This window comes from Elgaria multicarinata, chromosome 10 (assembly GCF_023053635.1).
Source record: "Elgaria multicarinata webbii isolate HBS135686 ecotype San Diego chromosome 10, rElgMul1.1.pri, whole genome shotgun sequence".
NCBI lineage: Eukaryota > Metazoa > Chordata > Lepidosauria > Squamata > Anguidae > Elgaria > Elgaria multicarinata.
In genome coordinates, this window is record NC_086180.1 from 64,628,320 (window position 1) to 64,850,413 (window position 222,094).

The following is a 222,094-nucleotide window of genomic DNA, read 5'->3' on the forward strand; positions in this document are numbered from 1 at the left end:
TGGGCTCTCCCACACTAGAGGCCTTCAAGAGGCAGCTGGACAAGCATATGTCGGGGATGCTTTAGGGTGGATTCCTGCATTGAGCAGGGGGTTGGACTCGATGGCCTTGTAGGCCCCTTCCAACTCTGCTATTCTATGATTGGGGGAATGTGGAAGTTGAGGAGTGGAAAAGCAGCGCCAAATAAAAGACAACCCCCCAAAAAGCCTCTAATGGTACTGAAAAAATATTTTAATAACATGGTAGAATGCCCAACAGATTTCAGCAAAACCTTCTTCTGGAGTACAAGCGCCAGTCTGGTGCATCTGGTGTAGCAGTTAGAGTGTTGGATTAGGACTCAGGAGATCTGGGTTCTAGTCCCCACTCAGACCATGAAGCTCACTGGGTGACTTTGGGCCAGTCGCTGGCTGTCACCAAATCTGCTTCACAGGATTGTTGTGAAGATGAAATGGAGAGGAGGAGTAAACTGCCTTGGGTTCCTTGCAAGAGGAAAAAAGTAGGATATAAACGCTGTTGTTGTTGTTGTTGTTATAATTATTATTCTTTGTGCCCCCAAGGAAGGCTTTACCATACCATTTTATTACAGTTCTGCATACTTTTTTCAGTACCATTTTTAAGCTTGCTTCTTCTTTTTCTTGTTTTGCGCTTCTGCCATGTGAACGTCATCATAAAAAAATATTTCAAAGATTTTTTTCAAGGAAAACTAAACAATTAAAATATGAAAAGACAATGCAAGAGCTGATACTACCAAAGTCTGTTCTAATTTGACAGGGTGGGGGACATAATTAGTGTAAAGCATACTTCCCCAACCTGGTGCCCTTCGCATGTATTGGAAAGCTCTCTTTTTGGTGCACAGGTGCACTTGAACACACACACAAAATAGTTTATTGTCTTTTTTAGACTGGCAAACACCAATTAATGCACAGAAGAACAGGTAATGACAAATGGAAGCAGAGGTGGAAGCAGAAAGGCAATGCTATACTCTGCCACCAACAATGACATTAACCACTCCTTAACACCAGGTGTGATGGCAGTGCTGCAATAAATTCACATCTGAAAGAGCAGTGCTGCCATTACCATAGAAATTTCTAAAAACGCAACATGACTGAAAATGAAGAGCAGTTGCAAAAGAAAACCTGAGTCATTCCCCAGAAACGTCAGAGTGAGTTTCCACACTGCCCAAGAAGACCTTTCATTAATCAGAAAAGACGCTTCCCCTCCGCTTCAGAATGAACGATGCAAAGTAACAAGCTACTGTCACAAAGGTTATTCTGACAACCCTCAGAGGAAGAGGGTTGGGATTCCGCTGAAAACACCACTACCGCAGAAGACCTGGAGGAACCTGCAGTAGACCAAAGGCAGCCTGTGTATGCCTCTCTGGGGTCCTCCAATAAACCCTTTGATCCTATCCTGAGCCGTGCCTCAATCCCCAACTCTCCTCCCTTGTCTCCAGAGCAAAAGTAGTAGTGGACCCAGTGTAAAGGCAATTAAGCCCTGTGGCTAACACACTCCTTTTGGGAAGGCAAATAAACCATTTTAGTAGTCAGTACCCTTGGGGGAATCAGACTAACAAAGGCAAACTAGTTGAGCTAAACAATAAGTAACTTACCCAAGAAACTGAATGCAAAGCAGAGGTGTGGTGTCAGCTCCGAAACACAATCCCATTCTCTCCATTCATTTCTCTTTCTCTTTTAGCATCACCCTGCAAGCTCACTCTCCCTCCATCATGTACACATCACAGCACACTCAGAACACAAACACAGCGACCCCTTCCCTGCTTCCCCCCCCCCTCACACTCACTTTGAGTCACCCCACAGCAGGCCCAGCATCAGGGCTGAGAAAGGTCGGGAAGTAGCCGAGGTCGCTATGGGCTCAAAAGGGCCTATGGAGCCCTCCACTCACCACTGTGGCTACCCGTCATCTAAAGAGCCACGTTGGCCGGAGAAAGTTCTTCTCAGGATGGTTCTTCACAGAGCCAGCCAAACCCAAATGCCTGGCTCTGATGGGTTCTTCCTCAGAGCCAGGCAATGAGGAGACTTGAAAGGTGTCTCGGGAGATTGCCTGTGCACTGGGTGATCTCTAGGACATTTCTCCTCAGGAGCAGCTGCCTGTCCTCTGTTTTGCCAGAGGGCTCCATCACACCAGCGTTTCATCACAGTTTCGTCCTGCCTTGTTTACCATTTTGCCCACAACCCTCACACATCATCATCCCTGTTTTGCAGTCATCTCACCTCTTCCCCTCCATTTCCCGTGTTTTCTGGGGCGGGGAAAGTGCGGTATTTTTTCTCCACGTGGGATAAAACTGGCCTTCTGTCCCCATGTATTGCCGTCCTTGCACTAAGACACAGAACATCCCTTCTTGGGGGCATGTGCATTGAAGGGTAGTCTTGCTGACGAAAGAGGAGGGAGTGGGCGGTTCTCCAGTGTGCCTAGTTAGTCGAATGGACTTTCGCTGCTCCAACCCCACTCTCATTGCTCTATTATCCACCTGTTTCAACTTCCCCCTCCTTTTTTTGGCCGCTGTATGAGGTGCCCAGCCAATGAAACAGGGAATCGCTAAATTTTAGACAACAAAACCAGAGCGAGAGAGGGAAGGTGCCCATGTCCATCAGAATGTCCATCAACCACAAGAACCAATGAACTGTAGGGGGAAGGGAAAGGGGTGGGGTGGGGGGCAGTGATACCAGGAAGTGCGAGTCAGCACAGTGAAAAGGTAAACAAGGAGAAATAGCGCAACAACACACGCACATGAAAGTGACACGCTAATGAAATGGAGGTGGAAATTGTGGATGCATACCAGGGGGAAAAAGTAGGTGTGATGGAGAGCAGAGTGGAGTGAGGTAAGCAGGGGTCGGTGAGATGAGCGGGGGGCAGGTGAGGTGAGTGGGGGAGGGTGGGCAGCAGAAGTAGGGAGGAGGAAGCAGCAGGGGCCTTCAGCAACACCATGTCTGAGGGCTCTCATAAGTCTGACACTGGCCTTGCCCCATAGTCCTCTTTAATGCCCTGTTGCTCTCTACATTTCTTTCCTGCACCCCAGCCCTGGTTTCCATGCTTCCTCTTCCCCAGTGCCAAGCCACCCCCAGCCCTCTCCATGTCAATCTTGGATTCTCCTCTTGCTCTCACCCCATTTGGTCATCCCTGCCTCTGTGCTTCCTCCACCCATGCTGTGCAATAACCTCCAGCTCTCCCCCAGGTCACCCCCAGACTTCCGCATTGCCATCCCCCTTATCAAGCAGTGGCAAAGGGGTCTGTTCTTTCCTTCAGGATTTTGTGTAACAATCCTGTTCAGGATTTTTTGTTGTAGTTAGTCCAGCTTCTGCCACTGACTGCCACTTCATGGGGAAGGGGGATCCAACGTTGCCAGTGAAGAGTGTCAATGCATGGGAAGAGAGCCCTTACGTGAGAAACACTGCGTCGTCAAAACGCCCTGAGTGTCCATGAGAACCATGAGTGTCCAGTGGCAAGTGTGCAATGAAACGCTCGTCTGAAGAAGCCTTTAATCCACACAATGCTTTACGGTACTCTCTAGCTTGTTTTCCCAGGGAACAAAACTTGTAATTCCTGTTGTGGATTTGCTGTCCTGCACTTGCAACCTCCTGGAAAATGCAGTTACTTTTTCAGACGTATGGTGGAATTGAACATGCAGTTTACTAGCTGAAGAGGCATAAAAGCAAATAAATTATTTCTGCAGTGAACCACAGAATTTATTACATATCCCGGGTTGCCGGTACTCATGCAGTGCGTGCTCACTGCTGCTTTGTTTATTGTACCAAACTGACAATACAGAAACACTCAAGTGAGTTTACTGGATGGTCTTGCCAACAGAACCAAGTCTGCTAACCCTTACAGTGACCTCCTGTGTAATGAGCATGGAATGCTGATGCATGGCTGAGGTTTCAAAAATAGATCTGTATGCTCATATGGTCCTGGGACGCAGGTGGAGGAGAAAGGAACCCAGGGCATGAAAAAGAGAGCCTAGTTAAGGTTTGAAAGAGTTGCAGAAGTTCTGTCTACTTTTGAGCCTACCACAGTTATTTGACAGTTTTGGACTCTAGGGTCGGATCTACACTACTGCTTTAAAGCGCTTTATAACAGTTCTGACAATTGTATATGGAGTGTGTCCTGCGCCCCAGCAATTGTCAAAACTGTATAAAGCGCTTTAAAGCAGTAGTGTAGATCTGAGAATAATTCCAAAGGTCTTTTTTTGAGTGTTTTAAAAACCTTTGAGGATTTTGTATAACAATCCTGTTCAGGATTTTTGTTGTAGCTCCTTTTACATTCAAGGTCATTTTTATTTGGCGATGGGAAGCTTCCACACACACACACACCATCCCTTAAAAAAAAGACACTGCATTTGTTTAGAACTTTAAAAATCTAATAGAAATATGTTGTATCGACAATAATGAAGAAGTTCAAAAGTAAATTGTTGCCCGATCCTAAATATTTGTGCCACGGCATCTGTCTGCAACACCAGTAATATTAGGAGCATAGGAGGCAGCCTTATACTGAGCTAGACCATGGATCCATCTAGCCCAATACTGTCAACACTGACTGGCAGCAACACCCCAGAACTTCAGGCAGCACTCTTCCTTGGCTCTACCTGGAGATGCTGGGGATTGCTTCCTGCATGCAAGGTATGTGCCCTGCCACTGAGCTGCGGTCCCAGTGCCATATACCAGTGGCACTGTTTTCTCCTACAATGCCACTGTTGTAATAGGATTTGCAGTGCTTAATCTAGCATTAGCCTCCGAACCTGCTCTCAGTATGAAGCAATTGAACATATGAAGCAGTTTAAAAGTTACTCCTGAACTACTGCAGAGTGCAATCTCATCCTATGTACCAGTGAGAGGCGACATAGCACCCACAATATGTTTTGGACTACAGCCAGCACCATCCCCAACCAGCATAGCCAATTGTCAGGGATGATGGGACTTGTAGGCATTGGAATATAAAAAGAACCATGTTGGATCAGACCCAAAGCCTATCTAGTCCAGCACTCTGTTCACACAGTGTCCAACTAACTGCTTGTGGGAAGCCCACAAGCAGGACATGAGTGCAATAGCACCATCCTGCACATGTTCCCCACCAACTGGTGTACAGACAGAAGCACAGTGACTCCAGTACTGAAGGTAATAGATAGCCATCATGAGCAGTAGCCATTGAAAGCCTTATTCTCCATAAATAACATCTGGAGGGTCCTGGGCTGCCTACCCTGGCTGCATACTAGTACAGTGAACTCATCTTCCAATTGCTGATCCTAATTTAGCCATAATGGCAGTATTAATGCACACAAGAGGAAGGTATTAGCAGGCTTGGGGAAACCCCAAGATTTTCAGAAGTACAACAAATCTTTAGAAACAACTCTAAGGGAGGATATTAAAGATCTGGGAGAGGATGTTCCTTTACTGGCAGATCCCCTTTTTCTTGATAGTCTGCTATCACAGGCTAAACATGGTTTTTGGATTGCAATAACAACAAAAATTGGATTTGCAAAAATTGGATCTTTTATTATACACAGAAAGCTTCATTTATATAAATTGTTGATGTGTCATCCGAAGTTCAGAGAAGTCTTGCTGACAAAGAAAATGCAATGAAACACTGAACTTGAATTCATGGGAAGCAAAGGCAGGGTGGTTATCTGTGAGATAACCTGTTTCTAATCAAAGTACGCACAAGATCTTGAATCAAAGGTTTATAACTTTGATGGCTTCTGGGACTGCATTTTTACTGTGTAACTTGAGCTGATGTACATATGAACTGAAAAATGTTTCACTGTAAGTAGAGGCTAGACAAACAACAAGAAATCTGGACATGTTTTCATTCCATTTGTTCCTGCTATTATCTTATCAGTTTTAAAATAAAACGTAAATGATATGAATGAAATCGCATGGTTTATAAATAATTATCTTCCATGTAAACTCATGCCATTGTAAATACTACTTAAAAGCACACATGCCCTAATAGGCTTTTAAAAAGCATACCGGGCATCAGGGGTGTTGCTAGGCCTGGTCCCATGGGGCCCCAGACCTGAATTTATTTCCCAAGGCCCCAGATCTATTCCAACAGGCCTTGTGTGTCCATTGGTGAAAATGGAAAGGTTTTTTCTTCTTCTTCTCAGCTTAATTATGCAGGGAGTTTTTAAGGCAGAGGCAGCTGGGAAGGGAAGGGTTCATTCTCCCCTTCCCACATGCTGCAACACCTACCCACCCCTATACAACAAAATCTACCCCTGCAATTAAGATTTTTAAAAAAATACCTTTCACAATGGTTTGGGATGATCTGGGTCATGGTGGAAATTAATTGAAGAATTTGTTTTATTTGAGATTATTTGAATGAGAAATTAATTGGCTGGCTTTTCTTCCTGTGAAATTTAAATAAATCCTAGTATTTTTTTTCCATATATAGATATAGATTAGCATATGCAGATTTTTGCTCTATGTCCTTGGGCCTCAAATCTTTTAAGTGCTGGACATGCTCATTTTTAAAATGGAAAATGATTTATGGCATTATTGAATAAATATAAATGTGAGCATTGTGTGATGAGATTATTATCATCACCATCATATATGTGTGTGTGTGTGTGTGTGTGTGTGTGTGTGTGTGTGTGTTTATAGTTTTGGCAGATTTTTGCTCCAAAGAGGTGGCAATCTAAAAATTTGACAAAGGAGAAAGGATGGAAGGTGAAGCAGGGAGCAAACAGTGAAAACACCATGTGCATTTTTTTCAAGTTATACATGCTTAAGCTTGGTTAAAAGCTTAGTTGCGGAAGGACGACTAAGATAGCAACTCACCAAGCATGGCCTCTTGCCTTAAAGATATTTGCTGAGAGAATAAGGAAACAAACAAAAAATCATCTGGATTATGAAAGCACTACTAATTGACTATATGAATGTATGGAGTTATCTTAGACCAGGTATGAAGTTATCTTATTAGGGTGACCATATTTTGGAAACCAAAAAGGAGGACAACATGGTCGCCCCAAGGGGGCGGGGCCACCCGGACATAGCCTTGGTCACATGTCTGATTTTACAGCACACATTTAAGACAAAGCTGTTCTACATAACATCTTAACGTTAAAATCACTGAAATAAAGAACAAGTGAGAGATTCAATGTATCTGAAATTAACTTCACTCACTCCTACTTTTGTAGGTTTTGCTGTACTTTGAAGCTTTTGCTATACTCTGTGTGTTACATTCTCCCCTTCCCACAAATATCTTTTCTGACTGTATCTTCACTCATTGCAAGCTGCTGTTGTTGTTAGCAGGGTTTGCTACTGGCCCCAGATCTGTATCAAATTTGGTATGGCTAAAGCTCTACCTAAAAGCTATCATAGTGCCAACTTTCAGCTCTTTATCTTTAAAAATGACAGTTTAAAAATAATAATTTTAAAACCTCATTTTTAAAAAAATTCCTAAAAAATCAATGGATGAACGGATCTGTTTCAAATTTGGGATGACTAAAGCCTTTCCTAAGAGCTACCATTGTGCCAAGTTTCATGTCTTTATCTTAAAAAATGACAGAGTTATAAGCATTTTTGTTAATTCCCATTAGAGCTGCTCTTTGGAAAAAAAATCCGGATTCCCCCTCCCCCTCCCAGATTTGCCATCAAATGCCTGGACAAATCCAGGCAAATCTGGTCCTACGGTCACCCTATCTTATACTAGGTCAGACCACTCGTTTATTCACCCACTGTTGTTTACTTTGGCTGGTAGCGATCCTCTAAGGCCTGAAGCCCTTTCCCAGCTTTGTTGAGAATAATTAACTGGAAGTACTAGACTGAGGGTGGAACATCATGCACACATGTCAAGGAAAATCTTTTTGATCCATTTTTAAATTTTATTAAAAGATGAATTTGAGTTCCTGTCTCCCTCACAGCTGGTGCAGAGAGAACTGTGCCAACTGCCTCTATGAGCTTGCAAGCATGAGCTCAGAGAGGAAGGAAAGGCAGAAGTTCTGTGGATGGGTAAGGTAGAAGAATGGGGCAGCTGCATTTGAAGAATCCTCCAGGAAGCTAGATGGGCAAAATTGCCCGTTTAGTGAAAATGCAGGGCAAGAGGAGTGCAGAGACAACAATCGCCTTGGTGCTCCTGCATAGGATGCCCATCAGCCTCCGAGTTCAGAGGCTGATGGGCATCCAGATAAGATTGCGAAACACCCTTAAAAATTAGAACATACACAAAAGGTTTACACGTATAGCTTTCTGGCTAGATACAATAACTTTTTACTCAAAATTTGCCAGTTAAACTTAAGTCTATAATTTTTCTAGACATCTGTATATCAAGCTGTTTGATGTGTATACCTTACACAATATCTTTTGCTCATTAATTGATAAGAGAAAACTTTGAGTACACCTTTGACCAGGAATAATATGGAGCATCATCAGACGAGCGTTTTATTGCATGCTTGCTACTGCACACTTACGGCTGTTCGCACGTTCTTTAGCTTCCCACGTGCCTCTGGCTCCTTCTGCTTATTTTTCCATCGCAAAATAGACTCCCTTTAATCTGTCTTTTTTTAAAAAAAAACAAAAAAAATATTGCCAATTCCTGCTGTGTACAGGAAAAGCAGCACGATATAAATGGTCCCTGAATGGGCCACATAGTCATTGCTGCTGCTTCTTTCTCTCCCTGTGTAAAGAGACAGTATCTATTGTGGGTCAGCAGCAGGAGGCCATAGTGACAGCAGGGAAATGTGAAAATCCACCCATCTAATGATGCTTCTAGTGTCATGACTGTTCATTTACTCAAATAACTTTTTGACTCAAGTAATAGGGCTTTAACTCAACTTTTTCTCTTTGGATACCACCCAGGGCAACTTGACGATTATTTTTTATGCCATTTACTCAGAATTCATTGTGAACTTGCTTGTGTCCTTTCCCAGTTATAGGGTATAACTGGTACCCTATATTGGTGCCAGTTACCTTATGATATATTTAGTTCTCTGGATTCGTAATTACCTTTTATGCAACATGCTTAATTGCCTGGGGCTTACAATTCCAAGCCAAGATAGCTTTTGCTTGTGTGTGTGTGTGTGTGCGGGGGGGGGGGGATAATCACATTCTTCAATAATCGTTTTGAGCACATTGAGAACTTTCCCACCAAATATTTGTGGCCAATCAATAACAAACCATGGAGTTTCATTGGGACAAATTTATCATTGGGATTAGAAAAATACCCCATGAGACCAAAAAGTTCTTATTAATAAAAAAGATTTACCTGAAGTTTTACCTTGACAGCTTAAACTCTAATATTCTGAGTTTAAAACATAGTTTCTCTTGTCTCAAACTGAAAACAAAAACTTTAAAAAGGAACAGGTATTGTGTTTGACATTCTATATGCAACAAGGAGGAGCAAACATGTTCTGAAAGGCAAATCTCACCTCCTGTGAAAGTGTGTTTTCTGGGTATGGTGTTTGAGTGTCATGAAGCACTTCTGACACAACAAACACATATCTCTTCATGGGGCATTTTACCATCTAAGGAGAATTGGAAAATGGCTCGGGGTAGAAAAATCCCTACAACAGGTTTGTGTATATATTTGAAAACTGCTCGTTGAGGGTTGGTGTCACTGATACATCAGTATCTTCTCAGCTGCCCAATACTGAATCAGACCACTGGCCCATCTAGTCCAGTACTGTCCAGTCCACACTGACTGGTACCAGCTCTCTCCAGGTTTTTCAGACAGGAGACTTTTCTTACCCTACCTGGAGATACTGGGGATTGAATCTTGGATCTTTTGACTGCAAAGCATGTGCTCTACCACTTACCTCAAGTTGGGCTGCATATTATGTGTACTTCAAAAACAACAACAGAATTACGTATAATAAATAAGTCCTGCATTTGAAAAGCACCAGGTTCTGTCACTTATATAAATTATGCATTTAAAGGAAATTTAACTGAATGCTTCTACATTACCCATTTGTATCATTGGCCACAACCGAAGCACCAGAGTATATTTTAATAAACCCTACTTTAATGGTGCTCTGTTGAGCTGCTTTGCTGTTAAACCCCATGGTTTTGCTGCTGTGGGGTGGCAGCAGGTCATCCCAATGGGAGGAGGCAGCACAGGCTTTCAGGCAGCCATTCAGCTTGCTGGGCCCACCCCCTGCCCTCTATCTGCCTTCTGGCTACCAATCAGGCTCACCATCCACCCTGGAATGCCCCCAGCTAGCGAGGTCACACAAAGGAAGAGCCATAGTGGCCTTGAAGAAGAAAGTCAGGGTAAGTTCCCTACTTATTTAAAGTGCAGTTTCGTGTAAAAGCCCCATGGCGGCTGTGAGTAAGCCGCTGCGTTGTATAACTGTAACAGCCCCACTGCATTGCCACTGCGGGGCTTAGAAGACCTATAGACAACCACATTATCAGCATTAGTTAACAGTAAAGATCCTAGCTTCTGCCCACAGACTCTTTCTAATCATCTTCTTTCCGAAGTAAACATTGGCTGGTATATCTTTGCGTATGTTTTATAAAAGAAGCCTTCCAGCGGTGTCATACAATTAATTTGATCCTATAGTGGAGTTGGACGTCTGACTACTGTTCTGGTTTCTCACGCCCCCTGGATTGTAGGACAAACGTAAATCGATTGTTCCATAGCATTAGAGCTAACATCACCCCTGTTGCTTTAGTAACCCTCAGCAAGCAAGAGTTAGAGTTGGCACAATGTTCCTTCTCCAGAGAGATGCAATCAGCACGCAGTTTAATCCTTTTGCCCTGCAGATCTGAGATGGGATAACTTGTGTGCCAGATATTTAGTTGCTGATCTTCCACTGTTCCTCTCCCCATCCAGTTTCCTTCAGCAAGGACATTTGGATGGGGCTTTGCCAGCAGGAGTGTTTTTTAGGATTGCGCTCCCACCTTACAGATTGGTCCATTAAATATAGAACATAATCTTGGCTTCGAATGTGGGACAAGGGGTACAATCTACAAACACTGCTTTGCATCTGTTTCTCCACACACACACACACACACACACACACACCATGCTATATTGCCTCATTTTCAAACTGTAACCCAAGAGTTAATTTAAATTTCAAAATGTTTTAAGTGAACATTATACCCATTTATGCAGGGGAGGGGAAGTGGGGAAATGAATTTTTATCTATTTAGTTAAAACATTTCCCAAGACGGCTCACAGCAATAAAATACATAAAAATAGTTAAAATATTAAAAGCAATAAAGACATACACACAATAAAAATAATACATGAACAGAACTAAACTTGTTGAAAATTATGAAGAAACTAATTCCACAACAAAAAGATATAAAGAATCACGTTTTTAATTTTTGTGAACCATTCAGATTGCTCTGGCTATGGGGTGGTATAGAAATATAACAATTGAATTAGGGTGGCCATATGGAAAGGAGGATGGGGCTCCTGTATCTTTAACAGTTGTGTAGAAAAGAGAATTTCAGCAGGTGTCATTTGTATGCATGCAGCACCTGGTGAAATTCCCTTTTCATCACAACAGTTAAAGCTGCAGGAGCCCTGCCCTCTTGACCAGACCAGATACAAAAGAGGGCAGGGCTCCTGCAACTTTTAACTGTTGTGATCAAGAGGGATTTTTACCAGGTGCTGCATGTATACAAATGACCCCTGCTGAAATTCCCTTTTCTTCACAACTGTTAAAGATACAAGAGCCCTGTCCTCCTTTCCATATGGCCACTCTACTTTATATCAGGGGCTGATGATGAGCTTACCATCCTTTTGTATGTGCATATTAACAGTAGGTTTTGTGGAATATCAATTATAGTATTAATTCCCAGTGTGGTGTAGTGGTTAGAGTGTCAGAGCAGGGCAGGTAGGGTTGCCTTTAATAGTTATGCACAAGATGGAATATCAGCAGGTGAAATTTGCATGACAGGGCATGTTTGCTGATATTCCCTGTTTTACACCACTATTAAAGGTACAAGAGCTCTGTCCTCTTTTCTATTTGGCCACCCTACCAGGAGAGGCCAAGTTTGACATGCCTGCTCAGCCCTGAAGCTCTCTCTGTGTGAGTCAACTCTCAACTTAACTTACTTCATCAGGCTGGTTGTGAAATTAGGATGGGGCAGAGAAAAACCATATACACTGCCTTGAACATCTTGGAGGAAAGGCGGGACATAAATGTTAAAAAGTTAAAAGAGCAGCAGCAGCAGAGTTTTGTTTAGTAAGGCTTATGCATACCTGGAAGTAAATCCTGTTGAATATAAAGGCTGTGATACATTAAGTGAATTTTTGTGGGGAGAAGGAGACCATTTTCAGAGCTAATTAATATCAACAAGGGTTTATTCTTCTCTTTAGAAAGTGCATTTAAAAGCACTAGGTTGTTTACTTTGTTTTTGGCATGCAATTACTTTTCTGAACTCATTATGATCTGGATTTAAAAAACAGTTTCCTTGTTTGGTTTGGCAGGAAGATATAGATTTATACAATTTTATTTATTTATTACATTTTTATACCGCCCAATAGCCGAAGCTCTCTGGGCGGTTCACAAAAATTAAAACCATAATAAAACAACCAACAGGTTAAAAGCACAAATACAAAATACAGTATTTTAAAAAAAACAAGGCGTACTATAATCATTCAGGTGAAGTCTTTCCTCCCTTAGCCCTAAGGGAGAAGAGAAAGGATGCCCTTGTTAATTTTTTTGAGGCAAATAGTATCCTTATTAATGAGACTATAGTTAAAGCAGCAAATGAAAATGGAGAGGAAAACACAATGTGTGGGGCAAGGTAAGTGTGGTGCTGAAGACCCACTTGAGCATGCATAGGTAACAACATGATTGTTTGGAGGACTCCCCTCCCCCCGCAAAAAAGAGGACAGCACCATAAATCCAAATACAGCAAACTAGAAAGCTCTTCATCAAATGCAAACAGGAAGTAGTTCAATGAAACCCAAAGCATGTGTTGAGTTCAGTTTATTTGTATATCAGAGCCCGATTGCTTAACTCTTTTACACTGGAGGTGCACAATTGAAATCACGTTGAGTGTCGCTTGTATACTTTTAAGTCAAGGGAGTTGCATTACTTTTAATCTGGTGTTGTTGCTTTTAGGGCTGTATGGAAAGTTAAACTAATGTAAGTCCCGTTCATTTGAATGGCTCTACTCTACATAGGACTAATAGTATAAATTTAATAAATAAGATTGGATATGAGCCAGTGTCTGCTCTCTGTTAAACCCTATTTTTCGCTGCACTGCCTTCTCTCAGCACCTAGGGTGGAACATGCTATGCCACTCCCTCTTTTACATAACTGAAGGTGCACAATCCTGCCCTATTTGCATCAGGCCACCCTGATTGCACCATCACTTATAGCTTCATCCCACGTACCTATTTCCCTCAAATTATCCCCTACAGCATTTAGTTGTCATTGTTGTTGTTGCTAGCTAAATCACACCCGAGGCGGCAGCGCTCCTAAGATCCTTTGCATACCAGGAAATGGGTTTAAGGGGGGAAATGTAAAAAATCATTAAAAAATCAACGGATGACCCGATCCAATTCAAATTTGGTATGCTTAAAGTTCTCCTTAATATCTATTACTGTGCCAATTTTGATGTCTCTATCTTTAAAACTTACGCAGATGTAAGCATTTGTTTAATTTTTCTTTAAACAGATCAAATCCTGCTCCTGCGCCCCCAGTGGCTGCTTGGAAAACAACAAATGATTCGCTCCAAAAGTAGTACAAAAAAGGGCAGTTCTTTTGCCTTTGAAGCACAATTAAAGCAGGATGAATGGGAGTACTTCACAGTCAAAGCAGATTATAAACTGGAAAACTTCGGAGTCCTTTGCACACAATTTGCAGTGATTGCACAGTATAATGCTGGTGTGATAAAGCTGCAGTCTCTCTGTACTGCCAAACTTGGTAACCTTTGGCCTCTTCCTCTCTCCACTGCATGTGTTACCATCCTTTATTTTTGGTAATTTTCACCCCACGGATTGCTCTGCAAACCATTACTGACCCCCCTTTCCCTTCCTTTAGTATCTTCTTATGCTAGGTTTCTGTGCCCTCCCCCACCTCTTTGTCTCTGTGGCTTTCCCCTGAACTTGGTAACAGCAGGGATGCAGCAGAAGTGGATTCCCTGCATCAGCAATAAGTTGGAGTAGATGACCTTTGAGGATCCTTCCGACCTAAGTCATTAACTCTCCCAGCACTTCACAGCGAAGGGCCTTTCCACACATTACATGGCAGCAAACCCAGTGGACTTGAGTAATTGCCCGGAATTTTGAGAAGGATACCAGTATGATGCATATGTTTCAAAACATGTGTCCATCTAATTCATACTGTATTGTTTTGTTTTAAATCTATACTTAAAACATTCTTAAATATACACCGAAAAAATGTAATGTGTGATCTCAGGCAGGTTATGTAGCATAGTTGGATGGTTGTGACAGACCGGAAAAACTGGTGCCTCTGAAGCCAGAGAGAAGAGAAACGATGGAGAACATCATACAGGCATTCTCACATCACTGGTGATGGCCCTGGGTGGGCCTGCAAAATATTTCCCCAGTGATGGGAATGGGCCACAAACAAAGGAGCTAGCCAGAGTGTAGACTGCAATTGCTCATTGGCCTTGTTTAATATAATGTAAAATGAGTTTTATATCTCATTTCAAACAATCTGCCAGCAGTAATCTCATGTCATGCAGTCAAGCTCAAATTCCCCTCATGAAGGAGTCTTTCAGCTCACAATGCACTGGATTTCACAGAATGCCATTTCAATAAAGAATTCCTGTACCTCTGTTATCTCTCTCAATAGCCTTCCATTATATTTTGGGCTTGTGGATGGAAAAGTAATGTGGCTAAATGCAGGAGCCCTGTCTTCTTTTGCATCTGGATACGCTGTGTCAGTCTTCCCTATCCCAGTGGTCTCCAGATGTTTTGGACTACAACTCCCTTGGTTCTCCTCACAGCAATTGGTTGTACCATTTTGCCATTTTACAGCCATTTTATTTATAGGGAAGAAGCTCCAGTGAGAACAATAGAGATTTCTCTAGAGACCATGGGAGTGCTCCTAGTTGGGTGGTAGACTTGATCCCCCAAACATCCATATCTTCAGGATGAAGAGTGTACTCTGTTCTCCAGAGCTACAGTGCACATCTTCCTGAACCCCATCCTTGCCAATTTCACATCTGAGCTTTTCAGAAAAATGAAATTGACAAGTCCCTAACCCCAACCCAATATTCAGAGCTCCATCACACCAGTGAGGTATGTGTTTTTGCAGCCTGGTATACAAAGGATGTTGTCCCTGTGCTGCACTAATCTTGCCTCTTCCCCTCTTTTTGTCTTATTTTGGAGTGGGGAACATCTGTTTTGTTTCCCTCCCTGCACAAGAAAGCTGCCCCTTTGTCCCGTGTATTGCTGTCCTTGCGCTATATTGGACTAGCCCCTTTTTGTTGGGGCCGTGTGTGCTGGAGGATGGTCTCCCTGACAAGGAAGGGGAAGGGAGGGTTGAACACCCTGCAGAGAAGGACACCGCCTGTACCTGGGACTTGGTCCCATTCAACTCTATAGTTCTTACTCTTGAGTAGGCATGTCTAGGTTTCCTGAGCAGAACAATGTCTGCTTCCTGTTGGAGGGCTTTAGCCATGGCAAGTTTGAATCAGGTCCATTCATGCCTTGATTTTTAGGAACTTTTAAAATGAAACGTAACAAAAATGCTTACATCCATGTAATTTTTAAAGATAAAGAGATGAAACTTGGCACAATGATAGCTCTTAAGGAGGGCTTTCGCCATGCCATGTCTGAATCAGATCTGTCCATGCCTTGATTTTTTAAAATAATAATAATTCCCCCTTCAAACCATTCTCCTGATACTCCACCAATGCAAAATTCCACCTGTTTGTATTTGTGGAGGATCTGTTCTTTTATCTCGATTTTTATGAACTGGGGATGAACAGCTGCACATTATCAAAGTAAAGGAAAACATTGGTGGAGTATCAGGAGAATGGTTTGAAGGGGGGAATTAAAAATTCCTAAAAAAAATTAAAGCATGAACAGATCTGAGTCAAACTTGGCTAAGGCCCTCCTTAAGAGCTATCATTGTGCCAAGTTTCATCTCTTTATCTTTAAAATTACACATCTATAAGCATTTTGGTTAGCCACAGATGTCAATAACAAAGCTACCCCTCACCCCACTCAGCCTCTTCCAAATATGGAGATGTTCAATTCAGAGAGACACAGACACAGACACACACAGCATTGATGCCTGAAAAACTGTTGGATGATTTTGGAGACTTTAGAAGCTCTGATTGGGCACAGTAATTGCACAGTTTCAGGCTGCCATACTATTGTATTGTATTTGCCCAGAAATAAAAACATATTAAATATATTAACTGCAGGAGGAAGGAGGACTTAGGGGGTGGTGTGGGAGATTTTGCTGGCACAGTAGCGATACAGGTGAAAAGATACAAGAGCTGAAATAGCGCAACAATGCACAAACGTGAAAGTGCCCAGAGCTCACCTTGCTAAGGAAACTGAGGGAGAAACTGCGGACTCAAACCGGGGAAGGAGAGAAGTAGGTGCGATGGAGCTCAGTCCCATGCCCCCTGGAGAGCTTGTGGGAGGATCGTGAAAGAAAACATGTGGTTGGGTTGCACTTCACAGGATTGTGTGGATAATCTTTAATCCCTTTATGATTTTGACATGCCAGGAATGGTGGTATTTGCTTCAAGCAAGGACAGAATGTTTTACTTTGCTTCTCTGATTTCCTGTAAATAGGCTCTGGGAAATGTAAATAAAAGAGTAAACCAACCTGGTTTTTGTAAAACAATCCGCCTGAATGGATTAGTTTCAATGCAGAGAAGGGCAATTCCACTTTGCACTGTAAGTCTTTATGAAAAGAAAACAACAAACACCTAAAAACAAACTTATATTGGCATGTAGGTATTGATGTATTTTTTATTTGAGAAAACCACCCATTGGTGATACAATTGCTCAGGTCATGCGTTTCCTAACTTATTTCATATATTCTTTTGCTGTCGAATTTCACTCTGGAGAAAATATAAAATCAAATTTCGGTGATTCACCACGCACATATATATCTCATGCATTTATTTAATAGCTAGAATGATACCGTTTTATAGAAATTGATAAGGTCTGATGTGAATTTCCTACAGACATTCCATTGATAGATCTTCCACACTTGCTCCCTCTGTCTTCTATTTTATTTCCCTGTGGGGATTTAAGGTCTCATTTAGGACAACAACAACGACAACAACAAAATCCAAGAAGACTGTGATGATGGAGTTGGTTCTCAGTCTTTTATTTCTATTATTTGCTACTCAAGAGTATTAATAGTTATGTGCAGGCCCATGTGGTGAACTGCCTCAGAACCAGTCACCCTGATAATTTCATTAAATCTTGGCCTAATCTACACCAAGCAGGATATTGCACTATGAAAACGGTATACAAAAAGCAGGAGCCACACCAAGCAGGATATAGTGGTATGAAAGCGGTATATGGTATATGTCAATGGCCCCCAACAGTTGTCAGTGTACTTCAATACTGCTATAAAGCAGTAGTGTGGCTCCTGCCTTTCATATATATAAATATTTATTTATTTTATTGCATTTCTATACTGCCCAATAGCTGAAGCCATCTGAGCAGTTCACAAAAATTGAACATATAATGCTTTCATACTACTTTCATAGTGCAATATCCTGCTTGGTGTAGATTAGGCCCAAATTTTTAGTCATAGCGATAAAAGAGAATTGAAATACAGTGGGCCTGTTCAGAAGACACCTTAAACCCTGCTGGTTAAGGCTTTTGGTTAAGCAGCAGGATTTAAGGTGTCCTGTGCAATGCGTTTTGCTAAACCCTGCTCACTCACTACTCACCTCTTTAATTACACATCTTCCAGTGTTGTGTGTGGGAGCATGGCTTGCGGTTGGTGCTAACAACAGAGAACACCAGTTTCACTAACCACAGAGCCTGAAGTGTTGTCTGAACAGGCCCACTGCTAATTAAAAGTTTGGAAACCAGAAAGTTTGGCTTCAGCTCCTCTTCCCCACATCCCTCCTCTTCCTTCTACTATTCTGTTCCTTTACTAGATCTGTTCATGTACTCTAAATCTCCACCCTTCTCTCATTCATTCTTGCCCTCCCAAATCAAAATTATCTGAAAACAAACCTCAGAAGTAGAAGCATTATGTATTAAATATGTAGATATTATTATACACCATTCTTAAGTCTTTTTAAATCAAAGGAATCACTTCCAAGTTAATCTGCAATCTTATATTTGTTGGAAATAATTATCATTGTTTCAAAGATAGGTTTGTTGCAAATAGGTTTGTTTTATATAATACTGCAGTATTATATAAAAATAAAACTTTTATTGCCTCAAACAAACACAGCTTCTAACTAACTTCTCTCCAGCCCTGACTGACTCCTGAGAGTGCTGAGTCACTGACTGCTGTGTCACCTCCTGATTGGGCGAGTATTCCTTCAATCAAAGTCTGTGTCCCTCACCTCCTCTTCCATCTAACTTCCTGTGTGTCTCACTTAGTTCTACCTATTGATACAGCTTTCCTTTTTTAATTTTAACCAACAATACATTACAACTCCCATTTACCCCCCAAAAAAGTTAAACATAGTCTTGTAGATGGTGTGGCTTCTGTACCAGGCGACCTGCTCGAGTTCTTACTTGTTTTGCTATAGGAGATGTAGTTTCTCTGGGGTGATAAGCGGTATCATGGGTATCCCTAGGATGTGAGGACATTTCAACTATCTCCCCAGTCTCTCTGGCAGGGGATTCCGAATGACCTCTTGCCTGGAGGCCAGACTGTGAAGTGGGTGCTCTCTCCTCCTGGAATTGTTGTTCTTGGTTGTGGTTCTGCATACCTGCAGTTGATACTAGTTGGCTGCTCCTCCGCAGATGTCTATGGTTTCTTCTGAAGACTTGACCCTCTGGTGTCACCACCTCAAATGACCGTGTGTTCACTTGCCTTTGTACTTCTGCCTTTCGCCATTCCTTGTTCTCTTGCCCTGCTGGCTGAATCCAGACTTGCTCACCACTGTGTAGATCAGGTAGATCTTTGGCCGACTTATTATAATAATGGGCCTGTCTAGATTTTTGTTCTGCTATAGAGTCAGCTCGTCTGTTATGGATTTCTTGCTGCAGCAAATTTCCTCGCATTGGAAGTAAGATCTTAGTTCTTCGACCCATGAGACTCTGAGCTGGACTCGCATCCAAGCCTTGTGATGGGGTGTTCCTGTGGTCTAAGACAGCTAGATATGGATCTGTCCCAGCTTTCTTGGCTTTGACCAAAATACGCTTTGCTGTCTTGACAGCTGACTCAGCTTTCCCATTGCTCTGGGGATAGGCCGGTGACGATGTCTGATGATCAAATTCCCACTGTGTTCTGAAGGCCCTAAATTCTTCAGACACAAACTGAGGGCCATTGTCTGAAAATAAAACATCGGGTATTCCATAACGGGCAAAGTGTCCTTTAAGCTTTCTGATAATTGTTCGAGATCGGGTATCTAGCTAGGAGTCTATCTCCCAGAAATTGGAATAGTAGTCCACCGTTATGAGGTAGTCTTTGTCTTGCAACTTGAATAAGTCCATTCCTACCTTTTCCCAAGGCCTCCTTAGAATCTCATGTGGGTGGAATGTTTCTTTTTGCTGTCTGTCACCTAGAGAATTGCAGATCTCACATTGTGCCATGTAAGTTTTCAGCTGATCATTCATGCCAGGCCAATATACGCATTCTCTCGCTCTCCTCAGACAGCTCTCAATTCCCATATGTGAGGAGTGTATCCTTTACATTATGTCCAAGCGCATTGCCTCTGGGATGATAGCTCTGTTTGCCCTAAAGAGAATTCCATCTTGCACACTGAGCTCCTCTCTCATTGAGAAATAGGGTGTAGCTTCCACTGGTAGCTGATGTTTGGTCTCTGGCCAACCATCCAGGACAATGCGTTTAACTATCTGTAAGTTGGTATCCTGCTCTGTGCCTTCCTGTATTGCTTGTAGGCGTGGCCGTGAAATGGGTAGATATTGCAGCATATTTATTGACTCTATGTCCTTTTCAACTGAACCATCTTCACTGGGCTCTGAGAGATATGCTCTGCTTAATGTGTCTGCCATTACCAGGTGCTTGCCTGGATGATATTGGATCTGTACATCATACTTTTGCAATCTCATCAACATCCTTTGAAGCCTCTTTGGGGCACTCAATAATGGTTTCCGCACAATGGTTTCCAGTGGCTTGTGGTCAGATTGGACATGTACTGTCTGTCCAAAAGTGAGCTGGTGAAAGCGTTCCATCCCAAAAAGGACAGCTAACAGTTCTTTTTCAATTTGTGCATAACCTCTCTCTGTTTCTGACAGTGCTCTACTGGCAAAAGCAATTGGTTGGTTTTTTTTTTAAAGGGCCGCTCCAAGCCCCTTTTGTGAGGCATCACATTGTAGGACTAGCTGTTCTCCTGGGCTGTAGTACTTCAGTACAGGGGTCTTGGATATAGTATCCTTAATTTTATGAAATGCTTGCTGATGACTCTCTGACCATTCCCATTCTACTTCTTTGTGTGTCAACTGTCTGAGTGGCTCACAGTCAGCTGCTAACCCTTTACAAAACTTCGCCAGGTAGTTTACCATGCCTAAGAATCGTTGCACACCTTTCACATCCTCGGGTCGTGGCATCTCTCGGATTGCCTTAACTTTTCCAGGGTCCACCTTCAACCCATCTGCAGTCAGCAGGTGGCCAATGTAAGGTACTTCTTTCAGTCTTAATCTGGCCTTATCCTGATTCAATTTGATGTTCCTCTCTCTGCACCTCTCCAGAAAATGGCACAACTTTTTGTCATGATTCCTTGTTGCTTCTATTATCGTATCTCCCTCTCCCACAATTAGGATATCATCTGTGATTATCTTCAGGCCTGGGATGTTCTCTAGCTCTTGATTCAACCTGCGTTGAAACACTTCTGGGGCAGGGCTGATGCCCATTGGCATTCGTAACCAGCGGTATCTGCCCAAAGGGGTTGCAAATGTGGTCAGGTAGCTAGATTCCTTATCCAGTTCTATGTGCCAAAATCCATTTTTCACATCAAACACTGAAAAAATCTTGGCTCGTGATAGGTCACATAGAACATCGTCAAAGGTTGGCAGGGGATAATGACTGCGTTTTAATGCCTTATTTAAAGGTTTAGGGTCAATACAAATACGGAGTTTTCCAGAGGGTTTTCGTACAATGACCAAGCTGCTGATCCATTCTGTGCTAGTCTCTACTGGAGCAATTATGCCTTTGCTTTGAAGGCTTGCTAGTTCCTTCTTCAGTGGTTCTGCCAGTGCCATAGGAACTCTCCTTTTAGGGATCTTTACTGGTTCTACTGAAGGATCTACCTCAAGTTTCAATTTCCCTGCCAAATGTCCTTCCCCTTCAAAAACATCCCCAAAATCTTTCAGTATTTTCTCCATAGTCCAAATCCTGGACTGGTTCTGCTCACTGGCTTGTACAGCATTCAGGATGTTCTTATGTTGCACGTGAATCAATTGCATAGCTTGGACTGCTTTGCTTCCTAGCAGTGGTCTGTGGGCATTCCCTTCCACGATGATGAACTCTAACCGATAGAGTCTATTATTCTTTGGATTGCAAATCTTTAGCCTGCACTTCCCCACAGGTTTCAGGGTACTGCTATTGTACATAATGAGCAATTGGCCACATGGTTCCAGATCTGTTTTCTTGTCTATTAGAGCTAATGGCAGCACATTGCAGGTGGCTCCACAATCCAGTTGGAAACAAACTGGGTGTTTGTTCAACAACATAGTGGCAAACAATGTGGTGGGGTAGGTTACCTTCTTCCCTGTATTCCCCACTATGTGGACATCATGATTCACTGGATCTCAAGCTGTTTTTTGTTGTTGTTGTAAATGGGTCCTGTTAGACTTCTGACACCATGTTTCAAAGATAGGTTTGTTGCAAATGAGGAATGCAGTATTATATAAAAATAAAACTTTTATTGCCTCAAACAAACATAGCTTCTAACTAACTTCTCTCCAGCCCTGACTGACTCCTGAGAGTGCTGAGTCACTGACTGCTGTGTCACCTCCTGATTGGGCGAGTATTCCTTCAATCAAAGTCTGTGTCCCTCACCTCCTCTTCCATCTAACTTCCTGTGTGTCTCACTTAGTTCTACCTATTGATACAATCATTGTATTTATTATCATTTATAAAACACCTAAAATATACTATTGCAGCCTATGAGCCATGTTAGTCAGTTGCAGCAAAAACAATAAACTGTCTTGTGGCATCTCCAAGGTGCCACAAGACTCTGTTATAAATTTATTAAGGACACAATCCTATGTATGTTTAGAGGGGGGGAGTCCTAAAACTCCCAGAATCCCTCAGCCAGTCATGTTGGTTAGGGAACATTGGGAGTTGTAGGAGTCTTTCTCTGTATAAACATGCATAGGATTGCACCTATGAGTAAAGAACAAGACAGTCCCTGTCTATAGGTATACAATCTAATACTAATGATACTAAAGAAAAGGGAATGGGGAGGGGCGAGGAGAGCAAAGAGATACAAGTACGGATTCTTGAAGGTGGAGAATCTCAACAGTGTCATCTGATCTGGACAGACTGGCCTCCTGCCTTTAAGTATTTGTACATAATGCAAAACGGGACCCATCAGTTCTGTAGCCAAGGAATGGGCCCAGAGTATTGCTTCCCTTCAGCTCTGTAATCTCAGGGCAACTGGCAACTGGATTCAAGATGGAGAGGTGGAAAGCAAGCTCTTTCTCTGGACGGGGGCATGATGTTCCTGGAAGGCAGGCAATGTGATCTACCCATGGCCCATGATCTCTGCAATGGCAGAATAGGAACTCCCTGTAATAGGAACTCCCTCCAAGAAACATGCATAGTGTTAGGCTACAAGTGTAATTAAGATTGCAGCCTCAATTCCATAATGTATCTGTAAATATATATGGATTTTTTTATGAACAGATGTATGCTCTCTGTGTTCCCATCTTATGATGATTGCTTTACCAATACAATATTGCCACATTTTATTATATAAATATTATGTGATTTTTGTAATATGATCTGTAGAAGCATTATAATATGATCTGTGGAAGCAATAGAAACCTATTAAGATGTCACATTGTAAAAACTGTTACTAATTTTGGAAGTACTTGCTATTGAAATCAACAGTATTATTTTATATTGCAACCCCTGGTATTTGGTTATTTTACTGAAAATATCTAGCTAGGAACTGAAAAGAATTATGGAAACAGGAGATTTTGAAACCAGTTCAGTAAATATGACTAGCAATGATGAAGCGATTTTGAGCAGAACATTGCAGGGTTGAGATTATTACTAACATCTGACAAAACTTCTGACCACAAACACCTACATTTCACAACATCAGAAATCAACCACATTTTGCTAAACACAGAATTCTGAAGTCCCATTTAGAGCACTGAATAAAAATGCTCTCATGAATATATATATATATATATATATATATATATATATATATATACACACACACACACACACTAGCTGTACCCTGCCACGCGTTGCTGTAGCTCAGTCTGGTTAAATTGAAAAGAAAGAAAAGACAAAGCGGATGTTTCTAATATGTTTGATTTCACAATGCTTGTGGATATACAATATTTTTAGTTGTTCCATTGTCTGTGTAGATATAGAGATTGTCTGGTTTGCCGACTCTAGAACACGCAACATATAATTGTCCATGTGAGAAGCCATCTGTGTCTAGATCTAAACCGCACAATTCTAAAGATTGGCCCTGAGCTTTGTTGATGGTGATTGCAAACGCCAATCGAATGGAGAATTGCAATCTCTTAAATTGAAATGGCATATCTGTTGGAATCATAGGAATGCGAGGAATGAGGACATCTTCACCTTTGAAAGGTCCTGTCAAGATTGATCTCCGACTATAACAATTGCCACTTCGTATATAGTTGGAGCATTGAATCTTTGCACATGTTCTCCAGCAGGCGTGTTGTCAGCATGAATAACAATCTTGTGTGTATCAGATGGCATCATGTCAATTGGTGTTTTGAACAAATGTACTAAATTGTTTTTTTCGTGAAGTAGCTGTTGCAGTTTTGAAACGATGGACCTTTTTATGCCGGTATAAATTCCGCAGCGTGCATTCAATTTATCATTGCCATCACCAATGAAATACATTTGTAGGAATTTATGTTGACTATCTTGAAACGGAAGGAAGGAGCCGGCTTTATGATAAATTTGTCCTTTGACTTTGAAAGTTGGCATAAATGGAGCTGTGATTATTTCTGCGCCGAACGACGTCATTTGGAAGCATGAGTTGTATTTCCTGATGTTAGATAGGAAATGCTTTGATTCTGCGGTATATCCGGCAAGCAAAGTTTGTAATGGCTCTGGTGGTTCTCCAAGTTGAGGCAGTTTAATTTTTCCAGCAGCGCAACAAATTCCTTTTGTTTCTCCATTAAATTTAAGAGCCCTGCAATAAGGACACACTTCAGTCATAGTGCCGATGAGAACATGCCACCTCAAACTATAATCATCAGCTGGGTTGTACCGGAATGCAAGGCGATTGTAATCGTGTGATTGTTTACCACGGACTCGTGTTTGATGCTGATGTGCTGTTTCTCGTTGACGTCTTTCAGCCACTCTCAGCCTGTTGCGTTCATTCTGTTGAGAACAAAGCAGATCTGAAGCTGTAGAACGCGATTGCCGTGCTTACAACCGTGCATCCTCAAGTCTGGCTGAACGTTGCTTGGCTGGTTCCTTGGCACGTATTTGAGGCATTCTTTTCCTTTTTTTCTCGTTTGCTGATGCCCATTCTTCCTCAGTCTGATTTGCAATTTCTCGTCGCAGTGCTTCCGCTGTGCGAGTACGACGACCTAAGTGTGATCTTCTGTGAGGCATTATTTGGATGAAGTAAAGCAAATTGTTTGGTTTTTTAAAAAGGATGTTTTTAGGGTGAGGAGGTTAGCGGAAACTCCTGGCAGTTACATTTCTTCAAAACGTGTAACTGTCACAGGTGTGACATCTATATTCACTCAGCCAATTGTGAGAGAACATGCAAATAAGAGAGAAGGGAGAGGCAGTGGATTGGCCTACTGGTTGGCGATGTCACAATGATCAGCAGGACTGGTTTTGAGGAGGCCTATTTCTTCGATTTTAAGACAAACTTTTGACCCCATATAGAACATAGTTACATAACAACGCTCGCGTATTCGAATGCAACGTTGTGTCAAAATTTCAAATCAATCGGTGAAGAACTTTCGGAGATATAACGTCTGTTTCAAACGAACATTTACATTTTTATATATATTTAAGTGTAAGGACCTGTTCAGAGGAAACTTCAGAGTCTGTGGTTAGCGAAACTGTGGTTCTCTGGGGTTAGCACTAACCACAAGCCGTGCTGTTGCACACAACACTTTAAGCCACAGTTAGAGACACTAACCCTGCTGCAGATGGTCCAACTGTGGTGAGTAGTGAGTGAGCAGGGTTTAGCAAAACGCATTGCACAAATCACTTTAAACCCTGCTGCTTAACCAAGAGCCTTAATCAGCAAGGTTTTAGGTGACCCTGTTCAGAAGACACCTTAAACTGTGCTGGTTAAGGCTTTTGGTTAAGCAGCAGGGTTTAAGGTGTCTTGTGTGATGCATTTCGCTAAACCCTGATCACTCACTAACAAGAGTCATCTAATTTTTATCCTGGAATCTCAACTACCCTGGTCTGAGATAATACAGAGCATCATCAGACAAACATTTTATAGCACGTTTGCAACTGGCAACTCATGGTACTTCGCGGGACATTTAGACGACACAGTGTTCCTCCCACCCATCTCCTGCTCCGTCTGTTCTTTTTTCTGTCACAAAAAAGTCCTGGAAAATCCCATTTGGGGGGATATAATGATACTTACTGCCGTTTTCCTGCTACGTGCAGAAGCTGCACGATAAAAATGCCCACTGAATGGGCCACGTGGTGTGAAGAAAGAGGAAGCTGCTTGTCCCTATTGTGGGACAGAAGCAGGAGGCAAAGCAACAGCAGGGAATCGCAATCCCACCCCCACCCCCATGATGAGGCTCATAGACTGATTAGAAGACACACTCAGTGACAAGGCGACATCACACAGTCTCAGTGGAATTGCCATCCAGCCGAAGGACATTGGGCCACATTTGCCTAAATGAAAGCTTCAGGTGGTAAAAACAAAGAGAAGCATCTCTAGCCAGATGGCATATTTTTGGCCATCATTGGTCAGTGGTTTCAAGATGCAGGATTGTGTGATTTGTGCATTGAGTAGGGCACAATTACAAAAGTTTCAGTCCCTATTGGTAATGGAAGGCCACAAATATAACCATGCCGCAGTCTGACTTCACAAGCTGGTTTATGAAGCACTTCTCCAGCTAGCATGGCATGGTTTCCAGCCATGGTTGAAAGACATGATGCAGAAGACATTGTATATTTGTATGAAGTGCTGGAAAGCATAAGCAACCTTGGCCAAGAAGTATGCACAGCTTCGCTGCAGAAAATCCTTGGCCACCAATCCCATTCAAGGATTATGGAACTTTTTGAAAGCTACTTTAATTGCCTCAGATGTGAAAATGGAAGTCTCTCACCATTTTGGGCATCCTATCTCAACATGGCAGAAATTCTGCTGGGCTTAATTAGAGTAACCTACGAAGGTGATTGGATCTTTCACTTGACGTGCATCCATGCAATGATCTCATGACGCTTTGCCTAAGACGGATTAAATTAGGTCTGATGTGAATTTCCTACAGACATTCCATTGATAGATCTTCCACTTTTGCTCCCTCTTTAATTCCCTGTGGGGATTTAAGGTCTCATTTAGAACTATGAGGACAATAACAACAAAATCCAAGAAGACTGTGATGATGAAGTTGGTTCTCAGTCTTTTATTTCAGTTCCTAGTTGTCCATTTGATTCATAGGCTCAGACATAGTTGAGTAGTTTCATGGGTATTGTGGTGGCTTTGTCAAATGCAGTGATGGACTCTGATGTGTGAAACAGGTTTTATTCAGCCTAGATCAACACCTGCTGTCTTCCAAAATTCTTTATCCTGAGAAGAATCCCAGGACCTACACTCATGCACAATTGCACTACCTCATTTTTCTTTAGCACCTTACCATAATTATAATTATGGTAATTATAAACTTTCATCTTGGCCCTGTGGGGAAGAAGAAAGAACAAGGGGACAGGAGCAGGCAGAAGAAACATCATGGCCTGCTCCTGTTGGACTCTTCCCCCACCCCCACAGGGCAAACTGTCATCTTGGCCCTGTGGGGAAGAAGAAAGAACAAGGGGACAGGAGCAGGCAGAAGAAACATCATGGCCTGCTCCTGTTGGACTCTTCCCCCACCCCCACAGGGCAAACTGTCATCTTGGCCCTGTGGGGAAGAAGAAAGAACAAGGGGACAGGAGCAGGCAGAAGAAACATCATGGCCTGCTCCTGTTGGACTCTTCCCCCACCCCTACAGGGCAAACTGTCATCTTGGCCCTGTGGGGAAGAAGAAAGAGCAAGGGGACAGGAGCAGGCAGAAGAAACATCATGGCCTGCTCCTATTGGACACTTCCCCCACCCCCACAAGGCAAACTGTCATCTTGGCCCTGTGGGGAAGAAGAAAGAACAAGGGGACAGGAGCAGGCAGAAGAAACATCATGGCCTGCTCCTGTTGGACTCTTCCCCCACCCCCACAGGGCAAACTGTCATCTTGGCCCTGTGGGGAAGAAGAAAGAGCAATGGGACAGGAGCAGGCAGAAGAAACATCATGGCCTGCTCCTGTTGGACTCTCTCTCTCTCTCCTCCCCCTGCCCCCCTCTCTCCCTCCTGAACTCCTGTTCCTTGTGTGTCATGTCTTTATTAGACTGTAAGCCTGAGGGCAGGGACTGTCTTTTTTTGCTAAGTGTAAGCCGCTCTGAGAGCCTTTTTTGGCTGAGGAGCGGGGTATAAATATGATAAATAAATAAATAAAATAAAAAATAATGCATTCCCTAGAAGCAACATCTGACTCTCTTGCTATACTATAATTACAAAATATAAAAACAAACACAACCCTGCAGACTTTGATGCCAGGGTGTATTTTATACTTACTAGCTGTACCCATCCTAAAGTTTAATTAAATATTATTGCGGTGACGCAGGCTGCTTGGAGGTCGCCAATACAGCGCTGTCTGGCAGACCTGGGGGGCAGGGAGGACAGGGGGAGGAGGAGGAGGTGTCCCCCTCTTCCTGGGGTTCCTGTCAGCCTTGGGCCGCCCGCCCAGCTTGCATGAGATTAGGCCGGGGCCTAGGCTTGCAGCAGGCGAGCGGCCTCCCACCTGACCACCAAGGGCCCCGGCTGTGCCTCGCTCATGATCTGGACCCTCTCCCCGGGGTTCCTGTCAGCCTTGGGCCGGCCGCCCAGCTCACATGAGATTAGTTCGGGGCCTCAGCTCACAGCAGGCGAGCGGCCTCCCACCCGGCCACCAAGGACCCTGGCCGTGCCTCACTCATGCTCCGGACCTTGGCGCTGCCCCCTTCGTGGGGGGGGGAGCAAAGAGGCAGGAAGGGGGGTAGGATTACCTTGAAAAGCCCGGAGGAGTTGGGCGAGGGGCTTAGCAACCTGTGTTAGCTGATGTTACACCAGGGGCCCTTCCACACGCCATACTGAAGGCTACAGCCAGAAGAGACGGAGGAGGAGGAGGCTGGGGAATCCGGGCGTGTCCTTGCCGCCGCCGCTGCCACCTCCCCGCCGGCCTCCTGCTGCCTGGGTAAGAGCGACCCGGGTCGGAGAGCTCGGCTTCCACCTCCGCCGAGCTCTCCGACCCGGGTCGCTCTTACCCAGGCAGCAGGAGGCTGGCGGGGAGGCGGCGGCAAGGACGCGCACGGATTCCCCAGCCGCCTCCTCCTCCGTCTCTTCTGGCTGTAGTCCACACTATCGTTTTGGGGTCGTACTTGGGGCGCATGCATGCGCCTTCAGTACGGCGTGTGGAAGGGCCCGTTGTTACTGTTGCTTAGCAACCTGTATCAGTTGAAGCCTGTACGGAAACATACCTAAGCGTTTTATATATATAGATGTTTGTCATAAGAACATAAGAAGTTCCCTGATGCTGGGTCAGACCAAGGGTCCATCTAGTCCAGCACTCTCTTCGCACAGTGGCCAACCAGCCATCGGCCAGGGATGAACAAACAGGACATGGTACAACAGCACCCTCCCACCCATGTTCCCCAGCAACTGGTGCACACAGACTTGTAGCCACGAATACTGGAGGTAGCACACAACCATCAGGGCTAGTAGCGTTTGATAGCCTTTGCCTCCAGGAATTTATCCAACCTGTCATGAGAATATATTAGTATATATTTGGGGCATATAGGTATGGATCTATTTTCATCTGAGTGCTATGGCTTATTGCTAAGACTACATAAGTTAATAATATAGGTATATGACACAGCTAATTTAAATATGATGTAGTAATTAATTTTTGTGAACTGCCCAGAGAGCTTCAGCTATTGGGCAGTATAAAAATGCAGTAAATAAATAATTAAATGTGCAAGAGGTATTGGGGGGGGGCTTCAGAAAGACTCTGTTGGCCTCAATAGACTTCCAATAAAATACAATAGGAGACCTTTCACACAGGATTGCTATAAAGATGAATTATTTGCTACTCAAGAGTATTGTAGTTATGTGCAGGGCCATATGGTGAACTGCCTCAGAACTAGTCACCCTGAGAATTTCATTAAATCTTGGCCTAATATACACCAAGCAGGATATTGCACTATGAAAGCGGTATATAAAAGGTAGAAGCCACCCCAAACAGGATATAGCGGTATGAAAGTGATATATGGTACGTGTCAATGGGCCCCAACAGTTGTCAGTGTACTTCAATACCGCTATAAAGCAGTAGTGTGGCTCCTGCCTTTTATATAACGCTTTCATACTACTTTCATAGTGCAATATCCTGCTTGGTGTAGATTAGGGTGACCATATGAAAAGGAGGACAGTGCTCCCGTATATTTAATAGTTGTGAAGAAAAGGAAATTTCAGCAGGTGTCATTTGTATATATGGAGAACCTGGTGAAATTTCATCTTCATCACAACAGTAAAAAGCTTGCAGGTGCCCTGCCCTCTTTTAAATCTGTTCACAGTATAGCTACTGCAGCTTTAACTGTTGTGATGAAGAGGAAATTTCACCAGGTGTGATATGCATACAAATGACACCTGCTGAAATTCCCTTTTCTATGCAACAGTTAAAGATACAGGAGCCCTGTCCCCCTTTTCATATGATCACCCTAGTGTAGATTAGGCCCAAATTTTTAGTCATAGCGATAAAAGAGAACTGAAATACAGTGGGCCTGTTCAGAAGACACCTTAAACCCTGCTGGTTAAGGCTTTTGGTTAAGCAGCAGGATTTAAGGTGTCCTGTGCGATGCGTTTTGCTAAAACCTGCTCACTCACTACTCACCACAGTTGGGCAGTCTGCAGCAGAGTTAGCAGCTTTAACCATGGCTTAAAGTGTTGTGTGCAAAAGCACGGCTTGTGGTTGGTGCTAACCCCAGGGAACCACAGTTTCGCTATTTACAGAGCCTGAAGTGTCGTCTGAACAGGCCCACTGCTAGTTATTTATTTATTTATTTATTTAATTACATTTATATACCACCCCACAGCCGAAGCTCTCTGGGCGGTTTACAACATTTAAAAATAGTAAACATTAAAAGTATACAATTTAAAAACACACACACACACACACATAAAAACAGTATAAAAACAACAGTATCCATTTAAAAACAACAATTGTGGGGTCCATTAAAAACAAACTTAACGTTGTTAAATGCTGTTAAAATGCTGTTAAAAGTTAAAAGTTTGGAAACCAGAAAGTTTGGCTTCAGCTCCTCTTCCCCCCATCCCACCTATTCCTTCTACTATTCTCTGTTCCTTTACTAGATCTGCTCATGTATTCTAAGAGCTCATCTACACCAAGTAGGATATTCCACTATGAAAGCGGTATGAAAGTGGTATATAAAAGGCAGGAGCCACACTACTGCTTTATAGTGGTATTGAAATGCACTGACAACTGTTGGGGCCCATTGACACAGACCATATACCGCTTTCATACCACTTTCAGAGTGGAATATTCTGCTTGGTGTAGATGAGCCCTAAATCTCCACCCTTCTTCTCTTATTCATTCTTGCCCTCTCAAATCAAAATCAACTGAAAACAAACCTCAGAAGCATTTTGTATTGGATTTTGTAGAAGCGTTATGTATTTCGGTTTTGTTCTGAACAGATGTATGCGCTCTGTGTTCCCATCTTATGATGATTGCTTTACCAATACAATATTGCAACATTTTATTATATAATTATGTGATTTTTGTCTGTAGAAGCATTATAATATGATCTGTGGAAGCAATAAGGTGTCACATTGTAAAAACTGTTACTAATTTTGGAAGTACTTGCTATTGAAATCAACAGTATTATTTTGATATTGCAACCCCTGGTATTTGGTTATTTTACTGAAAATATCTAGCTAGGAACTTTAAAGAATTATGGAAATTGGAGATTTTGAAACCAGTTCAGTAAATATGACTAGCAATGATGAAGCGATTTTGAACAGAACATTGCAGGGTTGAGATTATTACTAAAAACTGACAAAACTTCTGACCGCAAACACCTACGTTTCACAACATCAGAAATCAACCACATTTTCCTGAACACAGAATTCTGAAGTCCCATTTAGCGCACTGAATAAAAATGCTCTCATGAGATATAAAAAAAATATCATTCGCTGTGCGCACTTAAGTGTAAGGACCCTTTCAGATGACACTTCAAGGTTCGTGGTTAGTGAAACTGTGGTTCTCTGGGGTTAGCACTAACCACAAGCTGTGCTCTCGCACACAACACTTTAAGCCACAGTTAGAGACACTAACCCTGCTGCAGACGGTCCAACTGTGGTTAGTGAGTGAGCAGGGTTTAGCACTCTTCCAGATAGCATGGCATGGTTTCCAGCCATGGTTGAAAGACATGATGCAGAAGACATTGTATATTTGTATGACATGCCGGACAGCATAAGCAACCTCAGCCAAGAAGTATGCACAGCTTCGCTGCAGAAAATCCTTGGCCACCAATCCTGTTCATGGATTATGGAACTCTTTGAAGGCTATTTTAATTGCCTCAGATGTGAAAATGGAAGTCTCTCACTATTTTGGGCATCCTATCTTGACATGGCAGAAATTCTGTTGGGCTAAATTAGAGTTACACACGAAGGTGATTGGATCTTTCACTTGACATGCATCCATGCAATGATCTCATGATGCTTTGCCTATGACGGATTGAATTATGCATGCTACCTTCCATTCAATTATGTCCAGATGACTTGGCTGCCCTTTGAGCACCCAGACATTTGTGAACATTTCATGCAAGGTGGATTTTCAGTACAGGTGGGGTCTGTGAAGGACAGGGGTGCAAACTTGTGCCTCTAAACCTATTGTTGCTATGTGGTTGTAAAATCTGCCCCTATGTATGATCAATGGCCTATTGTTTCAAATTGGGTGTGCCAGGCTTGGGCGGGGAAGGCGAAAGTTGGTGGCTGCCAGCCAAGGTCATCCCTGCCTTGAACCAGTCTAACTCCCACCAGCACCCGGAGATTATCAGGGCGGTAGACAAGCTAATAGGGTTCAGCTGTGGGAAAAAGAGGTTGCCTGGCCCCTTTGGGAGGGGGTGGGTAAAAGCTCGGGAAGGGCACGGGTTGGTTTGTTAGGGTCATGGGACCAAGAGTCCCAAAAAGAGAAAAAAAGCTCTATGAAGAAAGCCCTCCATTTTCCTTGAAGGTGTGCATGTATGTCAACTGGGAAGATCAGGTCCGAGGTAACTAGGAGGGGGTTACTTGGGAGTTAGAAAAGTTTTTCATGTTTTAAACGTGCGTGGATATTCTGGAGAAGGCCAGCCGTCGCTTCAGCTGGGTGTGGGGACGTATGATTGTTTCTTGGGGTAATGGCTAACTAGAGCTTTTCCTCACCTTCTTTCCTCACTCCCCCTTTTCCCTTTCTTCCCTTTCCCTTTTTAAGAGGCTGTTCTACTGACCAAGGCCTTATGTGTGAGTTTTAGTGATTGCAATAAAATTGTGTTGGTCCCTAAATGTGAGTTTGTGTGCTCTTCCCTGAATCTCTGGGTCATCCTGGTTGTGGACAAGGTTCAGGAGGTGGGTTGCTGGGAGTTCAGGACATTTGGTCCAGGAGCCTACCTTGCAGGGTTGTCAGGTGGACCCTGACATCCATTACAGGGTCTAGCAACCCCTTTGGACGAAATCCTGTAAACCAGACAATAAAACTAATAGTCAACAAAGATACTCAAACAGCAGGAGGAACAAAGGGACCACGCTTTAAACAAGGAGCTGTCAGTAAATACTATTTGACATCAGAATCAGAATACAGGAGCATGTTTCTGAACCAGTTGAAACAAATGATTGGTCAGTGTAGCATAAGAGAACACATCCAGATTTCCATCTGAGCAGAATAAAAAAAATGAGACAGACGTCCGCTGCCGAACAGTTGGCTGACAAGAATTATTAAAGATTTTAACTATTTTCAACAGCACCAGAGCTAGTCTCTTATTCATTATCTGAATCCAATAAGCCATAGTCAGGTAGACTGGACTAGTCTGTCCACTGGTGTAGCAGCACCCCCTGATGTGACCAATGATCTTCTCATAGCTCATGAACTTGGAGAAGCAGCATTTTTATTCGGACTTCAAGGAGATGCATTTGAGAGAAAGTTCTGCTACTACCAACTTCCATGGAAAGATGTCCAGAAAGAACCTTAAAACATTTTCCAAAGTTAACAGAAAGACAGTATGCAATTATAGTAAAGCTAAAGGAGTTGAACTCAAGGCTGACAGAAACCTGTTTGGGCATATGGTCCTTGATGCCCAAAGTAGACAGTTGCATATGGGAGATGTCTTAGCTCACTCTCTGGGACCTTTGCCTTGGGCACTTGCAAATGGAGATGGATCACTCCAGAAGTCTAACAAGGCTGTGCTTGCTAGAGTGTTGGGAAAAAATGTATTTCCAGCAGAAGACATACCAGGCCTGCCTACAGGTATTATTGATGGAATGAATTTGGTGCACAGGATAAATGGCAATGAGAAGACTTTTAAATCTCTAGCAGAATCTATATTCTGTGTTGTACTTTATGGCTGTATGCAGAGTGAAAGGATCAATGTTGTCTTTAATGTTTACCTGGAAAACTATCAAAGATGCAAGCCACAAATGCTAGTCTGCAATTGAAGAACATTGCATCAGCTCACAAAATTCAGAAATTAAGATGGTATCATATCTCAGCCCATCAAGTTCTTGTAGCAACAGTGGAGAATGATGAAGTACATGAAGAGGTCAGAAGACAAAACACTTTACGAAACAAGTTGAGGAGGCCTGTTTTAAAATCACCGAAAACTTTTGGGAAGAGGTTTGCGAGTTCAGGTCTATACAAGAAGCTGACACTAGAATGCTGCTGCATGCACTTTATGCAGCAAAGGCAGGGACAAAATCTATTGTTATTTCAGAAGACACCAACGTACTGGTACTGAGCATTGGCTTTGCAAGTGAAATACCATGCCCCATGTTTGTGAAGAGTGGAACAAAGAGACACACAAGATTTATTAATATAAGCAAACTCACAAGTTCAATTGAACAGGATGTGTCTGATGCCGACTGGACTACATGCATTTACTGGCTGCAATATCAGGCTGCAGGCTGTTTTAAAAGTTCCAAAAATATTCATGAGCTATATACTTCAATCATATTTTTATACCTTTTTGCTTTGACTCTGCCATCATCCATTACGTTTACTCATGCCATTCAACTTTTATCCTAACTCCTGCTATCTTCACTTGTATTACTGATACATGATGTGTCTTGATCTTACCCATATTTATTGGGAGATGGGGAGATACATGGTCTTGAACTCAGTGAGACTTAAGGGCCGAAACAGACATTACTTTAAATCTGTATCTAACAGCTACATCTTTTTTGTCAACTGTTTTTACTCTACAGTAGATTCATGGCCCATCCAGTTCAGGACCATAGCATGGGAGTTAGGGGACTTTTCAAATAATAATGATAATAAAAAATTTCTTACCCACCTCTCCCTCTGGATCAAGGCAGGGAACAACGTTAAATACAATATAATACATAAAACTCGTTAAAAGAGCATATACCCTATTTCTTCAATTCTAAGGTGCACTTTTTTCCCCATAAAAACATCTCTAAAAATGGGGTGCGTCTTAGAATCACGGGTGTGTCTTAGGGTTTTTTTTCTGTTGATGGTACTGAAATTAGTGTGCGCCTTAGAATCGATGGCGTCTTACAATCGAAGAAATACGGTAAAACCAATACAATATTTAAATAACACATCAGTTCCCCTGTGTCTACTTTAAAGTAAAATGGGGGAAGACATAGCTGCTAGATACAGATTTAAATTGAATTGCTTAAAGAGATTTGGCTATTGAGCTGTGTAGAAAGGTAATAAATAATGTTTGCTTTTGGCAGTTACCTCAAGTAAATGTCATGTGCACATGTTTCTTCAGAAGCAAGTCTCCCTGAATTCAGTGCCAAATGTACCTACAAGGGCAGTTTACAAAGAAAACTGTTCGTGCTATTTGGTCAGTCAGGCTGCAGTCCTTTAGCTACTTACCTGGTAGTATTCATTTATTTATTACATTTCTATACCGCCCAATAGCCGGAGCTCTCTGGGCGTTTCACAAAAATTAAAACCATTCTAAGTGTAAAACAACAGTATAAAACCATAATATAAAATACAATATAAAAGCTCAACCAGATAAAAACAGCAGCAATGCAAAATTACAAATTTAAAACACCAAGTTAAAATTTATTTATAGACTGTTAAAATGCTGGGAGAATAAAAAGATCTTTACCTGGCGTCTAAAAGCATATAATGTAGGTGCCAAGCGAACCTCCTTAGGGAGCTCATTCCATAGCCGGGGTGCCACAGCAGAGAAGGCCCTCCTCCTGGTAGCCACCTCCCTCACTTCCTTTTAATTCATTTAAGTCCCATTTATTTCATTGTTTCTTACCAGACTTATATAGGATTGTGTTGCATAGGGCCATGCTCACATATGTATGCTGAGGTAAGCCAGGAACTCTTGCTTCTAGGGCTTAATTTTCTCCAGAGCTTATTATCGGAACCTGTTTTTCACGACCAGACTCTTTCCTCAGCAGAGCCTATTAGGGGAGGTGGGGCAGGTGAGCTATTTGGCCTAAGCCTCACATTCATGGACAGCCTCAAATTTAGACCTGACGTTTTCTCCAAATGAGGTTATATATACATACACAGAGATAAACTGACAGGATTGGAAGATTATGTTCATCATACAACTTTGAACTTGTGTCCCATTACCAGCCCACACCAGTTAAGAGTGTACGATGAATTATTTTTTATAAATCCTGTAGAACAATTTTCCCCCAGAATACTTGGTAAATTTGCACAGAAAAAAAGCTAGAAAAAACTCATTAAATAAAAAAGGTTCATTACAATTTATTGCTTTGCAATTTTTTAGATAAAGCTTTAATTTGTAAAATGTAACTATTTAAAATATATCACCATTTTCCTAGCCCTCTTTCAGCATTTCTTCGTTATTAAGGGCATCTCGACCTCTATGAGGGCTTGTTCCTCAGAACATGTGATGCAATAAAAGATTCCAGATAGTGAAGTTGAGCTAGACTACAACAAATGACAAAAAGAAAAAGGACAGTCTTATGGCATTTTAATGATTGGCACATGTATTGTGGCATAAGATTTTGTACACTAGCGCCCGGTTCAATATATACATCTCATCTGACAGATGTATCTATATAGATTTAGATATACAGATACAGAGAACATACACAACATACAGAAGGGGGGAAATATAGACATTCGGTTGGATTTAGAGTTTGTTCTACTTAGGCTGAAATCATGGTTTAGACTCATTGAAATCAATGGGTTTCAGCTCCACACTTAATCATACTTAAAGGAGACCAACTGAAATTAATGGGAGCTAAGTTATATCAGGGCCCACGCTACCATTAGGCCAACTAGGCAGCCGCCTAGGGCGCAGACCTCAAAGGGCACAGTACTGCCCTTAAGGGTCACAGTTTTATACAAATTAGCTGTTTTAAGAAAAAACATAATAAAATGAAAATATAATAGTTCAGAAACTCTTCTTGAACAGTTGAATCGAAGCTGGCAATTTTTTTGGCGGGGGTTGCAAGTAGCTCGCCTTGCCTAAGGCGCAAAAATAGTCTGGCACCAGCCCTATACTTAAAGAGTAGGGTCCATTGATTAAAGTCTAGATCCATCCCAAGGAATCTACGGGGCAATGAAATACAGCCTCTGAGAACGTACAGAGTGCATTTCCCTACAGCCCACGTGTGCTGTCCCACACTAATGTGGAACTCGGACTTCCTGGCCAAGGGGAGAAGCCGACTGCTCTCGGTCTGCGCCGCGGCGTTTTGCGGCTGACTCGCACTGAGCGTGGCGTTATCGCTCCTCGACCTTCCACTGTCCTATTGGCTCGGAGGGAGGCCGCCGGCTCGCTCGCCTCATCGGGGTCCTAATGCCCGTCCTGCCCCTGCGCTTTACAGGAAAGGCGGGCCTGACGCGCCGCGCCACACTCTGCTGCTCCTGCTCTGTGTCTGGCGGTGGTAGTGTTTGGGCTTCTCTTCCCCCCCCCCTTTTTTTGTTTGTTTGCGAGCGGCTTAAATAGAGCGGGCCCGGCCGCTCCAGCTGCAGAGTGATTCGCGTGTATTGTAGTAAGCGGCGAGGTTACAGCCATAAAGCGAGAGAGAGAGAGAGAGAGAGGAGGGCGCTTAACAGGGAGGACGGACGGAGGCAAAAGCAGGTGGGTGAGTGAGTCAGCCTGAGCCGGGCTGCTTGTCATTCCTCAAGGCAGAATGCGGGGTGCGGCTTCCCACCGGCTTCTCGCGCTTCCTTCCTTCCTTGGCGCGGCAGCCCCGATAAGCCCAACCTGCTCTACCGGCCGCCGCCGCTGCTTATGTGGCTGCAGCCGGAAAAGGGGCGGGGGAGCGGGGTCGTGAGGGAGAAAGAGCCGCACGTCGGGAAGCCGAAGCGTTGGAGCAGGGGCCTCCCCCCGCCATAGGCCGCTTGGAGAGTCCTGCAAGCGCCGCAGTGGGCTCCAGGTCGGTCGCTGGGCAGGGTGGAGGGATTTTCCATTCCTGTCACTAGTATTACTTGTTATTATCACTGTTATTTATTTGCAACGCGCCCCGTCGGGCTCGCCTGAGCCTGTGGAGGGATAGGGTCTGGGGTGGGCGGGGGAGAGGATGTTTGGGGTTGTCTAGGCGGCTTTCTCTCCAGATGTGTTGGGACTACAATTCCCAGAACCCCCCTACCAGGGGGACTCTGGGAGCTGTAGTCCAACACATCTGGAGGGCACTGCGTTGGGGAGGGATGGTCCAGGGCTCTAGCGGTACCCGGAGCTGGTTTCACCTTTCAGGCTTGCCTCGTCACATCTAGAGGAGAGAAAGTGCGACGTCGGATCTTCTCATAGCGCTGGTAGAAGTGGTTCGGTGTCTTCTGGAGACACGCTTGTGGCGCACTGAGACATTTGGTTTCTGGGCAGGGATTATGTGTGTAATCCATTTTTCTTTATTTCCAACATACTTGCAGTTTTCCACCTTAAATTTAGATAGGCTGCACTTGGGCCCGTAAAAGGGGCAGGAGGTGAGTCTGAAATGCAGACTGCTCTGCCCCTAATTTGTGCTGTAAGGAAAGTTGCCATCTCTTGGGGTGGCTCCTTATCGCAGGGAACTTACTCTCTGCTTTCTAGCTAGGACAAGGTTGTGTGAAATAGATACGTAATGACATGGTTGCTTGGAAGTTCTTCTTCCTGCCTCCTAAGTGAGTTGCTGCTTAGCTGAGGGCCAGCTGAGAAATAGAGGAAATCCTTTTGCATATATGTACCTAAAGGTAGAATTGCTCCAGAAACAACCCCTCCTCTGGAGTAGGCCCTAGACACTCTCTTCCTATTGCAAAAGCAGTAAAAAAAAGTTGCTCCTGTTGCTTCCTCTGCATCTATCAAAATAGGACTCTTTGGCTGAATTCGAATGACACACTAATCAACTGGGGGTGGGTGAGTAATAGGAACAGAATGCAAAACAACCATTGATTAGCATGTCGTCTGAACTCAGCCCTTGTGTTGAAGGTATACTAATCGAGGGCAGTTGAATCCTATTTACAAGTTTATTAATGGTGATATCTTATCTGGGTTAGAGTTTTCTTGTGTTAGTTTGGGTTGATGGTCAAACTCTGCTGTAGTGATAGCATGGAATAAGCAGAAATGTCCTCGTATGGATAGGTAACTGGTTAAAGAACAGGCATGCTTCCAGATGGAAGGCTCCTAGCCAACTGCATTCTGCAGTTATTCAGTCATTTTTTCTCTCTATAAAGGATTTTCTGCAGTAAGGAAAAGTCAGAAGAAGTGGTAGGAAAACAAAGGAGGTTTGTGAGTGATAGGCAGTGACATCTGGACCCTCCCCATAAAATTCTGTGAATGAGGCAGGGCAACAAAGTGATTAAAGTTTCATCAGGAAGTAAATAGTAGTTTCAATGGATGGTTCTTGCTCAGAAAGGATATAACCAGTTCTGGTCCTCACACCTCCAAAACGATATTGTAGAGGTGGGCTGGGACAGCCAAAATGATCAGAGTGCTTGAGTAACTTCTCTATGATTAACGGTTGGGGCTTTTTTGCTTACGAAAAAAGCCAGCTAAGGAGGGACATGGTAGAGATGTATGAAATTATGATGTGGAGAAAATGGATAGGGAGAACCTGGGATCATCCAATGAAGCTGAATGGAGGGAGATTCAGGTCAGATAAAAGTACTAGTCCACACAGCACCTAATTAAAACTGTAGATTTTTCTACCACAAGATGTAGTGATAGCTGCCAGTGTGGACTACTTCAAAAGGGAATAAGGCAAATTCATGGAGGATAAGGCTATTAACTGTTACTAGTCATGATGGCTGTATATTGTCTCCAGTATCAGAGGGAATATCTTTTTAAATATCAGTTACTGGGGAATACAAGTGGGAGAGTGTTATTGTTTGTGCCCATGTCCTGCTTGTAGGCTTCTGTGGGAACAGAGTGCTGGATTAGATGGGCTTGTGGTCTGATCCAGAGCTGTTATGTTTTTCATTGTTTTCAGAAGTATGCTGTTTTAGAAGCTTGCACAGGGTTTGGAGTGGAAGGGGAAGAGAGAAGGGCACAGGCAGGAGGAACTGTCAGATGTAATGTTACTTATGTAGCACCACAACCTTAACTGGATATGTTTTCGGCTGAGTGTTTCCTCCCAAGTTGTACTGTTGGTGCACCATACTCTGAAAGCAGCTTCATGAAACTCTTGCAGGCTTATTCCAAGTAGCTCTTATGTACACACTAAAATGCAGATATAACAAAGGAATACTATCTTTTTCAGAAAGGCAAAATTAGCCTTAATAGAATGTTTTCAAAGTATGATTAATATTAGTCATGCAGAGCTAGCCCTTGTTGGGATCAGGTGCTTGGCTTGGAATTGCCCTTATTGGTCCAGAAGTCCTACTTGTTTGCTTGCTATAAAGTGAAGACTTTTTAGGCTTGGTTTGGACTAACTCTAAGCCATCATGGGTCACATTTGAGAGTGATCCATGGTGGTTTAGTGTGCCGTGTGGGGAGTGAAATCTCTGCCCATGATTGATAAAGTGCCTACTCCAGGTACCCACTCTCTGCAATGGGGGTGAGGGCCCCCAAGGTGGCTTACTGAGATGTGTAATGGGGCTTTTGTGGTTAAATCTGTGTGCTCCGGGGGAAATGTGACCAAACATAGAGACGACTGCCTAGTGTGTCCACAATTTCTTATGATGCTCTAGCCAGCATGAGCAAACTCTGTGGTTAACGTTGCATAGCTTTGGCTGGAGCAGCCAGCGTGACACAGTTCCTACCACAATGGTTGCTGGGATAAGCAACAGTGGCAGGAGGACAACGCAGATCTACAGATTGGGGAGGGGTAAGTAAACTGTGGCATATTGCATGGTTGCAGGTCATGTGAGAGACACATGCATTGTGATTTTCCTATTCCTCTCCACTCCATAGTTACCCTTTCTCAACCCCCACCCACCCCACCCCAAGACTGACTGAATATGGCCTTAGAGTATTTTGCCCTTTCCATTTTCATTTAAGTTGAAGAATAATTTATAGGTGTGAATAGTGTGTTTGGAATTTGTAGTAGAGTCTAAAGGTAAATTGGAATAAAATGTCCTTGAATCCCAAACTCAACTGTTCCTACTGTTATTTAACAGGCTGAAGTCCTAAGTAACACTGAAATGAATAGCTAGAATAAACTGATCTGAAAATAGTCTAGAAAGCTAAGAACTTGCCCATCGGCTGTACTAGTTGCATTTTTGTAGAGTATAGGTACTAAGATCTGTCCACAACCAAATCACAAATGGATTGCTGTCCGACTTCTATTCAATATATACAAAAATATATCGTGAAAGTTATTCATTATGTATTTGCTGCTTGACTATGGGCCTGTTCAGGAGACACCTTAAACCCGGCTGGTTAAAGTTTTTAGTTAAGCAGCAGGGTTTAAGGTGTCTTGTGCAATGCATTTTGCTAAACCCTGCGCACTCACTAACCACAGTCAGACTGTTTGCAGCAGAGTTAGCAGCTCTAACTGTAGCTTAAAGTGTTGTGTGCGAGAGCAGGGTTTGTGGTTAGTGCTGACCCCAGAGAACCACAGTTTTGCTAACCACAGAGCCTGGAGTGTCATCTGAACAGGCCCACTATCATTTAAAGACAGCAGGTATGGGATTGTCTGTTTTGAAAGGTTCCCTAAATAAACTTTCTGCACTGCTAATCTTAGAAATTAGCAGGTAAGACTGCTAGTTGTAATTTAGGGATCATTTAATCTACCTGCAAACAACTTGTAGAATATTATGAAAAATGGAATATAATTTGGACAGGCAATTCAGTCACAATTCTTTCTCTTTTTTTGCTGTAAAATTGCCTCCCAAAGTACCAATTTCTCAAGGTTATGACATTAATACTCTGAAAGTCATGTTTGCTTGCCTCTAATGAGGTGCAGTTAAGATGTTGCTTTCAGAGAACATAATTTATTGCTTAATTACCTTGATTTCTGAAGCTGTGGACAGCTAGTAACTGATTGTGCTGTTTGTTCAACACTTAAATTCCTTATTAAGATACTAGACATTGGTGTTAAACTTTTTTTAAATATGAAGAAACAAGTGTTAGGCTGGATCTGAGTTATGAATCTGTAGGGCAAATTAATGTGTGCATGTGGCTTTAACATGAAGTCTAGAGTGCTTCTAATGGTGTTTTAACTGCAAAAGAGATGAAACTTGCGTTCAGGAGAATGAAAACTTGTAGCTAAGATCTCTGCTTGGTCATAGATGGTATCTATAGCTATATGATGACTTAGTACTGAATTAGAAAGAAAGTCCACTGGAACAACCAAAGTCTCCTAACACAATTATAGCAATGTTGATTAAGTATTGAAGTATTGGTATTTTAAATCAAATCCTTTTCATAGATTAAGGGATGTTTTTTGTAACGCTATTCTTTGACAAGATAATACAAGTGTGGAAATTTTTACCTGGAATTAAAAATGTCCAGATTTTTGTCAGAATGATCCTGGCCCAGAAGTCTTGATATTTCTTGGGAATGCACAGCTTCTAATAGGCTCTAAGCCTATTTGAATCAATTCGTAGTTGGAATTATTCTTGGATAATTAGCAGCAGCAGTAAAGCAGATGTCAGTATTGGCTGGAAGTTAGATGGAGAAGCCTTGCAAACACATATTTTTGCTAGATATTTAGGTAGAGGTGCAGAAGCACCAATAGTCTAGTCTGAATGCCCTTCATTGGGCTTTTGACTGGTGAAATATGGGTGAATATATTGAAAGCATGAACCTTCTTAAGACAGCAAAGACATTTTAAGAAATTATTTTGGCTTTCTACAACTCTCCATAACTTAAGGTTTCCATAATTATGTCAACTGGAACATTCAGTTACTTCTGCAGCTACTGTTCTGTTTTTTAAGAGCGTATTTCATTCCCTCTGAAATTTTACAGAGCAGACAGCCAGACCAGATGGAAGGGGTACTCAGTGGTTCGTGCAGCAAGCAAGAGGGTGTCAAGGGCAGTAATCTCTGCCACTGAGTACTGATATTACTTTTTAGAAGTATCTGCATTATAGCATTTAGTCTGTGAAAGAAGCTTTGCTATGCTGCTAGGGTTTGCTCTTGCTCTGACTGTTGCAGGGGTAGAAGAGCAAGCGGCCCTACTCTCTTGCTGTTGCTAAAATATGGCACCATGATGTAATTTAAAAGATAAGATGCCACCTACACATGGTAATATTTAACTATGGTTAATTCACTTACATGTCAATCCTATTTCAACTTTATTGAACTAAACATGCAAGCAGAAAGATCTGCCACTTAGATCTGTAGTGTTAAAGCCCCAAGATGAGCTGCACCGTTGTTATCTAAACTTCAAATGTACAAAATGCTTGTGTAGACCATGGCCACAGCTAGACCTAAGGTTTATCCTGGGATCATCCAGGGTTCACCCCTGCCTGAGCACTGGATCCCCTGTGTGTCACCTAGATGAACAGGTTTGACCCCTGGACGATCCAGGGATAAACCTTAGGTCTAGCAATGGCCCAAGCCCCTTTTAAACACAGCTTCTTCTCTGATAGCTTTCCAACTTGAGCAAGTAGAATTGCCAAGCATAAGTTCCTCAAGTGTTAGCTTAAATAGAGTACCACTGGCTGATTCATCTATGTTGTCAAAACAATGTTTCTGATAACTTTCATTTTCTATTTCCCAATTGTTCTATTAAGTAGAAAATGGACTTCTGCCAGAATATTGGAATGATAAGTCATAGTTTTGCAGCTTGCATTCTACAGGAGTAATGGCAAAAAAATTAAGTCTAATAAATCTATAGCTTGTAACAGATTTCTAAAATGTAGCACCTGCATTAATAAAAAAAGCATAAAGAGCTTTAAAGGATTCAATAAAAATATATACAAATGTTTCATCTTCATTTTAATATTTTTATTTAATATTTTAGGTTACCTTTAATGCTAGAACCCATAAGCATTATTGATCCCCAAAGATGGGGTATTGGAAGCTTAAATGGGTAACTAGCACAGTTTCTAAAGCATAGTAGCTCTTATGGGGTAGAACTGACTTCTGTAATAGAGCAATGTTTCTGATTATAAAGCTCATTGTAGATCCCCCCCCCCTCTCAGTCAAACAGCAGAGCTAGAGGGAGAGCAGCTATTGGCTCTTGGGCTCTAGCACTATAATGAAGAAGTTGACAGTTGCCCTCGAACGATGTCTGCCTATTGGCAGACAATAGCAGAGCATTCTGCCTTCTGTAAATAGATTATTGTACTTGGTAGAGGAGGAGGAGGAGGAGCTGGGAATGGCTACATTGAGCCAGCTTGGCTGACTGCCACAAAGCTGAGTTCAGCTGGAAAGACCACAGTCTTGGCTCATTCAGTATTTTACTTATGCATGTGTCAGGAGGCTTTTTTTCTGGCTTGAAGCATGGCATTTATTTAACTGGATGAGTGTGGTATAAGAGACAAGGACAGCAACCTGCAGACAGAGCTCCTTCATTGAACTTTTTCTAAAGCTAAACACTTCAGTCTGTAAGTAATGACCAAATTAATTGTTAACTTAATGGGGTAGCTAAGAAAAGAGAAGTGAGATGTTAGGCCTGCCCAGTCTGCAAGTGTTTGCTGCCTGGATAAGGGTATTTTGGTTATTGGATCTGACAACTCAAATATGCTTCCAACACCCCTTGCGAACATATGGTCTTATTTCCCTAGGCTTTGACTGTAATTCCTTTTCGTTTTTGCTGTGAAACACACACACATATACACTGATAGTTAACTATTCACTAAAAGCAACTCAAGGCCATCTCCAAATAGGAGTTGTAAATGGTCAACTTGGAGTTCAATTAAACATGTCCTCATGTTGCCTTTTATCTTTATCTTTTGGCCTAATCCCAGAGAGCACTGTTGTTGCAAACACTCTATGCAGAAACTCCTTGTCCAGGTTCACACAATGGACTAACACACCATGGGTTTTTATGTTGCCTGAATGCAGTGTATTTTCCACAGGGTGGATTAACATCTGAATACAATAGGTTTTCTGCAAGGTGGGTTATCATGTTGTCTGAACTCAACATGTTTTCCTCAATGTGTGGTTTATTTTTCTTGAAGAGTCACCTTGGGAACCCATTGCTTGTTGTTGCGTCATTAAGGGTGATAAATAAGCCACACTGAAATCCTGTAGAAAACGTGCAGCATTCAGACAACACAATAACCCATGGTTCAGCAACAGCCCACACTAGGTGGATTAGCGTGTTGTGTGAACCCAGTCTTTGAATAATGGCTTAGCCATGGCAAATCAGGTTTTGTGTGGCTTGCGATAAGGATGCTGTTAAATCTTATAGGATTTTGGGTCCTAAACTTGACAATAATGAGCAATAAGAAGCTATCCTGGTAATTCCATGGCATCTTCAACCTTAAATATATTTACTTTGAAATAAGACTTGATTTCATTGGATTATACTTCCAAATGCAATGTAGGTTAAGGTGAATGTTTCTTCTTCTTCTTCTTCTTCTTATTATTATTATTATTATTATTTATATAGCACCATCAATGTACATGGTGCTGTACAGAGTAAAACAATAAAATAGCAAAACCCTGCCACATAGGCTTACATTCTAATAAAATCATAATAAAACAATAAGAAGGGGAAGAGAATGCACCAAACAGGCACAGGGTAGAGTAAAACTAACAGTATAAAAGTCAGATCAAAATCAAGTTTTAAAAGCTTTAGAAAAAAGAAAAGTTTTTAGCTGAGCTTTAAAAGCTGCGATTGAACTTGTAGTTCGCAAATGTTCTGGAAGAGCGTTCCAGGCGTAAGGGGGCAGCAGTAGAAAATGGATGAAGCCGAGCAAGGGAAGTAGAGACCCTTGGGCAGGTGAGAAACATGGCATTAGAGGAGCGAAGAGCATGAGCGGGGCAATAGTGTGAGATGAGAGAGGAAAGATAGGAAGGAGCTACCATCACTGACTAAGAAAGGGATCCTGGGGTTATGGTGGAGAGCTGATAGATAGCTCAATAAAACAGTATGTGTGTGTATATATGTGTAGAAAAAGCAAATTCTGTGTTGGGAGTCATTAGGAAAGGGATCAAAAACAAAACTACCAACACCATAATGCATTTATTCAAATCTATGTTGTATTCGTATTTGGAATACTGTATACAATTTTGGTCCTTGCAGCTCAAAGCAATACTGCAGAGCTCAGCAAAGTGCAGAAAAGAGCAACCAAAATGATCAGAGGGCTTGGGCAAGCTCCCCTATGGGGAAAGGTTGCAATGTTTGGGGCTATTTGGTTTAGGAAAAAAAGGCAGGTAAGGAGGGACATTATAGAGGTATATAAAGTAATGCAAGTTGTAGAGAAAAAGTACAGGGAGGATTTTTTCCCTTCTCTGATTCATATAATTCTAGATCTAAAGCCTGGCAAATAGCACAAAAATTGAAAATTAGTGAGGTAGTTTGAGTGATGATAGACACAAGAATCCCAAATTTATGGAGCACTGGAAATCTTTTATTGAATATTGGAAAAGTAATTGATCTAGAAATTAATATATATTATTGCTTTATTGCTTCCCAAATTATTAATGGAAGAGTAAGTAGCATTTGATGTTTTGTGTTATATTTTGATTCTATTTTATATTTAACTTAAAGTTAAATTTATATATGTCGTGTATGGCTGAATAGTTCTCAGGTAATTTGTTGAGATTGCTAGTAATTTATTTATTTATTTAAAACATTTATATCCTGCCCTATATCATTAAGATCTCAGAGCGGCGTACAGATAAAAACATACAGTATAAAACAATAAATATACACAGTTAAAAACAAGTTAAACCATGATCCAAGTTAAAACAATATATAATTTAAAAGCAGTTAAAGCAATGTGCCAAAGGCTTTGTTAAAAAGCCATGTTTTTACTTGGCGTCGAAATGAAATCAATGTTGGCGCCAGTCAGGCCTCCAATGTAGTATGTATATCATTATATTAAACGTTGTATTTATAGGATAAGTGTAGAGAAATATTCATGAGCATTTTTGTGAATTTTTCTACTGATACATGCATTTTTGCCCAATATGTACATTTTTTACAAGCAAGTTTTGTGATGTAATGCATTTTAATGTTATTTCCCCTAATATACACAATTTTGTATGCATTTTTGATTAGAGAACTCGATTACAAAATTTAGAGAGGTGTGAATTTCAAAGGATAATTGAGTTTCAATTCGCATAGTGGTTTGAAAGTGAGAAATTAGATAAGTTTACAATAAAATGTGAACTGAATTATATTCTCCCCCATCTTTAGCCCAGAGTTCTTTAAACTCTATTAAAAATCCTGCCCTGTTGAGTTACTGTATTTTTGGGTACCTTATATTGTAGAACATTTTACTGTGTAACTGCTTAAGACATTATAGCAAGAAAAGGGTTTGATGCAAATAGTTCCAGTGTTCCTGAACTTAAGATATAGCAGAGGAACTCACCACCTAACAGCCTGACTTGAAACAGATAAGCGTTGCCTCTTTTACACTTGTGTTCAGAGCAGCTCCACCCCCTCCCTCCTAGTGTGGTAAAACTGTCGACATCCCGAATATCTTGTTCCTCAACTCCACAAGCTGCTGCAAACCCCACGCTGAAACCTTCCTTTTTTCCCCTTTGAAAAGCCTTTTTGTCAGCCTTCCTCTGTTGCTAGAAATGAACTGATGATGGGCATTGATGAATGTCACTATGGTTGTGAATCTCTGAGGCTAACATTGTTTGTTTCCATGCCTGCCACCCTCTGTGCAGTGGTGTGACTCCAGACTCTGCTTCCATTGGCCCTTTTTCTCGCAAGGCTAAGTATGGACTGTGTCTGCTAGTTACCTTTGGCCTAGTGGGCAGAAACTATGAGGAAAAGCATGTGACTAATGTCCCGAGAGACCTTGGCTGTGGAGAGAAGCATCAGCTGAGTAGGACGCTGAGGAGATCTTTAAAAAACCCACTGTTCCTCCTTTACCATGTTTATGTCTGTCAGGGATTTAAAAGGACTAGTGTGAGAGTATCCTCTTAGTGTTCTTTCTCACATATGTTAAGTGATGTATAAAAGTACACTTCTTGGATTTGATTGCATAGGAAGCAGGCTCCAATTTGAACCAATTTAATAGCATTGGAGTCTATTTAAAAAGCAAGTGTTTGGAGTCTTTTGCAATACTTAGTCCTGTGTTTTGTGAGAGAGAAGGAAAAGGAACTTCTGCTGACTATTTCTCTTCTGACCTGGCTCTGCAACAGATTCCACACTATCCAAAGGCACAAAAACAGATAAAACATATTTTTCAAACTTTGGCCAGTATGTCTCATAAAGTGTGGCACCCGGAAACAGCTGTCTGACAAAAATTTTTTTACATGAAAAGCACATTTGTTAAAAAATAACTCCTGAGTTCAGGGGAAGGAAAGAGTCAGTGTTTCTAGCTTGTATGGTGGTATAGAACTGGAAGATGTGAGTCTTCCTCTCTGGAAGAAAAAGGCTTCTTTCATACCATGTTGGGCTTCACAACTTTCCTCTTTTGTCAGCAGATTGTAGCATAAAGAACAAGGGCAAGAGATCACAATGCAAGCTCATGAATTGTTTAGGCATCTGCGAATGCCAGAACTCGATGATGTAAGGCAGTACGTGCGCACTCTTCCAACAAACACGCTGATGGGATTCGGTGCTTTTGCAGCTCTTACAACTTACTGGTATGCCACAAGACCTAAAGCTCTGAAGCCACCATGTGATTTAGCAATGCAGTCTGTGGAAGTAGAGGTAAGCAATGGTTAGGTGCCTATTCCTTGTCTGTCTTCCCCTATAGAGTGTCCTACTATGGTGACCTTGGAAACAGCCTAGACTTCATGAAATAGGTTGGGGTTTGTTTTTTAATTAAATTTTTAATTACATTTTAACAGAATTAACTGGATTAAGATATTGCTTTGAAACTGATTGTAGAGTGCCAACATGGCGCTCATACCTTATGCTAAACTAATTCCTCCTGCCTTTACAACACACACACACACAGTATGTCATTTTCTTATCTGAATGTAGCAAACTGTTTTGGCAAGGTCTTGAGGTATTAAAAGGGAAGGAGTGCTAAACAAGGCAGAGAAGCTAAATGTTGGAGTAAGCCTGGTTCAAGGCATACCTTGCTTTCTAAGACTTGAAGTGTAGGTTAGAAACCTTTTTCTCTAAAGCATAAGTAGATTCAAGTAATAGTTAAGGTGCTAAATAATTGGTTAATTGCAACTCTCCCCCTTCTTCGACGCTTCAGCACTCCAAGTATAGCAAGCCTGAATACCTGCCTAGTCACAGCAATATGTTGTGCCATCTCTCTCCCTGCATTTCAGTGGGATTCTGGGACTTGTGAGCCGTGCTTTATTATATGCTTATCAGCAAATAGAACATAAACCCATTCACCCTGCTTCAGTTCAGTACTGCTGAACTGAATAAGAACATAAGAAGAGCCATGCTGGATCAGACTGAGGGTCCATCTAGTCCAGCACTCTGTTCACACACTGGTCAACCAGCTGTCGACCAGGGACCAACAAAGCAGGACATGCTGCAACAGTAACTTCCCATCCATGTTCCCCAGCAACTGGTGCACACAAGGCTTACTGCCTTGGATAATGGACACCTGAAAATACCTAAAATGCTGATTATCTCTTTAGTTCTAGACAGTTGGAGTGAATGGGTGACCACCTCTATGAGATAGTGTTCCTTTATATATTACTACTGAAATTTATTTTCTTCTCCCAGGCATATAACAGCATATGCTGAGTTTTTAACTGACCAGAGAACAGTTGTTTTAAATGGATATTGTTGTTTTTTATACTTTTGGTGGTAGCCATTGATAGCCTTCCCACCCACCGAACCCGGAATTTATCCAACCTGCTTTTAAAGCTATCCAAATTTATGACCATCCCTATTTCTTGTGGTAATGAATTCCATAATTTAACTATGCGCTGTGTGAAGAAGTCCTTCCTTTTATTTGTCCTGAAGAAGGTGAGGTGAAGCCAGGGTTGTGGCCAGCTTGATGAAAATGTCAACCCATTGTGTAGCAGCTATAAAGAAGGCAAGCTCCATGTTAGATATTATAAGAAAAGGAATTGAGAATAAAACGGCCAGTATCATACTGCCTTCATACAAATCTATGGTGCGACCACACTTAGGCCATGTCTACACCATGCAGTTATCCCGGGATCAGCTCAGGAGCGTCCCTGTGCATTCATATGACGCACAGAGGATCCCAGGGGCAACCAGGGAAAGACAGAGACTCCCTGGGATAACCGAGACCTCCTTCTTATTCTCTCTTTCCTTTTCTGTCCTTTCAATCCCAGCACCAGTTGGTGCTTAGTATATAAGCTGCTAGTGCTGCCCAGGCTTTACCCCCTCCCAGTCAGGTTGGAAAGGACAGGGATATGCATAATAGATACAATTCTGTGCAAAAGGTATGTGGTTTATGTTCACAGATAGTGTAAAGTCTATAGCTACAAACAGTAATTTTAGCAACCAGTTTGTAGACCTGATTGCTCAGGAAATGTATGAATTACAACATAGGAATTTTTCATTTATAATCAAGCACCCTATGCAGGGGTGAAAACCACACCTTCAGAAAAATTCCCTTTTATGAAATTATTGCACTTATGAGAAGTCCTTCAATGCTCTGGTCACCATCTTCAGAGCAAATAGGAAAATGTTTCTCTTTATTTCTTCCCATAACTCCTAGTTTGAAGTAATGCTGTGTTCAGGACTACTAAAATCCAAAATCAACCCACTTTACTTCCTGTATTGCACTGGCTTTGCAACTGAATCTCACTGTATTTAACAAAGTCAGCATGGCGTTCTTTCAAAACAGTTACTGCTAATACTTGCTGACACTCTTTCCATAACCTAATTAAGCTAGTAGTTGGTAATAACTGTTGCAAAACGTCTGGCTGTCAGGAGTTTTGCTGAAATGGGTAACTGGCAATGTGTGGGCTGCTGGCTGGGTTGGTGCACTCTTGTTGATTTAAGTAAAACGCCGTTGATTTAAGTAAAATGCAGCACAACAATGACTTCCTCTAACATAGGCATCCGTCCAAGGTTCTTTTCTCTCCAGAAGTAGGCCTACAACAACTTGCATGAAAATCTCTGGTGCTACCACTCCCGTATTCCCAACTCTTTAAGTGAAGCCCCAGACTAACTGCAGTGCAATTGCTGGCACTGTCCCTCTCTCCACACCCATTTCCAGGAAGTAATGTTCCCCTCCCCCATTGTCATTAAGCTGGGCTCTGGAATATTCATGCTGTAATGTAACCTGCAAAATTCCACTACAAAATGAGAGCTGGAATAATATCCAAGGGAATTCCCCCGTACAAATCTCTCCTTTGCCATGAATTTGCTAGGCAGCCTTGGACAAGCTGTCCTCTCTGATGGTCATTGCTAGTGAGTCTTAGAGGGACTATTACTGATTTACATATTATAGGGTGGTAGGATTTATATAAAATGTATTGGACACTGAAAATGTTTGATACTAAGCATTAACTTGCTAGATTATTCATTAGCTATGGCACTTCTTTGTGTCAGAAATCAGTGACTGTAGGCTAGCTGGTCCCAGCTAGCTTTATGTCTACCTGAAAGGATGGATGCTTCTGTCTAAAGGGCAATAGGAATATAGTTAACTTTAATTACTGAAATGATCACATCTTGAAGATAAGATATGTAAACTTAAGATAAGATGTTGACTTCAAGATAAGAAAAGCCTCTTAATATACTGCATTTAGTTACACCTAAAAGTGTGAATGTAGCACACTTCTGTGATACTAGTAGGTCTGTTTTAAGGAGCTGCAACTACAGTTGGTGCTTTAAAGAATATATAACTGATACTCTGCTGCTAGGCTAAGATATTGGGACTACTTTTTGTTCTTGCTATCAGCTCAACCAAATGCAATTTAACTGGGATTTAACAGTGGCTGTTAAGCATTGTATTTAGCATTACTCTAGGAACAAAATGGGGCAGAAAATGACTTGGCGGTGCACACAATCCTGTGCATGTTAAGACAGAAAAAAAACTTGTTTATGTCTAAACATGCATAAGATTGCACCCTTAATATCATGAATTGATGTCCAGTTTTTACCCAGAGTTGTATTTTTTCGATTGACATGCTTCCGAATTTGATAAACTGGTACAACATCTTAATTATTTGTCTATTGCTGCCTGATTTCATACAGAATGTCATTGAAGGCTTTGGGAAAATGTTTAAATTTCACCTCCCTTTTACAGGGTGAAGAGCATGCCCGACGATCGTCATTACTTGACAGCGATGAGCCAGTAATATACTACTATGATGATGTGAGAACAGTTTATGATGTATTGCAAAGGGGACTATATGTGTCAAGTGAGTATTGATACTTTGGGAAAGCATGGTGGGGCAGATTCTGGCTACTTGAATGACTTTCATGGAGTAGTGGTATCCATGTATAGTGGAAGAGCAAAAAGAACACTCTTCCAAATATTAATCAGCTAAATTTTCAGGATTGAGGGCAGGACTTTGAGATGTAATCTACATGGGTTGAGAGGTTTGCAGTATTAACTTCATGAGGAATGGAAACTTGCATATTCATTTTTAGGGTTATTATCTAACAGTCTAGACCTGAACCACTTGATGGTGGAGTGACATTGACTCTCTCCTTGGCACCGGGGGTTGGGGGTTATGGGAGATTTTTTGAAATTATTTAACCCTTTAAACTTTTTTTATCTCTTTAGACAATGGCCCCTGTTTGGGTGTAAGAAAACCAAATCAGCCATATGAATGGATCTCTTATAAGGAGGTAAATGGACACAATCCTGTGTGTGTTGATATGCTTAGCGGGAGGTGAGGTGAGGATAAATCCACCTCACCTCAAACTCAATAAAACCATTGAGTTCAGTGGGGCTTACTACCTGGTAAAAAGGCATAGGATTGTAGGGATAGGAAATTTTCCTTCAAATTGAGCATATTATGAATTAGTCTAAATCTTATTGAAATAGTCTAAATTCAGAACTTTCTGCATCGTTTGTATCCAATATAAATGAATTGCCAGGATAGTTGCAGAGCTCCTCTTGGCTCTGACAAGGGTTCAAATGGTGTTGATGCTATGTGATCTGTGTGACTACCCAAAACCTAGTTACTGGCTGTAAGAGCTTTAAGCTGCAATATGATGGCATTTTCAGTATTTTGATGCTGTCCCTCTTGTCTTTGCCTTGCCCAGCACTGGAATGTGGGTCCTGAGAGCTTCCTCAAAATTGCATTTGGCCCTTGCGCTGAAATTGGTGCTCTGACCCTGCTCAAAGTGAACACATTAACACAAGTTTTACAGCGATGTTTGCAACTGAATCACTTGCAAGAAAATCCTGTTTAAAGTCTGTGTGTAACTTTGAGACTTTGACCTTTTATACACAGAGTCTGTATAAGGCCAAATCTGTCTGGCTACAAAATTTATCTGTCCTTTCAGAAATAAGTCTAATGTGCGTGTTTTGAAATTAAAGGTCCTGTTTCATCCTCTTGATCTGGTTATATCCACCTGATAAGACGTAGGAAGTGTCCACGAGGCAAAATGTCACCATTGATTTATGTTCAACTGTGCATGCATCATTTTCTAGTATAGACATCTGGCTTTTAAAAACAGGATCCTGTCCTGCTCAAATGTAATAGCATACAGTCTAGCTTAAGTGCTAATACCTTATCTGTGTAGGCTTAATGGGGTAAGATAAAGTTGAAAACCATAAATGCATACACACTAGTACAGGATTGGTAAGTGATACTGCATTTAATCGATATCACCATTTCTCCCCCCACCCCCCAGACCGCAGAAAGAGCAGAATGCGTTGGTTCAGCACTTCTCAATAAAGGCTTCAAACCATCTCCTGATCAGTACATAGGAATCTTTTCGCAGAACAGGCCTGAGGTAATCAAGGATCATTAAACTAACTAATTTTATGAGATGAGACAGTTGAGTAGTATAGCTTTGCAGCTCAATAAAACTTTCCCTTGGTGCAATTTTATGTATGGGTTTTGGCTGTGGAAGGCATGGCTTATTTGGCCAGGGCCTGCTGCCCTGGTTGGCTTAGTTAGCGACACTTGAGGGTTCTTCTTCGTGGTCTCTGTGCATCACACTATGGGCTCTGCGCTTGCGCCGAGCCTGTGCCTCGGAAAGGTTTGTAGCTGAGAAAAAACGTTATTTAGGCGGGAACCCCTCCCCCACCATCCATTGCGCATGTCCCGCGCGTTCCCGCCTTACCCTCAGTTCCTTTGCGACCGCCTTACCTAGCGCCTCGTCGAAAGGTTCCTCCTCGCTTCTTCTTGCAGTAGCTGAGTTTTTTTCTTCCATTCTCTTTTCTTTCTTACTTAATTCTTCTCCAATCTCCTCGCACCCTTTTTTCCTCCTAAAAAAAAAAAAAAAAAAAGTTATTCTCTTTTCTATCCTACTACTAACTTCTACTTTGTATGGCCCTTAAGGCCCCTTTTCGAAAATGCGTCCGTTGTAGCAGTAAGCTACCAGCAGCAGACGGGCACTCTCTTTGTCTCCTTTGTCTTGGAGAAACGCACATAGTAGAAACTTGCCACCACTGCCAGGCTTTTTCTAAGCAAACTAGACGCCACCGCTCAGACCGCTTAAAAGCACAACTTTGGAAACAAACTCTCCAACCCGTAAACATGGCGTCCCCTACGACCTCGATACCGAAAGCTTCGACATCGACCGTCACATCGATACCGACAACAATTCCACCGCCACCTTCGACTTCGCGAACTCTTACGGTATCGACAGCAAAGAAACTCTCCAAGAAAGCAAAGAAAGCCAAATCCCCGCCAGAGCCTCACCCAAAGAAACAAAAGAAATCATCACAATCACGCAGACTGGTAGCCGTGTCTCAATTACCACCAACGGCAGAGAGTTCAAACCTGGCCAAACGCCCGACCATTGAACTTCTCTCTACCACGTCTGAAGGCGAGATAAGGGAACCTCTGTCCCCGGCAGAACCCTCTCCGCCATCTCCTGTCTCTCAACAGGACACTCGAGCAGAGGCAATACCGCCTTCTCGACACCATGGGCACCAACGTTCACCAACTCGACATCCCTCTAACAGAGAACCACCTCGCTCAGATGACCTCGTACCCGTACAGCGGAACCATGACTGGTACTATCATGATCGATACTCTCCTAGATCGACATCTCACCAACACTCCCCGCCACATTACAGGGAGCATTACAACCGGTACTACCGTGCATCGCACCGCAGCCGATCCAGATCCCCTCACGATTGGGATAGATACTCCGATTACTACTACACACACCGGGACTACTCTCCCCACTATAGGAGAGAAAGATACCGTGATCCATACCCGGATACACACCATCAACAACGCTACGTTCAAGAAGTAGAACAGGAGGCACAACTTCACCCTGTTCCGCCACGCTCAACCTCGCTATTGGTTTCCTCCCAACGGCTTCCTCTGCTTCCGGCGACTACAACACCAAGACCCATACTTCAACCTCCTATTGAGGACTATGACTCCGATGCCTCCTCAGCATCCACTTCCCCCCCGTCGATGCCATCACCAGACGACGCAGTGGGAACCAAAGACCACCCATCTCCATCAGAAGAAATGGGGTCTTTCGCTGAACAAATCCTCCACATGGCTACAGCATTAGGAGTCGACGCTCAACAGCAGCAAGAACAAATTCAGGACCCATTTTTCGATGCAATATACCCGGAATCAGCAACCCCAGTGGAGATTCCTTTCTCACCCATCTTACTTCAAACAATAAAGCAAACCTGGACCTCGCCTTCAACAATGACTCCTACATCACGTAAGTTAGAGTCTATGTATAAAGTCCAAACCAAAGATGTGGAATTTTTATTCTCCCATCCAAAACCAAACTCTATCATTGTGGAATCCTCCCACTCTAGATCCCAAAAGACACATACTGCCCCAGTAGACAAGGAGGGACGACGCTTAGACTTCATGGGACGTCGCGCTTACTCAGCAGCAGCTCTTGGTCTCAGAGTTACCAACTACCAAGCATTGATGTCCCGCTATCAACTATTCTTGTGGGATAAAATCGGATCGCTTTGCGATTACTTACCTGAAGACCAACGAGAACTCGCCCGCGCATTCCATGCCCAAGCGTCCCGATTATCTAAACTCCAGACCAACTCCACTCGACACCAGGCAGACTGTTACTCTAAACTAATGACTGGCTCTATTGCTTTACGCCGCCACGCCTGGCTTCATTCAGCCACTCTTACTCCAGAGACTCGCTCCCGCATCGAAGATCTCCCCTTCGATGCCGAGGGACTCTTCAACTCCAAAACCGATGAACAACTCGATACTGTTCAAAAAGCACGTAACACCGCAAAAAGAATGGGCTTAACCCCTTCTCAACAGCAACACCAGCCTCAAAGACCAAGACGCTGGCTTCGACCTCAACAACAATACACCCAAAGACCTACCTTTGACAGACTACCAAGGTCTCAACCTTCTCAACAGTTTCAAAAGTAACCAGCCAACTCATCATCCAAATTCCGTACCCAAAAGAAAACGGATACCTTCACCAAACGTCGCCTTTGACGCCATGCCTCCCCAATCTCACAACTTCCAAGATCGCCTTGCCTCTTACTTCCACACATGGGAAAACATTACTTCAGATTCATGGGTCTTAAACATCATCCTTACAGGATACCGCATAGAATTCGACTCCATCCCACCAATCGGCATCGTAAAACGCACCACTCCATCACAACCACTGTTAGAAGAGACCCGCACTCTACTACACAAAGGTGCAATCGAAAAAGTCCCTCACCACCTTCGCGCAAACGGATTCTTCTCTCGGTACTTCACAGTACCCAAAAGGGATGGGGGTCTTCGACCCATTTTGGATTTAAGAGGCATCAACAAATTCATTCGTCCCAAAAAATTCAAAATGATCACCCTGCAATCCATCCTCCCACTTCTAAGAAAAACCGCTTGGTTTGCAGTAATAGACCTCAAAGATGCATACTTTCATATTGCCATCAACAAATCCTTCCGCCACTTTCTACGTTTCAGCATAGGAGACAACGTCTACCAATTTCGGGTGCTCCCGTTCGGCCTATCGACAGCCCCGAGAGTTTTTACCAAATGCATGGCCGTAGTATGTGCACACCTCCGTCTACAAGGCATCGAGGTATACCCTTACCTCGACGATTGGTTGATCGTATCGGACTCCAAAACCGACCTCCACAACAGCATATCATACACTCTCACCCTCCTCAACAACCTGGGTCTCTGTATCAACCAAGAAAAGTCGGTTCTACAACCAACCCAATCGGTACAGTTCATAGGAGCCTATCTCCACGCACCTACAGCCAGAGCATATCTCCCTCGAGACCGAGCGCGCCTCCTCACGCACAAAGCACTTCACGTGATGTCCGCTCCACGCTCCTCTGCCCATGCCATTCAACAACTTTTAGGCCACATGGCTTCCACTGTAGCCGTAGTCGAATGGGCCAGATTCCATATGAGACCACTACAACTATGGTTCATTCTTCACTACAACAAAGACTGCGATGCAAGACGTGTATTTCTCACTGTCCCTCACGACATCGTTCGCTCCCTACGCTGGTGGACCATCATAAACCACCTCCTAAAGGGCATTCCTTTCCAGCAGCCACCGCCTTCGAGAGTCCTCACAACCGATGCCTCCACCATAGGTTGGGGAGCCCACTGCGGCAATCTTCAAATCCAAGGCCGCTGGTCCTCACAAGACTCAAAACAACACATCAATTTCCTCGAACTTCAAGCCGTCAAAAAGGCCTTACTGGCCTTCGAGAACCATCTATCTCACCAACATGTTCAGATTGTTACAGACAACACTACAGTTCTCTGGCATATCAACAAGGAAGGAGGCACTCGCTCTCCCAACCTCGTCAACCTCACTCTCCGCCTCCTCGAATGGACGATCCCTCGAGGTATTCGCCTTACCGCTCTTCATATCGCAGGATCAAACAACGACCTGGCAGACACATTAAGCCGTCAGTTCCATCTCCAACACGAATGGAATCTCGCACAACCTGTATTAAACACCCTCTTTCGCACCTGGGGCCAACCTTCCATCGACCTCTTTGCCTCAGAGGAAAACAGCGTATGCCCTGCATACTGCTCCAGAGCAGGAATAGGTACCAATTCTATGGGAGACGCCTTTCTCCACACCTGGCAAGGCACCCTCTTCTATATATTTCCGCCATTTCCACTACTCCACAAAGTAGTCACCAAGATCATCCTAGACAACACAGACTGCATCCTCATCGCCCCTCGTTGGCCCAGACAAGCCTGGTTCTCTCCTCTCCTCAAAGCAGCGAGGGGAATATTCTACCCTCTACCACCAACAACAGACCTGCTGTCATGCAACAGAGGCCTCATCCATCACCCGGATATACAGACCCTCCATCTAACAGCATGGAGAATCCACCCTTAGAGACTACTATATCCTCAACAAATTTTTCACCACAAATAAGGACCATCCTATCTGCAGCCATAAAGCCATCAACCACAAAGTCATACCAAAGAAAATGGGACTACTTTACCCAATTCGCACAACGCAACTCTTTTCAACCAAACACCTGCTCTATTCAACACATCCTAGGCTTCTTACATCACCTATATGACAAAGGTCTAAAATATACTTCTATCAGAGTATACCTAGCGGCTCTCTCCACATTCAGAGGAGAAATTAACAACAGGACTCTTTTCTCTACACCCATAATAAAACGGTTCATGAAGGGGCTAAAGAACCTCATTCCGCCCATCAAACCAATAACTCCAAGTTGGAGCCTCTCTGTAGTCCTCAACATACTCACTGCAAAACCTTTCGAACCTCTTGCAACAGCTCCTTTACATCTCTTAACATGGAAAACAGCCTTTCTAACAGCAATATCATCTGGAAGAAGGGCTAGCGAACTCTGTGCCTTGCGCATCGACCCTCCCTTCACTATCTTTCACAAAGATAAAGTGGTTCTCCGACCAGATCTAACCTTCCTTCCCAAGGTGGTTACTGATTTCCACATTAATCAGCCTATAGTGTTACCCACCTTTTTTCCTTCTCCATCTTCGGATTTAGAAAGGAGACTTCACTGTCTAGACGTACGTCGCGCCCTAGCATTTTACAAAGAAAGGACACAACAATTTAGAAAATCACAGAGACTCTTTATTTGTTATGGTGGAAAAGAGAAAGGTCAAAATGTCTCCATACAACGCTTCTCAGCTTGGATAACACATGCCATCAAACTTGCATACCAATTATCTAAGCTCGAGCTCCCACATGGGGTCAAAGCTCATTCCACTCGAAGCCTAGCCACATCCACAGCATTCGCCAAGGAAATCCCTCTAATCGACATCTGCAAGGCTGCTACGTGGTCACGACCACTGACTTTTGCCAGACACTACAACGTTGATACCAGGTCTCGCAATGACTCTTCTTTCGGCAGAGCAGTCCTCTCAGCAGTTCTACAATGACACCGACCCTCCACCGGTAAGTCATAGCTTGGTACTCGCCCATAGTGTGATGCACAGAGACCACGAAGAAGAAGAACAGGTTGCTTACCTGTAACCATGGTTCTTCGAGTGTTCATCTGTGCAGTCACACAACCCACCCACCATCCCCTCTTCGGTGTCTCTGATGCAGAAGAGGCCTGCCTTTCTCTCAGTTCATAACATGTCGCAAAGGAACTGAGGGTAAGGCGGGAACGCGCGGGACATGCGCAATGGATGGTGGGGGAGGGGTTCCCGCCTAAATAACGTTTTTTCTCAGCTACAAACCTTTCCGAGGCACAGGCTCGGCGCAAGCGCAGAGCCCATAGTGTGACTGCACAGATGACCACTCGAAGAACCATGGTTACAGGTAAGCAACCTGTTCTTTTTTGCCTCCCATGACGTACATGACTTAGCTTACTTGTTCAAGTGTCTTAGAGTTATTGCTGCTGCTTGTGCGGACTGTATCTGCTACTTATGGAATACTGGACTGGATTGGAGGGGGAGTTGAGTGTTTGTGGTAAAACATTTAGCTAGGGATAGAACTACATGGCTGCCTAGTTCCCTAAAACTTCATACCAAATGCATGGTGAATTCCATGTCTCAGGTCTACTGGCTGGTTGGAGAATGCTAGGAATTGTAGGATTTTTCTTTCTTTCTTTACATACATAAGATTACACCTTGAGCTGCCTTGTTTTGTGTGCTGTGGGTTTAATGTTCTGCAAAAGTGAGAAGTGTATGCCTGTCATGTAGTTGATCTTGGGCTTCGCCAAGTCTTCTACAGTTCAAAGGCCTATCAGCTCTCTTCTGCTGCCTTTCCCTTTCCTCCCTAATGTGTTTTGCCTTTCATTAGATTATAAACCTTGGGGTAGGGTCTCTTTAATTTCTAACTTTTGTGCAGCGTGTAGGCTTTTAGATGCTCTATCATTATCACTTTATCATCTTCATAAACAGTTTGTCTTCAGTGACAGAAGATGAAGCTCTAGTCAATGTGGCCATCATAGTGCATTGATGATAACAAATTCTCACATTCTTAACTCTAAAACCTATCACCAGACTGTCACACAAATATTTATTTTTTATTACTATATTCATATTCTGCCTTTTTTCCTACTGCAAGGACCCCAAGGCAGCTTACATGGTCCTCTTCCTCTCTGTTTTATCCTCACAACAACCTTGTGAGGTAGATTAGGCTGAGAGTCATTGACTGGCCCAAAGTCATCCAGTGAGCTTCATGGCTAAGTGGAGACTAGAACCTACACTTCACAAATCCCAGTCCAACACTGTAACCACTACACCACACTGGCAGCCATCTCCAACCCAGGAGGTTTTGTTAAGAGATGGGTTTGAGAGGAGCAAGATTGAACCTAAGGCATCTTGGAAGTGTGTGGGGCTATTCAGAGCTTCAGTAGCCAGCCACATCTGTCCCATATGCTCCTTCAGATGTGAATGTAATTGCAGTATCATGGATATGCATGTCATTCCCAAAAATGCAGCTATACACTTAGACATTGTTTAACAATTAGCACAAAGCCCTATTTAGTAGAATTAATTATGCTTACCATTAGCTGGCCTTCAGTAATTATTTGTATAGCACTGGAAAACCACTTCTTATGCACATCCATTTGAAGACTTGATTTATGAGCTACAGATAGGATGATTCTCTAAGACAAAATATTAACAAACCACAAACAACTGTGGTAGCTAAGATTACAGAATGTTTTCTCCATTAAAAATACTGGTATGTAGAATCTGTCCCCTGACATTTTCCTTGAAATCCCACCTCTTTTTCTTCTTCAGTAGTTCTGGGTTTACTTTTCAGGGGAGGACTTTCACGGGAACTGATTGATCTACGAATATAATAGAATACATCACGGAGAATACTTTCACAGATGTGTGAAAGATTTCTGGAACATCGATATTGTTTTTAATCAATATTGGTTTTTATGCTTTTGATGGTTTAAAATTTTTGTATATCTGTTTTTAATGTTCATTGTTTTTAACTTTTGTAAACCATCCAGAGAGCTTCGGTTATGGGGCGGTATATAAATGTAATAAAATAAATAAATATTTGGGTCTTAAAAGCCATAAACATATGGTCCAGATTCTAAGCTTAGTTTAGCTTGCTTGTCACAGTATCACTGGGTTACTTCAGCCCTATCCTTTACTTCAGGGGTAAGGAACCTGTATATAGCCCTCCAGATGATGTTGGACTCCAATACACATCTGCCCCAGCCAGAAGAATCATTGGCCGGGGATGATGGAAGTTGTAGTTCAACATCTGGAGGGCTGCAGGTTCCCCACCCCTACTTTAGATTCAGGGCAGCTTATAATTTTGGAAAGTGCTTTTTTATGACACTTATGCACACTGCATAATAATAATAATGCCTTATCTTGCATATTGCTTAACTCAGTTTTACGCATGCAAGAAATTGTAATATATTTACAAATATGATTGTCCGAGTACATGTATTGGACAGGTGCATGAGCCAGGGAGCTGTGTTTGGCAGCAGTGCACTTACACAGATTGAAAGTAAAGATTATCATAGAATGAGTGCTGAAAACGGTAACCTTGTGGCCTCTTCTTATCCCCACCCCATCTTCAACCTCCCTAGTACCATCTAAATTCATGAACTTATACACTTCCAATATTACAGTGGAGAGGAGGGAAGAACTCTGCCATTTTAAGCAGTGTGTGTTCACCATATCCAGATCTTCCCACAATGGCAATGTGAAATGGCCTTGGGAACACATTTATTTATTCATTCTCTCTCTCTCTCTCTTCCCCAAACTACAAAAGATCCCAAAACGAATACATCTAGCAGATGGAATTTTAAATGCTGCATTTCAGTGATGTCTTGATAGAATATGCCAGGGAAAGGATGACCAGGCCAAGGGGTGGGGGGGAGTTATTCCCCTTGGTGTTGATTCACAGGATTCACATTGTGTGATTGACCCAGTTGTAAGGCACAAGCAGAATCAAGGTTTGGCTCACAACTTTATCACAAGAGCCAACTCATGCTGTGTTGGCATATGTTGGTATGGACAGTGTATGGCCTGACTAAATGGCACTTAACACAAGCTGAAATAATTGTATCAATAGGGCCTGCAGTATGCATAAAGGAAATGTCAACTTTACTTGACAGCCGGGAAACTTGACAGCAGCTGTTTTAATAGCAAAACATTATCTGTCCATTCAACTTTCTCAGTTAGCAGAGATAGTTGATATGATAGCTTTCAAACATAGATGGGCAGAAGGGAGCCTTGTAGTAGTACACCCCTGTATTGCTTTCACCCCTTGGCACAGTAGTTGCTTACTTGTGCCCTCCCCACAGCTCCCCTTTCTATGCCTGTGTGAGCTTTTCTCTGTCTCAGCTCCTTCTACCTATTTCTCTGGACCTCTTCTTGCAATAAGACTGCTGTCTAGTTTTTCCCCCCTTCTCCTTTTTTGTCCTTTAGGGATGGAGAATAATCTGTTGTCATTAGGATTATGTTGCGCTAATACGCTATGCTCTGCTGTTAAGAAAACCAAATGCCACTGAAATGTGCATTGGTTCATAAGAGTTGTGACATATTCTGACATAGACCTTCTGTACAAGGTGGACAATATATTTCAAGACTGGATTGTGACCTTCGGCTTGAATGACAGTGGCACTTGCCACCAAGAACACAGCTTTTGACTGTTATAATCAGCTGCCAGCCTAGTTGCTTCTACTCCCATGTTCAGCCCAGCTATCCATATACCTTGACTTAGGTCATTATGTTGGTAGCAGCTATTGTCATTGCACAAACTAATATTATGATGTGAACTGCATTGAGCGGGGGGGGGGGGTTTAGACTCGACCTTATAGGCCCCTTCCAACCCTACTATTCTATGATTCTATGAACTTATATAGGTTGACCATGGCATAATCAATCAACCAAGGAGACTTATTCCTTGTGCACTAAACATTTGACAAACTTGCCTAGTATAATAAAACTTGCACACATCAGTGCCTAAGTGCTGAACAAAAACTAGGCAAACTGGCTGTGGCGCCAGGCTTGGCAAATAAATGCAAATAAATTTTGTTTCTCTTGCAGTGGGTTATCATCGAACAAGGATGCTACACTTATTCTATGGTGGCTGTACCCCTCTACGACACTCTTGGAACAGAAGCTATCACTTTCATTGTAAATAAAGGTATGTTCTACATTCCTCAGTGGGTGGGTGTGTCTATGCGTTCTATTTACCTTGCTATCACTGTGCAGTGGCCCTGTGTTGTTTATACGACGCAGCCATCAACTTGCAGCCACATCAGGCTTTTACCCCCAAAACTGCACTTTTTTGCATTGTTGTTTTACGGCAGTTTTTTAGTTGCATTGTTTCTCCATCTGTCAGTAGTGGCCTTGGTTCGGGTTAAGTCAGTGGGCATTGCCGGGGGCGGATCCAAGTCCGGGGTAAGCATGGGACACAGGGCAGGGGGCAGGTTTGATGAGCTGAATGGCTCTCAGCACTGAGGTTTTCCTGGCTGGATCGCTTCCTCCTGCTGTCTAAATTTTTCATTCCTGCCTTGCAGCAGCGATGCTGTGGGTTTTTGAGGGAATCAGCTACAAAGTGGTGGCATATAGATCCCCCCAACATACATTTTCAGTGGTGTATTACTGAAAATCCTCTAATACAGCCTTCCTCAACCTGGGGCACTCCAGATGTGTTGGACTACAACTCCCAGAATGCGCCAGCCAGCTGGCTGGTGCATTCTGGGAGTTGTAGTCCAACACATCTGGAGCACCCCAGGTTGAGGAAGGCTGCTCTAATAGGACCTGAACGTCACCGAATACAACTAACTTTGCAATTGTAAAATTATTTGCAATTTTTTTAAAAGAAGCTGCTATAGCAACAGAATATTAAGGACTAGGATCAAGTAGCTTCTAATAGCTTGCCTTGGGTAGATACTAGGATTTGCTGATTTAGGGAATGAGTGCAAAGAATTTGGCAGTCTCTGAATCAGAATGGCTTGGGAGAAGCAGTAATTTCCCCATGTAGGCCCCTACAAATAAGTGCTCTGCAGCAAACTAAATCAAAGAAGCGTACAGTATGTAACTTGCTCTACATCTTGGTTTCATAGTCTTTTATGCAGAAATAGACTGGACTCAATGACAAGATAAGCTGGTTCTAATTATTTATTTTTTATTATTTATTTATTACATTTTTATACCGCCCAATAGCCGAAGCTCTCTGGGCGGTTCACAAAAATTAAAACCACAATAAAACACCCAACAAGTTAAAAACACAATTATGAAATACAGTATAAAAAGCGCAACCAGGATAAAACCACACAGCAAAGTTGATATAAGATTAAAATACAGAGTAAAATTTAAATTTAAGTTAAAATTAAGTGTTAAAATACTGAGTGAATAAAAAGGTCTTCAGCTGGCGACGAAAGCAGTACAGTGTAGGCGCCAGGCGGACCTCTCTGGGGAGCTCGTTCCACAACCGGGGTGCCACAGCGGAGAAAGCCCTCCTCCTAGTAGCCACCTGCCTCACTTCCTTTGGCAGGGGCTCACGGAGAAGGGCCCTTGTAGATGATCTTAAGGTCCGGGTAGGTACATATGGGAGGAGGCGTTCCTTCAAATAACCTGGCCCCAAACCGTTTAGGGCTTTAAATGTCAATACCAGTACTTTGAATTGGGCCCGGACCTGGACTGGCAGCCAATGAAGCTGGAAAAGGACTGGCGTAATATGATCTTGCCGGCCAGTCCCTGTTAGTAAACGGGCTGCCCTGTTTTGTACCAGCTGAAGCTTCCGGACCATTTTCAAAGGCAGCCCCACATATAACACATTGCAGTCATCCAAGCGAGAGGTTATCAGAGCATGGATAACTGTAAATGGATAACTTTAATTACTTAAAGTTTGAACATATTTACTGTCTTGCTTCCCAATTTAGCTGATCTATCACTGGTTTTTTGTGATAAGCCTGAAAAAGCTAAACTTCTGCTGGATAGCGCTGAGAAGGGAGAAATGTCAGTCCTCAAAACGATTGTGATCATGGATCCCTTTGACAGTGAGCTTGTGACTCGTGGAAAGAAATGTGGGGTAGATATCATCAGTATGAAAGAAATGGAGGTAAGCAGTTTCTAAGACAGCCTTCAGTTTTGATTAGATAGCCAATTACCTTAATGAATGCAAGAAAGAACTAACATTTAGCAAGTTACAAAACACTGGTTTTTGACCAACAGAGTAAAGGATAAAGCTTGGACTTTACACAATAAAGACTGAGCCTCCTGGCCAGTTTACACATTGCTGTTGATGTTTCACAACACCAACATGATTCTAAACATTTGCCAAGATTAAAGATACACAACCTAATACGGCTTGTTCAAAGGTTGTGTCAATTCTGGAAGATTTGCTCTTGATAAGTGTTCAAATAAATCTCTTTAATCCTAATTCATGAAATGTTACTATAACAAAGATCAGAAGTAAACAGATTGGTGCTTTATAATGTTTCTTAAGGTTTTATGGTGAATGTCTTCAGTAAACTTTCAAATGGATTCCTCAAGAATCCTTAACATCTCTGCATTGCACTAACGTATCTAGTGCTGATGCCTAAATATTTCTAGTTACTTAGGGTGCTTCCAGTTGAGACTTGTTTTGTGTGTGCCGTCACCCTGCCTAACATAAGGAATTATATGGGGAATCCAAATATCATCTTCCCCTCACATTTCTTTATAACAACAAAATCTGTTAAGGAAGAAAAGACAGGATAGCTTCACAATGCCTTCTAATTGGGAGCACCAGGGGTAAAATCCAACATAGGTCTTAATTAGAGTAGACTTACTGAAATTAATGCATTTCATTTGCTCTATTCTAAGTAGGAGTTACGTTGGATTTTACCCTAGGAGACCTCTGCCTCTAGTCTGGAAGCAACCTTATTTCATTTCATTTCATCTTGCTTCATTTTTATACTGCCCAATAGTCAAAGCTCTCTAGCCTGTTCACCCTTAGATTGTTAAGTATCAAATATCTTAGCTAATCCTCTCTTGGGTGACAGACTTGTCACTGAAACATCTACAATATTATCTTAGCTCGATACTCAAGGATGTCTACTCCTTTCTGAAATTCCCTTCCTTGTTAATTCAGAATCTCTGTTGCCACCAGACAAAAGGGGAGCAGCTACAGATGTTTTACTTGTCAGTTTCTTAGAAAATGTAGTTTTAACAGCAGGAGCCAAAAGAGAACCTGACTGCTAGAGAAGTAGCAGCATCTAAGAGATTCCTAAGGAAAGGCTTGTTTATCCTCATAGGAACCTGATTAGCCTAGATTACTGCCTCTCAGTCATCAGATTGTTTTGCTTTATGCTGCTTTCCAAGGTAGAGATTCACTCTTGAAGTTCTATTCTGGCAGTCCAAGCTGTATTTCATCTTTTCCTTTCCCTATCCCCGCCCCATCTTCATTACGTCCTTGTCGCCAAACTGTGGTTTCAGGTTCCACCACACTCCAGAAAATTTAAGTTTGTGTTACATTAAAGCAGCACTGATACACTCAACATGGTGCAAACAAACTTTAATCATTAGTTTTTATTGAATCACTGAATCATAGGGAATAAATTTCCAAATTCTATACTATGAGCATGAGTATTTGTTCATTTAGTACATTTTTAAGAATTGTTACATTCCTCGTGCTTGTTTAATTCTATGGGACAATAATAGACATAGAGTTGTCTTGGAATTAACTGCATGTGATCAAACACAGCTTACTGTGCTGCCACTGGAAGTGTTAGCAATTCTAGTTCATTGAGAGAGGGAAAAGATCAGAATAACTGCCTTCAAAAATTTCAGTTATTTTGCTAATGTGTTTTATAAATGCTTTTAATTGTTTAACTTTTTGTAAACAATGGAACTGGATGAATAGAGTCTCTTTCTGTTCCAGATAGCATTAGACTTGGTTAGAAACTAGTGAATGCAGCTCCTTATAATAATCTGGAAACCATGAAGATAGATTTAGCTTCCCGTCTAATTTGCCATTTCTGCTTTTTCTTTAAAGGCACTGGGGAGAGCCCACAAACACAAACCTGTAGTAAGTAGCCTGCAGTTTATTCTATATAAGACCTATAGCTCAACATCTGCAATCTTTCAAACTGTATGTGATTCATTTAAAGGCCTTAATTCTAGTAACTAATTTCTTGTTCTTAGCTTCCCAAACCAGAAGACCTAGCCATAATCTGTTTCACCAGTGGAACTACAGGTATGTCTGTCTTAGAACCAAGTTTTGTGGTATGGGAACAAAATCTTGTTTGCAGGAGGGAAGAAGGGATGTTCTTTCTAAATCATAGGCTGTAGGAATTTTAAAATTGGTAATGAATATACGTCTGTTAGTCTTTCCTAAATCAAACTGCAGATATTGGTATGTGTGTATTTGACTGACTTCTAAACATGTACTTGAATTTTAAGAAACCTGGCTTGCAATTGAATGTCGAAATGTTGTGTTAATACTATAAAAGCAGATCCTTTGCTATGAGCCGTAGCTCATAAAGGGTTTTGGGAAAGACAAATGATAAATGCTGTTGTAGACAGAAATTTCTCCAGCCTTTAGGGTGTATCTGTCTTCTAGATGTCCCTTCATAAGCTGTTGATAAAAATGTGAGAGAATCTGTTTACTTTCCTGAACATGTACAAGAGTTCTCAGGAACTCATTTAGAAACTGGATGTCTATAAGTCTCTGCTATTGCACATTTTAACACCTTTTTCCCTCTAGGAAATCCCAAAGGAGCAATGCTTACGCACAAAAATATAGTGAGCAATATGTCAGCATTTGTGAAAGCTACAGAGGTAATGTTTGCTGATTTAAAAGTTTTTAAAACTTTCAGGCGTAGCTACTTTGAAAGGAAGCATTCAAAACTTTCATAACATAATGTTCTTGGAATTTCAGAATCCTGAAATAACTTAACTATTGGATCCAAGCAGCTGCAATTTGCATTTCTACCTTTGCAAGAAAGTGTAGAAAAATATTCTGTACACTACTAATAATGCTGCTAGCATATATATATTTTTAAAAGAGTTAAGCCACTTTCCTCTAACTATTCAATTTAGGTAAGATTAATACTTTAATCTACCTTCTGTTATGGTCTATAACACACCCTGTCCTGAAGCATCAGTTAAATATAATTGCAGGGTGAATCAGGTCCCACGATATAGGTGTGTCTAGTAAATGTCTTGATAGTATTTCACATTTCTGTAATACTGAGTATTCTAGAGTATTGCAAAGATTATTATGACAATGTAAGTAGGCCAGTATTTGGCTAGTACCAATGGGGACTAAAGAAGTGCTCAGAGTGGCTCACTTAAGGACACTCATAATCGATGGCAAGCATGAAATTTGGGCTAGACACTACCTGACTTGCAGCTTATTTATTACTCTATACTCCACAAGTTTAACTTCCTAGCATTTTAATTTGTTTAACATTTTGGATCACCACCAAATATTAATCCTGTAACCATGGCCTAATCTACACCAAGCAGGATATTGCACTATGAAAACGGTACATAAAAGGCAGGAGCCACACCAAGCGGGATATAGCAGTATGAAAGTGGTATATGGTATGTGTCAATGGGCCCCAACAGTTGTCAGTGTGCTTCAATACTGCTGTAAAGCAGTAGTGTGGCTCCTGCCTTTTATATACCACTTTCATAGTGCAATATCCTGCTTGGTGTAGATTAGGGCCATGTCCACTGTGGTCTCCCTATTTGCATGTTGATGTCTTTAACCAGATGATTTTTAAGAATATGAAAGATTTGGCAGGAGGGGTGAAGTACAAAGCTGCTTTTAATACTCTTGCAAGAAAGCACATTTAAGCATATTTCAGAAAGATCTCTGGATTTTATCCCTGGAAAATATCCTAATTCTATGCAGCTGTTGAATCAGATGGAGGATTGGTTTTGTGTCTATTTAAAATAGCCTGCTTTCTGAAAGTCATGTTTTACTTAAACATTCTTGTCTGCGGGTTTCTCTGCTTTTGCTGTACCTTATTTAGCTCTGCCCTCTGCTGTACATGTCATATACCCAGAGGGTTATATCTGTTTGGTGTTCTCAACTGCTTATTTCTAATGGTCCTGTTTAGCTTTGGGGATGATAAAATGTTCTTTCTGATTCAGTCTTGCAACTCTGAAGCCAGGGCTGACTGCTCTAATACTATTGATCTCAATAATGAAAGATTTGTCCTAAAAATCTTGGACACCTATAAAAGGCTGATTATTTAAAAGACGGGTTTCTCAAGATCCTAGCCCAAGGTCCACATGAAAGCTTCAACATTATCTGCATTGTGCCCTAAGAGAAATGTCAGACTAAATGTCACAACATAAGGGGGATGTGATCTAAGCAACCATTACTATAACTCTAAAACATGAGAAGCACATAGGTTCCACACAACTGCATCCTGCCTTTGATATTGAACTTATTGACCATGTTCAGACAACACGCTAAACTATGATGGCTAAGCATTTTGAGCTAAACATGGCTTCACATATCATGTTGTGTGAAGGAATGTTGTGTGAATCATTCCTAACCATGGTGGCTACATAACTATGGTTTAAACATACTCACTGACCACTTGCTGCAAAAGGGTTAATGGCCTGACCATGGCTTAGCATGTTGCCTGAACAAACCCATTAGTATTCCTGCACAATGATACCTTCTACTTAGAGAAATATTAAACATTATTTGAATTGAGGGAGAAGAGTATTTATTAATTTATTACATTTTTATACCACCCAGTAGCCGAAGCTCTCTGGGCGGTTCACAAAAATTAAAACCGTTAAGAAAGTAATAAAACATCCAACAATCTAAAAACCCAAATACAAAATACAATATAAAAAGCACAACCAGAATAAAACCACACAGCAGAAATTGATATAGGATTAAAATACAGAATTAAAACAGCAAAGTTTAAATTTAGGTGTTAAAATACTGAGAAAATAAAAAGGTCTTCAGCTGCTGACGAAAAGAATACAGTGTAGGTGCCAGGCGGACATCTCTGGGGAGCTCGTTCCACATCTGGGGTGCCACAGCGGAGAAAGCCCTCCTCCTAGTAGCCACCTGCCTCACTTCCTTTGCAGGGGCTCACAGAGAAGGACACAGAGTAGTTGTGTATAGGTCCATAAATCGTTATTGTCATATTACAGCCTATTGTTATTGCACACGCAAGTTGCCATGGTCACAGTGTTAAAGGTACCATTTTAATTAGCCAGATTTAACCTCCACATAAATACACAAATGTAACGACAGTTTTATCCAATGTATTGGACTATTGTTGCTGAAATATTGACTTCTCACACAGAATAGCAATATCAGTTCATTTTAAGAGTTGGTTCAGGTTGGATATCCAAAGCATCTGGCCAAATAACTGTTCCATGGGGTATAGAAACTAGTGTGCGTTAACCAGATGCATGTTGCATTCTTTCCAGTGGCTTTGGTGATCATGTGTACTAATTCTGGTGGTAGCGGTTGTTGTTTCGGCTTGAAAATCAATGTCGAAACAACGTGGAATAAAGCAGATAATGCCTTGGTGATTTAAGCGCATCTCAACTTCGGCAACTAAAAAACAAATAAAGACACCTTTAAATTTTTCAAACTTTCTAAAATTCACAGTTTAATTTTAGTAAAGATTTTGGATGAATTTTGAGTTTGAGTTGCCTCAGAATTGAGAGCTGTAGCTATTGGTTCTTGCACTGTACAAATTGCAACTTAAATCTTGCCTAATGACTTTCTATTTCTCTCCTCTTACTGTTGCTTCTGCTGACAGAAAGCAGTTTTTCCTTGTACTGAAGATACTTTAATCTCCTTCTTGCCCCTGGCCCATATGTTTGAAAGAGTTGTGGAGGTAGGCATTTGCATGTTTTATGTAATTATTAAGTAGTCTCCTCTTTTGCAGAGTGGATATGTAGTGAATCCCACCGACACGCACATTTCCTATTTGCCTCTTCCGCATATGTTTGAACGAATAGTCGAGGTGAGTCTCTTCGTAGTGGGTGGGGCAGGGATAGTAATAATTGTAAGACTACCTGCAACAAGTAAGTAAACCTCTATAGATCAAATGCGGCTTAAGATAATGCTTAATCCAGCCTTTCACAGCCTTGTTAGCCTACCAATGTCAGGGAACCAAGGTTGGGAAAGGCTGTCTTAAGCTATGAAAATCGGTATGATCTCACTTTCCTTTAACTACCTAATCAAGATTTCTGTTAAAAGTCTTCTAATATTAAATAATCCAGAGGTAACGGTGTACAAGATTAATAGTTAAAACATGCAACGTCGTGCTTTGTTAATTAATGCCTGCTCCCATGATACTAAACCTGTTCTTTAAAAGCACAGAATATTCTACCTTTAAAAAAGTGAAATAATGTTCTGACATGCTGTAAGATAAGTAAACAGAACACTTTTCCCTTGGTACGCATTTATTTTCAAACACTAATGATCCCCTTTGTCTCAGTTCTGGTATGTATAATACAGCTTTTTTTCAGCCATTGTAGCTAGCTCACTTGTTCCTCTTGTAGTTCATACAGGGAAGGCAATGAAGCAAGCTAGGACTTTTCAGTGTGACCTTGGCTCAGAATACCCTAGTGTTACAGTATACTTGAGTGTTATAGTGTACACCATCTTCCTCCTTAAAATAAAGAGAGAGGGCCTTCTTATTGGTGTCCCCCTGCAAATTTTATGTTCTCCCTATTGAGAGACACCTGGTGCCAACATTGTTATCTTTTCAGTACCAGATTAAGTTTTCCCTCTACTCCCATGCATTTGATGACATACAATGGGGCTTTTAATGCCAGCTTTTTTTTATCAGGTCTTGCTATTGTAGTGTAATTGGTTTTTGGTTTTACCTATTTTAAGTTGTTTTTAAATCATAGTAGAGTTGGAAGGGGCCTATAAGGCCATTGAGTCCAACCCCCTGCTCAATTCAAGCATACCTGACAAATGGCTGTCCAGCTGCCTCTTGAAGACCTCTAGTGTGGGAGAGCCCATGACCTCCCTAGGTAACTGGTTCCATTGTCGTACTGCTCTAACAGTCAGGAAGTTTTTCCTGATATCCAGCTGGAATCTGGCTTCCTGTACCTTGAGACCATTACTCCATGTCCTACATTATGGGATGATTGAGAAAAGATCCTGGCCCTCCTCTGTATGACAACCTTTCAAGAATTTGAAGAGTGCAATCATGTCTCCCCTCAGTCTTCTCTTCTCTTCTCAAGGCTAAACATGCCCAGTTCTTTCAGTCTCTCCTCATAGGGCTTTGTTTCCAGACCCTTGATCATCCTTGTTGGTTATAATTTTTGTGAACTGCCCAGACAGTTTTGGCTATTGGGGAGTTAGAAATGAAATAAATGAAATTAGTTTGGAAAGTGATTATCAGGATTGTTGTATGAGTTGCCAAGTCGTGACTCCACGTACTTTGGGAATCTGGATAAACCAATATAGCCAATGCTATCTGAAACATGTCATTGTATTTCTTTATAACAACCAATGAATGTCCACCTAGAATACTTTAAACACACACACACACACACACACACACACACACACACACACTGCACAGCTAGCAGGCAGCATCTGTCCCACCATATTTCTATAGAAATAGCTGCTTTTCTTCTGTTGGCCCCTCCCCATAATCATCCTGATTATCAGTGGTATAGCAAGCCCACCGGTAATTTCTATAATGTATACCTCAGTTTTCTATATTAAAATATAATTTAGTTCATAATCAAATATAATGAACAGCACATCAATTTAATTTAAAATGATATGGTCAGAAATAGTAAAAAAAAGCAGCAGACTTCTCCAGGAAAGGGCCAAACCGACATACTAGAATAGATGAAGTTGTTAAAAAGGGGAACATGATGTTAAACAGGCACTTACTAGGACTTGTAACATCTGTCTTAATTGGGTGGGTTTTGAAATAATAAGGGAACTTGAAACATAACAGAAGTGGTTTCCATATAGTAGAAAGGAGTTGCTTAGAGTGGCTAAGCCGGCACTGCTTGTAATGTCGGGTTCTTATGTGGGGTTGTGGAGCAGAGTCGAGGCGCCCATATGGCAAACAAACAATGTTTATTTCTCCATAGCATGAACAGCGTCCAAACAAAGCAGCAGCGGACTCTGGATACAAGGACTAACTGACACCCAAATCTTGATTAGTTAAATAGAGTTCAGCTGTGCTGAGACACACTTTGTCTTAAAAGAACATTACACCACACTGCTGTTTCTTGGTAGAGTCCTGAAGACTGTCTAAACGCTCAGAAAGCCCCGGGGTGGGTTCACAGTGGCTTGGCGTGAATTATATGATACTGCTGCAATCATGCACCCACCCTGGGGCTTTGCGCCAAAGCTGCGGAGGAAAAAAGTCCGGGACTTAGCCCGACATTTTTTTCCCAGGTCAAGGTGAGGATGCAGAAGACAGTGTCAAGACAGCCCTTCATGTCACTCCAGAGTCGCAGCAAAGGCGTGGCCTGGTGGAAGGCAATGAGAAAGAGGGTGGGATGTGTGTGTTGCTTTCTGGATGGCTGCCCAGAAACCTTGCGCTTCCTCCTCAGGGTCAGGATTACCTGATGCCATCCCAGGAGAGGGAAAGAGCAGGGTTTTGGAGGGATGCAGCACCAACCTGGCACCATGAAGACCCCCTGGTCAGCGAGTAACTATAAAGTAGATGCGGTTAAGCAGCTAAACTTATAGTATGATGTAAGACTTCTAATGGGTTACACCACTACTATAAAATACACAGAGTGTGTATTCCTTTTTATGAAAGGTAACCTAGTTTTATCCATGTTGATTTGCTTTTAATTCTCTTTGCTGATCCTGTTTGACAGTGTGTGATTCTCTGCCATGGAGCTCGGATAGGATTTTTCCAGGGAGACATCCGGCTTCTTATGGATGATTTGAAAACTTTGCAGCCTACAGTGTTCCCAGTTGTGCCAAGGCTGCTGAACAGAATGTTTGACAAAGTAAGTCCGTGAGCAATTGAACTGAATACTTGCTTTCCTTAAAAGTTCAGAAGAGCACTCTTTGCTCCTTGGTGGATGTGTGTGTAGTTAACCACACAAATGTAGCAAGTTTGATGCTTCAAGGAGTTGTCCACTGTGCATGAGCCAGTGAAAGATCCATACAACTTCTGCTGGAAACGTAAAGAAATTGTCCTTTCTTCTCAGATCTTTGGCCAAGCAAATACTTCATTTAAGCGGTGGATATTGGATTTTGCTTCCAGGAGGAAAGAGGCAGAACTTAGAAGTGGCATAATTAGAAATAATAGCCTGTGGGATAAAATGATTTTCCGTAAAATACAGGTAACTGTACTACTTCGTTTTTTTAAAGTGCTAGATCATTGCTCAAATAAGTGATTGGCCTCCTATTGAAAATAATGTCCCCTCTGCAAGAGGCAGAAGCGGCTTGACTACCAAGTATGGCCCTGTACTAAAATTATAATATTGGGAAATGTAGTTAGAAATATAGGAAATGCTTTATACTTAGGTAGACCATTGGTCCATCTAACTTAGTTTTGCTTACACTGGCTGGCAGAAGCTCCCTAGAGTTTTGGTTGGGGTCTTATCTTTGGCCTACCTGAAGTTCCTGGGGATTGAATGTGCTCTGACACTGACCTATAGCCCTCCCCCAAAGAGTTCAGGATGTATAATTTGGTGTGGTGCTTTCAAACTGTATGCTTGACTGTCCCATTCATGGGGGTGGGGAACCCTCTCTTTCATAGAGAAAACTCACATCAAGGAGGACCAAGGCTTGCTAGCTTTTAAGAAGCAGGAAGTTCTTGATTTGGGGAACCTTTCAAATGTGCAAGGCCCACCCAACAGAAGTAGCAGTTTAACTTCAAGATCCTTCATATAGTGACTCCAACCAACATGGCAATTGCTCACAGTGCCTTTTTATGGTGTGGAGTCAATGCCCTTTAGTAGAAAGAGAAGTCTGTGTGTGAGAGACAAGCAGATTGCATAATTGCTGCATAGGATACTTTATTGCTCTTGTCTTGAACAGTCTGGTGACTCAAATGCACAAATACTTGAGCCAAAGTCTTGTAAAATAAGGCCATCTAATGTCAAGTATGCAGATATGAGCTTCTATCTTCAATTTAGTTGGTCATTTTTAGCTTGCTGTATAAGGCTCCTAATATTTTTCAAAAATACTCAGTGTCCCAGAAAATTCTGAAAACATAGTATCAATTCTTGTCAAAACCACACTGAATATTGCTTCCATGTTGTCGTTGCCACATGGAAGCAACATCTCCACTCTGTTTATGTGAGGACAACCCATGATGCAAGCAGCAGCCATGCAGAAGTTGTGCACATTGAAGCTGAAGAGAGGGATCTACTTGTGTAGATAAGAAATACAGAAAAGAGACAAAACAAAAGATTCTGCAATGCACAGATTTTGATATAAAGGTTTTGCAAAGTAGATTGACATAAATATGTGTGGTGTAGTGGCTAAGGTGTTGGACTAGGAGTTGGGAAATCTGGGTTCTAGTCCCCACCCAGCCATGGAAACCTACTGGGTGACTTTAGGCCAGTCACATACTCTCAACCCAACCTACCTCACAGGGTTGTTGTTGTTGTGAGGATAAAATGGAGAGGAAGAGGAATAAGTACGCCGCCTTGGGTTCCTTGGAGGAAAAAATGCAGGATATAAATGTATTAAATAACAAAATAAATAAATATTGCATCTCATTATTAAAAGTAATGAGTGAACTCCCCTTTTTCTTCCCCTTTTCCAAATGGTATTAGATTATGTATTCATTAAACATATATCTTAGTTATCAGACTGGCCATTAACCTCTATTGTTATGGCAGTTCTAGCTTTTGAATTCACATGATAGCGGCTGTACAGTTGGTGATTTTTGGTGAACGTTGTGTTCAAAGGAATAATAAATTTATTCATGTACACATATTTCGAAACAAGCGGTAGGATTTGTCCCACTGAATATACTTCCAAGTATGACTCAAGTGCCACTCACCATAGCTTTTTCCTTGCTGCTGCTCATGCGATAAAAACATTGTGTGTTTTTCAGGCAAATCTGGGAGGAAAAGTGAGGCTTATGATTACAGGAGCAGCTCCTGTTTCTGCAAATGTTCTGACCTTCTTAAGAGCAGCTCTTGGTTGTCAGGTGAGGTTTGACTCTGACTAGATTTTCTGGTATATCTTGTTCTTTTGTAAAGATCCTCTAATACTTTTTACATCAAGAATACAATGTTATACTTAGGCTTCAGTTATAACTATAAAAATTGTGTTTCACCTTTTACAAAGCTTTCCATATCTGACTGCCTGAATGAGGGAAAAGCTGTAACTTTGCATGTTAACTTTGCACATACTGAGAAGTAGCTCTTAGATACTCAGACTTAAGTGCCACTCATGCTAAAGTACAATTCCATGGAAAAGATTTGCTAGCTTATATGTGAATCTGCCTTCCCATTTGATGTGCCGTAATTCAAGAGTCCCTACAATGCATGCATTTTCAGGGTGAAATCTCTTGGAGTAACAAGCATTAAGATACTATGCCACCCAAAAGAGGGCTAGTTTTTGGTAGTGTGACATCTGTATGCCTGTTACTGGAAACAACCCACTCCTGATGTACACATGGAAGAGAGATGGCCTTGGATACAACATTGGGTTAAGGCTTAACCACTTTGGGCCTGTTCAGAAGACATCTTAAAACCTGCTGGTTAAGGCTTTTGGTTAAGCAGCAGGACTTAAGATACATTGTGCGATGTGTTTTGCTAAACCCTGCTTGCTCACTAACCACAGTCGGACTGTCTGCAGCAGGGCTAGTAGCTCCAACTGTGGCTTAAAGTGTTGTATGCAACAGCACAACTTGTGGTGAGTGCTAACCCCAGAGAACCACAGTTTCACTAACCACGGAGCCTGAAGTGTCATCTGAACAGACCCAGTGAATCCTACATTTGTACAAGGTAGTCCTGAAGTTTGCCTTCAGTGCTATTTCTGTGTTATAAGACCAACAAACCAATATTCTAGTGGGGTTGGGGGCCTTGGTGGAAAAACTCCAATGACTTTTTTCCTTTTGGTGAACCACCTGGGGAGCTTCAGCTATTGGGCGGTATAAAAATGCAATAAATAAATAAATAAATAAATGACTGATTTGTCTATTCTGTTTATCAGTTTTATGAAGGCTATGGACAGACAGAATGCACAGCTGGGAGTTCTCTAACAATACCTGGAGACTGGACTGCTGGTAAGGACTCTGTATGGTATTTTTGCAGCATGTTAAGCATGTCCACTCAAGAACAAAGTGAGCCTTCTGAAGAACTTCAGAAATATAAACCTGGGGCAAGCAATTCATAAGAAATGACAGTTCCTAATGGACTAAGAGTAAGTCTTACAGCTTGGCATTATGGTGGCTCAGTGGTCCCCAACCTCAGGTCCCATATTTTATGGAATACAACTCCCATTCATCCTTGATCGTTGGTCATGCTGGCTGGGAATGGTGAGCAGTGTAGTCAAACAATATCTGGGGTGCCGTGTGTGGGAACCACTGTGGTACTCAACCGTTTTACCTTATTTACCCACACAGGCCTACGATTAATTAGTTGTGGTATATCTTAAAAGGAAGGTGGAGGGCACAGGGGAAAACCCATTTCCATTTTTCAAACATTTCCCTTCCTAGAGGTTCTTGTCACAAATGACTAGGCGACTGTGCACAAGCATACTTTATTATGTATTTGTAGGAATGGTAGTATTTCCTATCTCACATTTTTAAACACAAGTGATCTGAAACTTAATGCACGGCAGAACCTTCCTCTAAACCTAGGCTAGCTGATAGCCAAGGCTTGTGGCATCTTAGAGATTTATGTTTCTATGGCAGAGCTTGCATAGGAAATAACACAGTTCCGCAAACACATGATCAACTGAGAGTAATATTGAGATTGGTGTCTATATGTACATTAACTACTATCAGTGTAGTAATCGATACAAGATCTGTCTTAACACAGAGAAGGCTTGGAAGGCTTCGTGTGTGGGAAGCCTTATGTATTTTCTAAATGTTGCTAATGTTTTGTGGAGAAATATTAATGAGAACTGGGCAGTACATACTGTTGTAGCAATTCGCAAATTGAAATTTATTATGCTTACTGAGAGTATAAGATGAAAACACATGCTAACTGGGCTCTCAACTGCAAAAGCAAAAAATTAGCAATCTTTGCAATAACTACAGGAGGAATGTTGGCTAAACAACATAAATAGATTGTCTTTGTCTGGCAACTTTGATGATGATGATAATTCATATACTGCTTTAGTACAAAGCACTGTAGATAAAATACAATAAAAGAGGCGTAATCAATTCCCTCCTAAGATCCTGATAGAAATTATGATTTAGAAAGCTATGCATTACACTTCCTAAATTCCCTGAACTACAAGGGCAATAGAGTTACAATGAAGAATCCTTGTTGAATCTCCTCTCTAACAGAAGATAGTAGAACATTCATATGAGCCAATGTAAAAACAACCCAAGAGTTATAAACATAAATAATTCTTAAGTAATTAGCCCCTTTACTCCTAATTAGGAATTGAATGCCCAAAATGGGGAAAAAAAACCTGCTAAGGATGTCAGATTTTGCTATTCAGTACTATATATACTTAACAGGACTTCTTTTGCCTTTTCCTTATCCGGAGAAAAAAGTTCAAATGGAAAGACGGTTTAATAATAATAATAATTAAAGGGGGTGGCTTTAAAGGGCTATATTCAAAGTACTCCTCCAAACATTCAAAACTCAAATTTTCAAACTTGGGACTAATAAACGCCATGAGAAAACAAAGAATGTAGTCTGAAGGATGATGTTTCTGCCTTTTGTAGATTTAAGATTATGAATGGAATGGGCTTGGCAGTTGAGTACCCCTGCCCTACTTAAAGCTGTTATTTGTTCAAATGAATAGGTCACGTTGGTGCCCCGATGCCTTGCAATCTCATAAAGCTTGTTGATGTGGAAGAAATGAATTATTTTGCTGCCAAAGGAGAGGGTGAGGTAAGTAGCACTCTACATCCAAGAAGTGGGCACATGCCAGGAATCCTCTGTACCCAAAGAGTCTGTTCATCCCTCCTCCCACCACCACCACCAGAAGAGTATATTCTGTATCCTACAGAAACCAATTCAGAAAAAAATCTCAGTTTAATGACCTTGGATTATGATCTCAAATCAATGCAGCTTGTCAAACAGAAGCACATGAACTTGATCTCATAACACCAGAAAGGAATGAGATTAGAGAGAATCCTTTACACTAGCTACAGCAAATGAACTTCACGCCCTCTCAGGTTGGAACAATTAATAGAAAACTGTTTTGCAGATTTTTATAGAGCATATATAACATTCTATTTCAGGTTTGCATAAAAGGGCCAAATGTGTTCCAAGGGTATCTGAAGGACCCTGAAAAGACTGCAGAAGTTCTCGACAAAGATGGCTGGTTACACACTGGAGATGTTGGGAAATGGTTACCGGTAAGCAAACCTGTGCAACTGAGGGTTTTTTGAGATCTTAGAGAATCTCCTTTAGGCAGCAGATACTTCACTTCTCAAATATCAGTACATTTCTTCCTTTTGCAGACCTAAATACTGTAATTCATATTAGGACAGTGGTTCTCAACCTTCCTAATGCCGCGACCCTTTAATACAGTTCCTCATGTTGTGGTGACCCCCAACCATAAAATTATTTTCGTTCTTCTCTACACAATCCATTGTCATGGGATGGTTTGCTAATGAAAATAATACATAACAATAGCTTTAATAATACAAAAGATGATACATGACATAGTTCATTCAATACAGTTTCCTAAGACCATCGGAAATATGTGTTTTCCAATGGTCTTAGGCGACCCCTGTGAAAGGGTCGTTCGACCCCCAAAGGGGTCCCGACCCACAGGTTGAGAACCGCTGTATTAGGACAATACGTTGTTTATTAGGACAATTCAAGGTTTACCAAAAGTGTGCAAGTTTTTGAGATCTCCAGATCTCTTCATCAGGCAAGATGTTACAAAAAGCATAGGGGCAGGGGAGAGAAAAAAGGCTGACTTGACGTAAGAAGAAGTTAAGTGTTGCTTGGAACTGTATGTTCAAAACTGGGCCATCAACGATTGTTTTTTCATTCCAGCACTCATAGGGGGGAAACCCAGGTACAATCTGAAACCAACACATCACCTGTTAGAGCCTAATATGAATGTATCCAACCTCCTGTCAGTTTCTGTTACAGGGTTACTCTGCCGTGTCTTTGTCTTTAAGTGTACATTCTGTGGGCAGATCGTATAATCCTGTGGAGCCGTAGTCTGTCAGTGTTTTTCAGGCAAAGTCGTTGATTGTAAAACTGGCATTTTAATGGAAGTTTTTGGAACTGAGCTGCATTTAAGATTTCACATCTTGATCTTACATTGAGTTCTAGTTAGTGAGTGACACATGCTGTAAAGAGTGTGAATTGAAGACTGAGGTACTGTTAGCGGGTGGTTCATCTGTCTGGCAAAGTGATGTTTACCTTGTCCTGGACGGGGTTGCACTCTCCCTAAAGGATTGGGTCCATAGTCTGGGGATGCTCTTGGATCCAGAACTGTCACTTGAGCCACAGGTGAACTCAGTGGCAAAGAGCACCTTTTATCAGCTTAGGCTGATATACCAACTACGCCCTTATCTGGACAGAGATAGCCTAGCTACAGTTATCCATGCTCTGATAACCTCTCGTTTGGATTACTGCAATATGTGAGGCTGTCTTTGAAAACGGTCTGGAAACTTCAGCTGGTACAAAACAAGGCAGCCCGCCTACTAACTATCACGCCAGTCCTTCTACAACTTCATTGTCTGCCAGTCCAGCTCTAGGCCCGACTCAAAGTGCTGGTATTAACATTTAAAGCCCTAAACAGTTTGGGGCCAGGTTATTTGAAGGAACGCCTCTTCCCATATGTGCCTGCCCGGACCTTAAGGTCATCCACAGGGGTCCTTCTCCGTGAGCCCCTGCCAAAGGAAGAGAGACAGGTGGCTACTAGGAGGAGGGCTTTCTCTGCTGTGGCACCCCGGCTGTGGAATGAGCTCCCCAGAGAGGTTCGCTTGGCACCTACATTGTTTTCTTTCTGTCACCAGCTGAAGACCTTATTTTCTCAGAATTTTAACACCCAATTTAATTTAAATTTAAACTTTGCTGTTTTAATCTCATATTTTAACCTATATTAATTTTTGCTGCGTGGTTTTATTCTGGTTGTGCTTTTTATATTGTATTTTGTATTTGTGTTTTAAATTTTTTGGTTGTTTTTATGCTCTTCATGGTTTAAATTTTTGTGAACCGCCCAGAGAGCTTCGGCTATTGGGCGGTATAAAAATGTAATTAATAAACAAATAAATAGATTTTCTTCTTGTTTTTCAGAATGGTACCCTAAAGATAATTGACAGGAAAAAACACATATTCAAACTTGCACAGGGAGAATATATAGCACCAGAAAAAATAGAAAATGTATATATGAGGAGTGAACCTGTTGCCCAGGTATTTGTCCACGGTGAAAGCTTGCAGGTAGGTATCAATTAGCTGAAATATCTAAAATTTAGTCAAGTAAACATGCTTAAACTGTTACGATTAATCTGAAGGTATACTTTGGCATATGTTAGGTAAGAAAGCATACATGTGTCTATGGTACTACCAATATGTGCATTATACTGTCAACCAAAGGCTGATACTAAGCTAGCCACACACGTAGTAATGCCTCGAATGTCAACATTTAGCCCTCCTTAAACATTGAATCTTACAAATGAGAGCATTAGGGGGCAATCCTGTGCATGCTGCCTGGGGGATGTAGGGCTTTTTTGTCTAAGAGTGCATAAGATCGCACCCTTAAGGCACAATCCTATGCAAGTTTAGGCAGAAAAAAAGGCATACTGGGAGTTGTAGGCCTTTTTGCTGTCTAAACTTACATAGGATTATGCCTTCAGTCTCTTTTAGTACAGGTTTGTTAATTTAATTTTTATCAGCCTTTCTAACATGCAAGGAGACCTGCAAAGAGGCTAACATAATTTGAGCCAACTGTGTAGAACTGCAGGCACTCAGCAGCAAGACTTGGGAACCAGCCAAACAATAAACTTGCTGGAATAAAAACATTTTGGTCTGCTGTCTAGGGGCCATAAGGGAAGGAGCCAATAGTGATCTCCCAGGACAGGGTCTTCCATAGCCTGGGTACCACAACAGAGCTCCCTCCTGTGTTATGATGACTTACAGGTTGCTCCTTGGCTGTACTGTTTCTAATAAAAAAACCTTGTAAAATGACTGATTCAGCTAAAACCTGATTTCTTACTTGCTTTTAGGCTTTCCTAATAGGAATTGTGGTACCAGATCCAGAGGTGTTATCCAGCTGGGCAAAGAGAAAAGGACTGGGAGGCACTTATGAAGAACTATGCAAAAACAAAGTAGGTGATCTGATCTTAAACTACAGGCCTTCCCTTCCCCCCCCCCCCCGCCCACCTATGACTTGTAAGCATCCCTTTGACGCAAGGTTGGAGAAACTCAGCTGCGGGGGCCAAATCTAGTCCTTCTGGGGTTCAAATCCAGCCCTCCAAGGTTGTCCAGATGGCCATTAATCATTTCCCCACTCCCTTTTTTCCAATCACCAATTGTTTGGTGATTCCCCAGCTTTTGTGCCCGCCCCCCTTCTAAAAGGTTAGAATGCCTCTCTTAAGGTTAGGGCTCATCTACACCAAGCAGATATTCCACTATGAAAGTAGTATATAAAAGGCAGGAGCCACACTACTGCTTTATAGCAGTATTGAAGTGCACTGACAACTGTTGGGGCCCATGACACATATCATATACTGCTTTCAGACCACTTTCATAGTGCTATATCCTGCTTGGTGTAGTTGTGTCATGGGCCCCACCACTTGTCAGTGCACTTCAGTACCACTATAAAGCAGTAGTGTAGATCCTGCAGTGCACTTCAACATCACTATAAAGCAGTCGTGTGGCTCCTGCCTTTTATATACTGCTTTCATACCACTTTCATTGTGGAATATCGTGCTTGGTGTAGATGAGCCCTTAGAATGCCTCTCTTAAGGTTAGAATGCTTCTCTTAAGGCTCCAGTCTTCTAAAAGGTTAGAATGCTTCTCTTAAGGCTTAGTTACAGGCAGTAAGGGCTTTAAGCTACTATATGCTGGGTGGGGTTTTTGCATTTTTGTCCCCACTGCTTTTGGCCCCACCCACCACTGGAATGTGGCCCCCAAGAGCTTCTCCAAAATGGAATTTGGTCCTTGGGCTGAGAGAAGTTCCCCACCCCTTCCTCCATGCATAGAGCTAATGTGTTGAGGGTGGATGGGGGCTTAGTTTGTTTATTAAAACATTTCAAAACCACCATTCATCTGTGCAAATACAAATATGATTACTCTGGTAAGACGGTTGCCCACTAAGGAGAGGGGCCTTTTCAGTGATGGCACCCCGGTTGTGGCATAGCCTCCCCAGAAAAGCTCACTTGGCACCTATGTTGTGGTCTCTTTAGCGCCTTCAATGTTTAAAAAACCAGTGTTAGTGCTTTTCAGATCATTGCACTGCTGTTGTCCCCTGCAGTTGGTTTTACTTTGGTTTTATTCTGTAGCTGGGTTTTTAGATTATATTTTATTACATTCTTGTCGTTTATGGTTTTAATCTCTATTTTGTGTATCATCCAGAGAGTTTTGGCTGTTACAAACATTTAATAAATAAAAATAATGAAATGCAATATAATGATAAAAACCCATGTTATTATAAGAACAGAAAAGATGGCAAATATGGTAGAACAGACAAAATGCCTGGGTGAATGAAAAGGTTTTGAGATGGCACCAATATGATTTTGCCAATTGCACTTCCATAGGTAGGGTATTCCATAGCGGGGCACCACAACCGAGAACCCTCTCTGCTTGGTAACATAGAGCTTACCCAAGCCACTAACTCTATCGGTCTTAAATCATGGCAGGCTGGAATATGGAGAAGTACTCCTGCAACTCCTGGCCTCGCCCTCAGTGTCTGCACATCTACCCAGCTGGGTGAGACCAGGAGGGGTGGTCCTGCTTTATGTCTTTGTACTACACGTGGAGGGAATGACCTGGTTTACCCAACATAATGACAAATTGTGGGTTAAATAATTTAACCCACAATTTGCAGGGACGCGCACTGCCTGCCAACCACTTCAAGTTTCTGTAAACTACCTCCAATTGGCTCGATTGGAGGTTGTGAGCATAAGTGTGAACTTGGATCAATGGATTGTTTAGGGACTAAACAACCTAGTGGTTAACCTATGCACATAGTTTACATCCCAACAAGCTGTGGGCTAATTAACGCACGATTTGCCACTGTAATGTGCAAAGTGGACCATGTGTGAGTAAGACTCTAGTATACTGCTTCTATATAACCTGCCCTGAATTTTATTAAATGGCAGTATATAAATACCTCATATAAATTAAATACTGTGTGCTTTTGCCAATTAAATACTGTGTGCTTTTGAACTATCCAAAAATAGTTCAGTAATACCTTCTGTCCATATTGTTCTGTAACACTATTCTCTTGGTCTCAATAGGACATCAAAAAACATATTCTGGAAGACATACTGAAAGTTGGAAAAGACTTTGGCTTGAAGTCTTTTGAACAGGTAAGAATCTCGCTGAAACATATGTCTGCAACTGAACTCTGTGCTACAGTTTTCAGTTAAACTGCTATATTTGCATAACATGAGAGTCTAGGGTTGCAACTTTTACTTGGCTAGTTATGAATTAATCAATGAATGTTTAATTTTTAGGGCAAATTTTAATCTGTGGGGCTGACTTTAAGAAAACTTGTCTTGTTTTGATTACTGTAATAGTGAATGGAAAAGATAGCCTTTTCCTTGTATCAATGAGTTGAAGGTTTTGCTAAACTATACTTATCTCAGACACCTATATTACGTTTAGTGATGTGCAAATACATTTAAATAGGTGAGCTTCTCTAAGACAAACCACTTGGGATAAACTGCTCTAAGCACTTACTCTGTTCTTCCGAAATGGCAGTGTACAGTCACACATAGAATTCTTCCTAAACAAAGAAAAGTTTGCAAAGTCTGACTTAATGTTTAATTTTCCAGGTCAAAGGCATTGCCCTTCACCCAGAAATGTTTTCTGTCGAAAATGGCCTGCTAACACCAACATTAAAGGCAAAGAGACCTGAGCTACGCAAATACTTCATGTCCCAGATAGAAGAACTCTATGCTAATATCCAGATGTAACGGAGGCAAAACTGCTGGAGAGAACGGCACGTGCTATTGACCGTCATATCTATGAACTGACTACAGCAAACATAGGGATGAAATCAGTGCAATCATTAATGTGTACGCAAACTGGTACTCGACATAGGAAAACGGAAGGAAAACGGAACACTGCCTTACTGTCCACTTGTGTTGCAGACCATTTTTTAATAGTGACATACAACTTCCTCAATGCGCCTTAAAATGTAAATGGTATTTGTGTGATTTGTAAGTTATTTAAGACTTCCTCAGCCAAAAATGTGACTCTCTCTCCAAGGCATGTGAAGGGATATGTGTGTTGCTAGCACATTTTATTGTCTTTAGTATATTGTACAGCTAGAAGATTTGGCATATGGAGGTTTTTATTGTACCATGTCAGAGGAACACTGATAACAAAGTGTCCCTTATTTGTTTTGGATCTAGAACTTGGGTGGAATCTTGGCTGCCTCAGTTCCTCAATGACTATTTGGAAGTTTTATTTAATTTCTGGGTGCTAACGCAACCAGCCACATCACAAATGATCAGATATTGTATCTTTAGAATTAGTTAAGGATGTCTTATGCCCTTGGAATCTAGATGAAACTACCCATGCAACAAAAGGTGTCAGCTTCATGAGATCCAGAGTTGGTTGGGCCATAGTGGCACCATGCTGTAGAACGCACGTGGATGTTGATGGAATTCCAGTATTGGGGCTAATAGTCCCGTTCATTTATTGCCAGCCACTAGATTGCTGTAGCAGAGCAGGCTTAACCATGATAACTTAACGTTTTGATCTCTGTACAAAACTAGCTTCTGCCTCTCATCCACTGAATGCAGACTATTGAGGAAATAAAAGTGAGGATCCTAAATGAAATTGGTAGGGCAAAGAGTGAAAATGTTTGGCTAAGTATGCAAGAGAGGCAGGAAATGGGATGTGGTTTTAACAAGGGATATATTTCATTGGGGGTTGGGAAGGAGATTTGAGTTACCATACATCTACATCTTTATATCTTTCTTTGGGGGTGGGGTGGAGGTGGAATTGAGATGCCTTGTAGTAACCCATGCTTGAGTTTTCCCCCCCATATAGCAGTCATTAATCCCTGTTAAATATATGTAAACAAGCACAACAAAGTTTGCACTAAAGATTGTGTGATTGTAATGCACTACCCAGTTGCAGAATTTCATACATGTGTACCATAACTGCACACCAGTATCCAAACCAATACTCCTAGAGTATTAAGTCACTTGTTACATTGGCGTTCAAATGTTTGCTTAGTGTTGGCTATTTCTATATTTTATAAACCAAAATTTCCAAAAACCAATGAAGGAAACCAAAATAAATATTTCTGAATTTAATTTGAGTAAACCTTTTTAAGTTGCATTTAAAATGCTCCTAACAGTTTTGTTCACTTATCCGGGGGTGGGGGGATAGCATCAAATGGCAAATGTAGTTCAAAAGAAATGGTGTGTTATCTAATTTTTGAGGTCCTTAATTATTACTTTGCATTCCAAATGATACAGGAGGCTAGAGAAAGAAATAGCAATTGAGTTGTTAGGTAATTTCCAGCTTAGACATTCCTGCTGGATTTTCTTTGCTTTGTTGGTCAGGAGTAGTCTTATTTTAGTAAGTTTTTGGTAACTGACAACTAAGACTGCATGTACAGCAGAGAAAAACCCTTGCAAATATACAGCAAATAACCTGTTAAGCTACAGGCTATGAGTAACGGCATCAGGAGTTCCCAACGTGGCACCTGTGGAGTCATGGTACCCGCAGGGACCTCCAATGGCACCCACAAAGCTTTGTACTCCCTGCCCCTTTCAAAAACATTTTTCTAATAAAAACCATGGAAAATATTAGGGCAGGCTTCTTTCTCTCCCTTTCTTGTTCTTTCTCTCCCCTCTACCCCTTTGCCTTCCTGCTTCTTCCCACTCCTAGCCTCTAGTCTTGTTTTTTCTCTTCCCCCCGCCCCACCTGTTTAGCTCACTTTTGATTAGCCAGGCCCCCATGGCTGCCATTGTGTTTTCTAGCCACATTCTCAGTGGGAGCCATTTTGTGGTGGTGTCCACAGCAGTTTCAGAAATTCCCAAACGTACAAACAGGTCCAAAAAGGTTGGGGACCCCTGAACTATGAGTTCCATCACACCTGAACATTTGCCCTTGTATTATTCCCCTCTGTATACTTAGTGTTTCATTCATCTTCACACCTCTCCTCGGAAACACTGTTTCCCCACCCCCACCCTGCAGATCTCATTTGTACCGCTCCTTACAATCTATTGGTTGTTCACAGGGACACCTCACCCTGGTACTCCCCCTCCCTTTCATCAACAATGCCACCCGCCCTCAGAACATCGGATTGAGTAAAATGGGATAAAAATACAGAGGGTCGAGCGCATTGCTGGAAAAACCATTCCTTTCCCACACTTGGAAACCTTGCAAAAGGGTGGGGGGGAAGAGGCGAGATCAGGGCAGGACATGGACGGTGTCATCTGAGTCCTTCGTATGCAACACACCGTGACAGCGGTCTATAACTCTGGTGTGATGGAGCTCTTAACAGAAAGAAAGAAACTGCTCATTAGAGGAAGTGATTTCTGGTGGTACAGTTGTCTTCTGCAGTAGTCAGAGCAAGCTTACTGTTACTACAAAATGTAGCCTGTAGTCACACAGAGGTAGTAGTTTTCCCCAATTATTACCACACAGCTCACAAATTACTTTTGGAAAGCAAATCTCCCACTATTGTCTTTCTTGTTCCAATATCTAAAGCTTAGTTTAATGGTTTAAAGCAGGGGTGGGCAACTTGCAACCCTCCAGATGTTTTGGCCTAAATCTCCCATCATCTCTTACCATTGGTTAAGTTGGTAAAGGCTTATGGGAGTTGTAGGCCAAAACATCTGGAGAGGCACAAATTGCCTGCCCCTGGTTTGAAAGAACCCAACTGCGTTCAAGCTGTGGCTTGCATCCCTATTAGACACAGATTTAAAATATGCAGGGTGGATTGCCAAATAGGGAAATAATTGTTTGAAACCTAAACTATTAATACCAGGGGTTGGCAACAAGAAGGGCACCTGCCAAGACCCCCTAGTATGCCTGGGAGTCTGCTTTTTCCTTACCGAGATTAAACTCAATGGATTAAGTGATCACTCCATTGACGGAAACAGAGATGGGAAAAAGAGTGTCTTGCCAAAAAATGCTTGAGGAGCGGGGGAAGCCCATGCTCCCCCCACTGGACCTTTTGCGCAACAGGGTCCTTGGCAGTGAGTAGCCTTCCAAGAATTGAGAGAAGGTGGTGCTTGGGATACTTTTTTCAAAATGCCAACTGTGCCGGTTGGTATTAGCCTTTTCTTGGTTAAGACTTTGTTTCATATATGTACTCTAGAAATAAGAAAACTGGTTTCAAATTGCTGTGTATTCTGATATATTAATAATATTTAAATACTCTTCTGCCCTGAAGGAGTAGTATCTATATATTATAGTCCCTGGTATTGTAAACTGCAAATTTTACAAATATTCTGCTTATTTGATCGAACACACTTAAACTACTGGAACAGGGCCTTGCCCCATAGAAAAAGAGAACAGTTAAGGATTAGGTCAACTGTAAAAGCATGCTCCTAACTTTCCCTAGTGGTGAAATTCCCTAAGGAATGCTTGCCTGATCCATTTGGGAAAAGGGGGGACGACAAAGTGTTATGGGCAAAGAAATGTAAAATCCCTCCTCCCTTCAACTCGAACAGAGCAAAAGAGTTCACTCTACTCTAGCAGATCATTGATTAGTATCAGACTAGTTTTTTTTTATGCATGCACCTTCTTTAGACTTTAGAACAATTCTGTTCCCTTGGGCTATGCTACAAATTATCCCAAGTTCTCTATTCCACCTCTCCCCCTAGCAGCAATGTTTATAATTCAACCACCACAATTACATTTCTTCCACTACCCTTTAACCTAGTTTGGCAACAGCAAACAATGTGCAAACCTTCTTTGTCCTTTGCTACATAGCAACAGATCTATATGCCAGTCTCTGGCTCACAAATTCTCTCCCCAACAGTGTGCACTAAAACAAGGGATTCTTGATAAATATGTTCCCATTAAAGGTTGTATGTGCATTGTGGCTGGCTTGAGGCTCACTACCCTGACCTGTTCTGTGTTACAGTGTGTATGTCCACACTTTATGTGAGCCAGCCTGCATTATTATTGGCCTATCCTGTGGAATTTTAAATTGTTTTTAGGATGTTTTAATCATGTATACTATGTTTTTAATAAGTTTTTATGTGTTTTATATTCGCTGTTGTTCCCCGCCTCGATCCAAGTGGAGAGGCGTGTAAGAAATAAATTATTATTATTATTATTATTATTATTATTATTATTATTATTATTCTCAGTGATCAAGCTGACTGCAACATACATATAGCGTTTGATGGGAACATGTTTACCAATTGACCTTGTTTTAGTGTACATGAGGATTTGCAAGCCAAGGCTGGCTGGCGTGCAAGTCTGTGTCTACATTGCTAAATTAATGCACCCGATGGCATGTTTCAGCAAGAAGCTGAGATGTCAGAAAAAGGAAGTCCATGGGGCAGGGTCTCTGTTGTATGATTGATTATACATAAGCCACTCTGGGAACCTTATTGGTGGTATAAAATAATTGTGGATGGCTCATTGATCTAGGATAGCCTTCCATTAATGGAAAGGCCCCTGCCCCATCTGCAGAGGGTTGAGGAGTCTCATGGCAGCCATCCTCAACCTGGTGCTCTCCAGATGTGTTGGACCACAACTTCCTTCAGCCATCACAGTAATATGGAACAACATAGGTGTTGCCAAGGGGCTGCAGGAGAAAGCTAGAATTTCCCCCTTCTATTCATAGAAGCCTCTGCTGGTTCAAGGAGTTTTCCATGAACAGAAGAACACAAGAGGGGAAAACCCTACCAAACTTGTTTTCTTCCACCCTTGTATCTGCGCAGTATTGTCCAGCAGAGCTCTTCTGAGTGAGGAGGGAGTAGGTCAAGTGGAACCCTCAGTTCCCCACTGTTGTTCTTGCGAAGTCCTTTGTGGATGAAATCATTCACATCTGCTCTTAGACTCCATGTTGAATCTATTGCAAATGCTGGGCGTTTCTTTAGTGCCACCTGATCCTTTTATTTAGATGACTTTTAGTTGTGGCAGCCTAAGGCTGAAGACAGATTACTAAAAGTGTGGCCTGCCACCTGTATAATTGAGGCTTGCCCATCATGGCTGCTAAAATTTACCAGAGGGAACGATTGATTGCAGCGAGGAAGTGGTGGATACTTACTTGGAGCAAGGGACAGTCCTTGCAACCTTGAAGGAGGGAGTGGGTGTGACTGCTCTTTAAGAAATCTCCCTGCTTTGTCACGCTATTAGCCTGTGCTGTGTCCAATCCCCCCTTTGGAAGTAAGGTACTTGAGCAGGTTGTGTCTGGTAAGCTCCAGGTATTGCTGAATGATTATCATCAGACCCATTTCAATCTGGTTTCTAACCTGGTTTTAGGACTGATATATACTGCCTTAGCTTCCAATAAACTCTGCCAAAGACAGGAATGCATCCTTTGCTGGTTCTCCTGGAACTTCTGTACTATTGACCATATTTTAGCCTTCCCCTATGTTATTGAACTTATATAAAACTATTGAGTGAGATTGTGACGAAGTCCAAGCTCTATCTCTTTAAGACTACTTATGTCTGCCAAAGTGGGCAAAACCTGGAATGCCCAGCTTTGCCTGAATCCACAAGGAGCATCTAGTAGGGAGGAAGAGGTTTATGTTTTCTCAGGTGTACCTTCTCAGGTTTACGCCTTCTAAGGGTGCGATCCTATGCATGTTTAGATAGGGAGAAAAAAGCCCTGAATTGTCGAAACATGCATAGGATTTTTGTAAACTGCCCAGAGAGCTTCAGGTATTGGGCAGTGTAAACATGCAATATATATATATATATATATATATATGATTGTGCCCTAAAGCTGCTTCCATTGGCTAAGCATTGTCAGCTGTGTGCCTACATGTTGGGATCTAACAAGCCCCAGGATCCTATCTGATTGGATGCTTGCTTTCTCCATGTCAATCATCATCCCAACAAGAGCACGTCATAAAAAAGGAGTAAGTTAATTTTTCCTTTATCTTCATTTGCCTTGAGGAACTCTATCTGCTCCCTCCAGTGACACATCCCGTGCACCTTGGCATATATAAGGATGCTGTGTTTTTATGCAAGTTACTGAGGCTAAGGAATGGTGTCTCTGAGGGGTTTTGTCTGTATGTGTGCACATATGCAATTTTCTTATTTCTTCCACTCACTTATCCAGAATCCATTAATAAATATCTTTAATTAGAAGCCTGGAGTTGACTGAATAAGCTTTACAGTTTCACCCATGTGCTGGCTTCTGTGCATGTGTGTCTTTACCACACACAGTGGCAGAATGGTGAGATTTTTTTCCAAATGAATCCTCTAAAATCCAAGTGAGCTTGTGGAAAATCACCAAAATAATTACATAAAAAGAGAATGGAGAAATCAAGTTGCAAGTGAATTTATTTTGGGGTAACAGCAAGCTCCCCCTATTGGATAGTTTAGGGTACTGAAAAAGAAAAGGAATGGTGGTCAGAATCTCTCGGTTCCAAAGTCACCTGCAGGTGGGATCATCACATAGATCATTCAAGAATCTGGAGTAAAGTGTTGCCAACATTGAGATGACAACCAACTCTACTTCTCATCTGATTGAAGCAGGGCAGTGGTTGTTCTGGAATCAGTAATTGGCTGAATGGGGTTAATAAACAAACTCAGGTAGCTGGGTAAATGGTTAATGTTCAATTCTGGATGGGATTGCGCTCTCCAGTAAAAGTCAGAATTGTAGTTTACAAGGTTCTTCTAGAACCAGCTATTCTTATGAAAGCTTGAATAGTTTCAATAGCACAAAGTACCATCAACCAACTTCAGGTGATACACCGTGGGGATCCCTTCTGAAAAGAGATGATCTGGCCACAGTTATTCATGCTTTGGCATTATCCAGCCTTGACTACAGTGATGTACTAAATAGGTCTGTCCTTTAAAAGTGATTGGAAATGTCAGCTGGTTAAAAATAGTGGCTGGAATCAAGGTTGTTGACTTGAGCCTATAGTAATAACCATATCTCAGCAATACTGGAAGCAGGGCCGGCGCTACCATAGAGGCCACTCAGGCGGCCGCCTAGAGCGTCAAGCTAAGAGGGGCGCCGGGCACAGTGCAGCACTCATGCGTGTTGGCTGTGAGCTGGCCCGGCCCAAGGATTCAGCTGGGCCTGGGCGGGCAAGATGGCGCCCCACGCCCGCCCAGCCGAAGCAAAGCCAGGGCCGCTGGGGTGGGGGTGGGGTGGCTCCACGTTTGGACTTCTGGAACGTGCCTGGAAAAGAGAGAGAGAGAGAGAATGTATGGCTGAATGGGGTGCATGGGTCTTTGAGTGAATGCATGTGTTCATGCATGTGTTTGTTTGGAGTGAGTGATCCTGAGTGTGTGTATGCGCGTGTGTGAGTTGGGGGGGATGATTTGGAGATGATATTCCTATTAAATAAAGCATTTTAGACCCATAGACATTCCTTTCCAATTTGTTTGCTATATTTGGCATGATGTAGTTCTTGCACTTTAAAATAAATTTAGCAGTTTCAAGTTTTGTGCTTATTTTTTCCAGGAAACATATGTTCTTAAAAATCAAAGTTGGCATATTTTTGGGTGGTGGTGGTGAAAGTAGTTCACCTTGCCTAGGGAGCAAAATAGTCTGACACTGGCCCTGACTGGAAGAGCTTCATTGCTCTGGCTGTTTTCCCCCCCAGCACAATCCAACGTGCTGGTTCTTATCCTTTCAAGCCCAAAGCAGACCGTCTTCTGCACACTTCTGCCCATTGAGATAACCTCAGCCTTTCATCAGGTTATTCCATTTTCAGAGGAAATGGCGGTGGTTATGGGAGAGGATCGTTTCTGTAGTGGTAACTTTTGAATTCCTGCCTACGAAAGTTAACAGTGCTGTTGCTTGTTGTTATTCAGATGTCAGGCTAAGCTTGTTTTATTTTCCAAAACATAAGTTGGTGATTTTTTTTTATGTCTCAGTATAATTTTGTCAACTGTGGCCAACAGTTTTTTCTTGTTTTAGGCTCCAGTCATCATCACACTTACTAAGGAGTAAGTGTGTTTGAACTCAGTGGGATTAAATTCTGGAAAAAAAATTTTTTAGAGTTACACTAAAAGTCTCGTTATATTGTACAATTATTTGTTTTTTGTATAATATTGTTTAAATATGGTTTTGTTGTACATGCTACCTAGAAGAGTTTTATAAATGGATAGGCAGGTTATAGGCTTCTGAAATTAATTAATCAATAAATAATAAAGCAAAAGCATGGTACATTTAGAACTATTTGCAAGGCATTTCCATCTCTTGCTTTAACTTGAAAAGTAAAATAAAGCAAACACATTTTGAAGACCAATCAAATAGGCAAGATTTGTTTAGGAAGAATTAGTGATTTTGATTAATTGCATAAGTTTGTATCTAACTAGCAGCTAACCAGCAGAAACTAACTAGTTATTACGCACTCCCCATTCAGGTGTACGGTAGAGAAAAATCAATGCCAGATACGGAAAAACAACAGTCCCATCTATAACCCTATCAGTATAGTTCAGCCTCCTGCCACTAGACGCCGCTACTCCTCTGTTCTCGCAGCTAACGAGCGAACGCAGCTACATTTCTAAAACTCTATCATAGAGGTAACAGACCAAACCATCTGAGATAGAAAGGAGGGTGGAACTACAGGAGAAGGGTGCATTAAGATTTACATTCACTTTATTCTGCCTGTATACCAGTCAAGATCATACAGAAAAGAAGAGAATTGCGTGCAGCATATTTCAGAGGCTCTGGGTAAACTGAGCTGGTTTCCAGCGGTTAAATCGTCTCGTCTCCCCCACCCTCCTTCCGTGTATCAAGTGGGACGGCTCCGGCACGGCGGTTTGACTTACGACGGCGGGAAGCAGCAGCTTGGAAACCTGCGCGCTTTCTCCTTTCCCTCCCTCCCTCCAGCAGACGGAATTTTTCGGCCCTACAGGGATTAGGGTGACGCGGGCGAGTGGTGAGTCGCTAGATTAGCGGGGAAGAGCTGGACGGAGGAGCCAGGCATGGGCGCGCTGGCCCTGGGCGGGGGGAGGGGGACCGTGGAGCTCGTGGCGGGGCTGGCCTGGTGACGGGGCGAGAGGGCTGTAGAACGCTGTTCGTGGCTTGGCAACCGTTGCTGAGTGCGAGGGTTGTCAAGGAGACGCCTGGGAGGGTGGGGCTTGTGTGTGATTGGCTCTTTTCGTTCTCCTTGCGGGGAGCGAGTGATGTCACAGGGGGACTTATTTTCTGTTTTGACGGTTGGTTGGTTAGATAACGTTTTGGGGTTCAGCGATGACACCCAAATATAGTTCTCTATGCCTTAAACAACAGCGTCAGCTAAGGAACAGCAATTTGTGCACTGATTGACTGACAGTGCTTTCCACTGACAAGTCTAGGGATGTTCTGAAAGCATGTGATATACTCCAAAGCCATGCAGGACATTGCCTGGCAAGTACTTGAATGAGAAACTCTCTATGACCATTTTCAGAGGTGTGGGTTAGTCTGTTGCAGCAAAATAACAAAAAAAAATCTTGGGAAACCTTGAAGATTTTGTTCTGCAATAAGCTTTTGAGGACACTGTCGAATTTGTCAGATGCCTGAAGTGTCCAGGAATTTGTTAGTCGTTATTTTAGGGACCTCAGGTATGCTGCTCCTTAGATGAAGGTGTTCCATAGAAGAAGGTGTTACTCTGCTTTAAGATACATGGATCTTAAAAAAGAGGGATTGTATCCCTTTAAGGTAATGGTCTTCTTTTACCTATTTCAGTAGTAAGAAGATGCCAAAGAGAAAAGCAAGAAGAGATTCCAGAGAGAAGCTAGGAGTAAGTGGCACCTTTCTCTTTCAAGACACACACAAGGCATTTACCAGTTGTATTAAATGCAGAGCCTTAAGTTGATCCGTATTCTTGAGTTCTATGGAGTTTTATATAACTAATTATAAATTTTTTAGTCTATATTTTTGTGATGTATTTTTTGAGATATATAGTCTAGGGCCCAGAGGATTGCTCCTTACAAAATGTTTTGTCCTAGTTCTTCAGGCCCTTTTTTCATGCTCACAGTTGTAGCCCCCTGCTAATGTCATCAGAAATGAAGTTCTAGATGTCTCATCAATGAGTAGGTGTTCATCCCCATGCCAGCCCTGATCCACTACAAAAACTTTTTGCCACACTGAATGCACAAAGAGCATTTTCTAGATAGAGCACCCTTTGCAGACAGACCCTTGTCAACCAGATGCTCATCTTCAATGCCTGCCTACACACCTGTGTAGCCATGAACACACTCTTAAGTATTTATGTGTTGTCTTTATTTGTTTTCTGCAGGGTTTTTTTTTTTTGAGTAGTAGTATTTTATTAAACTCTTTCTCGTTCTAGTATTCCTGTTTTGTTCAAATTTATGTCTTTAATAAATCTAATTTTTAAGCTGGTATGACAGAGGTTCTATTTTACTGCCCCACCCCCACCTCCAGCGTCATCAAGCCAAGTTGCACCTTCATAGTAAATTGCCTTCCTCAGAGGAGCCAGATGTGTCAAGTATTTTGAAAGTTCCTGGAACTGGGCAAACAGAGGAGCCTGATGATTTGTTTGGTAGGTGGTCACATTTTCCGTCTTTTAGTTTGATAGTATGTAGTGGATGTTAGGGTTGTCAATTGATAAGAGAAATCTTAGTTTATTAATCATATGAACTTTGATTTAGAGTGCAATCCTATGCATATCTGTGCAAAAGTAGGACCCATTAAGTTCAATGGACCTTAATCCCAGGCAGAATTGTAGCTAAATATTTTATTTCTAATAGTTACATGAATTGTCTCTAATCATCAGCTCTTAAGAAAGTTGCAGAGTGCTGCTCCTCTTTCCGAAAGAATGAGAGAAATATAATAGGGTTTATTGGTTGCAGTCCAAAAATAGTAAAGCTTAATAAGATATTGTGTGCACAACTGGCTAACCACTGTTCTGAGACGCCCTGTATCATGGTGGAAGTGTGGTTATTTAATAAATCTGTAATAGGGAATGGGACCATCTGATATCTGAAATACCAAGCTATTTAAATTGGATCTTTATATATACGGTATTCAGTACAATATTTAGAAATGTTCTGAATTAAATTAAAGCCAAATATTAGGCTTTGCTCCTTTTATTCCTTGATATGTCTGTTCTTTCACCTGCCCTTTTCAAGTGTTAGAAGAATAACAAGAGCAAGGGGGAGAAGGAGCAGCATCTCCTGTTGGTAGTGTTGAGGATTGATCCCGGAGGTTGTTTAAATGGGTAATGACGACTGGAATTCAGCCCACTGAGGGAGGGAGGAACACTGAAGACATTTTGCCGAAGAGGCCTGTAAAACCTGGAGCCGGCACTGAATGGCATTCTTGCCAGTCTTTCTTCTTTGCAAAGAGATATGCCTCCTCCAGCTGAATCCTCTGTTTCATCGAGATAAATTATGCCTCAAATCTTGTGAACCACTTCAGGGCTGAGGATCCTGAGACGTTAAAGCAGTTTAGGATTATTAAGGTCTGGCAGCCGAGAAATCCAGACTTCCCCTGTTGCTAGATTTTTCTGTCTCCTAGCCATGAGAAAGAAACAAGAGGAATACCACAAACAAAATGGTACAATCCATTACTACTAAATTTTTCTACTTTATCTAGATCATCCTTTACATAGTACTGCTGTGTCTGCTTATGAGGAGGAGGAGGAGGAAATGGACAAAGATCAATGTTCAGAACCTGATGGATCAACCAGTAATTCAGCTGATTCAGAGCCAGCAAAAAAAATCACAGTTAAAAGGTATCTCAGAAATGAGGTTGATGACATGTTTGTCTTTCTAGTACCCATTAGGTTCCATTCTCCATTCACTCATAAAACCTGCATTCACTTTCACACCTGTTAACCAGCCTTATAATATGCTAGCCATATTAACCTAAGATATCCATTAACCACTGTATAGAACTCCATTTTAATCCTCATGAACTTCTTCATGCAAATGAGAGTCACATATCAAATATGCCCAGTGTTTAGAATGTGTTTATTGCTAAAAACTTAGAGCGAAGAGTATAGATGAGTGAGCATTGGCTTAAACGCTCTTTTATTTTCTATGCACATCTCTGAATTTCAAAATATATTTTATTTGATGTATCTGTTGATGGAATAGTATCAAAACTAATATTAGAGAATGATTGTAGAAATTACAGGATGATTAATTACAACCAATCCTTCATATAGCCAAAGGGTATACATAATGGATTAATTTTGTTAAGCTTTTTGTACTCTCCCGAAATCATCAAATCTTAATCTTGGGGTCTTGCAGTACCTTATTTATTTATTTATTGCATTTCTATACCGCCCAATAGCCAGAGCTCTCTGGGCGATTCACAAAAATTAAAACCATTCAAAGTATAAAAGGAAAGGCAAGGAACCTCTCGTGCAAGCACTGAGTCATTACTGATTCTTGGAGGGACGCCAGCTTTCGCTGACGTTTTCTTGGCAGGCCTTATAGCGGGGTGGTTTGCTGTTGCCTTCCCCAGCCATTATTACCTTTCCCCCAGCTAACTGGGTACTCATTTTACCAACCTCAGGAGGATGGAAGGCTGAGTCGACCCGAGCCGGCTGCCTGAAACCAGCTTCCGCTGGGATCGAACTCAGGCCGTGGGGAGAGTTTCAGCTGCAGAAACTGTTGCTTTTACCGCTCTGCGCCAAACCATAATATAAAATACAACATAAAAGCTCAACCAGATAAAAACAGCAGCAATGCAAAATTACATATTTAAAACACCAAGTTAAAATTTATTTATAGACTGTTAAAATGCTGGGAGAATAAAAAAGTCTTCACCTGGCATCTAAAAGCATATAATGTAGGTGCCAAGCGAACCTCCTTAGGGAGCTCATTCCACAGCTGGGATGCCACAGCAGAGAAGGCCCTCCTCCTGGTAGCCACCTGCCTCACTTCCTTTGGCAGGGGCTCACGGAGAAGGACCCCTGAGGATGACCTTAGGGTCCAGGCAGGTACATATTGGAGGAGGCGTTCCTTCAGATAGCCTGGCCCCAAGCCGATTAGGGCTTTAAATGTTAATGCCAGCACTTTGAATCAGGTCCGGACCTGGACTGGCAGCCAATGAAGCTGGAAAAGGACTGGCATGATGTCTCATCAGCCAGTCCCTGTTAGTAACCATGCTGCCCTGTTTTGTACCAGTTGAAGTTTCCAGACCGTTTTCAAAGGCAGCCTCACATATAACGCATTGCAGTAATCCAAACGAGAGGTTATCAGAGCATGGATAACTGTAGCTAAGCTATCTCTGTCCAGATAAGGGCGTAGTTGGTATAGCAGCCTAAGCTGATAAAAGGTGCTCTTTGCCACTGAGTTCACCTGTGCCTCAAGTGACAGTTCTGGATCCAAGATCACCCCCAGACTACAGACCCAATCCTTTAGGGAGAGTGCAACCCCGTCCAGGACAGGACAAACATCACCTCGCCAGACAGATGAACCACCCGCTAACAGTACCTCTGTCTTGTTTGGATTGAGTCAGTTTGTTAGCCCTCATCCAGTCCATTACCGTGCCCAGGCACTGGTTCAGAACAGCCACTGCCTCACCTGGGTTTGATGAAAAGGAAAGGTAGAGCTGGGTATCATCTGCATATTGATGACACCTTCCAGAGGTCCAAACTGTTTCTGTGCGGTATCTGCTCCTTTAACTCTTAACTATTATGTAGAAGCAGCCCACATAGCACATTCATCCTGTTTTAGTGTAATCAGAAATAAGTCCCGTTGATTTCAAAGAGGCTTGCTGCCAGGTAAGTTGAATATAAGATTGCAGCCTCAGTCTTTCAAACATGCACAACACTCTCATTCACATTTTCTTTTTCTTGCCATGCATGTGTGCACAGTTGATCATTACAATACTAGACTGATGAATTTTTCATTTCTTACTGAATGGTTTCCTGGTAATGGCACACAAATCCTTTGTGACAACAGTGAAACTCCTTTGCAGGTTGAGTACTGGGAAGAGTAATGAGTTGATGATATCTTAAATGTTTAAAATTGCTTTCCAATATACGTTGCATTATTTATCATTTTTCTAGCAAAAATCATCCTACCCGGAAATCAAGGGTGGGAATAGAAGATTCTGAAGAGGAGCCTGTGAAAGAAAATATGGTACTTCTATTATTTTAAAATATATGTTTCCCTTTTTATTAGGTGGGGAGGGGTGTCCAACAATAAATTTAAGAGAAGTTTTGGAAATATGCACCAAAATATGTTAACTGCAACTGTTGTATATTATAACTCATCAGTATTTATATGACTTCAGACTCCCAAGCAAAACCAATTATCTATTCTAGTTGAAATTTTCATGCCAGCCAATATCCACAAGGATTGTTGGTATTACTATATCCTCACATGATATGTCCCTTAAAGTCATGGCTTGGTCTTAGAAATTATAAGATCTGGAAATGTATTAAAGACATTATAACTTCCCTTGTAGAGCTGATCCTCTTTAACACATTCACCCCAATCTAGCGACTGTGATTCTTGCCAAATCTTCTTTTGAGTGCTTAAAAGTCTAGTAGTTGGGGAGCAGACACACGAGCAATAGAATAATAAATGTGTAACTACATGTGTACAGTCTGTGTACAGATTTTGTGCAGTAGTCACTGTATATGTGTATATAGCCTTTTGTTATTTCTACAGTTCATGGACTGGAGAGATTGTCTGTTTTCAGGTTTCTCAGCAATCAATCCTATGAGTGTTAGAAGTTTCTTTTAATGATTGCTGAAATTCTTGGGGTTCTAATTAGCATTTTAAATTTGCTACTGCATAACTCTAATTGTGAAGAACAAAGGAGGGTGGGTAGAATAGAGCCAGTGTGGTGAGAACCAGTGTGGTATAGTGGCTAAAATGTTAGACTGGGAGTCGGGAGATCCGGGTTTTAGTCCCCACTCAGCCATGGAAACCCACTGGATGACTTTGGGCCAGTCACAGACTGTCAGCCCAACCTACCTCACAGGGTTGTTGTTGTGAGGATAAAATGGAGAGGAAGATGTTATACATCAAAATATTAAATGTTTTGATGTAGAATTTTATATATAATTTGCCATGTATTTAGTATTGTATATTCCCCAGTTCCCTTGATAAAGACTCATGTTGAAACACAATGGGAACAACCAGTACAGTTGTCTCTTGTTTGTTTTTGGTTTACAGCTTTACAGCTGTTTTTCTGATCCCCACTGCTATTGTTGTATATTATGTACAGTTATATAAGTGCTGTTTCTATAACTTATAAAGATGTTCTTATAGTGGGAAAATGTAGATTGTGTTAGTGTATGTAAATTAAAAGGCTTGTATTGCATTCCCTTTCTCTTTAATCTGAGAATAATCACTTGACTATTTCCATTTAGAGATCAACAGAAGTTACACCCAGTGCAGAAGAGTGTAAACTGCCATCTGCACTGTCATTAAGGAACAGCTCTCCAGAAAGCAGAATATCGGATAGATTCACAGATTTTGTGACGAATTTGAGTGCTTCTAAGGTTACAAGCGATCAATATGTCCCATATGTATGACACAGCTATGATTGTCTTTGTCCTGAGAATTAAGCAATCGGGCACATATCTTTTTTGTTTTTGAAAAAAAATATTCAAAAAGCACTCATAGACAGATGAGGGGATGAGAACAGATAAAGACACTCTAGTTTAGTTGGTTTCAAGATGTATTCACTGTGGTGCGTTCACTGGTGCAACTGGATCTGTGCAAGTTAGTGAGTGCTGTTGCAGATAATGTCCTCTGGCACAATATTCCTTGTATTTCCTATACATGTTAGCAGAAGACCAGCTTTAAATAGTGCAGGTTTAGACAAACTTTGTAACTCTCCTCCTGACTAATGTGACTAAAATTTCAATTTCTAGGCATTTAAGTGTGTCTGCCTTTTGTCCTTACAGATGTCTAGGAGAGCTAAATCCTATAAGAAGAAGAAGGCGTCTTCACCAGAGATAGAGACAGATTATGCAGGTAAGGAAGAGATCATGTGTTTTCTTCTCCAAAGGTCTTCAGTGAACGTTTTCTAGAGCTTAACTAATGTATGTGGCCTACTACTCATAATGTTGCTTGCAACTGTATGAAGCTACAAGAGCACCTTTTATCAGCTTAGGTTGATATACCAACTACGCCCTTATCTGGACAGAGATAGCCTAGCTACAGTTATCCATGCTCTGATAACCTCTCGTTTGGATTACTGCAATGCGTTATATGCGGGGCTGCCTTTGAAAACGGTCTGGAAGCTTCAGCTGGTACAAAACAGGGCAGCCCACTGTGGAGGAACCTGAAAGGGCAGGTTCCCTTGGTTCACTAAGTGGCGGTCAAAGACTCTCAAGACACAATTTCTCTCATCTTGGAAAAGTTTTATTATGAGCAGCCTGCAGTGCTGCAAGGTGGCAAACCCTAGAGGATCTGAAGGACTGCCTACTAGTTGTAGGCAACGCTAAGATACTTATAGGGTAACATCCTCAGAAGCAACAACAGAACTTCCTCATATAATAAACCAATCATAATACAGTTTTGCAATACAATAACCAATGATAAACAAGGCATTTATGCATGTGCAGAGTGCAGATAATTCTAAGACTAGAAAAACAATACATAGATTGGTATTGCAATCTTGGGACATCTGTTCCTTTGTGGTTACTACTCTTCCTGTCCTCACTGGGAGGTTTACACTCTGACTAATGTGTCAACACTTCTTGTTGGTTGAGCAAGTGTTGCTCAATATATTTTTAGCTACAGTTTGGATCAAATTGCTATAGAACTTAATTTCTAATAGAAAGGGCTTACATCAAAACAGGGTGGGCACAGACAAAACAGCCCATTCACACATTTCCTTGACACCGTCTGCTAACAGGGACTGGCCGGCGAGATCATATCATGCCAGTCCTACAACTTCATTGGCTCCCAGTCCAGGTCTGGGCCTGACTCAAAGTGCTAGTATTAACATTTAAAGCCCTAAATGGTTTGGGGCCAGGTTATTTGAAGGAACGCCTCTTCCCATATGTGCCTGCCCGGACCTTAAGATCATCCACAGGGGTCCTTCTCTGCGAGCCCCTGCCAAAGGAAGTGAGGCAGGTGGCTACTAGGAGGAGGGCTTTCTCTGCTGTGGAATGAACTCCCCAGAGAGTTTTGGCGTCTGGCCGCCTACACTGTACTCTTTTCGTCGCCAGCTGAAGACCTTTTTATTCTCTCAGTATTTAAACACTTAATTTTAACTTAAATTTAAATTTTACTGTTCTAACTCTGTATTTTAATCTTATATCAATTTTGCTGTGTGGTTTTATCATGCTTGCACTTTTTATACTGTATTTTGTATTTGTGTTTTTAACCTGTTGGTTGTTTTATTATGGTTTTAATTTTTGTGAACCGCCCAGAGAGCTTCGGCTATTGGGCGGTATAAAAATGTAATAAATAAATAAATAAAATAAATACCCTGTTTCCCCGAAAATAAGACAGTGTCTTATATTAATTTTTGCTCCCAAAGATGCGCTAGGTCTTATTTTCAGGGGATGTCTTATTTTTCCATGAAGAAGAATACGGTACACATTTATTGTTGAACAAAAAAAAAGGTCTTATTTTCGGGGGGATGCCTTATATTACAGCAAGAGGCAAAACTGGAAGTAGGTCTTATTTTTGGGGATGTCTTACTTTCGGGGAAACAGGGTAAGAGGTAGCATTACATGATGACAATATTTTTTCAGCTTTACGGCAAGTTAAAATGTTGTCATATATGCCATTTATATCTTTGAAAGGTACCTTCTGTTTGTAGCTGGGAGTAATTTTAAGACATTTTGAGAGCTGGGATGGTACTTCTAATACCAAAGTCTGCTTCAACAACTCTTATTTAGATTCTTGTGATGATCCACATTTGGTAAAGGTTTGGGATCCCAAAGGGCTGAAAAAAGTTGCCAGCCATGTCACACAACTGGATGTTATTCTGGATGAATTTGAGAAAATAACAACAAAATACAAGTAAGCTGAGCATTGTATTAACCTAAGATGTGATTCAGTATTTGTTTTGTTTTTTAAATCTCTGTTATTGACTGAGTTGCAGCTATGTTCTAAAACATTTACTACATGAGCACAAGAAAAGAATTTTACGGTCTTATTATCTTTTTTGAGGAATATTAAATGGCATGTGATGTGTTATTCAAAGCCAGCAGGTGCAAGAAGCAGAACACCAAAGACTCAAATTATTTTACCTTGGTGTTAGTTAGATAACAAGATAATACTGTGCTTGTCTAAATATTATCTTCCAACCCCCAAATTTAAACCTGACTGGGCATGAAAACAGAACTAAGAAAATTACATCTTCTTAAATAGTTGTGTGCTAATAGGGTTATAGTAGGAATGCAACTGATGAGCAACAATAATAATACATACTTTAAAATAATAGTTGAGTAAAATCCACTTTTCAGATTTAGGCATTACAACAATTGATACATTTTTCAATAGAAATAATTTAGATTGTTAGATAGGTTTGTTTAATGTACTGATGTGTATGTATTCTTCCTCTTCCAGACAAGGAGTGAAACTGAAGATATGTAGGAAAGCTATTGATAACTTTTATATTGGGTTCAGAGATCAACTCACCAAGAATGTAAGTACAGTCCTCTTCATCATCATATATAATAATTGCACCCCCAGTTTTCTGAATTCCGCTCCTTATGTAGCTATCCATACACAGAATAGAGGTATTGATAGACTTGAGGAAACGCCTGAAGTTTGCAGAAATAGTAAAAAAAAAACACCTAAAAAACACCTCAATTGAAGGTAAAACTGCTCGGGGCGCATTGATTAAAGTTGGTATATAAATCTTTTCAATAAATGAAACTTTGATTCTTTTAGATTCTTTAAAATTTACTCCTTCCCTGTAAAAGGGAAAGAACTATGAAAACTTAGCAACTTTCCACAAATTATGTATGTAATGTAAGCTGATGCATCACCCTACTTACCTGTGTGAATCACAGTAATGGAATGAAGAGCCTGGATGGTGTCCTCAGGACCTTGACAGAAAATATGAATTCTACCAATCCCAGCCTTTACAGTGACATTTAAAAACTATTCTTACTCTTCAGTCAGTTATGTTATTGAATCAACAATTATACTATATGACTAAATGTACATCTTTTAATTAGATTACAGATGCTGAGGAATTAAAAAATATAAAACTGAAAAATGCAAAGGTAAACAATTCTATGTATCTTCTCAAAATGAATGGATTCTCTCCCACTCTAGAGGATAGAACGTATATAAATTGGATTATAACATTTCATTGCAAAATCAGTCCTCCTCAAATATGTCTTGCATTGAGTAGCAGTTATTTTGGAGAGTGATTTTGGCTCCAAGACAGCACACTAAATAGCATACTGTCTTGGGGCCCAAATTCTTTCTCTCTCTCTCTCTCCCTCTCCCCCACTCGGGTTCCTTTGGAGTGGGAGGAATTTTGGGATCAGAGACAGTGCACTAAAGAACATGTTATGAGGCTAATTTCAGTAGCTGAATTGTTCTCAGCCAATACATCTAACCACTCCATCACTAGACAGTACAAATGCCTATGCTGCCCTTTTGCTGCAATCTGATTGCAGCAGAAGGGCAGGTAAATGGGTGTAGGATTGCAGCATTAATTATTTTTGCATTCAAAATATTTTCTGTTTCCTTATATGACTTCAAGCTTTGATAATATTTTATCTTTTTAAAATACTTTAAAAAATATTCTAAAATACATAGTATAAATTATGTCCTTTTTATTCTTTAGAGTGCAGCAACTTCTCTATTATTAAGGAGTACAACTCATAAGATAACCAATTAACTTTTCATTTTTATTTTAAAACTACACTTTACTGGCATTACAGATGGTCAAAGCAACAAATAAGAAAAGACAGCGCTTGATAGAAGTTAAAGAAGAACTAATTAGGTATGTTTTTATTGGTTAAAGTGACAATAAGTTTTAAGTTTATTTAAATTTCGGTTGAATCAGAAGAGTTCCTGTATTACTCAAGTCTAAAGGGCCTTCTCATGCCAATCCCTATAGTATACTCATATGTTTATGATTGATTGTGATCAGTAATTGCATCATGGCATTTAGTCCAGACTTCCTTAAGCTCAGCACCACCCACCTTGCAGGCATTTTGGCCTAAAGTCATGACTCAAATACAGACCATGGGCCACAAGACTGACTTTAAATCGACTTCCAGGACCATTTCAAGCTTAACAACAGCCATGCCTATGGTACAGCTGATGGCTATGGCAGCAAACTTGTGCCCCATGCTGAATTACATCGCAAGTACCACTCTAAGAATTGTAAATTCAAAATTATGCATTTGACAGAGGTTTCCTCAGAACCAAATACTCAGATTGAGCACTCTGCCCTGTTAATTTGGCACCAACTGCCCCATTCACAGATGTGGATCTGGTCCTCATGTTGTTGTGGAATACCAGTTGAGGAGGTGGTATTTCTGCAACTATCTGCTATGATCCTGATAATCTCCTAAAAGGAATTTGCCTTTATTAGAACAGAGGCTTAAAAAAACCCCGGAGCCTGTACTTGAGAGGTTCTGTTGTGACTTCAAAAACTGCCGTCTGTCTCAAACACATAGTGTAGGAGGCAAAACTTCTGAGGCCCCAATCATTCAGTCTTATTCAGAGGGAGACACTGTTTTAGACAGTTTCACCAGACTCGTTCTCTGCACTGTACTATGAAGACATAGCACCTATGCCTTGCAGCCCAACTGGGAAATTGCTGTACCCCTCACAGAGTATTTGTGCTGGCCTTTCTTCCCTTGATGGGAGGAGGTTGCTGGGGAAGCCCTTCTTCCATATCTCATGGAATTCCATATCCTATCTGCCCCCCAGATAACTTTATGCCTTTACAGGTAGGCAGGCTTTAGAGGGCTCCTGATCTTTCAGTAAGCCCAACACACACGAAACATGAACAGCAGTGACCATTGCTCAGCCCCTTGGCAATTGAGCTGTGGGGTGCCACAGTGTACCATCTCTTCCTCAATGTTGTTTAACATCTATATGAAGCTGCTGGGAGTGGTCATTAGGGGATTTGGAGCTAAATGCCATCAATATGCTGATGACACACAGCTCTGTCTCCCTGTGACAACTGAATCGTGAGGCTGTGCAGCCTGGACCAGTGCCTAGACTCAGCAATGGGCTGGATGAGGGCCAATAAACTGAAACTGAATCCCGGCAAGACAGAAGCCCAGTAGGTAAGTGGTTCCCGAGTCTGGGAGATAGACTCCTGGTCTGTTCTGGATGGGGTTGCACTCCCTCTGAAAGATCAGGTTCATAGTTTGGGGTTACTCTTAGATCCATCTGTCAACGAAAGCTCTAGTGGCCACGACGGCTTGGAGTGCCTTTTACTAGCTTCAGCTGGTTCGCCAGCTACAGCCACTCCTGGAAAGGAATAGCGTGGCCATTATGGTTCAGACATTCATAACCTCAAGATTGGATTACTGCTGCAATGCGCTGCATGTGGGGCTGCCCTTAAAGCTGTTCTGGAAGTTGAAGCTAGTGCAGAATGCCACAGCTCGGCTGTTGTCCGGAGCTGCCTCTTTCCAACATGCTGAGGGAACTACACTGGCTGTCTATTTGCTACTGGGTCAGGTTTAAGGTTCTTGTAGTAGCGTACAAAGCCCTAAACAACTTGGGACCAGGATACCTGAGAAAGCGCCTTCTCCCCTATTAACCTGCCCGGTCACTGACATCATCTGAGGGCATGCTCCTGGTGGTTCCACATAGACCAATCTCTGATTGGAGCCTTCAGCATGGTGCCCCCCCTTATAGAATTTCCTGCCTCTGGAGGTCAGGCAGGTGCCAACTCGGTATTCTTTCCGGTGCCTCTTGAAAACGTTCCAGGAAGCCTTCCCTTAATGACCAGCCGCAGTTTATTTTGCACTTTGTTTCTTTTAAAAATATACTTTTATTGTGTACTGATTCTGTTTTCATTCTACTTTATCTGTTCACTGCTCTGAAATTTTGAATGGGGAGCGGTATATAAATATTGTAAATAAAAATAGTAACACCAGTGCTATGCTTCTCAGTATGAAGAGTGAGAGATTGGAGAGGGATTCCTCACCCTGCCAGAGATGAAGGAAATCTTGTTTCGCAAGCCCAGCGGACAGCCCACAGAATGTTTCAGCTGCCACTGCAGAGATCTCTCTACAGTATCACCCAGAAAATTGAAAGAAAATGCCTCAGCCAGTTTTCCTTAGCTGTTTCCTTCCTTCATCAGGAGGTGACTGGCAGAGTTTGATTCCTACCAAGATCAGGAAAATAGTCCACTCTTGCTCCACTATTTTCCTGGTGGAGCAAGAGTAGGAACCTCAGCACACATCTCTTCAGAATGCCCATGAAGGGAACAAACAGCTCAGACAATTGCGCCCCCCCCCCCGCAGTAGGAGGCAAAAATACCTAAACCCCCTTTTGTGAGGTGGATTAAGGCTACATTTGACCACAGCTCACACTCAAGCTCTCCGTCAGGATCCTACTCTTGCTCCAACAAGGAAATGGTACTTGAGCTTTGTTCACCTATTGGGTCTACTTTCCTGTAGTCCAAGCTCTCCCTCAGCTTCCTTTTCTGAATACCCCTTTGTACAGGAGAAAAATCCAGACCTTTCCTGCCCTTCCCTCTAGTGTTCTGCACATTTCTATTTTTTATTATTTACTACAATAGCCAAAACTTTTCATACGGTTCACAGAAATTAATACCATAAAACAAGCCATAGTGGCTTATGATCTGTGTGAACTGGGTCACTAAGTTAAACAGTTCAAACTAACTTGCAAAAAAGAGAATTTATCAAGGCATAATGCTCACACTCACAAATGTTTTGCAGAACCGAGCCACAGCTGAAGAAACTGGAAAGAGAATATGCTGAACTAAAAGGAAAAATATCCTCTGTCAGGAATGCAGTTCAATTAGTGACAGATTTAAAGGATCTTCAACAAAAACATGTTAATGAAAGAAAGGAAAGTTCACAAAAAATAGTAGTAAGTACATGTTTAATATTTTGATACTTTGCAGTGTTTCACTAGTCTTAATGTTGTGCCTGTTTATGCAGTATTATTTATTTATTTATTTAATTAATTACATTTATATACCGCCCCACAGCCGAAGCAGTAGAAACAAAATTACATTTAAGCTTAGCTAGCTAATACTTTGTTTCAGCAGTGTCTAGAAAAATCAACATGGGGAACCTTAGCTCAGCCCTCTCTCTTGCAGTATCCCCAAACACATATGGTTGGGCATTTCCAGGGGAATGGAGAACTCAGATGTACTGCCACCAGAGGTACAGGTGATATATGTAAGAACATAAGAACAGCCATGCTGGATCAGACCCCGGGTCCATCTAGTCCAGCACTCTGTTCACACAGTGGCCAACCAGCTGTTTACCAGGGATCAACAAAGCAGGACATGGTGCAACAATACTCTCCCATCCATGTTCCCCAGCAACTGGTGCACACAGGCTTACTGCCTCGGATAATGAACACCTGAGAATACCTAAAATGCTGATCATCTCTTTAGTCCAAGACAGTTGGAGTGAATATATGGGTGACCACCTCTACAAGATAGTGTTCCGTTATATATTACTACTGAAATTTATTTTCTCTTCTCCCAGGAATTTAACAGGACATAGAGTTTTTAACTAACCCAAGAATAGTTGTTTTAAATGGATATTGGTTTTTTAATACTTTTGGTGGTTTTAAATTTTGTATATCTGTTTTGAATGTTCATTGTTTTTAACATTTGTAAACTGCCCAGAGAGCTTCAGCTATGGGGCAGTATATAAACGTTATAAATAAATAAATATGCTACTTTTTCACGTAAGCGGGCTCTCAGAGAGACCTCTGCTGTTTGTCCTACTTCTACAACTGCTCATTTGTAATCCACATGGGTGATATGAGTTACTATACCTATGCATTCCATATTTTTTTTACAACAACCACACCCTGAGCTAGATTTAATGGCAAAAACAAGTGGCATATTATGGGCCATTTTTCAAGTTATATTAGGCTTCTCTGTGAATTGAAAGTTCTTCTGGCATCTCATCTTTGTGTGAGTAAAATAATAGTGCTCACAGACTGCTGCTCCAGTAATTTCTGTGATCTCCATTCTATAAATTTGGATTCTCTAAAGAAATTGACATGTTTAATGCAGAAGTTCCCTTAAGTAACACTGGTGAGTGGAACAATTACAGTACAAGGAGGCAGACCTGGTGAGGAAATTAGTTCACAAAGGGTTTAAATCAGTACTTTAGAATAAAATTGTCCTTTCCCTTTTTTTCTGCAGTATGGTGTTTCCAGCCTTCCTGCACTCCTAGTGGAATCACGAAGAATTTTAGGAGCAGAAGGTCACTTCAGAAATATCAATACAAAATTACAACAATCTCTGGATCTTCAAAAGGAGAACTAGACATACAAATTATATATTACACTGCCATACTTCAGATATATTGATATCTGGTAGTAATTGAAGCAGTAAACCTGAGTATTATTTTTTTCATAAAGACTTACTTCTGTTAAGATATTAAATGGCATAACTAAGTAATTTTAGTCTTACTCTACTAAATTGGCATAAAGACCAATGAACACTTTGCAAATATCACAGATTTCAAGGTAAGCAGGAAGTAATGAGCGTAGAGCATAACACTGAGTCTGAGAATATATCCATGTAGTAACTTTTGTGCATGGGAAAATGGGGCCTTAATAGCTTGGCCCACTAAACAGACTTCCCTGCTCTTTCTGTGATGAAATGGAGATATGGCGAGAGAACCCCCCCCCCACCAGGAAGGAGTAATCATTTCTGAACTCTATAGTAGTAAGTGTTCATTTTAGTACATCACGATTACTCCCACCACACATGTTGGGAGGGTTTAGCTGGCTTGTCAACCACTCTGCACATAATTACCTGCAGCAGCAATAAATCTTCCTTTTCGTCAATAGACCATTCCAGCTCATAAAATAAATTACATACATTAGACAACATTCAATTAGCTTTAGAAAGACAGGTTATAGTAGATCTAATGGAAATAGCCAGGTTCAAAAACTTGGCCTACCCTCAGCAGCACGGTTTGCCATGACATGCAAATCTGGCCAGTGTCGCTTGTTGCCATTATTAACAAGTCTCTGGGGTGGCTTATTAACCACAGTAACAAACCACTCTGGCCAAGTTTGCATGACCTGGCAAGACATGCCGCTAATGATAATTATGTCAATCCCTCTTGCATGTGCAGGGTGGTTAACAAGCCATGATGATTTAATGACTGCCCTATGCTCATGCGAACAGGCTCTACAAACAGCATCAATTTACATCAACCCAGTATATTATTCTAATTCTGATGTTAATTATGAGAGGCAGTCTAAAATGAAGAAAGTTGTCTATTCTGTCAATTCTACAGTCCTACATTTTATTCAGAACAGATAATATATGGCTGCAAATACTACTGGAATTATTTCAATACTAGTATTTCATTTTAAAAGAATGCCTAGTACTCTGAACAGATTTTAGCATTTTAAGTGTTTTCTACACTATGGTAACTATCCATTTGATTCTTTCATCTTGTTAAGCACCTTCCACAATTAAAAGTAACCCTATTTCCATAACAGCATCTTGGTTATTTAATAAAACCAGTATTTCTAGCCATAGAAATAGATTCTATAATGTGTAATGCTTCTAAAAGCTGTCTCTCATCAGTCTTTAGCGACAACAGTAAACATTTAGAATGTTTTCTAGTGATTAGCCAATACTAAAATGACCTCTTAAGAAAACATCATTAATTGTCTGGCTACTACTAACAGGATCTATGACTAATAACACTTAATTCAGCCATACCTAACTGACTGAATATACTTATTCTTTGATTTCTTTAACTTCATGTTTTCTCAAAGCATCTAATAAGAACTCATCAGGTATTTCATCTACAATCCAGTTTCTCTGTGGCTGAAAAATATTTACTGCTTCAGCTAGTTCCACATCTTCAGAAGCTTCAAAAAAATTGATGTCATCCTCATCATCCCATTCAACACTTGAACTTTCCTTGGCGTTTGACTCCCTGTTTTCTTGTACTGTATTTAAATATGTGTTTTCTGATGAGCCTGTAGGATCATAATGTGTGTTTGCTTTTTCTTCAATGTCCCCATTTTCATCCATTATGTATATATATTCTTCATCCTTTAAAGCAAACAATTATTTCAGAATTAACACACATTTGGGGTATTACATGTCCCAGAAGCTTCTGTTGATAATACCCAATCCCTAAGGAATAGGGATTCAGCTTGTGTTGGATGGGGTTACACGCCCCCTGAAGACATAGGTCTGCAGCTTGGGTGTACTTCTGGATTCAGCCCTGAGCATGGATGCCCAGGTTTCGGTGGTGGCCAGAAGTACGTTTGCACATTAAAGCTAGTGTGCCCGCTTTAATGCGCCCGTTCCTAGAGATGTCAGACCTGGCCACAGTGACACATACTTTAGTTACATCCCGATTGGATTACTGTAACCCGCTCTACATGGGGCTGCCTTTGAAGAGTGTTCGGAAATTCCAGCTGGTTCAAAGAGCTGCAGCCAGATTTTGACCGGGGCTAGTTACAGAGAGCATACCCCCTGTTAAAACACTGGCTTCCAGTGTGTTTCTGAGCACAATTCAAAGTGCTGGTTATGACCTATAAAGCCCTATATGTCTCGGATCCGGGTTATTTGAAAGACCGTATTCTCCCTTATGAGCCTGCCCGTGCTTTGAGATCTTCTGGAGAAGCCCTTCTTTCAGTCCCACCATCTTCACAGGTGCACTTGGTGGGAACATGGGAGAGGGCTTTCTCGGTGGCTGCTCCAGTGCTTTGGAACTCTCTTCCCAGGGAAGCTAGGCTGGCTCCCTCCTTGATGGGCTTTCGGAAGCAGGCTAAAACTTTTTTGTTCCAGTAGGCCTTTGGAGAATAATCTGGCCCTCCATCTACGTTAATGTCTTATAATTTTCTTGTGTATTTTAAACATTTATGGTTCCTCCCCCCAATGTATGTTTTTAACTCTGTAAGGCCGCCTTGAGGCCCAGCATTGGGCAAAAGGCGGGATGCAAATAAATATAATAATCTATTTTTTAAAATAAGATCATACTCCAAGGGGTATTATATGTAGTAATTACAAAAATTCTTATCTGCCTCAGTGTTTGGAACCATATATAAAACCTGTATCCTGTCTGCAATCTACCCAACACATAATATGCAGTGGGTGTTGAAGAAGCTTTGCTTAAATAGGGAAGTCTCGGGAGGACATTTTCTAATCTGCTAGTCTATTAAAGATCCTAAATCTACAAGACTAGTTTACATAAGCATACATTATCACTTATATGAGTGAATGAGTCAACTCAGATTAATCACCATAGGTGCAATTTGTACATCATCCAATAACATCTGTAACAGAATACTTTAAATTGGCACAATTCACACTCAGTTACTGAACCATGTTTTTTTAGATGAAGTGATTGTACTTGAGAGTGCACTAGCTCTGATGGGCCTTCTTCATCTCTTAGGATGGTGGCATGTTCTTTAATTTATAATTTTGCACTCATTTGCCACCCCTCTAACACAAGCCGCCTTGAGCACCAGGTCTGGCAGAAAAGCAGGGGTATTGTTATACATAGAGCAGCTGCAGCATGGTTCGGGCCAATGTTGGTGTTAAAAACAGTTGAACCATAAGCAAGCTGCTTCATATTAGCTTAACTAGATTGTAGATAAAGTATCCAAAGTGCAATCTCTTTAAGACAGGGATGGTGGACCTCTATGCCTCACAATTTCTGTCACCAAAATCTCCCTAAGCCATGCCACTTTGGGTTATTGAAATTATTTATTCCATCCTATTTTGTTCCCCAGATGCAAAACTGAATGGAACATTGCACAAATTTGAGAAGGAGAATGACTGGATGTAAATGTCTTATCTTTGTCCAATATGCAACAACAAAAAGTCAAAGTCACATCCATCACTTCACCTAATTTTGGCTCTGGCCAAACCACTGTTGGAATGCAAAGCAGGTTTTGACCAAGATAATGCAGACCTTGATGGAAAAACATTTCTATACCCCTTTTTTAACGTTATGCAATATGTTTCAAGTGTTTAAATATTTTAAGACTGGAATAATTAGACATATTTTCAAATTATTGGGAGATTTATGGGGGCACTGTCAGCAAAATAATTGTAAAGCACCTGTAAAACACATTTAACTACTGAATATTATGGGTGAGAGAAAAGAAGATCAGAGACATGCAACTCTGTTAAGACAGTATTAATTACATTAGCAGGATTTCTGAAACACAGTTTCTAAGGTAGTTCCCTTAGGGGCCAGGGATCCCTTAAGGCATCCTTCCTCAGCCTGATGGCCTCCAGATGTGTTGGCTTAGAACTCCCATCATCAGCACCCACGGTTCATCCTATCTGGGGATGATGAGAGTTATAGTCTAATAGATCCGAAGGCCACCAAGTAGGAGAAAACTGTTCTACAGGAACTCGGGTTAAATAAGGTATGCCAATGCTGTAAGTATGACTTTAACAAGTGATACTAAATGACTAATACGTTAATAGCAAAGTCACTACACACTCCACTCACAGTGATTGTGCCTCAATTTTCAGTACTATGGGCATTCATGCAAATTAACATACATATTGAGAGAAATTAAGTAGGTGTGAGGTTGTGCAATTTACAATAAGCCTACTGCAACATTAAAGGCTGTGCTAAAGAAAATCCTATTTTTACTTTCTCTTTCGCTTGCTCAGTTTTCACCATCTCGTTTTCTAACTTACCTATAGGTCTTGCCTATGATATAACTAAAACGATTCAGTATTAACTGAGAAAAACATACCTCTTTGAAAAGGAATGGGAGGCATACCTCAGCTGGTAACGGATAACCTGCATCACATATACAAATGAGTTTATTTTAGTTCATAGCATATTTAAAATTAGGAATTGTAATATTGTAGGTTATATAGAAATACTCACATTCCGATTTGAAGTTTTCTGCTCTGCAAATAGGGTCATGACATTTCTGATACCAATTCTCTCTTTTCAAATCTATTATAATCCTTAAAATACAGATGTGTTAGATTCAGTTCGTGTAAGAGGCAATCAATGGGAATCATGTTATTTGCTATGTTTCGTAGACTTGCTCCAAATTATTAATGCTAAGAAAAGAAAATTCTGGTTTGTTACAAATTATCTAACATTTTGACTGAACTATTTGTATGGTCTTAAAAACAAAATCTGATGACCCTTAACCTGATCTACCAAGAGATATCTCCAAACAGACCTTCCCAACTGCATGTTCAATAGAGTGCAGCAAGGTAGGCATAGAGTCCATGTGAGAAGATCATGATCTGTATTATCAATCCAGATGTTCCTCTTCTCTCCACAATCAACTAATAGTTGATCAGCTCTCTCAGTAAAAACACCAGGGTGGAGTCTTCTGCTGTGAGCCCATTCCTTGGATTCCAAGGTGACTGAAGTATCTTGTAAGGACTGGTTAAATCCGGTGGGATGTTTGTTAACATATTGAAAATGAGATGCAGTCAACAAAATGGGCTTCAATCATGATAACATGAGCTACACTATTGCACAAATTTATTCACTGGGCAGCATGGAATGGGATACTTATGTCCTCACCAATTCTGCTGTGCAAACGATGTGTCCTGCTGATTCCATTGTTCAAGCGGGACCCACTGCTTGTGCAACGGAGATTTAACACTTCCTAGAGGAAGCTCCAAAATGAGCAAGGATGCTGATTTCTGGATCAAGACAGGTTGGCAGAGCTTCCTTATGCAAGCTTTGCTGACTGGCCCCATTCCAGAAACAAGCATTTTTGTTCATTTCCAGTTGCCCCAGTTCACAAGTGGTGGGCACCACTTGCGAAAGGGAATCAGCAGGGCACAAGAAACTTTGCAGGGGCATAAGAGCCCTGTGGGATACTGCCAAAGTTCCATTAATTGACTGACTGACAAGCATGATAATAAGTCAACTCAAGGTTAAAGCAGGAATGTAATCCTCCCTATGTCTAGATGTGGCTAGGGAAAAGGAAGAGTAATCCTGTCTGTAATCCTGTACTTGCTTACCTGGGAGTAAATACTGTACAATAAATAAAATTAAAAGAGCTGATGACATATAAGTTTAATGTGTGTGTTTGGCTCTCTTTATAACTTTATAAATACACAGAATACATGTACAGTTTAATGTCACACTTGGAAAGTTCATGGCTGTATATCAAAATGCTAAGTGAAGTCTACTACCAGTCAAGGTTCTCATTCTCTATATGCCAATGTGCATCAAATCTTGGCCTGATTCATTGCAAAGCAAAATTGCAAAGCGTAAATCCATATAGCAGTCATTCTAGTCAAATGGCTTTTAGTTCCAAAAATATTCCTAATACATAATTTTCAAAAACGAATAACCTTTCAAACAGAAACTATTAAAGTGTACATACATTATATTGTTACTTTTGTGAGCTCTGCCAATATTCTTACACCAGCGATAATTGAAGATGTCATATACAAGAAGTTGTTCAAGAGAAAAATAATTCCATCGTCTTATCCCTGGAAAACAAGAGACTTTGTTTCCAAATGACTTCAATACCTTTAGAAATTACTTCTTTCTGCTTGATACAAAAATAGTGCTTACCTCCTTGATCATTATCTTTATTGACTAAAGAGAGAACAAACTTATCAATTTCTGGATAAGGTGAATAGTTGCATCCTCCTATGGGGTTTATAAAAGTTACAAAATATCAACAACAATGTTCCATAGCATACACAGACTGAGAATTATCTGAATACTGTAAGGAACCCAATTAAGGCCTCATTGCATGGGTACAAAAAAGGCTTTCTAGATACCAAAGCCATTCTAGCTTGTCTGAACTTATCCCATTCTGATCAGTTTACCAGATACATCATATTAACATCATTCATAATTTAAGTTGGTATATCCTTTCTTTTTAAAAAAAATTGAATTCTGGGCCTTCTTTCAAGCCTACACTGGAAAAATAGTCAAATCTAACTAGGTTTTCATATCCAGCACATCAAATTAATAAGCATTAATCTTGTTCAGAAATAATATATTAATCCTATATGCAACACTTATCAGAAGCTGCCAAAATTTCCAAATCGACAGATATGTTACAGTAACCAATAATGGCTTGATGGAAGATGCAATTCTTCAGGTGAGTACAAAATAAAATTTTCACAAGATTATTCAGGTGTTTAAAAATATATATAGATAGTCAAATGCTGAAATAAAAGATATTTTGAATTTTGCAATACCATAAAATTATTTCTACAAATAAAATTTAAATTAGATTTGATGGACTTACCTAGACAGCTATCCACAATGTTGCCATCTAAACAAATAGACTTTTCTCTTGTCTCCTTTGGGTTGTTCCAGGTCAAAATTTTGGAACAGTCTGAAAATCTGAGCAAAAATAGAAGAAACAAGGGACTGAAAAAGAGAATCTCAAGCTAGCAGGACATAAGCATCTTTGTCCCAGCCACCCTTCTATATTCTGTGGTCATACTGTCTTTCAGCACTATGCACACACACATTCAAATAACCCATTAATTTCACTTGCATAGTTTCCCCATAGTGCTTTGAGAAGCAAATGCATAAATCACTGATAAAATGATGACAAGCAGACATCCCCCTGCAAAAAAAGAAAAATCAGGGCAGGAGGTTTCAAGGAAAGGGAGACAGGGCATATTAACAAACATCTTTAGTAATATTTAAAACCGGAAAATAATCTGAATTCCAAAGAAGTATAATTGTTACCTTATGTTACAGATCAAAGAGGTAAGAAAATATTGCTCTTCCATGCATGAATTCTTTACAGATTTAGGAACAAACTTGTTATCTTCAGCAATATCCAAAATGACACAGTTTCCTGCTTTTGATGACCTGTATAACCGGAAGTTTCTGTTCTTTGTATAAACTCCTAGAGAAAGAAACAGTTATTGGGTGTATTTACAGTTGCCTACAATTGCTACAAGCCAATCCAACAATTAAGTGTGTTTAAGGCCACTGATTTCAATCTGCAAAAGTATGCTTAAACTTTCCTGGATTGTAGCCCTCCATCACTTGCTGAATTTGCACAACTGCAGCTTAAAAAAGCCATCATGACTTCTCTCCTTGCCCTTGTGCATGCTGCACACGTCCTTTGCTTACGTAATTACCCAGGCTGCAGTGCACGTTGGCCTGTCATCTGGTATGTGGCATGGCTTCATTCCTACTCTATAACCCATAATATGCAGTAGGTTTGTAGGGTAGGTATGAAGCTACCCTTCCATGCTGGGTTTGGACAACATACCAGCCCATGCTCCAACAATGGCCACACACGCTAGGGGAGAAGCCATGATAGGTTCTTTTACCTCCACAACCATGTGAACGCAGTCACTGAATCCCTTAAAAATAGATATAAACCAGAAAAACTGCACACATATAATCTATCAAATAATGAAGCAGTATTTCATTTTGTTTTAACATGCTGTCCACAGGATCCAAAGATTCTCTTTCACATGATAGAGCTGTCTATTGCTCATGAAAGAGCTTTTTTCCTCCCTGTTCTTGCACAAGAGGTTTGCAGTAGATCCTGAATTAGAAGAATAAAATCTATCTGGAAGAAATGTAAATTCAATAAGATATTTCAGAATTAAAATTTTATCCTGGGTTGAAACCAGTGGTGTCATTACAGTAGTGCAAAACTTCTACCACTTGCAGAAAGCTCATTTTCAACCTTGTAGAGGTGTCAATCCAATAGTTTGATTCCACTTATGGAGGGCATTGCACAATCTGTTCCACAAGTCATTCCACATTATATTGTACGAGACATTCCACAAGCTGTTGCACAATTCATAATTAACATAAATTAACAGTGTTTGCAAATACGAGCAAGGAAAACTTGTCTATGCAAAATTGTTCTAAAATTCATTTCAGCATTATTATCCAGTAACTATATTTATATGAAGTAAATGTTAAATATATTAATGTGTTACGTTATGAACAGGGACTGTTATGTGAATAAATAAAAAAACAAATAACAAAGGATAGAAAGACATAAAATAAAAGTAACTTGTCCTCAGCAAAAAAACAATACTGCCATAGCGGCAGTTCGAAGAGAACTGAAGGGAACAGGTGGGAACACACCCATTGGGAATGTGGGGGTAGGTTCCTCCCAAAATACCTTAGCTATAGAAGGTTCCCGAACAGGGTTCCACACAAAGGCAGAGTCCGTGTGTGATAAATAGAGACCATAAATAAGTGTCTTTTACTCTTGCTTAGGGTCAGAGGAGAGACACAAAATTTAAAGGTTAGGCTGGCAGTTTACCAAAGGGCAGTTAAATGGTCGCTGTTGCTTACAGTTGCTAAGATGATGCCTATGTCAAGTAGTAGTTTCCTAAAGTGGACAGTTTACAATTGATCAGTTTGTAGCTATTCCGTTTAATTGTACTGGTCCATTATTAGAAACCAATGAAGGTGTGGAATTTCACCAAAAATGAGTTGATTGGCTGGAGGGTTCTAACTAGATGCAATATAAGGACAGGTTCAGCACTGGTTAAAGATCAGTCAGACAGTTCTAGGTGAACTGAAAATGAACAGTAAGGGAGTGATCAGATCAGGCATTCAACTTTGAGCATCCAGTGTTATTTAGCAGGCAAGAATCAGTGCTAAGATTCAGAAATATTTAAGAAATTGAATAATTTTCAAAGTTACTATAGGACTAATATAGAATAATTACTATAGGACTAATATAGAATAATTTTCAAAGTTACTATAGGTCCCGTGGCAAGTGAGCCTAAAAAGAAAAGGAGTGCAGGATGGGTGGGAGTATCTAAAAAATGAAATTTTAAAGGCACAGTTACAAACAATTCCAACAAGGAGAAAAGATAGAAGACAACAGAGGAAACCAATGTGGCTCCACAAAAAGCTTATTGATGAACTGAAAACAAAAAGGGATACATATAGGAAGTGGAAGGAAGGCCAGGCTACAAAAGAAGAGTACAGACAAGTGGCGCAGAAGTGCCGAAATGGCGTCAGGAAGGCTAAAGCTGTGAATGAGCTGAGATTAGCGAGGGATGCTAAAAGCAATAAAAAGGCTTTCTTCAGATACGTGAGTAGTAAAAGACAGAGGAAAGAAATGGTGGTTCAACTGCTTAATGAGGATGGCAAATTGATAACAGACGACAAACAAAAGGCTGAAGTGCTCAATTCCTACTTTGCCTCGGTCTTCTCCCAAAAGCGGGTCTATGACCCCCCTGGAAAAAGTGAAGCAGAAGTTGAGGGGGCAGGATTGCAGTTTGAGATTGATAAACAAATGGTCAAAGAACACCTAATTTCCTTGAATGAGTTCAAATCCCCAGGGCCCGATGAACTGCATCCAAGAGTAATGAAGGAGCTAGCGGAAGAACTCTCAGAACCTTTGTCTATTATCTTTGCAAAATCATGGAAGACGGGTGAGGTGCCGGATGACTGGAGGAGGGCTAACGTTGTCCCTATCTTCAAAAAGGGCAAAAAGGAGGAACCTGGGAACTACAGACCAGTCAGCCTGACATCCATCCCTGGGAAAATTCTGGAGCAGATTATAAAGAAGTCAATCTGTAAACACCTTGAAATCAATGCAGTGATTACTAGAAGCCAACATGGATTTGTCAGGAACAAATCCTGTCAGACTAATTTGATCTCATTTTTTGATAGGATAACCTCCCTTGTGGACTGTGGGAATGCTGTGGATGTCATATATCTTGACTTCAGCAAAGCTTTTGACAAAGTACCACATGACATTCTGATTAACAAACTAGCTAAAAGTGGGCTAGATGGAACAACTATTAGGTGGATCCACAGTTGGCTACAGAATCGGACTCAAAGAGTACTTATCAATGGAACCTTCTCAAACTGGGGAGAGGCAACGAGTGGGGTGCCGCAGGGCTCAGTCCTGGGCCCAGTGCTCTTCAACATTTTTATTAATGATTTGGACGAGGAGGTGCAGGGAACGCTGATCAAATTTGCAGATGACACCAAATTGGGTGGGATAGCTAATACCCTGGAAGACAGAAACAAACTTCAAAGTGATCTTGATAGGCTGGAGTGCTGGGCTGAAAACAACAGAATGAAATTTAATAGGGATAAATGCCAAGTTCTACATTTAGGGAATAGAAACCAAATGCACAGTTACAAGATGGGGGACACTTGGCTCAGCAATACTACAAATGAGAAAGATCTTGGAATTGTTGTAGATCACAAGCTGAATATGAGCCAACAGTGCGATATGGCTGCAAGAAAGGCAAATGCTATTTTGGGCTGTATTAATAGAAGTATAGCTTCCAAATCACGTGAGGTACTGGTTCCTCTCTATTCGGCCCTGGTTAGGCCTCATCTAGAGTATTGCGTCCAGTTCTGGGCTCCACAATTCAAGAAGGACGCAGACAAGCTGGAGCGTGTTCAGAAGAGGGCAACGAGGATGATCAGAGGTCTAGAAACAAAGCCCTATGAAGAGAGACTGAAAGAACTGGGCATGTTTAGCCTGGAGAAGAGAAGATTGAGGGGAGACATGATAGCACTCTTCAAATACTTAAAAGGTTGTCACACAGAGGAGGGCCAGGATCTCTTCTCGATCCTCCCAGAGTGCAGGACACGGAATAACGGGCTCAAGTTAAAGGAAGCCAGATTCCGGCTGGACATCAGGAAAAACTTCCTGACTGTTAGAGCAGTGCGACGGTGGAATCAGCTACCTAGGGAGGTTGTGGGCTCTCCCACACTAGAGGCATTCAAGAGGCAGCTGGACAACCATCTGTCAGGGATGCTTTAGGGTGGATTCCTGCATTGAGCAGGGGGTTGGACTCGATGGCCTTGTAGGCCCCTTCCAACTCTGCTATTCTATGATTCTATGACTGGGATGAACAACAAATAGTCAAGAGGTTCCTTGAAGCACACAGTCTCTTTTTACATAGTCTAACTGGGAACAGAGGTACAGGCGTTAGAGTCACTGTAGACTTTCAGATGTAACTGCCAGCTCTCCTGTTAAAGCCACAAACACCCCAATTTCCACACACATTTGAAAACAGTATTAGCAGAGAGCTGTGAACAAAATGTGTTTATATTTACCGAGATCCACAAACAGTTGCTTTCCTCCCTGTTTACCATTTACTATTAAAAAAGAAAGATCGAGGTTTTCCTTCCATTGGGAGGTCTGCTTTTCCAGTGCTTTGTGTGAATTTAGTTGACAGCTTTGAGACACATCTTTGGTTACAATCTGGTTTTCAAGACACTTCGGCAAATCAGTGGTAGCCTTGTAACACTGAGAAACAGAGACCACCTGTTTTTCTAGAATCATTGCATCTTCATTCTTGGTTAAAAGAACAGCAGGTTGCAAAATCATTTTTAAAAAATTACCTTAAAAACAAGAGGGGGAAAACAGAATACATCAACATTATGAAAGTTTGCAATATTTTAAAAAGAATCTATAATTTTCTGTTGCAAAATGTTTCAAATCTAAGAATCAGCAGACACTTGCCTGCCTAATGAGAAATACTGAATCTAGAAAAGTTTACAAAATAAATGAAATAGAAGCATGCATAGTACAAATTCCATTACCAAACTCATTTTATTAAAACGTATCCCAGCTACACCTTTGCATGCACCAAATATGGCAATAGAGCAAAAAACTAAAAGTATAGAAGTGTCCACAGGCACCATCCTATGCATTGCAGAAACACAGCTAAATACAGATTCTGCCAAACCAAATCATCCATGAGGACAAGGGCACCAATGCAGACTTCCAGTGCAATCCTATACATATCTGCTCAGATGTAAAAAAAAAAAAACCTCATTGACTCCCAATAAAAATATAATTAAACATGCTGTAATATTAAAAACTTTAAAACATTTTAAATAGATATATTTTTAAAAATCCAATGCATAAACAATGCATAAGCAGAAGTCTAGACTATTCCCTAAAGGCCTGCTGGAACAAAGAAGTTTTTGCCTGCCTCCAGAAGCATAGCAAGGAAGAAGCCAGTCTATAGCTTCCCTGGGAAGGGAATTCCAGAGCCCTGCGGCAACCACCGAGAAGGCTCTCTCCCACGTTCCCACCAGGTGTGTCTGTAATAGTGGCGGGACAGAGAGAAGGGCCTCCCATTTAGGGCTTTATAGGTAATAACCAGCGCTTTGAATTGTGTCCAGAAGCCAGCGGAGCTGTGTTAATAGGGGAGTTGTATGCTCCTTGTAACCAGCCCCAGTCAACAATCTGGCTGTAGCTCTTTGAACTAGTTGAAGTTTCCGAATACTCTTCAAGGGTATCCCCATGTAGAGCGGGTTACAGTAATCCAAACGGGATATAACTAAGGCATGTATCACCGTGGCCAGGTCAGACATCTCTAGGAAAAGGCACAGCTGGCATGCACTCCTGGCCACTGCTGATACCTGGGCATCCAGGTTAGTGCTAAATCCAGTACACCCAAGCTGCGAACCTGTGTCTTCAGGAGGAGTGTAACCCCATCCAGCAGAAGCTGAATCCCTATTCCCTGATATGTTTTTTATCACTGGTTTCTTGAAGACTTGTTTTCTCATGGTTTCAGTTGTATCTTTCTTACTGCTCCTTGATGGTTTCTATCCATTGTTCTGTTTTGTTATCTTTTTCTCCTTTCCTTTTGGGCAGGGGTAGGAAATTTATGGCCCTCCAAAAAAAAAAAAATCAGAACATGACATGACTACAAATACATGCAGTCTGCATTATTTTTAAATAGTCTCAAATCACAGTTTTGTATGCACTTGAAATATGCTCACCTATATGAATGTTATTCTTAAACGCAGCACTCTGGAGCTGAAATATTAAGTGAGAACTAAATTTTTCTTCAGTGCTGGAATCCAAATTCAAAACATCTTCAATTGAACATTTTACTGCATAGTGTTCATCTAACTTCTTACAAACAAACTGAAAAAGAAACACTGACATTAATTCCTTTACCAGTTTGTCCTTATTTATGCAGAAGCACATTTTATGACTTTATTAATTACAACCAGTTTGAACTGTATAAATCTAGGAAGACTGAAGAGGCAAATCAATATCCCCAGGCTAAATGTAGTAGTAGTAGTAGTAATAATAATAATAATACGCCTTTCCCTTTGTATCGAGGAGGGGAACAACATTAGTACAATACAGTATAAATCAGATACATAAAATTAATTAAAAGAATATATAAAACCAATAGAATATCAAAATAACAATCAACACATCTTAAAATTCTTGGTTTAACATTCATCTGAGTAGGCCTGCTGGAAAAGGCTAGTCTTTAAAGCTGTCTTAAATTCAGAGAGAGAATTAAGTTGACAAATCTCCTCCAGCAGGCCATTCCTCAGTCTGGGGGCGACAGAAGAAAAGGTCCTCTGGGTAACAGTTGTCAGCCTACTTTTGGCTGACTGAAGTAAGTTCTCCCCAGAGGACCTAAGTGTGCAGGGCGGATTATACAGGAGAAGGCGATCCCACAGGTAACCTGGACCCAAACCATGTAGGGCTTTAAAGGTAATAATCAACACTTTGTACTTTGCCCAGAAACTAATTGGCAGCCAGTGGAGTGATTTTAATGTAGTCCCCCATGTGTAGGGGGAGATGGGAATGCCAGTTTCTTCTTCAAGCAGCAGCACCTTGGGATTCAAGGAATGGTGCTTTGGAGGGCCCCCTCAGCTTTTGGAGTGGGCTTGCAAGGGGTACAGCAGGACATGGAAAATAAGGAGTGAGAGGTGAAAAGCCCCTAGGCATATAGAGTAGATCACACATAGCCTTTTCAATTTCAGCTAATCCATTTAAGATGGGATGATTGTCTCTTTAATAATTGCAAACATATAATTATTATATCAATCAGGTGCTTTTAGATCCTTCTTTACTCAACCACACTTCAAGTATTTCACGCCTCATCCCCAGTCCTTCATTTTTTACACAGCACATGGGAAGTTTAAACATGCAGTCCCTCTCACACTTCTCAACTAGCCTCAGATCTAGTCAAACTCATCCTTTCCACTTCTGTCATCAGAGCATGTTTTACCAATGTACCTTGAGGCCCATAGGCAGCTACAGGTTTTCCCAGTACACTCTAACTTCCATAACCTCCACTAATCATATCACCTCTAGGATTTGCACATCACTTTGGTTTAAAAAACAACAACAAAAACACCCAGTCACATGATTTTGAAATTTTGTACCGTATTTCTTCGATTGTAAGACACACACTAATTTCAGTACCAACAACAGAAAAAAATCTTTGATTCTAAGAAATAATAAACGCACCCACGATTCTAAGACGCACCCCGTTTTTAGAGATGTTTATATGGGGGGGGGAGTGCGACTTAGAATCTAAGAAATATAGTACTTGTACATTTCTGGTATCTAATACAAAAATCAACTCATTGCTCATGAACTGTTATATATCCTCCCCATAAATGCTGCTACCCAGTTGCATAGAATGAAAAGTCTGTACAGGGTTTTGCCCAATACCCTTGCAAGGTTAAGGTCCTAGGCTTAAAGATAATTTATTCCTGTGTACCATGTATTTAAACTCCCATGGAAGAGATTCTACAGCCTCTCTTGGCAGCTGATTCCATTGTTTAACTGATATTATAGTTAGGACATTCTCCCTAATGTTTAACCTAAATCTCCTTACCTGATTATTATTTTTAAAATTACCTCTATTAAATCTGCTACCATCTGCCTCCCATTAGCTCCTGGATTTGTTGGAATGTAGAATTCCAAATCAAAGTAAAGTTTGCAAACAGCTGTTTCTGGAATAACTTCATAGCAATGCATAAGACTGGTTTCATAATGTTTGCTAGGTGAGGAGAAGAATCATAGCAATTACTGAAATTATAATTAACGAATATTCCAACTTCTTTGCAAAATTGCATTTAAAAACACTAAGAGATACAGGAAAGGCACAAAAGTACTTGCCATTAGTACTAGTAGTTAGAGAACTTCTGAAGGTTAAAGATAGATTAATTGAAGTTGAGAGAAATAATGCAACTCTGCAGGCAGAGAAGCAAGCCCTGAAAACTCAACTAAAGCAACTTGAGACACAGAACAATAATTTGCAAGCTTTCCTTACAGGAGCAAAATACAACCCTGCAAACTCAGAATGCCAAGCTTCAGGTTCTGTTTTCACAAATATATATTTATCTCTCAGGATACAATTTGCAAGTGAAAGCCTTGCTGTTAACCACATGGGTATAGCAATCTTATTAGTGTGATGTGCTCTCTCTCTCTCTCTCTCTCTCTGTGTGTGTGTGTGTGTGTGTGTGTGTATAAGCAATTTGACTGATGGGGAGTGATTAGCTTCCAGGCTAATGAAATACAATTATCTCTCTCACCCTGTGAACCCACTTGTCCCTAGACTGACATAGCTTCCAAGAATAAGGAAGACATGCCTTTTAGTAGCCCCCACTCCCTATGGACATGTTTTAGATCTTATCTTTGAATGTTTTTAATTTTTGTGAACCGCCCAGAGAGCTCCGGCTATTGGGCGGTATAGAAATGTAATAAATAAATAAATAAATAAATAAATAGTAAATAGTATTGTAACAAGTGTTGCAGCAAGGTTATACCAGAGGTCATCATGTTATGCCAGAGCGGCAGATGCTACACTATGCACTCACATTTTTTCTTGGTTTCCTTTTCAGAAGACACCCCTGAAATTGAGCTTGATTTGACTAAAATCACCTGAAATACATTTCCCACACAACAATATAGGCAGTGATTTGGGTCAAAACATTATTGTTCCAAGCTTTCCCTTCTGTGGTTTTATTTGAACCCTGTTTCTTAAAATGCAATTTTTAATGATATTTTTATTCCTTTTTACTCTTTTATCCTATTGTTTACTGCTCCGAAATCTTCAGATAGGAAGCATTATATAAATATTGTAAATAAATAAAATAAATATTTTTCCAGTGCTTTATTTTTCCATGGGAAAAAAATCCATTTTGTAAGTTCATTAGTAACAATAAGTGGATGCCAACTGCAAATACAATATTAGGCATGCTTTGAAACTTCTAAGTTATAATTCATATTTTTAGGTGATTATCTTTAGCAAGTATGTGAGATTGCATCCATATCACTGAAATGTGCGTATGTCTCAGTGTGAAATGGAGCTAATAAGTAGTAACAGTGAAAAACTGAAGGTGGCCCAACAACCTCGATGTAAGAGTGTTGAAACAAATGAATGGTTGTCAGCATAACACGCACAGTTCTTGGGATTGTTAAATTTTTTTAGTGTGTCAAAAGTTTTAGTACCTTCCTTTTCCCCTAAATTTAAATAAAGTAAGGGAAGTACATGATATTGTCTTTACATTTTAATAAATATTGCAATAAAAATCTACATAATGTAACATTTAAAACACACTAAGCATGCTTTAATTTTCTTTCCGCAAAAAATGCAGGCCAAATACTTGTGTATTGGTATAAAAATAACATGTTCTTTTAAAACTTTATTCTTTACTAAATACAAGTAAAATAAACATGTTAAATCAGATCACTCCCTAGGACATCCATCCCAATGTGGTACCCTCCAGATGTTTTGGATTTCATCTCCCACCAGCCCCACCCAACATGGCCAACATTCAGAAATTGTGGTCCAAAACAACTGGAGTGCTCCAGGTTGGGGAAGGCTGCTCTAAAGCATAAGAATAATTTCCAACGCAAACTCAAACATTTCTGTTGCAAATCACCCTGTGAAAATTAGCCTATTTTGCATAGGAAAACCCTCCAGAAAAATCGCCAATTCATTTCCCCCCCGGAAAGCCGTCATTACTAAACATATATATAATAAAACCTATTCAGGTAAAATGCTCAATAAAATGCATAATTTATTATTTTATCAGTTGAAGCCCTACATCTCTAGAACTCACTGATAGTTTTATTATCCTAGTCTTAGGATTTCAGCCATAACAATTGCATTGGCTGATGGATTAAAACAGTAACGATTTGCTACATCAGTTTCTTTTTCAAAAATAAAAAATGTGGGTAAATGAGGACAAACCAGAGGTATTCTTGAGTCGTTTGTGCAACCAACTTCACATTCACAGAAAACCTTGTTTTAACACTGGGTCCACAACCTTTTTAGCCTCAAAGGCTGCATCTAGAGTTGCCTGGAAGGGCCAGAGGACACACGGGATAGGCTAGTTTAGGGTCACTGAGGAAAGGAGGAGGAAAACATCTCCTCAATTCCCTCAGCTCCCCTGATCGAGACTGCCATTACTGGCAGAAAAGCAGCAATCCTGACTGCTTTGGGGTCTCTGGGAGGAGGGAGGCTTCCTCCCACTGCTATGACCTGAACTGAATTTACTGTTCCAGCATCAGAAGAGTGCTCTTTTCCCCACAGCCCAGCTGATCAGGGTTTTTGCCCACCTGTTCTAACAACTAGACTGAATTTGAGTCTAATAAAAACAGTTTAATTATAAAAGTGATTATGATTCATCACACTGGAGAAAACAAATGAACATATAAACCATAAAGGTTGCAATGCTACACACACTTATTTGGGAGTAAACTACACTGAACACAGTAGGACTTGAGCCCAAGTAAACATATATAGACATGGGCTGTTTCTGTATAAAGATATACATTATTTGGGTATAGTCTTAGTGCTTGTTTTTGTTTTTCAGATACTTACCTGTAATAAAACCAAAGCTCTGTGTACGTTGTCACAAGGTAAAACCTTTGTTTTTTTGCAGCATTCCTTTCCAAGGCAAATACATGAACAGCATCCTTTTAAAACAATAAGAATTTTAAAAATTAGTTGTATTTCTCTCGGATCAACAAATCTATGTACCTGAAGCCAGCTAGGGACTTTATGCCATGGTTGCCTTCTAAAACATTTATCCTGTAATCTAGGGATACCGTATTTTCCGGCGTATAAGATGACTTTTTTACCCAGGAAAATCTTCTCAAAAGTCGGGGGTCGTCTTATACGCCGGGTGTCGTCTTATAGGGCGGGTGCTGTAACTTCCGAGCCGGACTGGAGAATCTGCGGTCGCCGCATATGGTTCAAATCCCCATCCTTCTGTTTAAGGCTTGCCTATATATATACACGCACACCGTTGCCCCCCTCCGCCTCTTTCTTTTTCTCCTCCCCCCCCCCTTTTTACTGTTTGGGTTCTGAGGGTGTCGGTGGTTGAGGCAGGCAAAGGGAGCGCGAGCCGCTCGCCTTCAACCGAAGCCACGAGCTCCTGAGTTCTGTGTGTGCGCACGTGTGTGTGTGTGTGTGTGTGTGTGTGTGTGAGAGAGAGAGAGAGAGAGAGAAAGCGAGCGAGCGAGAGAGCGCAAGCGAGCAGGAGGGAGGAAAGGAAGGAGGAGAGCGAGGGGGGAGGAGAGCGAGGGAGAGAGGAGAAGCGGCTCAGCGAGCAACTCCTGACGGAGTCTAGCCCGGCAGCGCACCACAGACACAGACTCGTAAACCGGGAGAGAATGAGAGCGTGAAAGCAGCACCAGCCTTCCTCAGCTCAGGCAGCCGCTTCTCGCCAGCTGCAGACGCACAACTAGAGCAGGGAGAGGAGAGGCGGGGAGGGAGGCTGAAGGGGGGCCACAGAGGCACATCTCTCTGTTGTTTGTTATCTTCCTCCTATCATCATCAGTTCCAGTTTGGTTGACAGCTTAGAAAACAAACAGCATGGCAGCTCCCATGGGTTTATTGTTTTATCCTTCCTTTCAGCTTTAGAGTGAATTAGGAAAAGTTTAATCCACTTGCACTGTTTTATGTTTACATGTTTGATGACAAACAGTTTATAAGTGACAGTTTTCCTGCTAAGTACCTGCATGTCATAAGCATTTGAATTAAAATTACCATATTGAAATCAAATCTGATGTTTTTTAAATTTTTATTTGGTGGGCGTTGGAAGAGGGGTAGTCTTATACGGCGAGTATATCCCAAACTCTATATTTTAACTGGAAAAGTTGGGGGTCGTCTTATACGCCCAGTCATCTTATACGCCGGAAAATACGGTAATATATACAAGGGATGATGGAGGCAATGAGTCATCGACCCTGTTCAGACGACATCCTAAGCCACGGTGATTAAGCATTTTGACCTAAACATTATGGTTTAGCATGTTGTGTGAACCATTCCTAACCATGGTGGCTATATAACCATGGTTTAAACACACTCACTAACCATTTGCTGCAAAAGAGTTAGCAGCCTAACCATGACTTAACATATTGTCTGAACAGGCCCTCTGTGTGCAAAGCAAGGGATTAGGTCAGGCACTTGTCCCATAATGGTGACTTGCCATGGTAAGGATCTTCTACTCCATTTCCCAACACATACTAAAGAAACTACATGTGATCTATTTTTGTCAGCTTATTCCTGTGTTTTCAAAAGAGAACAGATGACAGTTGTTTTGCAGAGCAACATGAATTCAGCATAAAGCCTGTCAAATGGTTCAGACTCCATCAGATACTTCCACTGAAAATAAGTGAGTTACCTCACCATTATTATAAAATATGGGAGTAGGGCAGGCAGGCAAGATAATTTAGAGTGTTGAAATGTCACACACAGGCCTGGTTCAGACAACATGCTAAACCATGTTGCTTAACCACAACATGGTTAAAGGAATGCGTAATGCATTCCATTAACCATTTTGTGGTTAAGCAGCATGGTTTATTTAGCATATTGTCTGAACCAAGCCAAAGAAAGCAGCACTTTGGGTTTGCTGTTATTTTTTTATACAAAAATGAGTGGGGAAGCAAACTTTGTAAACAAACAAGAGGCAGGAGGAAGAGGTCAATAATAATTAAGCAAGAATTACTCTATAATAGATACAAGTTACAATAATAAGAAAATAAATACTATCTACATATATTTAATAAAATTATCATGCAAAACTCAAAAAAATACACTATGTTATAAATAAAATGTAAATACATGTAATTGATGTGTCGGTCTCATTGGTAAAAAACAAACAAACCCACGAACAATAGTCATTCAAAATAATTATAGATTCATATTTCAAAATAATTATAGATTCATACTGCAAATTATATTATCAGTGAGCCAAACAATGTGCGCACTAATATGAACAACTGTGTCATCAATATGAACACAATGTGAATCCCAAAAAACTTTCTCAAACCAAAATTTAACTGCTGACATGGACCAATCCATTTTATTCACTGCAACAAAGAAAGTGCAAATATGAGCTCTTCTCCCTTCAAATGACAACAAAATTATCAAAAAAAAATTACCAATGAAACTATAAGATCAATTATGTGCATTTACCTTCACATCCTCTTTATTATATTGGTGTATTACCTAACATGATTTTTGTATTACATACATATATTCTTTCTTTTGTTATATAATAAAAATGAGTCATAACAAGTGGGGTCTGCAACAAAATGTTGCTGTTTGGAGTGCTCCTGTTTAATGTTCAAATCATCTAGCTAGGCCCTCTTCCAGGACGTTCTATTCCACAAACCCTACACCCACTTTCCATACCCCTCCCCCAACCGACACACAACTTTTAGTCACTAAGCATGGTCTATCCTACGTTGAGCTGTTTTTCAGGTAGTGGGAGGGTTGCACCTTTAGGATTTTTTTCTCAATTTTTTTTGTATATCTACAAAACTTTCTCCAAATATGCTGATAAATTCTTTTTGTTTCTCAGTTTGGGCTACACTCCTGTCAGCATTCAACAGCTGAATTTGCTATTAGAAAGACGGATTCTTGCATAATTGTTTTTGACTTTTTGGTTTCTTTTAAAAGGTAGAAAATGTGAAATATTATTATACACCAAGGTTGGTTTTCTATTTTTAAAACCTTGCCATGTTACCTTCAAACCTCATCTTAACAAGTCTGATAATTCATTATTAATTCTTCCCCCTTCGGAAAGCCAGAGTGATTTTTTGAGGTAGTGCATATTATTTCCTACACTGAAGGAAGTAATACCTTTTCTGCCTTATTTTCTTTAGCTTTGACAATAGAAAAAGCTCTATTAGATCAGACCAAGGAACCAACATCCTGTAGTTGCTAGCGCTCTAGGAAAGCCCAAATGGAGAGCATGTAAGCAACAACCCTCCCCTGCTGTATGCTTCCAGCAAATGGTATTCAGAGGCATACTATGCCTTTTCATTTAATTCTTTGTGCCAGTGTCTGAACTCGGTTATCAGTTGAATCCAGACAAGACAGAAGTGCTAATAGCTGTGAAGCCATGTAACCTGGGAGAAATGGATTTCTCCCAGGTTACATGGGAGAAATACATGGTTCAACTGGCGTCTTATTCTCCCTAAAATATCATGTTTGTAGTCTTGGACTCTGCTTAGCTGCATGATCCACAGGCAATGGCAGTGACTAGGTCCCCATTTTTTTTATCTTCAGATGAGCAGCTATCTGCAACCCCACCTCTTGTGACTTTTGAATGGATTCAGGATCTGCCTTCTGTGGACAGGAAGGCTCCATTCACAGAAGGTGCCTCACTCTGACTTTTTCTGTCCCACACCACAGTTGGCCCCATTCATCACGGTCCCTGGACCACCTGTATAGCATTTTCAGAGGGCTGGAGGGGCTGCCATAGGAAGAAGTCCACTTCTGCCAGCCCAATTGCATGTCCTTATTGGATTATGGCAATGTATTCTACATATGACTGCACTTACAAATTGTTTGGAAGTTGTCGCAAATTTCTGTAGCCCACGTTTTTAGCCAGAACAGGCCACAGGGAGCATGTTACAACTATTCTTGCTTCTCAGCACTGAAACATGTTGATTAGTTTCTGGGGCCACATTCAATATGCTATTCATTATCTTTAAAGTCTACAGCATCTGAAGGATATTTTTCAAAATATTCTTCCCAGTCCTCAAAGGTTGATAATGAAGGCTCTTCTCCAGGTCTCCTCCTTTTCAGAGATGGTACTGATAGGAGCTTGGAGCAGGGTCTTCGCAACAGTTGCACTGACTCTTTGGAACTCCTTGTCCTGGGAAACATTTTTATCTATTACTTTACTCACATAAAATTGTGTTTGTGAGAGAGATTTTCCTGAGGCTGGTTAGCTCTGTGTGTGTGTTGTATTTGTATTGTTTATTTGATTTTAATTGTACTATGCATTGTGTATTTTGAATAGTAAACATTCATACATTTTAATAATAATAAAATGAATTTCTAAATCATCAAAATGCTACAACAGAGTTAAACTAACACCGTATTTTATTGGCAAAGAAATATTCCTAATAAATTACCATCGTACCTCTTTACAAGTCTTGACAAAGGTAAATGCTTGAGTTTGCCGATGAAATAGCTTCCAAACTGAGGATGGTTGCCATGGTTTGGACAGCTGTGGTTTGTAACGTGAGCAGAGAGGCTTTCGCTTATACTGAGATGCTAACTCTTCGATGCTCTTTATTTTTTCTTCCCATGTTCTTTTTGTTTGTTCTAAAATAATCAACATATCAACACTTAGACACCTACCAAGAAAAATAACCCAATCAACAGCAAGTTCATATTTTATCAAGGTCTCCTTTAAGTTGTGGTATATACACTCATTTTAAATGGAGCTGCACTTGGTGTGCCACTCTTAACACTATTTGATGAAATATTTTAATGTCAAGCCATTACATCCATCTCATACACATAAGTAGCAACCAGGAATGTGTCTGTTAATGTGTATTTTAACGTGAAAAAATGTGTCTTATACATACGTACCATTCTGAACATGCTTTAGTTTTGTAACTGGATAGCAATACCCAAGTACAAAATGTATTGTAGGAAGTGGCTCTATGGTATGTGCCCCTGTTAAATGTACTGCTCATGCTAGACATATTTATCCTATGGACGTCTAGTAAGAAGTTCCACCAGCAAACCAGTTCTAAATGTGGGAGTACTAAATACAGGACTGGCACATTATAATAAAGTAGAATTTTACTCCAGTGCTGCAAGCATATCATTGTAAGGATTTATAATCAAGGTATTCCCATAGTATTCCATTGCTCAATATCTTTGTTGTAAATAAATCCCACCTACATTTGAGAATACAAAGGAATCCTTAAATTCACAGAAGGGACTGAGATCCGGAACAGTTTCGGTAAATGGAAGTGGGGAGGGTAATGTTCACTTCTAGAAGGTCCCCCAACTTGGCGCAGATTTACAGGGGAAGGGGGTAGAGAGACCAAAGAATGCCCTTTTCCATGAGCAGAACTCTGCTCACAGAACCCTGGATCCAATGAATTATGTGAACTGCAAAGGGATTATTCTGTATCAGCACTGATTTAATTTAAAATAATTTATAATACTTAGTACTTACTGGTACTCATGGCAGCTTTTTCACAGAGAAGTAATCAGTAGCACTTAATTTTAGGCTCCTAAAAAGGGGGAGAAATACCTGTAACAAAATATATGAAGAGCTGTCTTAAAATGCTATTGCTGTTCAATCTTTATCTACAGAAATTCCCTATGCTCAATTTACTTTTTTCAAGTTAGTGATAGCACCTCAGGACCAAGATGGAAAAAAAACAAAACAGAAACGGGATACACACAGAAGGGAAAATATTAAAGATAGCTTTGTTTATTAAACAATCTTACTTGTTTGAAGGAAAGACTATCTGTTTGTTATCCTGTCTGAGAATGACAGGTTCTACAAGCTTCAAGTATAAGAAATTGGATATGCAATACACATCACAAGCCTGAATTGATTTAATAGTTACTCCTTCTCTTCAAGGAACACTGGGAAATATAGGTCTGGGGGAAAGGTGTTTGATGTCTGAGAATTCTCATCACCCTTACCAAACTACATCTAGGAATTTTTGGAAGAAAGCTATGTCTATTAAACTGGGACACAACTGATAACAGTTTGTAGCATATATATGCTACATTCATTACAGTTTGTAGCATACATATGCCTTTACATTTATTAATTCATGAAAAAGACCCCTCCATCCACTGCCCCATGCTGATGGTGGAGCAACAACTAAGTCTGCAATCCTATATTCACTTATCTGGGAATAGACCCCACCGAGGGCAATTGGACTTACTTCTGAGTAAACATGCACAGGTTTGCATTGTTTGTGATCAAAATAAAGTACAGCAACCATTTGTATCAGCAACCTGTGGTATTGAACAAGCCAGGATCTCTTCTCAATCCTCCCAGAGTGCAGGACACGGAATAATAGACTCAAATTAAAGGAAGCCAGATTCCAGCTGGACATCAGGAAAAACTTCCTGACTGTTAGAGCAGTGCGACAATGGAATCAGTTACCTAGGGAGGCTGTGGGCTCTCCCACACTAGAGGCCTTCAAGAGGCAGCTGGACAAGCATCTGTCGGGGATGCTTTAGGGTGGATTCCTGCATTGAGCAGGGGGGTTGGACTCGATGGCCTTGTAGGCCCCTTCCAACTCTGCTATTCTATGATTCTAAGTGCCAAAGAGGACCCAAGACATAAATGACAGCTGCTGTACTGGGAACAGCCACCATCCCAAGAATAGATATCCTCAAAGATGCTCTGAGACAAAGTAGCAACAACTGCATACCATCTTATGCTGGTCTCTCCCATTCTCAAGAAACCTACTCTTGATAGGCTATCTCTGTCTAACTACCGACCTGTCCCTTTGTTGCCGTTTGTTTCAAAGATCCTGGAGCGTGCGGTCTACTCTCGCTGTCTTGACTTTCTTTCTAGTAACTCTGCTTTGGATCCATTTCAATCTGGATTCCGTCCTCTGCATTCCACCGAAACAGCCCTTACTAAGATCACCAATGATCTCCTTACTGCCAAGTCTAAAGGCCATTATTCCGTTCTTATTCTCCTTGATCTAACTGCAGCCTTTGACACGGTTGATCATGATCTTCTCTTAGATTCCCTTCATGACCTTGGGTTTTGTGGCTCTGTCTATAACTGGTTTGCCTCCTATCTAGCGGGTCGCTCTTTCAGCGTGTTGGCTAATGGCAGCTCGTCTTCCTCCTTTCCCCTTTCAGTAGGAGTTCCGCAAGGCTCGGTGCTTGGCCCGTTGTTGTTTTCCTTATACATGTTGCCCTTGGGCAAGCTTATTCAATCTCATGGCCTCCAATATCATCTGTACGCCGATGATACACAACTATATCTGTCATCTCCGGAACTTTCTCCTGATGTTCACGATCGTATCTCGGCATGTCTTTCAGATATCTCAGCTTGGCTGCTTCATCGTCATTTGAAACTCAATATGGCAAAGACTGAATTGCTTATTTTTCCTCCTAAACCTTCTCCTCATCTCTCATTCTCTCTTACTGTCAATGATGTTACGCTTACTCCGGTCAAGGAAGCTCGTAGCCTTGGCTTTATATTTGACTCCTCGCTCTCCTTTATTCCTCATATTGAGGCAGTAGCTAAATCTTGTCGATTTTTCCTGTATAATATTTCCAGGATTTGATCATTTTTGTCTGTCTCTTCTGCCAAGACGCTTGTTCATGCACTGGTTATTTCACGGTTGGACTACTGCAACCTTCTTCTCTCTGGCCTTCCTTCTTCTCATATCAGTCCGTTGGTTTCTGTTCACCACTCTACCGCAAAGATCATCTTCTTGGCTCGCCGCTCTGACCATGTTACTCCGCTTCTGAAATCTCTTCATTGGCTTCCAATTCACTTCAGAATCCAATATAAACTTCTCCTGTTAACCTTCAAAGCTTTTCACGGTCTAGCTCCTTCCTATCTCTCCTCTCTCATCTCACACTATTGCCCCGCTCGTGCTCTTCGCTCCTCTGATGCCATGTTTCTCACCTGCCCAAGGGCCTCTACTTCCCTTGCTCGGCTTCGTCCATTTTCTTCTGCTGCCCCTTACGCCTGGAACGCTCTTCCAGAACATTTGAGAACTACAAGTTCAATCGCAGCTTTTAAAGCTCAACTAAAAACTTTTCTTTTTCCTAAAGCTTTTAAAACTTGATGTTGTGCAGACTTTATACTGTTAGTTTTACCCTACCCTGTGCCTGCTTACCCTACCCTGTGCCTGTTTGCATTCTCTTCCCCTCCTTGTTGTTTCATTATGATTTTATTAGAATGTAAGCCTATGCGGCAGAGTCTTGCTATTTACTGTTTTACTCTGTACAGCGCCATGCACATTGATGGTGCTATATAAATAAATAATAATAATAATAATAATAGTTTAAGTAGTCCAACTGACGTCTAGTGAAGCAGGAAAAATGAACCAAACCCAGGATGCTGCTGAAGCCATGCTGGAATGCACCATGAAGTGCTTATCACACCTATGCATACATAAACATACACTTTTAGGTCAGAAGAAACAATTGGCTCTGAAGTTCATTTCTGAATCTTTGCTCATAAAAATCAGTCTGGAAACGATTGGTTCACATGCTTAACTCCACAATACTGTACACACTTCTCTAGGTGTAGGTTCAAGTAAACAAGCATAAGATTAGATTGTCACTTTAGGGCTGTTCCTGCACACAAACAATATAGGCTGCAGAAAATGAAAGATCAGCATGGTTGTGGCAGTTTGCATAGTTAATAAAGTACCAGCACAGGAAAGTTTTGGACATTTTATATGACTTCACATACCCATTTCACCAGTTTCCTCTGCATTGATTAAGTGCGCAAACCAGTGTATCAAGTTGTACACAAATGTACCAACAGGAAGTGTGTGAGGGGTGATGGCAGAAATGTGTGCTATGTCCACTCCTGTGGTGCTGCAACACCAACCAGTGCCTTCCAAATTTTTCGGACTTCCAACTACCACCAGTTCCAGCCAGCATGGCCAATGGCCAGGAATGCTGGACTTTGTAGTTCAAAACATCCGAAGGTATCAGTTTTTTATGTACTATTATTTTTACATTTATATCCTCCCTTTTTTTCCTCCTTAAGGAACCCAAGGTGACATACATAGTCCTCCTCCTCTCCATTTTATCCCCAGAACAACAACCCTGTGAGGCAGGTTGGGCTGAGAGTCTGTGACTGGCCCAAAGTCACCCAGTAAGCTTCCCTGGCTGAGTGGGGACTAGAACCCAGATCCCCTGACTCCCACTACACCACCTTCTGTTGAGGAAGGGCAGGCAAACTTGCCTCCCTTCTTAGAATTTAAAATATTCATTCAGTCCACAATGCCTTGCCAATTCATAGTTGTACTCTTGACAAAATATATCATATGGAATTGCATTTCAACAAAGGGAAATCATGCCTGCACCTGTCTCAAGGCGATTTCTACCCATTTGTCAGAATTATTATACAACGTGCAAATACTTCTGAGCAAAAGCGATGGCCATCATATAACCCACAACCTTAACTTCAAACTGTACTTTTCTCTGCCCACTAGAAAACTTAAAAGTTAACCCAACGTATGGTTTCTAACAATAGTGACAACTATTGGGGCCCAAGACCCTCCATATACAGTTTTCAAACCGTTTTCAAAGTGTCATATCCTGCTTGGTGTAACTCCCAAATACTACGCCAATTTTAAAAACAAAAGAATCTGGCATTTTAGATATTAGTTACACAAGTCCGCTCCATATAATATGGACACTTTTAAGGGCGCTGTAGCAACTGGAACATAATAAGGATGGGGAGCGTGGGACGGCAATAACCGACCTACCTCTGAGGAGAATGTGTGTGGATGACGGTAGCGCTTTATAACAAGCCCCTTTGGAAAGGCTGTTGCTCGGGCGAGAAAGAAAGAGAGGGCAGAAACAACGCGGCCCGCGCTTTCCCGCGCCTTTCATTGGCTGAAGCGCCTTGTTGCTGGGGCCGTCGCCGTTACTTCGGCTGCCGCCGTCGCCGCCGCCGCTCCCTTTCTCTTCTCGCAGGGGCGGAGCCGGCGAGGGAGGCGTAGCGGAGGAGCGAAGGGCAGAAGAGAGAGGGCGCGAGCCCCATAAAACGGTTGGGTCAAGAGTGAGGGGAATCGACAACCGCAGCCGAGCCGGAGGAGACGTCGGAGGTCAGTGGCTCTCCCCGGGGGGCTTTGCCCGCCAAAGCAGCGCTTTCTCCCCTCAGCGTGGCGGCTGGGTGTCGCTTGCATGTCAGGGTGGGAAAAGAAGCCCTCCAGCAGCCTCCTTCCGCCATAGCCCAGCGTGGCGCTCCCGGTTGGAAAGAAGCGTGACGGGGAAGCCCACGGCCGAGGGAACAAACTCCTCTCAGCCAAAGTGTTGCTTCTCCAGCCGAGCCCGGACCTGTGGCGAAGGGGTGCGGGAGGCGCTTCGAAAGGGTCCCAGTTTTCTCTCCCCTACTCTCAACCAGCCAGGCTGCCGATAGGCGCCATAGCTGTTATTGTTCTTACTTCGTTACTTCTACCCCGGCGCACACATCTGTCATGCACACACCCCGGTCGAGCTTTGAAAAGCAAAAAAACACACACATACACATAAGGACCTCGGGGCGAAGAGCTGACTAATAACCTGGAGACTGCTGCACTGGAAACAAAAGAGAGCCGCTCTCTTTTCCGAATGGGAACAGATGTAGACATGCTACTAACCACACAGCTCGCTTCATTCAACAGCACAGAGCGCGCTCCCTCTGACCAATTTATTTGTTTTTTTGCTCGTCTAAACATTCAAGATATTGCTGTAATGGAATATGGGAAAGAAATAGTGAAGTAGTGCTTACAACAACAGCATACACTGCAGGTACCCGTTGCTATGCAAGCTTTTGCAGAAACTAATTCTCAGCTGTATCCTGCAAGAGTCGGAGAATCTACTCTTCTTTGTGTGTCCCAAAGCAGCAAAAGATAGCTAAGTTACTGAGTTAAAGGAACCACAGTTAAAGGTTGTGTGTGCATTTTGGCACCTCAGAACGTTTGGTTATTAAGCCAAATGTATTTGGCATTATAACATTGTATTTAGCAATGTTACCAGGTTTAAATCCTGAGCTTGCTCTTGATTGGGCTTGCGCATAACCAGCTCGAGCATGCTGGGAGTTGTAGGACTTTTTTTCTGTCTAAACATGCATAGGATTGCGTCCTTAATAGATAAACTACAACGTGTGACTAAATACAAAGGGAGTGCAACACTGCTTAAGGCTGTTTGGTAGTCTTACAGAAATGCTTTTGGTCCCACAACCCTCCAGATCAGTTTTTGCAGAGGGGAAGGGGAAACTCATTCCACCAGCTGTTCCCTTCTGCTTGGGGGACAATACCATGGAATACAACCCTATGTTATCCTCACATTAAATGTTCTCTGCCAGAAGCTAAAGTCTTTGAGAATAAATTTGTTAATTAATTATTCTAGGAAACCTGACATCTAATGACTCTTAACACTGCTCATATAAAGTGCTGTTATTCAAGAGAGACGTTGGTTAAAACCAGGGGTAATATCCAGCGGTGACATTCCACAAAGTCAAAATAGCACTAGCAGAACTCTGTTGAACCTTTCTGTTGTGCAAATGGTTGACCGTTATCCTTGTGCACAACACATTGTACAATGAATGCAAGCAGCAGTGTAACCGGTTGCACAAGAGTTGTGCAAAACTTCTTGCGCAAATGTAACTTTAGTTGGGTTTTTCTCTTGAACATTAGTTTACGCTAGCAGAACATCATTTGCACTAACAGAATGATACAGTTGAATACAGCCCCAGGAATGTAAATATGTTTGCAAAATGTACAAGTCAGATAGGAGGAGATGCTTATTTCTTAACCTCTGCAGCAACCCATGTGTGAGTTACCAAGGCTGCTTTTTTAGATGCTAGTTGCTATTAGTTTGCATCCTTGTGTCATTAATGATGTATTCCTGTTAAAATTGAAAATAGTATGTAATTTTACTTAGCAATATAGGGATTGACCTTGTATATAGTAAAGAGGAAGTGTCTTGGTGTGCACGGCAATAGGATAACCACATTTGCTCATTATTTCAGTTATCTGTGGTATTCTGCTAGCCTGTGAAGTTTTTTACAAACGTTGTATGGTCTGGAAAACATTTTCCATATTTAATATTTGTGGGGGGAAAGTCACCATAAACAAATATATCCAGAAACTAAACTGTTTTATAGTGCCTTGATGTAACAGTAACCTGAGAGAACAGGTAGAATAACTTAGGTGGTTTGTTAATCATGTCAACAGCCCACCTTCGCTAGGATCAGACAACTTAATAAGCTGTGGTTGTCACTTGAATATTCAAAATGGCTGGCTACCTGCAACACAGCCCATCATGGCTTAAGCCATAGTGGGTTGCTTGATCATGTGAACCAGCCCACATACTGGACCAGTTAGCACGATACGCCAGGTTCACTGTGGGTGAGCTACTAGCTTTCTGTTGTGCGAGCAGTAGGTCCTGATTCTGCAACAGATTGAGAGGGAGTGCAGCAACAGTATTGGTTGTTGCCCTATAATTGTGGCATCCATAAAAGATGCCATATTTTAGAACTTCAGACTCTTTAAATTTCAGGAATTGGTTTTAAAAATCAATACTTGTACTACCCTAGGTAATAAGCTTTGGATTAAAAAAAAAAAAGCCCTGTACCTTGACATGAGTCATGTCAAGTCTTTTGTTGTTAACTTTTTCACAAAGCCTCTTAACTTTCTATGACATTGAAAATCTTTCCTTCAGGGAGGGTGCGGGAAGGGTATAAAAAAAGAAAGAACAGCAGTTAGCTATGTCTGTTCCTCGAAAGCTTGTTTTTTCATCCTTGTAGAATGAGATCATCCTCCCCGGAGAAATGTATATTCTGCTTGACAGAATATGACATCAGTGCATTAGCTAACCAAGATGAGGTAATGCTTTAATACTCTAGCGAAGTTGGCTAGTAACAGCATTTTCCTCCCAAGAGTTTTGATGCTGCTCTATGTTAGCATCAATGCTGTGGAACAAAAATGAATAATTGCTGACAGGGCATGTGCTCAGTCAGAAGGGATGCCTGCTTATGATCTTTTTGTGGCCCTTTGTTCTTGAAACATGCATGGCCAACTTGCTTCATTTTAAAGACCCTAGTGCAGTTATTTTAAAAGCAAGGCCATTTACTATATTTCATTTTAAAATTGTCCATGCAGCTAGTGTTCTAAAGATAAATATCCTTAGAGAATTTTTGGAATTTTATTTCCTTGGGAGCGTCCTGACATAAATACATTCACTGAAATGGTGGAATCTCCTATAATACTATATATAAGTTATCGTTGAATGTTTTCTTCTGGCATTTACAAAACAAAAACACCTAGCAAAATTTCAGCTAGAATGTTTTTTCAGAATATTTATTTATTAAAACTGTTTCTATATACCACTTTTTAGTCAGACTCTCTAGGCAATGTCCAATAAGCATTAAAACTATACGTGTTCGATTATTTTGTCTGAGGGGACTGAGTATAGCACTTATTTTAACCCATTCATTTGATACTTAGGATACCACTCTTAAGCTTCAGGAAAATAACTGAAAAATAATTATCTCAGTCAGTCTCTGATAAAGAGCCTGACATTACTTATCAATAAAAAGTGTTTGTCCATGTGGTTTGACTCTGCAGAAAGCATTCTCAGAAATATTTAATATCTTACACTTTGTTTACAAACAGAAATAACTATGGCAGACCAAAACCATATTCTGAGATCACCACAAACTGTGACTGATGCAAAAACCCTCCCTGGTACTGAAGGGTAAGTGGAGCTTTTTATCGTTCCCCCTCCCCCCTAGCTAGTTCAGAATTCAGGATTATGGGAGCCCTTAGTGGGTCTCCCAGCACACCATTTTGGTAAGTGAGTCAAACTTACCATCACTGGGTCCTGCCTCAGATTGCTCTGACTGTCTGTTTGCTGTTTCCTCTGGGAGGGGGGGCACCATCATCATCAGCAACAGAGCAGATAAGAAAAAAACTTTCCCAGGCTGAGTGCTGATAACAGCAGACTTTGGCCCAATCTACACCAAGCAGGATATTGCACTATGAAAGCGGTATGTAAAAGGCAGGAGCCACACTACTGCTTTATAGTGGTATTGGAGTGCACTGACAACTGTTGGGGCCCATTGACACATACCATATACCACTTTCATACTGCTATATCCTGCTTGGTATGGCTCCTGCCTTTTATATATTGTTTTCTTACCACTTTCATAGTGCAATAGATTGCTTGGTGTAGATTAGGCCTACGATTCAGAGTTCAATTCAAGGTGTTGGTTTTAACCTATAAAGCCCTACATAGCTTGGGATCAAAATACCTGACAGAGCACCTCTCCCAACATGAACATACCTGTACTCTATGTTCAGCATCTAAGCTCCTCCTTCAGTTGCCTCCTCCAAGGAAGGCCTGGAAAGCAGCAATAAAGGAGAGGGCCACTACCTGTCATGTGTGCATTATTCCACAGTGAAAGAGAATGCAAGCAGTGATGAGTGCATCAACTCTCTAGCCTTAGTTTTATGCAACAATTAGGATGGGGAAACTATGGGGAGTGCCAATTTATACATGTGAAAAACACAGGAAAAATTAGGAAAGGCAGGAAGGCATGTATATTTTTTATTTATTTGTTTGGAGGTATTCAACTGTGGTGAATTTGCCTGGGAGATATACTGATGGATTAATAGTTGAAGAAAAGCCAAGCAAGCCTCAGACCATTTGCAAATAACCCATAGCAAAGATTTGGATGACCTAAAGACAGTAGTGCACACACTGGTAACTTCAAGGCTTGACTTCTGCAATGCGCTCTACATGGAGCTACCTCTGTGCCTAGTCTGGAAACTTCAATTAGTCCAAAATATAGCAGCCAGGCTGGTCACTGGTACACTTAGGGGTGACCATATTACACCAGTTTTAAAATCTCTTCACTGGCTGGTGGATATTAGCTCTTTCCTCCACCTTTAAAAAGCACTTGAAAATTTCAAAAAGTCTGTTTTTCAAGGAACTTTGGCCATTTTACAAATGAGTATACAATTTCTTACGGCCTCTCTGGTATAGTTTGTTCTCATATGTATTTATGACAGTATGTCTGTGTACACCAGTTACTGGGGAACATTAACCTAGGATGATGCTATTGCAATATCCTACTTGTTTGTTGTTTTTCCACAGGCAGCTGGTTGGGCACTGTGAACAAAAATGCTTAACTAGCTGAGGCTTGGATGGATTAGATGGAATGCACTCACTTCATTCCTAACAATTTAAGCTTATGTGTTATCCTTATTCATTCTTCTTCATATAGTTCTATCATATTTAATTTTTTTTGCAAAACATCCAGTACAGGGAACACTGGAGGAGTTTCATCATATTAATTTGTTATTTTTTTCAGATGCTCAAAGGGGTTGGTTGTTATACTGTCATCAAATCTCTCCTACCCTTCAATCCTTACATTTATCTGTGACAGTAATACAAAAAATATTTTCACTGTTTTGTTTATTGGAATATATTGTGCATTTGAAGAAGCTGCTTAACTAGTTTTTTGCTAGCTATTATTCATTTGTCATTAACATTCATAATAATTTGAACTTGTACAAAAGCCCTTAAACATAAAATTAGAAAACATGCTCTTCTCTTTCAGTTCTATGCTTGAACATCTTGTTTAGCCTTTACATTGTCTGGTTCTTCACAGGAAAAGCATACCTGTTAGCAAATCTGTGGATTCTGTGATACAGGCAGATGAGAGTTACAGAATGGACCATCCAGAAATGGGGATGTGTGTTTTAGTCAACAATAAAAACTTCCATCCAGCTACTGGTAAAGACCACCTTTCTATTGTGCTTTATTCTTTTTGTTAAAGTTTCCCTTCATTAAGCTTAAAAAGATAAAAATGTCTCTTGTTTTAAATTGTCAAATGTGACTCTTTTGAATATAATCTCTAGAAAGTGACAATTTATAGCTTTGCAAAGTTGGATGCCCTAACTCCATTGAAATCTATAGCTTTAAGCACTTTAATCTGCCTAGGTTTGTGTTGTAAGTCTTAATGAGAGTGATATGCCTTAAGCACACTAGTACTATTTATTTATTGCATTTCTATACTGTCCAATAGCCAAAGCTCTCTGGGCAGTTCACAAAAATCAAAACCATAAATACAATTTAAAGTGTAAAACTTAAACCACAGTGTAGAAACACAATATAAAAGTACAATATAAAGTAAAAATACAATATAAAAGTACAACCAGAATAAAACTGAGTAGCAATACAAAAATTTAAAATACAGATTTAAAACAGGAAAATTAAAAGACCAAGATGATAAAAAGTTAAAATACTGGGAAAATAAAATGATCTTCACCTGGTGTCAAAAAGAGTATAACGTAGGTGCAAGGCGAACCTCTCTAGGGAGCTCATTCCAAAGCCAGGGTGCCACATTTATATTGATTTATAAAAGTGTTTCTAGTCACATGTGTTCTCAGTTTGTTGTGTGGAGGCGTCCACAAATGGGTTAACTCTCCCTACCAATCAGAAAAGGCAGGGATCACATGACCACCGAACTCTGCCTGAGACTGGTTACTCTGTAGCACCACCCTCAACTCCCTTTTGTAATGTCAGCCTCTAACCGACCCTTTCAATGAGATACATGGAACATTGATGTCTTGTTATGAAGGTTCTTTCTGGTTTGGTGTGACAGAGGCATCCACACCATACCCTATTGGTAAGTAAAAATTAGTGCAATTGGTTTCTGCTCTCAAAGTGCTCCAGATTGCATTAAACCCCTTCTCAGCTATTAGTGCCTCTTCCTTGCATGCCTTCGTTTTCTTTGATTTTCATCCATAAATACCTTTTCTGGCTTTGATTGGCCATGGAATGGAACTGAGGGCGGATCTACAGTCATGTAATCCCAGCAGTAAGAGAAGTTAATCCATTTATGGATGCCTCCATTGCACCACATTAGAAAGAACCTTCTGATAAGTGACCAATGTTTTATTCTCCCTAGTAATCACTTTGCCGTGATCCAGAGAGTGAGTGCTCTCCTCCCTATTCGCTAGAAAGGAGTTTTTTTTGAGCAGCATTATCACTCATAGGATTGGGGGCTTGGAGACTGTAGGTTCAGAAGAGGGCCAGGTGGCCCTAGCAGTCACATAGCCAGAATGTTGTTCAGCCATCTAGGACATGGAGGGCAGACTTTCCATTGTCTGTGGCGACCCCTTTTAAAAGGACAGAAAAATCCCTTGAGAGCTCAAAGGGCCCAGAACTAAGATGGAAGTATGGTGGAGGATATCCTGTGATGAGGCAAAATTCTTCATGCCCTAATTCAACTTATGGGGTCAGAAGGTGGTTTGGCACCCCTGCCTGGTATAGGTCCATCACAGGAGCAATACCCTCTAAGGCAACATCTATGGCCATTCAAAGACACATCTATAACAACATAAGATAATATCCTGTCTATATCTAATTTATAACTGCAGTTCTAGAGTTCATGTTAAAAGCAAAACTTATTTTGGGACCCAGTGATTTGTGGAGTTAAGGCCTTGACAAACATTAATGAATATAATGCTCATTTCTGGCAACTGTCACAGGGCATGAAATATTCTGACTAGTACTTGGTATGAAGGAAAATACTTCTATAAATTTATTTTAATTGTTTAAAGAGAACATTATTTTAATTGTTTAAAGAGAGCATAATGAAAGCATAGCTTCAAATTTTCAGTCAGGAAAATTGAGCACTTCTTTTCGCATCAGCATTTTATTTGCCATTAGTGTACATGTATCAAAGCAACTTGGTCTTTTTGTCTTTTAATCCAAAGGGATGACATATCGATCTGGTACAGATGCAGATGCTGCACGCATCATAGACACTTTCAAGACCTTGGGATATACTGTCAAGCCTTATAACGATCTTGCATGTAAACAGATTATTGATGTTTTGCAAAATGGTGAGTAGTGACTTGATAAATACATTAGTGACTTGATGGATGCATTACCAATTGTGCTACAATGTAAAACATAATGAGTGAAACAGGTTTTCTGTTCACTGCTTTAGGAATGGGAAATTGTAGAAATGAAATTGCTAGTAGAATACTCAGTATGGCAGAAATGTGAAGGGTCCCTATCCACAGATCTTTATGTATAGCAGTATGCTATCCTTATGCACACTGTGCAAAGATCCTTATGCACACTGCTGGACATAAAGATCTGAAAGTATGCATAACTACCAAACAGATGATTTGCTTTGGCAGTGTCAGTCACTTGTTGGGAATGTTTAGGCATATTCTGGATCTGGTATCACTGGTGCAGCATCAACAGGAGCCACTGTGGCCATACTAAGGTGTCTGCAAGATGATCACTGACTCTTGCTAATTTTCCTCCCATGCAAGTTCATGGAGCGATCTCTCCATTTATTTGCAGTGGGAAGCTGCACCTCCAAAATTGGTTATAGATGGGGGAGAAGCCCACCCATCACTGAGAACCCCTGGGCAAGAGAGAGATCCTAGGTTCTAGTCCCCACTCGGCCATGGAAACCCACTGGGTGACTTTGGGCCAGTCACAGACTCTCAGCCCAACCTACCTCACAGGGTTGCTGTTGTGAGGATAAAATGGAGAGGAGGAGGAGGAGGATTATGTATGCCGCCTTGGATTCCTTGAAGGAAAAAAGGTGGGATATAAATGCAATAAATGAATAAAATAAAGCTCCTGTGATGTTCTACTGCATTATAAGGTATTGTCAGGGTTGCTATTAATGTTTATTAAGATAATGATTGAAAAAAGGTTTAAAGAATGTACTGTGTTCATATTTATGGCAGATTGGTAAGTATAAAGCCACAGAGGGGGAGTGAGTGCCGGATGGAAGGAGAGTGCTGATTGGATGGTTGTGTGGAGTGCCTGGATTGGCTGTGAGAGAATGGGAGGAGTCAGGACTGTATGTGTATATATGGTTCTGCTGACAGGTGAGGAGAAAGAATAGATTAGAGACTGAGAGAGACACTTGAGAGACTAGTGATAGGAAGGGTCTGCGTGCTTTGTTGTTTTGGTGGACTACTGTGTGGGAAAGAGCATAGTGTAGCCTAGAAGGGGTAGAGTAAGCAGGAGAACCTGAAGTTATATTGTGAAACGTTTAAGAGAAATTACTGACTGTAACCATTATGCATTGTGCTTTGTAACCATCATCCTTTTGAACTGGGGGAACCATTAAGCTTTTGTACATGAGACTTGTTAATAAATTGCATTTCGTTTAAACTGGTGTGGTCCTTGCAGTACCTGGGAAGGGTATAGGTATATGGTGGCAGCGGAAGGGAGAATTTGGGTGCTAGGGTGCTGAGCTGTATAGCCGTGGGACCTAAGAAGAGAAAAGTGTGTCACAGGGATGGTTGCAGGATTCCAAACCCCTTGACACCTGCACCTCAGCTGGGTCCTTTGATTCAGGAAAGAAATAAAGGAACACTCTAAGGTGGGGGTCGTCACAGCTCCCAATGGTGGGACACAGCGATAACCTCCCCTTGACAGATCTTAATACTCGGGCAAATGTAAACAAGGAGATGTCCCAAGCTGTTTAGGAATTTAGATATCATCACTAACACTTTGAACTCCAACCAGAAGAATATTGACAGCTAGTGTAGTTCCTTTAAAACCAGAGCTATTTGATTTCTGTAAGGTGTTTCTAGCAACAATCTAGCAGATGCGTTGTGCACAAACTGTAGCTTTCAAGTCTTGGCCCAGTCATTGAAAGTATTTGAATGTCAAATTACTTTATGAAAAGCAGAAATGATCAAATGGTGGGAAAATAGGGAAGTAAAATTATTTCCAAACTTTCCGCCATAAAGCTTGCCATTTCATACAGGGCACACAGCCTGTGTATCAGATGTAAAATTATTTCTAAAAGTGCTGTAAAACTTTGGAACTGGCAGTCTTTGGCATAAGCAGCATTAATGTAAGACTCACAAATAAACCCATGATTACATTAAAAAATTAGCTTGCCCCCATCCAAGATCCTCCTCAAAATCAAAAACTGTAGTGGGCTGTTCCTTAAAGCATGAGTTTTGGTCGCTAAACTCTTAATGAAAATCTAAGAAGAACAATCCTTGATTTTGAAAACTTAAGAACAATTATATCTACCTTACATTCAAAACCCTCATTTTATACCAGGGGTGGGCAACTTGTGGCACTTCAGATATTTTGGCTTACAACTCCCTTCAGCCCTAACCTACATAGTCAATAATGAGGGATCATGGGACTTGTAGGCCAAAACATTTAAAGGGCCACAGATTGCCTTACCCTGTTTTAAAACAAAAACAATCCCTTTCTTGGCTGTTTTGAAGAAAGGCATTTCTGTGCTTGAAGTCTGCTATTAACTAAAATCTTTTTGTCTAAGGAGAAACATCAAACGGGTAACTAGAATTTTTGAACCCTTAAACATTGTTTATCTTCTCTTTAAGTTGCCAAGGATGATCACAACAAGAGAAACAGTTTTGCTTGTGTCTTGTTAAGCCATGGGGAGGATGGACTGATCTATGGCACAGATGGTCCTCTGGAGCTGAAAATGTTAACGAGTCTCTTCAGAGGAGACAGATGCAAGACCTTGGCAGGAAAACCAAAGCTCTTTTTTATTCAGGTAATTGCACAAAGTAGACAGATGACAAGTCTGTAAAGCTTCTAATAAAAACACTGCCTCAAAGATAATGATTTTACATAGGTGTTCATGTATGATGAGTATAAGATATGGCCAAACTTTTGGGGGCTATAAATATATATTCAATATTTCTGGTAATGTTGATAGATTAGGATTTGCTGTATACTAATTTAATAGCTCAGTTTACATATCATTCCTCATGTTTGGAGAAGGTAGTTTGGAGAAGGATTAAAGTTACCTCTCTAGCTTTTACCTGCCCATTGGAAATCAAACAGGAAACTCTTACAAGCTCAGGCAGTGGAAAACCTCCAACGGAAGAGATCACAGTTGTGGGGCAGGTACTAAGGATACCTCTGTATGTTGCCTTATTCTTTGAACGTACGATACACACAGAGATGAGAAGGCCTGGAGAAATCTGGGAAAATTCACAGGATGGAGGGAAATAGTTATTCTGTTTTGTCCAGACTTTTTTGTGTGTGTTTTCTGAAAAATTCAACAATTTTGATTTTCTTTTAGAATTATGAATAAAATGTTTAAGACAAAGTATTCATACATTACTACCCAGCATTCACCACCAAAATGGTTTCTAAAAACTAGGTAATAGGAAGACCAGAGATATAAAATTTGTGCAAAATTTGAACCTAGACAATTTTTAAAAAAACATTTGTTTAAGGTTACCAACATAGCTATATCTTCCATTCTTTATTAAAATTATTGATCTAATGTATGTTTTATTCATAAGCATTTAGGGATACTCAAAGTCAAACCCAGTTTACCAATGTGACTAGAGTCAACGTATGTGTGTTTTTGACAGTTTGAGTTTTGTTCTTCTGAGCCCTGTGTTTCTGGGCTTGTTCTGGTTAGATGCTGTAGTAGTCAGTGAATGTAGTCTTAGAACCTATATGTGAGAGAAATACTGTATGTTATCCTTCCACTGCCTCAACATGCAACAGAACAATATGTGGGTTATCCCATCTATGACTGTATTTAAATTTAACATTGATTGTTGGGTCTGTGGAACTCACTGCCAGTTTTTAATAAAGTTCTTGATTAGACCTCACCATTAGAGAATGCTGCCTCAACCATAAAATCTTTAACCACTGCCACCAAAATAAAGCCTCTATACTTAAAAGAAATTCAGTAACCTGGTTCCCGTAACATAACTGATCCCACCAGTAGAGACAACATTCCAAAACAAACAAAAATGTAAATGTTCATTAAGAGGAATTATTTATAAAAGGGAAGAAAAAGTCACTCTTCAAACAAGAAACTGAGATTGCTGAAAGGTTCTTAAATGTGTTTAGCTACTATTCCTAATAGGTAAGAGAGGCTTCCCCAGCCAAATAAGTGAGTGGTGGGAGCAGGGGGAGTGCAGCTAGAGGTGCCTCACCTGAGGTGGTCTTCACTTGCTTTCCCCTCTCTCTTCCCGGTGAATTACATGATCTCATCTAGCTACTTCTTTTGCACATTGAATGGGAAAGTGGTGACAAGATGGAACCCTTCTGGAACCTCAGGGAAGGACTTCCGGAGAAAATTAACTGCATATCACTGTCTTCTGACATTCCTGCCTGAAGCTAATGGAATCATTTTCATGCAGTTATTTGAACATCTGCCAAGTCCAACACTTACTCTCCCACAAGCCTCATGATCAATACTCCTTTTGTTAGAAAATGTGGTCAGTGAGGAAATGCGAATTTTACATCATCTGTCAATTTTTGTAGATTTAATTACAGAATAAGCCAATCTAATTTGTAAGTAGCCGTGCAAATATTTGATTTTGTGCTAGTTAGAAAAAGTTTATATACCTGAAAATCCTTCTGAAATATTAACCAGAACTCTTATTAAATGAAAATGACTAAACATAATTTGACCAAGGCTCAAGCAATAAACAGTTCACAAAACCATTTCCGGAATATTGTTTCCACTGGCAAATTCAGTTTAGGAGTTCTCTCATCATTGACCACAATTCCAGCAATGTACTCTAAACGTGCTGTAAAATTTTGATCTGATTCAGAGCAGCTTTTAAGTGTTGCAAAACCACAAGGTCCCACTTGAAACGCAAACCATGTTAAGTTTTGCAAGTCTCCTGGTTGTTATATGCATATTAAAGTGCCCTCTTATTCCCTGTGTGCTCATTTGTATCCAGTTGATGGCATTTTTAGTGAGAAGAGATTGATGGTAATATTTATGACAACATTTACTTTTCTGTTTTACTTGGTGTAGGCTTGTAGAGGAACAGACCTTGATTCTGGTATTGAAACAGACAGCAGCCCAGATGAAAACATGTGTCAGAAAATACCTGTAGAAGCAGATTTCCTTTATGCATATTCTACTGCTCCTGGTAAGATAAATTAATGAAAGGTATAAAAAAATAGGATTGGATCCAGACAATCATGCTTTTAGTAGACCCATTAAAATCAATAGGACTTAAGTTAGTCATGACCAGCATATCTGTATCCAACCCATAGATAGCTTTTTAAACTTATTTATTGCATTTATATCCCACCTTTCTCCTCCGCCGCTCCATTTTATCCTCACAACAACCCTGTGAGGTAGGCTGGGCTGTGACTGGCCCAAAGTCACCCAGTGAATTTCCATGGCCAAGTGGGGACTAGAACCCAGATCACCTGACTCCCAGTCCAACACTTTAGCCACTATGGCACACTGGCTCTCTTAACTTATCATTTAATGTATCTCCTAGCCAACAAAGCTACCTCAATATTTTCTTTTGTGTGTGTGTGAAACAATTTCTAAAATTCTTCTTAACTGTTTTGTTTACAAAATAAATGTAGAGCATGTCTCTACAATTTTTATTTTCCTTTTAATAAGATGTCAGGATTGGCCCAAGATCGAAATTTGTTCAGATGGAGTCTTCTTTCAAGATTACTTTAATACAAGTACAAAAATGTTACTGGCTAATCCATCCACACATACCGTCCAACCTCTTGCTTGGAAAATTTCTGCTTCTAATTACTCCAAATAAATATGCAATCAGCCATCTACAACTCAACACAAATCTGATGCACATTCCTACTGAGTAGATAAGCATAGGATTGCACTGTAAGGATCAATAGACCTAAGGACAGATCAGAAAAAGATAGTACGAGGTTAATTTGATGCTGTTTAGTAAATTGAATACCCTTGTTCAGAGCATGCTTCTCTAGGTGTGCAGGGCAGAGTGTGGTTAAGTGTCTTAAAATACATTAATATCCCATTTTTAAAAAGTTAATTTAATACTTGGTTTGTTAATTTCTTAATACGGTACTTTAGGAAAGCAAAGCCCATGGCTTTTATATCTGCATTTGAAAAACCTATTGATGCATTTTACTTTCTGTGTTATAGGCTATTATTCTTGGAGGAACTCATCAGACGGATCCTGGTTTATACAGTCACTGTGCATGATGCTGAAACAATATTCTAAAAAATTTGAACTTCTGCAGATCTTAACACGTGTAAATCGCAAGGTTGCAGAATTCAGTTCTTATTCAAACCACCCAGGCTTCCATGGAAAGAAGCAGATCCCTTGTATTGTGTCTATGCTCACAAAAGATTTTTACTTTTCTCATTAAGGTTTCTACTTTTTGACCTGCAAGCTAGCAGTTGAGAGCTAGCATTGACACCATTTTAACTCTAAACTAGTGGTCCATCTCTTGTGACTAAGGTGCATTAAGATCTATAGAGATAAACATTTTCTTCACTAGGACAAAATGCTAGTTCAGAAATTCTGATTTGGAAATGAATATATATATAGATTTGTGGTATTTCTCTGACCCCTTGATTTAAAAAAGAAAAGAAAAGATGAAAGTGCCAGATCAAGTAACTTACTACTGCTAGAATAAATATCATAGTAGACTATGAAGAGCAATAAAGTATGGCATTTTCAAGATAATTTTGTTAATTTTGGTAACACTGCTACAGTCAAATCCTAAACCTATTTACTTCAAAATAATCTGTCTTGATATCTATTCAAGCTTTCCCTAAATTAATGTAGTTCGGATTGGTGTCATTACACATCACTGTAGTTTTTCACAATGGTGTGAGATTAAACTATTGGCTTTCCTATACAATTGTATATCAGAATCAGTTCTGAGGTAATTATGGGTAGTATCCAATAGGCGTGGTGCACACATGCCCAGCCCAGGTCACACCCCTTCCAGAAGCCAGCATTTCTGCATGTGTTGGTGCTTGTACCTGGAAGTGCTATATCATGGCCACACATGGACCTGGGCTGTTGGGCGCATGTGGAACAGGGCCGGTGGGGCTGGCTGCACGTGCATCAGCCCTATTGGATACAGTGTCTTAAGTTTGCTATTAAATAGAAATGGCTAAAAAAAATGCTTCCAAGGCTTGTCGGTGCATTTTGGCCACTTTAGAATAGGATTTATACTGTGGATATTTTTTTAAGTTAAGAAAATCACCTCACATCTTAAATTTAATAGATGTCAAAGGCTGCTTGAAACTCTGTTCCAAAGTGGATATTAGACCTTTTAATTCACATTTCAGTTTAGAGTTTGGGAGATGGGGGTTGTGCATGTAGTAATTTTGTGCATGGCATATAAATTTAACCCACTCCTGAACACACTTTGTGGTTGTTAGCTAGTATCAAATATTTCTCTTTATGTAGTCAGAGAGGCATGTAAAAATGTATATCCTGTTTTCTAATTTTGATCTTGCATTTTTTAAAAATACATAATCATGTTCAAAAATAGAGTAGCAGTATATATGTTTTTAAAAAATTTACCTGCGGATTTGATTAAAAGATTCTTTAGTCACTTCTACCATGCTGAGAAAAAGGTCTTTAGGATATGTGTTTTAAAAATAATGGCCTACAGTCTTCCACACACATAGAATCATAGTTGAAGGCGGTCTTGTAGGCCATCTAATCCAACCCCTTCTTGGGTCATGAAATCCAGAATTTATTTTTCTTGCCCCTGACCATCTTTTTGCCACTTCTGTCTGAGCCCTATTCCAGTTTGTCTACATCCTTCTTGAAGTGCAGCCCCCAGAACTGGATACAGTACTCCCGAAGAGATGTGGGATAAAGTGGAACATTCTCATAATCCACTAAGTAACCCGATCAAAGAAAGAGATAAAACTAATCTGGCAAGATTTATTCTTGAGAAATTCATCATGGCTCCTACTATTCACTGTATTATCCAAATGCTTACAAACTGACTCCTTTTCCTGGATCTTCCTTAGGACACTTTCTTAATTTCCAGTCCTGTGGCATCTCACTCATTCTCAGAGAGTATAGAGCTGACAGAGGCTCTAAGAATACACCAGCAAGTTCCTTTTTAGTATCCTAGGATGCAATTCATTTGACCCTCCATATCCAAGCCATTTTCTGAAATAGGAAGTTGTCAGCAAGACATGTCAGGAATTAATTGAAGAGTCTATTCTTAGTAGGGTTTGCCTCCCAATAGATATCAGAGTAGTTTAAGTCTTCCATTACTACCAGCTCTTGCTTCCTTAGAACAGCTGTAATTTGTTCTTGGAAACCATCATCCACATATCCTTGCTACAAAAGTCTATAGTATCCCAACCATAATGTTTCTTTCTCCATTTATTTTTACTCAGATGCTGTCCATGGGGCTAACATTTTACTCTTGGATTTCTGTGCAAGTTTATGCATTAGCTACTCTTCCTCCCTTGCTTGCTATCAACTTAGGTAGACTTGCTATGTGCAACATAATGAATGTCTTCAGGTACGAATAGAAATGTTTGTGATTGTGGTGCTCTCATCCCTGCCCCCTCCCCAATTTGTGGTGCTTGTAATGCTCTGAGAAAATGATGCAAGTTCTCTTGAGTACAGCTAATGCTGAGTTGCGGCCTTTCACCTTGACCCAAGATGAAGATAATACGCAGAACTAGGTTTGCAAAAACATCAGTGGGTGTAGATGGGAGATGCATCACTGATGTGTACTTGGCATTGCTGTCTAGTAAGGCATAGTCAGAGATTATCAGTTCAATGGTGTGTGAGGCTTTTGCTGCTGAAAGGCCTTAACTGGTTACAGGGGTTCTTAGACTCACTCTAGCCATCCCCTCTTACCCTATCAGTTGGCACCTTAAAACACAAGTGTGTGATTGCAACTGGTATAATTTGTATATTTCTGAACTTAGGGTCAGCTAAATAAATCAGTTAGTGATATAGAAAACTCAAGCGTTGACTAGATCAGGTGCTTGCAGACACAAATCTTTTTAAAGAAGCTTACAACTTATGCAAAGAGTGTTATCAGAAATGTGACCTACTATTTCAATCAAGATTGTTCAGGAATTTAACTTATTAAATATTTGTGTTTGACTGTTATCTTTCATATGGGAACCTAATAAATCATGTGCATTGCTTAATTAGCTTAGTTGTAGACTTTTTCTAACTGTAGAAATGTAGTGTTTGGTACTGATACCAAACACTTCTCAGGCTTATGTCTTTTTTGCTTAATCTGTAAATAAATCATATCAGTCCACATAGAGTACAAGTAGAGTTCAAGATCACTTGCCAAATACAGAAGAACTGTTAACGTACCATTGCTGTTGGCTCACAGCATAATTAGCCAAGCACACCTCCTGCTGCTGCAAACTCCATCCATTTCAGGAAGTAAATTTGATCATTCCTCTTTAATTTATGACTACCTATAACTTAATGTGGCAAAGGAGACACTGGCCCTATCCAGAAGACACCTTAAATAACGGTAGTTAAAGCTTTTTTTGTTAACAAAAAGCCTTAATCACTGTGGTTTAAGGTGTCTTCTGAACAGGGGCACTGGGTGTGCCCAACACAAAAGAGTATTTGGGTTTTCTGTAGCCTGGCAGTGTTTCATGGATGTCAGAACCATAAATTGACATAAAATTGCTGTTATGTATCTTTAAACTGTAATGAAATTTTGAACATGCTTGACATGGGATTTCTTTTCTACAAAAAAAGATGCAGTTTACTGAGTGAGTTGCCTCACAAATGTAAAAATAATTTAAAAATTCAAAAATGCTGTTTCCTAAAGCAACTGGAAAATGAAAAAGCAGTACAATTTGTATCATTTCTATTTTAGCTTATTTTGTTGAATGTGTGGCATTTAATGAGAGGAAGTGCCTAGATAGAAATGCTATCTTGTTTTGGGGGATATAATCAAAGGTTTTAGATACCTGTATAGCTATAATCACAGAATGGAGTATCTGAAAGCATCTCTATGCAAGATGCAATGCCTGGTGGTGAGAAGATCTTAAACCAATTTAAAAGACAAGATAGACCAGAGGTGGACAATTTGTGGCCTTCCAGATGTTATGGCCTTAACTCTTGCTTTAAGATCACATAGCCAATGAATGATGATGGGGGTTGTTTGTCAAAAGATTTTGAGGGCCAGTTTCCCACCCCAACTAAACGTAGCCAAAGCTAGCATTTTTTCTTCCAGGTAAGAAACCCATCCTTTGAATTCAGCTTGCTAGGCTAAATAAGTCAGTACTGTTCTGAGTGAAGTCTTTTAGTAGTATGAGCTATAATTTATGACTATATCACTAATATCTCTTCTAAAAGCCATACGCAAAAATTACCAGAATTTATTTAACTACAGTTTGCCTGGAAAAATTCCCAAATTAAGAGATTTTTTGTATTTTAATATATTGTACTTCCATTTTGCATTGACATTGGCTAACTTAGTTTAAGTTATATTAATGCAAAAGTAGAGCATATAATTACATAATGCAAGCCATGACCAAAATGGTAAAAAGAACTGCAATTACATTTATCTTGTATGGATCGGATGTGCTATTACAGCAGAGTTGTTTTCCCTCGTTTTAAAATGCTGTACAATCCTATAAGTGCTGAAGAATCCTAAATCTCTTGGCTTTTGTCTTAAATAAAAAGGATGGCAATGGTCTTGATTTTGCTGTGAAAATGATTTGTCAAAATATAGATACCAGTGGAGTTCTGTATGAGAATATTGGAATGAGAAAGAAATACTGTTTGGCAAAGGTCATAGTCTTTGGCCTTTTACTGATACCTACCTTTTATTCTATAATGCTCTCTCATTCCCAACATTATTTTTCCACTTTATAGCAAAAGACACACACACACACACACACTGTGAGAAACTATAACAAACTCTGCAATCTAAATACAGTTCATAAGAGTGTTTTAGTCACTTGACACTCAGAAGCATGTTTACCAGATACTGAATTTTCAAGGGTTAGAAGAATGTGCATTTTTTAAAATCAGGTGGTAGCTGAGCTTGAGATGTACTTTGTTTTAAAACAGTAGACAATTTAACAGTCTTCGATTAAGGACCACTCAACCCATGGGAGAATGTTACTGTGATTAGCAATTTACAAATTAATTACTTAAAGCTAACTAATTAAAGGTATTGATGCAGTTAGATTGCATTTAATTATGGTAAAAATCACATCTATGATCTTGAGCATACTTGGAAGTGTGAAACATTCCTATGTTAAGGGTTTTGTAACTTCTTAAAATTCAGCCTACCTATTTCAGTTAACTAAATAATAGTAATTTCATCTTCTAAATACTCTTCTGTCCAGCAGAATCAAAGTATTATTCAATAACCACTAACTATATTTACAACCTTAAGTGTTTGTGAAAGCTACTTCACACACTACATTTTAAGTGTTACAGACCTACAGCAAAATTGACATAGCACCCACCAATGTATATTTGTTAAAAACTTGAGGTATGAGTTAATTCTGCAACCCAAACGGAATTAGAGATAGGATTGCAGTCTACATCAGGCAAAGGGGCCTTGCACACACTTACCTGGGAGTAAGCCCTACTGTACTCATCAGAGGGGTCTATTTCTGAGTAGAAGTACGTACTCAGATGTATTAACTCCTAAATTTACTATTGAAATTTACCTTGTAAACTCTGTGAAGCAGGGGACCCTTTTCTGGGGCTAAGTTATTTTATAAAGCTCCATATAAACTGATGGTCTTCTTGAAAGAGAAACAACCACCCAATGGAATTTCACTGTATTGTATATCAATGGACATAATTGGAGTGTGCTGTGTGGGCATCAAATCATTGCCACAGGGTGTCACTAGAGATAATGAAATAACTTGCAATGAATAAAAGAAGCAAGAGAGTCTCTTGTGAAATTGAAAAAGAACATCCTCTGTGAAATAATCTCATCTTCCATCTAGATGTATGCCTTAGGCTGCAATCTTTCACATACATGTGTCATTGAACACAGTGGGACTTATTTCTGAATAAGCCTCGTGATGGTGCTTCATGTTAATTTTTTTCCTCTCTTCACACTGCTCCCCCTCAAATCTTACTTTTTGCTTTTAAATGGTTGTGCTCTGTTGCTGTAGAGCAGGAGCGGGCAGAAGGTAGATCTCCTGATATTTTGTACTTTAATTTCCAGAAGCCCCTGCCAGCATGGCCAGTGATCAGGAATTCTGGGAGTTGGCCCCAAATATCTGGAGATCGAATTTCTGTCCATCCCTGCTCTAGGGAATGTCTTCCTTCATTGTACACTACTAATGGATCCCAACCACAGACCCAGTCGGTATACTTATGTCCCCTGGTTCTGTGACCCCCTTTTGGTCCCACAGCAACCAACTTGGCATTCTGTGTATCTTTTAATTCACTGCTGCCACCATATAAGTCTGTACCTTACCTCATGTACTTAAAGAATCCACTCCAGAGTGAAACAGAATAATATTTATTTAACAAGTAGTAAGTTTATGCATTTGATCAGGCTTTGTGGTTTCATTTGGTTCAGTACTTAAATTTGTTACATTAAATACATCATGTTTCCTTGCCTACTCTATCCTGTATCTCAAATCTAACTCCTTCTGTCCCTCTTATTCCCAAAATCATAGAATGCAAACCCTACACTATTCCCTTCAGCAGACAAACCCCCACTCTCTCACTTCTAACTCCTAACTGTCATTCCCTTTCACACACTTGAATCCAACAGCCAATCAGCATCCACTCCAACATTCCATGTACTTACTCCCCCTCCCAACAGAATTAACCACTTACCATCCTTACCATATGAAGTCCAAACAGCATTTACAATACAGATATATAGAATAAAAACAGTGAAGCATCACAGTCACAATGGGTTATTGAGTGGTTGATGTTTTCTTCTCATGGCCCAGAATGTAATAGCCCTTTGGCCACTGAAAAAGCTCCCTTGGATGGCTTTGTCTGGATGTAATGGTGGTGATGAAGATTAATTTCTTTGCCACCATCAAAGAGTTGGACTTCAAATGGGTTCTTCTAGTATTACATATATAGAGAGAGAGTTCTGTAGTTGGTCTCCTAAGCCCTACCTGCATCTGGATTTCTGCTAGTCTTAAGGATGGAGGGTGGATGAAGACTGGAGATGGGGTTGTATTCTAGGGAACAGTGCAGAATTAATTCACTGTGCCTGAATACTGCACAAACGGTACCCCTGTGTATAAGGCAGCAAGACAGCCATGTAGTCTGAAGAACTTGGATTATTCAATACAGAACACCACATTCAATTCAATAAATTGTTGCCTTCCAGATGTTTTGGCCTACAACTACCATCATCCCCAACCACTATGATGGGGGTTGTAGGCCAAAACATCTGGGAGGCACTTGCCCTAAAATCAAGGCAAGTGAATATGACAATGGATTGCCCCCCCCCAAAAAAAGCTCACAGTCCAGTATCAAAAGAAAAAAAGAATATGAAGCAGAAACATCCATATAAAGACATAATAATTGAGAATGCATGCCTTAGGTATTTGTGAAGCTGCCACGTGTTTATCAAATTGCAGCTGTTTTACATGGCACAAAATAGGCTCACCAAGTGTATGTGATGGGCTTGTATAAAGGCATCTAAAAAAATAGCATAAGGATGCACTGAGATGTTATATTTTACTAGTAGCAACACATCACAAGAAATACTTTTTGTAAATAGCAACACAGTTGCTAAGATCAGCTGTAGTAGCATAAACTACTAGGGAATAAGACCTATGGAACACTGGGAGAATTACTTCCAAGTAAATATACATAGGAGTGAACTGTACTTTCCTAAAGGATGGTCTTGTATACTGCTGTTCTATAACTCTGTTTAGCATGTTTGTACCAAGAGAGAATTAACCTCTTAATTCCTTTCCTAGTAAAGTGGTGCTGGAGTTATGAGGAATAATATACAGTTTATTACATTTTAGTATAATGGAAACTTCCTGTTCCCCTTCACATGTGCATTAATTAATTTAGATACACTCTTACACATCTTTTAAAACTTTGTACACATGGAAACTTTGTTAAATGTATGATCTGCTGATCTAACCATTTACAAAACGTTTATACGTCCAGGCGATTTTCTTGCTCCTAGGTTTTGAAGATGGCACCAGGATGCTCACAATAATTATTTTGGAAGGGGTCAGAAATCTAAAGTATAGATGTGTTTCTGTTGGATTAGAATTTCATAGTGCAAACATTTCCCTTATTTACCACTCCCACTAGCTGCTTGTCTAAGTAGAGTTTTTAGTGCGGAACCTGGAGAGCCAAGTTTTCTTTTTCTAAAGCCACTTTTTCTGGCATCTTACTCAAAACCACAGCACACATTTTTCCTGTTTTGATACAGTATTTAAATTTAAAATAAATTTTAACAGAATAAATGCAGATCTATAATCTGCAAAGGGATTTCCCAGTAACTATGTACATAAGTAATTTTGTGCATTAACACATTTGGGAAGGGCTGAGATGAGCCCTGAATGACTGAGTGTATGTGCTATGACAGTTGTTTAGAAACCTGATGAATGCTGACAGTTACCAGTAATTGTTAAGATTTTAGCAACATGAAAGAAAGATGTGTCAGAAATCTCTGACATTTATCAATGAAGGCCAGCAACATTTTCTGTGATGGGTTTGTAACCATCCAACACAACCTTCATTGCAAAGATTTACTACTAAATCTCAAGGCTATTAGCTAACCTAATTTCTGCGCCCAGCCAGGAACTATCACTCAGCAAGGGCCACCACCACCTAGACTGAGACCTTCAAATTGCTTCAATGATCACTCTGGTGGTGAGGAAGAGGACGAAAACCAAAACCAAAAGTGGAACAAGTCTTAGTTGGGGCTTCCAGCCAAAGGTGGCAATAATATGCTCAGCCAAAGGACAGCATCATCACAAAGTGCTGTTAGTTATCGTGGTTTGTTCTCTGTTTTAGAAAGAAAGGTCAGCTTCCTGTTGACACTGAAGTGAGAAAGAACAGGTGGAGACAAAAAGCAATAGCAGGCTTAGAATCAGTACGGAGATACTAAGCAGCCGCAAAGAGGTGCAGCAATATTTGCTCACTCCCCATCTACCCTCTCCATCTAGATGATTTTGTGTGTGACCTAAGCCGTGGTCAAGGTTATTCTATACAAGTAAATGAATAGAAATGAGGAGATTCCATCATTTAACAAGGGCACATAATTGTCTTTGAGACCAGGAATGGTCAGCATTTCTTGCTAACATCTTTAAAACACCCTCCAGAACAACCACCAGATCCTCTTTATATCAGCTCCTCCCATTCTACCAGTGAGTACTAGGAGCTTCAGTGGTGCATGTCACTGCATTCCTCACCATGCACATTACACTGTAATCCTGTACATGTCTGCTCAGAAGTAAATCCCACTGAGTTCAATAGGAGTTCTGTGGGAGCAAGTGCATATAGAATTGCAGTCTAAATGTATTTAACAATCAGCATGCCACACTAGCTCTGGTACAGAATCAACTGCTTGGTTCCCAACTGTGCAAGAACTTAGCCCGTGCAGAAGCAAACCTATGATATAGTGCCATGTAAACTTACAGGTATATTGTCTTGGCAAGAATCACCAGTCCTGCCTAGTTAATTATTGCATTTCATTTGGGTCCTGTAAAGACTTGAAAGGAATTTTCTAATTCCAGTGAGACTAACCCTCCACCATTGAGTGCACATAGCAATGATGTCCATCCTGGATCTATCTCACATTACTGTTGAGCAGACGTCGGGTGTGTGTATGTGTGCGTGCGTGCTTGAGGCCCAGTATTGGGCAAAAGGCGGGATACAAATAATAATAATAATAATAATAGTAGTAGTAGTAGTAGTAGAAGAAGAAACTGAACATTGGAGTGATGGTAGCAGATAACATCCTTTGGGGGATTTATTTGCTTTTTATTTGGGAATCTGCCAAGAGTGCAAGATGAAAAGATGATGACGATTTTAAAAAGACCCACCTTGTCCCAAAGATTTCCTACAGCCTGACTAACAGATCTCAGGACCAAAAAAGATAGTTCTGAGCGTATGCTCTGCCCAGGAATTTTTTTCAGCACCAGAACTGGATCTTTCACAAAAATTCTTGTACACACAAATCTACTCCTTTCCCCAAAACCTAATTTAGGAGGAGGATTTTTGTTTATACTATTTTTAAATCACTGGCAGTTGGAATTCCATGCCAATCTGCTGCAAATTACCCAGAGATCTACCAGTAGTTCCCAAACTACTTTCTGCCCATCTGGGTAGCTACTGTCAGAAGGCACATTTCTGAACTAGATGCACTCTTGATGTGGGACAATCATTGTTAATTTTGACCAGCTAGGTGCCTAAACATAACATTATCCACTTGTCCCCCATTCACAAAGTGAACTTGGAGGCATGATACTTTGGCCTTTCTGGGTTCAACACCTGTAACAAAAGGATTTCTTCTATGTGCCCAAACAATTTTGACCCTGAAAGGCAGTCAAATCCCTCTGGCACCATTCATTTGGGGCAAGGAGGGAGAACTATTTAGAACTATTTGTTCTAAAGCAGGGGTGATTAATTTTGGAGGATTCAGGGGTGAATTTCACCCTCACCAAATTGCTGCCAAAGTTCAGGTGTAAGAAAAAAGCACTGGTGAGTATAATTTTGCATTAAAATAAGGCAAGTGTTTCGCATGTGCCTTCTTTTAAAGGGAAAATGCAGCTTTTTTACATGCCACTGCAATGTATCATCAGCATTTGGGACCAATTTGGTAGTGGTGATTTCGGGGTAATGGGGACCACAAAAAATGACAGGGTAGCACATGTGGCCCCATGTGATCTATGGAATTATATTATTTAATATTGAAACCATCCCTCAGAATCATTAGTATAAGTGTAGAAATGTAATACCTGAGTAGTAAATTGAAAATCTAACTTGTCTATACTGTCTCATGGAGTCTTTCTGACTTAAACTTCTTTAGTCCATGGACAAGTGTAAACTAAAACATTAATGGAACAGAAATAGATAGAATGTCATAACCGAAATTTAAATTCTGCTGTCATGTAGTGCTTCATATCTGTCTGGGCGATTAATATCTACTTTTCCAATCAATACACAAAATGCTTTGGGGAGATCAGCACCAAATAAATTTAAAGTCATTTTCCCCTCTCACAGAAAAGAATTTCCCTTTATTTAAACTGTTTATTTCCTTTAGAAAATGCCTCTCGGTTGTTTTGAATTTCAAATGATTTAATGAACAGAAAGGATAAGGTGGCACACTGAAAAGAAATACTGGGAACAAATGAACAGGAATTAATTTTGGCATCTCCCTAAAGGGGTTCTCCCACTCATTTTCAAGCCTTGGTACTGACTGACTATGCTTTTATCTATTATATGAAATAAGCTTTTGCTTTTGATATATCCCTTGAGCAAAGATGAAAAGAGGGAAGTGACGGAAATGACCGGATGAAAAAATCAGTGAAGACAGAGAGGCAAAATCAAGAATGAGTCATTGTCTGCATTCAAGAAATAGCACATCTCAGGCAGAAGTTACACATCATCTTGTCGAATCATCTCAGAAAAGGAATGGCCTGCAAATAAACAAAAAAAATTATGGGCCACCATGAACCCCAGTTCTACCAACTTGAGAGATGTACTTTATTTATACCAATAGTGAAATCAAGCTTTGGGGAGCAGGGGAAATGGAATTTCTGTAGGCAAAGAAGACTACTTAAATAATTGAAGTGGCCACTACCTTAGATGGCTTAAAATGTATGACCTACGACAATTGTTTGTTGGTATGTTTATTTCATGGATTTTCTATACAGGCCCTCCAGTATATACTTCCAGGGCAGCTAACAAAGAAAAGGAAATACCTAAACAGCAATAAAAGCCTTTAAAAAACGGCAATAACTAATAAAACAACAGACAAAAAATAGCAGTGTAAAAACTCAATAGATGCTAATAGGCCTGGGAAATTTTTTAAAAGCCTTTGCCTGGCATTGAAACAATATCAGAGTAAATGGTAGCAAACTCACCAAGATATCAAATAGGCAGGGCACCACAACCAAGAAGCCCCCTCTTCCTAGCTGCTACCCACTTCACCTGAGATAGTGGAGACATCAGTGCAAATTAGGAACATCAGAAAGAATGGTACCAGTTTATACCAGTTCAGAGCATTTATCTATCTAATCCAGTTCTGTGTATTCTGACTCTTTACAACAGGCCTGTCCGCTGACACTCCCTGCTCAAGCTAAGCACCACCACTTTATGAGCCTGAGGTGAGGGACAAGCACCACCTTTCTACAAACTATGTGGAGAAAGGGGTTAAACAGGAATAATTTCAGGAATGAAATATGTGAATTATATGTGCTGATGGTGAATTAATGTCAGAACGGGTGTTATATGTATATAACTGCAGATGATAAATGCCAAGGAGACACGTGGGATTTTTGTGGTAGTAAAACAAACTGAATAAAAAATTATTTCAATGTTCACAAACTTTGTTTCATAATAAAACTTTTCAGAGCTTTGTTAAAACCTCTCATCCAATCCTTTCTCTCTTCTCATACATGCTTTCCTTTCTCTCAAACCTTCACTCTTGAACTGTCTTTATTACTGTATTTCTTTGATTCTAAGACGCCATCGATCGTAAGACGCACACTAATTTCAGTACCACCAACCGAAAAAAAGCTTTGATTCTAAGAAATAATAAACGCACCCGCGATTCTAAGACGCACCCCATTTTTAGAGATGTTTATATGGGGGGAAAAGTGTGTCTTAGAATCGAAGAAATACAGTATCAGGATTGTTTAATATACCAACTGACTATCTGCACACTACACTCAAAAGACAACCCTCTTTACCCTGATCCTCTAATTCTCCCTCAAACCAAAGTACTTTAAAAACAACCCCCCACTATCACCTCAGTCATTCCCTTATATATTCTCCTCCCTACTCCTAAGATGTTCAGTCTCCACCCACTCAGGTCAACATTCTAAACACAATAGACTTACAAATTCTAGACATACATTAGGAAACTGACTTGTGGGGTGTAACGCCACAGCGACCCTTACAGAAAAAGACCTATAGGAAAGTCCACAAAAGCAAGCCATTGTTTAAACAAGACTAATGTTCAATGATTAATAAGAAACTATTGCTGGAAAAAATGACATGGGAAATAATCCTGCATGAGCCAAGTGTGATGAATAGTGTGAGGTCATCATCCCATGGCTGGCTGGGGGATCCTGGGAGCCAAAGTCAAACACAACTGGAGAGCGCCAGGTTGGGGAAAGCTGCAGTAAAGCATTCCACTCTCCACATTGCTCTGCCAGCTGTGCGGCATTGCTACTAGGCCATGTGTCCCATTCCAAACCCATCTCCACACATATACATATACACATATCATGGGAATGACTTGAACTCTAGGAACCAGGCAAGCTTATGGATTCATCCTGGGGTGGCAACCTATACGCTGTGTCCGACTGTGCAGATGCAACCCAGCCTGGTGGAAGAGGAGAAAGCTACTGTGTACATTCCAGCTACGTGGGATATGAAACCCTTTTATTTTTGCAGAGACTTGAAAAATATGTAGTCAACGTTTTTACTCAAGGCACAAGCCTGGATTCAAAGAACTTTGTAACTATTGCCATAAACAAAAGAGGGATCTGGTCCTGTGTTTCTTGAACAGCAGCCCATGTACTCCATGCCACATGGGGCACACAACTGAGAGGGCTTTTCATAGGAGTCTTAAAAAAATTAAAAGAAAAATTAAAATCCCACTACACAGCCCCAAGCTACAACAACAACAATAATGTACACTCTGCTTTCTTAAATCCTCACAGATTCTCCACTCCTATGCATACTTATTCAAAAGTAAGTCTATTACACGCAGTGGGGCTTACTCCCAATTAAGAATGTACTGAAGACTGCAGCCTGAGGCCCTTTCTACACCTAAGGATTATCCCAGGAAAATGGAGGGATCGTCCCTGCCTGCTCCCGGGATCTCTCGTGTGTCATTTGGATGCACAGGGATGATCCCGGAGGAAAAGGCAGGTGTAGAAACGGAGTGAGTGAGGATCCCCCCCCCGCCCACAATGACAACTAGAAACGTGCTCTTTTTCATAAGAAATAATAACACGGGGGTGGGAGCCAAATCAAATTATTCACGCGCTGCCGCCCTGCACGAAGCTCTCAAGTTATTTCTGAAGCAGAGAAAATGGGAACGTTTCCCACCCCCCTCGAAAACTGCAGAGGCGTGCAAATATCTCACTTCTCCTAAAAGAGTCTCCTCGCAGAAGGATCCGCCAGATGCTTCAGCCCGACGCCATTCCGTTCCCAGGATGCAGCATCCGTCGTGAAGCAGGGCTGCAAAAACAAATAAACAACGTGGGGGTGAAGACAGCGAAGGTGGATGGGTGGTGGCGGGGGATCAGTTGCTGTTTGCAAGCTCTGACTTTCCTTGCCGAGGAACTGAAACCTCCATTTCCGCCTCGCCCCCCCTCCTTCCCCCACACCACGGCAGCGTGCTGATGTCGCTGTTGCAGGAGGGAAGTGAAAATGAAATCGACTTTTCTGAGAAATGATGAAAGCGGCTTCGCCTGCCAATGAGCGGCTGCGGCAAACTTCCGCACCTCTTTCCCTCCTTCCAGCCCCCACCTCCCCCTCGCTCGCTCTCTGCACAAACAGGCCTGGGAGAGGTGGAGGAGGGAGGGAGAAGGAAGGAAGGAAGGAGGGGAGGGGGGAATTTCCAAGATTCGGCTCCTCTCCTTGTTTTGCTTTCGATCTGGACTAATCTCTTCCAAAAGCAGAGGAGGAATAACTTTTAGTTTTGCTCCCGCGATTTTATTCAGCCGTCTGTTTTCCTTTCCATTTTGCGTCTCTTGGCAACCGTGATAACCTTGAGGAATTACATAAATACCGCGAAACAAATTGTTGGTAAGGTAAAACCAGAATTTCACCTCTTAAAAATATGCGTGTTCATTAATTTTTCTTTCTTTTTTCTGCAACCTACACATAATGCTTAACATGCTGGCTTCAAGAAATAATAGTGTTTGAAAACCAGAAAATTAAAAGGCCGGGGCCGATTTGGGTCATATGATTTTAGGCGCAGCTACTGGCAAGTGAAAGCAGGGCTTTTAATTTCACTTTTGGATTTGCAGAGGCAGGGAAGGGATCGGCTGGAAGGATGGGTTTCTCTTTCTGGCCCCGAAACGTACGATTTACTTGGAGGGATGAGGGATGATGAAAAATGTCAGCAGCAGAAACAAAGGCGAGGAGCGATTATGTTTCCCCACCGCCACCAAGCCTTTAGCTTTGACGGGGTAGCAGGGAGCAGATCCGCTGGATTTCGGAGTACGGAATAATAACTATCAGACTATAAAAGAGCCAAGACAGATCCCACTGGGGGAATGTGAAAGAAGCAACTTTATTTAACTCCAGCGGAGGTTACGACAGGAGAGCTAATGGAGTTGCTGAACTGGACACTTGTTGTTTTCGATCCCGGGATCCGCTGGCGATGCGGATATTCATTCTCGCAGCTGATCTTCAGCCTCTTCGCGGGTGTGGAATAAAAGTAGGTGAGCGAGTGGGAACAGAGCCCCCTTCTTTTTATTTCATCCCCCTCCCCAATTTGCTCCGTCGCCAGGGGTCGTGTGCAGGAAACCGGGGGAGGATTGCTTCTCCTATCCCACCCAGGAATTTGAACCCAGCTATGACGAGATAAGGCCCAGCGTGGTGCTGGAGGAAGGTGCTGCGCCTAGCGCCCCGGGCAGTTCCCCAGGCCGTGCCGCAGCAGGCCGCCTCGCGTGCCTTTTCTTTCCGTTTGTGCTTACAGGAGATCGGGGGCGGGGAGAGTGGGTGCTTGGAGGGCAAATGCATGGGTGCTTAGTACCGTGGGGCGTTGTTTGCCGCCGCCGCCACTTCTTTTGCTTTTCCCCGCAGAGGCCTCGCGGCTGCCAGCTAAGCCTAACCTGCCCCTCCCCAGAGCCTGTACGAGGAAGAACAAGGCAACGACTCGCGTCGAGGGCGGGCTTGGCTAGACCTGGAGAGAAGGGGAGGAAGTTGCCACTTTCCCCTGAGCAGCCACTGGAGAACCAGGGCGGTGGGTGGGTGGGTGCTGGGCGGAGGTCACTCTTATCAGCCCTCCCCGCCTTGATACCCCGCGAACTCGGTTGTTACACAAGCCTGGCTCGGTCACTTCCTTTTCCTCAGCGGCCGGGTCAAGCCGTGACGTGGCGCCGCCCGTTGGCCAATCGGGTTGCGGATTCACGGTAATAGAACGCGCCACCGCGTACTTTTACGGCTTGCGGTGGGGGAGGGAGAGACCAGCTGCATTTTGTTCCAGGAAGTTGGGGCCAGAGAACGCAAAGCTGGTCGCATTCGTTCTCTTCGGGGGAGAAGGGTTGCCAGATATCCTTTACGCACCGACCAGATGCATTTTTCACGAGGAATAGGTTGGGAGCCGATTTTAGAGAGGACATTTCCTCTTTACAGAGCATCATTTATAATAATGATATGCCTCAGAATATAATAAAATCTCTAAGCTGTTTACATACAAAAACACACTCTAAAAAATGCATGTATAATACAATATAATAACAAACAGTTCCACCTTAACACAAAACAATACAACAGACTAATAGCTTTATGATAAGTTACATAGCTACATTTAGTTCTTTAGGTGTTATATGTTGGCCACTACTAGTCCAGGTGTATGCACGTGGAGAATGTACTCTAGAGCAGAATCTATCGTTCCAAAGGGTTATAATGCCACATTGGTCAAGATCAGTCCCTTTTATGATGGATTAAGGAATTAATCTAGAGTAGCTTTCATACTGGTTTCTGTTTGGCCCAATTTGAAGGGCTGATTCTAACTCTCTAGTGAGATGACAGCCACTTCTTCTGCTGTGTTTTAACTAATCAGTGGCATGTATGGAGGCAGTCATGTGCAGGCTTGTGGCCCATGGAGAACCAAAACGCATTGTCTTTTATGACAGCAGGTGGCTCTTTTTTAGCACTGGCAGAGGTATGCCCAAAATCAGTGCGCGCTGAGTTCTGTGCATCTTAAAAGTTTCATTCCCTTCAATGGGACTTTAGTGAAGCTAAATTTCACTGGGCCAGAGTCCATCAGTGTAAGGAAATTTGATGTAAATGTTTGTTTGAAACTTAAGGGTTTTTGGAATTCTGGAAGTTTGTTCCATGGCTTTATTAAGCTTTATTCCCCCACCACCACCACCTTTAAATCACATTCAAATAAGAGGTATTCTTTGCATTAGGTCGTCAGGCAATACTAATTTGAATAAAATATGACCATTTTTTAAAAAATCAGTTGGTTCTCTGGGCTTTTTTTTCTTCCCGTTGTAGGAAAAATGGCTTACCATTAACTGGGATCAAAATATTTGTAATTGTTCAGTTATTAGGGAAGTACAAACATACAAAAGTAATTTCCCACAACCATCTGTAGAAAGTCAGTCTGGACACAGGCACAAATGAATTACAAACACACACACCGGCTATGTCACAGCATTTCTCAGACCAGAATTTATTTATTTATTTATTTATTTAATTACATTTATATACCGCCCCACAGCCGAAGCTCTCTGGGCGGTTTACAACATTTAAAAATAGTAAACATTAAAAGTATACAATTTAAAAACACACACACACACACACATAAAAACAGTATAAAAACAACAGTATAAAAACAACAGAATTGGACTTGTACTGAATCATACAGTTGGAAAGGACTTCAAAGCTCATCTAGAATGAAGTTTTTAAAATAACCATGGTCTGTATGTGCTCTCCACTATTAAAAACAAATGAAATTGCACCAAGGTAACCTTAACTCCATGCCACAGAAATCAGTGCTTAGATACGAGACTCACTGGGAGCTGCATGTCACATGCTCTGAGTTCCTTGAAAGTAATGTGTGATGTAAGTGAAATAAACACACCTCCTTCTGGTCATGGGGCAGAGCAGAAACCAAGAAAACAGTGAATTTCAGCCTTCAGAACAATGGTTTTCTTAAATACACCCCTCCAGCTTCTGCAACTTTTCATTCATTCATTTATTCATTTATTATATTTCTATACCACCCCATATCCAAAGCTGTCTTGGTGGTTCACAAAAGTTAAAATACATTATGTAAAGTATAAAAACCATTCACACAAGGACATAAAACAGATAGTACACAACAACAACAACAACATATATATCAAACAATTTAAAATGAACAGCCAGAGACAATCCAGGACCTGATCAAAAAAATTGTCCAGACATTGTCAACACTATAAGGTGACCTGGTAACCTCCAGATGTGTTGGACTACAGTTCCCATCAGGAACAGCTAGCATAGCCAATGGGCATGGTGGCTGGGGATGATGAAAGTTCTGGCCCAACACATCTGGAGTGCTAAATTGGAGAAGGCTGCCATAAATCCTGGAAGTTTGGGATTTTTTGGAAGAAAATGCAAACTGATATTTTAAGGTTTGAATCACAGAAAATACAGCATTTAACTTTTTTAACATGCAACATATGTCCTTGTATAGTGTATCTTAGTTCCATCATTTGGCTTCCACGAGGGAGCCCTTCATGTATGCCAATGCTCAGACACTTCAATTTTCCAGGAGTAGAAAGCACAGCTTTGAACCTTTTATGTACAGTGTAGCTTAGCACTGTATTCTTCCATTGCTCAGGGGCCTAAAACAAAACAAAAAAGTCAGCTGAGATCAGCATAGCAGACAGCATTATAGTTAGATCTCACTGTTGGCACTTCGTGGAACCAGCTAGAGCCTCGGTGTTACTGGTTCACTAATAATTAGGAACAAGGATCATCCTTTTTAATGCTAGGGGTTGTTTAACATGGGGTTGTTTGCATATAACAGTGGCATTTGGAAAATCATGGGTTAATTGACCCACAATTTGAGGGATGTGTGCTGTGCATGAACCACTTCCAGTTTGCAGCAACTATCTACAAATTCCCCATTTGTAGGTTGTAAGTATGACATCTGAACCTGGACACTTCAGGTTATTTTGGGTTAAGCAACCCAAAGTTAACCTAAGAACAAACCATGGCCCCCCTTAAATTATGGATTAATTAAACCACAATTTGCTACTGAATGCTGTTAGTATGTGCAAATCAGGTTCATGTATAACAAAAAATGAAAGACTCCTTCCAAGCATGGGTCAAAAAAGTATGAAATTTGCCAGTAACAGCAGTTCTCTTCAGGAAATAAATGCAGCCTGGGAGGCAGAAATTCAGTAGGAATAAATGAGGAAGGAACTATATTTCATTTTCAAAAATATGTATGCTGTCTTTTGGGCTATAAATGCATTTAAAGTAGTTTAACAATACAGAAAACATCAAAACAGCCACAATGAAGCCTGAGAGAAAGAGATAAAACAGCGGAACGTGCCTTTGCATAGCAAATAAAATGCAAATAGAAGTCAGCAGTTAAATAATGTAACAGCCAATAAACTAGTCAAGCAGGCAAGCATGGCAAAACAAACACCAAACAATACAACAAATTAATTAACTATCTAAGGCTTGGGTAAACAGAACAGTCTTTGCCTGACACCTGGTAGAGAAGATACCAAGTGGATCTCGCTTGGGAGAGAGTTTCATACTTTCAAATGTATTTTGTTATCTAAAATGTTGGCTTTTATTGTTAACTTGAATGCCATTCCCTGATTAAAAAAAAAGCACGTATAAAGTAAGTAAGTAAATAGATAAAGTCAGGTCACCACCGTGGAAAAGACCCCCTCTATCATAGCTACTTGCAGGCAAAAGCACCTGGAGAAGAACCTCTGATTATGAGGTGCTGGAAAGGGATATAACACAACACACAAGATTCCCAAAATACAAAACCTCCATGAATAAGACATCTCGTTTTGATGGAGGATGTTTGGGCTTCAGTTTGGTTTTGATGTAATAAAATAGAATATAATCCAGAGTTCTTGTCAGGAAACAACTATCAGCATTCCACTAACCACAACAACTGTAACCATTGCTTTTATAATAAGTGCATTATATATTTTTTTGTGTGTATTTGTAATTATACCCACCTAATAATTGTATGGATCTTTTGATATTTTTTGTCTTGTCAGATTCATAAGGGAACTTTCAGGCTCCCAGACTGAATGATTCAACTCTGATTCCTCTCTGAAATGAAAGCCTGTTTGATAGAGCTTTTTTGGTTGGTTTATTATATTCATATCCCACCGTTCGAGCCTTGTTGTTACCAGCGCGTGCACTACCATCTTTAGGTCTTACAACTCTAGGAAGGGGTGCAGCTGGTGTATCAATTAAAGTTGATAGGCACTCCTGGCCGTTGCATCTATCTGGGCTGTCATTTGGAGTGAGAGGTCTAGGAGCATACGAATGCAGTCTTTTAGGGGGAGTGTAAGCCCATCCAGAACTGGTTGACACACCTCCAAACCCAGGTTGGGGCCTTTGACAGTAAGCACCTCCATCTTGTCTGGATTCAGCTTCTGTTTGTTTTTCCTCATCCGGCCCACTACTGCCTCCAAGCATTCATTCAGAGGAGACGCACTATCCTTAGTTAATGCTGTTGTCGAAAGCATAGAAAAATATATTTGGGTGTCATCGGCATACTGATAGCACCCCTCCCCATGCTTCCAGATGATCTCTCCCAGTGGTTTCGTGTAGATGTTAAACAGCATTGGGGATAGGATGGCACCTTGTGGTACGGCATACAACAGCTCCTTTTTTGAGGAGCAACTATCCCCAAGCATCACCATCTGGAACCTACCTGAGAGGTAGGACTGGAACCACTGCAGCACAGCGCCCCCGATTCCCAAACCCCCTAGGCGTTCCAGAAAGATACCATGGTTGATGGTATCAAAAGCTGCTGAGAGGTCCAGAAGTACCAGCAGGGACACACTCCCCCTGTCAATACTCAAGCGTAGATCATCCACTAAGGCGACCATAGCTGTCTCAACTCTGTATCCTGCTCTAAAGCCGGTTTGAAATGGGTCTAGAAAATCTGTATCATTCAAAACTGCTTGGAGTTGGAAGGCAACTGCCCTCTCAATCACCTTGCCCAAAACGGAAGATTTGATACTGGTCTGTAGTTATTAAGGTCCAGGGGGTTCAGGGAGGGCATGTTTAGAAACAGACGTATGTAGAATAAGAAATAAGTCTGGGGTCTCCAATGTGGGGGTGCCCACAGTGCCTGCCAGGCTCCTTGTCTCACCCAATTTTAATTTTCTTTCTTAAGGTTATTTAAATTATTTGTTAACTGGGAAGTTGCCAAGCTACAAAGCAAAGTGCTGCCTTCCAGCACCATGTTTATTTGTGTTCAAAAGAGTTTCTTTGTGTTTTAGATATCAGACCCCATCTCTGCCTTGTACTTCTTGGGGAAGTTACTTTTCTTTTAGTATCACCAGTTAGCCTTCTGGGAAATAAATCTTTTGTGACCAGCCAAACCCTACATGGCAGCTATTTTATTAATGAGCAAACCCCTTACCATACCATAAGCATTTTATGAGAATGCCTATGACACAATATCAAAATATCAAATGTGCCGACTGACCCCCAAAGGTTAGGGACTCCTTTTGGTTGAATTTAGTGGAATGTACTCTCAAGTAGGTGCGCATGGAATTGCATTCATAGGAGTTCTTGATCCCAGTCACAATAAGCAGTCACCAACAAAAGCATTGGATACTGGGCCTCGGACTGCATGCAGCCAGCTTAGTTTTGCGCATGACTGCAGTATAGAGCTTCTAGGAGGAAACTGGCCCTTCTGGTAGGACTGACAGCGTGAGCATGCTTGTATTAGATATTACCCATTGATCCCCAAAAGTCTCCACCTGTACAAGCCCCATTCCATTCAGAGTGACTTTGACTGATGGGGCACTTGGTGAATTAGCCTGCTGAGCTTCAATTTTAGAAACATTTGCAGCCTCAAAACTGCATTGATGTCTGTTCTGCTTTACTGGTCGAAGTGCTTTCAAAAGCACAGCCTGAGACACTAATTGACATGTATGAGTCATTCTACTAGTGTTGAACAAGAACAAACTGTGCTCTAAACATATTTTTGATGTTCTTTATAGGAACGTTCTCTCAGCATCTATGGATGCTTCTCTCCATTTATTTTCTTAACAGTGCCTGATGCTGTAACACTGAATTCTTGTTTTTCGTTTTTGTTTTTTTTAAAAGCTCCTTATGGGTTTTATTTTCTGTTTAAGGCATTTATTTACCATGAAGGGGAATGAGGTGCAGGGCATCACATTCTGGATGTATGAGCTGGGTGCAAAAAGGAGACTAATTGGCTGAGGTCCAAAAAGATGGTTTAGGCATGCCCACCCCACCCCATGGGTTTTGTGGAAGCTCACTGGGGTTTGTTTTTACTTCTTTTGTTTGAATACGAGATTACCACGCTGCGTCACAAACTTTCTTTGTAAGTCCCCTATGTTAGGAAAGCAGTTTACCGAATGGCAGCCTTTTCCAATCTGGTGCCCTCCAGATGTTTTGGACTTCAACTCCCATCAGCCCCAACCAACATGGCCAAGGGTCAGAAATATTGGGAGTTGTCATCTAAAATGTCTAGAAGGCACTGGGTTGGGAAAGACTGTGGTAGAATCTTGGAGTTATACACAGAAGCCCTAATTTCCACTGCATTTAGATGCAAGTTAAAAAACTTTTCATCTCCATTTGTGTGCTTTAAGATCACCATGTTTTATAAGTCATTCCTTTCAATGTCATTTTTTCACCCAACAGGCAGGTGTTACTAGTGATTGTATGCCACCATTATGCTAGTGGCTGCATTGGCATTTTGTATAATATAAGCCACTTTGTATGCTCAAAATGGTACATTTGTGATTAATAAGTGATGCTAGAGCAGTTGGGTATTATGTTCTTACTAAAGGGCAATCGATCTAAAGAAAGGAGTGAGCAGTCATCAGCTAATCTTTAATGAGTGAGACTGTAACCTTTGTTGTCTGAACAGCCCCTAGTTCCCATAAAAGTGAGGCAATTTCTGCAGAAATCCCCACAGACAAATTACAACGAAAAAAAAGGAAAAGAAATTCTTACAGCAGTAGAATAAGTTGCACTCATAGAGCAGCTGTTGAATCATGGGAAAGTCCAGCACACCTTGTCAGGCAAAATCCCCGTTGGCAGTTGCAAATGTTTGTTTATGGTGTATAAGATTAAGCTTTCAGGGCTGATTTTGTAATGTACTGGACTGGACTTTTGTCCTTTTCCCGCCACACAACTGACAGTACCATTGACCAGTTAAGGTCCTACTGTATACTTTATTACATTAAAAACTACCATAACAATAGTCTGTGATCACAAGCAACCTACTTCTTCCTAGCTGCATTGAAATCAATGGGACTGATTCAGATTTTGTGGTTTCCTGCCTAAAATTTGTTCGTACCCTTGCAAACCTGGCACATCTTGTGTCCTGATCCTCTGAGTTGCTCAATTGAGACAGTGGTTTGGTTCAGATGTTATGCCAAAATTGTGCTCCAAGGAGGTGCTTTCTAGGAACCTCTCCTTGTCCTTGATTATTCCCTCCCTTCATTCCTGGTTTAAAGCTAATCATTGCCATCCTGGTTTGTAAAATAAGCCCAAGCCATGATTTACCAATTTATCAGTTCACACGAAACAACAAACCATGATTTGCCTCAGATCAGGAGAGGAGGAAGAGAATCTCCATACATAGGAAATGTGCAAGCCTGAGGGTTCTTAAAAGCTCACTCTCATAGCAACAAACCATGGATTGGTACTGAATCTCATCCAAGCCAATGGCTCAAAGGATGTGAGGCTCCTAGTTCTGGCACGAAGAGGCCCTTCATACCTTGTACTAGTTGCTGCAGCATGAGAACTAAATTGACCATTTCTGGACCTGGAACTTAAGGGGCATTGTCGCAGTCTTTTGATACTGCATGAGCATAAGTGGCAGTTGGTTTGCAGGCCTTAAACATAGACAAATGTGTATATTCAACAGACCACACCTGGGACAAAGTGATGTGCTGATTTATGCACTTTCCAACTTTTTCACAATGTACTGATATCTCAATATTTAGATGGTGGGCTGCTGCTTGAGTGTACATATTTCAAACCCAAGCAATTATGCAGGTATAACACTACTGCTATATTTGTCTAATGCAATGGTAGGCAACCTGTTACCTCCAGATGGCCATTTTCCATTGGCCATCTTTGCTGGGGCAGGTGAGAGTTGCAGCCAAACACCTGGTAGGTATCAGGTTGCCAACTCCTGGGGCTCATCTACACCAAGCAGATATTCCACTATGAAAGTGGTATGAAAGCGGTATATAAAATGTAGGAGCCACACTACTGCTTTATAGTGGTATTGAAGTGCACTGACAACTGTTGGGGCCCATGACACATACCATATACTACTTTCATACCACTTTCATAGTGCTATATCCTGCGTGGTGTAGATGTGTCATGGGCCCCAACAGTTGTCAGTGCACTTCATTACCACTATAAAGCAGTAGTATAGATCCTGCAGTGCACTTCAATATCACTATAAAGCAGTAGTGTGGCTCCTGCGTTTTATATACCACTTTCATACCACTTTCATAGTGGAATATCCTGCTTGATGTAGATGAGCCCCTGGTCTAAAATGTTTTTGTTACATGGCTCTAGCAGAACAGTTGGGCAGTTGATGTATCCCATCCTAATTGTTTCTTAGCGCAGTGCATTTCAAGATGGCCCAGGTTACTACTCTTCCCTTGACATCCATTTTGTAAATTGTGTGACATATGTTACTAGTATAGAGCAGCCAGGAAAGTATTCTGCACCTCTATAATATGAGAGGCAGTCACAGCTAAAGACAAGTGACTTGTGTACTTCCCAAAATACTTAGATAACTGTGAACAGGCTGCATTGATGTCCATCATGGTTGGGGTTGGGAAAGAATTTTCAGGCATGTCAATTTTGCTAGGGGGAAGGTGAGGTTTCCTTTCCTTTTACCGTGTGATTGTGATATTACTGTAAGCACTGCAGGGGTATTACCCTTGTATTACATATAGATATGTTGGAACAAATGTTAAAGACAAAGGTGCATGACTGTGATCCAAAATGGATTTTGCATTGGACTAAAACTTATTATACATGCAAGAGCTCCCAAGTTAAATGTTTCGTAGATTGCTGTGTAAATCTCTGGGCATCTTCACATTAAGAAAATGTATTTCTTTATTCTGTAACGGTTGACCGGACTGGTTATTAGAGCAAGAACTAGTATCATCTATTTCCCCACTGACACTATGGCTGAGTATTAATAACCAGTACTTTATTTTATGTAAATCTTTAATTAGAGTAAAATCAGCAATAAACCGAAGGCACTTCTACTAAATGTTCTGATATTTTGAATTGATCAGTGCATGATTCCATCCATGGCAGCATGGCAAAAATCTCCTTAAACAGAAAATAAAACTCCACATAAGGAATAAAAAATAACAATCTGTAGCAGGAACTGTCTTTATAATAATCAAGTGGTTATAATTTCTTGCTCGCACCTACTTTAATGATGTTATTTTCTGTAATTGCAAAGAACTATATGTATTCATTATTATGGTTTTAGGATGGTTCAGATTGTTCACCTTTGAAACTCATCATTACAGCAAGACTTGAGTAACCCATGCAGAGCGCAAATGAGCAAGTACAAACAAATATAGAAATATTCAACAATGACACTTTTATATTTGGGAAAATTCCAGGTGAATAGGTAGGTGGGGAACTCCAGTCTCTAAAGAGCTTTTGGGTTTTGATTTCCACTCTAGGCACAGGTGGTCTGAAGATGGGAATGTCTGTAGCCCAAAGGTATCAGCTATTGTACTGACAATTGGAAAGTTTCGACTTAGTGGAGCTTAGCTGTGAGCAGCTAGAGCAACCCACACCCAGATAATAAAACAAACTCTTTAATCAAATATTATCACATACTTTTACTGCATTGTGCAAATAGCCATTACTTCTGGTTACAGAGAACAGTTTTAGAAAAACAAAGCTGAGTATGAATAGCAAATATAATTACATCTTGTGAAGCTTGTACCCCATATAACCTGAAATGTTGCTCTTGTCACTTTCATCAGCTTAACATTACTGAAAGGTACTTGTTCTGTTTGCTTTTTAGAAATGATAACATACTCCTATTATTTATATAACACCAATCATATACCATATACTGTGGCATATGAAGTGCTCTTTAAGGACCTATTTAGCTTCGGTCTCTTGCTTCTGCATATTTTAAAGGGGGAAGCTGCCTCTGAAAAATAGTGTTCACACTTCATAATGGTATGGGTGTATTTTTACCAGGCTATCTAGAGCTGGCTATAGGATATGTAGTATCCCTCAGGCATAGGGACCATACGGGTGAGCTTACCTGCTCAGCCTGCTGCTACAGGCCTCTTAAAGGTACATACATCCACATATCACAGGATAAATAGTGCCCTGGGCAATGAGTACCTTTGGTGGATCACCCACTGCCCCGTAGCCAGTTTTGCAGGGGCCCCTGAGAATGTATGGGGCCTGGTGATGTCCATTGAAAATGACATTGCTCAAAAACCTTGAACTCTCAGCCTCTGTGCGACAGTTTCCACAAGCCAAAGTTCGAAAAGCTACATTCTGAGCAGTGACAGTACACTATGCAAAACAGCAGAACTGTCATAGGTTTTACTTACAATAGTTTTTGTTTTTAGCAGCTCATAACTTTTGGTAAGCATTCTTTCTTTTAGAATATCTATTCTTTTTATCTTTTTTTTTTTTTTACCTAGTACAAATGTCATCAAACTGGAAATTGGGCGGGGCGGGGGGGAGAAATATACTTTAAGCCTAATCAAGGGAAGGTCATTTTTGTAATTAGTACCCAAACAATCTGTAGAACCTTGCTTTTTTCCACCCTAGTTCCCGCAGACAGTATATTAAAACAACAACAACAACCAGCCACTGAGCTCTGCTTGGCTCCCTGCTCGTTTTTGGTTAAGGAGCAGGGTTTAAGGTGTCTTGTGTGACAGTCGGACAGTTTGCAGTAGGGTTAGCGGCTCTAACTGTGGTTTAAAGTGTTGTGTACAACAGCATGGCTTGTGGTTAGCGCTAATCCCAGAGAACCACAGTTTGCACTAACCACAGAGCCTGAAGTGTCGTCTGAACAGGCTTAGTATATGTCTTCAAATAAAGAATCTTTGAAAATAATAAGAAAGAGCTTATTTATAGGCAACTGCCAATGTTTAGCCTACTGTTTTTCTTTAGCCCCCCACCCCAAATACTCACATACACACACTGCACTGGACAGAGAAGAGTGAACTATAGTAGGTTTATGGCCTACATGTGAGAAGTTGCTTGGAAAGCATGAAATTCATTGGCTAGGGGCCCAATAATATTTGGCACAGGGTCGGGCATTTTACCTTGTCTCTGCAATAACAATGCCTTTTTTTTCTCTCAGCATTTTGGTTGAATGTCTACATTCGCTGAAGTGACTGGGTAGTTGCATTTCCTAAGAAATCAGCACTGTATGCTGCACGTTCGAGATGACAAACAGTGTCATTTTTGTGAGGGCATTAAAGGCAAAACGTTTGTTCTTTGTTAGCCTTGTGGCTGGAGACTGGGTGGAGTAAACATGTTCGTGCATATTTCAGTCTTTTTGTCTTTTAAAATGCACATTCAAGTAAGCACTGGACTGCCTCAGATTTTCTGCTTACATACAATATTCTAAGAAAATTGGAGGAAGGTTCACTCGGAATTTGGCTTAAAGTATGTGGATGGGATGAACAGTGACATAGTAGACAGGGAAGATAATGTGTATGGAAAATAGTGTGTGCACACAAATGCAGATCAAGATTGATTCAATATTTAAGGATCATTCATTATTCCAGAACATAACTCATCCTTCCCCTACCTAGCGCTCTCCAGGTGTGTTAGACTTCAATTCCCATCAATTCTAGCCAACATGGCCAATGATTAGGAATGATGAGAGTTGTAGTCCAAACCATCTGGTGATGAGCACCAGGTTGAGGAAGGCTAGCTTAATTGATTGCAACTGATATCTCTTTATCTGTCAGCATATTGAATAGAAGAGATTGGATGTCTGCTATTTCATAGCCCAACTTTGATCTGGCTGCCTTTGAACCTAAGTAGATCCTGGCTAGATGGGAGACTGCACTGCAGGACCACATGTTAGCATGAGTGGATTTCCATATGCTCCGTGGAAAAGGCTGCATGCTTGTGAGGCTCTGAACTTCTTAAGAAGTGCTTTGTGAAAAGAAAGTTGGTGGGTGGGTCCTCTAGCTTCATGGAATTATTTGTGTTTATCGTCTGCTAGATTTTTGGTGGAACACAAGTTTCATGTTCTCTGCAAAAACTGTTCTTCCCTTTGTTGAAGTGTGAAAGGAAGCAGTAGAGAAACATGGAATCAATGGAGGCATGTTATTCTCCTTCCTTAAGAACTGCGCACAACCACTGACTTAATATTTATTTTCATGTGCCAATATCTTGGTTGAAGTGCACAAAGGATCATAGTGCAGCTCAGTTGCTTAGCTTCACTACTGTCTCTGTAATGCTAATGTGAGTGCCAGAGCAAGAAAACTGATCCTCATTTAATGAGGAAATAGAACTCTGGAGGTTTGTCTAAATTAGGTAAACATATGAATGTCATCTATTTTATCTATGTGCACACTTGGAATCTTTCTTGGGTGTAGCCCTTTCTCCCCCCACATCTTCAGCAGCTGCCTCAAGTTAGATGAAGCCTACATTAGGGAAAATGTCAAAATCTACTCCAAAGTAGCTGACTGGTGCATTTTCTATGTGCGGAACAACTGAGTTCAGATACACCCAGCAAGCCATAAAATGTATTCAGGGGATTTATAGGAGGATTCCAGAGGCAGTTTCTTAAGACAATTAAGGTTGGAAGTGACTTATCTCAATGTTCTTAAATACATTTCCTAGCAAAATTTAAAATGGTGAAAAATGAGTGTCCAGGCCCACCATCCTGCTCCGCTTGTGACCAAGCACATGTGTAAGTGGGATGTAGCAGAACATAAAATGCTGCTAATCCTCCCTCAAGTATTTCTTTACAGATCTTTCGGCCTTAAATGGCCCTTAGAAAGTAGCATATATTTAAAGCAAAACAGATGAAGATCAAATAGGTGCAAGTTGTTACCTGGCAGCTTCCCTGGGGGATTTTATTTTGTATGTATATTGCTACGGCACAGCCAAAATACCACCCCCAATGGATAGCTTGTGAGATCAAAATATTAACAAATTTATTTAAAAAAAACAACTAATCAATACTTAAAACCTTCTAGAACACGTGCACCCCAATGGCCACATCAAGCAGCACCAAGGAGCTGGTAGACCACTCATGCATACACATACACACACAGAGAGACCCTGTTCAGAAGACACCTTAAACCATGGCTTTAACCATGGTTTAAGGTGTCTTCTGAACACGGCCTGGCTTTCTGGCTTAACCACCATGGTTAAAGCCATGGTTTAAGGTGTCTTCAGAATGGGCTCAGAGTAAACCTGACCAGCATAGCTATTTCCACACTGCGTTAGCAGCTTGGAAGCAGCAATGCCTGGGTCATCTGGGGCAGGGGGTGGGTTCAGTTTCCAGCCCCTCCAGTAACTGTACCAGCATCACTGCTTTCACACGAGCATTAGCAGCACAGAAACATCGATGCCAGCTGATGCGGGGTCGCCAATTGGGGATCACTGATTCCATGCCGCTAATGGCAGTGCAAAAGCAGCAATACTGGATGCTGCATAATCAATTTAGCCTCCTCCTTTCTGCACACACACCCCACAGGCACTGCTGCTTCCATGCAACCATTAGCAGCTTGGAAGCAGTGATGCCAATCAGTGACAGCAGTGGGAGAAGAATTCAGCGGAGCCACATAACATGCACCCAGTCAATGACACAGCCCACTAAACAGCAATCTTCATTGCCCTCCAAATTTCTGTTGGGATAAAAACATTTGAACTGATTTTTGAAATGTGAACCTGGTATAGTTCAGCAAGGAGGTGAACAACTGAGAGAGGGAGCCACTGTTGAAAAGGCCCCATTTCTTTTTGCCACCAGCCTGACCGAAGACAAAGTGGGGATTTGGAAGAGGACCTTCCAAGAAGTCCTCAATGCATAGGGAGGCAAGTAAGGACTACTCCCAAGTCGCTGCTCTCAGGCTTAGGACCTACCTGCTAGCTCCATCTCTGTTATCCATTCCTCCAGGCAGACATCTTTTTATTCATGCAGGCTTTGGACGTCTAACTGATTTGCTGCTGAACTGGGTTTTTAACATGGGGGAATTCTGTTATTTCTTCTTGATGTGCTTTGATTTGTCTTTTATTTTTATGTTATTTGTCTTTTATTGAGTGTATTTTAATTGATGATGATTTTTAATGTTTTAACCCAACTGTTTAAAAACAGAAAGCAAAGTGAATAAATTTAAAATTACTTAGAAGCCAATTTAGGGAGCTTCGACTATTGGGTGGTCAAAAATAAAATAAATAAAATGGGATCCCGTGCAGTTGTTTTTATCAAGGGGTAGTAGGCTTCCTTCAGCTCAGTCCTGTAATTTATCAGGTGGCAGCATTTTGAACAAATTAATATTTCCACACAAACCCTGTTCACGCATTACTCATGGGAATAGGGTAAGCATGATGAAAGGGACAGCACTGTCATGGGAGTTCCTTGCACAGTTTAGAGCCATGTGTAATCATGGTTCAAAATCACACGAGGGTTTTCCCTGACTACTAGAGTTTCTCCCTGCTTCACAAGTGATGGCATACACAACATCAGCGGTCGTGGAAGAAGCAGTGCAACTTTGGGGGCAGGGCTGCCCCTTTCAAGATTACCTTATTCTTGTGAGCAATGTATGCATAGGACAAAGGTCTTCAAAGGCAGCCCCACATAAAGAATGTTATAGTCGTCCAAGCTAGAAGTTCCCAAAGCATGTATCATCATAGCCAGGCCATCATTTTCTAGGAGCAACTATAGCTGGCTCACCATCCTAAGCAATTTGGCTACAGCCACCACCTGGGGATTCATGAGCAATGTCCGGTACTCACCCTGGACAACTGGCAAATTGCATGGCTGGATTAGTCTTGCGAAAGCATATATTGACATGTATGTCTAAGATTTTGCAAGCAGAAAGAAAACCCATATACTATATTTAATAGGGATGTGCTTCAGATGTGTACAAGAAGGGGGTTCCAGCCAGCCCCACCTCTCCTTGTACATTTCCATCGCTCGATCCTCATGGAGTACAACTTTCTGAAGAGGAGACTCTCCTGTATCTATGCAGGCTCTCTGTACAATTTACAGTCCTGACTTTTGCAGTGTTCTCAATCACGTGAAGAGCCCCCACAGATACAGGAAGTTCTCCTCAGAAAGTGACCCTCTGTGACAGAATGTTCAAAGAGGAGACAGGGCTAGAGCACTGCCCCTCCTCACATGTTTATTCTAAACACACAAGGACCGCCTGAATAGGGCTATGGTCAAATGTACATTCATGGATCAGAACGCTCTTGCGTTCAGTATTCCTTAAAATAGGGGTGGTGCTGCTTTACATTCTGGACTGATTCCAGCTTCAATTCCCTGAATCCTATAATTAGAGTACAGATTCATCTGAGCAATTCTATCTGGTCACACACAAGATAAAGTCTAGGCTTGTGGAATGAATGTGAGTTTGTAGAAGAGTTTCTGATTATGGAACAAAGCCTTGCCATTTAATATTTGTAATTATCATATTTCGAAGGTACAGATTTTGTGAAAGTTCAAAAAGTACTTTCTTCAAGAAGTTTTCCCCTATGTTAAATACAAGGTTGTACCACAGGTGTGGAGGCAGAAGCAGGCTATGGAAGATGAGGCCTGTGAGCTCCCCTTTTATCTGCCCTCTGACACCCATGAGCCATGCTTCAGGGCAGCCCAGCAGCTGACCCTTCTCTATAGGCCATATAAACCAGTGTCAGGTACGTAATGGACATGGCCAAGGCCATGATCATATGGGGCTTGTTAAGAGTGGGGAGGAGCAAGTGGGTGGATGGGATCTTTGTGGCTAATCTGTCACTGAACCAAAGAGAAGAGTTCGTTAATAAAGACATGCTGGCTGCTGGTTTTCTATTTATATAGTGCAAGGCATAGATTAGGTTTCACTTTCTCTACAGAAATAAAAAAAAAATCAGGGGAGGGGGTTTAAGGCTAACATGATTTGCAGGACCAGGAAAGGCCGAAGTATGTAGGTGCTCTCTGTAGCCCCTGATTCTTGATGGTTTTCTTTCTATGATAAATCCTACTTGGGGAACACAGTCAAGGAGGCTAGTATGGCCTATATGCCTGAGTATGGACTACTCCTAATTTAGTTTTAAACCTAGCATGACTGTAGGCAGCATCCACAGACATGACAAAGCTGAAGACAATGAGGCTGTTATAGGGCCAAGTAGCTTATGGGAGATTTCCCCAAGAGGAAGTTACTGTTGCTGAAGCTAGTGGGATCTTCCCTACTTAAGAGTGAGAAACAGAGAGGCTGTCTGTTTCTTTTGATACCTGCCCTGCTACAGGAGGACTTTTATTATTATTATTATTATTTATTTATATAGCACCATCAATGTACATGGTGCTGTACAGAGTAAAACAGTAAATAGCAAGACTCTGCCGCATAGGCTTACAATCTAATACAATCTAATTTTTCCTGTTAAGGGCAAATAAATGTTCATCTCATAAATGTTCATCCTCAATAGAATGAATTGGGGCATCCTTGGTTACTTGTGTTGCGCCTGCCTCTTACGGGGAGAAAGATATTCATGTGGAGAACTGTAGCATGTAAACCAATCTTTCTGTGGCTAAACTGTGGCTTCTATCCTGAGATTCCCAGGATTATGATAGCTGAAAAGCTTGCTGCCACCATCACAAATTATTTTTTTAAAAATGTATTATTTTAATTCTGATTTCAGGTTGTTCTTTCATTACATCATTTTGAAATAAATAGATCAATTAGCTTCCATATTACATCCATTCTTAAATAAATATATTACCGAAGAAGATCTATAACACGACCAAACACATAACAGTTAACTAGTCCCTAATAGTAAATAAGATTGTATTGACTTCTCAATGTTCTTGTTCCAACATAAAATTAAAAGAATCAAGTTTTTTTTATAAAAGAATTATTTAATAACTGTTCTTCTCTGACTCTTATCATTAGTTAATTTAATCATGGAAGCCATATTAGTTAATTTAATCATGACAGCCTCATACATTGACTGTCAATTATTGGGGGGTTAATTCTCTTCCACCTATAACTTATTACCATATTGGTAGCTATCAATAATTGAATAGTCATTTCCACATCATCAATTGGGACTATATCATTAATGTATCCAAATAAAAATACTAATGGATCTAAAGAGAGCTCAGGACCTACAGTTTTCATAACTTTACCCTTTGTCGTTCTTTAAAAATGTACTATTTGGGGGCAGATCAAAAAAGCATGTAATATGTTTGTTCCACTGGACCCACACATCCAACCCTATCCACTAGGCATGAGTTCTTACCAGGAAACTATCAGGGCATCTATTCACACATGGCCCTTTGCAAATGGCATTGTACACAAATGTGTTCCCAGGGGTGGTAGGAGCACATGGCTGATCCCCTTTGTAACACATAAACCAGGCTTAATGTGTGATAGTATGCCTGTGTGAGGATATGTGTTTTTGGATAGTACCAGTTCCCTCCTCCCCAGAGTTAAAGCAAGCATGAATGGCTTTTTAAAACTACACTTGAGAACTACAAACTCAATCACTGCTTTTAAAACTCAGCTAAAAACTTTTCTTTTCCCTATAGTCTTCAAATATTGAGTTTGTTCTGACTCTATACTGTTTAGCTTCACCCTAGTTTCTAGCCTGTTTACACTTCCCTGTGCCTGTTCGCATTCTCCTTCCCTCTTTATTGTTTACTACAACTTATTAGATTGTAAGCCTACGCGGCAGGGTCCTGCTATTTACTGTGTTATCTGTACAGCACCATGTACATTGATGGTGCTATATAAATAAATAATAATAATAATAATAATAATAATAATAATAATAATAATAATAAAAAAAAAGCTCTGACCTAACCAAGTATATTTTTCACCAAGTATGTCTCATCTACCTCTCAAGTCCCTTTCTGATTAATTTTACCTGTTGTCCATCTATCATAGGGTGACCATATGAAAAGGAGGACAGAGCTCCTGTATCTTTAACAGTTGTTTAGAAAAAGGAATTTCAGCATGTGTCATTTGTATGCATGCAGCAACTAGTCAAATTCCCTTTTCATCACAACAATTAAAGATTCTGGAGTCTTGCCCTCTTTTGTATTTGGTCAAGAGGCCAGGGCTCCTGCAGCTTTATCTGTTGTGATGAAGAGGGAATTTTACCATGTGCTGCATGCATACAAATGACACCTGCTGAAATTCCTTTTTTATATACAGGAGCACTGTCCTCCTTTTCATATGGTCACCCTAATCTATCAGAATGCATCACCTACTTTAAATAAGGACAAGAGCCCTGAAAGTCGTTAAAAATGCTGAAGGTACCTACCCCTTGAGAGAAATAGCAAAAATTACAAAGTTAACATGGGTGATGGAGAGAAAAGAAATGTCATTCAGTTACTGCTGTGGGTGCTGCTTAAACTATTTTTCCAGCTGCTGACAAAAATCGAAACTCAACAAACTACCCAGTCCAGTTTCATTTCTAATTTCTTCTCTACGTTGGTTTTAGTTTCTGTGTTGTTTCTGATTCTGATAAGATGTGCAGCCCCAAAAGTTGCGCTTTCTGTATTACATCAGTGTTTCTAGCCAACAAAATTGATATTAAGGTTTATAAAGAATTTAGAGAGTTCTTTAGAGAATCAACTCCACTTTATACAACAACTCCAGATATAAAGTCAGCTCCAACATTGTACCTTTTCATTTCACTTAAAGGGTGCAGATCCCCTAGGCAGAGGAATAGCAGCTTCCCCCTTCTTATTCATAGAATCATAGAAAAGCAGAGTCAGAAGGGGCCTACAAGGCCATCGAGTCCAACCTCCTGCTCAATGCAGGAATCCACCCTAAAGCATCCCTGACAGATGGTTGTCCAGCTGTCTCTTGAATGCCTCTAGTGTGGGAGAGCCCACAACCTCCCTAGGTAACTGATTCCATTGTTGTACTGCTCTAACAGTCAGGAAGTTTTTCCTGATGTCCAGCTGGAATCTGGCTTCCTTTAACTTGAGCCCGTTATTCCGTGTCCTGCACTCTGGGAGGATCAAGAAGAGATCCTGGCCCTCCTCTGTGTGACAACCTTTTAAGGATTTGAAGAGTGCTATCATGTCTCCCCTCCATCTTCTCTTCTCCAGGCTAAACATGCCCAGTTCTTTCAGTCTCTCTTCATAGGGCTTTGTTTCCAGACCCCTGATCATCCTGGTTGCCCTCCTCTGAACACGCTCCAGCTTGTCTGCGTCCTTCTTGAATTGTGGAGCCCAGAACTGGATGCAATACTCTAGATGAGGCCTAACCAGGGCCGAATAGAGAGGAACCAGTACCTCACGTGATTTGGAAGCTATACTTCTATTAATGCAGCCCAAAATAGCTGCAAATATTATATATCTTCATGCCAATTTTGAATAAAAATAAGTGCGTATTAACTTTGATGTCAATCTAATGCTCTTATCTATTTAAAAAAAAATGGTGGAAAACCCCCTCTTGGAGTGGGATAGTATATAGGTGGCCTGGTTTAAAATATATGAGACTCCTATTCAGGCATTTTGAATTTGAACAGAGCAAACATGTGAGAAGAGAAGGTGCACCAGTCCTGAACCCCTCTGTCATCGGAGGACAACCATTTGAGGAAGAGAGCCTCTTGTATCTGTGGAAGCTCTCACAGGAAACACCACAGCTGATCACGAAGTCAGGATACTTCAAAGGGAAGGGTTCATGTGAAATTCCTGAAGTAGAATTTCTCAGCAAATTTGATTCTATTCCATTTGGACTCAGGATTCTGGGTCTCTCTCTCACTACAAGTGTTAAATTAGAATATCATAACTAGAAATGTAGTAACACTCGGGACAGATGTTATAAATGGCCCTGTCTCTCAGGTCTTGGATTATTTACATTTCGACACTGCGTAGAAGAGTTACAGAAATACTTCGGCACCTTGCATTTTGTAGCCTTTTGGCCCTATAATTTCCATTTTATTTCTCTATACCCATGCACATATATTTGCCAACTGAGAATAATGCTTCATGTATCTGACAACTGTGGGCTCGGATCCACAAAAAAATGTGTACCATAGCCTGTTGATTTTTTAAAGTGCTGTAGCTTGAACTTTTGCTGCGCTCCTTTGTCAAAAGCTTGCACATTTCTGTGGAATTTTGGTCAGTCCTTATAAAGGTATTGCTCAACTGTGGACTTTAGATTTTTTTTTCATAGACAAGCACTATCATCTTTTGCTTTTTCCCCTCTCCCCTACCTTTGATTCTTCTGGTTGTGTAAACACTCTTTATACCAGAGCTAGACTTTGACTGGTTTGGATGACATGCTAACCTATGATGGGTTAAATAAACTATAATGGTTTCTTTAACCCATTTGGGTTAGCATGTCATCTGTGAGCACATTTCCCACCCATGGTGGATTATTTCCCCCAAATAAGCCACCCTGGGAACCCATGGTCTGAAGTAAAGATTATTTTACTTATGGTGGGGTAGTGTGTAGTTTGTCGCGCCGGCATGGTTTCGGAAATCACCTACAAAGACTCTTGGCAAGAGCGGCCAAGAATGCTGCCACAACTCTGCTCCTCTCAAGGTCTCTGAGCAAACTTGTTTTCCTGCCACATTCAGCTGTGCCTCTGAATCCAAATATGTTCTTCTCCCCTCCTGCGCGGTTTCCGAACAGTTTCATGTTTGGATAAATCCTCACTTTTCCATGAAAATGAAAAATCCTGCATTTATCCAGCAGTGCAAGTGGTGGCTTTCCATAAGGGGAACCTGTACATTACATTTTGTTCATTTCTGCAAACTTTTGAAGAGTTAGAGCCCCCTTTTTTGTTGCACATGGGTGGAGAAAGTTCTGGCAAAGGTGTGGAAATCTGCAAAGGAAGCTGGGATGCCTGCCCAGCCAGATGGGAATACTACAGGGGGAGGAGGTGCCGGGGGTGGGGAGGAAAATAAACTATGATGTATAGCTTATTTGTCTGGTCGTCTGTCAGGGCTCAGTAGGCTATTTGCAAAGGAAGCTACTGTGCTTGGCTTATAAACTGTTATGGGTTAACATGACATGTGAATATGCCCTTTCTGAAGCACCAGATCTACTATTCAATACTATGGAGAAATGCAAGAATAAACAAAGCATATGGACGTTTGGTAGTGGATATTAGAAGGACAAAAATCTGAGGCAGTTTTTGTGCGTTGGGTTTTTTTGATTAGGAAAAGAATTGTATAGAGGTGCTATCTGAGACCAATCAATGTTATTTACACTTATTGTTTCATGCATGTGTTGTTGGTTTGCACCACGTTAGGCCATTGTTGAAGAGTGTTTGCACACTGCTATTAGAGGAAAGGCTTTATACGTTGCTGATGGAAGAATAGGTGAGTGAAGGGAGGTCAATTTTAAACTGGATTCTGTTTTGGGCCGTAGCTAAACCTAAGGTTTATCCCAGGATCATCCCGGGTTCGTCCCTGCCTGAGCGCTGGATACCCTGTGTGGCACTTAGATGAACAGGTCTGACCCCAGGACAATTCTGGGATAAACATTAGGTCTAGCTACGGCCTTGGTCTCTCTGTGTGTGGGGGAATGAAGAATAATCAGCAAGCATGCTACATCCTTACCTCTGGGCAAATTGTATGACCCCTGACTTAAGTTCTTATAGATTTATACACCAGCTTGAGGCACCAGCTTCTTTGTGGGGTGGGACAGCTCTGAGCTATTCAGCATTGGTAAGGAAATGACAGGGAGATCTTCCTGAGGGAAAGGCCAAAGTTTTTTATTATTATTATTATTCCATGCTTTCTCCAAGGCTCAGGACAAAATGCATGGGATTTTCATGCCAGCAGTTAGTGATGTGGCAGCCTCATGTGCAGAAATACTGGTGGCCCTAGGATAGTGTCAAGGGTTGAGGCCTGCAGGTGCACGCACACTGCCCTCATGGTGCCTCTGTCGATTGTCAGCAGAGAGCAGTACAGAGATGTCAGCTTTCAGCCAGCTGGGGCCAGGGGTTAGATTTCCCTTCAACCCAGAGCCTACGGAGTTGGGCTCAGATGCATGCCTTTGCTGTTCTCCCAAGATCATGGGGAACCAAAGTTAGTCTTCAGGAAAACACATGGTGAGGTCTACATTCTCCAAGCCCAGTTCCTTCCACAATAGGCTCTTTTAATCCATGTGGATAAATAGCTATTCAGGGTTTAGTGTGTGCATGTTGAGGTGGTGGGGAGAGAGAAATTGCTGAGGTGAAGTATTCTGCAAATGTACCCTTGCCCTCAAAGCCCAGGGCAATCCCTCTGCTTAGGCAGTGTTTTTTCCAGTGCAAGCAGACAAGCTGCAGTAGCGTTCCTCAGAGCTGGCTCCAAGAAACCAGGCACCTCCCTCCAAATAAGGAGATCCAGGAGAGGCTGAAAGCCCCACCACATATATCACTTGCTGGGTCAAGCAGGGTGACCATATGGAAAGGAGGACAGGGATCTTGTATCTTTAACAGTTGCATTGAAAAGGGAATTTCAGCAGGTGTCATTTGTAAGCATGCAACACCTGGTGAATGTCCCTCTTCATCACAACAGTTAAAGCTGCAGGAGTCCTGCCCTCATTCAAGTATAGCTCCTGCAACTTTAGCTGTTGTGATGAAGAGGGAATTTTACCAGTTGCTGCATGCATACAAGTGACACCTGCTGAAATTCCCTTTTCTATGCAACTGTTACAGGAGCCCTGTCCTCCTTTTCATATGGTCACCCTAGGTCAAGGGATGTTGGATAGACATGTGCCTTAACATTGAAAAGCTGTGGGACTGAGCTGCAGCCTCATCATACTGAGAAACATGTACCTATTTTGTATTTATGTTGATGCCTCCTCACCCAACTGCAATTGCTTGCAAGCTGGCTAAATAGGAGCTGGTTGCTTGAAGTTCGACAGCAACAAACTCACAGCTTCCCCTCCTCTTTGTGCTTTGTGCTGTGGTCTGAGAGAGTAGCTTAAGGTAGCGTGCACTTTGAGCTTTAACTTCCCCTGTCCCTTGTGAATTTACTGCGTCTTCTGCTTATACCACACCACACCATCTGTGGATAGGCAGAGATCCTCACACCCAGTCAAGTGCATGTAAAGATAGCCGCTTTTTTGCCTTGGGGAAGGAATCTTTCCAAAGCACGTAAAAGGTGGTGGCTGCAATGGTGTGCTGCTAGGGGACGTTTTGGCTGCCCCAGGATCCTTCCCCTCCTTTTAAATTCTTGGTGGGGTGGGGGGAAACCGTGTCTCACAGCAGTGCCTTATTTTCTTTTTCTTGGATGCAATAGCAGCTGCGATGCCAGGCTTTGTCCCTGCTTATTTGAAAGTGTCCTTGCTCTCCTTGCCCTGGCATAGCCATTACCTCAGGGACAAAGGCGAAGTAGAATGTTTTTTCCCTGACATGCTGACTTTGCATGGGTAAACTGAATTGGTCGTGGAGGAAAAGAACCTCCACGTGTCTAAGGGCGAAGGGGATGGGAGAACCAGCAATGCTCAAAGTCTCCGAAATTCTCCAAGCTTCATCTTGAACCTCATAACTCTCTCACTCTCATTGTTGACTGCAATCTCTTTTTCTTTTCATTCAAATGGGAATAGTGTACATTTCAGTATGACTTTTTTCAGTATTGACTCCCCCCCCACTTCATAAAGCATGGATGTGGGTGTATTTTTGAAAATTTAACTTAGAAATGAATTACAAGGAAACTCTTGTAGATCCCTATTTGAAGCTTTTGTCCTCTTCTGGAAACATGTGCTGCCTCACTCCAAATGTCCTAAGTGCACTTCCCTGCTTCCTGGGATAGCTGTGCCTGAAGAATTCAGTGCTGCAAGTTGTGGTGATGGTCCCTGGCTTAGGTGACTTTCGAAGAGGAATAACCAAGTTCATGGAGGAGGAAATCAATCCATGGCTATAGACAAGGGCCAGCCCTACCATTAGGCCAACTAGGCAGCCTCTTAGGGCGCAGTACTGACCTTTAAGGGTCACAGTTTTATACAAATTAGCTGTTTAAAGAAAAAACATAATAAGTTCAAGTTTTGAGCTTTTAATTTTTTTCTACAAAACATCTGTTCTTAAAATTCGAAGTTGGGAATTTATTAATTTTTTTTGAGGTGTGCAAGTAGCTGGCCTTGTCTAGGGTGCAAAATAGTCTGGTGCCGGCCCTGGCTATAGGCATGGTTTTCTAGTGGTTAGAGCTCTCTGATGGTGTCCTCACATCTGAACCCGTGTGAGGGAGGTGAAACTTCTTTCTAACTCAGCCAATTTAAGCTTCCTACTGCCCAAGAATCTGCTGCTGCCCCTTCTATTTGCCAACACATAGAATCCTCCTTTCATGTGTTACATTTGAGGGCAAGGGAATATTACGAGGGGGTTGATTAAAAGCCAGCTTTCAATTGGTTGGTTACCCGAGTGCAAGTGCAGGGATGCTTATTGGCCTGGAGGTAGTTAAGGTTGCCATGAAGTCTTTAGTGTAGGGAAATTCTCCTTCTGGAAGCTTTTTGGCTCACAGGCTGCATTTGGCTGTACACCCATAACTTCATAAACCATAGTTTATGAAGTTGTAGGTGAGTGTTGTGGATTGGATGAGTGTTGTCTATGCACTCTGCTGACTTGTATTAAGCCGGAGTTCTCCAATACATTCAAATCACTGCACTTGATACTACGCTTGATCTTAGCCAAAAGGCCGAGAAGCGATACATACAAATCAAGATCCTTGCTGCCAGCAACTAAACCTTAGAAAAGGCATTTCAACTTTTTAGAATAGGAAAAGCTGCACAAAAGCCAAGAAGCCACTAAATAATCAGTGATTAGAAGAAAGGGGGTGAGCCAAGGGAAGGGGTCATGGCCATCTGGGGAATGCTGATGGGCTAGATTTGGTCCCTGGGCCTGAGGTTCCCCATCCCTGTTATATGGAATGGGTCAGTGAATTTTGGTAATTGTTTTAATTATATTTTTCATACCGTCATTGGATTGAATTGCTCTAGGATGTGATTTTTGTTGTATATTTTGTGATTGCTATGGGTTGCTTTTGCCTTCATGTCCTGTTTGTGGGCTTCTCATCATAGACATGAGACAGGCCACTGTGGGAAACAAGATGGTGGACAACCTAGACTTCAGGTTCAGTCCTGCAGGGCTCTTCTTACGTTCACAGTGAATCTAGGGTAGAAGGAGGCTAGTCTGTTCTGCTCATGCATACCAGTATGTTGTTTGATTTGCAGAATGGAGACCAAGCCTTTATGGAATATATTGTGCATTAGGTTTTTCTATTTAATCCCATATAACTTTCTTTGGATGACAAGAAGAACTTCTGGGGCTACTGGTTGTAGAGAATAACAAAAGCATCTATTCCCTCTTTTATATACCTCGCTTAATCCTGTTGCAAATCTCTTTTCCTGGGTGAGGGCCACTTCTCGTGTTACAGGTGTGCTGTCTTGAATTACATCCCAGTTTGAAGTTGCTTGAAAAAGTAATAGAGGGTTTTTGGTACAAAAGGCCTGTCCCAAATAATAGAGCCTCTGAACTCCAGTAAAACTTCAAAGTCTTGTGAGAGAGCAGTTGTTCTGGGTGTGAGATGAGCCTCTCAAAGAAAGCATGGACAGCAGCCAGGTGATGCTAGGTTGGCTAGAAGAGTACTAACGTATTGCTCCAATTAATACAGAAAAGGAGGCTTTTTTACCTTGTCAAAAGAGTCGAAAGAGACAATCCTATTTTACAAGGTTTTTTTCATGCACATGAAAGCAAGCTGCAGACTTTTGAGGGCCCTGTCTCCCTCTCCCTCTCTTTCTGTCTCTTGCACACAAGTCACAGACCATAGCACACATCGCCAATGTTTCTATGTACTACTTCTCCCTTTCTCCTGATGCTACTGCTCACTATCATTCCCATGTGGGGACTATCTCAGTTAACTGTTCTGGCCTAGATAGTGGAAATCAAGCTGTGCTCACAACCACCATAGCTGTGCTTAGTACAGTGTGACTTGACAACTCTCATATGCATTTGCCTTTCTTTTAGCCTTAAAAGCTACTGATTCTGGAGAATGTGGCCCATGCAGTCTCTGTGGCGCTGCACTGTATTAAACAGTGCACAGCGCTATGGCAGATTTTGTTCCTGCTGTGGAAATAGTTTGTCACTAGGGTGTTTGCTTGGATTGCTGCTCGGTCTAGGGAAGTGGCAAATTTTAAGACTGAGTGAATTCTGTTTAGGGAAGCTCACTGAGAGCATTTCACTATAAAATCTTATCAGAGATAAATTTCATACATATTGCTAAATCATAGGTTAGTTTTAAGTAAGTGCATGAGCAGCAGAAAGTTTTGTGGAATCCAGTGGAATTTTAGGATGCTTTAACAATGTGTACTATGTTTTTAATCAGTATCTTATGTATTTTATACTTACTGTTGTTCCCTGCCTCGATCAAAATGGAGAGGTGGCTAAGAAATAATTTTTATTATTATTATTATTATTATTATTATTATTATTATTATTATTATTATGCACACCACAGCACAGTTTCAGGAAAGCAATGAGAAGCATCTACATGAAGTAGCTAGAGTTCCCTTATCTCCAAACTAGAGGGTTCTGTGTAGTTTTAATTCTTGTTCATTCATACGCCAAGATCACAAACCAGTTATATATTTTGACTTCTTTGAACAAACCATAGTTCAAAGCAGCCTTCCCCAACATGGTGCCTGCAGGTGTTTTGGATTACAACTCCCACCATGACCATTGGCCATGTTGGCTGAGGTGGATAAGTCCAAAACAACTGGAGAGTATTTATTTATTTATTGCATTTGTATTCCGCCGAATAGCTAAAGCTCTCTGCATGGTTCAGAAAATTTAAAACCATTCAAAGTATAAAACTGTATAAATGCATTATATAAAATACAATATAAAAGCATGACGAGGATAAAATCAGCAGCAGTGCAGATACACAAATTTAAATTACAAATGTATAGACTGTTAAAATGCTGAGAGAATAAAAAGGTCTTCACCCGGTGTCTGAAAGAATATAGTGTAGGTGCCAGGCGAACCTCCTTAGGGAGCTCATTCCACAGCCGGGGTGCCACAGCAGAGAAGGTCCTCCTTCTAGTAGCCACCTTTCTCACTTCCCTTCCAGCCTAACAAGGAACTTCAATTAGTTTAAAAGCAGAGGTGGATGCTTTCCGATTGCCTCTTCGTGCCCATGCTAGGGAAGGGAGGAAAAATGGGCTATTTTTGTATATCTCCAGAGAAACTTGCTATTTATCATAGTGGAACTTCATATTTACAAACTAACTGGACCTAAGAGTTTACTTTGCTGTTTTACAAGGTGTTTTTTTTAAACATAGGGGGTTATTATTTTTTATTATCTTAGTATCCACAGATAATGCTGTTCTGGTTGTTAGAGTATGGGTTCATATTTCAGTTTGTTTGGTCCAAACATGCACTTATTATTATTTCCAATGTGCACACATTCATTCAAATAGATATTTGCTCAAATAGATGTAGGATGACTAGTCCTTCATAGAGATGCAGACTGAAATGTGTGTGCATAGGGTATTCATATAACGGAAACGCTTAGAGCACAAGCCTATGTTGGTTGGAGAATGTCAGGAGTTGTAGGAGTTTTTTTTCTATCTAAACATGTGTAGGATTGCACCCTAAATAACTAAGTGCCAGTGGATTCACCAGAAGCATCAACAAGGCTCAAAAAGTGATGGAATTGGAGCTTCTTCAGCACCACCATCAATATCTGGAGTGTCTTTCCATGCATTTTGTCAGCATGATATTAATAATCTCTATGCTCTTGCCAGATATATGCCAATGCTGCTATGGTCCTTATACTCTGCCAATAGCAGCATTAACAAGTTGGCAGTAACGGCCATGGTAAATTGTTACAGCTGGGGTACAACCCATTCATAGTCCATGTTAACATGAAAATTGTTCATGTGATATATAAGAAGGCACAGTGGAGCCATTTTTAAAAGAATATCCATTCTGATTTTTGTCTTCATTTGATTTATGGATACAAGAAATTACCTTTTTTGCTTCCTTGTCTTCGACTAGTGAAGTGGTCAATTTGACCATGTCTATAATATTTGTTACCATGTATAACCATCCAGGAATCTTTGGCTTCTTTTTCTCCCCCACCCCGCCTGCCCCATTTCCCCCCAATACTATTTTTGATGTTGTAAACACTATTTATTTATTTGTGATATTTATATACCGTTAAATATAATAAAATCTCTGAGCAGTTCACATATAAATATTAAAATCACATTTAAAATACAATATTAAAAACTCAGCATTAAAAAAAAGCCCCAATATCCACTTACAGAAGACAGTCAAAAACCATTCTTAGCATTGCTGGTAAAACCACATGAACAGACTCATAAAAATACTTCACCTTCATATGCAACAGTTGAAAATGTGACTAGCAAATTTATTTAGCTGAGACACTAGTAGCACAAATGGTTAGTCCTTTTGTACAAGCTTTGGTGTTCATTTTGTCCTGAAAATCACCCCCATCCCCAGGGTCTTATGCTAGCAGTCTTAAAGTAATAGGCATTTTGAAATTCTTCTGATTGTGCACAAATCATGAATACCATAGATAACAGCTCTTTGGATAGTTTCTTTTTAGAACAACGCTACAATGATTGGCTTACATTTGGCATCTTTTTGGCTAAGCAAGGAAAATACATTTGATTTGTTCTCTGGAGGCTGTCCTGGCTCTTGTAATTTTACCTGCCTGAATGCTACCTGTATTTGTTGATCCTAGCCTGAAGTCACTTCTATATTCAGCACAGCACACCATTCTACTTTCTTGAAGCATGACAGCATCCATTTAGAGGCTATGACATTCCTGATTCATGAAAACATGTAGTATATGATGTCTAAAATTACATTGGTTTCATTTTACTAACACATTGCATTGCAAGTTCATCATTTACTAGTGTGTAGTATCTAATGCATGATTCCAACCTTCCATAAAGTATTGGAAGCAAATAAAAATAGATGAGTATCATCCTGCCAAAATGTAAAGTGTAAAACAACGTGTTTGTCTCTATGTTTACTGAGGCCTTAGCTAGACCTAAGGATTATCCCAGGCAAATAGAGGGGTCATCCCCCCTGTGTGTCATTTGGATGCACACGAATGAGTTTAATGGGTGCATAGGATTACATGCTTACTCATAAAATGTGCATAGATTGCAACCAGCATCTCACTGATTTCTGAGTTAAGCACATGTTTAACTCTCTTAATTAAATCAGTGAGACTCAAAAAGTGCTTAACTTTTAACTTTGAGATGGGTACATTCTTTAGCTGACATTGTAGCGGAAACAGCTAAGAGATGTTTTTGGTGGACTGCAATAAGGTAAATTGTTGGAAAGCTCTAGCAGTAATTAAACCTTCTCATGTAGTCCTAGGCCCTTTCTACACATAAGGATTTTCCAAGGAAAATGGAGGGATTGTCCCTGCCTGCTCACAAGATCCCCTGTGTATCATTTGGATGTACAGGGATGATCCCGGGACGATCCCAGGGAAAAAGGCAGGTGTAGAAACAGCCCTAGAGATTGTTTCCCGAGATCAGCCACATGGGGAAGGCTTGTATTACTGTCATTCTTGTTGGGCCTGTTCTGTGAATGAGCAGGACCTTTCTTGCCAAAGCTGTCAGATGTTAAATATTGACATAGAGTTTACACATATTTAGGTGTGTTTTTTATCATTTAGTTCATTTCTCTTTTGTATATAATAAAAAGAAAACATGCCTGGTGTTCAAAATAATGCCTCAGTGCTTCCTCTACTTACAGAAGAAACAATGCCAGTGGAAAGAATGCGGATGCGGCCATGGCTAGAGGAACAAATAAATTCAAATAAAATTCCAGGCCTGAAATGGCTAAATGAGGTAAGGTGTGTCTGTATTTTAAAACAGTGATAACCAAACTAGACAGACAATTGTTTCATCTATATGGATTTGGTGCTATGGGAATAAGCCATGTGCTCATGCTGCTCAAACCCTAGTATAAAATCCTGGTTTAAAGAGCAGGCGCAAACCCCTTTTCTGCTTCAGCTGTAACCAATAACTGTGGTTTGCTCCAAACCAGGAAGTAAATAATAATGTGGAGTGTGCAAGAGGAGAATGAAGGGGATGAAGGAGGGAGCATGTGAGTTCCGGTTTCATTATTGCAATTCAGGGTTCTGGTTTTGGCATTACATGTGTAGCAAATAATAGCATTTGGTATTCAAGGCTTTCTGGAAAATGTTAAACTGACCAGTCAGGTTTGCTAATCTCATCCCGCATGTAGATGTCATGGGTTTCCATTTACCAAGGTATTTTATAATTATTTTATAGCCTGCCCATTTATAGCCCTCTCAGAGCAAGATATGCCCATTTTCCAAACATGTACATTTCTGTCCCCAACTAGGCAATGTATCTAATTGAAATGTTTTTAAGATAAGAGGTCAATAAAATTTAAAATGTTTGCTTGAAAGCACAGTAGTGCACATCCAATAGTCAGAATATTTTTAAATTCTTACTGTAGCATATTATTTCCATGTGCCTTCTTAGAAACTTATCACAGGTTTAAGCCATGAGAGGACCATAGTATTTTCAAGATTTTAGTGCTTTTGCTTAATCTCAACAGCTATTTAATCACTGACTTGTATTCTATGGGAAAATATTATTGGGCCAGACAGTGAGCATGTGACAGAAAATATTTGTAGACTGTGCAACTGCAGTCTTTTGTGTAAAATAACAAAATTTAAGACAAAGTGAGTTAATTGTTGTTTGCATTTCCTTTTTGTTTTGTTTTGTTTTCCCAGGAAAAGAAGATTTTTCAGATTCCTTGGATGCACGCTGCACGTCATGGGTGGGATGTAGAAAAAGATGCCCCTTTATTTAGGAACTGGGCCATTCACACAGGTAAGAGCAACTCATTTCTCCTGGGCAGGTTTATTGTGGGGCTTGGTTTTGATATTATTTTCTATTTTGCTTTCCAAGAGGATCATGTAGTGCAGTGAGTGAGCACATGGTGCTCTTTCAGCTACAAGGACTACTCCTGTGTAACCAATTGGAGGAGGCAGATCCACACATGCCTCCCTTTGCCTGGCCAGAGCTATCCTCTCCATTCAAATGAATACGAAGGCCTTTGAATGTGACAGGGTCATGTGTGTAACAAAGGTGTTCATGCTGCTCATTGCTGATTTTATGAGACCAAAATACATAGATACGGAATAGATATGAGTAATGTCCTGTGCACATCACATGTGCAATGTTCATATTTCTCATTCTAATTGTAAAGTCTATAATTGTAAAATTATAAATGGGCCTAGTTAACTACACAGGAGGCATGATACCATGAATCCCAGAATCTGACTTGCATTGCACTGTCAGTTTGGCATTTAAGATTGTATTTTCAAAAGCAAATCCAAAGAGCAAAAATATGTGGCATTTTATTTCTACCTTGAAAAGGAGAAAAAAGAGCCTTGCTGTAATAAAGAAGGAGGCTTCTAGCATGTTGATAATTTTCAGTGCATCTATACTAAAATCTCACTCAGCTTTGTGCAAGGGAGGGCTAGACTCGTGCGGAGATGTTCTGCAAATCGGGGAGCTCTCAGAAAGCACTTTCTATTTTCTGCTATTCTGATCTATGCACAGCAGGTATCCATTGAGCAATGCAGCACCATGGACAAGTCAATGGGCAGAGGTCCACTGTGCTAGCGCAGCATCATTTTTGTTAGTGCAATGACATTGGCTGTGTTCAGAAGACACCTTAAACCATGTACATTGATGGTGCTATATAAATAAATAAATAATAATAATAATAATAATAATAATAATAATAATGGCTTTAACCACAGTGAATAAAGCAAAAAAACTTATTCACCATGGTTAAAGCCATGGTTTAATGAGTCTTCTGAACACAATTGCTGGATACAGTCCCAAGTGAACAGCCTGCTCCAAGAAAGGTTGGAGGTGATCCAAGACCTCTTCCTCCAGTCCACCCTTCTCAAGCTCCACCCTTTTTGCTTGAAGAAGGTGGTACTTAAAGGGCCAGCCAAGCCGTGGCCTACAGAGAAGCACACTGGGCCAGCACAGTAGTGCAGGAGGTTCTCCACTCCTCCAGTGTGTTGGGCTCAGGGGGAGGCGTCCATAAGGGTTTGGACTCAGGTTCATTGTCTCCAGCCCACCAGCCTCAGGCACAGCATCAAGAACCAAGCCCTAGAGTCAGCTGGCTTCATCCTTGTCTGCTTCAGAGCTTGAGACGGGGGCCATGACATCTCCAACTGATTAGTGATTTTGATTATTTGCATGCCCAATTCACACTTAAGGTTCTCCAAGCAATCTTGCATATGGGAAGGATCTGTTTAAAAATGTTTAAAATAAATAATAGGAAGGATTTATTTTATCAGTTGGTTTTGTGTAGGAACTTTCATAGGCTTTCATTCAAATGTTTTCCCCATCCTGCATTCCTTTCTTCACATTTCCTGCCATTTCTTACACTGCCTTTCCTTCCTCTCACTGAAATCAAGCCAATGCCAAGCTGCTGTTGCCAGAGCATTCTCCTCAACTTAAAGTCTTCTTTCTCTTCTTCCTTAGGAAAGTACCAGCCAGGAGTTGATAAAGCAGATCCAAAGACATGGAAGGCAAATTTTCGTTGTGCCATGAACTCCTTACCTGATATTGAAGAAGTCAAAGACAAAAGCATAAAGAAAGGAAACAATGCCTTCAGAGTATACCGGATGCTGCCAATATCCGAGAGGCCTTCTAAGAAAGGTAGATGAAAGGAACATGGTGGGTCTAGCAAGTGTCTTGAAGGTGGAGATTGAGGCCATAGCTAGACCTAAGGTTTATCCCTGGATCGTCCAGGGGTCAAACCTGTTCATCTAGGTGACACACAGGGGATCCAGTGCTCAGGCAGGGGCGAACCCTGGATGATCCCAGGATAAACCTTAGGTCTAGATGTGGCCTGATATGTTGCTGCTCATGCATGGCTGCTCATTTTGTGTAAAGACTGGTTAGGTGAAGGTGAATGGGCAGCTGTTTCCTTTGTAGCAGAGGCATGTGGTCTGCAAAATCCACCAATAGTAATAACTTGTATAATGTCTTCAATTCTGTGCTGAGACAAGACCCAATTGCCCTCAGCTAAACAGATGAGGGGCAAATGGCTCTATCCCAGGTGTAGGCAGCATGCTGCCTGCAGACTCCATTGCAACCCCAGACTGCCAAGGTGCCCTGCCCCACCCACATTTTTTTAAAATTAAGACATTTTCTTACCTGCGGCTGGGATTGCTGTGAAATAGGTTTCTGTTGGTGCTGAAAGTGGTGAGTTCAAAAGATTCCCCTATTTTTCTCCCCATTTTATCCCACTGTATATTTTTATTTTATTTTATCTTATATATTCTATCTGTATTCCCTGTGTGTTACGTGTTTTATGCTGGTCATTGACCATAACAATAAATGATTGATTGATTGTGGGTTCAAAGGAGTTGTATCGAGTGCTGGGGCTCAGGCCCCAGTTCTGGTTTCATTTTTTTCCAGTGATGTTCAAGGAAATGCACAGTGCACTGATGTAGCATCACCCATTATGTTGTGCTAGAGATTCCCTGGAAGAGAGAAGAAGAAAAAATGGAGTAATGGCTTTTTGGCTCATGCCACACCTATTTCATCCTGTATTCCTAATTTAGGGAGGCACTTCACTCCTTGCAGGGCCAATTGCAACCACGGCCACTATGCAGCTTCCCTTAATTTCTACATGAACTGAATGGGTTGCTCCTTTCAAGTGCTGCTGAAATGTTAAGCTCACTGGCTTTCTAATCTTTGAAGATGCTTGAGAGTTTGTCCGAGTTGAGCAAAATTGTCCAGTCGATCAGAAAACAATTGCAAAAAGCTTTCCTTACATTTCTACAGGAAAGAAACCCAAGCCAGACAAGGAAGACAAAGTGAAACAAATTAAGGTACTTTTTTATCATTTCATGGGCAAAGTCATACAATTCCTGGTTGGAAGATTAATGGGAAACCTTGTCATGATATAGCACCTGCCAAAATGGCCCATGAATTCTCTCTCTATATTAGTGCACTTTTGATGACATTATAACAGCAGGCCCTATTCATGTAATAGCCTTGTAATGTGAGATCCAAAGTACACGTGCTTTGAAGATGTTGCTAGCAGCTGCATCTTTTTTTCTTTTTCATTCTAGAGTAAGTGCAGGGATCTGGATCATTGCCCTAATGTATGTGTGTGTGTGTGTGTGTGTGTGTGAACAGGTTTGTCGGGTTCAATAAGCCATTGTGGCTTCTGCCCTTACCCCTGTGCATGCTGCATGCGTGCCAGTTGTTTACATAAGTACCTGAACTGCAGCGCAGGTTGGTGTGTAGCGCGAACCCGAAACATAGCAGAGATGGCTTCATCCTACAAGTGATGACATGCAGAAGGGGTTATAGGGTGGGTATTAAGCCACCCCTGCCGTGTCAGGACAACATATGGACAACTCTAGGTTGACCATATGAAAAGGAGGAAAGGGCTCCAGTATCTTTAACAGTTGTTTAGAAAAGAGAATTTCAGCAGGTGTCATTTGTATACATTCAGCACCTGGTGAAATTCCCTCTTCATCACAACAGTTAAAGCTGCAGGAGCCCTGCCCTCATTCAAGTACAGCTCCTGCAGCTTTAACTGTTGGGATGAAGTGGGAATTTCACCAGGTGCTGAAAGTTCCCTGCTCCAACTACTAGAAATTTTAGCAAGCATTGCCCACATGTTGTCAAGCTTATGGTCACAGATTTAAGAAATTGAAAACACTCTCAGGGCACGCTCCAATGCATATTTAGACAGGGGGAAAATACTATGTGCTGACTGGGTAATGCTGGGAAAATAGATATTTGTAGACCAAATATCATGCATTTCCTTCTCAATGCACTCCGATGTGCTTGGAGAGCTGTGATAAATATTTCATAAGAAGGAACATTTGAGGCAGTCCCTCACCCTTGTAACCCTTAATATTAATTTTTCATTGCAAACCACATATTAATATTTCTTGGAAGGCACCTTATCTATTCCGTACAGGGCTTTTATGGATACAAGCAAGATTTATGTAAAAGGCCGAGCAGAGTTGCTGTTTCAGTTCTGATCTTGGAAAGCTTGAAATCTTTGTCTGCTTTAGTCAGGTTACACTGTCATGGTTGAGAAGGTTGTGTAGGGGACAGTATGGTCAGGGACAGTGTTAATTGGGGAGAACTATAGGAGGGCAGGAGACCGTACTTCCTCTTTTCAACAATCCTAACCCCCAGTGTTTTCTTTCTAGCAAGAACCAGAGGAGTCATCTTATGAACTGAGTAATGGAACAAGTCAGGGGTTTTCCGATTACTGCTTATCTTCCACAATAAAAACTGAAGTCGACAGTACAATAAACATTGTAGGTAAGCAATTCCAGCACATTCTTTTTCATGTTTGGTAAACTCTTACAGCAGCAGATTTTGCTTTTAAAGTTCAGTTTCACTATATTGTCAGTAACATGACAGAATGATTATAGCAACAGGATAATGTTCTGGTTTAGTTAGGAACCCTAGTAAAAGCTACTTGGAGCTGGCACAAATAGGAGCAACAGATTTCTTTCTTTAGCTGGTGTGGGCCTTGATAGTACCCCTTGGTTTGGATTCAGACTTAGGGCTCATCTACACCAAGCAGGATATTCCACTATGAAAGTACTGTATGAAAGGCAGGAGCCACGCTACTGATTAATACTGGTTTTGAAGTGCACTGACAACCATTGGGGCCCATTGATGCATACCATATACTGCTTTCGTACCACTTTCATAGTATTATATCCTACTTGGTGTAGATGTGTCATGGGCCCCAACAGTTGTCAGTAGTGTAGATCCTGCAGTGTTCTTCAATATCGCTATAAAGCAGTAGTGTGGCTCCTGCCTTTTATATACCGCTTTCATACCTCTTTCATAGTGGGATATCCTGCTTGGTGTAGATGGGCCCCGAGTCATGCCTAAAGTAGACCTACAGAAATCAATGGGACAAGTTAGTTGTGATTTTAGTGGGTCTGCTCTAAGCCTGTCTAAATCTGTCGCCAGTAAAAATCAGAACAAGGGCTTGGACAACACCCCTCAGATAGAATAAATATCCAGTTTATGAGGACGGAAACGAGACTTAAGGATTTTTATGGCTTCATCTGTAGCTAGAAATTATTTCTTAATTTTTAAAAAAACTAAGGAAATAGTAATACTGCAATCATACACAAAGGCCCACATTAATTAAAGCCCAAGGGATATGTGATTTTTTTCCTGTTCTTCGAAAGGCCCAATGTATATGTGATATTAGTCCCCTGCAAACTATATTTTTGTAAATTGAGAATAAGCCTTGATAATGTATGCTTTTACTCCCTTCCTTGTCTATGGTTAGGCATTGTGGGCCTCCAAATGTTTTGGCCTACACCTCCCATCAGCTTTAGTCAGCATAGCCAGTGGTGAGGGATCATGGGGGTTTTAGACCAAAACATCTGGAGGGCCACAGGTTGTCCAACCCTGATCTATACAGTAGTTAATGGTAACAAGGTTCCCTCTGAACCTGCATTTCAAACCTTGGTTTTAAATGGCAGTTACCCACTACTTAATTCACCAATCTTAGGACTAGATTCTTCTCCATTTTAGAGAATATTATGGTCTATGACAGTTCTTTTTGCTTGTAATACATTAATACGACCACAGTTAACCATCATTATGCTTTCTTGTTTTCATAAAAAGTCGTAGGAGATACACCCTTTGAGGTTGGTCCTGGGGATCATATGATTGTTCCCAATCCTCCTGATGTTTGCCAAGTTGTAGAGGTGACAACAGAGTGTGATGACCAGCCCAGCAGTATGAGTCAACTATATCCACTACAGATCTCCCCTGTTTCCTCCTATGTAGGTAAGCAACATTGCATTGGCAAAAGAGCTTAAGATCTTAGTTTAATTGCTGCCACATTTGAAATTTTGGTAGGTGCTTTTCTTTTGTGTTTTAGGATAGTTGGCAGAGATTCTATTGGTGCCTTTGGGGAAAGGGTTTTCATAAACACATGTATTTTTTCTGTGAAACAAAAGAACTAGTCCTGTTGTAATATACTGAAACAAACGTGGGAATTAAAATCGAATGTATCTTTGCAAATATGTCCAGTATACCTCAATGTGCATACAAAAATTATTAGACAGATAATTCCTAAATAGTACAAAATTGAAAGGGAAAATATCAGGTGTTACTAAATTTTAATTTGAGTTATATAAAATATTTATAGCCCACCTTTCTGTCTTTAAAAAAGATCCCTAAATCTGAAGAAAACATTAAAACCCTAAACTAATCAAAATTATCAAAAAAATAAAACAAATTGGCACATCGTCTAAAACATTGAAATGTTAAAATTATCAAGCAACAAAACCAGAAAAAGAATCAGCCAGGTACACAGTTCACCATCCTTCTGGGGCTATACCTAATACCCTACAGAAAAGTCACATATCTATAGTGCAGTGAAAGATCAACAGGAACAGGTCAAACAGGGCTTTCTTGGGAGGCCATTTCACTTCTTGCAGAAAAGTGCTTCTGATGTTGACCAAATCGGGTGGGCAGAAGGTAGATCTCCAGATATTTGGGAATTCAACTCTCAGAGGCCTCTGCCAGCATGGCCAATGGTCAAGAATCCTAGGAGGTGAAGTCAAAAACATCAGCAGAACCCCCCAGAACCTGAAAGAAAGAATTATTCTTAGTTTGCAGTGTGTCTGCCATCATCAAGGAGGAGTCTTTGGATTTATTTTGGGAAGAACAAAAGTAATGTGGAGGGAGGACATGGAGAGCAGGTTAAATGACCCAATATAGTCATTCATCCAGATTATTTTTCCTCTACTAGCCCCTGTCCCCCACCCCATATAGCATGATGGTTTTTAAACATGAAGAATGAATGTCAGGGAAGGTTTCTGGAGGAAAAACATGCCCATTAATGAGCAATATCATCAGATCATAGCTTTAAGAGAAAGTGATACAGAATACAGATACAGAAGCCCTTGTTTATTGACCACTAGAAGCCCTGCTTAAGATAGCCCTTGTTTTCTGTGCCTTGCTTGAGGAGCCCTGAGTGATGCTTCTTAACTGTAAATACCATTGTAACTTTCAAGTGATTCAGCCCAACACGCCAGAAGGAAATGGTTGCACAATCCAGTGGTTTGTACACATGCACCCAAGCGTTTGCCTACTTACCGCTTCCAGCGACGGCTCCTCAGGCTGTATTAGTAGTGTGATGGGAGGAACATCAGAATTCCTCCTATGTGTGTGGAAGTCCCACATCCCCATAAGTGCGAAGTGGCATGATCAAGATGTGTATATGACTGGCTTGTTATGAGAAGCTGCCACGAGTGGGTTCTTGTTTAGAAAGGTTGGACGTGCATTTCAATATGTATGTGAAGAAAACAACTCAGTATGTGCAGAATGGGAGCAGAGAGGGATATGGCTTCCATGCAGGGTTCAGAAGAACAGGTGATTTTCAAGCCTTGTAGTAGTGCTGCTGCACCTGGAAATCTTGGGCTAGCATGCGGTCTTCTACATAGAACCGTGTTTATGTGGCAGTGAAACTGTGAACTATATAATAAGTGATGGTGAAAGCTTGGTTTCTGGAAGAGCACAGTGTAGCAGGACACGAATTCAGTTTAAAATAAGGCCTTGAGCCTGGAAGCCGAGATAAACATTACCAAGTGAAATAAGTTTTATTGCTTCTTGGGCGTGGGTGCTGATAGCAGTACTTGGAAGTAAGCCAGAGGAATGTGCAAAGACTCTGCAGTGTGATTAAGTTTGTAGCTGCAAGAATGATTGAGAAGAGGCTGTTGACCCTGAAGCAGGCTGACAAATAGTAGTAATTTCCCCATTTTGGCCCTCAAACTGAAAGTTTTACATCCTCTTTTCTTTAGCAACTTTTAATTTTAGTAGAATCTTGCCCTCTGTTTTCAGTTGCGTGACTGTCTCTCTCCACTTGGCAGCCCTTGTGGCATTTTGTTGTCCAGCTGGTTTCACACTGAGTAGGCTGGTTCTGCATAGACCTCATATCGTTGACTTGGAATCCATTGTTGAATACGGAGAAATGTTATCGTACATAAAAAACAAAAGATTGTGTTGGATCCAAATGTAGTCATACTTGCATTAGACCCACTGAAATCAATGTGACATAAATTAATCATGACTAACTTATGTCCCATTGACTTCAGTAGATTTACTCTTAAGTATGACTACATCTGGATCCAACCCATTAACTATATATATATATATATATATATATATATATATATATATATATATATATTAGATTTCTCTTTATTTTAGCTATTGACAAGCAAGATGTTACATGTTTGCAGTACTCATATTGTTATCCTGATTGTGTCCAACAGAAAGTGAAACGACAGATAGCATCCCAAGCGATGAAGAAAACGCACAGGTAAGCAAAGGTCTACAAAATATTCCATAGATCCCCACCCCAAATATGTTTCAGTTCATTATTTTTATGATTTCAAAATATGAAGATTTTTATTTATTTATCTGATTGCTTGCTCACTTAAGAATTTCTATCTGCCCTTTTGTCTGCGAAGGCCCCCAACACAACTCACAACAGAATAAAAACAGTGTACAATAAAATTAAAATCTCAACAATTTAATGTAAATAATAAGAGATTTTTAAAAATTGGAGCAGCATTAAAACAAACAGCAGCAAAGGGAAAACCAGCTATTAAAATAATCCAAACACCTGGTGGAAGAAAAAGGTTTTCACCATTCCCCTAGAGGCCAAAGGAGAAGGGCTGTTACCGAGAAGTACCTGTCCTATATCGCTGTCCCAATAAAGCTTCGGAAGGCAATGAATGCTGTGCAAGACCTCAGGTGATGAACATAAAGGGTAGACAAGCTCATGTCCTTCAAATAGCTTGGCCCCAAACTATGGCACAGAAGGATGATGCTAAGAAACAGCAAGGTCCACAGACCATCTGAACATAGTCCAAAAATCAAGACTGCTCTCCCAAAACCTCTACTTCATATCAGGACCACTACAATAAGTGACATTGCTTTGCAGTATATGGTTTAGGGCAAAATCCTAAACACGTTTAGACCCCCCAAAAAAGTCCTACAACTCCCAGCATTCCCCATGCTGGCTGGGGAATACTGGGAGTTGTAGGACTTTTTTTGGTCTAAACATGCATAGTATTTAAACTTACGAACTAATTGAAATGCTACAATTGAAAATTGCCTCTCCATGGCTCTCGACACCAGTAGCAACATTCAGCTTTCCTCATGGTGGCCTAGATCATGTGGCCTGTATGCATCCCAGCAGGCTGGCTGATCCATATGTGAAGTAAATAAGTAAATAAATGTTCTGTTTCAGCCAATGGCTGTAACTATTTTGCTTCAGCTCATGATGATGGACCAATAAAGCAATACTAAAAATACATCCATGACCAGGCATATTCATGTTTCATATCCAGTTCAGCAGACCGTGTTTGTACTCAGAAACTCCCTAGGGAACTTTGCTGTAGTTCTGGCCGCCGTTACTTTTCCATTTGAGAAGTGGAATCGAGAAGTTACCACAATTCCTGTGGAGCTCCAATCACACACAAGCTGTTTTCAGTTACAACCACGCCACTCCAGTAACGTTAGAATTGCTCCCAAGTCACCCTTAAGTCAAGTCACCACGCCTAAAAAAAAGATATTGAAAAGCTGGAAAGGGTACAGAAAAGGGCAACTAAAATGGAGCATTTCCCCTATGAGGGAATGTTGGGATTGTTTAGTTCAGAAAAAGGGAGGGTAGGGGGAGACATACTAAAGGTGTACAAAATTATGCAAGGTATGAAGAATGTGGATGGGGAGACATTTTATCCCCCTCCCATAATACTAGAACCCAGGATTATCCCATGAAACTGATTGGTGGCAGATTCAGGAAAGATAAAGGGAAGTACTTCTTCACACAGTGCATAGTTCAAGTGTGGAATTCACTACTGTAAGATGTAGTGATGGCCACCAATTTGGATGGCTTTAAAAGGGGGTTGGATAAATTCCTGGAGAAGAAGGCTACCACTGGCTACTAGTCCTGATGGATATGTGCTCTCTCTAGCATCAGAGGCAGTAAGCCTATATACACCAGTTGCTGGGTGGGAGGGTGCTGTTGCTCCATGTCCTGCTTATGGGTCCCTGTTCGACAGCTGGTTGGACATTGTGTGAACACAGTGCTGGACTAGATGGACCCTTGGTGTGATCCAGCCTGGCTCTTCTTGGGCTCTTATGTATTCTGTGTTAGCTGGTTTGCATATCAGCCTCATAGAATCTGCTGAATAGGCCCTGGTGTCAATGCAAGAGAAACACTAGCCCCAGGATTAATATTCAGGCCTGGTTCTGATAACTACTTTCAGCATTGCTGGTCAGGAGCTTCTGGCTTCTGCATGACACAGCTGTGCTGCAAAGAACCTTTTGCACAACTCCAGAGGAGGCCAGAAGAGGTCAAGCCCATCCCCCGTCTTGCCTCCTTATGTAGCCTTCTGTGCTGTGTTTTTTGGCCCAGAACAGTCATTGAGGCTGATAAACAATGGCATCAGACATTGCTCGTATTCAGGGCAGGCTATTTTGGTGCAATACATATTTTTCCTCTTCAGCTTGCTTCCCCACACATTTCAGCAGTCATGGTATTACTGCAATTTAAATCAATTCACAAAATCAGAGTATATGGCACTATTTTGCCCTGTGAAATTAGCAATAAAGTCTTTCTGGGGAAATTAAACAAGCGATTTGGAACTTCTATTAACAAGCAGCTGTGCTTAACATTTATTTGTGTGTCTAGAAGCTATGCTGGGAATGCACTAGTTTCAGTTAGTTTGTTTGTCATATCTTGGTTGCAAGCTGCCACTTTTGGATTTCCTGAGTTCATGTGTGGTTGAACACAATGGCAGGAAGTTCTCCTAACCATGATGGAAAGCTTCTTACACATGTGATGCCTGTGAGACGGAAAGTATTTCTGCGCAGCCTCTCATTGTGTGCATGAGAGAAAAATCAGGAGAAAAAAGATTTTTTAACTGTAGTTTTGATTAGGGCTGTGCAGAGACACCCCCCCAATTCACCTTGGAGGCTGGTTTGGAGCCCCCAAAGCAGCCCCAATTCGCCTCGGGGTGCTTCGGGGGTTGCCCGCCTCATCTCGGTGCCGAGGCGAGATTCAGGCCCTCAGAGGCGACTTGGCCTTTTCTAGGTGCCAGCTGCTACAGCCAGCACTCAGAAAAGCCTCCCTTTCCCTGCTCTCCCTGCTTTCCTGCTGCCACTGCCATTGCTGCCGCCTCGCTCCTGCCACCACATGTGAGAAGAACCAGGCTGCGTGCGATGTTAAGATATCATGGGGGCTCTGAGTGATTAGTACCTCTATGGCCACCGTAGTTTGTGTCCATAGAGGTACTAAACAGTTTAGTACCTCTATGGCCACCAGAAGCCGGCAGTAGCGAGGAGGAGGTGGCGACAATGGCAGCAGGTAAGGCCCGCCCAGTGCCGCTCCAAAGCGCCCCGAAGCTTCGGAGACCTTCGGCTTCAGGGTGCCTCGGTCTGAGCCGGAACCGCCTCGGAACCGAGGTGAGGCAAACCGAATCAGCTCAGCTCGGATTTGGGTGCCTCAGCCCGAGGCAGTGCACAGCCCTAGTTTTGATTGCTGATTTTTGTTTTGAACTTGACTGTTGGACCTGTTTTTGGAATTGCAGTTTTTGCATGTCCGTAAATTGAGGACACAATCCTGCCAAAGTTAATCCTTTTGCGATTCCCATTGATTTCAATGGGAAAGGGTTAAGCCAAACTACTTGCAATGTAGGCAGATGTATGGCTTTCGATATGAGCCTGCCCCATCATGTGTACAATGGGGGTGGGCTGAGGTGGGAGGAATGCTGTAAAGTGCGAAGAGCCTGCCTTTCTTTTCTCTCTCTGGTACCTCCCCCCACCCTTTCCTGGCAATGGAGGCTTTTTAAAATCCTAAATGTGGTCAGGGAGTGGTGATTTTTCAGGGGGGCTCACAAGCTTGGATTAACTTTTCCCTTTCCAGCAGAAAATACCTCTCTTAAATACCCCCATGCTGTAATTTGGCTTTTAAAAGCCTCCATTGTCAGCTCATTTGCATGTAGGGATGAGGAGGGGAAATCTCTTCACTCCAATCGGACATAAAGGCAGAGATTAGATGGGATGCTCTTGTTGGCCATATCCAGTCCATGGACCAGAGGTTCTCAGCCCTGTGCTAGCCCCACCCCAGACATCGCCATGTGCACGGCCCCACTCCCTGTTCTCTGCATGTTTGACAGAAGATCTGTATGGAGTGCCTATGTCATCTGGAATTGCGGGAAATTGGGAATGTTGACTGCATGATGGCCTCGGCATGCTCATCTATACATTCCCCCAAAGACATGGAAGTGAGAAGGCTGGGGCTGGCACATATGCTCATAGATTCATAGAATCATAGAGTTGGAAGGGGCCTATAAGGCCATCGAGTCCAACCCCCTGCTCAATGCAGGAATCTACCTTAAAGCATTTCTGACAGATGGCTGTCCAGCTGCCTCTTGAATGCCTCTAGTGTGGGAGAGACCACGACCGCCTTAGGTAATTGGTTCCATTGTCGTACTGCTCTTACAATCAGAAAGTTTTTCCTGATATCCAGGCAGAATCTGACTTCCTGTAACTTGAGCCCATTAGTCCATGTCCTGCACTCTGGGATGATCGAAAAGAGATCCTGGCCCTCCTCTGTGTGACAACCTTTCAAGTATTTGAAGAGTGCCATCATGTCTCCCCTCAGCCTTCTCCTCTCAAGGCTAAATATGCCCAGTTCTTTCCGTCTCTCCTCATAGGGCTTTGTTTCCAGACCCCTGATCATCCTGGTTGCCCTCCTCTGAACCCCCTCCAGCTTGTCTGCATCCTTTTTGAAATGTGGTGCCCAGAACTAGACACAATACTCAAGATGAGGCCTAACCAGTGCCCAATAGGACTTGGCATTTATCTCTATTAAATTTCATTGCTATATTCAGCCCAGTGTTCCAGCCTATCAAGATCACTTTGACGTTTGCTTCTGTCTTCCAAAGTATTAGCTATCCCACCGTATTTTGTGTTACCTGCAAATTTGATAAGCATTCCCTGCACCTCCTCATCCAAGTCATTAATAAAAATGTTGAAGAGCCCTGGGCCCAGGACTGAGCCCTGCAGTACCCCACTTGTTACGTCCCCCGTTTAAGAAGGTGCCACTGATTAGCACTCTTTGAGACCGATTCTGTAGCCAACTGTGGATCCACCTAATAGTTGTTCCATCTAGCTCACTTTTAACTAGTTTGCTGATCAGAATGTCATGTGGTACTTTGTCAGAAGCTTTACTGAAGTCAAGATATATTATTTCCACAGCATTCCCACGGTCCACAAGGGATGTTACCTGATCAAAGAATGAGATCAAATTAGTCTGGCAGGATTTGTTCTTGCCCAGGAAGCATAGTTCCATTTCTCCCTCCATGTATTTGGTATATGCATGGGAGGGAGATGTCTATACCACCCTTTTATCCCATTCTAAAATGGCCAATAAATGAAACCCAGGACAAGTTATGCTAGTAAAGTTACACTGGTATGGAGAGTCAATAAGATCCCCTAACTATAGAGCAAAAGAAATATACTGCAGTATGGAGCACAGTTGATACAAATGCAGCCCTGTGCCCTAAACCTGTGAGAAGTCCCTCTATTTGCCTTTCTCCTACATTTACCAGTATGACAACAGCTGTTGTGTAAGTTTTATTATAGTACCTTCTATACAACAGAGACTTGCAGATAATATCCTGATTGGAGACTATCCTATACGTAGTGCTAGCAGAATTGATGAACTGACCGTCTCTTCTTTGCAGGGTCAGCTTCATTGGCAAAAGGAAAACATTGGCGGCAAGCAATACTATAGCAACTTGGGGACAAGGAACTCCCCTTATCCACTTCCCGGCATGGCTACCTTTGTGACTTCTAACAAACCTGACCTCCAGGTCACCATCAAAGAAGAAAACTACCCTCTGCCTTACAACAGCACGTGGCCTTCTTTCTCAGAGTTCCCTCTCCAACAAATCATGTGTTCAGCTTCTACCAGTTACAGCAGCAGGCCGCCAGATCATGAGAACCGGGCAAGCGTTATCAAGAAAACATCAGATATTACTCAGTCAAGGGTCAAGAGCAGTTAAGCCATGAGTGCTATGTTCTTGGCAGATCTTGTGTTATGGCTTTGACAGACACATCTAAAGTACATTCAACAAATATAAGGAAAAAGCCTTGATAATGCAAAACAGGACTGTGTCCAACTCCAGTACTGGAGCATTTTAAACTCAGGACTCCAGCCATCAGAATGTAGACATGAAGCAAGTTCGGAGTTCCAAGGTTACAGCCCTAGGAAAGAAGGCCCAGGTTGGTATGTTCCGGAGCTTCATCAAGAGGACCAACAGCACCTCCAACGGAGTTGCTACACTTCTTGTAGTCAAGGCCATAATGGAACTGAAAACCTTGGAATGGAAGAGAAAATGTGAACTAGCTGGATTATTTTTTTTTTCAGAATCTATTGTGAATATGTATATAGTGCAGTACTAGCAATATTGCAGTCTGCTTTCGCACCTTATTAAAAAAAAAAGCACTTGCAAAGAAGGCCTTTCGTTATCTTGCTCTAATTAATGGCACACTCCCACACCCAATGTTGTTCTTTCCCAAGGCTCAGCTGGCTAATGTAGCCTTGGACTATGGAAAAATGAATTAAATAGGAAGGTAAAATCTTCCGATGTACATTTCACAGATTGTTTTTAAGAGTGCTTGTCTTATACGTGTCTAATCTGCTATGCTTGAAAGCTGTGTGGTACAATAGAAGAAAATCTATTACAGATATATTATGCAAATTCCCAGGTTTTAAAGAGAGAGAGAAAATACTCTAATTCTAACCAGAGTAAGCTTTTTTATTTTTTTATACAGTGGAATATTTTATTCTAAGTAAAATTCTAAAGTGAATATAATTGTTTCAGGTTTTTTATCTTTTCTACAGCAAATTTATAATTTTACAATTCAGTGTCTTGGTTGTCAGCAACAATTACATCTTTGTGACACAATTTTCTTTCATTTCTCCCTCTGTTTTTTTTTTTAAACAATTTGTAACAGTGAAATAGCTTTTAATGAATTTTATGTAGCAATCAAACTATCCTGTGGATTGATAATAAATATTATATATAGTTAAGTTTTTAAACAAATACCTTGTCTGTGTTTTTGGGATTTGATAAAAGAGGCACTGAGACATGAGTGAGCCTCAAGCGGTGGCAGGAGGAAGCAATGGAGGCCCTATTCTAAAAACAACAGACTCAATCCAAGCAAAGTGAAGTATATTTTAAGTCCCATTGATCACTGTTAAAACCAATGGGAGTTCACAGTGCTTAGTACCATGCCCCACAATTTCAAAAAGAATTGCCTATATGTTACATTCGTTGTTAAAAGCACTTTACAATTGCTGTGTTCACATACCATGGCAAGCCAGAATTACAAGGGATTCTGACTTACTGGTCTGGTTCAGACAACATGCTAAACCATGCTGTTTTACCACAAAATGGTTAATGGAATGCATTAGGGTCAATGCATTCCATTAACCATTTTGTGGTTGAGTGACATGGTTTAGCGTGTTGTCTGAACCAGGCCATTGTGAAGGAGCTGGTGCATGTTGTTCAATCACTCCTGCATGGCTCACCCAGACAGAGGGAGCTGCTAAACAAACCAGGGAGCATCTGTAGGCTGATTCTGGCCTGCTTGCATTGGTTGCCTATATATTTCTGAGCCAAATTCAAGGTGCTGGTTTTAATCTATAAAGCCTTACACAGCTTGGGACCACAATACCTGATGGAACGCCTCTCCCTATCCGTACACTACGCTCAACATCGAAGGTCCTCCTCCGAGTGCTATTCAGAGGGGAGCTCAGAGGATGGCAACATGGGAGAGGGCCTTTTCAGTGGTGGTCCCCCAATTATGGAATGATCTCCCCGACGAGGCTCTCTTGGCGCCAACTTTATCTTTTCGGCGCCAGGTCAAGACTTTTCTCCCAGGCAGTTAACAACATATACGGAGTGTTTTTTTAACTGACTCCAGAATAGTTGTTTTAAATGGATATTGTTGTTTTTATGCTTTTGATGGTTTAAAATTTTTGTATATTTTTTTTTAATGTTCACTGTTTTTAACTTTTGTAAACCGCCCATAGAGCTTCGGCTATGGGGCGTAATATAAATGTAATAGGAGAGGCTTGTTCCTCGCCTAACAAGCCAGACTCATAAGCCATGGTTTGTAAGCCCTTCCCATTGGTAAGAGGAGAGGAGTGAAGCAGGAGCAACTGAGCGTCATGCGCCAGTACCCTTGGTGGTTCACAGTAAGCCAGAATGCTCAACAACTCTGGCTTACCTTGGCATACAAACACAGCCAAATGTTCCACTATTCCAAAACCTTAGGGCCAAACTTCAGCGTTAGCACATGTGGCCCTGATTTGGATCAGGAACATTGCACTCCAGGAGGTGGGGATTTAAGCTTTCTCCCCACCCATTTTCACCCCAAAATTCCATACACACCCCATGGGATGGGGGTGGGGAGTTAAAAGAAGAAGAAAGGAACTTTTCCATTGAGACTTTATTTTAAACCCCAATCCACCACCCAGCCTTCAGATGGGGGTGGAATTTTGGAATGAAAATGTGTGAAGGAAAGTTTAAATTCTCCCTCCCAGAGCCCCTTGGACCTGCTTTGAATTAGAGCCATGCATGCTTACACAAACAAATAATCCAATCATGTATAGCTCTGCTCTGCTTGTTTTGAAGAACGTTTAGTTTGGCTCTTAGTTGCCTACGTAGTCCTTACCTAGAACTCCGGCTCACGAGAGCTTCTCTGTACCGGCTTGAAGAATCCTGAGCTCAGCTTTATAATCTCATCACTAAAAGCTTTGCTGGAGACACACAGAGGACAATTTTAATGCTAAAAAAGAACAAGATGCAAAAATTGGCCATTCCTGCCTTTGATAGCAGTGAAGCAGTAATAGACAACGATTTCTACAGATAATTTAGGCTTCATGGTTTAGTATTTGGCTATTTGGATGCCTCTTAAACAGCTTTTAAAAGATGGTTAAGAACCTCAGGTTAACAGAGAATCCCAATTAGTGTTTACAGCAGATAATATCAGTGTAGTGATCCCCCAAGCATTAGGTCTCCATTGGTCTTATCTGTGTATAATACATTTAGAATTTGTGTCTCAATTTTCATATGGCAATTCATCAATTACAATAAAACCAATTCATAAAGTAAACAGTTATGAACATGGCTGAAGGCCTTCTCACACATGATGAAACAGCCACCTTGTTTCGGACAATTGAAAATATTAAAGGACTTCAGGTTAGAGCAGGCATGGGCAAACATCAGGTTTGTGGGGGTTACTTTCTTTTCTTTCTTTTTTTACTAGAACCCCAAATCTAGCAATTCAAGCCTGGTTACACCAAGTTTTCAGCAATATAACTGAGTGCAGAGCAGAGTCAACTTCTTGCTATTGGGTGAAATCCCACAGGGACTGTTCACCAGCAGAACAGACACTGTTGACAGAAATTATTTCCCTGTGTATCCCTGTATGCCCCCCAAAATCTTCTCTAAAGGATTGGGGATCTTCCAGAGTAGATTTGGGGAACGTATGAGGAGGAAGTAGAAGGAAAATTTTGTTGCATGAGCAGAAGTCTGCTCAACCCGTTTTGAATGCTGCCCATTGTTAAACAGCTGGTCTACTGCAAATCATCCAGATATCTATTAGATCTAGTTCAATCTTCTGTTGATCATAGGAATAGAAGGTTTATCATTGTTTCATTTATTGCGGATGTAAGCAATGTACGAAGCATTCCTAAAAATGTCAGTTACTTGAAGTTTAGATCAATTTTTGACTTTACTTACAGAGATTTCTGTAAGTAAAAATTACCTGAAATTTTGCCTGAACTGATTTTCTCATGGAAATAGAAAACCTGTATCAGCCAGATTGCTTATTTGCATTACTAATTCCTCCCCTGTCTCATTTCAACAATCAGCTGCTCACCTAAGAGTTTGAAAACAAGTTAAGCCATGTTTTCATGTGAACGTTGCAACTCGGAGTTAGGGTTTATCCAGATTGGTTAAAATTGCTTAAAATTCAGCTGTAGACACAACTATTCTAGCAGTATAAATTGAATACTAAAACAGGGGCTTCATGTTCTGGGGGCTCTGGAAGGCTTAGCTAACAGAAGTTCTATTAACTCCCCATTTCTCCACAAGCAGATTCTGCTTAGAAGGTAAATGCTTTTGCCCAATTTTCAGGGTCTTCTCCCTTTTTTCTCAGCCCCTTGCACTGTTGGGGGAGGAAAGGACAGAAAATCTGTTTTCACCCGCACTGGTATACATGTATAGCTCTGGATCCAAACCTAAGTATTTCTGTCCCAAATATCCTCCAGAGAGGTCAGCAATATTTTAAGATCCCTATGAGGCTAAAAGAGTATTTTTTCAAGGCCCTTGAATTAACTTAACAGCTGAAGGACTAATTCATTCTCTACATCTTTGAAGTCTAAGTCTACATCAAGTCTAAATTTAAAATGCAAAATACATGCACTCTATTTATAACAAAATGAATTAACTTTCCTTCTGCCCTGCCTGACACAGTTCAATTATATCTTACCTATTTTTCATCATTTGCAGTATATCCTTTTTAGTTATAAAGTTAATAGATATGCATGTGTGTATCAATCATAATTGTACTGTTTTGGTAATAATTTTTGAGATAAAATGTTTTTGCATTTAGAAAAGAAAAAAAGTCTTCAAGTAGCAGGTGAACCCTGTTATTTTGAAAGATTCTTGGTGGTTGGTAATTTATCATACATTGCAGATCCAGAGCACAACTAGGAAACCACAAGTAAAGTGGGCATAAACTTCACACTCGTGTCTGTTACTGATAATGGAATTTTCCAAGTATGTGTTATTTTTCTCATATGTTAGCAATAATACCATTGCTGTGCAGTGCAGCATTTTAACTGTTTCATGTCATCTGGGATGAAAGGTCCAGATACCTGATACAGTGCTAAGAGAACTTAGGAGGATCTTTCATTGGCCCAGTTCTGAATGCTCCTGTTTTTCAGGATACAATTGCATTTGGGCATTCTCTTTTAGCTATACAGAGCCAGAGTGTATAGCTCTGAGTGTATGGCTCAGAGAGCATGTGTGGCTTCTTAGGACAAAAGGATATATGATTCAAGGCGCAAACCTATGCAAGTTTAGACAGAAAAAAGGCCTACATGGCTGGCTGGGGCATGCTGGGAGTTGTAAACCTTTTTTCTGCCTAAACTTGCATAGGATTGCACCCTCAATCTTCCTTATACATCAGTGTGACCATATGACCGGATTTGACCGGATTTGTCCGGGTTTTTGTTGGCGAATCCGGGAGGGGGAGGGGAAATCCGGATTTTTTTTAAAAAAAAAAGAGCAGCTCTAATGGGAATTAACAAAAATGCTTATAACTCTGTCATTTTTTAAGATAAAGACATGAAACTTGGCACAATGGTAGCTCTTAGGAAGGGCTTTAGTCATCCCAAATTTGAAACAGATCCATTCATCTATTGATTTTTTAGGAATATTTTTAAAAATTGAGGTTTTAAAATTATTATTTTTAAAATCATCATTTTTAAAGATAAAGAGATGAAACTTTGTACCATGATAGGATTTAGGTAGAGCTTTAGCCACACCAAATTTGAAACAGATCTGTTCATCCATTGAATTTTTAGGAATTTTTTAAAAAATGAGGTTTTAAAATTATTTTTTAAACTGTCATTTTTAAAGATAAAGAGCTGAAAGTTGGCACCATGATAGCTTTTAGGTAGAGATTTAGCCGTACCAAATTTGAAACAGATCTGGGGCCTGTAGCAAACCCTGTTAACAACAACAGCAGCTTGCAATGAGTGAAGATACAGTCAGAAAAGATATTTGAGGGAAGGGGAGAATGTAACACACAGAGTATAGCAAAAGCTTCAAAGTACAGCAAAACCTACAAAAGTAGGAGTGAGTGAAGTTAATTTCAGATACATTGAATCTCTCACTTGTTCTTTATTTTAGTGATTTTAACATTAAGATGTTATGTAGAACAGATTTGTCTTAAATGTGTGTTGTAAAATCAGACATGTGACCAAGGCTATGTTCAGGTGGGCACGCCCCCTTGGTGCTGGACACGCCTGCCACGACACAGGCCCTGAACACCAGACCTCACGTCTGCCACCACTTATTATGGGGCAACACAGGCTCTGAACAACAGACCTGGCCGAGGCTACTCCCTGCTCAAGCCAAGCACCACCGCTTGATACGCCTGAGGCAAGGGATAAAGCCCACCTTCCTCCAAACTATGTGGAGAAAGGGGTTTAAAATGGAGAATGGATTTTAATATTTATAATAATGCGCTGTGAGTTATATCTGCTTAGGTGAATGATTGTCAGAGTGGGTGCTGAATGTGTAAACTTAAGATGATAAATGCCAAACAGACACGTGGGATTTTTGTGGTAGTTTTAAAACAAACAATCAAAATTTATTTTTAAAAGTTCATAAGCTTTGTTTCAAATAACAACATTTAAAAACCTTTTTGAAACCTTCCATACAATCCTGTCACTCTCACATTCGCACTTTCCTTTCTCTCACACAATCACTCTTGAACTTTATTTATTCTCAGTATTGATTAATATACTTCCACTACGTGCACACCACACTCTAAAGACACCACTCACTACACTGACTCTCAAATTTCCCAAAACTTAAGTACCATAAATACAGAGAGCACTACAGACTCTAAGAGTCCCTAACAAGTCTCCCTGGAAAGAACAAGAACAGAACAGAACAGCACCAAGAACAGAACTCCCAATCCCCTCAGTCATTCCCTTATATATCACTCCTCCCCCCTCCCAAGACATTCTAACTCCGCCCACTCAGGCCAACATTCTACAAACCACAGACTTACAAACTGTAGGCATACCTTTGGGAATTGACTTGTGGGGTGTAACGCCACAATGCCCCCTTGGGGGGGGGCAACCATGTTGTCCTCCTTTTTGGTTTCCAAAATATGGTCACCCTAGTCCAACACCAAAGGGTAGTAAGAAACCCCCTTACTGACGTGTGTAAGTGTTTTTCTATATGATGGCCCTGATTCACCAATACACAAGTGCAGCAACCAGGTTAGATAATCACCAAGAGTGCTGATCTCAGCGAGAGAGAACAGAGGAGCCTAGGTCCAGCTCTACCCCCTACTTCGCTGATTACTGATTTTCTGACCAGGGCTAAATATGTCCAGTACCAGAAGCTGGTCTATGTGTGCAGTACCTATTTTTGCATACAATTCTTCTTCCCATGACTCTGTAGGCTGGGTCAGGGCACATGAATTTACTGCAGGGCATTGCTGAATAGAAAATTCGTTTAGTCATCAAATGATCTGCAAGTATTTACAATAAAACATAACTATATGTTTATTAATTGCTCATAGGGATGTATGGATTTTGTTTATCCGTTCCAATGTCTTTCATAGCTTGTAAAGTGTCCTTTATTCTGTCATCCACACATTAAGAGTACTGGATTTTTCCCCCTTTGGAAAAGTACACAAAAAATATGCTGCAATTTACATAACTATCACTGACACATAACATCTTGTGTATTTTTTCCTTAGTTCAATGTATAACCAAAGAGTAAAATGTACAAAAAGGTGTGCTATACAGTGGAGGCCAAAGAGTTAGAGACGTATGAAATGTTTATGTGTATTTTAAAATGGAGTATATATTAGCATATTTTCCAGCAACTTTCATACTTTTGTACAACTAAATTTGCTTACAACACCAGAAAATAAAAACAATGTTCCACAACTCTGTGTGATTCGGAGCATGCCAGTCCACTGCAGAATCCATGGGTCGGATTTATTTAAATCTGAAGTCACTTGAATCCGTTTCAGATTTCTCTGACATTTCAAGTAGCTCTTCACAATATTATCAGTGAGTTCTAAATATATAAGAAACAGTAATCTTATAATAAAAATAATAAGAGAAATATACTTCTAAGACAAACAAATTGATAATAAATTGTCCTGATGTACCAATGTGTCACAGGATACTGAAGAGAATATCAACATTACACTTCCCTGTTGACACACACTAATACAAGCATAGTCTAGTCATCACCTTGAACAACAGGAACAACTTCAGCTATGTCAACAAGGCATCTGTTCCACACCTGCCACTCTGAAACAAATACGTAAGAAACTAAACAAATAGCTGTTTCAGGAAGTACTGGCCCTATGAAGTACTTGTGAA

The 222,094-nt window shown here is 41.0% G+C and overlaps 5 protein-coding genes and 1 long non-coding RNA gene across 11 annotated transcripts; 4 read left to right on the forward strand and 2 right to left on the reverse strand.

Annotated features, from left to right (window-relative positions):
* Positions 1–37,700: 37,700 nt before the first annotated feature.
* Positions 37,701–87,204, forward strand: ACSL1 (acyl-CoA synthetase long chain family member 1). Of its 3 annotated transcripts, none has more exons than XM_063135987.1 (21): positions 37,701–37,817; positions 48,656–48,884; positions 52,375–52,489; positions 52,858–52,922; positions 53,937–54,038; positions 63,722–63,821; positions 65,566–65,744; positions 67,662–67,694; positions 67,811–67,862; positions 68,373–68,446; positions 71,545–71,622; positions 74,468–74,602; positions 74,807–74,941; positions 76,669–76,764; positions 77,775–77,847; positions 79,545–79,633; positions 79,987–80,103; positions 82,007–82,150; positions 82,936–83,037; positions 85,171–85,242; positions 85,711–87,204. In XM_063135987.1, the coding sequence occupies exons 2-21, from the start codon at positions 48,690–48,692 to the stop codon at positions 85,849–85,851; spliced, it is 2,097 nt and encodes a 698-aa protein (XP_062992057.1). In that variant the 5' UTR covers positions 37,701–37,817; positions 48,656–48,689; the 3' UTR covers positions 85,852–87,204. The 3 variants fall into 3 exon arrangements, with proteins under 3 accessions (XP_062992057.1, XP_062992058.1, XP_062992056.1); XM_063135988.1 differs by lacking the exon at positions 71,545–71,622 and adding an exon at positions 71,416–71,493 and having other exon boundaries at positions 37,702–37,821; XM_063135986.1 differs by lacking the exon at positions 71,545–71,622 and adding an exon at positions 71,416–71,493 and having other exon boundaries at positions 37,702–37,817.
* Positions 87,205–94,869: 7,665 nt separating this feature from the next.
* CENPU (centromere protein U) lies at positions 94,870–110,477 on the forward strand. Its single transcript, XM_063135249.1, has 13 exons — positions 94,870–94,916; positions 95,721–95,775; positions 96,420–96,537; positions 97,593–97,731; positions 100,021–100,093; positions 101,335–101,466; positions 101,875–101,944; positions 103,825–103,948; positions 104,498–104,576; positions 105,115–105,162; positions 105,832–105,893; positions 108,820–108,973; positions 110,274–110,477. The coding sequence occupies exons 2-13, from the start codon at positions 95,731–95,733 to the stop codon at positions 110,394–110,396; spliced, it is 1,167 nt and encodes a 388-aa protein (XP_062991319.1). The 5' UTR covers positions 94,870–94,916; positions 95,721–95,730; the 3' UTR covers positions 110,397–110,477.
* A 1,214-nt stretch (positions 110,478–111,691) lies between these two features.
* Positions 111,692–142,672, reverse strand: PRIMPOL (primase and DNA directed polymerase). Its single transcript, XM_063136317.1, has 14 exons — positions 142,617–142,672; positions 134,263–134,340; positions 133,210–133,394; positions 128,649–128,743; positions 125,675–125,816; positions 123,781–123,928; positions 122,101–122,388; positions 117,775–117,937; positions 117,323–117,420; positions 116,635–116,712; positions 116,441–116,549; positions 114,967–115,049; positions 114,830–114,876; positions 111,692–112,154 (listed from the first exon to the last, which is right to left on the reverse strand). Exons 2-14 carry the CDS (start codon positions 134,270–134,272, stop codon positions 111,834–111,836), a joined length of 1,767 nt encoding a protein of 588 aa, XP_062992387.1. The 5' UTR covers positions 134,273–134,340; positions 142,617–142,672; the 3' UTR covers positions 111,692–111,833.
* On the forward strand, positions 138,760–157,219 carry CASP3 (caspase 3). Its single transcript, XM_063136318.1, has 7 exons — positions 138,760–138,868; positions 142,421–142,502; positions 144,421–144,545; positions 146,534–146,662; positions 149,159–149,334; positions 151,576–151,693; positions 152,695–157,219. Exons 2-7 carry the CDS (start codon positions 142,429–142,431, stop codon positions 152,919–152,921), a joined length of 849 nt encoding a protein of 282 aa, XP_062992388.1. The 5' UTR covers positions 138,760–138,868; positions 142,421–142,428; the 3' UTR covers positions 152,922–157,219.
* A 6,552-nt stretch (positions 157,220–163,771) lies between these two features.
* LOC134404980 (uncharacterized) lies at positions 163,772–167,178 on the reverse strand. Its single transcript, XR_010025921.1, has 2 exons — positions 166,815–167,178; positions 163,772–164,133 (listed from the first exon to the last, which is right to left on the reverse strand). It is a non-coding gene; the product is annotated as an uncharacterized LOC134404980 (long non-coding RNA).
* On the forward strand, positions 167,178–214,985 carry IRF2 (interferon regulatory factor 2). Of its 4 annotated transcripts, none has more exons than XM_063136033.1 (9): positions 167,178–167,479; positions 198,533–198,627; positions 199,545–199,644; positions 201,322–201,498; positions 202,633–202,679; positions 204,024–204,138; positions 205,474–205,638; positions 208,134–208,180; positions 213,621–214,985. In XM_063136033.1, the coding sequence occupies exons 2-9, from the start codon at positions 198,541–198,543 to the stop codon at positions 213,939–213,941; spliced, it is 1,059 nt and encodes a 352-aa protein (XP_062992103.1). In that variant the 5' UTR covers positions 167,178–167,479; positions 198,533–198,540; the 3' UTR covers positions 213,942–214,985. The 4 variants fall into 4 exon arrangements, with proteins under 4 accessions (XP_062992103.1, XP_062992102.1, XP_062992104.1 ...); XM_063136032.1 differs by lacking the exon at positions 167,178–167,479 and adding an exon at positions 167,710–168,120; XM_063136034.1 differs by lacking the exon at positions 167,178–167,479 and adding an exon at positions 167,710–168,116.
* Positions 214,986–222,094: the final 7,109 nt, after the last annotated feature.

What these genes read in the sequence shown, in the direction of transcription:
- IRF2 (XM_063136032.1), top strand. Translation starts at nt 168,060, where the DNA reads ATGCGGATATTCATTCTCGCAGCTGATCTTCAGCCTCTTCGCGGGTGT. An exon ending in GCCTGAAATGGCTAAATGAG is followed by an intron (nt 198,628 to 199,544) that starts GTAAGGTGTGTC and finishes TTGTTTTCCCAG; the next exon opens with GAAAAGAAGATTTTTCAGAT. An exon ending in ACAAAGTGAAACAAATTAAG is followed by an intron (nt 202,680 to 204,023) that starts GTACTTTTTTAT and finishes TTTTCTTTCTAG; the next exon opens with CAAGAACCAGAGGAGTCATC.
- ACSL1 (XM_063135987.1), top strand. Translation starts at nt 48,690, where the DNA reads ATGCAAGCTCATGAATTGTTTAGGCATCTGCGAATGCCAGAACTCGAT. An exon ending in TGCAGTCTGTGGAAGTAGAG is followed by an intron (nt 48,885 to 52,374) that starts GTAAGCAATGGT and finishes TCCCTTTTACAG; the next exon opens with GGTGAAGAGCATGCCCGACG. An exon ending in AAGAACTATGCAAAAACAAA is followed by an intron (nt 83,038 to 85,170) that starts GTAGGTGATCTG and finishes TGGTCTCAATAG; the next exon opens with GACATCAAAAAACATATTCT.
- PRIMPOL (XM_063136317.1), bottom strand. An exon ending in TGGTAGCAGATTTAATAGAG is followed by an intron (nt 123,929 to 125,674) that starts GTAATTTTAAAA and finishes TTTCTTTTTCAG; the next exon opens with TTTGTTTGTAAGAAGTTAGA. An exon ending in TAAAGATAATGATCAAGGAG is followed by an intron (nt 116,550 to 116,634) that starts GTAAGCACTATT and finishes CTTGTTTTCCAG; the next exon opens with GGATAAGACGATGGAATTAT.
- CENPU (XM_063135249.1), top strand. Translation starts at nt 95,731, where the DNA reads ATGCCAAAGAGAAAAGCAAGAAGAGATTCCAGAGAGAAGCTAGGA. An exon ending in AAAATAACAACAAAATACAA is followed by an intron (nt 103,949 to 104,497) that starts GTAAGCTGAGCA and finishes TTCCTCTTCCAG; the next exon opens with ACAAGGAGTGAAACTGAAGA. An exon ending in AAAGTTCACAAAAAATAGTA is followed by an intron (nt 108,974 to 110,273) that starts GTAAGTACATGT and finishes TTTTTTCTGCAG; the next exon opens with TATGGTGTTTCCAGCCTTCC.
- CASP3 (XM_063136318.1), top strand. Translation starts at nt 142,429, where the DNA reads ATGGCAGACCAAAACCATATTCTGAGATCACCACAAACTGTGACTGAT. An exon ending in AAACTTCCATCCAGCTACTG is followed by an intron (nt 144,546 to 146,533) that starts GTAAAGACCACC and finishes TTTAATCCAAAG; the next exon opens with GGATGACATATCGATCTGGT. An exon ending in TGCATATTCTACTGCTCCTG is followed by an intron (nt 151,694 to 152,694) that starts GTAAGATAAATT and finishes TCTGTGTTATAG; the next exon opens with GCTATTATTCTTGGAGGAAC.